The following is a 223,364-nucleotide window of genomic DNA, read 5'->3' as shown; positions in this document are numbered from 1 at the left end:
TATAGTCCGCGTTTGATAAATAACGCGATGCAGTAACCGGGGCATCGAATTCCAAGTTTAAGCCGAGACATCGACAAGCGAGCGCCGCCGCCGTGCGCGACTAACTTCATGCGCCGGTTTCATTTCATCCCAGTTTCAGTGCATTAATTTTGCAGGCAGTAATTACAAGTCGCTAGTCGACGCCTCTAGTTCGCATTAGTTTTAGCTGTTGTCTTCCTCCGTCGCGTCGCATCCGAGCTGTTGCCGGCTCGCCGAGTAATTGACGACTAACTGCGCAAACTTGTAGGCTCGTTTGTTCCGATTTAATCAAAACTATGTACTGCCTTATTGCTTGCACTCAGTTTTTTGCGTGATATAATTTGAAACAGTGCCTTTGGTATTAAAACATTTCGGAGCTATCTTTAAGGTTAGGCGCTTCGTATCTGCACGAAATACAAGCACTTATTAATCGTGGTACCGGCCACATTTAACATCGTTTCCATCTACAGATAATTAACTTTGTTTATTATCCAACTTCGTTGCTTTATAGATAATCGCAAATTGAACTGTACGTCATGTCATTAATTTATTACTTAGCGATAAAACGTATTTTGCATATCATACGGGCACAAGCTACATTAATCGATATGAAACGTAGGTGCCTGTACCAGGCCACGGGTTTCCTGGAACACCCTCCTTTTCCTGTTTTTGTCTTTTCTTTTCTTAGTTTAACATCTCAATTAGTAAGATGAGCTTAAGAGGAGCTCATATAACCGACATTGTTTGAAAGAAAGCCACCCAGACCGCAAGACGTTGGCTGACCGCAATGTCTTCTGAATAGGCTTCCGTTAAAACGCACATTAATGACGATATACATTACTCTGGTACTTAATAAAAATCATACAAAGCTAGGACTTGACTAAGTAACTTAAGGTTTCAATTAAAAAGCTTGTACTTTACATCAAAACCTATTCAAAGATACCTCGTTCGCGGTTATCATTCCTCTATACGGTAAAACCTGATTACCTACGAGGTAAATTATTAATGGATATTATGACTATTATTAATATATAAATTTTATCTCCATCAACACTTTACTTCTTAAATACTCGCAATTAACAAACATTTAAAGGTTTTAGCCTTATCAGTATAACATATGATTGAAACTGTTTAATTACATACTTGCCTATTACAAATCTGAATGCAGGCACTTAAGACCTACTAATGACCAACAAAAAGAAACTTTTTTATGAACATTAAACAAATAAGTAAATAATAATGTGAAACATTTATTAGCAGGTAGATACGAACAAAGTGAATTAATTCAATATTTTAGACAATAAATAAAGGTTGTTAAAAGCATTTTTATGATGATACAAGTTTTATACGCGGTTCGGCCAATATTTCAAGAGTGTAGCGTAAAGCTGCGCTTGCGCACCACCGCGTCGCGCCACAAAAATGATAAGTCATAAAAACAACGTCACGGAAAACGATCGGAATATTAATTCATGTCGTAAAATATTTATTGCTTATAAATCCTTGAGCCTGTACCTACGCTTCTCGTCATAAAAAGATTATTTATGCTTGACAAAGTAACATTTCGTATGTTACCGAAAGTGACCACGGGTCTTATCAATAAAGTATAGGTTATTTACGATGGCGCCGAGGTTAAAAGTTTAAAACCCCACAAAGGCACCTTACGTGCCTCAGTTATTCAATTAAGTTCCTCTGATTAATGCGGCGCTTTAGTATCTACTATGATTTACATTCGGACTCGCCCAGAACCCCAGATAAACTCAGAATTTAAAGGTAAACGTGTAACACAAGACTTATGATATATCTAAACACATTCATGTGGATGTATGTGTAAAATGCGTTTTTTTATTATATTTAGGCCTTTGTTGTTTGCAATCTAATTTAATGTAGGTAACTCTATAAATCTATAAATGCTTTAGATCAAATAGATAAACTAAAAATAACAACGCAAAAAAAATCGCTACCAAATTAAAACTACTGCATCTAATTAGCTAATTCAACACGGTATAGCAAACTTCATAAATATAACTATTTTTTTCGTCGACTCTTGTAATTAATTTTTCGCGGAACCACAAACGTTTTTCCTGTTACTGACAGATGACATTAACTCAATCAAAATTGAATTGCGCTGTAATGTACTCCAACAATGTAGAGTCATAAATACCTAACGAATCCCATTGGTCATGTAATGCCAAGTCGATGTTACCAATAAGACCACTCCTTGTCGTGACTCATAATGCTTTATAATACCGATGACAGCTTGACACCGCTTATTAGCGTATAATACTATAAATTATTAACGTCGCTAAACTGACAATTAAGCAAAACTAGATTCCTAATAACTTATGCTTTGTATCTAGACACTGATTGTGTTTATTAATTTATTAGGGCATTGAGTCTTGTATTTTAATATCAGAATATTAAAATTATGGGTGGGATTTGGTTTATTAAGAAATATCTCATTAAACTCCCTCCAATTAAAGCAGAGCAAAAACTACTTTTGAGAATTGAGACACGAATTTAAATTCTGATATATTAAAGACGCCTTTAATAACTGGAATCATATTATAATATTAGGCGTTATTAGTTGGCATCGAAAACATATAAGTGAAAATTGGCACCGACCTCAACATCAATTAATCATTCTTGCAAATTGATTGTGTATTTAAACAACACAACAGTTTAATATTTTAATGACGACAAACCATTCGTAGCTGTCAATATGCTCAGCCCATAAGACCGGAACCGTCTACTTAAAATTCATTAATACTTTATAAGAAAATTAGGCTTCCAAATCGAATTTTTAATCATCAGTATGTAGGAATTTGGAGAAAGATCCGTTGATGTTTTGTAACGTGTGGTATGCCGTGGGACACCAATCCCAATAGCTCCAGTAAAGCTACCTTCTCTATGTAAATACTGCCTCCCTGCTAACATTAACCTCTGTTAGAAGAACTGCCACGATTGAATTCTGGTTACTGTGAGTCTTTGGTACTAGTAAAAGACAAGCCGGTACTTTCCCCGCCTACGCATTTGCGAACGGCTGTTATTGCAAAGCACCTTGCTTCGAACACCATCTCTTGTTGTTACAACAACTTAGGTATACAACCGGCAATGTGATAGAAATTTAAGTATGCATTTGACAATGTATTTACCTGTATGTGATGTACAGTGCAAAACAAAGTTATTCGAACTAAAAATCTGTAGTACATGCGTAGTAATACGATTGCACGTTTTTTGTAGAGTTGTGGTCAATTTTTAAAGGCTTCAAATTGCGGTGTGTCTCTTTAAAAACTGACTTGCTTATATATATTTTATCATAATAATATTAGACGTTTCCGATAGAAGTAAATGCAACGAAACATATAAAAAAAGCTTCTAAAATTGAAAAAGAAATTTAAAACATTTGGACTTAAATACTTTTCTCTCATCGTCTAAACGTCGAAAACATTTAATAAACTTACAAAAATATATTCATTCATAAATATTAAAATGTAAAGTTAATTTTCAATTTAAATCCAAGGTTCCGATCTCATTGGCCGGGGTTAGTGATTTTAAAGATGGCAGCTAGGAGGTAACCGCTAGTACTTGCAACCAACTGCTTACAAGCACATTTGAAATTACAATAAGTGTCGGTTCCACCCAAGAAAGTTCACGCGCCAAACTCCTATCGATTATTCCAATCTTCTTGTACTACCAGGTTCATTCACACTCATACATACTTTATTAAGGAATAACGACACTTTAACAACTAATGCCTAATGGCTATAAATAAAAACAACAATATATCACAGACAATTGTATTTAAGTTCATAAAAGTTGAATTTACAACCGATGCCCACTGTAAACATGAAGTATTTGATCATATTTTATGCTGTCCCGTATAAATGCGACTATCGAGGGACAAGTCTATTATTGGTTTAAATATTTCATAATTTAGAACTTCGACTAAGATGAATAAAAATTAAAATTTACATTAATAAAACATGCTTTATGCATGTGCACACTGGTTTGGCATTTTAATATTAATATTTTTTATAATTTTATAACTATCTGTTTTTCCACACGTTTAGGCGATTTGCGCAACACTGTATGTAATAAATTTATCAAAAAAAACAGTGTAACCAATTTAAAAAAAATCCTACCTGAAAAAAGTTTACAATTATATTTCATTTGTTTGTTAAACCCAGCTTCCAATTATCGTTGCACGTCCGTCCATCCCTACATTCATAAGGCTCTCTATCTATTCTTAGATACAAGAATTTATCAGTAATTAAATAAATCTAAATTGCCGGCGTCTTATACGCAACGAACAGCTTAATAAATTTTAAAGCAATTTAGCGATTCATAGCCACTGTAATAGCGGACTAGTGTTATACATGCAAAGTAATTTATCGTCTTTATAGATGTAATGACCTAGATGGAAAGACCTTATTGTTTCGTTATAGTGTTTAAATATAAAAAGAAATGAAAACGCCTTCAACGTATACTATGCAAAGCTATCGTTTTTGCAACAAACGTTCGTAACAAACTAAACTTTAAAATTAAAAGATCCTGAAATAAAATTAATCCATCCAAATCAGTCACGCATAGGAGACAAACTGTGTGTTGAAATAGCAGCTTGGCAGAAAACCCGAAAAAGCGTCGAAATCGGTTCACCCGTTTAAGCACGGTGGCGGTGAACTTATAAAGTAGGTGGCTTAATGGCTTCATGTTTGAAGTTACAATATTATACCTACTCTTATATATTAATATATATTCACGTCATACCTATATATACCTTTGTTATCGACTACACGTGGCAGGAAGTGACAGAAAATCCCAATACTTGAATATTCTTTTAAAATTTTGATTATTATAGTCACGGTACTTGATTCGATAAAATAAGTAATTATCTTTCTTTGGTATTATTATTTAAATAATTAATTTACCTTTACCTTACTTTAAAACAATGCTTCTAGAATTTTTCAATGCAAGTTACAATGGAAACAACAATATATTTTACTTTATATGAAAAAAAAACCTATGGATTCAAAATAATTAATCGCGACCTAAATATTCTGGTTCTAATAACAGTCACTCTACAAATAAACGATTAAATTAATTACAATAAAACTATCACTACAAATAAAACTTTTTGAACTCGCTTAAAAAGGTAGATTGTACTGCAAGGGGGTCTACCCCCACCTTGTGAAGTAAGACTAAGAGGGACAACGCCCTACGCCGCCTGATGCACTATCTCTCTCCCACACCTGCCACAATCTTCAGCTTAGCTACGGTCTTGTAGGCGATCAGAGCAATACAAAACGTACTACAATATTTTCCTCGCTCGGTTCTATTACAATTTAGTACAAGTATAATTATTTCAAAATATAGGCAAGGAAAATTAATGCAGTACGCATTACCTAGCTACTTATAAATGCGCTAGTATAAGTGTATAAATAATTAGGCTTTGTATGTTAATACTAGACCTAAATAGTTTCAATAACCATTACAAATATTAAAATACTAGATTCATGAGAAACGAGTATACAGTGTGATATTTTACACGATTAAATAGTTCGTTTCATATTAGGGGATGTGTGTAACATCATCAAAGATTATGAATTGCCTATTTAAAGCTGGCCTTATACTTTATTGCACATATATTATCATTTTTTATTAATACATATCTATTCATAATTAATTAAATATAAAAACATTTTATTATCAATTTACGACTCGCTAACATTTATAATTTAAACAATAATGACATTTGAGTAGCTATTTTTAGGATAGAATAAACATTTTAAAATAATTTGAATAAGGACTTCAATTTTCTATGACCTAAATAGTATAAGTCTATATTATCTTTTATATTTTTCCACTATTGACTGCATTTTCACGTGATATTACTCATGGCTATAATACTCGTATTAAGTATTGCTCACCAACGTTTGTCGGTCCAATTGATATATTTTTCATTAAACACATTGTGATTTACAAAGAAATCCGAAACATTTGGATTTTCCTGTTTACAGGTCGTTGGTATTTCCCGTTACAAGTAGCTACGTATTTATTTATAGCTAAGCTTTTTTTTTAAATTTAAGACATTTTATAATCCTCTCTTAATATATCACTATGAGTACCGTCAAAACTTTCCCTGTCGGCGACTATACTTACACCACAGGGAAAACACAATTTTTTCCCTGTTTGTTTGAATTACATTATCACAACAACCCATCAAGTGTTTTAGGGTTTAGTTAGGAGCTATTATGCGTTTTTGAGTATAGTATTTAGCCTACAATGTTTGAATTTGTAGAACTCTTTACTTTTATGATTATTTAGTTAAAACTTTGATTCTATCCCGCCTGTAAAGTAGACCCCTTTCGTAGTTTGAATTCTGACTGTTGGTATCTTTGTGTGATGTTAATGTGTACTACTTACGTTATATTTTTTCACAATTTCCAATAATGGCGATTAATAATAAGAATGAGTTTCACGACACTTAAAAAAACCGTTACATTAAAATTGTCAATCTACTATAAAAAGTAACAAAAACGGTAGTTTTATCGGATGATTCGACAATTATATTGGATGGTGTTACTCATACTTAAAATAGCTACATAAAAATAGCTGAAAGAAACTATTGTTAAAAATATCAGAAAAAGCAAAGCATATAGTAGCGATACGCAAAAGCTTTGTTTTACGTCGCGCAAAAAACTGCGTTACTCATGAGAACATAGAGTTGAGTTTTATAAACATTATTGGAAATATTGAAAAATGAATTGGCGTGTATATAACTGTGTGTATTTGTCCCACGGTGCTGTGTGCGTGTGGTGCGTGTGTAACGCCTGTGTATTTGTGGTTCCAGAGCAGTGGCGGCGGTTGCCGGTGCGGTAGGCGCGCGCGCGCACCCCGCCCCCCGCACGCCACTGCTTTGGACCTCTGGAACGCCTTCGTTTACCCGGTATGCGAGAGTGACGCCTGGCCGAGGAGCGACCCACTCTATCACGAGCGTTTTATTTGCTTTCATTTCTTGCATGTTATCCAAACACTCCAAAATAACTGTAACTAAATTAGCCTTTTTGTTTTCATAAGCATAAGCGCTCCTGATATAGGTAGAGTCCGTTCTTTAGTTCAGATTTTGATTTTTTTTAGTAACATTTTAGATAGCACCAAATTATTTTAAAATACTCAATATCTTATAAAGCTACGTAGTTTGAAGCATCCACATTCTATTATTGCTGAAATAGTATTAAGAAAATCCGAGCCAAATTTTTAGGTTCCTCGCTTACAATATATTTGTGGCTTGAATTTTATTTATTAATTGGTGAATGTATTCTTCTTAGGGCAACATGAAGCAGCACATGCTGACGCACAAGATCCGTGACGTGCCGCCTGGTTTCGACAAGAGCTCGAGTGGGGCCGACGAGGGGCGAGAGCAGAGCCCCGACCGCCGCTTGTCGCCTGACAAGCTTGACTTGAAACGCTCGCCGTCTGCGCACCCGCCGCCGCCTATGTCGCACCCCCCACCCATCGATATGCCACCACTGCCTAAACGGCCCAGCGGTAAGTCCCGAATATTCTGAAATATTAATATGCAGAAAAATTGCTCTGCCCAAACAACGACTGCCATGGACTTTTTTCTGCATTTAGCGCGGAACTAACTTTTTTTTCATAATTAACCCTTTCTAACGAAAAAGTCGATAATTAGTCGTGTTCGTTTCTGGGAAATCGTATAGTGATGTTGAGTTTGTTGTGCAGTACCGAGCGGGCCGAGCCACCCGCCTCCTCCGGCGTCGTCCAAGCACCTGTGCGGGGTGTGCCGCAAGAACTTCTCCTCGTCGTCCGCGCTGCAGATCCACATGCGCACTCACACCGGCGACAAGCCCTTCCGATGCGCTGTCTGCCAGAAGGCTTTCACTACCAAGGGTAACCTTAAGGTATGTCTCTTCCAAAGTTGTACTTTCCAGTAGTTCTTATCGATCGCGATAACTTAGTCCATGATTCTTAGTCTTCAAATCTGTGCTCTAACTTTTATACCCTAAACATTTGATTTGCAGTTAGAGCGACCTACAGTCTTTTTGATGCTTCGTCAGACATTTTAGAGGTTTTTAATTTAATTGTATCTTTATCCCTAGGTGCACATGGGCACCCACATGTGGAGTGGTGGCGCGTCTCGCCGTGGGCGGCGCATGTCGCTGGAGCTGCCGCCGCGGCCGCTGCACGAGCCGCACGACTTGTTGCGCCGCCCCGACCTCTTCTACCCGTACCTGCCCGCGCCTTTCCTCAACGGCATGCAGCAGAAGGTGAGCCGAAATATATCTTTACTATTGCTGTAGCTTCTTCACATTGCTTTTTTCAACGTAACGGAAATGCTATAATCATTTTGTTTGCTCAACAGCTGAATGAGATATCAGTGATACAGCAGAGCGCGGGCCAGAATGGCGTAGCCGGGAAATTCCCCGGCCTACTCGGATTCGGAGCGTTCGGAGGCGCTCGGGCGGGCGCCGCGTCCCCGCTGGAGCGGCCGCCGTCGCTGGAGGGCGGCGACGAGCGCCAGGCGGCCATGCGCGAGCTGGCGGAGCGCGGGCGCGAGCTGGCCGAGCGCAGCCGCGCCCTGCGCGAGGAGGGCGAGTACCGCGCGGGCGGGCACGGCGCGCACGGCGCGGGCGGCGGCGCGGCGCAGGCCTCCCCGCCCGCGCCGCACCTGGCGCACCCGCTGGGCTCGCTGCCGCCGCCCGCGCGCACGGAGGGGCTCACGGTCTGAGCCCCGGCGCCGCCCGCGTCGCGCGCGCACTACATTCCAGAGGCCCGGCCGTAGCCGAGCGGCCCGGCGACGTCGTGTCCATATTGTACAAAGAGTTAGTCTAGAGTGAGAGTGCGGACCGATTCGCGACGAGGCGAACGAATATTGTAGCGTAATTATGTGCGAGGTGTAGCGCTATGTACCGTTGTTATTCCACGTGTTATTACGCCTAGTATTACTGTAAGTAACTTATTATGCACGAGTACGGGCCTGGGGCAATCGGGGGCTCGTCGCGAGCTCCACGTTTATGTCATTACTCTGTGATAGTGCACATTTGGAGGCTGCGCCGGACGCACTGGAGGGCGGTCAGAGGGAGCGAAGTCGTCTCATGACGCAGTCGAATGTGCAATGACATCAAAAATTAAATATAAATTATCCCAAAAATTAAATAATTTTCATAAAACTATATCTTTTTAAATTAAATGTACATAATTTGTATAATAGTATTGTAATGACGACTAGATATAAACTTGAGTTTAATAAGATATTATGATATTATATTGTACGACTACAACTGGAGTGCAATATGCATGATTTTGTCTTTTGCCACATTCCAACAATTGATGTTAATAAGGAAACACGTTTTGAAATCACTAGTTTTCTTTGATAGCAGTTAAATTATATCGATAATCGGTTGATTAAAACAAAAAATGTAAATTAATACTTATTCCATGCGATTAAACCCATCACATTGTATGAAAATACAGAAAAGTAATTTCTTGAAAATTCTATTACCTACGCATCTATTGTCTTTAGGTATTCAATATTGTATTACAATACATTTAATTGTAACAGAGGTTAATGACATATTCATATCATGTAAATTAAAAGTATTTGCATTTGAGGTCTATAGTTATAAGTATTTAGAGTCATAGCTATTATATTGCTTTAGAATACTTCAACATATCTTTGTAAAAATGTGAGCGACTGGCGTTATGACGAGATATTGACCTAGTACTTAACGGTTATATTATTTTGTAGTATCACCGGCACTGTACGCAGACTGACCACGACTATGTACACACATTCATCAATTTCTTTCCAAATATGCATTTTCTCAATGCCTGTAGTAGACGCCGTAATCCAGTTGCTAATAAATATAATTATTTTTTAAACAATTACATATGTATTTTATACTTTCGACACTAGTTATCTGTGTATAAATGTCCTACTAAATTATTTATAAATTATAAATCATGCATACACTCTTAGTATTATAATGAATGCTTGCGGGCGATAGGCCTTCGCGACAGTTTAGTTGTTTAGAATAAATTCTCATAGCACCTACAAGCTAATTATTATATCAAGTTGCAAATAGATATTAGAGAGTAGTATTAGTCATGAATATGATGTGTCATGTCATGTCAGTATAAATAATCATTGTAAATTATTAAATGTTTATGTAAATGTCCAAAAAGTATTCAAATTATTTAAAAAAAAAACAATTATTATACTAATAATTATTTTCTTTTTTGTTATTCCTTTACCCCGATTTTCCTATCACCAATTTTAGTTACTTTTTTATCACATCAGGTGCATTCGAAGCAAGCTCAATATTGATGGAAAAAGAAATCTGACAGTTAAGAATTTAGTTGAACATGGACTTTCACTAACAAAATATCTAACACTAGATACGCACTACAAAACAAACACTAATGATACTTTTAATCTTTTTAATTATAATCTAAGCATCTACAAAAGGGTTGAAAGAGAAAAAAATATACTTAGTCCACTTTCTTATTCATATTTTGTATGTTTCCTCTGATAAGAAAAGATGGATCAAAATATAAAAAGTGACTGAAATTTATATTCAGTAGAAGAAAAAAGAAATGTTTCCAATACTTGGTCATTAGACCGCACCTAATAGTTTTTTATATCTATTCTAAATGTAGGCTACCAATCAAACAACAATAAATACTAAAACATTATATTATATTACCAAGCGCACATAAAAGTTAAAAGTTGATAACACTGGCTAGTTTCTTGACGCGGTTGAGCAGTAAGTCTCCTTCGCGTATGGTGGCCTGGTACAGCTGCGAGCGGTCGGCGTCGGCCCCGCGGCCCGCGCCCGTCACCACGCAGCCCGCCACCGCGTCGATACGGCATTGCAGGCGACCCGCGGCTGTGAAGCTAGAGGAATATTTGTAATTACTATGAATACTAAAAATAGCTTAAATTTTCTTATTCATCAAGGCCCGTGACTTGCATTTTATAACTTTATAGAGAAAAGTTGTGAGAAATGTTGAACTAATGTGAAACCATGCATATTGACCAATTTAATAATTGCCCTAATAACAATGATTTTGGCAACTATCGTGGTTCTTCCTCGACAGTGGCGCCAACTGGTGAGCACAAAAACGGTAGACGTTTTTGTTGATAAATAAGCTTTAAATTATCTGTATCTTATTAATTAAGTAAGCAAATAAGAACGCACTAAATGAGAGTACATTTAGCGCATACGCATTGCGTAGCTCATTTGTAAACCATTGTGATATGTTGCAGGAAATTTCAAAAGAATTTCGAATGATTGTATTTTTGATGATAATGCACAAGCAAACAAAGTCCTTTACAACTTTTCTGGACGATTTTTACCTTTAAAAAAAAACGACTCCCGCACTAAGGATTTTAATCCTTGTTTCACAAACATACAAATCACATACACAATGACACCCAGACTCAGAACAAGCATTAGTGGATCACACAAATGCTTGTCCTAAGCGGGGATCGAAACCGCGACATGACGCGCACAGTGAGTGTTTGAAGTACAAATATCAACAGCTTTCAGATAGCCTTATGTATGCATAAGTAAGTTTAACTTACTTGGAGATCTCTTCCTCAACAAACTCCCGGGACACGCCGAAGGTATCAGCAATGTTGTCGAGGCTGAGCGAGCGGTAGGCGCGCAGCAGCTGCACGTACGCCTTGATGCGGGCCTCGCGCACGTAGTGCTGGTAGTGAGGCCGGAACACTGGGTCTACGCAGATCTGAGTCTCTACCTGCATAGGTGATTATATGTTTTAGATATTTAATAATAATAACTAGTAGTATAGAACTTTATTGGCATTGGCTTTATAGGCATTAGGCAACATTTCTGACTCAACATATTCAGAAATATTTAACAACATCGCGCACCATTGCCAAATTTATAGTTGCAAATATTTTCTTGCAAGGTATTTATCTATAACCTACCCTTCTATATTCTAGCACGCAGACAAGGTCGCGGGCAACAGCTAGTTCGTACATCAAAATTGTCGGAATAAAAGAGATAAATTAAAAACTAGTTTACCCATGCAAGGCTCTTCAAGAAGTCAGCATAACGGCACTCATGAAGAGATTCCACAAGTTCCCTGAGCTCTGGGAAGCGGGAGCGCAGCGCCTGCACGGCCGCGCCCTGACGCCGCAGGGCCGACTGCAGCGCGTGACGCTCCAGGGCCAGGGCACACGCCAGCACACAGTACTGGATGATGGTGCCTGGAATATGTGTTAATGTTATATAAGAGAAGTCCAACAGGGTAAGACAGTAAGGCTATTTTGAATGATTCCTACATAGATATATAACTGTAAATTTGATAGTTAAGTACAAAAAATAGCACTTAAATTGAAAACAAAATATTACAGTATGATTATTTGTATTTTATTTTAGATTGTGCATTTGTTTGTCTTTACATAATACAGATATATTTCTAGTTGCATTATTGATCTAGCAAGCAATGCAAATTAACCTTAATATTTGTATCATTATTTTCAAAGCCAAAATATTTATTTAAATATATCTTTTTTTAATTTGACTACACCCAACTTACCAAAGTCAACCAATTCATATGATTCAAATGTTGACACACAATCAATGAACAGATCAGCTGCTTTGCTGTAATCTCTGACAGCGAGACAATAGATAGCTTCATATGCCTTCAGCTTGTTCCTGGAGCGCCAGTCACCACCCTTGTCAACTAATTCATGTGCCTGGAACATAAATTAGCTTTTTTAGGAAAAGATACCACAAAATGAAGCAATTTGACAAAGTTATCAGTCAGTCTGTCCACTACTTCTATCTTTCAAAGTATTTGTATCCTACTGCTTAATATCTTTGTTTATTAAATATTCCTGTTCTTTTAATTTATCTTAGATACACAGTCCCATGAAAACAATAAATTTGAAACGGAAACTAAGACATTCATCTAAGATATATATATTTTTTTCTAATTATTTGTGACCATCTTAACAAAGAAGGGATTTTCGTCACATCATCATTCACTTAACAAAATCGAGGGTATTTTGTCATGAAAAAAGGTGACTAGAAATTTGGACATTAAAATTAATCCCAGGAGTTTAAAAATATTACCTTGTTGATGTTCTTCCCCATTTCTTTAACATTGCAGCCGTGGAAGTAGGCAATCCTAAACAAAGCAAAGACAGCATCTAAACGCCTGTTGGTAGTCAATGTGGCATCTTCATACTTTGTAGTAGCCAGTGCAGTCGCTCCCTCCTTGTCACCTATCGAACATAGATAGTCCAACCTGAAATTAGAAACAAAGTATGTATTAAATTTACGATTCACTGTGACAAAAAAAAACAATGAGCAAAGTGGCCTGTATATGCTGCAGTTGCTTTATGCAGGCAATGTATGCCAGAAACTTGCTGTAATCAGTCCAGAAAAAAAAATCTTACCTATCTTGCCAGACAGGAGTCTCTGAATCGTCTTCTTGAAACTTGCCTAACCTGTCCTGGTTTTCCTTGGCCATTTGATCGTATAATTTCTGATCGAAGCGCCATCCTAGGTCGTTACAAACCTCTTTATAATAAGGAGCCATGTTTCCGTTCTTGATCCCTTGTAAAAGCTGTTCTTTCAGCTGCTTATCATCTTTCAGCTGGGGCAAACTAAGCTTGAACTTAATTCCGGCCAATTCCATGTATTCGGGAGTTTTACCTTCAGCAGAAAGCTCCATCTTGTGTTTTTAGATTAATATTTAATAAATAACAAACAGATTTTATAATTAACTAGAAGTAAAGTGTTCAACACAACAAATTTGTCGACTCTTTGCTGTAACAACTTGGAAAAACAACAGTCACTGTCCGAGACTTACAGTGTTGAAAGAACAGTTACATGTTGAACATAAATAAGTTGCTATCTCTTTTACTTATATGCTAGATGAAACGAAAGATCATAACTTGCATGCTATAAATTGACGATAGCCACGCATTCCAAATTGGAACACCAGCACCACAGATAAAAAAATGATCCACACTCGTATAGACTATGTAATGAATGAAGATAAAATCGACTAAGGACCTAAAATTAAAATAAACACAGTATTATTTTTATATGAGTGTTTACGTAAAAACATAATAAACAAAAACTATAATCAACACTATCAAAGGTAGTTTTTTAAAATGTATTTCATCTGTCTTACGCGTCAAGCTAAGATATCAATAGTAGCAGTTTTACAAATAATATAACTTTAACAATTTTGATCTTCCCTTGGAAGATGGGTAGGCCTTTAGTGTGGGATGCCACTTGTGTCGATACTCTTGCGCCATCTCACCTTCCCGGTTCTTCGAGCTGCGCTGGCTCTGCTGCCGCGGCTGCTGAAAACCTCAAACGGCGCAAATATGGTAATCTAGTTGGTAGTTACTTCTTTGAGCCGTTTGGGGTTGAAACTTTTGGGCCGTGGGGGCCGAGTGCTAAAACGCTTTTTAAAGACCTAGCAAAGCGTCTCGTTGACACTTCTCGTGACCCAAAGGCTGGCTTTTACCTCGCTCAGAGGATTAGCATTGCCATTCAACGTGGCAATGCTGCCAGCCTTTTCTGCACACTCCCAGCCGGCAGCGACGCCGATGAATTTTTTGATGCTTTAATTTAATTTAATAATTTTTTGTTTTTTAACTTGTAAATATTTATTTAACTCTGTAAAATTGTAAATATAAAATTTTGATCTAATAATAAAACTTCCTCGAACGTACTATTTGAATTGCTATCGTTTAAAAACAGAATAAAATCCCTAGCACTAGACGTGTTAGTTTGACAGCTGTCACATAAATCAAGTTGTGTTAGCAAGTTTAAAACGTTATATTTACATCATTCTCAGATTTAAAATAAAATTTGTTTTAATATAAACCTGTGTATAAGACTCTCTTCCTTGTAAGAACGAATAGATCCTCCGGCGGGCAATATTAATGTTAGATTAGAAGAAGTTATTGTGATCGCCTTGTTTAGTTATTCAAATCTAATCATGTCGTAAGAACCGTGACCTAGCTTGATGTCAGTGCACTATCCAACGAACAGAAGAATAACTCAAGGTACAATACAGTAAGATGGATATTAATCAACTTGTCAGCAAGAATCAGTCGATAAAAATAGTTCCTTCTATCGAAGATTCTTTGCAATCGATAGGTCTAGATGTAAGTCTCGACCCTAATTCCAAAAAATGGTTTGAACAACTTAAAGTAACTTGGAAAACATGGAAGAAGACGCCAGCAGTAGCAACTCAAATAGAAACATTCTTTGAGCTTGCTGAAGATCGCTATAGACTAGCCTTGGTCTTTGTAATAAAATGTGAGGAATACAAAGATTGCAAATCGAAGACATTACCATATTATATTGTGGAAACACTATTGAAATGGTCTTACAAAAGCAAGATTCTTCCAGATGATAACCTCAAGCTACCTGCTTTTCATATAGCCATACAACAAAGGAATCAACATTTCCTATGTCTTGTGGTTAAAGCTTACAGAATGTTGACAATAAAGGATCAGATTCTCCCCATAGTTAGAGATATGGTCAGTCAAGATAATTGCAAACAAGCCTCTCAGATTGTGATAGCCATGGAGTTATTTGATGACATACCAGTTGAAGATCTTATTTTCCCATTGATCTTACAAGACAAACCCAATTTAATTGATGAATATTTAAATGAATGTCCAAGTCAGGTGAAGCCATTATTAATTTTTCTAGACAACTTGCTGGATAAAACCATAAGTATTCGTGATTTTGTTCAGCATTATATTAATGACAATAAGATAACCCATGTTAAATATGATAAGTTACACTACAAACCATTGGGAAAACTTGTTGCCAGGCTGTGCAATAAGTTTAATATTCCTATAGAAACTTGTAAGAATCTAAGTAAGAACCGCACTACTGGTGGCCTAAGGTACTTAATACATCAGAAATATCAGGAACACAATGTCAGCACTTCAGTGTGGGAAGACTTGGTCAAGGATTCTCTGAAGCAAAATGCAGGCTCTGGACAAGAGTTCATTGAAATGTTAGTGGAGTATGACAGAAGTGAAGCCCTTAAATGGGCCTCATACTTAAACATGGCAGAAAGTGAACTACCTCTTGCACTTAAAGAAGTTTCTATAAGTGATGCACCTGAAGAAGAAAACTGGGATACAAATGAAAAAAATGAAAGCTCTTCACATAAGTACTATAAATTTAAATTACTAGATGACCAGGTCATAATGATAGATTCAGGGGAAAAGTTTAATGACCTAATTGTGTCAGAAATTGTTAAAAGTAGTGTTGTAGGTATTGACTGTGAATGGAAGCCTTCCTTTGGAGCAACACAATCCCAAGTTGCATTAATACAACTTGCTACAAGCAACAGAGTGTATCTCATAGACACTCTAATACTAAACAAAGCAGAATATGCAAGTTACTGGCACACTTTTTATAAATCATTTCTGGACAATGCAGAAATCATTAAAGTTGGCTTTGGTCTTGAACAGGACTTGAAAGAAATGAAGTCCTGCTTGGTAGGCTTGGGGAGTATTAAAGTACAAGGTGAAGGATTATTAGATCTTGGTATATTCTGGAAAAGCCTTCTAAGTAATGGACTGTTGTTACCTAGCAGCAGTGATGTTGGAGGAAACAGTCTAAGCTGTCTTGTACAGTCATGTTTTGGGTTGCCTCTTGAAAAGTCTGAACAATGTTCCAATTGGGAATTAAGGCCATTAAGAAGTACGCAAATTCTTTATGCTGCTTTAGATGCCTTTGTATTGATTGAATTATATGAATACCTCCAGAAAATATGTTTGGTCCAAAAAATTAACTTTGAAGAAATTTGCAATGATGTTATGTTAGAAAGTAAGAAGAAATGTACAAAGAAACCAAAAGTTATAGAAAGATTTCAGTCCTCCATACCAATTGTACAGTCAAGATCAGTCCATGAGGTGAAATTTATAGTTGATCCTGTGTTATCCAATTTGATGCCTTATTTAAGATATTGTGGAATAGACACAACTGTGATACCAGTTACTATGTTATGGCATGATGCAATAAATTTAGCAATAAAAGAAGACCGTTTAGTACTTTTGTGCAAAATAAAACATACTCCAACAAATACCTTCCCACAAAGTTCTATATTAGAAGTTGGCAGAGACACAGTAATGCAACAGTTAAGGAAAATATTTTACAGTTTTAACATAAAAGTTGAACAAGACAATTTGTTTAGTTTTTGTATTAATTGTAATAGTAAAGATTTAAGAAAACTAGATTCTAATGATGTTGTGAAAATGTGTAGTGAATACAAAATAAATGCTGTTGCTGATGAGGCCACTGACAGGTTTGGTTGTGGGTATGATGATGACGAAACTGCATATTGTGATAACTTTTTGAGTGATTCAGATTGTGATGAAGAATTGTATCAACCAGATACATTACCACGAAAAACTTTGACTACAAAAAAGAATGTGCCAATTGAAATACATAATGCTTCTAAATTGTCAGACTTAAAAAAGTCTGCCATTCTTTGTGAAGATTGTGGAAAATTGTTTTGGGATGAAGATGTATTGCTTAAACCGGTCAGTGAGGTTGTGTTGCATTTTAAAAAGCTGAAAATCTGGTAAGCTTTATGTTGCCCAAAATAAAAAGGTCCATTACTTTCCAAAATATTTTTTTCCATGTAAATATATTACATTATTAAATAGAGTTTATGAATAAATGTTGAAGTTGTTATTGAAACAAGGTCCTTGTTGATAGCATTGTATTTTAAGATCTAAAATAACTATAGTACATAATTGTGTAAATAATAACAATATATTTTTTTATTGAACCAAAACCAGGCTTGTGACTAAATTCTATCCAGACAAATAGCATAAATTATAATATTTGTTATACCTTAGATGAAAGTAAAGAAAACATTGTACTGGAAATGTGGAATTAAGCCATGTACTCTTATGTATAACAAAATATTGTAAATATTTCATTCATAGTAAACAATTAACGCATTTAATTGTAAATGGTATAAAATTAATTAATCTTATAATCTATAATTCTGTTGACAAAAAATGTATAAGGCCACTTTCTTTGGTAGAAACGATTACCAACAATATTAAATTTGAGCATAAAAACAACTAGCCATAATATTTGTTCTATCTATATCACGTAGTAGGGCCACCACATGTGGCGAGCCGGCACAACCACAAAACGCTGCCACCGCTTTATTTCCTGCATTTTTCGTACATTGTATATGAGCTCGCTGTACACGGCTGAAGCCGGTGGTCGTCACACGCTACTATTCGACGCTGGTGGTTTTTCCATACAAAAAGTTTAGGAAATATGCCGCTGTTTGCGTCATGAGGTTGTGACCAGTGGCCCGTGTGGCGGCCCTTCAAATTGCAGTTAAAATATGTAAAAGTACATAATACACCAATATCGCTTCCATAACAGTATGTGCTCATATGAAAATCATGTAACATTATACCTACATATCTTTGCAATTCATGAAAAGCGAATTCAAAGAGATTTGCTCAGCAGTGTTTTCATAACATTGCGTAAGCCCATACAATAAAGTGCCTTTAAACTACATTCACCTGAGGCAATAAATTAATACATATTATATTTTAATATTATTGGTCGTAATATATTTAAAGATTTTGCTTTAATTGAACTTATATTACCATAGGTAACCAATTCCCATAGTAACTAGGTTTTTGACTGACAAAAAACTCAATATTTCTTTCTTAGCAATTGCTCTCTGCCTTAAGTCCCAAATCTTCATACAGAAAGTGTTTTAATTTATAATTAATTATTATACATATTCAATGTAATTTTTACAGAGGTTATTCATGCTTATCAGCTAATTTTTATCAAATATAAAAACGGTGCATTCTATAAAACAACAAGATCACAGAACAAAATGTTGTATGTAAAAAGGGGGTTTCCCAATTTTTAAATGATCCAAATTTGACCACACTATTTCCAACTTCAAAGTAATTAAATCCTCTGTAAAACCAATAAATGTATCTTTGTATTTTTAACAATTAATACTTAAATCTACATACTAAAACAGTACAAATATTGTTGCTTGGTATAGTGTTAGCCACCATTAAGATGTTAAGCTAATCTATAAATTTTATGTAAGAATTTTTTTTAAGGCTTTGATTTAAGATTTATGATAATTGTTACACCACAAGGTGTGATATTTCAAAAAATAATTGTACAGTTCTTATTGTTTTTCTTAAATTGTTCTACTTCTTCCACTAGCAATCGCTTGTTACCTCTTAAGTTCAATTCTTCTATATTTAACTGAGGAAACTTATTTAACGTAGTCAACTTGTTGTTCTCTAATGATAATGTCTGAAATAAGAAACAAGTAAATAAGTTAAAAATGTAATTCAATATTTCGAAAAAACAGTTTTAATAAGGTCGCGGGTCAATGTAATAGAGTCCGAAAGGCAGGTACAGATTCGTCATTTCAGTCAGATTCGTTTTTCTTTAAGACCAAATAATGAAGCTTAATAGTTTGTCTATCTTTTCCTCTTTAAGTATAGGTAGATAGATATTTAAAGCAAGTGAGAGAATTAGAGATGAAACGATCATTAGCTTGTATTCTATCTAGTGGTTAAAAAAACTGCTGTACTTAATTAATATAGTAAAATATTGTAAAAAAACAATCAAATAGAATGAGCTAATAAAGTATTTGTAAGGTCCCCCGCCTTTGTCCTGCAGTGGGGCATAGAAAGAGTTTAGGATATACACATTGTAATCTTACCTTACAATGCTGTAACATAACTAGAGCAGGCAATACACTCGAATCTAAATCCTGGTTCGACAAATCAACATTCTCACAGTGACTGTAGTACTGGAAATGCGGCAAGCTGATAATTTTTTCATCGAATTTAATTTTATAATCGAGAGAATCAGTTGCGTAATCGGTAACTAGTTGATCTTCAACACTCCATTGAGTTATCAAGTCACTGTAATATCCTGCCCGTAATTTATCAATAACTTTTAATGTTCGTAAATTCTCTAGTACTTCCTTATGGTATTTCTTTGCGTCAATGCAATGAAGAAAGACTGTAGTTGTTAGAAGCGTCCCTGGAAACAAAAAAAAAAATTAATAATATGATTAGTAATATGTTTATTTAAGTAATTTAGAAACTGTATAAAAACATGTTATACATGTAGCTACAGCATATGCAATAATTATGTTATTTTAATAAACTGTTAACACTTAAATCTCGTTTTTAGTTGTATCCCCTGATTTCAAGAACAATTTGTGGAAAGCCAAAAATAGATCATGCAAAAAATATTAAAAACCTGACTCAAAAAAAACCCCGCATATAAGAGAAAAATAAACTGAATAATAAATATACAATACTATATCAGGGTCCCACTGCCTGAACTCAGCGCCATAAGAACGAATAACTTTGAAGGAAATTATTCCCTTAAAACAACCAAACCTCATAAATTAAAAACAAATCACACACCTATATAGGAAGTATATTTGTTCAGTCTTTTTTAGCATGGAAAGCAACCTAGCCGTGGGACATTTAAAGGCTGAAATTATTTTCATTTATATTACGAGTATATTGTTTATACATTACATTTATTGTCAGGTTCCATAGCTAGCAACTGTCGACAGGATTCTAACTGATTGTTGAGTTCTTCAACTACAGGCTTAGAGTATTTTCTTTTAAAACTTATGGAGCTTTTTCCAACATATTTAGTTTCATTCATTTTGATACTAGGAAGAGCTTGTAGGTGTCCATCTTCCATTTGAAACTCCAACTGAAATGATAATTTTAAAGTGCTTATTTCTTTTTACTGAGGAAATCAGACAAAGATTACAACAGAAATAAATGATTCAATATCATCTAGTTTATCTATGATATTTTTTTATTAAAAAAAATACGACTCCCGCACAGGAAATTTAATCCTTGTGCCACAGGAGGCTTACAAACAACAAACAAGACTCAATGATCTACCTTGAAATGAACTAACAGCTTTTAACAACGCGATGTAAATTGGCAAATTAAAGAATGCAACCACTGAGATGAAATACTAATTACCTTCACTTCTTCACTAACTACAGCATTACTCTTAAAAATCCATAATACATCATAATGATTGCCCGAGCAAGACTGCCATTCACCATTTAATAATTCATTGTTATGAAATAAGCGAGTTCTTGAGTCAACAACACTTTGGTCTACAGGTTTGCTAAATGCGACTGTAGTTTTAGAAGGAGTCATAACATATACCACAACTTGTACATCCATTCTTACAGCTCCTGTAAGATAAGCATAAATATTTGTGTTTAGTGTCATAAAGAGAATATGCGAGGAAACAGCATTTTTGGCATTAATTGGGCGATGTACTACAGGAGTTGCGACGGAGCCATTAAAGCGTTCATGCTGGGTTTTTGTTTCATGGAGAATTTCAATAGATTACAGGATAAAAAGCAATGTTATGTTTACCTAGCAGCCACCTTTGATAAAACCAAGCACTAGTGTCATCTGGGTCAGTAAATGCTGCACTTTGTACCATTTTTAATTCATGTTTATGATGGCTATCCTCTATTGGTCTCCCTCCTGTAAAAAGAATAGGCTTATTCAATTTTTATACTTGCATCAAAATAATGCTTTCAGGCCATATCAGTTTTTATTTAATACCCACACAACCTTTATGATAAAACATATTTTGACTTTTAGTGTAGTATTATATCTTTATTATGCACTTAAATCATTTAAGTCCAATATTTGGTTTTCATGGCACAATTTAAATATAAACTGCTATTTTCAAAAAAGTACTGATATACAGCTAATGAATTTTTTAAATTTTACTTGCTATAAAATTTTAGGATAAGAAAACTCTTGATTACCTTCCAAGTCTGGAAAAAGTTCTACAAGCATTTTACTTCTGTAGTGCCAAGCAGAATAATTAGAGAAATTGTCAAGGAGTTTCTCAGTTGTAAAGTCAAATTCATCCTTCAAGGGTGGCTTACATTGACTTACGACAAACCTCCGGTAATCCCAAGTGTGAACTGGAACACATGAATGAAATAAACATAACATTAGGACTCACATTTTCATGAGCATGCATTCAGTCAGAAAAATACATACAAAAAGATAAGACTATGGAATTTTAAAGATTTGGTTGCACTATGTAAGGAAATCAATTTTAAGTAACTTTTCATAATGTTTATCATAATCATCAGTATCATATCAGAAGTTAAGCCAACAAATGAAAGAGATTTAAGAAATCTTTTCATAAATTCTTATAACTATAAATAAATGACATTGACATAGCAATAACTTTTATGAATTATACCTCAGAAAAAGGATACTTACAATTTCTCTCATCAAATTTAAGATATTTGCTGCACAGACCCAGTTCAATTTCCCAGTTGGGGTCAGTTCTTGTGGTGAGCACCCATTCCCTTTGATGCCAAGCACAGTATGACTTAGGGTTGATTTTTAAACAATATTCAGTTAAATTCAGTTCAGCATCATATAGTTGGCTAAGTTCTTCACTTTCATAAGTTTTTCTAGAAGTATAATAACAAAAATATAAGTTAGATAAAAGGAGGTATTCTTTACGATAAACCGACTACAGGAGTAGGTAACTTATATGCTTGTCCAGTATTTTGATTTTAATCTTCATTGCATTATGCAGTAACTTTAAACAAAATGATTAATGAATTTACAAAAAGAATACTATTGTTTTCAATTAGTTTAGGTTAAATTAAACAAAGAGTACATACGCAAATATGATAAGTATTTCTCTTCTGATATTCCATAAGGTATAGATGTCAGGGTTTGATGATAATACTTTTCCAGTCAACTCCAGCAGTTCTTTGTCTAATTCCGATTCTTTTCTCTGAAAGAACAACAAATAAAGATGTAAAAGAATCATACAGCCTTCAGACATTTAAAGCACCATGATTTAAGTGAGATTCATACATACTTTGTGGAAGATTTTTTGCATCGCATGTTTGAATATTTTTAATTTTTCCTGACGTTCTTTTTCCTTCCTAGCTTTTTCTTCTTCCGTAGTACGAACCTTTACTCTCCCGTGCTGAAAACCACAATAATGGATGGACTGCAGTAAACTGATAATTACAGATAATTGAACCAGGACGTGGTTTCAAAAGAACGATGCTTACCATTTTGGGCTTGTTTAAATATGTATAGGTTGCTTATTTATATTTCAAACGATACTTAATATAATAACACGTGTATTATTCCTAGATGAATAAGTTAACTTTATAACAACTAATAATATTATATTTTAAAATTTTGGCAGAATTTAAATGATATTAGTGATAACCTTTGACGTCCGATTGAATTTGACTTAGTCAGTCTGTCAAACGTTTACGTCAGTCATCATTAGGGATGGGAATTTAAAGAGTTTTAGTAATTTTAACAAAAAAATGATATAATTATACCACTGTGAAAATTAATCTGTATGGTACTAATAATATTGTTTTGTTAGAAAAATCAACTCCTGAATTTCTTTAAATCGTTTTAAAAAGTTTGTCACAATTTTTTGTTTAGTGAACTTTCAGCAATACTCCTTTTAGATTTTTAGAGTACTTAAAATTTAAAAACACTATTTACATGCTTATTTCCGTACGTGAATATGTGTTACGTATATTAATATAACAAGTTCAACTGCATAACACAATGTACATATTTATATTGCTTTTACCACCATTCATGGGCAATTTGGCACCATGTCCTGATGACATCGATGACAACAAAAAAAAGGTGTGACAACTGACATTTGTCAATTGTGAATATTGACAACCAATATGAGTAAATGAAAGAGAAACGCGGATATTTCCCTTAAACACAAGAAATATTACCTAAGCCTTATCTAATATTAAAGATAATCCCAACAAGTGCTACTTAAAGATTGAGTGTTGTAATATATAACTGTTATTTTAGTATAGTTGGTGAAAGATGAATAATGCACCGCAGTTCTCTTTACGGTGGAATAATTACGTATCTCACGTAACAGAAGCGTTCAATGTTCTCCGTTTCGAAAACGATTTAGTGGATGTCACGCTGTGCTGCGATGGAGGTAAAATAAAAGCACATAAAATGTTGTTATCCGCCTGTAGTAGTTACTTCAAGCAAATATTCAAAGAGAATCCATGTCAACATCCAGTGATTATATTTAGGAACTTCAAGTTTGAAGACCTCAATGCGATCATCAATTTTATGTATCATGGAGAGGTGAACATATTTCAAGAACAATTGGAATCATTCCTGATAACTGCTGAGCTTTTAGAGGTAAAGGGTTTGACAGACAATGTGGAAGATGAATCATCTAAAAGCCAGTTGCGAATCACGGATAACACATCTTTAGATTTAAGTTCTAAATCAAGTAGAATTATTGAAGATATTGTGCCTGTATTGTCTGACGAACCAATTAACTTGGCAACCATGCAAACCTCCAGAGATGAGTACATTCCACAGCCTACAGCAGTAAAAAGTATTCCAGAACAAGAAAATGGTAACATTGAAATGCAACCGGAAACCTCAAAGTCTGATGAAAGTGTAAAGTTGAAAGTAGTACAACCTGCTGGTGAAGAAATGCAAGTGGATACACAGTCAACATCTGCTGAAGATTTGTCTGAAAAAAATAATTCTGGTATGTGAAATTATTTGATACTACCCGAATTGCCAGATAAATTCAAGATTATTGTGGCAATTTTTAGTAAAATATGTGATTAACATGTAATTATGTAATATTTAGTTTCATAAAATGTGAACCTGAATCTATACTATTACATTTTAGATATCTGAATCTAACTTATCACAACCACTACAAAAAACTGTTGACCTCTTCTACACAATTTTGATAAAGATTAATTTACTTAACAATTTTTTTTACAGAGTCTGAACTGGCCAAGTTCCGCTGTCAACTTTGCCCGAAAGGTTTCAAGCATCCGACTTCACTGACCCTGCACAAAGATTCACACGCCGGAAAAACGCAATGCCCTGTCTGTCACCGATCATTCTCACGGTCTTACGACATGAGAAGTCACTTACAAAGAATACATCAAGGAAAACAGCTGACTATCAAGGAGATCAGATATAAGAACACAAATGACAATGTCGCACCCAAGCAGTTTACTCATCATATTTAGTTAAAGCCACATGGTAACTAAAGTTACCATTATTTGTGCACATAGTGCAAACGCCTAGAACTGTCTATATATAGTACATTAACTTTAACAGCTATTGTTATATTAAAATGAAAAAAATATTTTTATTTACTATTTTTATTAAGTCACAAATGATATTGCTCAGTGCTAGCTTTGGCTATTTTTATACTAGTCTGTAATATTACTGTTTTAATATTATAATTGTTTCCATTATATCTTGTTTTATTTATTATACAATTTCTGCCTCATATACAGGGTCAATTTTAAACAAATTTTCAATTTTTTTCGTATATTTTTAGTTGATGATAAGATCATCTACAGACTAAGAAACATTTGTTTTAGTTTATCCTGAGAAATGTTGAACGGATGGTTACTCAACCAACAGCACAAGTCAGTTCATCCATCTTTCCGCGAACGGACTAAGGAAGTGCGTGGTACTTGCTTTTTTATTTTAATTATACTAGCCTCTCGTAAGAATTATGTATAAAAATAAAGACAGACAGTCAAATCAAACTAGTCATATTATGCCAGTACTTTTTACTATTGTAAAAACATGGACAGCAACTGTTTTCTGCGAAAATCTGGTTGAATCTTTCAGAAAGCAATAGGACCATATTTAATTGCAGGTATTTTAAAACAAAAATGAATTGCATAATCGTCATAAAATGAATCGTAACTAATCGTAAAAAAAGGGTTGATAAGATAAAATAAACTTTCTCTACATCAAAATAATTAATGTTCATAGCTATCAAGAGATGGCGGTGCTTCAAATACAAGATGTGATATAATCTGCCATCATGATAATTATATTATCTCTTTGTTTTTCTTCAAAAATCTCAAAACAGTTCTGTAAGTAAGTATCTATCCTACTTTCACGCGACAATATTGGAAGGGGGGACAGCTGCTACTTAAATGAAAAAAATAGGAATCAACTTTAGGTACCTTAAGCCTAGGCTTTTAACGAAATCTCGTTACTAAGTTAACCTTTATAAAGTAACAGGTTGTTTTTCGCGGCTTCGCCCGCCAAGACCGGGTATGGCTGCAAAAACATTACCCTCATTTAACGAAGTCGGATAAAAATGTCCATACCAAAAATTGATTCAGCCGTTTGGGCGTTAATGGGTAAAAAAATACAAACACACTCACATGCCATCATCATTAGTGTGATGTGATTTATTGAGGCTATATGTGCATTTCAAAAATAATTAGGCATCTAATTGTACTTGAAACTCTGTTGCAACTTAGTAGATACTTAGATATCTATACTTACTCCATGTGTGCTCGACTTCTTACACGAACATACATTAAATAAATAAGCAAGTGGTACCTATGGTTTTAAGTGTTTTTTTTATTTGGTAATCTTTCTTGTTGTTTTACATTGGTTTTAAGTCGCGTTTTAAGCCGAGAGTGTTTACTTTCTTTAAGTAGATACCTAAACAAATACAGTGTAACTAAAATCCAAGTCTTACTGATAGAAAAGTAACTATAGGCGCTGCTCGAACACATTCGTGCCTTACCTAGAGAATAAAGCCTAATAAAAGCCGGAAAGCACTAAAAGTAAAATATGTCTGGCCCATGTCGGATGGAGAAACCCTCGTCATGGTTGTTTTTAGTGAAATCAAGAATCTAGACCAAATAAGTCCTTTCTGTGATATTTCACTTATAGGTAAACAAGTTTCATAGTACGCGGGCGACTTATGATGCTTAGGTGTTTTTTTTTTTTTTTATTGAACTTTGAGTTTTGGTTAGATAGGTTTTTATTCGCTTTGTTTAAAGTTGCGATGCTTAGGTGTTAGGTATCTGATAAAAAACGAATGCTACCTAGGTTCTTTATTTACGAATAACATTCATGATACCTATTGAGTCGTATTAGGAGCAAAGTAAAGTATAGTTTACAGAACTATAAAAGAACTTGGCTTTTATTGTAGGCAGCAAAAAAAAATGGATTGAATGCAACCGTTAGTTTTAACGATTTCAGTTGCGTGGTACTAAAATGATCTTACGCAGTCAAACACGCAAAATACTCAATAAGTTACTCTTTTAAAATTAAGAACTTTTTTTCTAGAGAGGAACTGGAGTGATCAGCTTAGCTTAGAGTTAGAATGCTGAAGTAGGCTGGTCATGTCAGTCTGTAGAAGGACCGATACCGCGATGGCCTTTAGAGCAGACGACACCGCGACAGGAGCCTTTGAGTGGAGACCACGAGTTGGCAAGTGCATGCCCTCTATACCCATGGATCAATGATCTAAAAAAGGTAGCTGGCTCGAACTTGCTGTGGAGTGACGGTTCAGGTGTTATGGCGCAAATGCTGTCGGCCCGGACGTAGCAGTGGGCCTGTTTAAATTGCCATTATAAAAAAAAAGTTTTTTTTTCAAATGGGCCTTTTTCCAGTGCCCCAATTCTGCTATTTATAACGGCCGATTATTGAATGAAATTTGGCTTAAAGGACAATTTTCGTATTCTCTTAAGCATTTTTCTATACAATAATTGGAAATTCAGTGCAGGACTTTATACTCAAGGTCGATACAATTAACTTCCAATTATTGTATTGGCAAAATGCTTAGGAGAATAGGAGTAATTTCAAATTTAATCCAATTGCCATTCATTCATCGGCCAATGTAAAATAGCAGAATCGGGGCCCAGGCATTTTTAAGCCGCTATAAAACCAGGCAACCAGCTAAAAATGATACTAGGTACGTTTATTGGGTGGCTACTTCTGTAAATCACTACTTGATACCAATAAGATTCTAATACAATAGTGAAAAGGTACCTAATCCAAATTAAATAAGTAGATACTTAATTAAGTACTTTGATTAGGAATAGATTTAACTTACAAAACACTTTTTCAAGGAGTAGATACCTAATTCCCTTTAACGAGATGATTAAACTAGCTTAAGTGGTCCTAGCTAACACCCAATCTTTCGACAAAGATGTACATAAAATATTAATTAGGAATAATCGTAAGTTTTTTATTTTTTTTCTCCCTAGGTTTTGTTTTGATGCTATCGTAAAATTGAAAAATCTGTTTATGATTCTATTGGGCGTAGGAGATAAGTATTTTAGAATTTAATTTAGTTTTTCTGGATACTTGAACTAAGTTCTTACCTATCTTAGCTATCCAACGAAAAAGATTTCAATTCGAACCAGTAGGTACCTAGGTATTCGTAAGTACTAAAGCAAGAAATAAATTAGTTATGTATGTAGTAAATTACCGCATTGCATGCATGCATTTTAAGTGCATGGTCAATATAATAGAGAAATAAAAATGCGAAAGTAGTATACCTACGGCGCGGCGTGACCAAAAATCTAATAATAATAAAAGTATTGAAGGGGAATTAACCGCGTTACTGGATGCAGTAATAGCATGGCACGGCGAGCCGCCGAGCCGCCGAGGGTTAAAGCTAAGAACCAAAAGCTTCAGTAGCCGGGCGCGCGGGCGGGACAATCAGGGGTTGTAGAAGCGGGGGTGGAGGGGGTCGGGCGGAGGGCGCTCGATACGCGCGCGCGCCGCGCTCCGCTTTCAGCCAGTCGCATTTCGACGTCGTTGCGCTCAGTTTGTGTCACGCTCATCGGCGCGCATCTGTCAAACGCTACGATATCGATATAAAAGACATACGTTCTTAATAAGTATGTATATTGTTTATTAAAAACATTATAAACGGTTAATTAATATTAGGTTTACTGTGAATAGTGAGTGGTATAATATAATTTTATCGAAATAATTAAATTGTTTACATTCGAACCACATGTTTACTAGTTACGATAGGTTTGTTTCTGATAAGCAATAATATATTGCATTGATGTTTACTGAAAAATAAGTGCAGTGTCTTTTATTATTTACGTAAATACGGTTAAAATAAGTCACGGTATCTAAATTAGCAGTTTTAGTTAGGTACAGTCGGAAGTTCACGATTGTGCATTGATGTGAGGTGCTTTCAGATGTTCTTTTCATATATCGTTCGGAGATTTGTGAAGTTTTGAAGAAATAGCGGGTGCTTTTATTCAGTAAAATGAGTGTGTGAATTTTTGATGGTGTGTCGTGAACGGGAGCGCGTGTAGAGTTCAGATTCGCTCGTTGAGCGTCGCGCGACGGCGCAGCGAGGGTATTGATCGGCGGCGGCGGCGGGTCGCGAGACGCCGGCGTTCGCCCGCCGCCGCCTAAATAAAGCTCCGCATGTGTGCGCCCCGCCTCGCCGCTCGCCGCCCTACGTCGATGCCGCCGCACGCCGTCAACGTCTTACCGACGGACGTCGCGTGAAATACGCTAGCCGACCATCAAACTATCACATGATACTAACTCATTTAGCTGAGAAAATTAAAACATACAAATTTCTCTTCTATCATTCAGATAACAGAAACATGATTGAATATAAGATTTATTACGAAAATAGAGCTGAAAAGTACCTCTATCTACTTTTTCTAATACGATATCGATCAAACAAATACAATTTGGGTACTGAATAATGAAGGATTCTGCTCGCTTGAACACTTAAAAGGCCTATTCAACGTCAATTGAATGATATTCCAACTAGTTACCTATTCATTCATGGAGCTTTATCAGGTTTTCAATTAAATGGTAGTTCTAGTAGTAAATGCACCGACATGGGCGACATAGGTTGGTGGTACCTAGTAGCTATAAAATTAACTGTGAACGAAATACTATTACTTGTGAACTAGGAAAATTGATTTGTTTATAAGACACACAGACTGACGATTTTTTGGGAATATACAAATGATCTAGATTTTGGCAAATACTTTTAAAAGACACTTGAAGAGGTGTACATTATTATATTTGTATATGAAATAAGTTCTAGTATTTGCGAAACCGTGGAAATTGGCACGAGAAAGAGGAGGCCTGTGCCCAGCAATGGGAGGATAAAGGCTGTGGATGATGATGATGATGATGATTTGCGATTATCGGGTGTTTATCTCAGAAAATAATTGTTTCTAGATCTAACCCTAAGCTTAACTCCTAGTTTTGATTAATTGAAAATGAACGAAAACGACCATGCACTATTAGGTACAAATGAGGTCTTAAGTGGATATTAGTTTGCTATTCCTCACAAGCTAGGTTTGTAATTTTACTATGTGCCTACCGATCGTAAAATCGTCGACAAACCGATGGTTGTCCTCAATCCAATTGTCCATAAGTAATGGCAGTTGAGTCAGGTCAATTTTCGTGAGTGTTCTACGTGCTCGTTTTCCCCTACTTGCTATCCAATCCAATAGGATTCGCAGACATTTTCATCATTTATAATGCACTTCGGCAATCCTTAATTGATAACTTCATTTGGTCAATACATACGCCTCGACTATTTTGGTAAACGTCTGAGTGTAGCAAGAATCCTTTAGGGTGTATGGTGACAACTTATGATTTATAAATAGCGTGTGAATCAGCTGGGTTATAATGTATTGTATAGAAATAGTAATAGTTAAAACTTTTGTTGTAGGTAATGTCGGGATAATTGTACCGTATCCTCGTAAGAGCAATGGCGCGCACATTGCTGGCGAGCGGTGCGCTGCTCTGCGCGCTCAGCGCGGTGCTGCAAGCGCGCGCCCTCACCTTACTGCCGCACGACGTGCGCCCCGGGCATGCCGTCAGACACTTCATCGGCAACCACTCACGGTATACGCTCCTAGATCCGGAGTTCGCCCCTTACTTCACTCTTCTCGATGATGGCCTACTCATGACCACTGCTGACCTAACACCTCTGCTCAATCAGCCCATCAATCTCGCTATACTAGAACAAACTCCATATAGCAGCTCGGCACATGCCATTCACCTCCTAGTGATGGACCGCCGACGAATGCTACATTTCACCGCAGCCAACGGCCTAATAGGAGAAATATCGGAAAATGCTCCACCTGGATCAGTTGTTGATCTACTTCCTATAAAAGCTACGGCACTTATAGATGTAGGTCCACTGGCGTACAAAATAATTAAAGGCAATGAAGATTCTATTTTTTCATTACGCCAAAAAGGAAAGACCGAGTCAAATCCAGAAATTAAATCAGTCGTTACCGATGGTGATGTTGAAATGATTGCCATTAAATCATTAGATGCCGAAGTAAAGAATTTATATGAAATTGTTATACAAGCAACTGACATTCATGGAGCGAATAAAGCACATCTTCCCGTTAGGATAGATGTGGTTAATGAAAATGATCACGAGCCAGAATTTGACCAAAATGTCTATTACTTTGCTGTAAATGGAACTGCTGACGAAAATGGACCTAATGGCACTGCACACTGGCAGAGGTTTTCAAATATTGGACAAGTTCATGCTTATGATGCTGATGGAGATCGGGTATACTATTCTTTGCAAACACCAAGTAATTTGGCGGTAATAGTGCCTCAAACAGGTGAACTTATACTGGCTGGCGAGCCTGATGGTCATGAGGCTGAATTGAGAGTGCTCGCACACGATACCGGTTTTCCCCAACGTAAGAGTCAACCTGCTCGGGTCTTCCTTGAATTTGTAGTTCGTGATCAGAGAGAATTACCGGTTCTTCATCGTGAAAAGCGACGTGTAACCCGTGCCGTACGACCAACAAAACGTATCGAATTCACGGAGGCCGATGGCGAAGTAGAAGGACGAGCCGTATTCACGTTAGAAAAGGAAACTGACCGCGAGACTTTTAAAATTCGGGACGAAAATCCGTGGGTTACCGTTGAACCAAGTGGTGTAGTGAAAGTTAAAAAGAAGTGGGACTATGAGGAGTTAGGACCGGAGAAGACCATTGACTTCTGGGTGACCATCACCAACGCAGGAAATGGAGGTAAGTTTTTGAAACGAATAATTTCAACAAGAATGTTAGCAGAAGCGTAATTTTCTAGGACTTGATTTATTCAACGATCATTATTAATGTTGATATCTATTTTGCGAGAATTTGAATCGTTTTAAACAAAAGTAAACAAAAAATTTTAGTCAAATGAAAAACCTCGAATCATAAAATCATTGCATCATAAAACAGCATTGTTATTTATATCAGAGCGAACTGCAAAGGACAAAAGTGGAACACAAAACATGAGCTTATAAAAACATCGAGCAATCTTCAGGACAATTTAATCGTCTCCAAAGAAAAGGTGTACCTAATACACAATTTAATATTTTTTACCGTCCCGAGTCATCCCATTTTTTATAATTCATCCATCCATCTTTCCAATGTCTCTATCAAGAGCAAATTGAGATAATGATAGGGCAGAATGGGGTGGGGTGAGATGTTGCTGTCTTATTCGGTCCTCACTAAAATGAATATATTTCGTCTTTTTTTACTGATGTTTTTAAGTAATTAAAAAAAACTGTGGATCGGATAGCCTAAGACAAATTGACCGAAATAATGATTGCCATATTTATTCAGTTTGTTAATGTTATTACAATTGCATAATCTAGGCATTCACAAATTAAAAAAAAAATCCTCTTCCCTTACGAGATAGGTCACAGTCGATTGATTTCCGTATTAAAAATTAGGATTGTGCGTTACATTGTGTACGTGCCGCATGCACCTGTCGGATCGAATGGCGCAGTCGAGCATGACATCGTGGTCAGAGGACCTTCTACCACTTCATACAGTAACATGACTGCAGTCGTGGAACAGTGACAGCGCACTATACGCTGTATAGTGGCGTCTTACTCGCACAGCCGTGACTATATTATTTTAAAGATGGGTGGTGGACCGCAGGACGACATGAGTACTCACGAATGTTGCCACTTGCTGTGTGTCCTGGATTGCGCGGGAAATCTCAATTCATCCTAGTTATGACTAAGACCTTTAACGTCCGATATGAAACTGACATTTTGTTGCTTCAAGTCTTAGGATTTATTGTTCAGTAAATTTTGTCAGGTAATCAGACTCTATCTTTTTTATTTTCATAGCAGATCTCAAAGTGAGTTTTAATGTGCAATAAAGTATAAATAAATAAATAAGTTAAACATTCGTGTGATCACAAAAATAATGCTTGTCCTACGCGGGGATCAAATCCGTAACACGTCGCGCTCTGTGCAATCGTCAGATCGCATTTTTTTTTATAAAATTCCTTTTGGTAATTATTTTTCATTAAAGTTATTCCCAAGTCCTCGATTATTTTTCCCTTCCGTCCCTAAATTTGTCACACCTGGCAACACAACTCACGAGCTACCGGCAGCCTCCCGCGCTCTCATCACGACCCACTAATTGTTTACTCTGCCGGAACGTGTCTAGCCTTAGGAAAGGCCCTTTTTACCTAATGATTGTACTATTAAGCGATTCGTATTCAGGTTGCTTACAAATATCATTGTTTTAAAAGTTTAACAATTTTAATATCTCTATTAGCTTCCACCTTCTCTGTTACGTTACGAATTTAATTACTTTGGCGAAGGAAAGTTGTCCCTTTGCAATACAAGCTCATCAGGGGTTGAGGTAGATTTTCTTAATAAAGACTTCAATATAACGATCCGGCAGATGACTTTATTTACGGTATGAGTTACTAGGGATAAAACGCCAAAGGCGCACGCGCTTGATTTTTATCTCTACATAATGAGCTAAAAAAACTTGACGCTCATTCCGAGAATTTTATGACATAATCAGTCGTGTTCTCAGGTTTTTAATACCAAACTAATAATAATCCTCCACACAATTGAAATTTATTTGAGCACATCTTGTTTTTAATAATATTTTTATTTTCGTTATACTATATTACCTTAAATTCATAAAACCGGCCAAGTGCGAGTCGGACTTGCATCTGTACAAAATAAGCCAAAGAAATACATATTTGCAAAAAAAATTGTCACCTGCTAAATGTTAGATATTATTTTTGTTAAATTTTTACCCTTTGGTTACGAAATCATAATAATTAGCTTATGATTACGACAGCAAATGTGGTTAAAGCAATTTGCTGTACATAGTATAAAAAGTTCTAAGCTAGCATGATATTAATCTACGAATAACGTACACACCTCATTTCTTGAATTAGCGATGGCACGAGTGTCCGGCGCGTGGAATGTCCATTAGGTTCAATCATGGTACAATAGATTGTCAGGTGGAATGGTAGCAGGTTGTGGCTACTACCATGGACCGTGCTGAATGCGTGGATAATCAGGGACCTGTCGCACGGCCTCGCTCCGCTTCGACTCTCCCGATTCTACGCGTGATTCGTGACAATCGTAATGCGGAATCTTTGCTGGTAAAGGGCCTTTTTAAAAAGTACTTTGAGCAGAAAATGTATACGAAATTAAAAATTGCGATGTTTATCTTGATATATGAATTGGCAAAATAAAGAATTTAACTTTTTTAAAATTTCCAATATTTGACTTCCAAAATAATCCATCTCTACTCCTCGTAAAACAAAATAAAAACTAATCACTATCTACGAGTACATAGCGCAGAGAAAAAATATTTTAGACTTCAAATAAACAATAAAACATAAACAATCAAAGTAACGATTGAAAACCAAAACACGAATTAGAGATCATCTGTATTAAACGGGACTAGTTGAGTGTTATCGGACATTATCAAAATAAATCAGAAAGGGTTTGTTTAATTACAACATTCTGGTCAGGCGCGTCCAAGGTGGGTGGCCGAGGCAGCCGCGGGCGTCGGATCACCCCGGCCGCGGCTTGCCCAGGAATCTAATCATTATCATTATTGTGTAGATAGTTGTTTCAATTATAGAATCGTGAGCATGCAGGATTTCTTTGCTTACTTACAGAATAGACCATTTTTTTAGACCAATTTAGGTTTATTATCCTTGTATCGTGTGTGGTTTTAATAACGTTTTCGTGTAGTTCAGTAATCTACGTAAACGCGCCGATAAAACAATTTCAACGGCCCACGAGCAGGTTCGCTGCGAAGTACTCGAGGGAGCCTCGTCAAAGCACCTTTGTCTACTGAAAGGCGTGCTCTATTGGCAAATTAATTCTCTACTCTCTTCCAACAGCCACGCTTCTCTTTGAGCCGGCAATCTACAAACACTTTGAAGTGTTTTTAGTACCCTCATTCACTTTTATCGTGTTGCATTGATTTTGCGGGAAATGTTCTAATGTTCCTAAAATTCAAATAATATTTTCCAATATGTTTAATATGAAGATATTTCGCTCGGATATTGTTATTCGCGGTATATATTTTTCAACCAATAAAGTGGCGCAGGTGTTCCGCATGCCAAGGTGGCAATTTTAATCCTGCAGAAGCGGGATGGCGAATGCAACGAAGAAGGAGTATTCTATCCCACGAGTTATCAATTACCCGGCTTCTGTGCCAAGATAACCGTGACGCAATTTATGAAATTTTATTATCATCATGTCCATTTTGCAATACTACTCATTGAATCCAAGAACTACAAAGAAATTTTAAAATGTGATGTACCCACTCTTCTGATTTTACTTCAAATAATGCCTACTGTTTTTCCTCAAAGCTTTTTGCTTCAATTGCTACTTTCTTGACCATCACAGGCTGGCAGGTCGGTCACTCACTTCTTACTATTTGTAGTTCATTTTGTCTCAACGATTTTGTTACTTAGTAGTGCAATGTCACAATTTTTGGCGTTCGATGAAATATTTATTGAAACGTCAAATTATTTTATAATAAAAAAGGGTCTGTTATGGTTTGTGGATTTGATGAAGACTCAAATTGATTTCTTTAGAACTGTATAGTAGATTTGGGGCTTTGTTGATTTTATCTTAGTTTTCGGTGGAGTGTAAATATTTTGGTACAATTAATGGATGTAGAAAAATTCTAAATTCGTTCCTCCAATGAAAATTTAATTTCTTGCAGTGTTGTCTCTTCATTTCGATTGGATTGAAATGAACGACCATTTTCAGGCGACACGGATTTTAATTTGGGTATCGGAATGTAGATGCATGGACGTTTGTATCGGATATCGAGTAGAGCCTAGAGGTTTGCTCTGCAATACTATGTCAAGTCGAATCGATAATTGAAAACGATAGCTGGTGTGACGTATGTCAGGCGCGCCGTCGTCGGCGTCGGTTAGAAATTGGCACATCCGGATTGGGGTCTGACCGGGAGACGATTTAGACTAGTAAGTTTTACTATATATACGTATATTGGGTAGTGGGAAGATAACAAGATTAACAAATCTTGCCGTCTCAAATCCGAGAAATATTGAGGTGACATATGAGTTGATTCTAAATAACAATGATTGGATAGTCATAATAGTGGAAGGAGTTTTAGTTTAATACGTAGAAATACACAAATAAATGGATAGAAGTCATCTCAAAAGCACGCGAGTCCCTGGAGGACACCCACGTTTCACTGTTGACGGGTGTATGTCCCAATGTCCCTAGTGGTTTCCAACAATCTACCTAACTTGAGGCTTGTTTTGATAAAATCTTCGAAAATCAGACTCATGAAATTGGCAAAGACTTCTTACATCCATATCAGAGTCTACAATCATTTCTCTGCAGCGATCTTAACCACATTAAATTCTTTCGGTTACACAACGAATTATACTGATTGTTCGGGTTAATAGATGGCTATGAATCAATATTTGCATCGGACTGTGTATGTTGTATTCACTTGAATTAAACCCATAACAATTAATTACGAGTTCTATCAAACGGAGCGTGCGCATGATTCGGAATTAATAGTAATGGGTAATAAATAAATAACTTTCCAATAAAATAAATACTTACGTTAAAGCGAATTACATTTACGTTCATATATGCTCGTATAATATTACGTAAAAAACATTCATGGAAATGTGGATATTGTAATTAACTCAAAAAACATTGAAAAATCGGATTAATTCTTATCCCAGTATGACGTTATTTTTTTAATTTTGTAGAGCTTACTGTGTGCTATAAATAAAACCTGAAAATTGTAGGTATGAATAGCGAAATATATGAATGAACTTAAAAGCTATGAGGCTAAAGTAGTAATAGAGTTACCGTCGCGGACCAGTTACGAATCGTTTGTGGTGCGTTGTTTGTTAAATTCAGTCGTCATTCAATCAATGACTGTGGGTGCGGGCGTCGCTCGCACAACAATCGGCGCACTGGTCATTACTGGCCAATTCCCCTCATTGTGTCCATTCGCCACAATTACGTATGCGCACTTCCTATGGTCGACCCCAAAGCTATGATCACATTGATCACCACATCTGCTCTCGCCACTGTCATCTTTTTGCTCTTTACTTGCCCTTTATGAGGATGCATCCTGACTCTTAATAAACGCTTAATTAGTACAACTCAAGCGTTGGAATCATGAGAAGGGACTTTCTTTTATTTGTATTTTGTTAGTGACGTTCGAAAAAATATTGTATTGAAATAGCAACATGATGTCTTATTGATGTTATCAAACATTCGTTACTTAATGAAAAATATTTTTAGGGGCGTTCTGGAATTTTTAATTCTTTTTTAATACCACAAGGCAAATCTGTTATTAGTGTAGTAATTGAAACACCCACGTAACAATTAATATTTGGACGATACTCGTTTGAAACAATCTGTATTTTGTGTATCGCAATCATGTAATGTTGGCGAACTTTGGCAATATTTTTCTCCACTGCTTAGGATTTACGATCCGTTAATAAAATTTTCTCACCCTCCTCATTTATTTTAATCAAAATACGTCTCAGTTGTGTATTGTGGACGTTGTGGTCGACACTGATTATTTCTGGGGTTCCATATTTATTATTGTTAGAACTAGGACGGAGTCATTCTGTTGAGAGGGGTGCGTAATAACAAACTTCTTGTCCCAAACTCTTCTATTCACTTTTGCATGCGTAGCCAACACTTACATACATATTTAATTACCTGTTTCAAGTGGCAGGTTATAATTAAAGCTTTACATATGACGTGTTGGTTAATTTATTACAGCTTGTTTGTTCGGGAAAAATTATTACGAAATTTTTAAATTATTTTTTCTTTTCATGGCGGAGTGGTTTGTGTAGGGTGCGGCTGCAGCTGCGGCGTAGTTAGCGTTCCTAACAATTGCCTGAATCAATGTAATAATGGGCTAAAATTATTTGTTAACATGCCTAATTTAGTACTTTATTGGATATTTTATAACGAAACTAATTGGTTTGGTTTTCCAACACCGCATAAATTTAACGGTTATAGGTGATTCATTAGAAATAATCGGTCCATTATCTATTTATCTAATTCCCGCAACATAGTCAAGTTTGGATATATAAATAATTTTCATAGAGTAGTACATTTATTAATTAATGGTTCCTGATTTTTATGCAATTAACCCAAATTAGGATTAAAATAAATTCAGAACGGTCTTGGAAAGAACAAAGACGAATCATCTTCACCTAAATTTAGAAGCAGAGGTATATGATTGACGAAATTTTCAACACATTAATGTTTCCTAACAAGTATGTGAGTACAGAGTACGGCGTGTCGTGACTGTTGTCTGTAAGATGCGCACACATCTCCTATAATTACATCTAACGCATTGGTAAACAGCAGAGGCGTCGTGGCGAGAGTGCACCGATCTCGACTTGCCCATTTATAGGCTTTCACTCTGATTGTGATTTGATTGCGGTCATTTGCTCGTCTACATAAACGGCGAGCGACCGCGATGCGTTTACACGCCCAACCAACGTTAGATTATCACAATTTATTTGCCGTAATAAATTGCTTGTTCATTTAAGTGTCAGCGGAAATGTTGTTTCTTTTGCTCTTTATGTAAATATCACTGTTATGGTACAAACTGCGGTCCTTTCTTGGCATCCAGTTGTTCTACTTAGGTGGTTTAATCTGTTGTTTGTTCATTAGCCGTTTATATAGTTTCGAAATTTATGATCCGTTTGTTACCAGAATAATCTGTGGAGCGGTAGATTTTTTCTGAGCTTAAAAACTCTTCAAGATGCTTGTCACGATTCTAACTCGCAAGCGTGCCTATGAACCTACTTCGTAAAACTGTGTCCATTATGGCAATTGATCTATAAATTCCCGTTACGTATACTACTCTCAAAGGGATATGTGAAAATGAATGGCTTCGACCTACACCGTAGTTCAAATCTTATCACTAAACGACCTCTAATTTGTCCTTCGGTGAAGCGTCGTCAAATTTGTCTCGTGGTATCGATTCAACGTAAACGTGCTCGTAAATCAGGGGTTACTTACACGAGTTACGCGTAGTTTTGGCGTTCACTCTCAACCAACTAACGATTATACTCGCAGTTGATTTATGTCGCAATAGATCTCCGTCAATCGGATCGCGGTGCGGTGATGTTCGGCTATCAATTGTTGGAACTCACCACGGCATCGCGGCACCTTACTTAACACGCAAGCATGAAGGCATTAATAGGCGTGTAATTCCAACGTTGTAAGATGGCTCTTACTACAGTGACTGTTCACATGACCTCGGATGTTTTTGGCTGTTTAAGGAATGTATATACTGCTAACATTGTAACTAGGATGTATATTTGATAATTTAACGAACTTTGAATAGTAGTACGTAATAGAATAAGGATAACCTGTAAAATTGGTTTACCTTTTGTGCCCTAACTTTACAGCAGTCTATAAAAAAGGAACTTGAAAATTTTAATTTGACCAATTTTGTACGGATTCAAAAGGCGATATTTGAAAAAAAGGGGTTTCATATATATCGTTAATGTCATATAAAAAGCTTATGTACTGACTAGCAGAAATTTTCATACTTGCCAAATTGCTGTCCAACGCCATAATAAGACAAAATATGAAACTGCATTTTAGTTTTCAATGTACCTACATTTCGTTCAACTGCCACTTAAGTCAAAAATGTGTTTAGGGAAAAATAAATGTTAAAGCCAAAATTCACTCCTCTGCCAACATAATGTTTTCGCACACCGAAGCAAAGTTAGGTCACGTTCGCTACGTTTATGTAGTTAAAAGAGTTTGTTGGAAAACTTTTATTTATGCTTTTAAAATACACTAGTTTTGTAGCTGTGAAACCGTATAGGTAATCGGGGTGTGGCAGGAGAGTTACGGCCATGAGTAGCGTACAACGAGTCGTGTGCAATGCGGTCGTGCATGCACTTCATTCAGCATTGTTCGGTTTTGCAATGGCCGCTCTCGAGACCTCTTCAGCCACATCCACGATTGACATTCACAGTTTGTGCCAGACGGCTTAAAGTTCACCCCCCTTTAGCTAAGAATGGGGTGCAAGACGTGTTAAACTTGAACGTCCCAATCTCGAACGAACGGTTTATACATTACCAATAAGTTCATTGGTTAGATGTTACATGAAATGCCAGAATTGTTAGTTTATTACATCAATCAAATTGTTTAAATGTCAAAATGTTTCACGAGCTTTACTAGATAACATTGACTGGTATCGTTGACACGATCAAAGTCATTGAATCGGACAGTATCAGATTATATCAATTATGTCTAATGATTTTAATTTGATATGACGTGTAATGCGTCAGATCTAGTGTTAAGATACTCATTTACCAAAACATACTGTTAGTCGCTCGAGTAGGTGCCCATTAAAATAAATGACTGTCTGATGTGACAGTGTTTGTGGCTTTTAATGCGCATGTCATAAAACTTACACGTGAACGCCGTTTGTGCGGTTTCGTTTTGGTATCAAGTGCGTGTCAAGTGGGACACCTCTGGAGTACTGGAGACCGATGAACGGCGGGTTCACGCAGGGCGGCTCCACGGGCTGACTCAAACGAAGCATCCGATTCTCTGTACAATGTACAGTGCAGTTGCTTCTAATTATAGCCGACGTTTGGCCATATGGGGATCTTTGTTTTATCACGCCGAAGCTTTCTTTCCAGTGCATGTAATAACTACTGTCCCGCTTTATTCTAAAAATATTTCTGCTCTGTTAACAATAATATGAATCACTAAAAATGAGATACTTTACCTAAATAACGGATATTGTTCATGCAATTTATTACTGCTATACAAACTAAGTAGGTTAAAGTAATTCATAGATTCCATAGTTTAACGATACACGCTATTATTCTGCAGCACGGGAAGGTATTCTAGCGCGAGTTTAATTTATTAAGGATGGTTGGTAGGTCGGGGTCTACGTTCGGTGGCGTTATTAAGATTTACAACGCCTTTGGGATCTGGGTGCAATTATCAGCAGACTCCTTGACGCCCATGGGAAATATAAGGGCACAGTGCGGTGCTGACCCTTGCAGACGTCCCATCAAATAATACTGCGAGCAAATGAAAATTGCGATCCTTATGTATCCTGTCATTTAAGAGATTGTGTGATATTACGACCGGGTATAGTCGTGAGAAAGGAGTCTTGCTACTTGTCTGTAGCAGTACCATAGTTTGAAGTAAAAAAATAATAACCGCTATCCGCTGTAACAAATTAATGTCCACGTCTAATTACTATCAATTTAATCTGTGAGATGTTAGTAACGCCGCTAAACCACATTAATGTTGTGTACTTACCACCTTATCTGGTAACTTGACGTTTGAAAGTAATTAATATAATTATGTTGAAGTGGTGGGATCTTTCTTGTATTTTAATTGAATGTCTGAAGATGAATGAACCGTAAACGGTGTTTAATGTAATTTAAGGTTTAAGAGATATTAATGAAGTGTGTCAGCTTATAGAATACAGAAGAACTTGGAAGCATGAACAGCGCTGATTTTTTTTATGAATAACATAAAATAATTTCAAACAAGTAAAAATGATTTGTTTAAACACGTCGGCTTCATTTTTCGAAATAATTATGGGATTACAGAATACAAATAAACCTCTTAAAAGAGTTTACTCAAGTGGAGAGACATAAAACTGATTGTAAAATTAAAAAAAGAAAATACTCAGAAATAAGCAATGATACCAATCTTGTCACATTATAAAACCAGAAACACCATGTGTAGCGGCTAGAACAACGACCCATTTATCTCTCTGAATGATTATGAAACATATTTCACCTTTTAATTTAAACTTGCGGATTTTTTGTACGACATAATCCTTTTGATAAATGGTTCTGCTCACAGTTTTTGGGATGACTGTCCGCTTAATTGGTGCAATCACATTTTTAACAAATGTCGGCTTTTGTACGGCTGTTCATTATGTCGTTCAACATTTGCTCTGGTTGACGGGCGATGCCTAAAATTAACGGTTTCACTCTGCCCACTGTTGTCGTGCACATACTATTTGGTATATTCGTACCCGATTATAATAAACCTCAATTGCTAACTTGGTGTGAGGTTTGAGTTTCGACACGGGCCGCTCTCGTCACGAAACATTATGAACATTCTAAAATTTGTTTTGGTTATTTACGCTGGATACACCATCATACCATGTGGCATGCAGCGCTCAAGTCTATCAAATTAAATATGCAAGAATCGATTCAGATACCTTTGATTTATTAATATTATGTTTAGCTCTACTATTTCATCTGTTAAATGCATTTCGAAACATAGGTCCGACACGCGATCGAAATTTAGAGTCAGCAGGGGTCCTGACACCTACTGTTACGAGAATGGGTTATTTTTTTTTAAATTTATTTATGATATCAAAACATTGAATCGTTGAATGTTTATCATTCGTATTTCCTTATCTTTGTGCTCTCATACATTCATAGGTGCGTCAGTACCGGATCGCAGTTGTGAATAACATTGATAAGTTAATGGACCATTGCGGAGTTACATAAGATGTGAGACAATGTTCGATGATTTTATAAATCAGAATCATGATGTGCCTACTCATAGACTTGCTCTTTGTTTATTTGTCTTTGAGAGTTCTTTAGAAATACTTGGGAAATGTAATAAGTAGCGCTACTAGGAAAGACAAGAACCAATGGTCAATAGTATTGGTTCCCACAGCACTTGTAACTAGTGCACGACAAATAAGGATAGTCGTTTTTCTTTCTCGGAAGCCATGTATCAACCGTCGAAACTTCGAAAGTATTACGATACGCAATTCAAATAATAGCTGTTGTTTAAAGGATTGTATATGCAATGATCTCGAAGAAGAATAACAAACGAAGTATCAATGACCCTTTAACCCGACACGTTTTTGAAATATTCTCGATTGATCGTACTTTCAAAGATAATTATAATGCACGCAATGGTTACAAACGCTAATTATAACGCTTTCTAATTCGAAATTGCATTAAAAATGAACTCGCAAACAGTGAAAAACGTATCCCATTTCCTTTTATTGCAACCGCAGTGTTGGAAGTGTTGATTAATTGGGTTAAATTGAAACAGTATTAAGTTTATCGAGAGAAAACTACTGACAATTGTTCAAGAGTACTTGTAGTTCATTGTTTTGTAGTGCTCGATGTATCCGTGGAAGTTAGCGTTATTTGGAGAAATACCGGTTCCACGATAGAGCACCTAATGAAATTATCTGCAACAATGCAATTCGTGACCGGGGAGCTGAGTCTCATCGCCGGCCGGGGCCACTCGTTGTTCGCGAACATCTTAGCCGCAATCCCTCCGGCGAAATTGCACTTCATTTGCGTGCACGCGGCTTACGATCCCGAACAACATTCTCACGCCCTCTCCGTGAACCGAACCTTCGGAGATAATGTGGACGCGTCATCACGTGCATTCCGAACGTTACCGAACCTACTAATAGAGCGCTGACACTCGTGTATATTGTTATAAAAGTATAATTACATCTCTTAGATTCGTATTGAATGTTCCGCCGCATCATCCCGTTGAACTCTCACACGGCTTATGAAAGCGTCGAGTTGAATTGGAGGCATGCTCGTTTAGTGCTCTGTTGTTCTCTGAGGATCTGGTATGCTATAGGCGTTACATAAAAAATGTACGAGACCGTGCATAGAAACTTGTTTAATCGTCAATGCTGGCGATGCAATGTGGGCCGGGCTCATCCTGCGTTCAGAGCGAGATGGAGATATGCCACATGCAACGTGAGGGAGAAAGCTGACGCTGCAACTTTTGATATCATAATTAAGCCGGGGCGATCGGCGGGTAAATAAAAATTGTTTATCTTATAAGCTTAAATGAAGATGATGTTTAATAACTCGACACGTTTGGCCATTAAATCGTAGGTTGCCGGGCGTTAAAGTCATTTGGACACGCTTCTAACATTCACACGTGGCCCGAAGCCATCGAACTTATGATTAACTATGTGAGAATATTAATGTTATTATTGAATACATAATGGAACGTCTACATTAGTACTTCCGTATTAAGTTTTCGTCTGCTTTACTTGAGCACAATAATATTGATTTTAATATTTGTGCGTAGAGTTGTGTTTTCTGCTTTCCGGGGAAAACATGCATTACTATTTTTTTTTTCTAACAGAACTTTATAATGCAAAAAAATTTGGACAACGTTTTTTTTAATACTACGACAACACAGTCAAACAATAGACAACTACAACATCTGTTCAACAAAAGACTGACAAATCTTCTAAGTTCCAAGTAAATGCTTAATTTCGACAAGAAACGAAGGTCGTTATTTGGTGCATTATTATAAATAACTTCGCACAGTTTCGAACGGATGCACGTGTGCGCTTGGCGCTCGACTTTTTATTGCGTTGTGTTGCGTTTTGTCGCAGGAGCGCGGCGCGGCCCGCCCCTGCTGCGTCATTGCACCCGCAGATTTCATTAGGCAATAAACACTAGTGCCGTTCCGTGGATTGCTTTAGTATATCTAATCAACTTTTGTTTTAATTTGTCACTGAATAAAGTCGGTATTTCTTTCGAGATTATTTTATAATTCATTTCATTTTTACATTTAAGTTTTGTTATTTTACGCTGTTTTTGCAAATGTGAATTATAGTGTAATTATTTATTTTAAAAGTGTAACTTATGGACTTTCTTGTCAATTTTGATTTTAATTCGAATATATAAGTAACTTTTTTTAACTTTCTATATTTAATGAGAGCGCTACATTTTTAACAGGGTATTGTGATTTGTTTACATTACTACATCAATATGTTCTTATATCGTTCACACAACGGATATCGGTACTTAGTTGTTCTTTTATAGACGCTCCCTTTTAGAGCTTTGTCGAAATATTTACGCCCCATATTGTACGTGAAATTCCAAACAATGCGAGATCGGGTGCGTACCACACGTGCGCGCTACGCATAGATCAGGCAGACGCGTTGAGTAAACAGAACCGACGCATAGGCAGTCAAGCTTCCTATTTGTGCGTAGAAAGTATTTTATGACTTCACGTTTATATTGCGATATAATTTAGGGTATTTTACTGTGAATTGTTCCCGCGTTTTGTAATCATTTATCGTTTTATCTTCTTTTTGTAATGTTTTTGTTGTATAGTAAAAAAGGTTTTTGTTTAGATGTGTTTAATATTCACTCGTTTCATCAATAATGAAAAAGTTATACGTGGGTTTAATGCACTTTACCCTACAATATTAAATCAGATAGTCATCTCAGTGATACCACGAATAAGTAACAGTTTGTGGATGGGACAGATAGCCATATTGGCTCCAAACCTTGTCCATTATCATCTGTACAATACCGGGAGAGCACAAACCTATTACGTATTCATCGAGCGATGAGCTTTCGTTTATTTTTTCTCAATAGACTCGGCGCGGATAGATGAGCGGCTGTGTTAGTGGGCGTAAAGCGGAAATGGAACTTGAATAAATTGAATTGTGTGAAGTTGACTATGATTGCTTCAATATGGAAATGTACACACTGCAGATAAGTTTTCTGTCCAATCGATTCCGTACTGCATTCGAGTTTGTTATCGAATAACGTCATAAAAGTTTTCAATTGGAAACGTCTACAAAGTTGATTTGTATCGATATTCATTATATTTGCTCTGCTTGTTTAAAAGTTTTTGCCAAAAACGTCGTTTGATATTTTTTTTTAATAAAATTAATAGAAGTCCTTTGACCCGTCAAAAGAGGCGGCGCTAAACGCGAGAGTTACTCCGCTCGGGGTCAGACATCGATCGGGGCGGGTGGCGCTAAGGCACATACACGCCAGAGAACAATCGCTACAACCCGACACCACTTTTCTACAAGCGATAATGACACACCAACATTTCCAGGCACACATGTCACTAAGTACCGTCATGCTCAAAACGAAATAATGTTTTGAATACGCAGACGCGTCGTCACTGCAAATAGTGGAATGAGTTTTGTCTTTAAAACTTCTGAGACCATCGAACTTGTAACTTATTCATTCTGAACAAATATAATAAAACTTAAAATAAATTTCAAAAACTTTTATTTAACAGTAGCATTTCTATTAAATCAATTTAAGTTTTATCTACGTGATATTTTATTTAAATCAGGCATCCAGTCTTCTAGACATATTGAATAAGAAATGCATGAATCACTGTCTACTGAGCCATGAATCCATTGAGATTCACGTTGGAACATACCTCACAGTCTCTGCTTGTGTAAGCTAAACTGCGACAGTCTAACTGTTACTATTTTGATCGTCGACTAAGCTGCTACTGCAAAGCCCGAACGATCCCGTGTTAATACCCCTTGCATTCTGTTGTAACTGAAGCACACTGCACATGTATTTTGTACGTAAATCCGTAAGCGACAATTACTTAAATCCGTAGCCACCTATATTTATCTAACGTGTCTAGCAAATCCTGAAATAACCTTTGAATCAACCTTTACGAGTCTGATATCTTAACATTATGAATAATAGAATTTCGCGTAGGTGGATCAGACAGATTTGTAAAGCTAAACTTGGAACTTTAGCATTATACATGCGGACTTCTTTGTACTTCTTAGGGTGATTGATGATCCAAAAAAGGGGATCTTCGTGTGAGGTTAACGTCACAGACGACGACAAAAGGTAGAGGTTTCCTCAAATATTACTAAAATCCCGATTCCGCTTATGATAACATAGGTTACGCACTCACCGAAAGAGTGATGCTTGTCAATCGTTTGATAATAATTCATTCTTGAAATCAAGCCAAGATTACATCGATCATTAAGACCCCAGGCAACGAAATTGAACCAAAAACTTAGCGTTCTAATCACAAAATATTTTCTACATTGCAATATAAAAAGCATTTGTTTATAAATTCCCGTTTTGTGTGTATTAATGGCCATCAAAGCGGGCAGGTCTCCGGAAGGAAGTGAGCGGCTCAATTACCATGCGCGGCCGGGCGTGTGTAACGGTGTGGTCACATGGAAACTCGCCGATCGATATTAACTGTTGTTGTGATTTATAACTCGCAGAATTGTGGTCAAAGTCACTATTGTGAAATAGCGAATGGAATTTGGTACAAACCTCAATGGTTGCTGGCAGCTTTAACCCGCCTGCATTATGACTTGGTCTGTGCTGACTGAAAATCGGAACCCTATTTCAGAAACTCCGCAGTCTGTCAGTCTGTCCGTCACTAGGCTCTAATGAGTCGTGATAGCTAGATTTAAAAAAATCACAAATATTATTATCTGTTGCTGCTATAACATCATACTAAAATAAAATTTGAGATAAAGGATTGTTTTGGTCATGTTGGCGGGTGACAAATTAATTTGAGGGTGAATAAATACCTACAAGTTTATTTCTGAACCATTTAATTATTATAAGCCGATTCTGCTGAGTCCGTGTCAGTTTTTGTGCCTGTGCGACCTCTGACGAGACTAAAAGTAAACCATTACATTGATAACAACTTGCAAAAATGTCAACAATTGCCAAATTTTCCCTTAAATTTGTAATTTGAACAATACCCAATCAAACTAAACAAATACAGCAGCGTCCATATCCATACCTGTTCCGATCCTTGTCTCGCCGATATAAATATTTACCTTAAACATTTCTTGGAACAAAAAGATTCTGATGCCGTATTAGGGTCTATTAAGTCCCCAGTTCCCACCACCGTAAGATCGTGACCGCCTAGACGATCAGGAGCGATGATAACTCGCCACTCCGCTTTGTTTTGAATTAAGACTTACATCGTGAGGGCATTTAATTGTGAATTGTGACTGAGATGATCTATCTCTGGATCTCAAGATGCTTCGTTCCCTTAGTCACGCTTGTTTTAAAGCAGTGGCTTTCATTTCTTTTTGCAGCGGTCGTGGGTTTTGTTTTTCTTACTTACTAACCTAATTTTAGTATAGTCGTTCATTTGTTGCTTTTGTTTCTGACCTTCTTCAATTTCTCGATATCTGTATTGTTTAGTTATTTTTTCTTGTCTTATATGATGTGCTCTAATGAGATCCGACTAGCAATCGTTAGCACAAGCCTGTTTTTTTTTTACCAAAAGTCATAATATTCCAGGTTATAATCCGTACTTGTACAAAAAACTACCATAAACTTTTAAAACCCTCCCAAACGTTCTCGCTTACAATAAAGATATAGGGTTTATCTATATAAACTGATAAATCTCACCATAAAACTTTAAATGTGACGACTTTTTCTTCTCACTTGCATTTCTTCCGCTTTATAAAGTAGATGGTATCGATAGATGCATAGAGGTGTGAAGCTCACAGATTATCTCATATAATAGGTTGTGTGCATCGTACGTGTAAGTTACATTGTTCGCACCTCGGCTACACCCTGTATATACCCGCATATATGGAGAACTTTGAAGAAGTTTCATTGCACCTGTGTCTACAGGCTATTCATATTCATGAAGAGAATGAATTATCTTTTAAGCGCCTTTTGTTGAAAAGATAATGACTCATAACAAACATGACATTTTACTTAAAGTTCGGCTTTTATAATCAACATTTTGTAACCGCTTTATTATTTAAGGGCTTGACATTTTTATATCATGTGTTAAAGGATGATGAAATAGAAAAGTATAGAATGTGTACTTTAGTTGAGTACTTCAATTTGTATAAAAGTTTCTGACAACGTATATAAATCCCTTTAAGCCAACATTTGCGCGAGCGAAACTGCTAACAAAAGATTGTAACATAATTTTACGAATAAAAACAAACCAAGGATTCAACTTCATAAAAATTCTAAAGAATTTCAAATGAAACAAACTTTCCTAACATTTACAAGCTTTCAGTTCAATAAGAATTATGCAACACACAGGAACAAAAACAATTGAAAAACATCCGAAACATTTTGAATTTCCGTCTCTCATGTAGCTAAAGTTTGAGCTAGAAAGTACAATGGATATCCTTCCTCATCGTTCTTTGGAGTAGAAACTGTAGGTTATGTAAAGTATACAGTGTTACGTCATAGATAATTAAACATGAATGACACTCGGGGAAGGGTAGCGGTTGGAAACTTACAAGTTCCATATCAAGTTGGCAACAATAGCACAAGATGCGTAGCCGAGCCAAGTTACGTGGGTACTCTATTCAGAGGCTTCCCTACAGCCTTTACAAATAAACATTAGCTATACATGTATAAGTGTTGATAAATTCACATTGTGTGGCATGCAAAATGCTTGATTAAAAATAGCGCAGTCTGGTATTAATTTGTAATAGGCGCCACTGACCACTGCGGATACGCGTGAAATTCATTTGTTTAATTATGACTTATTGTGACGGGAATCGTGGTCCCTTTTACACGTACTGAATTTATCACGGTATTTTTTTTAAGAGTAATTCCATGTTATTGTATCAGCTATGCACAAATACTTCAAAGAGTATTTAAATCAATCCTTATACTACTAAAAACATAATTGTACAGTTAAATTAACAATCACAAGATTTTTATGAAATAATGTCAGTAAAAATTAAAACTAACTGCGATCTTTGACCGCTCAACACCCACGATGGGACCGAAAAGAAATAGGCTAGTAATTTTTAGTTGCTCTAGATCTCTAGCGAGATTAAATTGTTACGCTCCGTTCGAGCACTGATGGAATGATAAAGTAGTGACGAAAGCAACAAGCGGTAGCAGTGACGACGAACACACAAAAATAAATACGATTGACAGTTTGTTTGTCCTCACGTACCGGCCTCCGACTCTCGGAGTGTCGAAGCTACTTGAACTTTTTTGTGTCGATAGTTTGACGAACTCAAAAAGGCGCAAGCGGAGCCACGGTCACGGCTAGTATTTTGTGCTGTTGTTATCGTGATGAGGCTATTAATCTTTCTCTTATAACTATGATTAATCTCTCGGAGACATGTGACAATATTTATCTAACCCGAAGCGTTGACGGACTAGTAAACACTGTTGAAGCTGCCAATTAATATTGTGTTTAGCTAAACCTCATTCCTCTTATACAATTGAGCAAATATTCCTTTCCTTTTTTAGCGACAGGAGAAAAAAATCGTTTCACTACCTTGTTTCATATAACACAAGAGTATTTGCTTTTGAAACAAGTAATTTTATACGAAAAGAAATGTGAGTTTCTCGTGAATATTTCACTTATATTTTCATTCCATTATATTCAATGTAGTAAGAGTAAGTAGTAAGCTACGGCAGAATGAAATCGATCTTTAAAAGCACTTTGATCAACATAATTTGTTTAGGTTTCCCTTTCTCGCTGTCGACTCGGATGTTTCACTATTTGCTTAAGGATACAATTATTCAATTAAATGATTACCCGCGCGTATAAAGGTCTCTCAATTTAAAAAAGCTATGAAGTTTTAAATTGGTTTATGGGAATTCTAATGAAGTTGATGTTTATTAAACTGTCTCATTTTATTTGATTAAACATATTTTAATTTTCGTCTTTTAATGGTCTCAATTTATGATTAACTCATGATTAACATGGTTTATAATCATGTTATATTTCACGACATCCTTAATCTCTTTAACGTTTCAATAAAATGTTTATATTAATACTAAACCAGATTAAATTCGTAGTAATGTACCAATGAGTATCAATGTGTTTGTGGAGAGATGGCCATTTATAAGTGCAAGCGATGATATCGCCAGATTAAAAATAAACAAAGTCTGTCGACGTTTTGACGTCAGCGTTCGTGTTTTGTTTTATTAACTCTCCGCCATAATGAGTTCCAGTGAAATAGTCATGAAACGGCAACACTGTAAGTTGGAGCGTTGGAGCTGAATGCTAGTATGATGATAACATCTAATTTAAGTTAGCGAATGTGTCACAAAGCTCTGAGGACAGTAAAAAGTAAGTTTTATCGTTCTGGACCAGTTTTTTTTCTTAATTCACTCGTGTAGTTAATTAGACGCTTAATATGCGTCATGCTTAGGAGTTTTGGTTTATATGTTGGCAGACTCCTTATTTATGTATGAATTTAGAGACAATAGTCTATTTTCTCTGTTTACCTACGCTTTTGTTTGTTTTGTCTTCGTTTTATATCAGTGTATTGACGGCCTGTGTCCAAAATTGTTTGTCACACGAAAATATAACAGAAATGCTTGAGTAGGCGTAGGATCAATGCTTTCCAATTTGTAGACTATTTTTATACGAACATAATTCCCTAACATTCGTTAATCGAAAACCACATAAAAACGTAACAAAACAACACTGGAACCTTAGATAGTTTTGTTTGTGTTGAAATCTAACAACAAACGGTCCATTCGTGAACAGCCGTTCACGGTAAACGCGTAGGGAAAAAATCCAATGGGATACATAAACATAGTGCGGAAGATTCGTGTCAACGGCCGCGGCATTGTGCCCCTGCCCCTCACCCCGCCGACACCCGCCCCTCCCCGCCCTTAGCCGTTCGCGCGACGGGGAAGCGATTTCAAGGGTGGCTTGGCTGGTTACAATATTTCCTCCCGTTTATCGACAGTATCGGGGCCTCTGAGACACATCAACGCCAATATCTTTTATCACGTTCCGTTTTCATTAAGATCTTACGCGACGAGTTTATTAAGCAAATTGTTATTGTACACTTTTTAATTCCAACATTTATGGACGTCTTTATTATGCGCGGTTTTTTCGGGGGCTTGTGTGTTGACACTTTTATTTTAGTAATTGAGTCATAAATGCAAATTTAACTAACTTTATTGCTTTAACTAATACTTGACGATTATAAAATTGGCGATATAAAAGTTGTCTGTCAATTATTTATTAATGTTTTTTAATACATTAAAATATGTTATAGTTTTACTACCATTGTCATTTGAAAACTTAGAATTAATTGATTTACTTAACGATGCGAGGAAATTTATAAAAATTACCATTAACAAAAGATAAGCAAAAATTATATATGTTGACATTTATAATCCAAAACGCAAGTTATGTTGCACTTTTAACTTAAAAAACTACGTATCTACGTAATCATATTTCAAAGCTACTTGACACATATTCTTTATACAGCTTAGTTTTTCATTAAATGTCATTTTATCTTCGCCGAGGAAACTTTAGAGCTCACACGGCCATTGAAAGAGATCCTTTCAGGCGCACCATAAATTGGACGTAAATGGAACCATCAAAACGTAACGTCGGAAGATAGTGTGTCTTAATATAAGTTTTATCTCGATTCGCGAATGTAGCGATGGTCGTGACGTGAATCGAGTATCACGTAACTAGAGTAGCAAGGTATAGATCTCCATCAAACGGACGAAAATTCGGTAAATATCGAGCCATGGTTTATGTTTACGTCGTTATTAGATTAGCAGGTTATTGGTTCCCGTTTCCCCTTATTTTCTGCACTCGATAGTCACCCCGAGTTAGTTTTACGGTCACGAAACATGCTTCACGATCTACCGATATCGAATCTATTAAGCTAATGGTTTTTAAAGCTTGAAGTTATATGAGTAGGATCTATCTATCTATTCCTTCTCATCCTATTAGATACAAAAGGGTACTTTGAAACTGCGCAGCTCTGCAAAGATTTGCACCTCCATACATTGCTCTAAACGGATTAAATTTTTACTCCTTTGGAGCGAGTCTGATATTATTAACTGATTCATATGTTGCTAAAGTTTGCCCGATCTGGCAATCCTCTTGGCAACCTCGTTTGGGAGTTTAAATCTCTTTTGTTGGTTTGAGTTGTAATAGGTTGTAACCAAGGATATTCCTATTTTAACCACGACGCAAAAAGAGGGGCGTAATAAGTTTGGTGTGTCAGTCTGTTCGTGACATCATAGCCGAAAGGATTAAGTGATTCCAATTTATAATTATATTTATATTAAAGTTTGCATGCAATGGGTGGTCTATCTACATAAAAGATATTTTTTCCAGAAATTTCCTCGTGTACTTAATCCGAAAAGAGATTAAGTGTTGTTATTTTTAGTTACTTTCAAAAATCATCCCCCTTAAGATAGTTTGATCGCTCAACTCCCCTATGACATTGTTTCGTAGCTTGTGACGGAGGGCCAATACCACCCAGGGCACTGTTTGCTATTGATCATATCCAAACAGACTATTTTAGAATTTTTGTGATCTATTATTTATCAAAATGGATTAGAAAAATGCAATTTTTGTATTTCTTCAATTGCTTTTCCATTTTCTTGATTCTTGTGAATTCTCTTTTTCTTTGGATTACCATTACAAAGATGATGTCATCCAAGCAATATGATAAAACCTCATTAGTATTTAATTAAATGAAAAAAATGTTTAAACCATGCTTCGGTATATTAGGTACGTAAGTTATATATAGGATAAGTTCAGCCTAATTCGAAACAGTGCTAGTTAATTAAGAGGGATTCCCGAATGTTCTAGTTTCAGGTCTTGTGCTCCGTTAAAGGGCACTTGATTTGGCCAGGATAGCTTAAGAAAGACTGAGAGATCTAGACGGGTTAAACTTATTTATAGCTCTAGACTATTTCCAAACCTCCTAGTTACTTGAAACCAACTTATTTTGTAACATTAATGAAATAAGTTTGAATATAAATAAATTCTTAGACTCTTGGTCTGCAATTACTAAAGTTTCGACATTAAAAATATCGAATGTTTCCAGGAAATGAGATTTTTACGCTTGGCTTTTTCTTTCGATGATAGAATACCAAGAAGCGATCATATTTATAGGTTCGCAATTTTATTTATTTGTTTAGGATGGCGTATTGGTGAATGCCTGCTGGGGATTACAGCGTAGTCGTGTAGTTGTGTTAGTTCGTCAGGCGTGCTGCCAAGAGGAAGCTTTTCTAAACGAATGTTCTGAGATGTTAGCCCCTGTTTCGTCCATTCAGCGGAAACTAGGAGGCGAGTTATCGAGGGGCGGCTCACAGTGATATATCGACGCATTCCTCAAGAAATATTGTCGAACGCACGCGATACGAGTCTCGTATCTTGTATGCGAATGTAGTGGCGAGGGCGGACTTTTATGTACCGAAAGCCTTAGCAGAATTCGTTCGCATGTGAAATAATACCATAAAAGAACAGTTATAATACGTATAACAATTATTTTCATCCCATTTAGTAATGCGCGTGCAGAATATAACACTGTTTTAGAAAATAATTTTCTTGAGAATAATGCTCAGTTCTGATGTAGATGACAAAAATACAAATAAAAATGTACAACAAAAAATTAAATACTACTTAGTAAAAAACAGGTTTGCATTCAATAAAACTAATCTTCTTACTGGCATAAAAGTACAAACAATCTTGATAAATCCGTAATTCATTACAATAAAATAAGACTCTATACTACATCACGCTTCGTTAAGCTTGTCATAAAATACTATTTTAACAATAGGAACGATTTAATGCGACCGTTTCGCGTTCTAAAAATGAAATATAGTTCTGGTTCCGCATTGCAGTCCTTGCATGGGGTAGCAGTGCTGCTTGCTGCCACGGTGGGGAGCCGACACACGGATACGGTTTCACTGGAAACGACACTCTATTATTTAAGAACAAATTATATCGCAAAAAAAAGTTTCGCTTTGTTAATTCATCCATGATTGATTTATTAGTTCTGAATTCTAAGTCAGAGAAATAAAGATCTTATTGACGTATTCAATTGTATATACAGACACGTATCCAGCAAAGGAAACGAAGCTACTAGTTTAATTAAAGTTGGTTCAGTAGTTTCGGGGATTACCGTCAATGTATCAAGCTCACGTACTTATTTTTGTTTTCGGATAGACGGGCCGGATACCGTCGATTTAGATGTGCCGGCGTCATTTAACAATTGATTGTTCTCGACTGTAAAATCAATAATAACGATTTTATTATCGGTCTCGACCCTCCTTTTGTTGTTAGGACGCGGGTCAGGTTGTTTTGTCAACGGAATGGGGACACCAAATGGTACTGTCACCTTAACCGCAGGTTAAATAATAGCTTCAACACAGGCCGTAACCTTAACGGAATTAGATCAAAGATAAGTAACACCGGAGTCGATATCAACTCGTAGCTGAAAGGTATTATGATTTATTGTATTACTATGTCATATTGTATTGTGAGGAGTTGGATCGTTTGAAGAGAAAATATAAATAAAGTTGTTACTTGATACTTTTCAAGTATTGGGTATATTTGTATGAAACTATCAGAAATAACAAACGTTTCTCACATTTTTTATGGACACAGGGAAAAATATGTGGGATACTTATACAATAAGCAAATACAGTATATATCTTTACTAAACTCCCCTGACTATTCCACCGTATTCGAAAATATTTGTTCCTACTGAATGCGTTAAAATAAAACAAGTTCGAAGTTTTCACTCATTAAAGAAACTTAATAATAAACCAGAATCTGGTTGAGATTCCTGATAACATTTTCTCATACTTGTTGTCGTTTCAGCTACTTGTTAATTTACTCGTTTACGACAACTTTCCATTTAGCAGGCAGCTCGAATTCTGTTAGCGATTGTTCTAGTGCCGTACAAAAGTTTTGATTGACCACAATTGTTATCTCGCTAATTTACTTAATTCGCTGGGATTATTATCAGCGTCTGATTCTGAATTTTCGCTTCGTGATTAAGGACTTGGGGTGCACACTAATAAGCCAGAGAGTCCAGTGACCACACGTACCCTTGCGTTATAACTGGGTATTCAGCAGATTTCAGCACCATTACAAATGTGCTGACTGGTCTAGAATAAATTTACGTCCACAAGATGAATATGTGGTCGCATAGTTTGATATGATTTATTTCCATTCGGTATTATTATACAGGTAGTTATCATAACACTTATAGGTTGTCTTAGTCTTCTCTTGAATCCTCAATCTATCTGATGATCTGGTGATCTATGAAGATGCGAAGATTTTAATTCTAAAGCCAGATTTGGCGCAGTACCAGCTGTTAGTGAGGTCCAACATCCGTCCATAATCCATTTCTAAAATAAAGTCAAACGGACTTCCAGTTAACATATCTGCGATTATGAAAAAGAAAACAGTACCTAGGTGCATTGCAGCGTCGCGGTCCGGTCGCCTCCGAAAGCTACAGGCAATACGCGGTTAAAAGTTTACCGCCTAGATCAAAAGCCAGACTACTACACGTAAACGTCTGGCAAAACAAGCTGAAAAAAGACAAACATATCTCCCTAAAGCCGAACGGATACCAACCCTAAACCACTGACAACGGACGACCTTGTCACGGAATGTAAAACAACGATCACAGATCTGCAATCTTTAATACCGATATTCGTGGTACACTATTTTATTTATTTATTGTTACCAACAATTAGTATAGCTTATAACTTTTATGTTGATGCCATTGCGGATAACAAAGCACTGTTATTATTAAAATGTGTCATTCTTTTGTTGCATAATTGGCCTCATTCACAGAAATTGTACGTACTACGTAGCATGCAAAGTGACCGCATCGTAAAAGTTCAGCTATAATACTTTGGAACTAGGTTTGCTCGCAATAAAGTTCGGTAGTCGCGATAAAAGCTGTATTAAACTTAATACTGCTTTGTTGCACCCCGAGGGCGAGATCTAGCAATTTTTATTTTGCAACATTCCCATGCAATACTTATTGCATCTTGACAGTAATAATTGGATATTCTTTCGAACTGAAGTCAACCGCATCCTTTATTACTAAAAAAGTAATGCACGAATCATATGGGTAGTATGATGTTACGAGTATAGTGATTTGTGTGTGAGTGATGAAAATTATATCACAATTAAGAGTTTTACGGTTTTGTGTCAATAAGTTATATGTATGTGTTATACGGTACTAACATTGCAAAGCATTGTCCGACGTGACTGTTTCAAACGCCACCCCTTAGGAGCGAAATTATGGATTGCATTGCATCTTGAGTTTCTAGTATATAAACATCAAATGTTAGACGGTATTTAAAATAGCACATTTACAACCTCTGTATTTAAGTACTCGTGGCTATGTACCGTTTACATAAGTAAAGCTTTGTTTATATTTTCGTTCCGTTGAAACAAGGTTTATTACCTCCGCTTTGTCCTCGGCTGTGCTTTGCGTCCATGTAAAATCCTTTCCAAGTAAATTGCCTCCATCTTACCGGCAAAGTGGGTGAAAATGCACCTTTATTTTGCCTTCCTCATTTTTCGTCGTTATTAAACAAATTATGTTGATAACGTCTTCTAATATTAAGGCTACGACGTTCTAAAGACTGAAATTTTCACTTCAGGTTGTTTCTTTTGTGGAGTGTTACGTATTCATAGTAATATTTTGAAGTGGCGCAAGTTGATACCTGAAAGGGTACGGTATATGAAAATGGGGAGTGATTTTGTAGTGTAAGAGAGGTTGGAACGGTATCCCTCGGCGTCAGTGCACGCATTCTTTTAAAACACCCTTTTGAGACGTCTCGTCTGCGAGCGGGGACTCGACATAAGTACCGGCGATGTTGGAAACTTTGCAGAACACACATTTATTAGAACATGTGTGTTTTTATCTTTTACGTATTTGCAAGTTACATAAGTGTAATGCTCGCGCATTTGTCTCATGATTTTTATTGACGAAGTTAACATATTCTTTGAGAATAAATGAAGACATACCGGTTTTGATTAAGACATTACTTTGTGGTTTTGGTAAGGAGTTAAAAAGCTTCTAGTGTATAAATCGTGGCAAGCTGTTCCGAACTCCTGCTATGATAGGTACAAGTAGCAAGTTGGTGCAATATAAGAAAGTTTTCGCGCAAGTAAAGCCAGCGCGCGTGCTCTGGGGGCCATCTGATGAGTTTACTAAGTTTCTCTTTGGTCGTGTGTTTTGTTCCTAGTTGCGGGCGTGTTCCGAACGCTAAATGTTATGTGTGACGGCACACGGGCTGCCGATTTATGGCAATACACTAAATTGCTGTTAGCCTAGTCCTACTACAGTGAAACTATAGTTGATGATCAAGATAGTCACTAACAAATTGATATGCGTGACTGAGAAAAGGTGATGGTGGGTACGTTAATCTTATAAGTCAAATCAGAATGCACTCAATTCACTAATTTAATACATATTTACACGAGATGATTATAGCTACTTACAAACAGCAACAGACTGATATTATGAGATACTGAAATAAGATTTATCGCCCATCCAAGTTACACAGAATAATTGTGAAGTTAAAATTGATGTTTACCTAACATCACGTTTCAGTAGCTCTCATTAGAAACTCGACGGTATTCTTTGCTTATTGTATATTTGAAACGCTAATACAAACGTAGAATTAAACTTTTCGTATTTTATGTATGCGGTTAGGACCGAAGTAATTAAAACTTTGCGGAGAATTGGCTGTCTGTGTTGAACGGGCTTCGAGACAAAGGGTTCGGTTATAGTATGCCGTGTGCGAACACTTCATATGAGGACAAATGTAGGAAGTCAATGGGGGCGTACATAATATTAATATACATAAGATATTCGCATCACTAACAGAAGGCAATCGTTTGGCTCTTCTAGAGAATTGGCGACACGAAGGCACTTAGATCCATGAACAGCTTTTCTTAGAACCTCTAAGAAATCTTTGTGAGAGAGTACAGAAGACACAAAATTAGATAGACCTTTTTGAGTCTTTTTTTTGTTTTTGTTATTTGTCAATATTGCTTATAAGTCGACGATTTTTTCGTTTCTTGTTCCACATGTATATTTTTGAAAACCATTTATGATTACAACGACGACCTCAAAATGACAAAAGAATATCGATGAATCAATCAATCAATCAAGTCAGACCATCGAGGTCCAATAGGCCTCAAGCCGGAAAAATGTGGTCTGACAAATATCTCCATATTAATATTCTGAATATCTACATGTTGTGATTAGTTACGTAATCACATAATCACAGATGAATGAATTTTAATGGCATTTTGGTTAGATCGTCAAAGGATTTACACTAGATTAGTGGATAGGATTAGCACCTTTACGTTTCGTATATCAAGTGGAATAATGATACTATGATATAATGTGTACAATCAGCAATAATCAGACTGAGTGTTAAAGAGTTACTGTCGCCCCTATATTACAAATTAGACTTGATCCAGAGTACGTTTAAAACATAACAAGAACGAATTCATTGGTAACACTGAAAGCCGACTGGTAGGTAACAAAATATTATATTAATTACTTTCATTAATAACAATTAAAATGGGCGTGGAAAATTTGTCTTTAGAAAATTATTTTTATCGGCATAGGACGACTAGTTGCGGACCCAACCGGAGTCCATAATCATTTAACCCCGCCGCTGCGTCTGTCTCATTTTACTATCCCGATAAACACGCCTAAGTAAGCCGTTGTTAAATAAATAATAAGGAACAAGGCTTGAGAAAATGTATGGACGTCACTTATAGTTAACATACATGTAGATGCTCATTACTTTAGTCACTGAAAATGTATTTACCATAGTAATTAGGATTGTGTGAAACTTTTGTCAATATTATCCTGCCTGGAAAAGGATCGACTTCTAACAGTGGTCTGCGTCCCAAACTTATACGAAATCCAGAAAGTTTATCGATCGGAACTTAATTATTAATGTAATTCTTAGTAGACCTATAAATAAATACGAGATTATTGAGCAGTTTTTCCTTCTAATGTCCAATATAACATTAGCTAAGTTGGTTGGTCTTCGATGCTGGTATATTTGTAATCTGGGAAATAATTTACGTGATCAGCACATTTATTGCTTGGTGATTGATTGATCAAATTAAGTATTTTATCATTGTATCAAACATTATTGGCCTAGCCTTTTACTTTTTAACTATGTTGGGGTCGGCTACCAGTCAAACCGGTTTCAGCTAAGTACCGGTGTTTTACAAGGAGCGACTGTCTCCTATCTGACCTCCTCAACCCAGTTACCTGGGCGACCCCTTGGTTAGACTGGATATTGTCAGACTTTTCAAGCTTCTGACTACCTGTAACGACTGTCAAAGATGTAAGAATAACAGAAGGGAACCAACAATTTAACGCGCCTTCCGAAACAAGGAGGAACTCGTAATCACAAAGATGGTCACCCATATAAGGACCAACCGCGTCAAACATAGCTTAACCCGTTTCACTTAAGCGGTTATACCTTAGCCACGAGCTCCTCCATCATTGTATCAAACAATCCCCATAAAATTACATCCAAGGCACCTTAGCCACTAATAATAATATCCGCTAATTTTGACCGCAAGCGTGGACGTAGCGCCCATGATTCCAACTTTTTATTTATATAAATTGAATTTGATTTTTATATTTGAAGCTTAGTTTTTGTTTACGATGCATAAACACCAAAGAATTGATCCGAGCGTAAATAAATAACGGCTGTTTACTTTTTGCGACGCTTTTGTTTTGTCGCGTGACAAAATACTGAATTTCACATAAAAATTTTATCTCTCTACGCTATATTTCTGTATACGGGTGTATGTTTTTGTGTCTGGTTTTAGAGTAATTAACAGTGGAGCGCATTGGGTGTATTTAAGAGAAGTATTTAAGACAACAGAAGTTATATTATGCTCCAAACAAGATAGAAGTTTGATTAGAATAGTAAACTATATCGGTATCGATATTTGATACATTAAGTAAACGAAATTTATTACCAAGAGTCCAAGAAGAAGGGAATCCAAAAAAGGCGTGTTTAAATCTTGAATTCCTAGTCCGAGGTTTAAATAGGTCTGTGACTTCAGAACCCTACATATTGCTACATTAAACTTGGAACTATGGACTTCGCTCTGAAACAAGTTAATTAAAATACGTCTTTTGTCATTTCACTTTATTAAGCTATGCAGTTTTGTCCTTGTACGACGAGCTCTAAATTAAAACCTGGCTGTATATAAGAGAAGGAAAGTATTAAACCGTTTATTTTGTGAATTAGAAAAAGAACACCCAAAGTATGTTCGAAGGAGCGAAATCCGAGGACGCAGTGACGAAATTATTGATTTCAGCGTAGCGAGGGAAAACTTTTGCATTCGCTTCCCTTGCTAGGCAAATTGCTTATCTTTCACTATTATTCACGCTCTTATAAATCTGCTTATTTATCCAAATATATTAAGTAATGATGACTTTGCGAATATTGTATTGTTTTAACATTAAACATTAGGATATTAAATGGATTTATGTTAAAACAACCTCTAATTTAATTAGCAATTAGTTTTACTGCCGACCCATAACATTAACAATGTTTAACTAATAACAATGAATTACAAATGATATCTAATCGAACCACGAAATACGAAACATAATGGTGTATTTAAAGGCGATCGCCATAAAAATGTATTACTGAAAATTGCCCTCCACACTTAAAAAAGGGAAAATGTCATAATCGTTTTATGGGAGGCGGTTTGGTGATCGCAGAATGATGTTAATAGCGGACTACCGGTAAAGGTTTGGCCACCTGATGTAATCCCTTAGTCGCCGCCGAGGCCACACGGTACAAAATAATTAATGTACACGTTGTAATTATTCTGTAATGTATCAGGATTAAGGGATTTTGTAAGTATACAATGGCTTGTTAGTTCATCCCCCGTGCGTATCAAAACATTGTGTTTGCTACGGTGGAGTGCAGCTGTTACCTGCCCCGTTTACCGTCACGCACCCGACTGCTTATTTTCTAAAATACGCTAAAACAACGTCGTACTTACAAACATAATTCAGCAATATTCAATTAAATAAAGTCACACTCTTGAACTTTTCTCTTTAGCATAAATAATTAAAATAATATGTAAAACAGTATTTACCGTACCTCTGCAATATTCTTGTGTTCGAGGTCAGAATTTCTCTTGCTTTTTTGCGTCGTTAGCAGAACTTTTTATTTAGAGTGGAGACTAGAAAGTTAAAGACACATTAAGTGCATATTTCACGAGTAACTCAAGCTTAAGTGGGGGGCATTGCAGGGCCGCCGGCAGTGTAGCGAGCTTCTTGCTAATGACTTGAATGGCTTCATTAACAGAGTTACTTCGATACGTGACTGCAAATGCTAATTAGTTTAGTAGAGGGGATCTCGTGTGAACCTTATTTTTTTCTCGTAAACGTTATTCGGGGCGAAACGTGATTTTCTTTTCATTTGAAAGGTCAAAGTGCGGTATTGGATTGAGCGCATTGTTCGTACATACACATGTGCATCGACTGACGTCCAGCTAGGGTAGGGTGTGTTAAAAATAGAGTGGACCGGACATTGAACCGGTGGCCCCGGACATCGCAGTAATGAAAGTGTCCCATCGTGCTCGGCGCGAGTTTTCGCGACTGAACCAATTTCCCGCAGATTGAAATAATTCACGTTCTGGTATTGGTTTCGAATATTGTGTTTCGGAACACGTGGCATAAGTTATTTATGTTTGGGAAATATTGCGAACTGCGTTAACTGTGTTGAGGAATAACTTTATTTTCCAGTATAAAGTTGTGGCTTCCTGGATTTTGGACACCAGGGATGCATTTTTTAAGCTTTCACGTACCATGAAATGTATTAAACGTGAAAATATTGTAGGTACGTGAAAAATAAATACTGGCGGATTTATTTACATTTTACACGTATTGCTGATGAGTTTTGGTAGCAAGAAATACATTAATTAATCCAACATAGTGCATTGTGAATAAACATTCCTTCCTTTAACTTGATATACTACGGGTATGTAAATAAACCAACAATACTTACACACCTTGCAAGCAAACTCATAACATAGCATTTAAGGCCATTAAGCTGGAAATAGCGGGGAGACTTCCCAGAAGACGGTTATTACTGGCGCGAGTACTGGCGCACAGTACTGGCATACAGTACTGGCCGGATAATAAACGGCTACCAGTATTAGCAGACCGGTGTATATCATTAGTCGCGCTGACGGCACGTGCTGTCATGGAACCGGGAACGGCTGCCATTGCATCCGCGATGGCCCGTGTCGACGTACTTTAAACATTAAATAATATCTTCTATGTACTAGCGACTTGCCTCGCGCTTTGCGAGGTTATTATAAAGATATTTTTTATTTCAAACTGATCATGTCCGAATCGCATTGGCGAGGGTTCCGTACCTACAAATAGGCTAAAGGAAAACAAAACTGGTCAAGCGTAAGTCGGACATGTGACAGTGAGGCTTGCTTACAGCATCCAGTACAGCCTGGTGATAGACCTGGTGATAGATAAAAATACCCTTCGGTTAAAATCTTCTAAAACTATTGTATAATAATAATGCATATAACTTTTCTCATTGGACACTCTTTTTCTGTGAAAACTGAAAATCCGTTCTTTGGATTAGGAGAAAAGCTCTTTATTTAAAAAGGGTTGTTTAAAATTCCGCATGTTGGTATTCGACCTAGCCTCGAGCTACAAAATTCACGCAGTTGCATCTACTACATGTGAAAGATGAAAATGTTAGAAGAGATTTCTCACATTGATAATCTTCAATCAGCAAATTATTGTCTGGATACACAGATGCAATATAAACTTATGAGGTGTTCGAATTCTCAATAATTATCTAAAAAGTAGTAAAATTGTCAATCATTTTAATTTACTGTCCTAGAACCGTTTGCACATCGATCCGTATTTACAAAGTTATCAAACCGATGCAACAACCCTTTGATAGATCCACAGCAGATAAACTGAATGGTGACCATATCGATGCATCTAGAGTGAATGTTTCTCTCACATTGTCTGTGAATGTATTGATATCGACATAATGGTGTGTCTGGGGCCTTATCGTACATCGCCGCTAAGTTTGTCGTCACTAAATGGTGGCAAATGGAAAACGCGTTTAGTTCGTGTCATGGCGTAGATACACGATTCACGATGTACTATTTTTAGGATTCCGTAACCAAGGGACGGGGCGTTGTAGTGCAACTTGGGGGAATCCTATGTAAAGCAGTGGACATCGATAGGCTGACTTGATTGGACTAAAGGGTAAAAATGTAAGAACATAAACAAGGCTCGGCTGTCGGGTTGACTACCCGAAAGTCAGTCACCAGGCTGCATCTAAAAACTTTGATAGCTTGACATTTTTCACATTTTTTTCTGTTGGCACTCTAAAAAAATGGAGGTGAAACAGTTTATTTTTGTCTATTCGTACGGATTAGACGTCTACCTATTAGTCGCGATACCAACTTGCATAGGACGATTTTTTTGACCCATAGATATATTCTGGTACATTCAAGACTGAAATTTTGTTAATATTTAATACGGGGTAAAATCCAGCCAGTCTCAGCGGTGATCAGTCAAGAGAAATTCTCTAGCGAGTTGCTAGCTCTTAGTAGTAAATATTAAAATGATTAAGTATGTAAATTACTCATAGAGCATGGCATCATAGGTATTCAGTTTATCCAATATAGGTGAGTTGAATTTTGTTACAATTTAGTAACTTCAATATTTTGGCTTAGACGTGTCGGCGATATCGCTCACGTATTTAGTTTTCCGGAGTTGAAAATAGTGGGAATATTTGTGCTATTCAAAATATACCGGTATTTTAGAACACCGGCGACAATACGGCGAACTGGATGTTGCAGATATTAGCTTCCCAGTTTAATCTACTTAGTTCTAAAGTTAGCATCAAACCAATTCGAGTTCAAAATAATACACTTTATTGCAAAACCATATAACTTTTAACAGCTTTGTTGACTCACGACGAATATGATTATGTTTAAACTACTTTTAAAATCACTCTCATGATAATAGTGACACGTTTTAAAACTGTGACTAGTAGTGTCGTGTTTGGAAGTGTGTGGGAAATTAATCAATTTTCACAAATACCAGATGCTAAACGGTTGATGTATTTATACTCGGCGTTCTCATTACTCGACTACATAGGTTTTTACGATAGCTCATCTCGAACTAATGTGCTCTTTGTTACATCGGCACAACCCACAATGTGTAGCACGTCTGTAAATATTTTCTACAGGAACCTTTTTGTTTGATGTTACATGCCGTGCGTGGGACTGACCATTGTCCGGAATAGCTGTTTTGTGCCCTTTTATATAATGTGTTCCACCCGTAACTGACGCTTCATACTAAAATTGTTCCGCTATCACTGTTTGTTAATGCTTTAGCCCGCCTGGCACAATACCTGGGCACAGATACGCCGACATTGATGTAGTGCTTACGTAACAAATATATCAAACGAAAACAGAAAACAGTGCGCGGATTCCTTTCCTTAAATGTAATATCTCCGTCCGCGCTCGTTATTACAAAGCTCTGCGATGCGATGGGGTGTACCCGACGACATCCCTTGTAAATCAATATAATAAGATCTGCATGTACGATACCCTTGGCGCTGTCTCACGTTCACAATCTCACGTTATAGTGGATAACATTACTTTTTGTGGCTACTTGGCTAGTATGGAACGCTCTTGTTGAAATTGAGTCAGACTAGCTCGAATTGAGGTCCATTTAGAAATATAATAAAGATGTTAAACCTGGCTATAGAAGATCAGACTAAATCGATGCAGTTCCCCCGCGGGCCGCGGTGCCGCGTTATGATTGTATTAGACACCGACTTCGGTATTGGATCGACTTGTCAATTACATGTCGTTTAGGAAATAAGACTCGACTGTGCGATCTCTCCTTTAGGGGACGTGCATTGAGTCCTCTCTCCTTACTTCGCTTCATTTTCGCAAAATTGGGCGCGGACCTCTCGACTCACTCGTAGCCTTTGGCAACAATCTCGGGCATTTTCTCGTTTATTCTCAATAAGGCTTTAATTTCAGCGAGGATTTGAACGGAGATTCCAAGAAGATTTATTCCGCTTGTTTTATGAAATCGGGGTTTTTGTTTTCAAATTAAATTTCCACTTGGTACCTGTAGATATATTAAAAGCAGATAATGCCAAAATCCGTTTATGGACCGTATGTGGTAGTGTCATAAGGCAAATTGATGATTCATACGTAAAACTGAAATGATGTGAGACTTCCTCTTTAATCGCCTGAAATAAAAGGTGTCGCCATTTTTATTTATTTCCGAAATGCAAACATTTAAATCCCAGAGCAGTGATGGCTTATTTTATTACGAATCTCTCTCAATTCGTTTTAGTATTGAAACCCCAGTCCATACTTAATTTGTTTAGGTACTTAAAAAAAACGTCAAAAGTATTTTTACGATTTGTCTGAAAAAGGAGTCAAAACAAAATGCGAAAACAAAATGTCAAACCACAAAAACAACCAACTCAAATATACCATACCACTGAAATATTATTGTAAAAAGACACAAAGATTATTTACCCTTTAAAGTACCTAAAACAATGGATAATATTGAATAAACACAATTTTTTATAAGTAATATGTAAACATGTACAAATTATATTCTTATGCATGCCAGACCCAGCCAGAAAATTAGCTGCTTTATATTTATGTTCATTGAATTTCCATTTCTAGCGTACTAATTGTTAAATTTACGTTTTGGTTACGAATAACATCGAAAATTTGGCATTTGTATTATTTTACTATGTATAAAAAAAAGTGTTAAGGGTTGCTCACACTAAAAAAAATATTATTTACCCCTCAAAAAAATTACAATCAAATTTAAAATTTAACTATATTTAAGTAATGATGTATTAAAAAAGATTTACTACAGGTGTCAAGATACCAATACTGTTTAGATTAAAAAGATAAAATTAACGTTAAGGTGACCGACCCTTTACGAGCTCGAGACAGTTAAATGCTTAATGTTAAAAACGACTTAAATAGATTAAAATCGTTGGAAACCTGGGCTGTTTGTGTTAACTCAAACATAACACTTCAGTGAACAAAACTGAGAATTTTATGCTCTTTTTTATTACCAATTTGGAATTTATGTAGTCTCGAAATTCCTAATCATTATATTTGATATTAAATAGAAATTCACACGCATTGCTTGTCCAGCATATCACAGAAATAATAATCGTCATTTTTGTAAGCAATAGAAGCTCGTAACTTAGTTAATGAAGCCCTACAAAGCAGTTTTAATTGCCCTTATAGTTAGGCCCGTATTCCACACTGGCGCCCTCCAATGACCCAACAAATTGACCGGCTCACGCGATGCTTTACTTATAGTACTACACCATTTTCAATAACGACTCTACAAAATTGAATTTCAATAGAAAAACTTGTCAAAACTATGATTTTAGCGATGATTGATGTTGTGAAAACATTTGCGATTATACGTTGCATTTTGATTAGAATCGATTGGTACGTTCGACTTGTTAAACATAAAAAAAACATTTGGATCATCATCTTTATTTTATATTCCAAAACTAAATGGACTAATGTTAAGCTTCAAGAATCTACGGAATCGGCTAAAATTATTAATGCTCCTATACTATTATGCGGTCTATAATTATAGAGTATTTTATGTCCACAAGCACGATTACAGTAAACTAGACATTAATTATTAGTAAGTAGCCGTCGACGGTGCCAATTTCAGCGACAATTCCGTTCCATAGCTCCAGTATGGCATGTGCTACATTCATAATTGTTGATGGAACGACCACTCGTTCGTACAATGTTTTAGTTCAGTGACCGTGCAATGTGCAATTTAACAGCGGTTGCGACACACACCATAATTTTAAAACTATTAGCACAGTTGCAGTAACATAGCATCAGTTTAAAAATATCTTACATCTGCTAGGAACGTGACACGAGAATAAATATTTGTTACATTTTTTTAAGCTTGTCTACGTATTTTCGACACACTGACTTGCGAAAACCTTGCCGTAAGCACCTTGCATATTATCGGTCCGGAAAGTTAAAGAGTAAGGGTTCGCCTTTACCAGGATATTACGTAGATAGACCCGGTTATGACGACCGGCTGCTGCCACACATAATAAAAGGTGAATATCCTTGAATATTCATCAGTAAACGACGGTGAGTGCAATATGCTGTCTTTCTCTATAAGGCGACTGAAAGATAAATGAGTTTACGAATGATTAAACAGCGTTTTATATATTTTCATTTATGTAGAGCAAATAGAAGGTTACTGGGTCACTCATTATTTATTAAAATAACAAAGGAGATAGATTGACGTATGGATAGATTTCTGGTAGGAATAAAAGCGACACGAGTTAATTTTCACTGTGAAAAGGTTGATTGTTTTCAATATCACCTTAAAAACAAAATAGGTCTGCGATAGAATCGCAGAAACAAAACAAAACTGTGTCGCCTCTATTAGGTAAATGAGCGTTTGCGGACCACGCAATAATGACATGCGGCACAAGTATGCATGTTAGCCGGATATAGTTATTAATAGTTTCATTTATCGCTCACATTGAGGTGAAATGACAATCTGCGCTCACTTCGACGTTAGTGGGACATCGACTGTGGCACGCGCACACGCATGTTTTTTGTCTTACTACATCTGTAGATCAAAGATAGATTATAGATAGGTATGTTTTAAAATCTAAATATAACCATACAGTAAAAATAGTAGCGGCATTCTATAAATATGTTTGGAGACAACTCCGCCCTCATTCCGTTTTAACCATAATTTAAAGCTTGAATAATTTATTCATACTTCTATCGTTTGTTCCTCTGATTTTGATCTGTCCTAGAAAATTACGCTGTTATCTAACGTTCGACAAGATGACGCCACTGATTTGAATTATGCTAACGCCCTAACCTATTACGCAAATGCAGAGCATTTACACAATAGCAGTCGTTCGAAAACAGGAAAACGTGAAACAAAATACTAGAAACTGATTTATAATATTTATTCTCTTTTTCAGGTAAACAACATTCGAGTTCGATATCAGCATGGGTAAAGTCAAATAAGGTAGACTGAGATAGCCACTATTACATGAAAGCCGTTTAATCAAAACAGATCCAAATGTATACGTTTTCAATGGAAAATGTATTCAAGCTAGTATGATATTCATTTCGCTACGTGTATTCATACACTAAAATACATTACAAAGTATAACGACATGGGACGTTGAACTAGTTTCAGGATATGTTAAACAGTATTTCAGGAAATATGGAATAATGTTCATTTACTACAACATATTTTTGAAATATGATGTTTCGTTACGCGGACGGTAGCTTCAGCGAGAATTATAACTGAGTTTGGCTCTATGCATGTAAGTTAATTAATTGTATGGTTAGTTTAAATCAAAAACTTTGAAGTTGTATTATTTTGTTTATATTATAATCGCTCTTCATTGTTATACATATTATATGTGAACTGCTTTACATATTCCGAAATAATTAAACTCTTCTAGTAAAACTTTTCCATATTGTGTGGTATTCACGTGGACTTCAAATGTAATTAAAATATTTATTGATACAAGGATAGTCTCTTTTCTGAATCATTGCTATTAAAGCGAATGAATGACAATGTTTTTAATAAATAAATTCGGACAACAGCACATACATTGTTCTGAACCCAAAGTAAGTTGCTAAAGCACTTGTGTTATGGAATTCAGATACAACGAAGGTACCACAAACACCCAGACCCGAGACAATGTAGAAATGTGAATTTTTACATTGACTCGACCGGGGATCGAACCCGGGACCTCAGAGCTAGCGACAACTTGAAATAGTAGTAGCTTGCCAAAAAAAAAATCTATTATTTTTAATCAGCGTTACGGTTGATAAAGCCTTGTTACGTACAATTGTGAAGGCATGAATGGTTATACACTGACTGAATATATTCGTATGAAAATTATGAAATAGCTAATGTTTATGTAACACAAAGGCTCTAATCATCGTTTCACGTGCGTAATTTCTGAAATTGAAAATACGTGCGTACGAGTCTGTAGCTTAAGGCTTTTAGGGCAATATTCTCTCGTTGGCATCCGGTATTATTGGTTCCGCAATGCCTATTTTAACATACTTTGGGCGAGCTTTTCATGTATGAATACTAGTTTTGTTCATGAAAATTAAAGAAAGCAATAGATTTTACTATAGGATAAGACCGGTTGAGTGCAGCTTGACCATCAAATTTATGACTGTAATGAACGTTGCTTAACCTTAATGCTAATTTCTTCTGTTGTTTGAAACAATTTGAAAACTATATCTCTAGCTGACACGGTTGTGATACAGTCCAGTGGCCAACAGACGAAGAGACCCGAAGCCTAGGAAACTGGGTTCTGTTTTTATTCTTTCTGCACGGATCCCTAAATAAACAATAGTTAATGAAATTTCCTCTTTCGGAAAAAAAAATGTTATTCCCCGCATAGACCGCACGCACGAACAATTCAGAACCATACGTATATCTCTAAACGTTCACAAGTGTATAATTTCCCATGTTCCAGATCAGTTTAATTTTCCAATAAAAAATTGTAAACAAACAGTTTATCAATCAAACGAGATGGGCTCTCAAACCATCTGATACTTATTTCAATTGACGAGTGAGTGTCGTACTCCCAATTGGCTCAAATATTGTCTTCTACATCGAAGCTCGAAACTCAATAGAGGCGTGGTTCTAAGTGGTTAGAATGCGACTTGCGGTGGAACAAGCTGGAACAGATAATAATTTAACCATCTGTGCGAGACGTACGTAACGAGTAGAGAGTTAAAAGTTAAGTGAATCCAGTATCTATACATTTTTAATTAATTTGTTTAAGAGAATATTGTCAGGACAGAATTAAAACTACGCCCATGTCTTGAATTTAAATTATATCTCAGTTGTTTTGAATGCTAACCGCATCACGAATTCATTTGAGAAAATTAACAAAAGCTCCTATTTTGTTACGAAGCCGAAGTACAGTTTTAATTATAAATCTTAAGACTACGTTTCAGTTTTCTTACTACGTTCATTTTCTTGGTAGTAAAGTGTTTTAGTCTAATCTGGCCGGCTCTAGTTGCTGAAATGTTTTGTGTCGAGAGCATGAAGTTTCGTTTGCATAAAAGAGGCCGTAGAGTGCTCCACATCCGCTGTACCAGAAGCACAGCCGAGTTTAACGAGTCCCGACAGAGACAATGAAATAGTAATGCACGTAGATCAAGGTTGTCATTACTACGTCGCATCTCGTTCGACTTATTAAAGTTTCACCGCTCCATTGTCTGGTTGCACCGGCTTTGTGCTCATATCGAGCGCTCTACAAGTAATAGCCACTTTGCATGCACATTTTAGCTCAGACTGAATAAATTTTCTGTCGAGCGCGCTGATTAGACTGATTTTATAAAACTATACTGCAGCTTATTAGATTGTTCCAAACTTACTCTATAATAGCCATAAAGGCAACAATGTATTTCCCTCCATTATTTAAAAACGATTTAATGGTCGCATGAATTATGTTGGGTAATAAGGTTCCACGTTTTTCTGGTAGTTAATTTACGTTATGCGTAGCAGTTGTGGGTTATTATTATGGGGCAAGTTCGCCGTTGCAAAGTAGTATGGACCGTATGGACAGTCAGTTGAGTTGTAGCCGAGTTGTGCATGGTCACGAGGAAAACACGTCGGCGTAGTGTACGCATGCGCCGTAGGCGGCGGGCGGCGCCGGGGCCGGGGGCCCGGGCCGCCCCCGCCCTGCCACCTGCTAGCCCCACACCTGCATGCCGCGTGTTACAACCTGCGATATTTCACGGTTTCCAACGAGTGTCATTTATGCCTCCGTTCTCTCAACAATCAAGGAATGAAAATTGAATGTTTGATATTATTCCAGCCGTGACTAACTAGAACTGCAAATGAAAGCTTTATTGACTTTGTCGATTGTCTTCTCAGAACACAATTGTCTGGAAGGTTTAACTCGTAACGTTTTTGCATTTAATCAAATTGCTTTCTAGTTGACAAAACTGTCTTCTAAAAAGTGCTTTTTATCATGGCATGGTCTGTTATTATCAGCGATGGGCAAGCTGCCAAGACTTCGGTAAGGAGGGTTGGGTCAACGGAGTTTGATTTCAAGTTTAAGGCACTTACTGTCTAGTTGTCTTCGATAACTTACGATTGTTATTTGTGAATAGCAAAAACTAAAGTGGCGAGAATAAAGCTAAAAGTGATTGCCACCGTATCTTTTCTTAGTTTTGTAATTTAGTATTGGCTTGTTTATTCTGCGGACGTAAACTGGGCGACGAGCAAATGGAACAAAACTGTATTGGTCTGTGTGTTCAGAGGCACACGTTTGTGGAGTTAATAAAAAGCGAATAGATTAAGGTGGCACACATTCAAAACAAATACCACCTAGCCGTACATCAATATACTCGTATACTACATATGCTTGATATTTGGCATGACTCCAGGGTTTGTGCAGCTACCCACAAATGCTCCTTGGTTGGTTAGACTCTTGTTGTTGTCACGAGTAACTTAAATTATGCGATTTTGTTTTGTTTGTAGCCTACGATTTACTACCGCATAATTGCAGTTTTGACAGCCACTCTTACGTACAGATGCGTTTAAATTAACGGTCCCAGTTATACTCCGTTCTCAAACGTAAAGCTGGTAATAAATGGCAAAGCCAGAGTGGATTCTAAAAGAAGATTATACGTATCTAGTTCGTAACATACGCCCTGTATATCATGTTTACGATTCTCAGGAGGTTGCTTAAGAGTTTCAATTAGAAACATGAAATTACCTTTGAAATAAACTTAATATGTTTAAGTTATTCAAGGGCATGACGAAGCTACATGATTTGAATTAGGTATGGATTGTTTACTTGCCCAAATTTTCAAGTGTAAAAGGCATTAAATTTTCAAAGGCACATCATGTAACTCTAACATTTCCAGTCGGGTTTCATTGTATTATTTCGATTTATATAATTAATTCGTCTTCGCCTACGTATTTTGCGAAAGGTCAGGTCGAAAGTCCCTGCGTTACAAAAACAAACGAGGAATAATAAGAGTTATATTATGACTTCAATTCATTTACATTAGTAACCGTCCATAAATATTGCTGTTATGGAATCGTAAGGATAAAATCTTAATAGGACGACGCTTACGGGTCAATGTATTGTAATGTTCAGTTGTGTGTGAAACTATAGCCGAAACCGGAGCCGCGGAATGGGATTACACCAAACTGCGGATTTATACCGAGGATTTAGGAAAATCCCATCGGACAAAAAGGATACCGCATAGATACAGCAGTATTAGAGGCTATGTTTGATAATATGCGCTGTTTGTATTCCGTTTGTTGACTGCCTTATGTTTTATTACATAACTGACTAGTTATGAGCTTTGATTTATTCGGTTAATTCGTTTTAGGGTTCGTAACATGTATATTTTTTTCATGAACTGTTCGACCTTTTCGCCCCGTATGGTTTTTTCTTTCCAGACAGTCTATTTCTCACCTTAGAACTGAATTCTAAACGAATACAACTTGTAAGTCATATAAATCACATCCCGACTGGAAATTGAGTCGTAGACAGGAAATCCTGTGCTAATCGGAATCTTTTATTCTTCTGTCGCTACCACATACCTGCAGTACGTATTATTAACGTTGTGTGGTGTAAGGCAATGAAAAGCGATGAAAATACTAGCTTATCGAGTACAAGGTTGCGAGTTCATGACCTAGCATGTATCAATGTGACTTTTTCAATGTCGTTCTCTGTACTTTAAAGTTCGTAGACTATTGACTCGAGGACGAGAGAATACCTAAGTGTTTGCAATATTTAGATCTAGATTTAATGGACAACTGTTGCCAAAGTAGTTTGTACGTTTGAAAACTCATTAATGGGCAAGCATGGTGATCTCGTTCCGTCTGTCTATGGAAAGAGGTCTTTCCCAACAGTGGAAAGGGCCCATTACTGGTTTTTATCATATCCTCGGTGACATGTTTAAACGTCCCTAATTATTTACAACCATCGTTACATACGAAACGGTTTACTGTATTCGCTAAACTCTTAAAGTGGTGTAGGAATTGTGAAGTGGCAATTAAAATCTCAAGTGCTACTTTGATTTTAAACGTAGGCAATAACTTCATATCGTTTGAATAAGTTGAATAAATAATTGTCATGTAAAGTGGCTATCTTAATGAGATTGTTTGTAATTTTAGATATTCTAAGGTCATTGGATCCAGGATCCAAGGGTGGTGGCTCAAATCTATCAATCAAACACCTGTTTTTTTCTTTCTATTGTCTTTCTATATTAAGTTTCAATTTTTAGAGGTTTTATTGAGTATTTATTGTATTAAAGCGACCTTCAGTGCCATCAGGCGTCGTCAAACTACAATTCTGTCTCCGCCACTGACTGTGGACATTCACATGAAAGATGGCAAGTTATGCACGGATGTGATCATGTGACGAATTTTCTGCCTACCTTGTTTTGTTAAATGTGACTCAATTAATTAAACGCTTTTCTTTCTTTCTATCCCTATACTATAAGGTTTTGTGTAACACTAATGAATGGTGATGGTTTACTAATGATTGTTTGTCTTTCTCCTTTACTTTCATGCTAACCAAACAGTTGCGCTTAAATGTAAGTATTACCTTAATATTTATGTAACTAACGCTTAAATCTGGAATCTTTGTGAATAACTCTGCTACAAAAAAGAAACAAAACTGAATAAAGTTAGAAAGACTTCTTCCAAAGTCAAATTCAATTTGTGGAGGAAAATCTCTACGATAAGCGAATTCTGTGCACTGTAAACAGTGACCGGTCAACACAATAAGACAAAAAAAGTTTCCTCTGTCCCTCCGCTCGCTACGGTATTCCACTGTTACCGTATATCAGAGCTTTTGCTTTAAATTCAACTAAACTTTCGACGCCACACTCCCCTTTTTCTGAAAATGGAAACTCGCGTGTTGATTCATGCATTTTATATGCCCATTTTATAACACGATTTGCGAAATATGTATGCTTCCATTTTAAGTAAATATGGAAACCCGCGAATGTAAATTCTAAACTAGAAACGAGAATTCATTTCTGAATTTAATTATGAAAAGAGCTTGATGTTATTATGCAAGATATCTTAAACTTTGGTACCTCTTGCTACTTGACATATATTTTTACATTCTTAACCCTAATGCTTTCAGATACTGACAACCAGCGAGTAATAATTCACGTGAAGGATGTAAACGACGAACCTCCTTACTTCATTAACCGTCCACTACCGATGCAGACTGTAGTACAGTTGAACGCGGCTCCAAACACCCCGGTGTTTACTCTGCAAGCCAGGGATCCTGATACTGACCATAATATCCACTACTTCATCGTGAGGGATAGGACTGGGGGCAGGTTTGAGGTCGACGAGAGATCAGGAGTGGTGCGCACCAGAGGAACCGACCCCTTCCAACTGGATATGGAGTACGTGCTGTATGTGAAAGCCGAAGATCAGGTAATACTCATACACATTTTTAAACTTTGAAATGCACATTTACGGTCATGTTTCTTAGTAGACTTGTGCTATGGTGGTATGATTTTATGCTCGCTACGGAAGCCATTCTTGTAGCAAATTTCTCGGATGCCATCTACACGATAAATAGAAGAAAGATTATATTAACATTTATTATCAAAGATGAGCTTTGTTCAACTGCAGAATTTTCTAAGACTATTCTCAAGTTTGAAAACGTTAACACGTTGTCATAGTTGTTTGCTTGTTATTTGTTAAGAAGAAGCACACAAGTAGCTTTCGACTTCACATTTTATTAACAGACTTTATTCATGTAGTCCTCTCATAAAAGTATATGTGTTGTACACTCGACTTTACTGCTTCTTCTCAGAAAGAAACCACGCTTGACCTAATTATGTAATTCAATATTTTATGCACATGACATTGCCTTTTATGAGTCACACTTTATGGTTTTAATGCTGCAGCAAGTAGGTACTGGCTCAGTAATGCAATTGCTAATTTTAGTGGTTAAATATTTGAATAAAGTACGATTGGAACCAGTGAATTTCGTGGTGAATATTTTATTGGACTTTTTAAATATTCGGCGCATTGGTTCAATTTTCGCTACAGTATTTCACTCGATGTCAGTATTTGTATTTTTAGCAAATAGACGCTGTTCATACTACATAGCTTCACTACCCGCATACTGTATCAATTATTGCAAAGTGGACATTAAAACAAAAAGTTTTGCTATTGTTTTAGAATTTGAATACGTTGTTTTCGAACCAATTTACCTTTTTTCGTGACGATGACCGCTACTCTTGTAGCATTTCAAGCCATTTTGAAAGACAATTTTGGAATAACTGTTTTACATTTTACTTTTTCTCCATTTCAGAACGGTCGTGTTGACGAGAGAAGGTTCCAGTCGACTCCTGAAGAACGACTCAGCATTGTAGGAGGCAAGCGAGCACCACAGTTCTATCTCCCAAGCTACGAAGCTGAAATCGCTGAAAACCAGAAGAAAGATTCTGAGTAAGCATTTTATTAAGTTTGTGTGAGAATACCAGTGTATAAGTATTAAAGATTGCGAAATTAGTCAGCGCCTAATTGGCTCGACAGTATTTGTAGATAACGCATTTTAATTTTCACAGCTTAAAAAAAGTTTTCGCCTGCCTATTATTCTTTACAGTTTTATGATATAATAATATTTTAAATCAACGTATTAAGTTATTTACCTGTGTCTATATAAGGTGATAGAAAACAGAAATTCTAACTATGACTTCTAAATATTTTTACAGGTAATGGCACTATTTAAAATGTAATCACTTGAATAAAGAAAATATATAGCATAGATCTCTAATATCTCTATAGTTATTACCTTCCTATTAAATCCCTTTTGTATTGGTATGAACGAATAAATTCAAAAGGGATACATAAGCCCATCTTTTCTCAAAACACAAAAAACAAATACAGTTTATATTTCCCTAAGTAGTAAAAGTCGATTGAGGAAAACTGTTTACTTGGCCTCTGTTGCTGCGAATTCCAATGGGTTAATGTTTTGTCTTTTCCTATAACCCATCTATAAACGAATTCTGATCTATAACAATTTTATGTGTGATGGAAACGGTGGCAGTAAACAATAGATTTGCGTTTACTGACATGTAAAAAAATGTCTATATTTATTTTCGTATAACAGAAGTATTAGATTGTCGTTGACAATTAGAATCAACACAAGCATTCTACGCATTTTATAATTACGGCTATTTCCAAAAGAATAACATCAACATCGGTTTCGTCTACAATACTACCTCTAAAAAGAGATGCCACAACAAACTCGTTAGTAAACCAATATTCATACCGACTCAATTACAGCTTCCCAAAGCTGTTTGATCTTTGATTCGTTCTAAATTGGTCCAGCGAGTGTGGCGACACATTCAATTGTTGAAATTTCACTAATCGCCACATGTCCGCTGACAAACAAAAACTAGGTCAGTCTATTATGACGTTCATTCGCAATATGATGGCAAATAAACGAACTTGGTGTTTTATTACTTAATTATACGGCTATTTGATGTTAATAACACGTTTAATTACAACTTAAAAGCTTGGGTTTAACCAATGGACTGCGTTATTTGGACTGTAGTGATCTGGTGCAATGATTTGTTAATTAGATCGAATGATATTTGGATGCCACTCAGATCTATTTCTCATATTGTCTGTCGAAACATAGATGATAGTTTAGGTATATAATACGAAATTTACGAATACTTGTTGACGTGTCTTTAGGATGTCCCGAAGAATCCTCACCAGTCTTCTTTCAACTTGCCCATATTAACCACATATTTACAACTATTCTACAAAACCATTGTACTTAAAGACTAATTTTCTCTATTCCAGTATAATCTCTGTCAAAGCGAAATCCTTTGCCGACCGTGAAATCCGCTACACTCTGAAGGCTCAGGGTCAGGGCGCTGGTACGTTCAACATCGGACCAACGTCAGGCATCGTCAAGCTGGCTAAGGAATTGGACTTCGAAGACCTTCGGCAGCCTCATGTCTATTCCCTAGTTGTCACCGCTACTGAAGATTCTGGAGGATTCTCTACATCTGTCGAGGTATGTTCATATAATTTTGCTTAAAACCAGTTAATTGAGATAGGCACATTCTTGTCTCAGTGTTTCATTAAGAGCGACTGACTGTATGATATCCACAACCTATGTCATGCAAGACATGACAGAATAAGCATCTTTGATCTGATTGTCAATATATTCTTATTTTCTGTTAATTTCGGAATGTAGTCGCCATATTGGTTTGTAAGTAAAGCTGAATTAGCGAAAACTGAACTATAAATGTCACCGAGGAATTGGTTTCGCCTTTTAATTTGCACTGCAGAAGTCAGATAGACAGTGTAAATCATGCTATTTAGCTGAATCCATTGCGTCAGTCTAATAATTACGCGCTAGGCTTCGAGAAAAGTAAGGCTGAAGCTTTTGGCACTAAAATGAAGATAACTGGAATATAGGTATGGAAGAGAGAGTATAGGGAGATTTTTTCTCATCGGTCGATGCGTGATGAATTGCTATGCATTACCGCACACTGACTAAATTCGGGAAACATTGCACAGAGATTCAGGTTTATTCTGTAGGAGTCTGACAAAAAAGGCATTTCTTTGCCCTATAGTGGGACACTAATGGCACCTAAAAATAAAGTCACTGCATTTTTTTTCATTAAAAGCTTTCGAAACCTAAAGCAATTATTATTGTTTTCCAGCTCACAATTCGCGTCACCGACGTCAACGATAACGCACCAAAGTTCGAACTCCCCGATTACCAAGCGCACAACGTTGACGAAGACATTCCTCTCGGCACCAGCATTCTCAAGGTCAAAGCTATGGACGCTGACTCTGGGAAAAACGCAGAAATCGAATATCTAGTTTCAGGTAAATAACCGTTACTTATGTTCTTCTTTCTGTTATAGCAAGCAATTAAAGTTACATTGACGAATTTAAATTAAGAGTAAGGCAATAGATTAAGTCTTATTTATGAGAACAATGTCTAAAAATATATTTACTGATATGAAGGTATTAAGCGTAAAATAAACAGCCAAGCCATGATTTATTTTTATCAAAATTAAATAAGCTCGACGCTTTCTCGTGTATGCTACAGCTAGCGCCATCTAGTTTGCTTGATCTAGTTTGATAATAAATGGTCTATCACTAGCTTCATAGATGGCGCTGTACTCTGTATTAAACATAATAATATGGTTGTCTGCACGCTTCATTTATATTTATTAGTTATTTTACTCATTTTTATTAAAAAGCCCTTAATTTATAATCTCTCAAACAATAATAAATTTCAGACTATGACTTGATCGAATTCCAACCTCTTTCACGAAATTTTTTGAACTTATTTATTGTAATATTTTTTGAACATAAGTCTTAGTTTTGAAACCTTATTGATAGTATTATTATTATACCATTTCAGATGACCACTTCAGTGTTGACTCAAATGGCATCATTACAAACAATAAGCAACTCGACGCCGACAATAACAACGCATACTACGAATTCGTCGTCACTGCTAAAGATAAAGGAGAACCAGCTAAGACTGGCACAGCCACCGTCAGGGTTTATACTAAGAACAAGAATGATGAGGAACCGAAATTCTCTCAACAAGTATACACCCCGAATGTCGACGAAAATGCTGGACCAAACACTCTTGTAACTACTGTGGTCGCATCGGACAAGGACGGTGACAACGTTAGGTTTGGCTTCGTTGGCGGCGGAACTAGCTCAGGACAATTCGTAATTGAAGAAATAACTGGTGTAATTCGACTTCACAATAAAGCTATATCACTAGACCGAGACAAATATGAACTGAATGTGACGGCTATGGACGACGGTGCCTGTTGCGTTAACGGCGATGCTACTATACACACTTCTACAGCTGTAGTAGTCGTCTTCATAACTGACGTCAACGATAACAAACCTATATTCAAGGACTGTCCGACATATTTCCCAAAAGTCGAAGAAGGAGCACCGAACGGTAGTCCTGTTATCAAAGTACACGCTACTGACGAAGATAAAGGCGTTAACGGTCAAGTCAAATACTCAATAGTACAACAACCAAACCAAAAAGGGACAAAATTCACTGTCGACGAAGAAACTGGTGAAGTATCGACTAACAAGGTGTTCGACAGGGAAGGTGACGACGGAAAGTTTGTATCGGTAACAGTGAAGGCGACAGATCAAGGAGAACCATCGCTGGAAGGTGTTTGTTCGTTCACCGTCGAAATCACTGATGTGAACGACAACCCTCCGCTATTCGACCGACAAGTAAGCATATAGTGTACAAATTAGTGTGTAGTACGCACAACGTTGCATGAAATCACTAGTTTGCATGAGTTCCAGCGATCCATTGCGATTGTTGACCGTCATAATGTGTCTTGCAGAAATATGTGGAGAACGTTAAACAAGACGCCAGTATTGGCACGAACATATTGCGAGTGTCTGCATCTGACGAGGATGCCGACAATAACGGCGCCATTATTTACACTTTGAGTGCTCCCTATAATCCCGCCGATATTGAGTATTTCGAAATCCAACCCGAGTCGGGTTGGATTGTTCTAAAGAAGCCACTCGACGTAAGTATTATCACGTTTACTATACACTTAACACTGGTGAGAGTATTTGATAAGATTGATGAATGGAAGGGATCAACTTTACTACAAAGTTTGGTGGATGAGTGCTACCTACAGGCCTTAGGATTCAATTGGCACTTACTTTAGTTTTTACATGTAAATAGTTCTAAATTAACCGCTGCTGTAAATTGCTGTGGAGGGGGTAAATCCTGGCTGTGAGGAGTAGTTGTCCATTGAACGGCATCGCGGGCGGCCCGCGGGCCCCCGCGGCCGTCGGGGGCTTGTTCTTCTTGCAGCACAATTAGTTTGAGTTGCCGCCAACGTCGGCTCCGCACAAAATCTTCGTAAAGATTTATTTCCGCAGCACCGTCTTGCATTGACTATCTTGCAGATGAATACAACTTGTGTATAATACTTACCTTGTACCAGAATAATACTGCTGTAAATATTTCACCGTTGAAACCTATGTTTAGTTCTAAAACATGTACAGTTTCTGTAACAGCACTCCTGTATATTTCGCACAAACTAGTTTCAGAGTTTTATTTATTGTAATCGGTTAATTGATTTGAGAAGCTTACGCTTTTAAACATACCTATCAGTATTATATGTATTACGTACATGTTTTGTTACTAATCTCTGATTTTATTTGCCGAAGCGGTAGTTCCCGCCGCGGCCGGTTCGACCCCGGCAGCGCCATCATCGCTGTGCTGTATCTAGACGACTACTCATGCAATATGAACTCGTATGCATAGTATTACCATGATAATTGTGACTTTTTTCCAGGGTGGCAGTGCTATATAAATATATTTGTATAATATTAGTTAATAATTATTGAGATGGTCAGATTGCCCACAAGGCAGTTTGGCCATCTGGCCAGTTGTGACATATTCCTTCTGTGAAAGGGGCAACGTTCGCGATTCCAAATTTGTACAGTTTAACGTAACGTCCATCGTTTGTAATATATTCATTTCAATGAGTGTCGTTTCGTTGTAGTATCTAAGAGGTCACTAAACCATTCATATGACAACCTGACCTTTCCGCCATGTCTTGTATGCAGAGCTGCATGCATTTGCCTGCTTTTCCTTAAGTTATTTTTTTTAATTTTTAAGATTAGTTTAGTTTGATAACTGTAAAAAGTACCATATATTTATAATGTACAGTTTGTATTTCTCCTTATTGTACAGACGAACTTGTAAGATATGATAAACATTTTATTTCCAATTTATTTCTTGCACCATCTAATATTGGCTACAACAGTAAGGAATGTTCTCTACTGTAAGTACGACAGTGCCTGTGAATGGGAGCAGACGACGTGAGCGGACGTAATGTTATTACAACTTATTCTCTATATATTATAATATTCTTCTCATGTTTTTATTTGGCTTACTGAATGCAAGAGGATGAGTGTAAGCTTTTACTTTTTTAGCACATTATACTGTGAAATAAAATATTTGCAAACAGCCAATAATGTGGAAGTGAATCCTTTTAAACTTCAGTTTATTTTCAAGTTATTTTAATTGTTTATTAGCAATGAGTACTTATGTGTTTATATTTTAGTTGTGTTATGTTTTGTTTTTCCCCGCTGACCTCTGACCCGTGTATCTGTAGCGGGACAGGTATCGACTGCGCGTGCGCGCCTCCGACAGAGGCGACCCGCCCTCCTCCGCAGACGTGGACGTTGAATTAGACGTGGTAGACAGGAACAATAAGCCCCCCATCTGGGACATGACCACGTATGGCCCCGTTCACATCAAAGAGAATGTCACAGTGGGTACCGTAGTGACCAGTGTGAAAGCCAGGTTGGTATAAGGCGCAGCGGGCCCCCGGGCCCGCCGCTCCTCCACTCCCTAACACTACTAACGACGTGGTTTTGTCTGTTTCCATCGACTCTTTTCCCGATAGCGAGAAACGTACAAGTTGGAGGCTATGGCTCAAGACAAGGGTTTCCCGCCCTTGTCCAGAACCGTGGAGGTCCAGATAGACGTAGTGGATCGCGCGAACAATCCCCCCGTGTGGGACCACACGGTGTACGGCCCGATCTACATTCGAGAGAATTTGCCCGTGGGTGCCAAAGTGGTGTCCGTAAAAGCAAGGTGCGTGGAACTGTTCGGCACGGGCACCGCACGCAGCCCACACCTGCACGCACGGTGCGGCAGGCGGCGCACCGCCTCCCCACCGCGGGGGGCATGCGGCTCGCGGGCTCGCTCAGCGGGACCTGCCCTCTTGTGTTCAAATATTAATAGGTACATGTTTGATATTTGAAACAAGATTGGAAGCCCCGATGAATGACCCCTATGCAGGGTCAAATTTCTATCTTGTCGCATGAGAAGCCATACAAATATCATCGGTTGCAGAGCTGTTCATGGACCAGGCGCAGGTTTGTTCTGATCCGACGAGATAGAAGTCCTGGCTCATGCTGGTTATCTGGTGCGCCGCGTGCAACTTCAATTACCGTTTGCCTCTCACTTGGTGATTTGAATACGATGTTACTGTCAATGTCCGTGAATAATATGCATCGTTATGGCACACGCGGACTGTCGTTCACAAGCGTGCATTTAGAAAGGGCTCACTGCTTACGTGGAACGGGGAACACTTTGTTGTCTAGTTCAAAAACATCTATTCGTTCATTCCAGTAGATATTGTTCTGCCGTACATGTAATGGATGTTCAGTGTATTTGTGTACTGTAGTTGTAGCATCTCATATACGACGGTTTACTTAACCTTTGCGTAAACCTAGCGACGCACGGGATCATATATTCAGGATGAATAGATGTTTTTGAACGAAATGTGAGAGGTATCGAATTGGTATTTTAAGTATATACTTATTTATTAAACAGTCTGTGTCCATTGTATTTGCATGTAGGCTGAGGCATCAGTGCATTATGAGTCATTATCTAAGTTTAACATTACGAGATTTGAATTTAAGGGTTCAATCAGCATGTTAAGAAAATATTTAATGTTTTAGTTCGTAGATTATTGTAGGATTGTTTTTCGTTCGTTTTGTTACTTTTTTTCGATGAATTGATATTGAAATTTACATAGTGCTTGACATTATTGTTTGTTCTCGAAACTTAGGTTTTTTTTTCAGTTCTGGTACCATGTTTTTGTAGTTTCTTTCGAATAATCAGAATTAAGTTTGTGATAAATCATAAATTGCGTAATGATTCGTACCAAGAATATTTGAGATGTAAAAATATAAACTTCGCTAAATGAGACTGTCAGCTCAACAGTTCCTGTCCAATAAGATTAGCATTTACATGAACTAATTTCTAAAGCTCTATTAACTTGAACAGCTACTTCAAAGAGAGGCCGTTATTTAGCCGTAGGCTGAGAATGGGTTAATTTAAATATTAAGTCAATTGTATTTTCTTCATCGGTCTTGGAGATCGTTTCCCTTAAAAGTAGGATCAGAACTTCACACGGGCTATCAATTTTATGCTTTTTGTCGTTAAAAGGTTATTTTACAATAAGTAAGTATATTGACAAAATTGATTTGTTTACCGAAATAAATGAATGTGCATCACTTATGTGCCTCGGGCTATTAATAATTAATTATGTAACTGTTATGCAACATTAGTTAATAGTGCATCAATCACGTGAGTGCTGGTCGATGGCAAGTTTGGTTCACATCTCTATGGTCTATCTGTTCGTCCTAAACAACACACATTTCAAACTCACAAAGTATAACATGGAGACGAAACCATTACTAACTCACTTTACTAATTACATCACTCAATTCGAGACCAAGTCACTTGAGGCCTTGAATTGAGAAAATAAATTATCACCTCAAAATGAGGCATGAGTCTTCTCATAAGTTAGGTCTTGTTTAAACTGGACGTATAGTCAGCAGGCGACTGTAAGCAAATTCATTGGCGACCGCGGTGTAAAATTAAAACTGTTCTCATTCCGCCTTGCGTAGTCATTCCGTATCACGTAGATATTACGGGTGGCATAGTATCGACCTGGCGAGTTTTGTCGCTTAGAATAAAGTACGCATGGAAATAAAAACCACTGCGTAGCGTTCGCTCAGTCGGCGGCTGACTATACATTTGGTGTAGACACGGCCTTAAAATGACCATTTGAAGCTGTCATCTCATCAATGATAGTTTCAAACGACGCAAAGCTTACATTTAATTGCATCGCGTAACTCATTTTCAGTTTGATATAGTTAACTATTTTAATGGATACAGTGTGATCGATAATTGCTAATCTATGTAGAAACTCGCTGTTATAAAAGAGTCATTGGACCGTGATCGTTTCGGTATTAACAATTAGAATGAACACATTCGTTTGTCCAGTTTATATTTAAATAGAATATTGGACGCGTAACGAATGTAGGTATGATTTTGTATTATTCTTTGGTATGGAGAGGTCCAAATCTAGTTCATATGTGCTTTGATTATTAAAAAAAAGCTACACGGCCCAGAACTCCAACAGTCTTATCTTGGGAAGTAGAGTTAGACTCTACAATACATAAAATATTATATGAATACATTTCGCAAAAAATAATTCCTATTTATTCTCTTCGATTCGTGCGCCAGTCCGAGTCAGTCCTTTAAGGATTTTACTCATAATTGTGATCAATTAAATCGTTGATTTTTTTTCACCATTTTTGCATTAGCAAAGTGTCCGTAAGTTTCTTGATACCTAAATACTTGGGGTTAACTCTTCACATTGAATTTTAGTCAGACTAATATATTTGTTAGGAAGGTAGGTAGGAATCTGCAAAGAGCATTCTCGTGTCATGCTGTACCTATTCAACTTAGCCAATATAATTTAATAATGTAACATTCCTTTCTATCCTTACATATACCTTTTAAATAATCTCTAACACCTAAGAAAACAATAACTTATCAAACTGCAAAGGAGTTACGTGAGTTAATTGTATTGTATTCAATTTTGTTTCTTTATTTGTTTTTGTTTCACATAATTCAGTGCGAAAGTTATTAAAATGAAAATACGCTCTCTTATGTCACCTCGTGTGACCCTATATATGAATTGAATCAAAGGTTAAATAGAATGTCTACCACAGTGCCTTAAAAATATCTAACATTATCATGGTTGTGGAAGTGTGACCGCGCAATATTCGACGTATAGCGGTATCTCTCTTTCACACCTGCAGTATCAATATACCTTCAATTAGTTGTATCTTTATCGTTGATCTATGAAGAACCAATCAGACGAACGAACTCGTTCTTAATAGGTCTCGTTTATTTATTAAGGTCCTATTCAATATATATACAAATTTACTTTTCGATCGGAATTATTATCTTATTTTTCAATTTTATTGAATCCTTTGCCGTATTTTCATTTCAATAACTATATTACTTTGAAAGTTATTTAAAGAATAGTAGCCGTATTATTTTATTAATGTCCCTCAGCATTTATTTTTTCATTCGACCAAATATTAGATTCGCAATTTCGATGTCGTCATGTACCAGTAGAATGTTTCTGTTGTGATTTAATATTTTGATGAAAAAGGGATGTTACAATGTATTGTTGTACTTTCAGCTCGGGCATTGAGAACAACCCGACCGTGTTTTACCGGCTGATGCCCGGCTCTACGGCGCAAACCAACAAATTCCACACTTTTTATTTACAACAAAGGGCGGACAACGGGTTTACATGGGCCGATATAAAAGTTAATCACCCACTTGACTATGAGAGCATCAAGGAATATAATCTCACGATCCGAGTAGAGGTGAGCGCTTAATGCTTTTATAACACGACTTACATGACATAAGCTACTCCGTATCATATCCGCGTAGCGTTACTCTGTTTTGTTATTAACTCAACCTGCTGGAAAACCTCTTCATAAAACCTAAATGTTCAATGAAAATGTAATTTCGTTCGTTAACTCAATTCCTAATATCGATATATAATTAGATTATTTGCTCGTATTCGCAATTTATGTTATTCGGTTGCACTGCTACTAACATAATTTTGCGGTCGGAAATAATATTGAGTTTCAAAAACATTTAACTAATTTATTAAGTTAGCGTACAAAATTGGTGAATGGTTTATTAATTGAAATTGGAATTGAATATTGAAAGTTTTTACGTTGTTGTAGAACAATGGGGCGCAACAACTGGCTTCGGAGGCGACGGTGTACATCATGCTGGAGGACGTCAACGACGAGATACCTTTGTTTACGGAACGAGAGCAAGAAACTGTTCTGGAGGGCGAGCCCATCGGGACCAAGGTCACACAAGTCAACGCCATCGATAAGGACGGCACCTTCCCCAACAATCAGGTACGAGCGGACTCCATTCAATGTTTTTCCAATAAGTTTATTCTTAATTGTTTCTTGAAAAGGTCGAAGTCGACAAGAAATGCGTTTTTCAATACTTCCCGGTCCTTCGGTTCATAAAGTTACCTTTAAAAATATTGAGATACAGATTTCCTTTCACGTTTAAAACAATGGGAAATAAAATAAGCAAAATATAGAACATCGTTCACTTTGGCTCGGGCGATCGGGTACTCCTGACGGGAAAATGTATAACGCTAGATATAAAACTTTTTTTTTCTTATTATATTAATCACGTAAAGTGGAGAAGGTTCAGATGGAAGCGACAACGATGGACAGGGATGGCGTTAAGGGAAAATCCATCGCTAGATACGGAGTGTTCCATCAAGCGATTATTTTGAGCATCAACACGAATGTTTATCCTCTTTCGTCATGGAAAAGGGTTTGACACCATGACAAACAGATACATATTTGTTCGAGTCGAGTTCCTTGTTTACTTTGGATCAAAGAGCAACATTACGGAGGAAAGTAACTATTAACTTGTAAGAATTATAGGCTTGTAGCTAGTTATACGGGGTGTGTTTAGTTGTTTAGCGCGTACATACTTTTAACAAATTACTATCGGTTTTTCCATTGCTTGAGGCCTGTTACACTCATGTTAATATATGTTTAAAACAAGTAGGTATGTGTAGTATAGTTAAATATTTTTGAACGCAGTACATATACAGGTCGCTCTTTTTATACATTTTCTAAATCTCATGCTACTCAACCATTACAACAATCGTAGCTTTTTCACTGCCTAACCAAATAATATATTTTCAAAGATGTGTACTGAGTACTTCTAAATAGGGCTGCTAAAAGAAGATTCCGCGTTAATATCGCTTGCTTCAAGGTCAAAATTAACTAAAACCATTTCACTGTTTGTTTATTATTCATTAAATTCCTTTTTATTACCCCGTTAAGCGTACACAAAGCAAGTCTTATACATAAAGGTAAGGTTTCGTATAATTTAGCTTTGAGATACAATTCTTTTATAACGAGCGAGATGATGTAACTTTGTGTAGTTTCTTCTGACCTTTAGGCTTTTATTAAATGAGTCGAAGTTTCCATTTTCCACACTAGGAAACAACGTTTTTTTTGTATTGAGTAAACTTTTATGCCGTTGTTTAATTTAACAACCAATAGACAGCGACAGTGGTTTTGTCTTGTTTTATGCTTCTTATTCATATTTACTTTTATAAAACATATATTTATGTCATGGGAGGCACGAACATGATGACTAAATTGGGTAGGTTTTTTTTTTTTATTAGAAGCTGTCAAAATCTGTAGGTATATTTAAATATCCAGTGTAATCTAAAGTTAAAAGATGTTAGATGACTCTGTGGTATACAAATACGTTTTGTTAAGATTGTTGAAGTGGATCTGTAAAATTAACCTCCGATTAATTTACTACGTGACACGGAACTCGCAGCGGAAACCTAGCATAATAATAAGCCTGAATCACCTGGGTAAAACTTGACATGGCTGGCAAACATTTTATCATAACTTTAAATATGCATTTTTATCGCATAAACAAAGGCAAACGAAACATGCGTTTTTATTTTTTTTTTCGAACTCAAAATAGCTCTTTTTTACGCTTCAATTCTATAAAACATGTATGGGTGGCCACATGTATAATGCACGCGTATTGTCCTGTATGCGTTGTTATTGCGGTGTCGACCGTGCAAAGCTCTTTTGGGGTAACGTAGCAAATGTATTAAAACCGTAAAACCTTTACAGTATCTGCTTTTTCTTCTACAATTTTCAAGAAAATATACTTTCAGAAATACAAGGTTTCCTGTGCAAGTAAACGCGTGAACCCTTTTTTATTTGCCCTGTACGCCTATTGGTTCGTTTAAGGTAAATTCTAACCATGTAGGTCCCCTTACAACTTTCCTTTCTACCCTTTAATCAAGATTGGTCGAGCAAGCTTGTACAATTACGAAACTAACAAGACATGCTACGTCGAAGATGTACCTGCCGGCAAATTGAGCTATTTTGAGAACTGGTCCATTTAAGATTTCAGACAAGCGTAATCTTTTGTTCATGTATTTTATTTTGTACTATCTGTTTTTGAATACAATCAATTTGTCAACATAAAAAAATGCTAATCTATTATACTTTTTTATTGAAAGATACAGTTTCAAACGTTAGATTAGGTTACTTGGCTTGTGTTATCATGTCATGTATATGTCAAGTGTCACCACAATTCACAAACCTTTGGTCATAAATTAAATTAGAATTTAGACGTTCTTTTTTTACAGTTAATCCATTTTTCATTTTTGGGTGAACCATTCTCAATCATTTGTCTTTCTACCTAATTTTCCGGTATCTTTTTAATAGTAGGTATTTCGTTAGTGAGATTACAGTGTAATCCGCAATCGAAAAATATCTACAAACTAGCTGTTGCCCGCGACTTCGTCCCCGTGGGTAGAAGATATAAGTTATGATTTATACCTGCCCTGTTTCTTTCACATTTTTCATTGTATCTTCCTCGATGAATGTTCTATTCAACACAAAAAGATTTTTTCAATTTGGACCAGTAGTTCCTGAGATTAGCGCTTTCAAACAAACAAACTCTTCAGCTTTATATATCAGTATAGAGTATAGATCATTCCTCTTCAGTAAATAAAAAACTCATAACACAAAAATGTAGGGTACATTTTTTTTAAATCGTTTTTATTAAAATCACCAAAGTACCGGCAACCTGAAAATCGTTAAAAACGAAAAATAATATTCTGTTCACCCGAAGCCACTCCACGCTGCACTCATTTAAAGGGATACGCTTTGCCGGGATGAGTAAACTGTAATCAATTTGCTTGTTCAATCGCTATACGAACAAGTACGTCGGCAGTAAACCGAAGGAAGCCTTTATATTATTTACAGGGTAGTTTAGCTTTGCCCAAAAGCTCCTTGTAATTAATCCGAAATGAAAATCTCTTTTTAACTTTGTATACATTGTATACAATGTATACTGCTATACACTTCGTTCGAACATTCGAATTATGTTGATATAAAATTTGAATTTCATTTCGTAACTCGAATATATATTTTTGAGTAGTTTATTTTGTTGTTTTCGTATCGTATTGCACCTTTGTAATACGCTACTATTTTCTACAGCAAGATCACAAAGCATGAGGAAAATTGTATATGAAATTTTCAGAGTACGGCCTTAATTAGGACATTGCTGAACTTTGATTTAAATACCTAAGTTCAATTCTAAGTTTCTAGACATTGCGCGTCCTTTGCTCTCGTGTGTGTGTTTGTGTGTCGCTCTAAAAAAAAACAAAAATACAGATTACTACTTTCGGTAGGAGGTGTATTGAATCATAATTATAATTGGTTCTACATAGATTTATGTGAACGAATTGAGGTCATGGAAACCTTTAGATTCAAATTGCTCGTATTTATAGGAATGTCTCAGTTCAATCTTTAACGCCTATCGGTCACCAATTTTAGAATTCAGTATTAATAGTGTGCGATATGTTTCAAGACTTACGTCGGCATCATAAAACCCATGTTGACCTTTTTCGTCATAACTGCGCCGATAAGCCCGGGTCTAGGTACTTGTTACTTTAATGTTCCATGTACTCTGTAAACTAAAGGTTGATATCAGTATTCAAGTTGATCGTACGGTCAGCAACTAAGTAAGTGATGACAGACTTAACACCATTAAATTCAACGTTTTTTGTTTTGTTTTAAGGTAAAAATAGGTGTTAGGTGTAGTTTTATCGTACTAGGCGCCACTTTCTTTTGTTACTGCCTTGTATGTACCAGGCTTAAAGGTAGCATATTATTAGTAAAAGTACGGTCAGCGAGAGAAGTGTGTCACGATCAAATTTTCAAAACTTCATCACAATCAAATTCAAAGAGGTGCTACACGCTAACAAAATACGTTTGACGCCTAAAGTAAAATTATATTACCAATGTTTTCTCCTGCTAACAGTACGTCCGTACTCCTTAAACGAAAAGAGGTCTGATATCAGTATTCAACCTCGATGGTACTTACTTTCATAGGCTGTATATTTTATAACCATTTTGTTCTCAACTCGTACTTAGTCTTTTAAATCTTTTATTTTATGGCAACTATATCTGAAGACTGCTCACCGTTCCAATCACGTACTTTCAAAGTATTTTGTAATACAAAAGAACACTATCTAGTTCGACTAAAGTCGATACTTACGTAAAAACTGTTTAAATGTTTTCTGTAACGTGTCATCATATGATTCGTTGTATAAATTGACTTTTAGTTTCTATTGAAATAACTGAAATTAATTCCATTATTCGGCCAATTTAAGACCTATGTTGACCTCTCTATTTCTATTCTAATAGGTCGTATTTTTATTAGAATTGTTATTATTGAATCTTTACAGTTTTCGTAACGTTTAATAGATTTTATGTTACGATTTCAGACCCTTATAAAACGTTATTAGTTTTTGAAGATAAATAGGGTTATGAACGTTAACGTGCTTATGCGGCTATTATAAAGATGCTTATTTAAAATATCTACTTAGCTAAAACAAAGCGTTTAACTATTGATATACAAAAATATACTCAGTATCTATATACATAAAGTACCTTTTGTGATGAAGACAAAAACCTCACATTGACTTCAACAAGTTTATACAAAATCAGCTTCGATATGTCGGTCGATACTGACTTGCCGGTATAATGATATTGGTTGTTCTTTATTCATCGGCGTCGTACGTGCCGTACAAGCCCACGTCCGTCCAGCAATTATTTCTGTATATTTAAACCGACAATTTTAATTAATCCACAATAACATGCAGGGACACGGCCCGGACGCTCGGCCCGTTATATATTTGTACAAATATGCAACTGTTGCAATTTACTGTGCCTATAATTTTCGAGAGCGCCAGGGAATAAAAATGCAATTTTCACCCGGTGTGATTGCGCTTTGGATTGGTACACGATCGTGAATAATTAAATATTTTTGCATCATCCATTGCCTTCGTTTAGTGTATGGCTGCGTTTTTGTTAGCATTCTCTGTGAATTGGTATGGAAATTTTATATTAAATAGTTTTTCTCCTGAAAATTATTCTACGAAAGGTAAAATCTAAAGTAAAGAATCTTCGTTGTGATTCTTGATTGAATAACCCTTTTAAAATTCCTTCTTATTTCAATTTCAATACCATTTAAATAAAATAGGTTACAGAGAAAATACATTACTGACCTACTCATCGTTTTTCTCAGTACAAAGCTGGAATCTGATATTAAATTCTCTTAAAATACACAGAAAATTCGTAAATTAACAATTTATTTTGCGGAAGTGGTAATAATGGTAAGGAATTTAAATTTTGTTTTATTAACACCTCTAACCTTCTGTAAAAATTAGATAATTAGCCTTTTGATGGACTTATTTTCGTTTTAATGAGGTTCAGTGTAAATTGAAAGGTTTTTAGAATTTTTTCATTCCTGTCTGTGTTGTGTAGATGTTTAATGGCTTATTAGACAAAAGACGGGTATTGCCGTGGGCTCTGAGGGAGAGTAGGCGATTTGTTTTTGATATATAGCTTCATTGTTCGGTCCTGCGGCGGTGTTTCGGCTGACGAGCCTAATTGAAAGTTGAACAGTATTCCAAGTACTCCCGCCCCTGGCTCCCACAGCTGTATGGCGAGTTCTTAAACTATTATTGAGTTAACAGTTAGTTAATTAAGAGTTCAGACAGTCATTAATATACCTGCCGATTGCAGTATAGTTTTTAACTGGCCGTATTAGATCAGATTGCTTTAAGTGAAATACTTTTAATGACGTTTCTGATTAGGTTTTATATTACAATACTTTCTCCCTAAATAAATTCAATTCTGACCATGACGTGGTAAAATAACTTAAAAAAATTGCAGAATTCTTAAGGACCTTACTAGGTCATGTTATTTTGTTAGTTGGTCGTGTTATTTTCTAGTTCACGTTTACAGTAAACGGTACTTTTAGTTGAACGGGAAGCATCGTTTGGATTGAAGCGATACCAAGATTTACTTAACCTGAACATTAACTGCAGATGCGAGACCCGCTCGATATCAGGAACTCCTTGCGAACCTTTAAGAGCTTTTGAATATTAAATATTTGTGTTGAATATAGTTTGTAGTTCACGGAAACATGATCTGACGCTCAAATATTACAGGCAGTTGAGATTATTGCACGACTATAAACTTATATCTCAAGTATTTATTTTATTTTATACAGATTCCTCTGGACACTGTGCTACTTGGACAAAATATATTCACTCGAGGTTTTAAAATGAAATTCAGCAAGCGAGCGTAAATTTAACTCGAAATTCTACTCCGGAACTAAATAAATAGTGTGAAAGTATCCAGTTTTGTTATAGTTGTGAACTCCGTGTATTACAAGCGTCATTAGGGCGTCTAAAGTGTGCGTCTAATATCTACTCAGTAAGAGAATGTAGCCGGTGGGTAGGTACGTAATGGCTTGTTCGGTGTTAGTTCTGCTGCACCGAGCTGCCAGCTTGAAACCTATCTATTATTTAAACAGATGTTTAGTAAAGCCCCTCTCTGCTACTAAGGCACTCTTTGTTCCTATTTACACCATTATAAACTTTTAAAAAGATTGTGAGCGATTGCTAAATAGATTCATGTTTATTTTTACCATTTCAATATTCGAAGAAATAAAAGAAACATTTTCTTATATTTTTTCATTCGACATCATTTCCACCTGTTTCCGTGAATAAAAGCTAGTGAATCTAATTGGACGCATGTCAGATATAACATTGGCAGGCTTCGCTACCATCAAATTCTGTATTTTGACGAGTGTCACCTTATATACCTACTTTGGCGACAGCTGGAGCCGAGTGAATCTGTTTTACACATTTTTCTGACGTTATTTGGCTTTGGTCTACAGGAATTTATAGAATATCTTTAACATTTATAAGTTTGCGGATATTGCACCCCACATTGCACAGAGCTTTAATAGTATTTTTCTGTGTATTTTATTGTTTCGTCAGTACTCTTTGTGCCGTGAACTTGTGACGAAAGAGCGCTACTTTTATTACGGACTCATGTACAAACGAAAGGATTTTTGAATTTCGGCTGACGTATTTTATGAAGGGTTCGCTAGTTTTGTTTGTAAAAGTAAACAAAGAACCCGGAAACCTTGAGATATGCGGAGCGTGCAGCGGTCTTTATGAATAAATTCTTTGTTTTAGGTGTACTACTACATAGTTGATTCGCCGCGCAACGAGGGGAAGGATTTCTTCGAGATCAGCATGCAGACCGGCGAGATCTTCACGAAGGTGGTGTTCGACAGAGAGAAGCAGGGAGCGTACGCGTTGGAGGTGGAGGCCCGGGACGGAGCACCCTCGGCGCGGCCCAACTCCGACAACCAACCCAACTCAGGTAGGAATCTAACTACGTATACCTAGAATTCACCAAGTTATTATGTAAACTTCGCAGAATTCGGAGAGCGTGAGACATCGATAACACATTTCCAATAACAATTGAAACCCTACATCAACATTCAAATTGTAATGAAACATTACTACTAAGCGTATCAATTAATTTACGAGTACGCTATGTAGGTCAACGCGTGCCGTCTAAAAAGCTTTGTTTAAAAAGTTACTTTTGATCGTATATCAAATTGTGAATTTTGTGTTTAATTAAGCCTATTGAGTAGGATCTCTCGTTATACAAATGAAATGGACCCATTTATTTTGTAACGATCCCTGTTAAAGCCATGATTTACATGTGGATATTTTCAACGAGAAATTATCTATGTATTTAGTAGATATATATTTGATAAAAGTAATTGATACTGCTAAAGAAACAGATACTCAGAAATATAATTTAATATTTTGATTCACCTTGTCTACATGCAGATTTATCCTCGGCAACTGTTTTTTTTTTGTTTTAAAGACACCAAGGGAAAAGTTTAAGGATGGTAATGAGATGAACGAAGCTATTTGGGTTTATTTTAAGAGCAAGAAAAAACATTTTTTGATGGTTCAGAAAAAGGAAAATAATTTCTTACCCTTAAGGGACCGACTGTATTAAGGATGATTACTTAGAGAGGGAAGGTAGATTTCAATGCTTCAATATTAGGTTTGTTTATACTACGGCTACTTATAAATGTTTCGCAATTTTCAGAGCCTCTATTATTATATCGTTAAGCGCCGCTCGTGTAACTGAGAACAGCTTATATCTTGTCGACAAAACCTAGTCTCCTGAACTAATGTAGTGTGACAAATAAACCAGAATATTCGGCTATACAGAAGCCTTTAGGAGAAAGGTTGACAGGTAATAACAGTATAAAATTCATATGTAAACGCGGGTCAACGTCATAAAAATACAGGCACTTCACACTTTATTTGGGTACGGCACATATTAATAGCGTTGACTTAATACCGTATACGCGATAAACGCGTTACCGTTTATGGCTTGATAAATATCATCAATTCACCTGTCAGTCGAGTTATGTAGGCATTATGTAGATTCGAAATGGATCCCAAAAGCTTATATCGAAGGGCCTGTGGAAGTTATTTTATTATCCAAAACGACTTAGAAAAAGGTACATAGGTAATGTGGAAAACGTCGGCAGCTGAAGGAATCGTTCAATTCACGTGCGCAGATGTTGGGTCGAAGGGCGGCAGGCTCCGGTCGTTGGGCTAATCACAACCGCGACCCGCATTTAAATGTGTTTTTGTCTCTTGTAAATATTCGTAACGTGGGAACTGTGTGGAGTGTCCGAGTGCGCGGCGCTCGCCAATGTAGCCAACCCTTTACGAAGTACACGGTGTCACGTGGCTCTCATATTTCACAACGTTTCCTTGTCCTCGTCGGCGGGATTCGCTGGGAATTGATTGTATAGGCACGTGGCACACTATAAATTGTCCGTTTTGGGTTGAACTACGTCTATTAGGTAAGCGGGTCGGCGTCGCGCCGCCGTATCGTCATCGTAAATCAAGCAGTAGAATAATCAGACGTCGCCCGGGGCTTTAATCCGTTTAAGCTACTCATCCCTATCTCTGTCTTACGGACAATAGCTAGCTTTAGGTTCCACTACTAACTCTATTGTCTCTAATACAATTCATACGTTGCAATAAACGTCAAAGTAACCATATTACAATCGCAGCATTGTGCAAGTTCACACGTTCTGAATACTAATTTTTGCGTGTATTTGTTTATTGAAATAGTGCGTATGTAACGCCGAAATGTGAGATGGATTATATTATCGTATAATGATAGACGTGAGGTCGATATTAGGTATGAGCTAGAATATTGTGTCTCCGGGCCACGTACCAATTTCAGCGTATTGCAGCTGGTGGTGCGGAGACGTGGCGCGGTATTTACACGCGTGACTCGCATACTGATCGGGAGCCCACGTGGTAGGCTAGCTGACGACACACTTACTGCATTGCTGCTAATTAATCACTAACAATTTGTTATCGCCGGCAAAATTATTCTTATTCACGCTAATACTCTCCTTATCACTGAAAAGATAATCAGCCACGGTCTCGCAGTTTGAAATAAAGTTCCACGTTTAACGAATGAATATTAAGAAGTGCACGTGACAAGGGTCAACTCGCCGCCGTTGTGAAGCTCAGATCTCGAGGTGTCATTAAGATAATATTTCCATTAGTCGCCTTCTACGACATTCAAGGAATGAGGATATTAAAATGTATAGAAATTCAAATGTTTGTTACTTTAAAGCGCTGTAACAGCTAAATAGATTTGGTTACGAGTATATGGTAGAGCGGAAGCTTTCCGAACATAACACTTTTCACCTCGGGACACGAATATTTTTTTTACTGCACAGCCGTGCGAGCCCAGGGATTTCATAACTATTTTATTCGTGTGTATAAATGTTTCGTTTGTTTTTACTTCTCTAAATCACGTTGATACCGGGCCGACGATCGATAGAAACGCACACAAACATAGCTTTTCGTTTTCGAACATTCCATATTTTATTTTTGGAGTCGCAAAAAACATTTTTGTAATCATTTTAGGAAATGTTTTTTACCTGTGAATATGTGAATAGCGCTATTAATTAATACGTAGGTTTATAAAAATACTACTCGATGTCTTGATATAAAGGTTAGTGAAACAAATTTAGAATTGTCATCGGAAATTGTTATTGGATTCCCTTTTGAGAAGATTCTCGGAAACTGTATGGAGGCTTTGACATCGTGTGCGCTACAAATAAGAAAACTCTGCTCTGGACGCACATATTGCGGATTTTGTAAATGTATGTACATCCTCCTATACGTTTTTTCGACTGAAAAAAAAAATGTAGAATCAATCAGACCTCCTCCCTAGAAATTTCTTTATGTAGCCTTTGTCCTTACTGAATCTGAACATGCTGTATTTTTCATTTAAACATTTTTATATAAATCACGTTCGAAAGATTCTTACCCAATTATTTAATTGGTTTGTGCGAAAATATTGTAGCACCGGCAATCGTTATAAATTTATTTTTCGTCGTAACACGTCGGTGTACCAATTATAATTATCAGTCCTTTTAATTTATTTAACCGAAACATGCTCGCTGTTAATGATTTAAACTATAACTACATATGTGTACATACATTTTTTAATCAATCTTATAATTTAAAAAGCTGAGTAATTTTTTTTTTAAATTCGAAGAAAATATAAGTGTAATCGAAACACAATCGAAGTGTAATCTAATAAATCCTGAACAGTCTTTTGTTCACCTTAAATCCTAATACATCTGACAAAACCAAGAATTAGACAGTACCGTTGAAAATCTTAGTATCAACGTTCATTTCAAACAGCGCGCGTACTTCAGCTTTTGAAGAACTCACCCCTGAAGCAAGACAAGGTTTCCCGCAATGTATAGCTTCATCTCGCTTCCACCATAACATCAGTCTTTTAGGAACTTCAGTACAGGCGTTAAGGCGCTTTGAACCCTCGTAGATAATGTATTTTCCCAATAAATCGATCATAAGTCTGTTCCCTGTTCTAGTAAGATACTGAAATATAATATTAATATCGAAACGTAATTAGTAATTAAGTAGATACGCGGCTTGCGCTCGTCGTTAATTGATTGGTCGTCGTAGGCTTTGGTATCAATCAACACCAGACATTGATGTTATGATCATAATCTCATTATTATGCAATACAAGATAATCATCTTATAGTCTTATTAGCATAACACAGAATTAACTATAAATCTGACTGGTTTCTCACATTGCGCGTAGCTCAGTCCGTCTAAATTAGGAACTTATTTTCTACAAAAAAGGAAAGGGAATTTCATTAGTCATGATTACATTTCGGTGCCTATATTTCTTTCTCAGTATTTATTATCTCCGCTAGATATAACAATTAACTTATTGACCTGAATTGCTACGTTACGACCGGAATAAATTTTACTATCCTATATTTTGCTCTACGAAGTGTCTTCTAATTATTCAAATTACGAAACCAGTTGTATTTCAGACGTGAACCAAGATGTTAAAAATTGTAAGCATCTTTTACGCTGTTTTTTTATTTTGTTATTTTGGTATATTCAATTTTGTTTCGCTAATTGTTGTACAGATAACTACAAAGATTGTGTAACTCGTTAAAATTATTCTCAATTTACAACTTTTATCAAATTCGAAAAGCGCCGTGTTACGATCTTCATAAAATTTTATTTTTTCCGAACAAAGCAACCGGTATCAAATTTAATTTTTTAACTGGGTCTCCTTGGGTCTATGTTTTGCGGTGTTTTCATCCGCCCCGGCTCCCTAGGTAACTGTTATCGTTTATTTATTCGACTGTTTTAATTAGACTTCCTGATCGTTTGTTTCCTGTAATATTTAGAATTAAGAATCACAGTCTTAATTGAATAAAGGAAATCACTTTTGTTTACGAAAACTTTTTTCGTGGAACAGGATGCTCGTTAGTTTGGGTGTAACTCTGCCGAGACATAAATTGCCTTCGTTGAGTTTAGTTAGCGGCTACAATGCGAGCCTCGAACTGAGATGTTCGAGGCAGTGCTCGCTGGCTCTGGGGCGGAGCGATGTTGCTATAAGTCGTCTATTTCAACTATTTCCAATTACTTGGGCTTAGAGAAGCTGTGCGATGTCGCCAAGTGACAAAGCAATATTCCGCTTGGCGGGCGACGGGAACTTGGTGGCCTACATTTAACGTTGCGCCCTCGGGAATTCGTGATGAGGACGCGCCCGAGTGCACTGCCTGCCGAGGATTACTGTCAGCGTCTATTAAATATTGCCCTTTACTAAACAATCCGTGCCGAGTGCCGCGCTCCGATTGTATTTGACTTTTAATTAGCTTGAAATATGCACTAAGTTACCTTAATGGTCCTCAAAAATATGTTAACTTCGCTCCCTGTTTTATGTTGCTATTTTTGGAGTGTAATTAGGATAATCGTTTGTAAAATGTGTTGCTCGGTATAACGGTACAACTGACGGTTACACACACCATAAAGTCTTTTTCAAAAACAATACGAACCTACTTAACTAGGATTTTAAGGTTGATCCAATCTTGAGATACATTGTTTGCGTTTCATATTTTGAAGATTTGTCGTATCCAAAATGAGCACTTTTGAATGATAAAGACTGTCTACTTTGACATGGCGAATGTCTATGAAAAATGTTTACTTTGTTATAACTGAAAAAAATAGTCATATCATTTGTTGCTTTTGGGACACACAATCAATAATCTCATTGATGAAATTTAGAGCCTTGTTTCGTGTTCTTTTTTCGTTTTGGAAAAATTTAACTAAATTTTATTTACAGTTCGTTCGATACTCGTAAAAATCAATTTGTATATGCCCCTATATTTTTCATAGCGTTCTTATTTATTTTATTGTAACTATTTTCGGTATTACGTCCACAAGGTTATTCCGCCATTCCGTCATTACTACAGCTATTCACTAGACGGATTCGGGTAATTTGAAAGATTTCTCGAGTCGATGTGGCAACGCGAGGCGAAAAGCGAAATTTTTGCTAAATCGTCAAGTCGACACGAGCGGGTTTATAGGCGCCATAAGTTCCAGGAATCACTCGCCTTGGCCGTCATAAAAATCACTTCACAGCCATCTCGTTTGTGTATATTAACCTCGTTTGCTCTTAACGAAACGCGTGTGGTAACGTTCGTTATTCGTCTGATTACATTCTAATGATTTTTTGATTGTGCAGAAATATTCGAGTTGAATTTGTAGGCTATAAAAGGGAGATACAGAAAGCTATCGCCGGCCGGGCGTAAGTTTAATTAAAACAGAGCATCGCTCGACGGACGGAGCGCTCCGCTCCAATACTGCCTACCGGGAGACGGTTCTAAGCGGCTCTAATTAAAAACACTATAATAATTAATTCGTAAAATTTGCATTAACGATAACGTTGCTTTGTTTAATGTTATGTCGTCACCGACACCTTTCACTGTTGTCGTTTACATGGAAGCCGGGAAAATGTAGTGCACTGATATTGCCTCTAAGTAGAATAAATAATAGTAAGTGCTGCCAAACGAATGAACTTTAATAGTTGTTTCAAAATTTAGAGCAAATCCTTTCAGAGTTCAAAGGCTCAACTTTTCCGCAGTTATCGAGCACTTGTTTCGAGGAACTTGTACGAACTGATCGCATCGTTTTATATAGATAGGTGAGTTTAAAACTTGAAAACTTGACTAAGCAAAAGATCTACAAAAAGTTGGTTTCGGAATACCGTCGAAGTTGAAAATTAGAGCCGTTAAAGTTTGCGGTGTCTAGGCTCCATTAGTTATTTTAATTGGTGATTAAAATTTTCTAAAATGAGACAGACAGGTGATAAATTTGGCCTTTTGAAAGTCACATCTAATATTTATCGCTTCATTTATCTTTCACTTAGATGTACGTTGTAATATTCTCTTGTAACTTTATTCATGAGTGATTGAATTCAGAGAGATATTGCGTGAAGCTATCGCGCTTTCAACCTTCAGCTGTTTCTTTGTTTGAGCTCATAGTATGTAACGGTTTCGCTAGGTTATCGTCTGAGTGGCTGGAAGAGAGCGTATCAGTATTGGGCGTGGCGTCATGAGTAATGTAACTTTGAGCTCGCATGAGGAGGGTCCACTTATGTCACGAGAAATGCTATGATTGATAATACTACCTTCTGTAAAAACACTGCTCTTTTGTAGCGTAACGATGCCATTCATATATTTTATAGATAAATATTTGTACAGTAACGAGCTGTCCTCCGATTTCTGCTTGTCGTTTGCGGTCGGGGTAAAATAAACATTTCACGCCAAATTATATTTGAATTACTGAACGAGATTTTGTAATAGAACAATATTTTTGAAAGAAGAAAAGTATCGGGATTGAAAGAGGCTATGGCTGTGTGTGGGGCCAATAAGTAGGGCCGCGGTCCCGCCGGGTAAATTAGCTAATGTTTAAAGTTTTCAAGGTTTACTTAATTACTGAGCTTGTAAACGGGTAACAGTTCGCTCCGATGAGTTGGGAGCAACGTAATGGCTTGTGAAGAAGGGTGTGTAAGAAGCCGTTACACGCAACTTGTGAGCAGTAAATATGACTTTTGAACTAATGCAGTACCGTGTTTCGTCATGTCGAAAGACGGAAAGTTATTGTTGTACCGTTCGGGACGAAGTTTCCCATGTTGTGTTCGTCGCGAAAATAAACTTGAACGAAGCACTTTTATTGTTTCAAAAATTGAGTTTGTCAAAATGTCGGCGCTGTAAAGTCTTGACTTAGATCGATTTTAAGCATTACTTTAATTTATCCAGATAATAAGTATCTTTAACTTAAATAAACTGAAAACGTATCCAACCGGATCTATCTTCTGTTGTATCGTGTTTATTTAAAAGAGATCTTCAAAAAATAAAGCATAAGCAATTTATTTTTGGACGGCTGAGTTGCTTCCTAAATATTTTAATTTAATATGCAAAATTATGCCATACAAACATAATCTTTGTGAAATGAACTCACACATGCGCAGTGTGAGAGTGTGCGTGCCATGAAAATATAAAACTCATTTTATTTGAAGGTGTTGGGTAAATACCAGTTGGGCTACCTACATTTTAGGATGTTATAAAAATATATTTTTAATAAAGTTTTATGAAGAACCTTTCTTCGTTTCAACGTTTCCTTCTTTATTATTTTAAATTATTCATATTATCTGGCAGATACTGTCCGTTTGTTAAATATACTTTCGTCTTCAGTATATTTATAAATTAACGTTCCAACTTGTTCCCAAGTTGGTTTGTGAGATTTTCTGAAGTGAAATTAGGGGAATGTTTAAATTCTTAAACGTAAACGCAGAGCTAAAGTGGCTGAAGCTTCGTTAATTAATGAAGTAGCACCGCGGCGGCGTCGCCGGCGTGAATACTAATAACGAGATTATTGTTTAACCGCCACCATTACACAGCTGTAACGTTTTCACTATAAACAAAATCAACAAACGTAAAGAGAAATGGATTTAAATATCTACTTAACTTTCAAAAGAAACTGTTTTTCGGCGGTCGTCTTTATAAAAGAACTCTACTAGTTTCAAGAAGATTAGAAAACCCAGAATCTCACTTTTTTAATGTATTCAAAAAGCTCCTCGCCCTCACTCATAAATGTTTTATAACTAAAATAAACTACAGAAAAGCGCGTCCTTTTTTCATTGATATGTAAATAAATAAAGCTAAAAAGTCTTCATAAATGGTAAGTTTTATGAATAAGGTTATACTATGCAAATCGCGGTATGGTATAGAGACTCCTTTAAGTTCATAAGTATTATAGATTTCTTGTATTCGCGTTTTTTTATTTATTATACACCTACATGTAGCACGTCTTTATCAAGGAATGAAAATAATTTACAGTTACTTGAATCAAAGTAGGGTAATGCTCCCAAAAGGAATGTTTAATGTTGTTCAACGATTGTAGTAGGTACCTATAAAATCTGGCTAGCCAACTCAACCTATTCAAAGAAATTACAGCCATTCGAAGTTAAATAAAATGTTTGCGCCGACGAATTTGTTCATTAATTTATCCGGAACGTAAAATTTTACACCTTGCAATCTCTCGAAGATTTCAGGTAATTTTGTTGAAATTCGCAGTTTCCCAGCCGCAGCAGGTGTTAAAATATATAGGACACAACTTGGTGTCTTCAATTTACCCACTTTCTACTAGAATTTTCAGCTCACGTGCTATTGTAATGTACTACGTAAGTGATATAGCGTAAGTTGAAACGCTTTTCCAACAGATTCTTTGTTGTATGCTGTAGTGACGGACGGAATATACCACTATAAGTATTTGTAGTTCGGTGAAATAGAAAGCTCTTATTTCATAGATTGCAAAATTAGATCTTTGTTAAGATTTCTTAGATAAAAAGTGATAAAGGAACCCTATCACTCAAGTTTCGCTGTCCGTCAGTAAATAAGCTGTATCTCATGAACCGTGATATCCAGACTGTATTACAGATAATGTATTTCTGGTACTGCTTTAAGAAAACGTCATAAAATAGAATTCGATGTTAGATTAGTCAATATTTGATACAATACTATAATGGGCGACAAATGTACTTCCAAATATGTTTTTTTAAAGCATACGTAAACCTAATTATCGATCACTCTTTACCGCGGGTCTGACTCGCACTTGACCGGTTTTAAAAACCTAATTGTTCCTTTATCGATTGATTTTTCATAAAATGAATACCTTCAGAATTTCAATTTTAATTTAAAGAAAATAAAGTACGATTTTCCTTGCCAACATCGTACAGTGAATAATTGTGTTGGGTTGTAATTTAAACGTGCTGCATGGAATAGCATTTTGCAATTTTAAATGCAATTCTAATAAATCTTACAACACGACGACTTGTGGCGGATCTGAAATGAAAAACTTTAACATAATGTATTACGCGTGTATATTATAGAAAGCAAATTTAAATAAAGCTAATTAACTTTTATACTGTTATGGATATGAGTGTAGAGCTAGATTTTGTCTCTATCTTTCCGGTAACCCATTAATGGGCTATTTTTCTTATTTAATAAGTGATTGCAATTTACATTACTGCTAACTAATTCCATTTTAATTGAAACGTCAATGTAAAGTACAAACTAATTAAAATAAATATAATAGTATGTCATTTTCAATATATCCGCGCTATTATAACTTTTCATTCAATCAAAATCTATTAAGGGGAAAATGACCCAACTTTTTGGCAAAAACTACGTGAAACTTTTATTATAGGTACGTTTATTAACGAGCAATATATCATTAAAAGTTTGTATACAAAATTGGATTTGATTGCGTGTAATTTTGCTCTGTAATACATCTGACAAAAACATCAAGGGTTTGGCTAGCCAACTGTATATTTGTATATGTACCTATTTACTGTATTACACGTATATTCATGTATTCAGCGGCTATAAAACGTTCGGCTTTTATTAGATTTTTCATTGTACACTTGACTGGGCAATGAAACTGGATGCTATCGACGGCCTGTCTGTTTTTGACATGTATGTTTGACCAACAAAAACTCTGAAGAACCCACAAATATTAAGCTGAATGTTTTTTAATTAAAAATATTCGCTTACGCAAAAGTAGTTACTATTTTACTTGTATAAAATAAAGTGCTATTCTCGTTTAAAGTGGAATTTGAGTAGAGTCCCGAACAGCTAGCGGAAACACTCGCGACTTGACAAGCTTTTTTAAACGCCTGGTCGAAATGTTGTCAGTAAGCAGGTGTACCAATAAACGCTGTCTTCGCAAGCCTTTCAGCTCACGTTCCCGGCAAGTCGTAACAGCCAGGCACTTAGCTTATATGAAATACCGTCTTTATGGTTTCTTATTGCTACGAATATGATCGCCATACTGAACATTTATATATTTTTTTTCTACTTTTTTTCTGTTGCCAAGACGGGTTTTATCGTGCTGTAACCATAAAATATATTGTAACTACGCATGTAATGTCGCATGTAGTAAATATGTAATAACATTGGTTTTGCGGTCATCTCGGAATAATATTCGCTATTTTTAAGTAATGGATAGCGATTTCAATATCTGCTTGTATTTGCAGTCTGGTTGTTTGACGTACACGAAGGTCGACTTTCAAGTGAAACGTTCCCTTTAGTAGATCACGTACGCATTTCTTGTGTAATGTAGATAGTATAGAATTAGGGAGTAAAGTAACAAAGGGGATGGGTCCCTGTAATGTGGTTGTTAGGATTGACTACATCGGGATATGTTACACTAATTGAAGTCTTTAAACCGTGCTCTGTTTAGAAAATAAGTGGAACTTTGGTCTGAGAATACGCAATTAGTATTGAGTAGCCTGTTTCAGCTGAACCCCGACTTACGAACGCTGCGGCGGGCGTGACTCGTGACTCGTGATTCCACTGAGCGGTTGATATAATTCTAAGCTCCATGTCGAGTCAAAGCGCTTAAATATGTAAAATATGAGCGGTTTGTGTATGAATTGCGCAACTAAATTGCCGAATTTTGTGTTCTGCCTTTAAATTTCTCTGAGCGGGTGAACTTAAGTCGCGATATATGTATGTATCTTAAATCTGTTTAATCCGATTCAAAAGTTTTACGATTTATGCCCATACTTAGGTATGTTTCAAGTAGTTTTATATGGCTCTTTTGTTGTGATTTTATTTTTATTGTGAAGTCTCGGGAAAAGGCTTTCAATGTTAAGCTAAATATAAAATAGTTCTTCAAATATTTGCGTTCGATCGAGTTAAAGCAAAATGTTCTTATTTTTAGTAACGTATTTTAGATTGTTAAAAACGTATAACTCGGTCAGTACCCGACTATGATAAATCAACTTACATAAATGCCCTGATATACGCCACCGTTTACATTCAAAATACTATCTCAAAGTACAACTAAAATACTTAGTCATGAGTATTTTCCACTTGTACCGTCTGTATTTTATAGAAAGAACACTAGTACAAGCATAAAATTTTTCATTTGTGCTGTGTACACACGGAGGTAGCGAGGTGCTGTGAAAACGCTCCGGGTAACATGTTTTGTTCTTCTCTCCATTCTTAGAACGTGTGCTTGTCTGAAACTATTCTGTCTAAGTTAGTCTTGTGCTCGAAAACATCCTCAGGAACTTTCAAAAATATTTTCAATAGCATAAATACATGTCCTGCTTCTACAATACCTATATCTCAGGTCATCCGTGATTTATACGTAGGCGTCCAGATGATAAATAGGTACACAATGTAAGTGGTAATTTATAGATATGTGATAAATCAAAACGCGAGTCTCTGGGGCACAAGCACACGAAGGTGAACGAATCAATCATGATAAATTATGCCGTGTGCTGGCGTCGAAACGTTCAGTTGCTACTACGGTGAATTCAGTTTGGACATCAAAATTGAAAATTTTTGTTGGTATCCTAAAAAAGGTTAGCTTTCGTAAAAAATCCATTTTATATTTTATAAAAAACGACGTGATGTAAGTTTTAAAGGTAAATTTCCGGCGGTATTCATATTTTTAAATGTGGTTACAAACTTGAGGCTTGTTTTCTCCATTGGTGCGGACAGAAGAATGAAATAAAGTTGTTGCGGGGAGGGATACAAAGAAATAGTTAGTAGGTAGTGCGGTCCCTCGCGGCAAATGCCGCCGACAGGTGTGGAGCCCGGCTAATGTGCGCGTGACTACTCAACAATGACTTGGGGGAAATGATATAACTTTATTTCATGTTTTTCTGAACAAACTTTTATACTTTTTATGGAAAGTTTCCACTTTTGTTTCGAGAGTAAAAAGAACATCGGCGTAACTATATTACGAAGTTATTTTTCTATATGCATTTACTTGCATTTGAGAATTAACAAATCAATAATTGTGTAACTTACGTTGCCTTTTTCCGCTTTCGAGGCTACTGCGAACTGCTACCGCGTTGGATGTGCCTTCAAGGATCTTCCAAGTTATGCTACTAACAAGCCAAGCGTCGTTCCATCTTAAAATGAAAACTCCCGAAACACGTACATATTGTTTATAGGGGACACGTTTCTTATTTGGTGCCATCACTCACTATGATGTCTTGAATCAACTTACGTGCTGCAAACAAGATGGTATATACTCGAACTAATTCAGCATATTTATGCATTTCGAGTTCACAACGTTATTTCTAAAATACATTTCCTCGTGAATACCAACAAAGAGGAACTCGTATTACTGAACGCTTTAGGAAAACAGGCGTCGTGACTGACGGGCTTGACGTAAAGTGTTGTACACCGAGATTGCTACAAATCGCTTCCGGTTATATTGACTTTGTTTTGTGTCAATGTTTTTCGTTTTCCATCGCAAATAACTTTTTATGTATCTAAAAACAATATTGAAATCGTTTTGTGTCATGTAGTGATGTGTTCTGAAAATATACCGTTTATTGGATTCTTCCGTGTTATCATTTTCTCGCCGCGCTGTGCATCAAATTCTTAGACCAACGAAATTATGTTATGGTCGAAATCATAAAATAAATAAGTGTACTTCATATATTTCTTGTTATCCTGCACTATCAACGGTGACTACTTATGGTCGTAAAAGGCGAGTAAAGCATAAATACGTCGGATATATAAAGTTGTTCCTTAAAGCAAAATTCGAGTTTTATCGAAGTTATTAACGGTTACATTTAGGGTCTGCGGAAGAAAATTACGAGGTGAACCACTGAAATGATGCGGAATTATTGCTAAGTTGTGAATCTCCGATATCGGCGATGACGGTGTCCTGTAGAATTAACTTTTATACCTTTTTTCCTTCTTGCCGTTTTCGTTACTACGTTGCTTTTTCCGACCATAATGAAATGTTCATATCCAGTTGGACATGGAAACCAAACGATCGAATACAACCTATCTATTCCATTCATCTTTCACATTTGTGGACGGACATGGGAGCGTTTTAGTTCTTGTTTTTTTATTTCGTTTGATGTTTTTACGCGGATTTGATGCTCACACGTGTCTGGTTGTGTTTTGTTATTATTTTCGTGTCATTTGCGACGTGGTAAAGGACATCTGCTGTCTAGATTAATATTTCAAACAGTATTTTAGTTCTTCATATTGATTCAATAAAATACACGTGTTACATTATACCTTCTTGCTAATACATAGCTGAACAAAAGAAGTTACTACGACGCTATATAAAACGATTACTGAACGGATAAAAAAATCTATTCCGAGATTGCATTTACGAGTATTTACATTTTCCACAGTGCACCACAATACTGCGGTTATTTTCTTAGGCAATTCCGATTATCTTAGCGGGTGGATCATTAAAGGCCATCCGGGGCTTAGTGCGACATTGCGGATTGTGCTTCCATTCACAGCGTTCACCAGTTTTTTACCTCGTCTTCGTCTAGATAATCTCTTTTACTTAGGAAGAGTTTTGTTTTGCCAATGTTTCATCGTGAAATGTTGGCAATAACGTGAGTGTTTCGCAGCACACTGTTATGTCTGTCCTGGATATTGTTTGTCACTGAACTCAGATCAACTTCTAATAGAATAGACAGTTTTCGCACATGCTTCTCTATCTCTTTATCTTTCTTTCTTGTCTCCCACACTATAAAAAAAAGTTGAATTTTATCTCTCGTGAATGGGAATAAACATCAGATTGGAATTGACTATAGATTGTTTAATATATATTCGTCTGTCAGAAAGTATAAGTTACAGCCAACAAATTACGAATGACAGAATAAAGGCTATTGAAATACGAATGGTTTCAAATATCGGACTGATGTTTACTAGTAACAATGCAAAATAATTCCGCGCATAATATACCAGTTATTTGAATGTGTTGGTGACGATGATTCAAAAGCTTTGCAGCATACAATTTATTGTCATGTTTTGTCCGAACATTTGGTCCGTATATATAGAGTGCTTGAATAACACTATTAGAATCATTAGGGAGAGTATTTAAACAACTTTTCATTATTGTTTAAATCAAAGATGAAAAAATATTCTTTGTTCTGTTACTTGATTTTTCCTGAGGAGTTCAAGTTTAAGCTGTATCAGGACTATATTTTTTTAGTGTCGTCTTTGTGTATTTGGTCCGAGTCTGAGACTAAGCTCATGCAAGATTAATGTCTATAAAGGCACCCCACAATCTTGTATCGTAGACATACCCAATGCGGAGCGACGTGGTTGATATTTTATTTTTCAAAGAACTCGGGTTTTATATTTATGTTACCCTTAGTGAAATATAAAAGTAAAAAGGACGAAAACCTAAAATTTCCAGCTAAAGTAAAATACCGAATTAAGTAGGACATGTATAAACTCCTAGAATATTTTATCTAAGTTAAATGCACTATACAGGTACATCTAAATAGTAGGTACCTAATTCCTTGTTTAAGAAGATATCTAAATAGTTATACCTAGTTCATAGTTATATCAAGAACGTAAATTGCTCTTGTTGATACCATCAATCCTACACAGTAAGGTGTCTCAAACTAACAAATTATAATTAAGATTTCTAAGTTACGAGTACAAGTTAACCCTTGGAAAGTCCAACTACAGGCCAAAGCTGTTAATGTTAGATTAAACCTTGCCTTTGCTATAGCAGTCAACATGGCCAATTCGCCCAGGCCTTCGTAAACCAACATACCTTGTTGTTACACTCACGTATGGACCTTAAGTTACAGGATAATATTGCACATGCATGCCATATTATGTATCCCAATATTACCGCATATTATTATTGTGTGTATAGGACGCTTATGTTACGGCTTCGGAAGGCTTGAAGATTCAACGTGAATCCTTTCGTTGGTTGAATTCTTTAATACTTATATTACTTGACTGGCCTAGCACAAATGTCTTTGTGATGAGCACTACTATTTGTTACGTGTCTAGGTGTGATTTATCTATAACATGAACCTATTTATTACAAATATATCTAAATATGTTTTCTAGTACTTATAATGCAAGTTTTGTTTTGCTAATATTATATGATAGTCGTGTTATAGTATATTATCGTAAGTAGATAGTGTATTCACTTAGGAACGTATCACTAAAACCTTTTAAAGCATATGAAGTATACGATGCTGTTTGCTAAGTAACCTTTTTACACCGCGACCCATATAATATACAGAAAATTATAGGTTTATAAGAAAATGTTTCTTTAAGATCATGATGTGGTTGGCAAGCTCTCGTGAATAGAACTATCGACCTTTATTTTTATTTCCTCACATTATGGTTTCAAGCAGCCGCTATATTGTTTTTTTTTATATTTCACCTACCTAAAAACACTCGGGCTATCAAATGTGAAAACCCATTCAACGGTTCTAGAGATACAAGGTAATAAAGAATATTACATACATACAAGATACGCGCTAAACACATAACCCTCCTGGCAGTCGGGTAAAAATAGTCTACATTTCTTAAAATCGTCTGTATTTTGGTCTCGTAAAATTATAATCATTTTTTCTAAAATCACATTTTTCATTTCGTTTTCTTTGCTTTCAGGTAAGCTTGGTTCTCTACTTATCAGTCATCTCCAGTAAGTACTTTTGTTTAAGTTAAGACTCCAAACGGACTTCAGTTTAGTTCAATGATAAATCGATTTTAAAAATGTCAACTAAAGATATGAAAATAAACTCTGTACTTTTACATTAAGGTTGTAAATTGAACAAACCTTATAAGTTAAAATACTTATACTCGAGAAAATTTATCAATAACTGAAATGTTACGAAACCTCATTGGATATAATATTGAGTTATTCAAGCAATGTTCTGTGATCTAAATCTACAGCATATTAAGCCCGAGTCCTGCGACCGCAACAAATCACTCTAATAGTCTTATCGCGAGGACGCTGTCGACAAAAAATAGCTTTGACATCTGCCATGGTAACTCGCTTAGAACGTCACGCCTTTATAACATTTAGCGCTAAATAGATAGAGACGGATCTTATTATCGTAATAGATGTTTTAGAAAATATTAACACAGTTATACCAGCTGAAAATTGTTGGCAATCAATGAGATAAATCTTTTCAATGTTCACCTTAGAGCCTCTTCAACTAAGCACATTTGTCTTACATTTAGTAACAGGTGATTGTCACGATCGATCGCTAACCCACTGTTGGGCGTCGTCGAGGACCAAATTCCGCCTAGTAAGCAGTAAAAATAAATGACGGCAAACGGGGTTGGGCGAGTAGTATGTACGGCGAAACGTTAACAGGTCGATTATACGAAGCCATCGAGCGCGTGGGTACTCCAACGATCCCGAGGCACTCTGGTCGCGTGTCTAATGACGGGTCACGCATTTAAATAGGCGGTCTGTTCCGGACCAATCGATTATTCCATTACAATAGGTTTATTCATACGAAATTCATTCATTCCTTCCTTTTCGACGATTTATGTAATGCATACATTGTACACAGCTTACCCGCGCTAACACTGCATTATATCTAGTGCTGATTTATTCTGGACATGAATAACATTCCTGTGATGCAGCTATACGTTGCTACATAGTATTTTATGTCGGTACGCCTTACCTATTCCCGTTTCCAATTGTACCCGCTAGGTGATGTGAATAAGTAAGCGTGTTGCTTACATTCTGCGGCCATAAAGTCAGTATTTTGATACATAGTGTTTTATTGTACCCACCAACGCAATGTTATGAGAAACCATTTGTTAATGTCGAACAAAGATGTTAAATATGTTCCGTAAATAGCCAAGGCTTGTTGCCAAAATGTTAACAAAATGGGAAACTTATCCTTACAATGCGGACGCACCACTTGTATCTACTTACTGTAAAGTGCATTTATATTTCTCTTATTTTGTATACTCTGAAAATAATACAATGTTTATTCTTCATTGTTATCAAAATTTCTCCGTAAGGAACATAAACTTCCTTATTTCGATCAACAATATTGTTGTCCCATCTCAAAATAACAAGTGGGTATCTTCCAAAGATTAGCTTTAAATCAAAATTTACAAAAAAAAAATGTCGATTCATTTCAAGATAATAAATGGACTTTGGCAATTCATTGTCCGTAGAAAATAATTAACTGCCTGACTCGACACAAATCGAAGCATCCAGTCTGGAAGAACGAAGATTATGAAAAGTTATAATCCTCCTGTTGAGTACTGTTGAGTGTTAATATAATTAAGGATTTGCTTAGGAGATCCAATTTAAAAAGGATCTAGCGAACGCTTCCCTTGATTTGTTGAAGTCTTTGAGATAATTTACACAAAGCTAACAATCCTTTTAGCGTGTACATTATAATTTGGGCGTGCAGGCGAGGCGGCGGCGAGCGCGGCGAGTTTAGCGTGGCCGTCATTGTTTTCAGGCGGTAATTTATATTGTGCTTTTGGAAATTAGCGGAGCGGCCGCCGCAGGCTCAGGTGCCACCGCGCGCCATTACCGACCAGATTTACTTCACAGATCTCCCTCTTCTGCTTACAAGAGTAATTTGTTGTATAATTATAACAGCTCATTAAAAATGTATTAGTAACCTCTCATTATGGAATTTCACGAACAGGTGGAGTTGTTGAGTTTTGTCAAAACAAAGAGTATACCTACCTAGTTATGTTGATAGAACGAGAGATTTCGTTCTGATGAATGAGTACTAATTAATTAATTAATGCTGGCGTGATCACGTTTCGTTATTACTTGTTTAATGTCGGTATCAATTAACTGATATTAAAAACTATCTGCAAACCGCTCATCGTCATAATTTACTTTGATGTATTGTGTTCGGTGTTAAAACGTAGGTACGTAATTACGGACGCAATTTCAGTAAATCACGGAGAAATCATGAAGCATCATTGACTATAATTAGGTGGTATTGAAAGCTGCGAGGGAAATGTGCTCCTTATTTATTATTCTATTTGAGGAATTATTATCTGTTATCGCCAGATGTTCAAGTGGGGAATACGTTAGATCATGTTTTAAGTTGCCAAGAGTGGCGCGACTACAAAGTCTTGCGGTTCGTAGGCGAGGTACAATACTTTAAAAATAATATATCCGCCAGTTGTTTTCGTCGTGTATGGCGGGCGCCGTTTTACAAAAATAAAGCGCGTTTAAAACGCGGAATTCGGATCTATCTTCCCTCTTTTGCGGTAATGGTGACAGCCCTTGAGTTTTCCCTTGCGACCATTTATAACGAGTTTTAATCGCGACAAGGAAATTAGTTATATTACGCGTCTATCCGCTCCGCCGACTATATTATATGGTTATTAACTCTGACGAGACTCGTGGGCCCGAGGTTCGTGCACCCATAAATGAAAGACGATAATTATGCCACTCTGATAAAAACGACGCAACTTTCGGACCCGCCATCCAATTAATAAATTTCACACCTGGATATGTATATTATTTGACGATAAAACTGACTGCAGTGTTACTCCAAAAAGCAATAATGTGAATAAATGGCGGCAATTTTTGTATAAAATGTTCCAGAGCATTCGGAAGTAGAACCCGTCACAGTCGGGAACGTTATTTGTCATAATTTCATTAAATAAAACGCAATTGTTCAAAAACGTGTATTTAAAGTAAGAACAGAAGTGATCATTAACGTAGCAAAATGTGCAAGAGATAGTTACAAGGTTATTATGTTAAAGTTTTCGGTTTAAATTCTATCATGCAGCTCAGGCAAAAGAAGTTGCTTTCCTTATTATAGGCCATCGTCTTGAATAAGTAAGTGCCGTAAAAAAACTTCTTGCTCAAGAAAACCTTGGCTCTTGCTTGAAAATCAAGATGTAATAAGTAAGCGCCCTGTGAAAAAAAATACGTTTCTAATTTAATGTTTACACATTTTTAGACGGCACTTAGCTCAAAATCTTACCTTTTTAACTTTGCAAGTCTTCGTCATATTGAGCAAGTCGTAGAGAACGGGCCCCAAAACAAAATGTTCGCACGGCTTGTTCACGGGATGGGTATACAACTTTTTTGTGACGTTGTTCGTTAGCGAATTAACTATAATTTTCCCCTGTTTTGAAACAAAATTGTTCTTAAAATATTTCTCTGACGTGAGGTTATTAATTTTTAGTTAGTTTTAAAATTAAAATACCGCTGTGGGGTGAGCCTCCTTTTCCAGTTCCAGGTAAAGTATGACGTGTGACATGTTTGTTGAGTCTCGTATTTCGAATATACCGGCCTCGGTCTGTTTGGGACCTTTGCACACATCAAACGACTTAAACTGCATGTGGTAAGGGCCCTGAAATTACAGTACAATGAATTAAGAAGTATTGTCCAGTTCTGTACGAGAAAAATAAGTATTATATACCAATATATAGGTACAGTTGAAAATATGTGTAGTTAGCTAAGATACCTCGGACGCCATCCCGGCAACCACGAGACCGCGCGTCGACAAGTAAACGTGCCGCTGTGCTAATGTTAACCGTTGCTCAGCTAAAGTAAATGTTTGCGGAAATCTGATCTAACCGAGACAAGATATACCAGATAAGACAAGCAGATTAATTCTGCTTGTTCCAAAAATACTCACGTAGTTCTTGCTGTCCATTTCACCGATGCCTTTTATGATTAACGAGAAAAATATTAAGACCCGCACCAAGTAATGCATCGTCTCGCATCTCACGCACAAAACGGACTTGTGCCACATCCTACGCATGATCCGGCTATGAATGATTTTCACGGTATTACAGCACGAATTATTTGTCATTATTTTAATTCTATTTACAAAGTCAGCTATTATAAATGTAATTTCCGGTGGAGAGATGTAATCATGATAATTTTTGTTAATGTTCGCTCATTTTGTGCGCCGCAGGTTTCTTGTATTGCAATGGCTGAATGTATTTATTAATATATGCGCGAAGGAATCATATAGCAATGGCATTAATCGAAAGGGGTCGTTACCGGGAGAGCGCGGTCCCGGCAATCATTAGTGCATTTTATTTCACGATCCGCGCTGCGCCGCTCAACTTCGTAGGTGGCTTAATGCGTTTCCCCATTACCTGTCACATCTACCATAAACAATCCTTTTAAGCTTAAATCGTTATTGTTTTCATATCGGAGTGTTATTACTTACGTGCCCACGCGACCACGTGTCACTATGTTACGTATTGTATATACTCGAATGTTACGCTGCTTGGTAAATTCGATTTAAATTTCGAAAACATGCAAAATCAGAAGTCAGTTTGTGTTAGGTTTTTAAATTTTCAATTAAAATATGTACATATTTTTAACGTAAATATATTACGTTTTATCAATGAATAAGCGAAAATAGTGGAGCGGAGAGCCATGTTCGCCAATTGTCAAGTGTCTCTATATACACAAGTGTAGGTAGTAGTTAGTGCTCGACATCGCTGAACTGTTCTTGTGCAGCGAGCACTAGCTTAAATGAGTGGTTTGCTCTGCCATTTGTTATACGAAACTAGATACCAGCGAGTGCACTCGGTTCGGCGGCTATATCTGAGTCTCCCCGCAGACCCTCGACCTCTCTGTTTGCCAGCTTATGTGGCGATCGCTGGGCTTAGTCTAAATTGCAATTAAACGAACTTGAGCTTTTGCCCGTTAGCCAGTACGAATCCACAGTTATTGAACTGTATGCCGGCTATCTAATATGAGAGAGGGCGTGTGAAAATAAATTTTGAAATAGATAAAACGAATTTTCCCAGTTCGTAAAATCTATAAAAGAGTGCCGCCCAGTCAGCTGTTTAAGAGATATTATGTTTTCATAGACACTTTCAGCGCTCGGGCTTGAGAAATGGCTCATGCGTTTAAGGTTGAAAAAGGTCCGGGATATATTGCTATTTCACAAAAAGCTTAACATGACGGTACGCATTTATTTAGACGCGATGGCCGGAAGAAGTGTGAGGCTGCCGAATATGCCTAAGGTAATTTAGTCAAATCGATTCACCGTCTTACGTATTCTACCGGCGGCAGGTTTAATAACGTCTTTGATAAAGACGTGTATTCGGGCCGGGTTGGATGAATGTGGGCCCTAATACGGCTCGCCCTCGTCGCGCCGACGTCGACCGCTGTCGGCTCCGAATATGGGTCCCACCGTCATACTCTTCGCCGCAGCTCACGCCCATTCATATGGATAGTGCGGCATAGTTTACATATTTTGATGCGCGGCCGCTTTAATAAAGCCATTAATTTTAATAATGCTACGCTCACACGTTTAACATTCGTGGTCGCTCTAATAGTTTCTCCTTGCCTACGCCTAGTTACAAGAGTAATTTATTAGATAGTTGTTAATTTAATGTCGTGTAAATATTTACATTTTATTACATGTTAATTTGAACCTGCGAATAATAGAGGGTATCTCTACATAGCTGGGTAAATAACATATTAATTTGGCAACTAATTAGTTTTCTGCTTGAAAGTAATTGGATTTCTGTGTTCAAATAAACATAATGACCTGCTTTTGTAACGTTTATGAGAGGTAACATCGGTGTACATAACAGGTGTTGTGTTAGTGTGTCAGTCACTTGGTTGTGAAGCTCCATACGATCAGTTCCATTTCTCCGACCCTTCAAGCCATACTTCCTAACGACCTCGGGAGCCGAACTCTTTATCTAATCTTTATAAGCATGACGAATGACATTTTCCTTGTTCTATCCCGTATGATTATGGATAAGAGTTTTAACGATGCTCAGTTCGGGCCGTAACAAAAAATGTTTATGTTCATAAAAATTCATGTTCTTTTGTGGTTGTACATTTAGCTAGCAAGCGATTTACTGTTATTAGACTTTCAGATTCCGTACATTACATTGATCAGTTATCGACTTAGTTCAAAGTTGACATTTAAATGGAAATGAGAGCCTATTTGACTCACCGGATAATGTAGACTATTAGATTTGTCTTGAATCATGTTATTAATTGTATTAAGTGACTAATGTATTATAGATGGTTAACGGCAGCCTAATCTTGTATAGTTAATGCGTAACGTTTGCTTCCCTCGTCTAATTATGATGTTATGAAGTCTACTTAACAAAATGCTGATATAAGGAGCTGATTATAGTGCACTAAAGCACTTAAGAGTGCTCGAAGTGTGATGAATGATCGTCTGCCGGCGTCGGCAGCACTGGCAGCGGTGTGGAACAGAGCGCGCGCCCGCCCGCAATGATTGATAGTGTTTTATGTTACATCAAATAACTTATACTATATACTATATTATGTATCGATATTAAAATATACAAACAGTCTAAGCTAGATTTAACGATGTCTCCAGCTAAACTTATAAATCGTCACAACTTTGTGAATAAAACTCGTTAAATTGATACTGAGGGTTCCGCGCAGATAGACTTAAAATAATTTGACAGTTATCACACGCTTATAGCCGTATCAATCGTTGATAATATTTGACTCTTATTTTTGTTATTTGTTGTTATAGATTAGATATATATATTATCCAAAACGGTCAATGGCCGGTAGATAGGTCAAATATACACTATTTGACCTATCTACCGGCCATTGTCCGTTTTATCATTTGGAAGGAGAACCCTAAAAACTTTCTGTAAAAACGCTGCTAAACGCTTCGACTTAGCGTGTCCCGTACTTGACCTGACTAGAATGTATACTGTATAACTCAATTGTTCGATGAAAGTCAACTTGAGTCGCGTTAGTACTTTATTCCCTGGCGATAGTGCATGTAAGACCCTAAACGTCTTCGAGCGAAAATTCGTTTATAGCTCACGTGAGCGAGTATATATCAATTAAATATATTCTATCTGTGACTGGTCAATGCTTATAGTACCTACCTACTTCATATTCTGCGGTAAGGCTTCATGCTCACAAGGGAGGTGGAGAAGAATGAGTTTTTTATGACGGAATAGAATTACCTAGCCTAACACATTCTATTGATGAAACGATCCCGTTGGTTCTAACATTTTATCTTTCGGTTCGTATCCCTAGTGTAAACACAGCCTTAGACCTATTTGTATTGCTTATTCACATCCCAAATGTTTTTAGTTTCTGAAACTTATGATAATTTCGGTTTTGTTGTTGAATATCTTTGTTGTATTTCTTCTTCATAAAACATTTACCTATTGTTGGATGTTTAGTTTAGTTAATTTATAGAATATTAGTTTCGGTGATTATTATTTTAGTGACTTTTCACGTTATTCAATAAGCCTGAATGAAAGCCTTTGTAATATCAGGAGTTCATGAAAATTTTGTTAAATGTCGAAATTTATTAGATGCAGCAAAACATTTTCGTAGTTATAAAACCATGTCAAGTGCAGATCAGAGTAAATCCTCGTTGAACGGGATTTAGCGGCGTGGCAAAGTTTCCAAAACATAGCAGGTAATCTGCTTAAGTCTGACGCAAGTTCCATCTAGTTAAACTTAAGGTACAGTTCCGTCAGCGTCGTCATTTGCAGCCGACAAACAAACGATGCGTAAAATAGTCTTGATACTTTGGAATCGCACCTATTTGTCTTTCTTTATTTCCCTCCTCCAGGGACTTTGTATAGACCTCGTTCTATTTTGATTAACTCATTTATTTTCGAAATTGAAGTGTGCAAGAAGTGGACCCTCTCGTGACTTTCCCTTGAGTGAAATTACCTAAGTCAGTGGTGTTTGCTGTGCGAACGTGTTGAGTGTTTGTCCCCCACGACTATTAACTTTCTGCTGGTACATTTTTAAAACCGTTTACCTCCTCACATGTAGTCACGTAACTGAGTGTCTCATTTTATCTTTGCGTTGTAAGAATTTGGTATATAATAATGATAAATATATTTCTTCAGTTCTCCGAGTGTTGGAGAAAAGATGATTTTTGATATTATTGTCAGAATTTAAATAATTTTTTTTCGTCGTTTATTTCTTAAACCTTTGTTAAAGATATAGTTTGATGATTGATTACTATACGCAGTACTAACGCTAATCTAAACCTTCACATGATGTTTAGATTAACAATCAGCGTTTCATTATTTTCATCCATTCCAAGATGACGTCACAACTGTAATAAATATTACCTACTGATTTAGAGATGACGTAATAGTCCTAATATTACTGCTAATGTTAGAAGAAGAGAAAATATCGTGAGGTAACTCGAACCTAATGATCTGAAATTGGCAACACGCTGTGAAATATCTTATTGATTATTGTTTGTTCCGTCTCGGTAAGAGAAAAGGTATATGATTTTTCTATACAACCCTTCTGCCAATTTGAAGCAAATGATATATGTACTTATACGTTTATGGTTAATAAACTAATTAGTTGGTTTAGTCTTGGGAAGAAACATTCTTAAGATAAACGTATATGAAAAAAAATAGCGTCTGATACAGCATAGCGTCGTCTAACGTTACGTCTACTAATGAATAACATTATTTTCCAAATATTTTTAATCGCCCTAAACAAATAAAAAAAGACAAATTCAGAAAAAACCTTACCTAATCTAACTTCAAATAAAAATGTAGGTAAGTCAATATTTTTTTAAGAAATGTCGTTCTATCGAAATACCTGTATAGAAAATCTGCACAGTATAGATTTTTAAAACCGTAAGAATCTTTCTTTACTGTGCAGAGTTTGTTGTGATAGGCTCGCCTCTCGAGTCTTGGAGAGCCTTTTAAGCTAGCCTTCAACTAAGTTTAGGAACTAACGTAATACCAAGAACACTCACTATTGTTACGAGATCAGTTTATTTGTTAAAGTTAATCAATTCTTTGGTTGAATCACTGACTGTTTTCATCTAGACAAGATCTTCTTCTGGTAGTCTTTGCACTATGCCCTATAGATATAAAGCCACAGAGTTATAGCAGTTAGACTAGTCATTTCTATGCACATTCTCGTGTTGACCTCAAGAACACATAGTCCACATTCCCTGACCGCGTCCGTATTGAATACGTCCTCATCCATTCATACGTACATCCTACATCGTACGTACAACACTCACGTTCATTATGGACAGACGTATTATTACTCCATACATTAATTAATAATGATAAAACCAATCAAGCAACTGAATTAATCATGTTAGTTAGTTGTTAATGGATAATACGCTAGAGAAATGATAATTATACGAAGTAAGAAGAACATCGGTCATGTGAGTAGGTCGAAAAATAAATAGCAATTAGCCATTGGAAACCACTAATTGGACTGATACGCCAATAACGAATAACCTGCAATGTTATGCAATATTATAATAACAAATAAACGAAACACGATATTAAAATCTAAATATTAATTTTAGAGAATTACGGAACAGAGCTGGAATTGATTAAATTATTATAGTTTGAACACGCTTCGTTTGTTAAGCATCATAAACAAAGCGAAATCAATAGTCATTGTGAACTGCTGCAAATAGCATACAGATTTAAATGTTTTAAATATAAAAGCTCCGAACCGAATCGGTAGTATATCTCGTGTATTTGGCTCAAGAATTCCGTACAACAGCCATGAGTTTAATTTGCATCGAAAAAGAGCAAGAAAAAATCAGTTACGATCGTCACGAGGGCGTCGGGAAAATGTTATATATAATATCCATCACATTACGCGGTCTTAGAGACTTTACCGTGTGACAGGCCTAATGCTTTACCATGAAAACGCGTTCCGACAACCATATTAAAAATAAAATTTAATGTATATTACATTCAAAAGCGGGTGCAGCGCTTTCCCGTTTATTTTAGGTCTGTTATTCTAGCCCGCAGACATCTGGTGTTATCTATGCGCACTATGTGGCTGTTTGCACTAACTATTCTGGGGAATCTTGTGAGCTATGCCAAAGCTACAGAATGTACGAACTCTATAGAGCATTGGTACAGTCGAAGAGAAATGTTAACTGTTCATTTCGATTTGTATGTTCGTCGAATATTATTATTATTACATTCGTCGAAATGTAAATTTGTTATTGTTTAACAATTTGGAACCTCTTTTGAATATAATTTTGTCGTAGTTATCGTAATTAATCATTATTACGGACTCATTATTTACGTTATCCTATTTATAAACGAAGGACTATTTAACAAGTACTGCGATATGAACTTAATTCAAACATAGATTTAATGAAGTCCAAGTTATGTGTTTTGTAATAAGCTTTATTTTGAGACGGTAAATGTATGAATTATGAGATTCAGTCTTTGTTTACCAGTAGGTTACTAAATTAACTAAAACTTTAGTTGTTCTTAAACACATAATCGTGTGTATAGAATATTAATGTTTTAGTTCTTAATTAATTTTTCAGTTATTATTCCATTTTATAACTATAATTGAAACACCATATGAAAGAAAAAGAAAATTTAACAGAATTTAATTGAAATAAAAATAGTTTACTATGGATATTGAAGCTCAATTTTCAAACTCAGTTATCACTACATAATACCTAATTACTCATTCTGTCATTGCAGTGGACTTTCCAAACACCCAATAACACCATGTATTTTCGTACAACCTTGTGTTGAAGCCAAGAGAAAAAGTGCCATCATTCCATCTGTACCTGAATGTCGCGGAAGGTGACTAATGGAAATATTATCTTAATGATACCTCGAGAATGGTACTTCATAACAGGAAAGATAAACCGTCACGTCATACGTATAGTTTTAATTTATATACCAATATATATTTATATCTGTTCAACTCTGAAAATGAGGTTACGTTGGTAATTCATGATCAAGTCATGTCAATAAACGCGTTACGTGCAAAGATTATAAAGAGGTGAAGTTTGTGACCTTAGAAACTGCTGAGTCGATTTTGAAACTTAATACTTTTACCAACAACAAGACTATTTATAAGTTTCAAAGTCTAATTTGACCCGAACAATATCGCCCAATGAAGTCGGCCCGTGTCAGGTAGTACTTTCTAAACTTAAAAAGATTAGTGTATTATTAAAAACCTAGTACCCCTATAGGAATTTAGTTCGCAAATAACATCGAAAATTTGTACCAAATTTCAAACTTTGAAAGAGTTTCCTAGTTTACTAACTTGGCGTTCTATTTGAATTTTTAATGAATGTTCAAGTCGGATTTTGTCAATGGATAAAAAATTGCGGCAACTTCCTTTAAAAGTTGTAACCACTTTTCAGAATTAGTAATGCTTTTCGCGTAGTACACACTACGTATTCAAATAGAATCGTTTGTTTATTCGTTGTGACGGATTTCGACAATGTTATCTCGAAAATATGTAGGATAGTAAAATATACTGCAGGCATGTATGATAACAAAAAGTATTTTAGCAAGACGGAAAGCAAAAAGTGTGTCTTAAAATTGTGATGTAACGCGCTCCAAGCACCACAGATGATATTTTCAGGATCCCTTTGTAAACGTTAAAGAAAATAGGTAACATTTTTCTTTTGATGTCATGCGTACGTCGCTGTATTATGTTATCTCTGTTTCTCGTCACTATTGTCTTACCGAATTCTGAATGTTATGTTACCTACGTACTGCAGGGCTTCATTAGTTACTGTGTCTCCCACCTTGTAGATAATATACACGATCTTAGTTATAATAACATCGAGATCTGAAACCATAATAAGGTATTGTTCCTATTCACGTATGCCGCGAATTTGCAACTCATAAATCTATAGATTGGAATTGTAACATGTTAATGTTTCGGCAAATGTATTGTCGATTCCTGGTAGATATAAAGGTAAAACGAATTCATACAAATCTTGATTTGTAACATCCGCTGGATGCACGATAAGGCTACATGTGCACGTACTCGTATATTTTTAGTATAAATTCTACCAATTCCTCGGTTTCGTTTCATCTTTATCCGGATTTGCCGCTCGTTCTTGAGCCAAGTTGATCCATTGCTCAAATTGTGTGAATCATGCCGGCTGATAATGGGCCTCGGATTGATCGTAGGCCTATTGAAGACGAAACGAAGTTTTGAGAGTGGTCCTAATTCGCGATGTGGCTGCTCCCGGCGGGTGGTACGTTTTGTAGGAGAACCTTTCTCTATCGGCCATCTGCAGCCCAAACTTCATTTACATAATTAATCTGTGTCCGACGACCACGGCGGTTCCGTTGACGAGGCTCCATTAAATAGCGATATCTCAGAAAGATTTAGCTTTACATGTGGGTCGTAATGTCATTAAATTTATGTGATTACCTAAAAAGCTTCATTCGTTTTTTGTTGGGCATTCATCTTATTTAAAGGTTGTTAGTTATATCTTAATGTGAAACTGATCTGGAAATTGGATTTTGTATGTTTTATGTCAGAAAGTAAATGGATAAAAAAGCCTTTAAAAATTAACTGTACATTAAACACACACTTCGCTGTGCACCATAAAAGCCCATCTTTATAACAGCCAAAGGAAACTTCGGGATGCTCTTTAAGAATCTATAAACGCAGTAGTGAAGTGAATTTAATTTAGTTAATGGAACACAAGACTCCATAGATACAAGTGAAGTAAGTACAAGTTTATTTAGGAGTAGGTATGTTTAGCAATGGTTTTATGTTCCTATTCACATAGAGCTGAGCGGAAGGTTGGCGTGCCTCACCCGGTCCATGACGAGGGCGCTTCAATTAAAACTGTTCAACTTTGTTTAAATGTTTGTGTCAGCCCATCGCCGACTAAGAGTTACAACGCTACAGATTTCACTGTAAATTAACATCCAAATTCTTGGTCTATTCTTGGATAATAAGGGTTTAGCAACGGTCGACTTTTGTTTCGTTTAAGGATATTTTTTAGAGACATTTAATTTTAGTGTAATGTTTCGAATTCTTAAAATGTTTGTAATGATTTTGTTTACTTAGGTATTCCAAGTAGATAAAATAATATTTTTGTAGTATTTAAAACAATAATTTTAAAACTGTATTCCACTTATATTTTGATGTCAATCCCATGTGGCTTAAACAAATAAATCATTCAACACTCAAAACCCATTTTTCGTGAATTGTGGTAAAATGTACAACATCTATAGAATACAAGTATTGTGTAAGGGTCAAACTCGATGCGACTCAATATTTGCGATATTCTATGGCTTAGCCAGTACAATAAAACGGGTCAACAAAATTTGTAAACATTCGAAGTTAAACTTAGATGTTAGTTTATTTTCAATAGAAAGTTTCACGTCATCGAGTACTGTTACATAACAGGATTGTCGATACTTTAATACTATTAGGTTGTGGTTGCGGAGAGATTTAGATTTTACCTTCGGTTGAACAAAGTTGGAAGTCCGCTTCACTCGAAACTGACTTCGCCGTTTCATTGTAGCTAGAACTCAACGCGGATTAACCCTTGATGCCAACTAGCGACTTTGTTGTCCAACTAATTAGTCGTGGCCGTTCCATTTCATTATAAATATTCGCTATTGTTTTCCCTTTGCTAGATTCATACTTTCCGCTTTACAAATATTTTTCAGCGAAAGCAATTGTCGAGATATCGTCGCCTCTGAAAGGCAGTCCGATACCGGCCTACTCAAATTCAGCCTACACCGGTCAATGAATTAAAACCGTTTCTTATTTTGCAATAGCTTCTCTGAGGATATTTTATTCCTTCCGTTCCGAGAGGATTCGTAATTTCGTGAGTTCAGCGTAGCAAATAAAATCTCTTTTAAGAATTAGTCATAATCTAAATGTGGTTAGGCAGACGGCGGGACGTCTGTGATATTTATGTAATTCTGAAGTAAGCCGTTTAATCGTCCATTGCGTACTTAATGTTTGAGCTTCTAAGAAGCGTAGGGGCGGGGATGTCTGTGGGGGGTGTAGGGGGGGGATTCCAAGGGTTGGCCTCGTTCTGCTAACAAATCGCTCGCCGCACCACGCACAGGTAGTGTCACGCCTCATTACTCCAACTTTATGTTCACCAAATCACTCCTACGTCATGAATAAACAAGATTTAGGCCTATAACCTTCCTTGACACCCTCACTATCCTACACGGGTCGCTACGTTTGATGCGAATCCCAACTATTCTCGTTACTGGAATATTAATTGTTATCATTGATATTTGTTGCCGAGTAGTATCAGTAGCTGTTTAAGTAAGATATGATAAAATAGCAAAATTCATCAAGTTTCAAACAACTTGTCAGCTGTACAGAATAATTCAACGCTTTACAAAGGGATCAAATCATTATTATTAATGAACTCATAATAATCTATCTGAGATGTAATTATAGATCTGATATTAGTATAATGGGAAAGTACCTAAGTCCACAAATCAACTTGCCCTAACAAATCTACGTGAAAATCTTTAAATGAAAAAAGTTAAGACTTTAGAATATAACTAGATTAATTTATTCGCAGCAGTTAAAGTTTTAATAAAACAAGCGATCTCGGGTATTCTACACTTTTTGTTGGAAAACTCTTTGCAGCTCTTGGCTTCTATTTCTGAAGATTTCAACATGAAAAACGTGTCATAGTATGCAAACAACTGTATTCATTAATTGTGTGAAATTCTTTGCTATCCCATAATGATGAATGAATGAAAATGTGGCTTAATATAAAGTGAATTATTTTTCTGTAGTATTCTAAGTAATTTTCGTATGTGTACTAAAACAATAATTAGTATAATGACCCGTGACGACCGCGTCACGTGCATGAACGATGATAATTATGTAAATAGGGTGCTCCGAAATCGGGGCTGAGCCAATAGAATATGTCGTCGAATTTAATGCGCACAATTGATTGGACAATATTAGCACAATGCACGGACCCTCGATTAAAAAGAGCATTATGGTTAATACATGTACGATACAAAATGAACACAACGCACTGTTAGCTTGAAATGAAACGAAAACAGGACTTTTACGGCTACGCCATGAAATAATGCGGAACACTCGAAAGTTTCTAATGGTCATAAACTTCTACATGTTTGGTGTTGTTCATATTCACATACGTAACATATTAACAAACTCCAAATTAATTTGACCGCAGCTGCTCTCTTATTTTTTACGGTTAGTCAAAATTGTTACGAGCATTTGGAAGCATTTTACTGTAATTCAGAGACATGATTAAATGTAGGGCAAGTGAAGCAAAAAATCATTAATAAAAGCAGAAAGGTGCCTTCGCTTTTTATTTTGCTTACTATTCTTTCAATGAAAGCGCCCAGAACAGTAGTAAAAGTAGCGATTGCAAAATGTAAAAGGGAAACGAAAAAATCGTGCGCTTTATAAAAATAATATTCGTGGGCTAGCTATTTGAATAAGTATCAAGAGAGGGAACCATTTTTCAACGCGTTGGTGATAATAATGACGCTATTTATCAACGACTCGAAAGGGTGGGTAATTATTAACGTTATATTTCGGTTTCGTTTGTTTACTTACATACATTTTTGTGTGATATTTTTCACAGTTAGCGACATAGCAGTAAGGTCATTTCGTTTGGCTGTGAGGGGATGGCTTCAAATGATTTATTGTTACGTTGAATATGCATGTCGAGATGAAAAATGACGACGAACGTGCGCGTGGTTAGTGTGTGCGAAGTGAGCCAGCGGCGGCAGCGGGTCGGGCCCGCTGCGTGCCGCGCGTCGCTCGACAGACGCCGGCATCGCGCCCGCGCCGCTCGCCTGCCGCTCGCCTGCCGCCGAACGCGTCACATTGCGGAAGTCGTTAAGAAGATAAATCGCGAACCACACAAGACCCCTTAATCCTTTTAAAATATCTAAGTGAAACCTTTTTTCACTATTTGCCTTTAGGAAATGCTGAATATTTCCGCCGGTGTAAAACTTATATAAACGATCGTCCATCGCTTCGTGTTATTGTAAATTACTCTCTGTTCATCGTGTTTCAAAAGGAAACTATAGATTTTTATCACACAAAGCAAAGTTTGAAAGTTTCAATGCAAGTTTCAACCAGACAAAATTTTCAAAGTATAAGACATTCGCAAAGTGCATCCAAGAGGGAACTTAGAGGTATGGGTACCAGTTTTAATAGTTGCCGAAACAATAGCGAAGAAGTTTTACTTGTCGCTCCGCTTTGGTTCAGTACCATCCCCGTTCATTAATACGGCCCGAGCACGACACCATGGTACGTTAGCTTGTTCAATTTTCGTGAAAACTGCGCCATATTTTTTTCTAAAATAGTACACCTATCAGGTTCGAAGATAGCTTGGTTTTAATTTCCGCCACGATAACGCATCGGTTCGAATTAAGAAGATAGAATAAAGTTGTGGTCTTGGAGAAGGAAATTTATTTTATGGGCACTTCCTTCAATGGTTTATTGCTGTAGTCGAGCTGGTTTATTTATATCTATCTAGACGAATGTTGAAATGAAGTTGAACAATGAACAAAATTTTCGTGATCCAAAAAAAAACTTTAGTATACATAGTGCATTAAATGAAACACGACTAATAAATACTTAAAAGCTTGTTATACATCGGAGTGTTTATTTAGGTAAGTAGAAGCTTGCATCAAACGCCATAGCAAACATGAATCCAATTCTGAAGCGGTACGTTTCTCATGTCAAACCCAACCGGCATTGTCGTTCCTTTCAATACTGGCAGCGCAAACAAACTATCGGACAAACAGTTTTATTCCAATTAATGAAGTCCCTCAAAACATTTGTCGGACCGAATTTGTGGGTCGGGACGCCCGGCAGCAATAAAATCTCGTATTACATCTACATCTCATCAAATAATGAAAAAGTGAACGTCAGATTTGTCTTTCAAACATTGCGTTTTATAATCCTATTATATCGGGATAGCATTGTTACTGAGGTTTTATGTTGTAAATTAAAAAGCTTGTTTACCATGCTGCCTTATTCTTAGTAACTCACATGACTTGTGGGTTTACTTGAATAACAGTTTCAAGGCATAAATAAAGACACTTTCTTCTTTCCACCGTACCTAAATGGGAAGTTCGAGTAGTAAGTAAGAAAACTTTGTTCTCATAATGAAGTTCCTCCTAAAATATAAATTCGTACTTGTTGGACGTTTTGAATGTATGTATTCTTGTGTAAATAGAACATGCGACAATAATGTGCAGCAAGTATCATGTTCCTGGCTCTATTCAATTCGATTCCGAGCTCTAAAAGCTGTCACTTTGCGGGTACATTTGGGTCGTCAGCGTCGACGTCATTCATTTCACAACTAGCTGCTGGTTGGTTAAAAGCCATAATTAGTGATGAACATTATGCAGAAAAATATTTTCTTTCAGTGTTCCATTTGATTTTTGCTCTTTTTTAGTTTTGTATTTTAAGTCCAATCTGCAAAAGGGGAAAGCGGCAAAAAGCTTTGTAATTAGGGAGTTGACTCGACAGGAGCTTAATAACACTCAGTCCCAGTTGGAAGCCTTTCTGAAATGGATTCTAAACTCCCAACTAGTATGACTTCGGGATATTGTGCTTGGAATGGGATGAAGTATTTTAAATATTTCTATTACGGAAGGATCGTGTACACGACTGTGTGTGAGGAGCTTAAAAGATATCCAATCCACTACTGGGTATATGGGTTCACGTTTCCAACGCTATTTTCGTTCGGTAGTTCTGAAATGGAGAATTTCTTTTTCTCTCAGTTTATTTTGCAAATATTTAGACCTCTATAAACTTTGATAGAATTATAGAATTCATAGCGATAAAATGGTGAGTAAACTGTTATTCGCTGAAGATGAGGTTTTATAAGATCTTGAGAAGTATCTAGTATTATGTGGTACGTACAGACATATAGCTGTAGAACTTTGAAAGAAGTCCTCCTACATTCAATATCTATTTTTTATCTGCACTTTTAAACTTTCTGTGGAGCACTTCAGTCGTTATTGATGGAGGTATTTTCCACATTAGTAAGCAATGCAATGTGAGGGTGGAAAACAAAGTTATGCTAAGTGTTCAGTGGAGGAGTTATTAGAACAACAATGTGGAAACAGAGTGAATACCGTGTAAGAGTGAATCTAGATTATCTAAACATGGGTGGAACTGGATGCATAGTAGTTGTAGTTAGCAATAAGGGCAATCAAACAGGCCTCAATAAACGGTGGTATTGTTTTGCCGGTTATTGCGATTCCGTTGCCGAGACACGTCCGGAATAAATTAAACTGCAATTTGGGGCCTTTAATATGGAGTGTTGTTCGCGCTATTGGCCCATAGTGGCGTGTGGCATTTCGGCGATATGAGCGGCATTCGAATGAGTACACAAAGGGGATCGTGGCGCCACGCTGCCCATCGGTAATGCAGCCAGGCACATGATTGCTGCAGCGCAACTCTCCTGGGACATCGTTTTGTTACCTGCGTACCTACGCATGATCAATTTGCTGTCAAATTTTCGTTGTACATTTGGAATTGAGTAGATAGCCTTGCCGTCCTAAATAATGGTTTGCGTTAAATTCAGCGAAGAAATAACTGTTTACTAAAATTCTTATTTACTGAAATTCGATTGATGTAACTTTTACCCAAATGGTAAATGGATCAGTAAATACGCGAGATTGCTTATTGAACCGCCATCGAACATTAAACTTCGCATCGCCATAAAATTAAAGTAAATTGCGGCCAAGATCTGTAGCAGTATCATTGGCGTATGTAAGCGTTGCAACCAGGTTATAGTGTTTATTACATTCACAGAGGATTCTATGGCACCATTAATGCACGTAGCGAGGCGTAAGGTCCAGTCGCTCGCTCAATTTGCGGTATTGCTCAGAGCTACCGTCACATAAACAGAGTCATGAGGTACATACAGATCTACAATCGTCCTGTTGTTTGTATGCCCACATTTCTGGACTGCAGAGCACGTAACGGCTCACAAAACGCATTAGTACTTCCATAAACACCACATCCATTGTTCGCAAACGTTAGACGTTGGAGCCGCTTTCAATAGCATTTATACATTTACTTCGACGACGTACCTGAGGTCCCCGGTACTTGGCAGCAGTCGTTGTGCTGATGGCCTCAGTCATCGCTTTGAGGAGTGTAAGCGTATGGCATTTATAAAGTTGCTCCCCCGGCGACACTACACTCAGAGATACTGCTTCTGTTTTTGTCCCGACGGGGGACGATCAGTGTTAACGAGACCTTTACCTTCATTCCCCTAGTTTTGTCTTAAGCGAAGGCTAGCAATTTTTGTCTTTGTACTGTTCTGTTGTGAGAAAACTACTCCATTAATTTTATAAATAAAGTAGGTACATTGTACTTCTTTCACTTTATGCGATGTATTTAGATTAGATAGAACTTTCTGCTCCGAACTTCCTCTGTTTAAAATGTATATTTAAATTAGATAGGGCTTTTAATTTTAAGGCCCAAGTATTACAATTAATTGTATTACCCATTCGCCTTAATGCTGAGATCTACGACAGTTTGCTTTTTGTTTGGACCTGCTCCAAATATATCTATCAGCGGCAATTTTATTATCTTTAATGCGTTTAACGTGCATTTGTATGGTCGACCGCGTTCTTACAAATGGATTTTATTGCGTATTCAACGAAAAATGTTTTACGTCTACAATTTTATATTGCCGTGGATGCAATGGCATAATATTTATTTATGGTAATAAATGGCACTAAACACCCAATTTTAAGTAACTTTTATGACTTCACACAACAATAAAATGTCTTAGAAATACTATCGTTCGATGTTTCTATTTTAGCGTTCCTTCTTGTCCAGGCATTGTGCACCTCCCTAATGAGATTCTATCTTAATTATTTTCCAGTTTTCGTCGTAAATTTTGCTCCCGAGAGTTGCTGAGCCATTCCGTGGCGGAAACATCCTTTTGGAGCTTAATTATTTCCTTTTTTTACTGTGTCCAATATTCATTCTGATTTTCGCCGAGCAGACATTAAATTCATAACTCAGCTATTACACTCGTTAACATCTGGCGCCGCCAAAATGTTATTATCTTTAAGAGTCTAAGAAAAGCATTAATTAAGAAGTAACTTTTTATGTCACTTGAAAATACCATTATAGTAATGTGTAATTTATTAATACTTGGGTTCTTCAGTTTATTTCAACCGGGAGATGTTTATGTAGCCTATAAGACTGGTCTGTTTCTAAAAAGTGGACATCGTACGCAGTTTCTTTTCTTTTTAACTATTGTCCTAATAATTGGAAAGGTATTTTATGACGCGGACACACTCGTAACTAGTTGTCTCAAGCCCCGTATGGGTGCACGAGATAAATTTATGTTGGCAGTTCACGCCCACGAGCGTCGCCAACTCGTAAAGCAGTTGACGGTGGGGTAATGTCATAAATAAGGTCCGCTAGACCGCCCCATGCACCCATGCACGCTACCCTGGCCCGCACATGCACCAACTTATCTATATCTGCTAAGTGACACGAATATGAATGGCCATAGCCTTGACTACGACAGAAATATGGTCTTTAAAATAAAGTAGAGCCACTTTTGCGTTATCCGCTCGTTCTCTATAAAAGTAATAGTCTTCTAATTTATTTATTAATGTTTCATATCGTTTTCGCTTCGTGGCTATGTGGAATGATATGAAATTCTCAGAGCTCCTCGTCCACAATTATCTCCGTGTATTGCACGTAATATCATAAAGGTAATGAGTAATTGCACAATGCATATTGCACGCTACGATCGTACGTTTAAATTATGTACAGTTTTGACAAATTAAAATAGCATTACAAAGGAAATTTCTGCCAATAATTTATTATCAATTATGGTTTGAGTGTAATGAGTACAATTTTGTTTTTGCTTTAAAATTGTGGCATGTGGAGAATACTTGTGTTTAATAACCTAATAGGTGTCATCTTTTTCTACAATTGCCCAAACAAGGAGTCCTTTGTTTTTTATATGAATTGAATACCAAAATACTGTGTTGAAGTTTTATATAAAAAAACAGGTTTAGAGTTAAGTGCCAGCAGCTAGACCTCTCCCAGATACGTCAGCTACCGAATACTCGATACTAAATTTCATTTTGCGAAGCGACCGATCCTGAACAGCGCCTCGCTTTACGGAAATTCTCTCTACAATCCCCACCTTTTCTAGTATTCTCTGAAATGATAAAATGAAATTTTGCAGTATCGGTTAACTGAGACGCTGATTGTAATATAATACACTTGAGTTTCTAGCCCGACGCCACGTATTTTACTCCAATATATTTATTGTACATTTTCCGCAAAATGTAGATAATTAGTGCACACTACTGGTTGTAGTAGTAGCGGGTGCATGCCGTTGTAAGAATATGATATAATAACAGTAATTGTTATGATATTAAACCATTTATAAAACCCAACGCGCCTGCGGTACATAACAGCGCGGCGGAAAAAAGGGCAACTGTATTGCTCAGGATGCCGTGAACGATGTTATTTTTACAAGAAATTTTATTATACGGAACACTAATCGTGAGCTGCTACTGACTCGAACCCGGGTTTTTTCGCCTTCGCTTCCACTTGGATCCGTTTTACATTTTTATTTTACTCCTTTCAGTCTAATTTAATATGCGGCCTCGTGAAGAAATTGCGAGAATATATTTTTGCATTTGTTAACTCTACCTTGAGTAAAATCAGATTTTAACAGCGAAATTTATGTTGAATTGTCTAAGACAGGCAAAGGTAGATCTGGCTTTATACGTATATAAATCACATAGAGTTCATGCGTTGTATTGCAATATCGAGTATTGTCGTCTCGGAATCTACCTGGATTGTAGCGATTGATCCACCCAGATCATTCCTTTTCTACATAATCTCCCCGATACAAATTCGACAAATTCAAAACATTTGCGACAAAGTACTAGTGTAGGCCACCTAAATTGAATAGGATTTCATTAAATCTTCCTTTCAAAAAAGAGAAAAAATCTCATCCTTGCTTGGAATTTAGACAACCGTCTATTGCAAGATTTTTAATTAAATCGACTTTGATCACAGGACTGGAATGTCTCTGGTAAAACGATTAAAACCCAGTATAAAACAGTTGCTGTGTAATCTTTCCGCGTAACATCCCCACGTAACGATTTAATCAAATACTCTTACATTTTTTTCCGAGTACGATGCTGCCGGATTTAAGCATGACGATTCTTGTTTTATATTTAGTAGCAGTATATATATATATATATATATTGTAACAGTATCATTCACTACTGAAGCTCGCATTCCTAAAGTAGAGCAAACAAGAACTCGGCAACTTCAGTGCGCTCCTGTTTGTTTACATCTATTTCCGTAGGCATCACCTGGAGTATTGAAATTTTAGCGATAAGTACGTCTTCGTTAGGGCAAATATCAATTAAGGTCGCTGTACGTGTCGGCGATAGACGGCGGGAGCGTGACCGAGCGTGCGAGCGCGCGGACGGCATCGTAACCCAAACCCACAGACTACGCCACCGTAGCACCGTAGCATTGTAGACAATCGTAGCTCCACGCTACAGAAATATCTTAAACTCGCATAGCATCTTGTGACCTTAAAATTCAAGACGTGTCTTTCCCTAAACAACCACTTACTTAAACTAAGCCCCGCCCTGTAATTCGACCTGCTGTTTACTTATTTATTAATTAAGATTACGTAGGTAGGTGCCATTAGAAATGTACCCAACGAAACCCCTTTCAGCCCCTATGTTTTGCTCATCGTATTTGTGGTGGAAATAATATCGTGGTAACCATGACGCAGCTACTCTTGTAACAAATGATTTCGTGTAATGCAGGTTGCGTAACTTCGCCATTTGTTTCCATAACATTTTTAATAAGACCGTCGATATAAAATGAGGGACTAATTTACGAAGTTTCTGACCGTAAATAAGTCACGGGTTTAATTAAATTGTGGTAGGTGAGGCAACTCTTGTAGTAGTATTTGTAATTTAAAGTTTTGATACAGATTTAGATTATTAAAGTTTCTTAAGAAGAACCCTCGAGTTCGCGTATATGTTGTATGTAGAATCAGTCGACCGGACTGGCTACAGTACTTGTTTGAAACAAAAATCTATTTGTAGTTGCTCATTTTATTTAATTTTTCTATTAGAAAGTTGTTCTGCTTAAGACGCCTAACACAATTAAAGTATAAATGAAAACACGTTAGCTATTGTCACCGTAGTCATTATCGTCCCAATACAATCAGTGCCGCATTATTTGGGACACAGAACGGTACTCAAGTTTATGACTTGCCTGTTTACACAACTTCATTCCTTCATTATTTTTTGTTGGTCTATCAAACATTATATTATCTTTACAAGGCTGGCCTGGAATATGAAACGTTCTAAGAATACTGTTTCCGAATTTGAAATAAAACCAATCAAACTTGTTCGCAATTTAAAAAGAATACAATAAATGTCAAACATAAAGTATTATCAAACCTTTTTGCTTTTAAATTATAAAACAAAAGTCGAAGTAACTTTCAAGGTTTCCGAAATTGTTTGAACTGTAATCTTAGAGAATTATATCGTGATCTTTGATAACAAAAGCGTGCCTGACGCGTCTCGGCAATCTACCTGGCCGGTAGGTACCCAGAAGACAAATTAAAGAGTTTAATTAATCTAAGCAAAGGCCTTGTTAGTCGTTAACTCTGAAATGACAGGAGCGCATGTTCTTGCAACCGTTCTGAAACTTGACTAATGGACGCAAACTTAGGAAAGACGAAAACAAATTTTATTTTAAATATTAAGTTTTGACTAAGAGTCCCGAAAGTACTTTGAAAGATAAACGATTCTGTTTTAAATCTTGAATGTCATTCGACTAAAGTAGAAATTATAATGAGATCGAAAATTGAGGGGTAACATTTGACACTTCGGAGTGCGCCTTTACTTTCTATTTCGAGAAATCCATCCCCCGATGTAATTATATTTCAACTGATAGTGTTTTCTTTAGTCTCTTTTTTGTACATTCAAGAAAGTTTACTATGTTCTTCACTGTTCGCTAAAAGAAACTTTTCCGTCGTATTCAGAATTAAAGTAGACTGTGTTGACATAGTTCCAAAGAACGACGCAAATTTGTGTCCGTCCCGTACTTTATTTACGCCATCTGATAAAATTAAATACATATACATTTAGTGTACCATTAAAAACTTCTACAAAAAGACTGAGGATTATCGACAATCTGACCTAATCTTACCTTTAGTTTTTAACAAAAGTTCTTTGGTTCTTTCAAAAGTTTCATGTGCATTCGTTTCATTCGGCTATTGATCCAAGTGTATAATTCGGTACTGACTAATTGTAGTAACACATACAAATGCACATAGCCCGTGTATCGATCTCTTGCCCCGCCTGTAGCCTTACTACACCCATGATAGTCGATATTAAAAACGTGAACGCATAAATCCAGTCTTTCAATTGTTTTTATTTTATGTCTCTTACTCTTTCGGATCTCGAATTTTTGTGCGAGCGTTTTACTTTATTAGTTTCGTACTATTTCGCTTCTTTGTTTTCCTATGAATTATTCATTCCTTTTACTCTCGACAGCTAAAAAAGTGGCTTTAAAAGATACATTTTTGGTACACTCATTTACGCTTAGTTCTATGTAGTATGTATTCGAGTTGTTATAATTGAAAAGTATTGATTTTGACACCAGCAAAGACTCTCATACGAATTCGATTAACTCCATTGAATAAAATTATCACCTCACTGAATTTGACAAAATGGATGGCATTTCTTGTCATGATATTGCGTTGGGGCGTCAAAAAATAGGTGACCTCGTAACCCATGCACGCAATAAATCAAGTTTTTTTGGTTATGTACTCGATGTCAGGTGTCAGAGTAAAGGTTGGCTTTATTTGCCCGAGCTCAGAGTAAAAGTCAAATGTCTGAAAAAAGTTGATCTCACGTGTTTATGAAGGATTGATTCTAAAAACAGCAATATTTTATTTTAATTTAGTGTTAATAAAGTTGTAGTAACAAAGCTAGAGGTTTTTTATTGGCGACCACACAAGAACAAAAAACAGTTCTATGTCAGTAGAAATTTCAGATATCAATTAATTACCGCAAGAAAATATATAAATATAACAACATTAAGTGAATTATATACATTGGATGAATACGTTTTGCACCATATTCCTGTGGCCCTGAAAGTTAAATCCTTATTCTTAAATATTTATGAAAGCTCCGAACGTCCAACGACTTTTAATACTTTCAAAATATTATCATATCCTCGTCATAACTTCTATTGAGCAAATATTTTTTCATGAACCAGTGTTCTATGAGTTGAATACTTTCGGTTTTGGTAGATTGCTTTTAAATGACGACCAGTAACATACCACAGATAAGTGTTGTGCGTGAATACAACGATAACAAAGAAACTACATTTCGATATGAGAATTCATTCAAGTGTGATGATTTATCAGGCAGCGGGCCGGCACCGGGCCGTACCGGCGGGCATGCGACGTCATCGTCGCAGCTTCCTCTCACCGACATATCGCTGTGATAAATTGCAAAGAACCCTCGAACGAGGTCAAATCAAAAGTCCAGTAGCATTAATTTAAAACAGTCCTTTGTACATCAAATATATATTTTTATTTTGTTCTCACGTTCAAGTTTTCAAAGGAAAGTTCGAAGAAGAGAGCAAAGAATATTGTATTTGTAAGTAGTTTCAACTTGATACCCTAATGTTGTTTTGCATAGGTGAACGGAATGGTTCGGAATGTGCTTCCGACGACTTGGTAATGTCTGAATGGTTGGATAGCGCCGTTAGAGATATTTTTATCGGATGTGAGCGACGCAGAATTGGGGAAGTCGCGACAGCTGCCGATGGCGTGCCTCAAGCGCCTATTATGCCGGCTTGCCTTTTATTTATGATCGGGTTGAGCGGTGCTTATTACGACTGCGGGGCGAGACATGTTTCATATGCCAGCCTTGTTTCTGCGTAGAGGGACCCTTGACGCTTATTGAGCCGTTAGCTTGCAATCATCCTGTTACTCTACGGCAACAAATTGCTTATCCTGTGTTTATTTTCGTCAACCAGTAAGTTATGTAAGGGCTTTTAATTTCCCAATTTGTTTGTTTGTTTGCCATACGTGTCGACTAATTACTTTTACTCGAATAACTTGGATTAATTTGTATAATTTCAAAGTTTATCTATATACATAAATCACATGTCAAGTTTTGATGATATCTGCCGCCCGAGTTGCACAAGTTTGGGCATACATATTGTTATTCACGGCGTATCTCGAAACTCTGCAGTCATATGTGTTTCACTAAGCCCCAACATATATTTCGCCGTTTTTGTCTATCACTTGGCAGCAACTTCTCCAATGTTTTCTCATTCGCCCGCAGTCTTCCCTAAAAGTTAGCTCATTCCTGTCTCGGTGGGTGCCTCAACGAATTACGAACTCGGCACTCAGCCGCCGATGCGTGTAAAATGTCTTTACGACCTCGGTAAATCCCGTGATGTGTGTGTCACCGGCCGTGTCGACTATTCAACCCCCACTTTTAATCAATTACTTGTTAATTGAAAAACTTTTGATTTATTTAATGTATTGTTATTTTACATTTACAAAAAAAGGGTATCTGTATTGAGTTTGGGAGTTTTGCATGGATCTAGGGATAAAGGGATGTTTTAATTTAAAATCAAACAACTTAAAATGTTTGATGAGGATCAGCCTTCGAGGATAGTGAACACAAATTAATACACATTGAATTAATTAATTTATGGACTCGAGTCAGTAATTTTACAAACAAATATTTTAACTAAATCAAAAGTCACAGCGGTTAATTTAGAACGAATAAACAGTTAAATAAAATGTAAATTTAATAACTACCCCATACCTTTTCTAAAAAAAACCAGGCGATATAAAAATACATAAAATACAGCCGAATTGAGAACATAACTTTTTTTAAAGTCGTCCCATAAGTGTCAGATTTACATAACGCGTAAAAATTGTGACAAATATTTATGAACATTAAAATCGTTGACGTACATTTATCACGGCTTACGGACATCCTTTTTGTTTTTGAGTTCACTCTCACGTTTTTTTACGCTATAGTAGGCTGAATAATAATGAATGTATGATAGCTATGTTTACGGCACTCACTTTACGAAGAAATAGCTTTTTTTTGCATGCAAATAGTGGTGAATTTACTATTGGATTAGATGGAATAAATTTAAGAATAGTAACTCATGAACTAAAGGATAAGCCTTTATTGAGGATTAGTTATTTCAAACAGTTAATTATTGAGAACTAATAAAATGAAATCAAATGTGCGAGATTCAAAAATCTGAGGGCACGGCAGTGCCCCTGCCAAGTCTCGAGCAAAACGGGCACGGCCGTACCATCTTTTCTCGAAGCGATTCGCGGCTGTTTCGCCCCCCCTGTATCTTCGACGTGGACAAAGCTAGGAGTTTAGCTTTTCGGGGAATAATAGTAGGCATTAGAACAAGCTTAAGTTCGAAATTACATGCCAATTGAATTAATGGTTTAGGAGTTACGGTCGATCAAAGTTACACCATTTTGTCACTCACTGACTCACTGACAGATCATCAAAAATCTAAGGTACTTCTAGCAGACTTAGAAACTTCAAATTTTGCACCAAGATAGGTCCTTAGCCAAATATAAAGGAAAAATTATAAAAACATTAAAAAATAATATGCCATAGAAAACAATTTTATATTTGCGGTTTGGCAAGAACATTATGTATGGATTTTGACTGCATTGTTAACTTTGTTCGTTGTTTAAGTACCTATTCAATTGGATGAATACATACATAGAATAGAAAAGAATAATATAAATGTAATACACAGACTATCATTAATACAAATTAATACATAAAATTCATAATTCATTAAATTAATAAAGCTAAAACTCCATTGTATTGCGATAAATATTGTATGCGCGCTCGATAGATGGCGTTGTACGTGTCTGAATCGCGCTATGGTTTCGTTACAAAGCGCAGTCTAAGTAGTACTTCAGAATAATTCGATAATTTTCATTTGATAGCGCCACCTGTCTATGAAAAACCATTTCGAAACTAAAAAATATTGTAGTGATAATTGATATTCGGAGAACTTTACGTGTTATTTAGTTTAGTTTAGCTATAGTTTGTAAGTTAGTAGATATATATATGCATATATATATAAGTTTAAGCTTGTTTACATTAGAAGTAACGAAGTCTCAGAGAAGAAACAAAAGAGATAGAGATAGAGAATGGGTTCTAAGCAAAGCAGTAGCTGAAGTCCTAGAAATTATGACACCTAAAAAAAAAGAAAGAAATACACTTACAAAAAATAAATGAGATCCCACCAAAAACATTAAATGTAAAAAAATGCCAAGTCTCTCGATGCAGTCTTTCCATCGTAAAAAGTTTTGAGATCTCATAGAAGCCAAGTCCTATTCAAAATATTTTGTAGTTATAAATCAACATTTAGTAATTGTATCAATAGTTTTCTTTATATTATAATTATAGTGACTTGGCAATGAGCACAAATTAAAAGCTGCTTGATGCCTGGAATTATGTGCAAATGTTACTGACGAGACCAGTGATCAGATTATTTGTTATGTGTGAATCATGATGGTCACTACCGACTACATGCTCCAATACAATAATTAAGAATACCTTACGGGCCATCGCTTTATGAAAGTAAATGAATCGAGAGTACACTAAGACTGACTGCCGTTGCCGAAATTCGGTTGGGACGACACGGATAAACCAAAAGAAAATTAATTTTGTGATATTAATGTTTACGCATGCGGTGTGTGTAACTTTCAACTCCTACAAATATGCCGTTTTATTTGTTTCTTCTTGTGCTCATTGCCAAGTCACTATAATTATAATATAAAGAAAACTATTGATACAATTACTAAATGTTGATTTATAACTACAAAATATTTTGAATAGGACTTGGCTTCTATGAGATCTCAAAACTTTTTACGATGGAAAGACTGCATCGAGAGACTTGGCATTTTTTTACATTTAATGTTTTTGGTGGGATACGTATTTCGAATTACTGTTTCCAGTTGGTCGCTTCATGGAAATTAAGTAATGATTCGATGTAAAAACATTAGATTTCCACAAATTACAAATGATAACAGACGAAACCAAAAGGTTTCTGAAATCGTTGAGTTCTTTCCTCAAATTTCGCCAGAAAATTTGCGAAGTATTTTTCTGTTATCGTTTTTCAAATTTCCATCTACGAGTATAGTAAAGAGTAGATATTCGCAGTCTTTACTCCATTAAACAGCTGGCAGTGACTGGCGACAGGAAACGGCCGTCGTCTGCATAACAAGGTTAACATCTTGCAATTCTATCAAAGCCTTATGTAATAACGTTATCAGCGCACTCCCTGAACTTCCCTACAGCTAACAATGCGGTACATTCAACTTTGTAAACACTAATAAAACTTATGTACATAGAAGAACGCACACAGAAAAACTTGGCAAACTATTTCACTCCTAACATGAGAAAACAAACCTTTAAATTTAATTAGATCGTGTTTGTGTGTGTGTAAATATATTGACGTCACAGTAACTCGTGCTCGAGAGAGATTTAATGCGAGGATGAAAGTAACCGTGAATCGATAACAACTGTCCCATTTCGTAGACGTCCTTAGAATCTGTGCCAAAAATATTGAATATTAGATCAGTTTTAAAAGTGATGCTTTTTATGAGAGTAAAATGAGCATTGCGATGGAAGTGTGTCAAGATTGTCAGTGGTCGCGTTAAGAACTCTTTGCCTTTTATGTGGACTACCTGGCGGGATGTTAATTAGGCTACAGCATTATCGTTACGTTGGATAACGTCACTTTAACGAGAATCCACCCAGTTTCATTGCTCTTAATAATGTTTCTTTTATGTGACGAAATAGAGTGTATTTTTCAATCTGTAGAATTGGGAATTGTATTCGTAAACACACATAATGATACGTGATTTTCAATACCCACAAACTTTATTATTCATAGTGTACATGTTCTAAACATCCAATTAAATACAGTACACAACTCAGACTAATTTAATAATTAGAGATCATATATCTTACGACATTAAGTATGTACTTAGAGCACAGAGTTGCCTACTAGCTACAAATGAACCACATACCGAAGCTTGCAGTGCTTGCTTCAATTACCCGAACCGTAGTTCACGTATGACAAAATTAGTCTGCAGACTGATTTAATAATACCCTATACAATCATGCATCGCTCACGTTAATTTAAAACGGGTTAAGACGTATCAGTAGAAATATAACGGCTGGATGAGTCAGTGTTTCCGGAGCGCGGGCATCGAGCCACGGATCCGGCAGCGTTTCTTTCGAGCTCGTTAACGAAACAATAAATAATGATTTGGACGTCTCCAGCATTGCAGGGTATTGTGCGGCCATCATATTTTCCGTCGGGCCGTCGGCATCAGGTCCCTGACGTGACGTCTCGCAGTTTCCTCACCGACGATTTGTCGATGCTTCTTCCGAGCCGCGCCGCGTTTCCGCAGACCATTGTTCCCTCACTCACGCTCTTCTAGTTAAACAACGTAATAGGTCAATGATATTAAATATTAATTTGTTTGTTTCAGGTAAGCGGAATACTTTTTCAACCATGGAATTATTTTCTTCAGGAAAGGTAAGCCTTATTTATTCATTAAATGATCAATCAACTGTAATTTCTATTCAAATCTTGCGCGGATCGTTTGGGGTGTTTTACTTGTGTGTTTATTTTGTATAAATTATCATTTAGGAATTAAATTGGGTTAGAACAACAATTGAGGTTATAAGATAATTAAAGAGAAAGATGTTAAGCGAACATTCTCGAAATTCATGATAAACAACTTGTTGTAACATGATTTCTCTTGACACAAGTTTCTTCTTTGATCATAAAATTCTAGCTTTCTTAGAAATTGGTAGCTTTCTAGCATCTATATTATATATTTGCATTTAAACAAGTAACTTCTATGAATTGTAATGTAAGCATAAGGAGCAAAGGTAAGGAATTTATTTCGTATTTCTGCCCTCTTCGTTAGAATAGTCTTGTTACGCTACGGGGTCGTAAAAAATGATTCATGTATCAAAATAACCATAAACATTCAATAAACGAGTAAAAATTGGATACAGCGCCACTGGAAGATTGTTGGCAATTTGTTTCTCACAAAAGACTGATAGCGTTAGATTTTCGGCACATCCGTCACCGATAAGGCGTCAGGTGACTGTATAAAATGTTTCACTATTTATATACATTTGTTTGACTCAAGAGCTCAAATATTTTCCTCATAGGAATATTATTTATGGGTTGCGTCAACCTTGCATGACCGCGCGAGCTCGGTCCCTGTGACGAAGCTTGAAAATCAAATTACATGCTCTCCGCTAAAATTAATTTGGCTGTAATACAATAGTAGACCTATACCTACTCGGTTCTTGGCAAACTTTATTTATTAACCAACAATACCTCCTACCGGCTCCTGCCTACTTCACTTGGTAAGAATTTTCTATGAAACGTTATAAATGTTCCCAAGTTTAAATTTTCCAATACGTGCGAGGATCCTAGCTCGGAAAATAATGTAATTAAAAACTCTGAAATGTGATGAAATGTTTGTACTCATTTTAAAAGTTGCGGCAAAATGCTCTACTTACTCGTTTAATTCAAGCGTTTATTTATCAGTGTGTTGGGCAAAATACAGATATTTCGGGATGGGAGAAACAATTGTTTTTGTTTTGAGTTCGTGTAGGCTTCGGATTGGATATCGCATTGTGCGCCTTACAAACAAGACACCTGAGGCAACGGATGGAGCATATCGGAGCGTATCATTCTACGTTTGAAAGCACTGCAAGAAGCGTCCGGCGCTGCAAAAAGCGTAAAGCGCATTGTTTTCATTGGTAAAGGAAACGTCCAGCGCTGTCAGGCGACCGTCGGGTCTAATGGACCACTATTTACTTTGACTGAAGGCTTTTACTATGAAAACAATACAACATTTGGAGTGCTCGAGCGTGGTGGCGGTACTAATTTCTACTCTGGCTATATATTTTTATTATTCTTTCGTTGTGTAGGATTCTTTTTGTAACAGTTACGATACATCATGACTTTTGTTCGTCTTCGACTGGATGTCTGACGACTTTTTAATATATCTAGCTATATTTCGATACTGGTAATTGTGACTGATATGTTATCTTTGTTTTCGTCGTATAAATAAGGGGATTGCTATTAGGTTTTCCTTTTACAGCGTTTGTAATTGAATTGTTAGCATCGTAAATTATATCGTACACATAAAAGGTCGATAGTTCAGAGCTTACAAAGGATAATAAAATTACAGGATAGGGACGTATTATTTTATGTCGGCCATCTTTTTAGCGAAGCCTCCTTTGTGAGCAGAACACTTACAATCATTCAAGTCTTCATCGCGTTTGTTTAAACATACATTCGCGTGTGCACTGCTACATACATAGTAGATAACTAAACGCCAGAGCAGTGAACAATAGTGTGGATTTAAATCATAATATTGCAGTGAACAACACGTTTCGCGTTTTGCTTATTCAGAAGTTAGTGCCATCAAAATGCATAGGATATGTGCCAGGAAGTCGGCAGTAAAACTTTGATATCTAATACTGACTAGGTTTTCTTTGGCAAGATTAATATTTTCTTTTTAGAAGCACAGAGGATATTCTTTTCACCTATGTTATATAATATCGATTAATCGGATTATTTTCTGTTCATACTTTCTTTGTCTTATCTAGTTTATTTTCTTAATTATATTTTAATTGGTATTTATTTACTGTATAGATTCTGAGGTGGAAACAAATTTGCGTCGCCAAATGACATGAAAAACGAAATAACGAGTCCAAATATAAATGCGTTGCTTCCGTACTCAGCGGAATACATAATTTTATCTTATCACGAAGGGCATGTCCTATCACATTCAATGAAACAACACACTAACGAGTAACGAAACATGCTCTGTGGTCGGAGCCACGGCGTGTGAAGGTAGTAGGTAATCCTAAACGCGGAGCAACCGCCGTGTTTGGGACTGTCACAGATTATAAACCTTCGAGAACATTTGACCTTCGTACCACGTAACTGAGATTCTTCTCGCTACTTCAAAAACAAAAGATGATATTTGAAATAGGTAAATGTTTTTTGACGAGACTTGATATTCAACTCTTTCAACAAAAAGGTTTTATACATTTTTATAGTTACCAAATATGCTAAGTTCTATCATTCTTAATGTTGGCAGAATCGAGATTTTTTTTAAAAAATTTCTTTAAATCTTTTGTAATTATCATTATAGTAAAAAAGTCCTCGATCTTTCGTTCACTTGTGTTTGAAATATATTAGAAAAGATTTTCTAGTGGCGAAGCAATCTCTCGTGAATAGACGATAAAAATAATGTGATTGTTATTGATAGTCCAGGTATTATTACGACAAGAATCTTGTTACGACACCCACGAAATCCGAAGGTGACCCTCTTACCCCTTTCTACTGAACGTTTAGTTTCTAGGGGACAAACTGAATCATGTATGAATATTTTTCTTTAATTAGTACGAGTATTCATGTTTTATTAAATCTGAATTGATGTTTTTAATACAGAGACATTTTATAAGAAGATTCAAGATTATAAAAGTGAAGACTTTTTTGTTTCATCCGCAATTCATAATTTTCAACCCTGTTCTAAACGAGTTAAGGTGCTAAATAGCTATTGTAAGCGGAGTACGATTATTTTGAAGTACTGTATGTACTTTCACGGCCTATAATTCACACCGCCTGATATCTTTCACCAGCCGGCTGCATACATATTAGAAACACCTGAAACTCGCTTGCCCTCAAACTTTACATATAAAAAGGGAACTTGTAGTTTTTGTTTTATTCATATATGTTGGTAAATTGACTTACATGGTCCGGAACGTGAGGTCGTGTTCTTAAAAAAAACTTAGTACGTGGGCTCATAGGGGTGGCTCAACCCGTTCGCCGCAGCTGACTTAATCCGGGTTGCGGACAATCCATCCTTGGTATAGGTGACACGTGACGTATGTAGTAAATATATCGCAATCTCGCTTGACGACGGAATAATTAAACCCTTAGTGATAGCAGGCTGTCATTCGACCCACAAAGTTGAAGTATTAGTTACCACCTTCGGAAGCTATTGGCTTTCATGATATTGATTATCAATTAAAGTATTGTAACTATGCGATTTTTACCACCACATATATTATGTTTAATGTCTTTGTTTCAGAAACTATAATTATTCGTAGGTATGGATATACGATGGAAGTAAAAATACAAACGATATCTGTGTTGTTGTAAAACTCCTACAGCTGAGATCATATCATTTCTTAATGGTTTTGTTTTACATGCGCTGAGGGCATTGCCCAACTTTAAGGTACAATGTAATTAAGCTTCTAAGTGACATAAATAAAGACATAATAAGTTGTGGAAGCTAGTTTACCGCTGTGGGTCCGGGAATGATCATTTGTTGTAGGAGCAATTTAAATATTAAGTATACTCTCAAAATTTTTAATTAAAAAGGTGGATAATGCTAGGGGTTTAGTGTGTAGCGCGTGTGGCGTTTTATGCGCGTGGAAGCAGCGTGGCGGTGGCGAGGCGGGCGTGCGCGTGGAGCGGCCTCGCGGAGCCGGAGCGGGCAGGCGAGCAGTGGCACGAGAGCCCGCGTCGCGACCACGCGCCTCGCCGACCCGCCTCGCTTTCCCCCCAACTTTCCCCAACGGCCCCGCGAGTTTCAATATCAAAACACGTGAAAACTGGATTAATGAGGATCGTTCAGTGAATTATCTTAGTGACATTTGTGATTTTGTGTGTGGCTTATAATTAACAAAGTAGGTTCATAATTAACCAGTAATTATAACCTATATGTTTGAATTATTTATTGAAAGCTACGTCTAAAATAATTGTAGAGTATAATTAGTATATTTGATTGCCTACAACCTAATTAGCGACCTCGTTTGAACTATGGACGATATATTGTTTATTATAATCAATTTTGTTAATATATGTTTAAACAAAGAACAAAGAAATTTTGCAGTATAAAATCTGATATTACTAAGAGCAGAAAAGCAAGGAAGTGGAAACTTAATATTTCCGCTGTTTCATAGTTTTAATCTGTAGCGTAGCGTCGTAGGTATGTATACTTTTCTTTGATCTGCTAGGAGCGGGGCATTAAGACATTAGTCCTGCAAAAACCAGTGCTTACCCAGGGTGGCGTGGCGGGCTGCTATAAGCTCGCTGTTGTGTATTAACTAGTTGTGATACATATGTCGGAGCGATTCGGCGCCGCTCTAGCTATATCTATTTGTTAGTTAAACCTGAGCTTAAGATATTCGCTGGCAGGACAGGTGATTGGCACGGTTGCCCCTAACCACAATCCATCTTGTTTATTGTGCTCGACCTATATACACATGTAATAAAATCTACCGAATTTACCGATGCCATAATTTTCACATAAAATATGGGAGCGTGCTCGTATTGTAGAAATGTTCGTAATTATGTGCGTATTGCACAAAATGTTTGAGACTAGACTCGTCGGTGTGCGGGCACTTAATAGTTGCCGAAAACAAAGAGATCCCTTTGCTAATGTGGAGGAAAAAGTTAACAACGAGCTTACAAGTCGAAGTAATAGACGTGGAAAGAAAGTCTTCCATTTAATGGGAAAACACAAGGTGTCTGCTAGTTTCGCTTATGTTATTAAGTTGTTTAAGTATCCATTTTCGTTTTGTGTTTGAGATGAATAAGCACTTACTCGTTAAGCGTTTATTTGTGAGTTATGGCATCCTAACGCGTTATTTTCATTTTCGATATGAAAGGGCTAGTTCTAGTTGTGTTTTTTATAATATTATAAAACAATCAATTTTACGTTAGTGTGAGACAATTTCTTAAGTGATTCTCGTTTTGCATTTGTGTGGAAACAACATTTCCCTCGCCCAATTGGAATTGAATCTAAAAATATTTAAACAAAGCTACTAATTTGAATAAACTGCTAAAGAACAAGAAATTACCATTTTCAACTTTAATTCTTAGAGGAAACGCCACGAAACGCCTGCAAATGACTGCGAAGTTATACAAGTTTTTGTTCTTTGTTATATCTTCCAAATAGTAAACCTGCATTTCTTCAGCTGATAGAAAACACTGTTCTGAAAGTAATTTAAAAAGCAAAGAAGAGTATTTTCATGCGAATGTCGTCGCTGTAAAATTCTTTCGCTTCTAAACATTCTTTAGGTATAAAAGATTATTTCGCGTGACTGAATAGCTATTGGAAGTAGAATTTTAACAGTCTCTCGGTTTCTCGCGGGACGTGCCCATGAAAAAATACCCAAATCAGCTCCGGTCAGGTGTGTCGGCATAAATCCGTCAGCGCAGCAGAACAACGCCCGGTCTCGTTACATTGGTTTCTATAGCAATACAACCCAACGAGGGGTTTTAATTTATTTCGACTCAAAATTAGATCTGGGGCTTTGTAGCGTTTGTAGGATCAAAGTGCGGGGAGCTCAAAGTGCGGCGCGCATACATTGCTAAACTTACGTGTTCAATTCAACAAACACGGCTCACAAAAGCAATAGTTGTCGATGTGTTCGGCAAACAGCTGCAGCCCGAGATACGACGTGTTAAACTTGTTACTTTAGCACGTCATACGTACACACGTTTAACCTAACCCTAATTTAGGATCGCCTCAAACCCTATTCAAGAACCTGCTGTGGCGGTAACTCGGCCTTAAATTGTCCACGGGTGAGGCGATTAGTATTCTTTGTCCGTGCCACAAGGATAACCTCGGATCCCTAAACGTCATACATGTAGATAAAATACTATTTTACAAGGATTACGTAGTATCTCCGTCACGTTACCTGACTACATTCAAAGGTTTTTCGTTGTCAGCATACATTAGGTGGTCCGGGCTGAGCTGTACGCGGTACATATTGTTTGGGGCATGCCTGTGCGTGGATGGAAATGCTAATGTAGCCGTCTACCTAACACAAGCTTATTGCCACTTGCCTTTGCGTAAACTAACCATGATTTGGAAATGTAATACGATATTATTATGTGTTAGGTAACTAATTCTAGCTTGGCATACTAGAATACAGTTAGATTCGGAATCGAATTGAATTAAAAGATAAAGGTTTCGTTTTTTACGGGTTTCCTGGTTCGAGTTTAGCAAATAAAGTATAGAATTTTGAGTTTAGTTCATATGTCCGTCAAATTTTTCGACTGTCAAAAAAATTCGTATAATGAATTGCTAACGTTACTTTACGTTACGTAATTAATTCGAATCGGACAAAACATGATATTGCGTGTTTATGGGCCGCTAAAATATCATGTTCACGATTCTGCAAAGTGAGCTAGCTCTATAGCTTTTGAGCTTGATAGGGGAAGATATACTCACACAAATTGTTACGCAGTATTATGTACAACAAGCTCGCCGTATCGGGAACAAAATAACAGTCAAATATTTCGAGATACCTATTTAACATTCAACTTCCTTTAAAACTCCATTTTAATGCTTTCGTGCCAACAAAACTGTAAAGCAAAACAAACAGAATTTTGGAAAATTCAGAAACTGACATTCAATTATTACTTCATAATGAAACCCACCAAACCGTCTTACTTGACAGACTTCTGTAATTTTCTAAATGATTTCTGTTCAGTTCCGCTTTTGCAAAACCAAAAAGTTTTGATAGTTACCGAAGTTATTGGCTAATTTATTATTAAATGTCGACAGAGCAAAACGATATTATTTAATAAAAGTAACATAGCCTGATAAAAATGTTTCTTCAACACGATACCAAGCAAAACATGTTTGTGTGTTAAAAACCTTATTAACTCGTTTATAATTCACAAGTAATACGTAACATAAAGTAAGAAGCTACCCGCGATGGTTAATTAAAAGTATCGACAAAGATCAGTGTTCAGTTGATTGGTAGTTTGTTTAACTTGGAAACTGATTGGTTCGCTAATAAAGCTATTGAGAGTACATTCATGACCCACACTCGGATCCATCGCGCCAGTTAATAGGATTCCCGGCGACATTAATGGCTATTTGTCATCCGTCATACGAATCACATGTGACTACTTAATTACGTATTTATTAATTACATCGTCGATACCACTCTGTTGTAATCGATTGACGCGGATTTTATTTTAATAAACTTTTCCATTTTGTTCTTTGACTGTCGGATGTTTCGTTGGCAACAGTATTTAATAATTCGCTCTGTTTTCTGTTGTTCCTTCATTGGGCGTGTTCGTTGTTTTATGTGTAAATGAATTCTACGAAATTTTGATCTATCACAAAGACCTTAAAATAATGACTGGATCATTTAACCATAATGAGTCCATGCAAGATACCAAGCTTTTATTATTTAATGTCAATAAATATATACTTAAACTGAACCGATACGTGGTCTATATGTAATAAATTAATAAAATACTTAAAGATATTCCATGAAATACAGTCCCGAGTGGATCTTTATTGGAATAGTATATTGTAATCTCTTGCGAATTGATTTTACATATCTCCGTATTTTTCGTAAAAGATTGTCTTTAGAGTGATTCAAAGGATGAGGACGTGATATTGAATAATATCGTTAACCCGGCCCCGGATACCTTAGGTGTGGCGTGTCAGAGGAATCAGAAAGCTTTTGTGAGTGAATTTCGTCAATAATTTGCCTGAAGAAGCTTTCTCAGGATATTGACTTCCATAATACGAAAGTGTATTTACTGTGGCTACATTGTGAGGCAAACTTCGAACGTGTATCAAATTATACTATTCAAAATATATTTATGTAAGTTGAATTTTGTAAGTCAACATAATTATGGAGCAGCACCCCAATCTAACCCTTCACCGCACCGACATAGCGGAAAAAAAGTTAAAATGAATGACGTAGCTAACTCCCTCAAAATATTTGAATAAACCGCAATATACCCCGGAAAAAAGATTAACATTATTTTTTAACGACTCGTATCCATTCGCGAGTTTTTGTTTAAAACTGACGTGGGATTAGCGACTCGTTGAACTGCCAGTCAATCACGAAAAATGCAAACTGGCCGAGCTGGGTCGACTAACGTCATTCGAGCTTATGTGCTTTAAATGCAATCACCTGCAAAGCCCGAAAACACCGCGACATATACATTACCCATGACGTTAAAATATGGGCATTTAACCGTCGATCAGTCACCTAACAAATGCCGATGGAAAATAGAAAGAACTTAAATAAGTACGGTAGAATTCACCAACGAACAGTTTTGTTTATCTGCTTACAATCTTTTGGCTCCGTTCTCGCATTTAAAGAGGTGTCTTCGTAGACAATAAGCTTTAGGACAATGAGGTCTCCCGAAAATATTATCGTCTGTTTTCTTAAGTAAAATTCAGATATCGTTGAACTAAAAATGTATTGTGATATTTATTTTAAACATTATTTGAATAATCTGTGCTAAATACCCCAAACTTTTAAATTATCTCGATTTTATCTAAATACCTTTCAATACAAGTATCGGTCTCTTATCCGATTTACTTCCATAGATGTTGTTAATTTAGAAAATGACGTTTATATAAAGGTTCTCCATTTAGGTATATTCTCCCAAGAGAATGCGGGATATAAATGGATTACGGTTCTTCTAAATTACGGTGTTGTGTGCTCCGTGGAATCTGGCCCCGCGGTAATACGCCAGACCTACTATATTTGTGTACAAACATAATTGTGTTTATTTTGATGCTCTATGACGTTTGTATATGACAATAGAAGCTTAATTACCTGTAGCTACTGAATTAAATAGTGTACATAACATACTTTTATAATTGCGAATTATTTAAAGCTACCACAAAATTTGGACTTTTAAACATTAGTTTCGTGACTTGTTTCGATCTTCAAAAATACAAACTTTTTAGTATTAGCTAGATATCTCTTAGATATATTTAAAACTTTTGCCTTTTCTTGACCTCCCTAACGACTTATGTAATAAACAAAATTTTGTTATGTAGTATTCAGAAGTATACTCTCTTGTAAAATATTTTATCGCAGTTAAACTTATCTAGGACATTTACCATCGAAGTTCTACGTCCAGCTATTAATAACTGAAGAATTAGAAAGTTTAAATCACTCTTATACACTTTAGCATTGCGTTCCCTGAACTTGAAAGAAATAAAATTAAAATGAATAATCCCGAATTGCGAACAACTCCGAAAGTATTTTATGTAAACGAGAAATTTGTCCTTTTTCCTCAAATAGAAAATACTTATAGCATATTGTATTGAATAATCACTAAATACTCGGATATTCTTTTGTGCCTATTCTTGATTTTTATTATCTAATATTCATAACTACAATGCACGGTATAATAGTGAGGCCGAATTACCGGTCAAAAGAAACAAAAGGTATTGTTATCCCACATAAATGAGAAATCGTGTCGCAGGATAATAGACTTTGACATAAAAGAGTTTTTTTTTTGTACTTTATAATTAAGCCGTTGGGTATATTAATCGCGGCTAGATTCAATTTTCACAATGTACACACATACAGGCTTCATAATGCTCACGTTTATACGCTCTTTGTTATTTTCTCTTATGTTTTGTACACTAGAAACAGATGTTGAAACTGACATTTTAATAAATAGATTAAAATTTTCGTTCGCTTTTGACATAGAACTCTTAGTAAATACAGGACAGGACTGACGGCAAAGTGGGGTTTTACGTTTGATCCGGCGCAAATTGGAAAAATAAGATAGTTCGTTTCCCTCTGGCGCATTTGAAATATAAAAATCTAGCGCAGCATTTTAAAAACGGTTATATAGTACACTCGTGCAGGGTTGCCAGTGCGGTACTTCTTAGAAATTGAGATAGTAAAAAAATCTAAACGATGTACGTGCTTACAACCATAATTGAAGGTCGTTGGCGAAGTTTACAATGATGCTAGGAACATAATAATACAAGTTCGGTCGTAAAGTGTAACAGCTGCATGAGATGTAATGATACTTACACTCGAACCGCGCCAGAATGGGATATTGAAGAGGCCATGGATAAGGAAAACACTAAAAGAACGACCGAGCATTAGAAAAAAGTCGCTAACATCGCGTTCGATGAATGGACGACAGCTCGCTATATTACAGAAGATATTCTGAAAAGGGTTTCTCGGTGGTCTGACACAGCGTTATTATCATTTATTACACCCTAAATAAAACAAGTGCCTTACTATGAGAGAATAATCGTCTTAAACGCCATCGCTTCAAGTAAGCGTTTATCAGGGCTACTGGTAAGTGTTTGTGTTGATTAAAATCCTCTTTTGATATCAATCTTCAAAGAGTCCGTGAAATGGACTATTGCTTTGTCGACTTGTCATTTAGTATCCACTGTCCTTTATAATACACCCACTTCGGAATAACGAGGAGCAAGTATTTGTTTGCCTTGGTTTAATTAAGTGTAGAACTATCGCTGTAGCAAATACATTGTGAGAGAAACTTAAATATTTGCTGTTCAACTGTTAAGTTTATCTTGTTGCCATGAAAACAATAGGTGTATAGAAGGGAATTTTTATCGTTTTAATTACGCGTTGCCGGTGTATAACAATTCGCACGGGTGGAGAGCGGTGTGTGTGACAGGCAGGTGCCATGAAGATGACGTTGGAGCGACCCCCGGGGCCTGTGAACGAGTCAGCCCGCGCACGTACTCGTAACTGCCATTAAGGAAAGCGTTCCTTCATTCACTGACTACCAACCAATACCATATTACTAAAAATAGTTGGTAACGTAACGAATATCTTTTTCTCCATTTTAAAATTTGTTACTGCTACTACGTAGGGCTTAAATTTCCCACTCCATTAATTAAATATGATATTTAATTTCTGTAGGTTTCATTTGGTACTGTAACATTTTTATTTTATTTTTCTTGTAACTTGAAATGGACGGAGTTTTTCTAGAGAGTGTACGCTTTCAAATTAACTGAGGTTATTATCTTAATGTTTAGTTTTGTTGTAGTTTCGCTAACAAAGGCTAAAATGTAACTCACTATACAGACATTCTGCAGAACGTTTCATGTGTCTTCTGGGAAAGATCACGAAACTTTTACATTTCTTATAGTCCAGTTCGGTCAATAGACACATAAAAAGCGAGTTATTGCATAGGGTACAGTACTTTATGTATCCCTACGTATCCATACATTTCTTTCATTTGTGCTCAAGTAAAATTACATGAATCTATTTAAATAGACTATGGCTACCTTTGTGAAGGCGATATTCAAACACTATTATAATGTATAAACGTGGAACAGTTAGAATTTAACTTAGGGGAGCTTCGTCGACGGTCCGTGTGGCTCTATTTGCTAGACTCGCAGCGCGACACGATTCACTGAACAAATTTGTGAAAATCGTGTTTGAGCACGTCATACATTTCTGTGTTTGTGTATTTTATTTTATCATAAGCCCGATCCGAACCGGTGACATTTTTACGGGCCGTGAACTATGCACACACGTACACTGAAAGGGTTAATATGTGTGAAGCGAGGTGTTTTTGTATTGTACGCTTCGTTCTGACCGACTTTTGGAAGTGATTTAACTGTAGGATAAGTTGTTAAGCGGATGTCGTTGACGTGAACTTGAACGTTAAGAGGCTTCTGGTTAATTAGCATGCGAGCCCCCGAGGAACCGTAATGACCACAGCTGTGTTTGCTCTCACTTCTCGAATGTGAGGATTTCCCTTACATACTTGCGGTACCACTTTGTAGTCAACTCTAAATGAAATTCATTTATGTGTGTCCGTATGCCTACCGTCCAGAACAAAGAAATCCAGTAGGTGTTTTATAGAAGACAAAAGGGATAAACTAGTCGTAAATAGATTGTTGTGTCGACTTGACGACAGTTTGCAGCGTCATTTATTGTCACAAATGTATTACTATTCCTTTAATCTATTGATTGCTCGAGACTTTTATATGCTACCGTTTTATACGATCGTCTTTCCCTAGGATCTGTACTTACAAGTCCTTTTAGTTGAAATTAAATTTAAATATATCTCAAGCAAAAGAAAAGTAAGTTAGGTACTCTTCTTCATTGGAATTCTGGTGCAGTAATATCTGGGCATTTCAACAGCTTCACCTAGTTTATGCATGCTCTGCAATTAGATATCTATAGAGAGTTGAGATTACCGTTTGTCTCGTTTTAACATTGCACTTTCCGTATGCGTTTGAGTAGGTATTCCTCGTCGGAATACGCCCCGCCCAATCTAATTAGGCTGCAACTACGGAGATAGCTGCGATCGAAACTTGCGGCTTATGAGGACGGCCAACACGACTGACAAGATTACCAAACTTTTAGCCGCAACCGTACCTATCTACAGAACAGTATGAAACTCGCTATCTGCACCCATCTCGGGTTCGTCCTTACCTACTTGTGCGACTTAACGACTCAGCCACTTCTCGGGGCATTTTTGTAAATTGCTTATTTAGGAATCTGCGCGACTCATGGCATAATCACCGAGGAACCTCAAGATAAAATCTTTTTGTTGTGTGAACAACACAAAAGACTGAAATTGCTTTACAATTGTGGTGGATGTCTTATCACAAAACCTCCTTCTAAAAAACTTGAATCAAAATTAAGATTGCTGTGTAAAATACATTTAGTATTCTTCAAAGTATTAACCATAAAAAGTTATTTGTGTGCTGTAAAAAATGCTGAGCGAGGTCCGGTTAAGCGCTAACATAAATTAATTATAACCTTCGACCGTTAAACGCTGTTTTCATAGCTATTTTAATTGGCGAAGTGATGTAATAATATAATTGGTCCATTTCGACAATTTTACAAAAGGACGTGATGTATTTACTGTTGGTATTTATGCTGCAGCTATGGTTCGGCAGATAAGTGTGTAAAATGCATTGAATCGCAAACTGCCAGATATGATTGGAATTGGTTATAACCGACGTAATAATTTTATTATACGATGTTGGTCTATAAAACGTGTTCCTCACGTAAATACGATAAAATAAAAAGATTGTTACAAATACTTATAGAACTGGCAAAAATAGTAGAAGCGAATCATATCGGTCTAAAAAAAAGAATATCACATTAAACAAAGAAATACAAAGCGTAATATCATGTTACTTTGGTTAAGCCTTGTTTTGATAATGACTGACGCTATCTTATGAGGCGTCTTGTGTCAGACACTTTAATACAATTCCGACTTGAATCTTACGCTGGGGACAACAATACGAGTGAGTGAAATGACAATTGATAGATATAAAGAAAAATAAGTTGAAACGCAAACGATGTAAACGTACAACAATCACAAAGTGACAGCCATTACGAATAGGGAGGCGACCCTATCGAATGAAATAACATTTTCTTTATCTATTATATACCATTGTTGTGAATAGCGCTTATAAATAGGCTGTACTTGATTGCAAGCGTTGTACTGTTGTTTCAGTATAACATGATCTTTTATGAGATGTCTTTTGCACAATTCAGCCATTTTGTTCTTAAGCGACGCTATTGACTTGGACTGCCACAAGTATTGCTGTCTAGTCACCCTCTCCACATTAACTACATGTTTATCGATACAAATCGAACTTGTGTATTGTATGTACGTAGAATTATTACGTCGTATTCGCGCCTTCACTCACCGAAGCTGTGGATTGATCCTTTCTATAAAGCCTACTTTGAATTTCATTCGATAGACTCAAAACATGCTCGCACTGAAACGGAAATCTCCCAAATGTTTCTTTGTTTTGGTAACGTTACAAGGAAAATGAAAATAAAATCGAGATTAGGAAATGAACGCCGGATTTCAAGGATTAATTATTTAATAATACCTAACGGAGTTTTGATAAAAACGGAAACAAATGCAAAGAAGCTTTAATCTGCGGGTGCTCGGGTACGATTTGTTTAAAGCCTAAGCTAACAGAAGCGGTATCAAACACCTGAATTCGTAGATCCCTTATAATATTTTAAATGCTTTTTAAACTTGGACCCTCTTTCCAGTCTCGGTAATTTAAACAAATTACGTTTGATCGGTTAAATGAAATGGTACGTAATGGTTTTCTATAGTGAATGAGTTATTTTCACAGCCTTTGATGGAAATTATTTACTTTCTTATAAATATTTCGTGAAATTCGTTTATATTTTCTGGTAATCTTTAAGAGACTGATTTTCGTCAACAAGATAAACGTAAATAATGGTTGCGGTTTTGTTACTTTCGAAGTTGAATGAGAATATATTTTTACAAAAATGTTGAGAGTTAATGAAGCAATAATCGTTTAAGCCAAAAGTTCCCAGACTGTGACAAGATAATCTGACATATACGGTAACAAAGCTTTGGGATTTTAACCATGGCAACAAAAAAGTACGTAAATATTTTGTGTTCCGTATCGTTTTCAAGAGGAAACTGAGGATGAATATTGTTTACTTTTTATTCCAACCAAAGAATCTTCTTTAAAATGGGTACCTACAGGGTATTTGTTTTTCATTTCGTTAGAGCTTATTTGCTTTCTTGAAGGTCGGGCGTCGCACGTCGGCGTCGCGGCGCGGACGGGCGCGTGTCCCGCCCGGATGTTTTCCTCAACCGATGTTTCCGACATTATATCAAACCAGCTCTTGACGTACTCGCCGTCCCCCTAACTCGTCTCTTAGAAACAAGAAATTGTATATTTCACCTCCTTTTTTAAACAATACCATCGACAGTTTCGCAAACCTCTCGTGAGTACGTTAAAAATAAATGACAGTACCGATACATCCGTACTTTTATAGTGTCGGATTTATACGAGCGGTAACTTAGTTTCCATGTTTTCATCGGTCTTTTTCGATTTGTATCTTTCTACGCTCCATGGGGGTGACAGTACAGTACTTTGAGGACAAGAAAACAAAATGTATGGAAAGTGGTGCCATCTATGCCACAGGGCAAGTCAACTAAGGCATAATATTCCCTTAAATATTACTAGATGCCGCTACAGTAACTGCTTTCTTCAAAATGTTATTCTTTTAATAATTTAATAAATATTATTTAATAAAAAGTAAACTAAAAAAAATTAAAAAAAAACTGAATCGCCTTTTCGGTCTTCAATTAATCTTATACGCAATTTTTATTTTGCTAATGACATGACAGCACTGATATGTTTTGAAAACTTTTCACTCAACGTTCGTTTCTTGTGCCGTGAGTTTACCAAGTTTTATTTTCGACTTATTTGCCTATTATTGACCATCGCGTGTTTTCTGGACCTCGAAACTGCTTCCTACGTATTTACTTGGCTTCTCGTGAACGGATACCGACGAATATATTTATTTCTCTTGACCCTGGCATCGTTTAATGGACTACGACGTGTGTTTACATTACTTGATTTAAAAATTTGGCTGCGTTTTTTACGGATTACGATGGCGAGATTACCGAAATACTCTCGCACTCATTGCTATTTTGGATGTGAAGAAGGAGGTAAGATGATTATTGATGATAGAATAAGTGATCTTATTGTAGGAACGATCCGATCGAAGTTTGTACTATTATATATCACTATATTTTTAAAACATAAATTTCACAACCTGCAATTAACTCATTCTTTCTAATTTCAGGTACATTACATCATTTTCCTAAGCCAGACTGTTATAATGAAAGGTTTGAGATCTGGAAACAAGTTTTAGACGATGATATTATAATGAAAGGAGATACATACATCTACAACCAAATAAGACTATAAACATTTTGAGAAATACTACATAGGTAAAGGAACGGTATTAACGAGAAATGCAGTGCCAACCTTTTACACCAGCCTTATCCCATCAGGTAAATAAATATATTTGCATATTATAACATCCAATTTACATGTAAACAAATATGCAATTAACATTTTGGCAGATGTCTATTAAATGTATGAAATAACTGTGAAATCTGCCCCTAAGATGAACCACAGACCAACAAGTGCTGTTTCAATTTTATTTTCTGTCACCTAATCATCGCAAATGAAGTGCATTAACTGTCCTGTTGGTCTAGTGGCTAGTGTCTTTTAGTGCTATGCCAGAGGTTTTTGGTTTGATTCCCAATCAGGAGAAATATTTGTGTGATGAGCATCATCATTTTGTTCTGTGTCTGGGTATAAATTATTTCTATATTTAGAAAGTATGTTTATCAGCTGTCTAGTATCCATAACACAAGTTCTGCTTAGCTTGGGACGAGACAACATTGTTTGATAGTTGTGAAATGTTATAATTATGTTAAAATACTTCTAAGTAGTCTTTTGTAGAATTGCACAATTATATTAATAGGTTTTAAAGTATGTGCTTAGTCTTTTCTAACAAGATTATTGCTACTTTCTAGATACCACCAGCTCATCTGCAGTTGCAGAAGTATCAGTTGAACCAGTCGCTTCAGTTTCAATGTTGGAAGATAAGGAAAAGGACAGGGAGCAAACATTTGTAGAAGGTATGTTGCAACTCATAATGAAAATCAGTTAAATGTTTTGATTATAAGTATTTTTTATCCATATAAATCATACATATATACTTTTTCTTGTGAATACATATATATACATATATATATATTTTGAAATTGATTATATATATATTTTGCATAGGAACATAAATAACCACAAACATTAATGATGTATAATTATATATATTTTTTTGTTTCAGAATGCAACATATTACTAGCTGAGTGTGAAGAAACTGTAGATTTATTGCTGATTTTTGATAAATTATTTGATTCATTTAATGGCCACTCACACCGTAATACAGCAAAAATACTCAAGGGATGTCTTAAAAACAAATCACCACATTTCCCGTTCCGGGCAGAAATTAAACCTGTTTTTAAATCAAGAGGAATTTGAAAAAATTGTAAAAAGTCAAGATGGGTCTCAAACAGTTAAATATGATGATTTATAAAATCTGATGATTTAGATTCTGATTTTGCAGTTGATTCCTTAATTTCAACAATGAGTCAAATTATTTTTAGTAATTTGATTTTGCATTCGGAAGCGAAGAAATATGTACCCTGGATATATAATAAAAAAAACTAAATCTAATATATTTAAAAATTGTAATTGTATTGTTGATTTACTTCAACAAGAAATTGAACCTAATGCATTTAATTGATGCATGATTGATTATACAAAAAAATCACATGTGATTCATTTATTAAATTACTTAATGAAATATATTTTATGATTGAGACTTCGCCCGAAATAATAAACTTAAAAAAATAATAATTGTGTTTTTTATAAATTGCAGATGTGATTTTTCAATTATTCAATGCGATGAACATAAATTGATTTTAACTAATTATATAATTAATTTGTTCATCAACTTAATTGTACGGGTGTAAATAGAATTTTAACAGGAAAAATTGCTGATTTTGATAATAACGATACTTAAATTACAAGCATACAATTTCTATAAAATTCATAAAAAAAGGAAATAATGTGAATGATATTTAAAACCTTATTGTTAATTAAATGATTTGATTGATTTAAATCATGTGATTTTTGATGGGTGGCCATTTCCAACCATCTACTTTATTTACATCGATAAATAAAATAGAAGGTTCTCAATTATACCCTAAAAATTTAAAAATGGTTTCTATTAATGTGAATTAATTGGTGATTGTAATATACCATAAGTGTATTATGAATGTTAGCCAATGAAATTAAACCATATTACGATTTTATTAGAGAATAATTTTTCTACAGAAAATCATATTACTTAGTAAATTATAATAGTAAAAATGTGTCAAAGTAAAAGTGGTTTAATTTCAATACGTTGTAGACGTTAATTAATAAATTGTATAAATTATCCGTATTTATAAATAAAGAAAAATCTTTATATTTTTGTTGTATTCTTTTTTCTCTTTAGTACATTTTATACACGGCAAAAATGCTGTACTATGCGTAACTACCTATAGCAACCTATAGATATTATGTAGATGAGTGCATACATACATATAACTATAGATCGCTTCACAGACGCTAGCGCCATCTAGTTTACAGGGCAAGTAGTGAAAAAAAGAACTGATCTGTCAGTGTCTCATCTATACCAGTATTATATGTATTATCTATGCTACGCTCTAGGCGTTGAGAGCTACCTACTGTACTATTCGGTCATTGAAAATCAAAGCAGGGGAGATGTTTTGTAGCTCGGAATTTAGATTTATTTTTATCGATACTGCGTTTACTAAATCGACTTTGAAATTGTTTTTCGCTGAATATGTACGAGGCACACAAACGGAAAGGTACCTACTATTTATCCAGGTTAGTGCAATTTAATACGATTTTCGGACGTTGTGATCAGTCCAGTTCAGTATTATTAGTGGTTTGGCTGTTAACCACCTGCGTCGAGTATAATTAACTGAATGACTGAATTGTTAATGTTATTTTGTACTTAACGGAGTGCAGGCGTTGTAATGTAGGTGATTGGACAGCAGTGTTACATTGTACGTACTTGTTCGGGCTTGCAAAATGGGCGTCGATGTCACGGCCGAGATGCGACGCCCGAGGACAGATTAAGCTCAAGAATTATGCGACAGATTGCATTGCTAAGCGCTCTCAGATTGACTGAGCACAATGCATAAAATGATTTCGTCGGAGCACTTGTCTGCGCTCGAACACACTTGGAACTATGATTTCCGTCCCACTTGTTACTCTCATATACCGACTCGAAAGTTTTCTACGACTTCGTACTTCAAATGACGTTACATAAAATACCTCATGAATCCCGAGTTGGTTGTCGACTTTTCATATTATGACGCATGCCACTGACATTTACGACTACTTCGTTAGATCTGCGTTACTGAATATTAAATTGATATCTCTTTGCGTTCTCGGAAATCTCATTTCATTGATTTATATTGTATGGAATTGGCTTATCGAACTACACGATGATTGCATTGAACGATCCAGTTTATTGAGCTGTTGAAAATTGAAAAATTTGCGCTTTCGCAATATTTATGTGAATTCATGTTAGATATGAAGCGAACGATTGAATAGTCTAGTGGTTGCAAATTCTGGTACCTCTCTGGGGTCGGCACGGAATGATTTGGTTCTGCTGTTCGGAAATCGGAGGCAGTCAGATGTAAAGTTTTGCAATACAACTCAGTAGCAATGTATGTCGCCTGCTTGTCATGTAAATTGAATACGTACTTGTGAAAAGTAAAATATGTCTGCAAGTTTTCTTAGCAATTTTGTATTAATTAACAACCTTTGTATGACCGCTCACGTTTAGCCATGAATATGATTATTATAGCCCTAAAACATTTAAAAAAAATATAGTTCTCAATTACTGTATAGTATTTATAAAATAACAGTCTAATATTTCTATAAAGTGTAACTTCATCTCTCAAAACTTTAATTGTGATTTTCAGATTGCAATTTGAAATGCTTTATATTTTGCGCCCGTATAATCTGACAATATTAATCCTGTTTCAAGTAGGTAGCGAGCGGCAATTTACGCAACGCCGCTGTATCTTTCAAGTCCGCTCAGTAGAATTCTCTTTTTAGCTAGAATTTGCGCGTTCCATCTCGACCCAGTTTAATGGGCAGACGCGGGTACCGTACAACATCCGCTGTTTTCCATCTCCTTGCTTACTCTACTTCTTTCATTTGTTTACTGCCAACCACTAAAATACAGCTTTAAATTATGTAGCCAGTTATATGTTACCTACAGTCGCTTGGAGCCTTATGCATGAAATAGCCACTATCCATCACAGCCGATGTTTTCATTTTGAAAGTTCGGAACGTTGTATAAAATCATGAACTAACGTATCAAGTAAATTAAATGAAACATTTCACTCAAATAGGTTCCTCGAATTAAGTGAAAACTAAAGTTTTCCATTCGCTTAGCTTTGTACGTGGTAGTTTATATTACGGGATACATAGTAAGTGTGTGTAATTCATCGAACATTGATGTTAGGGATGCTACAAGCGCACACACGTGGGTCTACCTCGCATGTGTGAGTGTGAGGCAGTACTGCGCACCGACACGCGCGCGCTAACGACGCTGCCACCTGTACGCGCATCATACTTGACAAATTAAATTCCTCACTAATGCTTTATTCGAGGACGAACAGAACGCTGACTACAGTAGCAGATTTCCACGCCGTTTTCAATTTGATTTAGGACTACTGCACACTTTAGGATGTTCCTGAAGGTAGCGCCGTACAATTCGATTGAACGTAAAATCGTTTTATTGCATCTTTATCGGATTGCGTTATTGACAGCGATCTCGTAAACGCCGGTATTTTTCATATTACTAAATTGAATTTTTCGCGTTACCGTGACAGATTGCCGTAGTGAGAGCGTTGTTTGCCTTCAGTCATTGTCAATAAAAGTCATTTGATTCGTGTTCCTGAAATTGAGATGTCTAGAATCTACCTGAGCATTTTGTTTTTTAAGCTCTCGTTAGATTTTCGAGGTTCGAACGTGTATTTCTATTCAGACAACATTTTATAGGCAGTATTTTTTGCGTAGGTATGTGAATGCTCCACACATATTCGAATAAATGAAGTTATTGCTGTGCGTTTTCATATTTGGTATCTTTATGAATATATCATCAGCGTGTGTCGTTTTAATCGAATAAAAAGTAAATACATCACAGATTGCGGCCCATACTACCCGCGTCAATTCATCCTGCTATCTTAAAACCATTAATAGTTCATATATCGTGTGAATAGACATTGAGTGTCGGATATAGTAAATTTATACAATATTTAGTGGCTCGGAATCCGGTGGCATTCAGGCCGGCCACGGGGCGACTATTAATAACGTTTCCGTGTGTGCCTGTATCACCCGCACCGAATCCGTCGACCTCTCGACCCTCCGAGCCCCGGCTTCCTCTATTGATCACACTCTTGTCATAAACACATTTCCCCTAATGGACTCCGGCTCCGTCTTTTGAGACACTATTGTTTTTGTCCCACAATCAAGGCTCGCTCGGGCCATTCACCACCTCTTCTTGCTATGAATCATTTTCACATAATGTTGCCCACATTCAACGATTTTCCTAATAAATATAGAGTGTCACAAATGGTGTACTTAGTTCCATATGGTTGCGTTTACTTTTTAACTCTGCTGGTTAATAGTATCAAAGACATCTACGAAAATTAAATATCATGTTCCTTTGCAAAATAGTTAGCAGTAAGTTTAAATTTAGATCATGAATAAACAATTAGGTCTATCGCCGTCTCGATTCAATATTTCAATCCTTCCTCTAAATACATAAGATGAAACAGCATCTTTTGTTATCTCGCATTAATATTGATTAGGATACTAGGTACAGAAGTCAAATACATTGGCTACTTTTGTTGCCAGAAATCCAACGTCTAGTTTCGTAAATTGGTTTGACTTCCCTTTCATCTGTAAACAGAGCGGCTTTTATCGTCTACAAAGATTACTTTATCCCAGCGGAAGCGACGAGATTGAACTCCTTACACGTTGAAACCAATATCCTGGGGTATTTCCTCGGTGTGGAGAGCGCTGGGTCCGAGAACCTTGACACAACACTCGCACGACTCCATCTTGTTAATTAAATTATTACCATACTCAGCTGAAACTTGAATGTTCTGGTTTTTTGTAATATATGGAAACTATTTTTTTAATGAAATAGCTTTGCGCTTATCCGTAATTCGTACTGAAACAGGGAGTGCTTATTACGGACGAAGTAAGTTCAATCTCTTTTATCGCGGCATTATAGCGGGGAGAATTGAACGCCGCCTCGTATCCCAACAGTTCCTATAGCGAGCGCCCACTCTGCCGTAAAATTATGTTAAACTTGTTCTTTGTTTTTTATATCGCTATCATTCTTCTTATAAAATTCTAGTTGATAGTCTGTTCTATGAGGGAACGCTGATAACATGGCGAGAAAATGTAGCCTCGAAGGTCGTCTCCAACCCTGATCGATTACCTATAGGCAAAAACATTCTTGTGAAATTCGAAAAATCTGTAGTCACTCAAACCGGTTGCAGATCACTCGTTTATCATTTTATGTCATACACAGGTTCCTGCGGAGCGCGAACGTATCCGCTAGGTGATGTTTCTAATATTATGGGCATATTTTTTCTTTACGACACCGAATTTCCGAGATGTCAGATACGTGCGCTTGATTTCCGCCCCTGTTATAGGTATCGTGTGTAGCCGAACGGCCGAATTTAAAAAATAGCTTGCCGATTATGCGGCGAGCCGCGTGGCGCGGTGTCGTAATTACGGCGTCACTCGGCTAAAACGACGAAATAAATTGAAAAAGCGGGCCCCGGTGAAAATACGAGCCGGAAAAATATATATCTCCACAGCACTTGGGCGTCCACTGACACGGACTCAGATAATGTATTTGTTTTTACTAAAATCTCATTGTTATGCGGGAATAATAAATTATTCCTTCGTGACAATAATTGCATTGTACTTTTACGGAATAATTGCTTCATTAATGTTAATGAAGTGATGCGCTCTGTCTGCAACGTGCTGCCTGCTAGATCATCAGACAATTCACTATGTATGTTAAAAGCTTGTTTTGTAGCAGCTATATTCATCAAAACGCTTTGTGCAAACAGTACCGACCTAAATAAAAACGCGTGAGAGTACTCTTCGATTAATCACATTAGCTTTATTTTTATTGTTCCGTTACTTTTTTTTCGGAACATTCAGTCCAAACAGTTATCGCGAGTGGATTGAAAACATCAATCGTCCCGCAGACCGGTGTTAGATGAATGGATTGAAATCTGGTCACACGATCGTGGAACACATTTAACCGCAATTCTTTTCCATTTGAGGTCTAAATCCTCGACTTATTTGTTGCTGAGTATATTTATTACTCAAGAATTTCACCTGTTTTAAAACACATTTACCTTCTACTGTTCTCTGAACCCCGGCACACTGCAACTTGTTCCGATTTTATTGCGGTTAAAATAAAACTAGGTAGCAATATATGTAATTAAAAATAAAAATGTTTTAAATATTCACAGGAAATATAAATTGTGTTCAAATGAAAACGAATGCAAACCGCAAAACGTACTTTGATTGGAATAATAATTAGTTTCATTTTGGTAACGAAAAACATGCAACAAACATGTTTTATGGAATTTTAACATTGTCACAAATAAATAGCAGTAATTTTTAAACTTTAGTCACATTACCATGCGTGATTTTTTCGTATACAATCGGTGAACGTCGCCCGGACTCGGCACGTGACTTAAATACATTCGGTTTTCCTTTGACCATAAAAAAAGTAAATTCACTTGAAGCCAAAGGTTATCTGGCATTCCGACTGCGACTGCTTCTAAATTCTCGTACTGGCCGCAACAATCAAAGATGATAAAGACGAATCGCAATATTACGACAAAGGCCGCAATTATTGCTACTGGCGAGCAAGCGAGCTCCGTCCCACATACATGTGGGCCGAATAAGTTATTGTATGGTTTACGACAGCTCTATATCTCCTTTAATACTAGTTAACGATCAAACTTCGTGGCTAAGGATGTGCGAATTTATGTAACATAATATATCTGTGTTACAAACCCAACGTACATTTGCTGTTGTTGAGGACGTGGACATTTTGTTGTTTAACGTATATTTTTAAGGAGATTTCAAAAGTGATAAACCTAGTGTCTCCAAAGGTTCGTGCCTCGCATCCAAAGCTGTCAAGATGCGCACTTTCGGGAAAATGAACGAAAACCCACATCAAATGTTAAGATTTAATATTTTTGAAGTACGCATCTGATTTATACTTGCCACAAAAAGTGATTACGCCGTAATTGGCGGATGTGGAACGCGCAAGTATGAAAGAGGGAGATTACATAATCATTATCATTCATAAGTCGAAATGAGGGACAAATTTCGAAAGAGCGTTGATCTCTACGCTATTAAAGCAATGATTGCCATCCTTTATCCCAAGAAACAAAGGTGTGTTTGAACGTCTACCGTTGTAACAATTCTCGACGGTATAAATTGTCATCATAATTAGCTATTGTAGATAAAGTAAAACGATAAGGAGAGCCCTTATTATTCCCAAGTATTTATCATCTATATAATTTTGGGCTTATTTCCTAGAGGATGAGGAACGTACGTAGTTTCATACTACAAGTTGTTTTGAACGGAAACAATGGGCTTAGAACATTGAATGGCAACTTGTCGGGTTTCAAAATCAAATATAACTCGAAGTTAAGTGTGGTTCGCAATGTCTGTAGGCTAATGTTTAATGTTACAAAATTTTAATGAACATTCTTGACGTCTTAACGTTAATACGTTTAGAGTAATCTAAAGCTATGGATTCATTTGGCTTGAAATATAAAAAAATATCGAATTGACTGAAACATATATAACCGTCATTATGATACCTTTGTTTGAGCAATATTTCACACAATGAACTTCCAGGAATGTGGATCTGTCCATATTCTTCTAATTCGGGCAGCCTTCTAAGTTCTCGAGCTTATTAATATTTTTCCGGATGAAACAAAATAATGTTACTCGGCCGTAATAAAAAGCCAGAAGATACCTTTCATAGAAATAAAATATTCAAAAGAAACCGAAAACAAATTGAAGATATTAAGTCTCCACAGATTCATTCAGTGTTAATATCATTCGGTAGAAATTCTTTGTATTATTTATGCGGCTAAAAAAAGGAAATACACGTAAATGTGACTTTCCGGGCCAAAAGATAGCTTGTGATTTTCTTAAAAGAAATGAGTGCTAATTTAGCAGAATGAATTGAAAAAGAGAATGATGAATCTGGCTGATATTTAAGCTGAGCTTGCAGAAACCTTTACGATACGAAATCCACTTAGGAGAAATTGCTAGTTTATATTTAATTTATATTAATTTCACGTTTATATTTTAATGTTATTTCTTAAAATCGCCTGAAGCAGTTTTACTTCTAATCATTCTCCTTGCCAAAGATAACTAGGGGATGATAATGGCTGAGTCGGGCTCAGAGCTATCGTATATCGTGGAACAAAATCGCAAATGGTCCACATCCTCATGGAATAAAAGTAGTTATTGCCCTCCGAAGATAGATACCTACGTTTTTATTTTACGCAGAACGGCGTGCCTGAGCCGACCACGATAAATTATCTATTGTTGAGCTCCGAATTCAACAAGAGCCGTTTTTGTTCAATTCTTCGTCTCGTCGTCAATGGAAAATTTATTACCTCCTCCCGCATTTAAATACGGCCGATTATATCAGCAAAGAACTTAAAATGTTGTGAGCACTCAAGTGAAGATGGCAATTTTCTCATTTTATTTCCCACCTTTAAGAATGTGCGAATTATTTCGTGGCATTTGTGGCATTACGTTTTCGTTTGCTTAAATATTGCACGATAATATTTTTGTGTTTGTTTAATGAAACATGTTTGCAACATGATTTTCACGCAATGTTCAGATGTAATTCTAAGCTTCAAAGAAATTGGTACCAAATTCTTAGCAGAGTATAAGTAAATACAAATTGAAACCATAAGTATGTACTAAACAATTTAAATTTGTTTCGTATAGGAATTGAAACGGTGTACAAATAATCCAAGTGATCTGACTTGGGATCCAACTGGCGGATCAGACCGGAATATATGTATCTTGTTTTCGTCCTTAGTAATGTTTATTACGAACAGAGACGGCGTGGAATGAGTTCTTAATTCTAATAAATTGCACTTGTTTGCTTCTTACTGTTCTCAATAGCATTGTAATAATAATTTACGACAGGTTGCTTATATAGCGCAGAGGTGTTGAAAACCTAATTTGTTAGTTGAACAAGTTAGTCTCCGCTGTTAGTTGCTGGAACATCTCTTTAGAGAATCATAGTAAGTGCTCCCTTTGCAGGGAACATCAAAGAAGCTTGTCAATATACGCGAAGTGCTTGTACAATGCCGGGCAGGTCCCAGATCTCATCGTTTAGCTCTCATTTGAAATCAAAGCGCTTTATATTGATCTTTTGAATAGAGCCGGCGCAGGTTGAATAAAGTTGTAAACGGCGACCGTAATCTATTTTGTGCTCGATCCCAACAACGTGTGACCGACGTCAGTCGGTTGACCTCACATATTTCTTCTACTCGCAGGTCCTCGTTACTTTTGTGAGCACCGGGATTCCATCTATCATTTTCCTCTCGCACCGATGGCCTTTAACTTGACGGGAGGTTCCGTGTAGAGCGACCTCTTCTGTATTTTTTATTAAGAACGACAGTCTGTTCGACAGTCTGTTGCTGATTCAAAATATGTCAACAGCTGTCGACAGAATCCACTACGTTTATAGATGAAAATCGAAAAATCGATCGTTATTTTAATAAGGCGTGAGTGACCGGCCGCCCTTCACAACTTCTGAAGGGCTAATTTGTCACTCCTACACGCTTGTGATTAACCGTCTGCTGTTAGCTCTGAATTGTTTATCCGTTAATCATTAATGTTTTTCCTTTTTCTTAGAGTTTGTTTCGGCTGTCGATATATTCTTATTACGAACTGCTTAATAGATCTCGACACGCTCCGTACGTACAGTTTCATTCCTAACTTATCATTATTTCTGACACTAGATTTATTACGGCCGAGTTAAGTGCGTAATACATCACTCTTATATTTTCTGTTTGAATTTTGCTAGAATACAATCAACAGTCAACCATATTGTACGTTAACCCTCCTGAATTTAGTCTTGATTCCGTTGCTCGTTTGAAACAATTAAATCGATCCGGTGTTACAAAGCTTTCAGTTTGCAAAATCTCTTAATGTTTTCCAACTGTTTCGTAGTTAAATGGACGCTATTTCGTTAGCCAGCTATTTTGTTTGCTGTTGCTGTTAGAACTGAACAATCAAATACCTTCCTTATGGTTGAATGGAAATTTAATAAATAGTATATACAGTAATGAATAAGTTATTTAATTTTAGAGTTCCATGGCAGTTATTCAGACTAAAGCCTGCTCATTTATTAAATAGTTCAAACTTATTATATTTGTGTATATGAAAGTTTGTTTGTTTCGCATCCACAGCTCGACTGTTTTGTTTTGCTTGGATATTATAAACATGACTAGTTTTGATCCGTTGTGATCAAAATTATTCCGTGTGACAAATAGTTTCACTAAAATATTTCTAAAGCTTTGTCGTTTCGGATTAAGTTGGAAGGTTTAGCAATTTTTTGGATCACAAATAGTAAGTCCTAGTTATTGAATTCAGCTGATTGAGTTAGCTGTACGTTTTCATTTACTTTCAGTAGTTACCGTCTAATTCTCGATTAGGTATTGTTGTAGTGAGGACGCGTTACAAGATGTTTTCAAAGGGCAAACAAAAATGTGTACTTGACACTTCAAAGATCTCTTATGTAGGTACAACCTTACAGATATAAGTAGGCAGCGATCCAGAAAACCATTAAGTGGCGCTTGAAAAGGATATAACTAGATTTTTCCCATTATAGTTTGACGGGAGTAGTTGTCAGTTGGCAGCGATAGAACGATTTCCTATCACATCACGATTTAACGTCATCTCCGATCTCTTCTGAAAAGCTAGTTTATACCCCGATGGAAGAATAAATTACAAAGTACATAAAACGATTTTAAAATAAATCTCGCATTTCATTTGTAATCTAAAGACAAATAGCTGCGGCTTTGCTCGCTAATAGAATAGCTTTAACAAATGAAAATCTGAAATCTCTCCAAGACAAACAGATCGCCGGCAATAAACGTGATATCAATTATTTATAATTAATTAGGACAGCTCGACTGAACTCTTTGTACCATTTACCGGTTTGTCGCATAGTTTAAATTCTTAGAAACGTTTGTTATTCTCTACCTTAACGATTCTGCAGATTCCATAATTGTGCTGAATGTTGTAGCGTTTGGTATTTGAAAAGTATTTGCTTGGGCGGACCCGACGAGCTAATTTATACATTATTGGTGTAATCGAGAACTGGATTCTTTCCGCCCGAAAACAGTTCTTTCATTTGTATAAAAGAATTCCTTTATAGTCCTGTGTGTCTCACGTAGCGACATCAATTTACTGAATACTTATTAATTACATTCCTGTTTAGAAGACATGACGCATAGTCCTCGTATTGGTCCCTTTGTTTAAAGGAACGTGTCGAGCTTTAATAAGTAAGTGCCAGATAAGATTATCTAGTTTTATAACCCTTTGTGCTTCATCCTAAAATTTAGTTTCTTGAACAACATGATACGGATAAAGCCACTCCAATTCCCTCTGTGACGTACTGCGGGTTTGATCCCCGCATGGGACAAGCATTTTTCGAGGTGTTCTTTGTACGCACGAATTGAATTTTTTGAAACCCGAGGATACAGTGATTAAATTTACGAGTGCAGGAAGGGGTTTGTAAATAAAATGGAGTTCTACTCATTGGCCTATACACAACATAACAAACGTTGATCAAATGTTAATTGATTTTATGCCGTCTAAATTTTTCCTTTTTTCTACTGTTATTGTTCCGCCTTCAAATTGAAATCTATTCAATTATTCAGTTCTGATTGAGTTTTTATGGATTGACAAAATTTGACTAAAATTCATTTTGATTTCAAAGACTCAAAATGTTACATACATTTTAAGTGCGTCCGAAATTTAATTCTAACGATGACGAAAAAAAAAAACAAAACTTGAGCAGCTAAGCGAATCACTCAGTGTTAATTAAAATTAATCTAACTTTATTTATAACTTCGCTGCCCGATCTTTTTGTTCTTAATCAAAACAAATGAAGATTTGTCGCTGACACTCCTTTTATTTTTCGTAAATGTAAGGCCGGGAACTTCACCGCGATTGTTCAACGTAACCGACCTTTGATCTGCAGTCTAATCGCGTAATTTCAATGGAAATCGGAAGCGGTCTTATTGAACGTTTTAAGTTGGCAGAAATGATTGCGATTTCTGTTACGTCGGACATGATTAGGTCCATACTCTAGTCGGGGGATTACGGCTTCCTGATTCGTGAATATTGGTTTTAGTTCGCAAACTGTTCTTGTTTTAAAGCCGATTTTCAAAGTGCAATAGTGTGACGTATTCCTATATCATTTTAAGAGGCAATTGAAGAATTCGTGATATAATTTTGACTTTATAAATTCGACATATGGAAAGACTTTTTCCTTTATTCGGAATATGCATTTTTGATTTTGTTTCCGACATCTGTTCGACTTTTCAACTACAATAGGGTCAGCTTCAAGAGCACATGCTACCAAATACCAATATCTTACTATCCATCTGTTACTCTATCCCTGGAATTCAATTACTAGGGCATACGTATACCCTAGTTTAGTCCGGGACAAGCGGGAGTAACGAGTGACATACAAATTCATATATCTGGGACCGGTGCGGCGGCGGATCAATTGTTCTATAGCCAGAGGTCTTACAGTGAAGGGAACGGTCAGTCATTCAAAGGAGGTTGCTAGGCAGCTGATCCTTACTTACATATTGATGTTAGCTTGTGGCCTTTTGATTACTCGGTAAAGACTATATAAATATATGCCATCGAAACTATTTTTTGCAAAATTTTATTCGACCCACTTTCGTAATTTTGCGTGATTTTGCAATATTAATGTAACTTTAGAAGTGGATGATGGCTATGAGAGCTCCGCAAGAAAATGATACCTCTTCGAAGTTGTCTCGTTTGATTTATTTGTCGAGTATTTTGATTCGAAATTATTAGACTTAAAATCTTTAAAAAAAATTAATAATTTTTTTATCGATGGAAAACAGATAAATGTATTAATTTATATTTCATCTACTTGTTGTAATGGAAAAGCAGAAAATACTGAAAAATGCGTTAGCTTTTGTCTTGGTCCATGTTTGAAAGTTTCCAAAGGATGGGATAAAAAGTCCGAATCCTTTGTTCCAACCCAAGGTATTTGCCGTTATCAAAATAAGTTTCCACGAAACGGTCCAATAACGCCATGAATGAGTAACAAAAACTTCTAGGTTTGGAGTAGTAGTATTATACTTGTGCTAATTTTATGGAAAGGAACAAAAACGGAACCCTATTTTTATAGCTGCAAAAGAAATACGTAATCTGTAAAAAAATCAACTGTCTAGCTGCAACGATTCATGAGAAGCAGTCTAGTTATAAACAGGCATACACCTTTAGTAATAAGGGTTCTTTTATTCCTGGTTACGGAACCCTTCAACTAACTTAGCTTATAATTATTTTAACAAGTATAAAATCCCTTACCGACTAAACCATGTAACGTTACTGTGTTACCTTTGCCGTCGCTTCCTTTATTTTCAAACAAGCGTCTATCATAAAAACATTTCGACGTAGGATGTCGGCAAAAACTCTTCATTAATTAGACACCGCGTAGTTATGAAAATATACTTTGTATCAAGTTTTCTTCGCAACCGTTAGACGAAAGACTTATTACATAATTTATCATTCCAGTCCTCCTCTCGGCTAGCACAAAGTGTGCAATGAATATAAAGGTTAGTAGCTCTCAAGTACGATTCGAGATTCTTGCTCGCATCACTTCACTCACCTAGAAAGTCTCGTCGATTAAGTGGGTATTAAATTGTGATCAGTATTCTGGGAATGACACCAATCAGACAGGGCCGACCTCGAGGCCCTGTAATGGGCGTAAACCGATAATTTTATGAGACTAATAAAACTCGACGAGTATTATTGCTGTCGTGTGGTATTCATGCTCCGTATAAGTGATTATTCTTCTTCTTGTGTTATAAGAAATAAAATATTTGATGAAACTTACAAAAGCACGTTTGACGTTACTATTTCATATATATGGACTTTGACTGAGTGTAATAAGTAAAAATATATTTAATCTGTAAGCTAGAGAATAGAACAATATTAGACATCTATTTATCTTCTTTTTAATATAACAATAAATTACGTAATGCGAAAAATATTTGACACACAAAGAAAATGAATCTTCAACTTTACGATTTACGAAAATTTGGATATTTAGCGTTTCAGTAAAATATTGTTTCAATAAGCAAGCATACTTCTCTAAATTCAACGAATAACTGCCTTGTAGTTGTTGCTCCGAATAAAATTTATACTGCGAAGTTTTGATATTCGCGGACAATAAATTCCAAACTAGTTTTCTTAATCCATGTGAATACGGAATTTATGACGTGAAATTCGTTTTAAATCTCATAATCTCAGTCAACTATAGTACCAGCATTCAGTGATATACACATACCAGTACGTAAAATTAAACGTAATATTGTTATACTTTAACGTATTACATTGTACTTGTTCCAAAGTGCGGATGTCTCTGAATTGATGTACCTAACTACTCCTACTAAAACTTCAAAATCACATGCAGATAATTGCCTAAGCAAATGTACATTTACATTGACTACACGCCTCAGTAATTAGGTGCGTAAATTACCAAAGCCGCATGCCCAGTGCCGTTCAATCGGTAAATTATGCGCACTACGAAATGTAAACATCATCTGTGAATGTTATAACTACCATTAATTATTCGAGACTTATAACTACCAAACATGTAATTAATTAAAGTTCCTCATTTTGTACGAAAGATATTGAAATTGAATTCCAGCTTCAGTAATTCTTTAAGCATCAAGGGGCTAATACAGTCGTAGTTCAACCACAATTTTGGGTATCTCATGATCGAAGAAACTTATTGTATGGCTGCTAATGAGGGTACGACACTTCCTTAAAACAATGCGGAGCCTGGCAATAGGAAACCGTTAAAATGAGGAAGGGTCGCGGAAGTAATCTGGTATTCATTGAAGCGGCATTGTAGTCAAGTTTTAGGGTTAAATCCGACCAGGCGTTTTGGTTTGACAACAGAATAAAGGAACAAAAGACACTTAGAGACACTCACCTTACACTTAAACGTTGGAGATTTCGGTATTTTGTGAAAACATGTTGTTCGTCTTCATTTTAAGTGACAGGTCGCTGGCTCAGTGCACACGATTTCCATATCGTCCCGTTTTCCTCAATTGACCCTCATAACTTATGCGGTTAGATTTGATAACCATCTGATTTAGAAACCTTGAACGACTTCTTCGAACGGACCATAATAACTTTATGAATAGATTGGTTGTACAAAAATTACTAAGAGCATTAATAGTATCTTAAAGAAGATAATGCCTACGCTGTAATGTGCCAAAAGAAAAAATAAATCAGCTGGAGGCGAGATAGAGTTTGGCAGGCTCGCCGGGAAGTAATTAATCTGTTCCTTTAGGCCAGGTTTCACCGCGTACTTAGCGTTTAGCGCCCAAAGTAACGAGCACTCGCCCCTCATGAGACTGATTGCCATCTTTAATATGCAAAGCCCACTTAGCCTTTACCCATCTAAGATAGGCTATAAACTTTTCGAACAATTTAATGTTGATCACATAAACAAAATGTAACGATGAGCCTTCGTATTACTACTCTGTAAATAATACACTTTAATTTCGTTAAACAATACAAAATAAACGTTTTACGATGACGTAAATCACAACAATGTGCGAATGAACGTAAAACGAGGTTTTATTTAAAATCACTAGTTGTAAATAAAATACTTTACAAGTAAACATAAAATGTATCGCGGGTACTGTCGACCTGAAAGAGGATTACTACCGTACCACGAGTTTGTATTTATCTGTCTCTATAACTTCTGTTAAGTGAATGTCAAATGTTTACTCACTGCGACTGTACCAATATCGTATATGTTTTTACTAAAGTCTTTTTTGTATCTCCGCTTTTATACACCTTTTAAATACAGTTCGTTTCTTAGAAAAATACGTTTAGGGAAAATATTTTTATTATAGAGATAAAAATCTGATGGCCCAAATATAATTTATGGGTAGGATTAAGTGAGGCAGTTATAAAAACGGATTCGTCAGTGTATATTCGCGTTCAGAAGACGTAGCGTTTTTGAGATGGTACTTGGCACTTGTACGAGTAATGACCTTAATGTCTTATTGATGTCAGTTAGTCACGTAATTATCTCTTTATTTATTATCGGAGTGACTGAGAGTAGCAGTTGATACTAATTTCTCAGAGAGATAAAAGAGAGTTGTTCTATCTCCTGAAATCTGTTCGGGGCGCTTAGGGACGACTGACGAATGGTTTAATTAATAAGAAACAACTGGAATTATTTTGTTTACCGCATTATTCGTATGCAGCAAACATATCTCACATGTCCCAGATTACAAAGAAAAGTTAGGTGATTACGGTCCTCATTAAATACCGGGAGATCTCCATTATTTAAGATTAAGACCTCAAGTCCCGTGCTAAAATCGATATTGAAATTATGGTAGATAAGTTCTGCCATAAAATGTAATATGTCACAAAATATTTTAAAGAGCATTTTCTCATAAGTGGCTATATTAATATTTTCTAAGTATTCAAGTAAAACTATCACTATAGCTAAAAGCGTAATTGCCTAATGTTAATGTCTATGAGATAATTGTAATCCACTCAATGTAATTGCTATACTGCGATATTACACGTCTTGAATGTTTAGCGTTAGTCACACTTCATAGCCTTATTTAATATTACGGCTAATGTACGCAGAGATACTAGAGATCGCCGGGAAATTACATTAGATTCTGCGAAAAATCCCTTTACCGCGAACCAGTTAGGTAAGTTAGCATTTATTGCATGTAACATTTGGCCCGAACAACGTATTGTGAAGATGCTTTTAGTGGTTCAAAATATCCGGAACACTGAGAAAAGACGCCAAAGACAGAAATTATATGAAAATATAGTTCATAAATAGCACATTTCACGCTACATAGTATACTTGGCCCGATATGAAAAATATGGCGTCACGTTTTTAAATTCGCCCAGCGTTAAATCGCCACGTTCGCGTGGACCACATTCAAAGCGTAAAGCTTTGTTGTTTTTATAAAAAGAGGCAGAAAGTCGACGTACCATATTTCTAGCTAGTGTGTGCAGTCCCCACGAAAACTTTATTACAGACACAGCATGATAAATATGCGGCTGGCTTGGTTAAAACACTGTGTGTTTCAAGCAACTCCCATAGCTGTTACTATAGATATGAATTCACACCGAACCTTTCTTTTCTCAGACTCGCGGAATCTCTTAGCTTTCAAATGAGAATCTCACTCTTTTGTAAACGTTGCAAATTCTTTGCCTTCTGTTTCATATTTCCTGCCGTGTTTCGAATTATTTCGTTGTTTACAACAACTGGCGTAGTAACATTAAGATGCGCAGTCGGACATTTCTGAAGGAAACAACATGTTACTTAAAATGTTACGTTTCAGAGTTAATTCAATTTTAAATTCTATAAATAGATATTTAAATTGCGAGTTGTAACGGTTTTCATGTATTATACAAACGGAAATTGTAACAATTAAACCAGGGTACGTAATTAAACCAGGCTGTTTGTAAATCATATGATTACAATTATGAAAATGTGAGGGTCCCTTTCAAATCCTATAGGTGTTACGAAACCGTATTTGGTGAAGTGTATACCTGACCTGTTTTTATTTAATGCTTTCGTCCCCTCATTTGGCAAACATTACCGGCGTAATTCAGACGTTAAGGTGTTAACATTTCGTATGATTATCGGGTATTATATCGAGTATTGTTTAGTTGGTTCAAGAGAGGGATTTGGTGTGTTCGTGACGGGTCGTCGGGCCGTGGTCGGGCGCGGTTTGTTCAAACGCGGCATCGCAGCATGTTTTTATCTTGTCGGTGCAGGCGTGGCGCAGTGGGCGGCGAGGCGGCGGCAGGCGCTGCCCGCCCGCTGTACTGTAGCTCCCAGTCCTGTCTCGCCTCGCCGCGTCACGGCTCACCACACAAATCACTACGACGCACCCCTTTTAAACACTTTTTAAACCGTGATTTATTCTGCGACAGCATTATCCACACTGCTAATCCTCTTGTGAATTATTGTTCTAAAACTTTGTTGTGGCTGTGCTTTAAGTAATCTAAAAGCTTCTAGTTTTTATTCCGTTTAGGAGTTTCCTAATCTATTTTAATCCTTAATATTAACATTACGTCCTTTTGCTCTTGATTACTACAAAAGGGATAGGAAAACGCTTCATCGAATAATGACGCGAATTATTTTACAACATTTGAATACGGTCCGATCCGGCCATTGTTTCGAGGGAAATTGTTTTAATTACGTTAATTTTCATTTGAAGTTTGTAATTCGATTTCCACTCTGTGTAATAGAGGTCGAAATTAATAGAGGTTGTATGTAATGGTTGAAGTGAAATCAAAAGTACGTACATTCTCGTAGCGTAAGGTTGGCATGAGGCGCCCTCGGCCGCTTTGTTCGGGTCCTTTCATGCTGTGCCAGTGGCACTCCAGGCGACCCGCGCCTGTTTGTATTCCGTTCACGAACTTTCCGAATATATTATTTTGTAGGGTAAGTACAGACGTGGAGGAAACTGATTTAAGAGTTCTTATTCAATGGGGCTCTAAAAGTGTTCGGGTATATTCTCCTCGGCGTTCATGCGTGTCCTTCGGATGGACCAGAAATGAGCTTTCTATTGTTTATATTACTTACTGTTATTGCTAGGCTTTGTAACGAATGCGCCTTACTAAAACGTTACGTGTTTACGCTTGTTATTATAGAATTAATTTCTCGTAGATAATAAATATGGTTTTGATAAGATCTTTGTTTATTAAAAATAAAAATACTACTTCACTTCTTCAAAGACTACTTCGCACATGATCAATAAAAAAAAATTCTTTGATAATTTTCAAGTAATTATTGGTTCTACTTCACTAACCGTTATTCTCCCTTGAGATATGAAACGTCTAAGTAACGGCAACAAAAGGCTTGCTTATTACTATTAGACTTCTACCAAACAGAACTACATAAAACTAGAGATCTGGCAAACGTATTTGCGTTTCTATACCTGAGTTTCGTTTGTGATAGTGAACAGAATAGTTTCTTTTGAAATTCTGTTAACGATGAAAGAGGATATGTCTGCGTCGCCTATAAATGAGTGTTTAGCATTTTTGCCATGTTTTTGTTTAGCGCAGGCGAGCGCCGCTGTCGATCGGCACTCGCAAACAAAAGAGAACAATTTGCATTTTAACCAACTGATAACTGGACCAGCTCCACGTAGCGCCCTCTAATTTCCCCTGGACCCACCGGAGACAACATCATTTTCCTTTTTTGCACGAACTTTAAGATAAAGAAATAATATTATCTTTTCCCATGACAACGAGATAAAACTTTTCCCTCGTTTTTAACTAAATTTTCGCAGGTACAATTCATTATAGCCGCTTCATTAAATCGGGCACCTGTGAAACACCAGTTATTGTAGAAATGGTAATGTTTAGACCGCTTCTCGGCCGCATATTCATGAGTACAGAACACGTGCAACAATAGTTACGATACTAATGAAACAACTAGCCGGCGTAACATAATGCCCAACACATTGATTGATCTAGATTCAGAGGGCGTTCCAGGAACTTACTCTAAGTAGAGTTCACTGTAAAATAAGTTATGTTTTTGAAACTATCTAAATCTCTGTATAACATGTGCTGATAACTTTGACAATAGTGGCTTTCGCTGCTCGTGAGAGCTCGTGAGACTTACGACGGTCTAGATAGAGGCGGGCGCTCGAGGAATTTTGTAGGATTAGTTGGAATATCGCAGATCCATGCCTCGTAAGTAATCTGATATAAAGACGGGCTTTATTACTCTCTTGTTGCATATTTCATTGTTTAATTTACATTTACAATATTTTTTTTCGCCCCAACGGATGTGAAAAGCATTGTGGTTTTATGAGAACAATGGCTTTTATTCTGATATCTGTAAAATAAAATATTATTCGGACAAAAGATGCCCGTGAGTAGGTAATACCCATTCGATAGAAGTAACTCATTATTAAAAAATGAAAGTAATTTATTTCCTTTGGGGTCGTGAAGTGATTACACTTAAAAGATAACGTTAGAACGATAACGTCCTTTTACTTTTTTTGATTAAAATATTACAAACAGTGTCCCGCAATAAATCACGGAGGAGCGTGCATTTATTCTGAGCGTAAATTAAAAAAGTTACCTACGCCAATTTTGAATGAGTTATTGTGCAATATTCAGTTCTGGTGTTTTAGTACAAGTAGCGTTCAAGCTTTCAACGTGGCCATTGAACACTTGACACAGAGCCGTATTTCAACATAAAAATGCCATAAAACACTGGAATGATAATATTGGTCGGGCTCCAAATAAACGAAATCAAATATCGTTATTTATGTTTAGAATTGATTCATGTGTTTAATTATTACCAATAACACATGATTTACGTTAGTTGATAAAATGACAAACATTTGAACTAGTAATGATGCGCATAAATAAATGTAACTTTACACATAAATAAACGAAATCGCTATTTATTTTTGAATTTGAAATTAGTTTATATGGTTTCCAGACATATCAAAATACATTTATTATGGTTTGCCATAGCTGCAATTGAACTCGGTTACGTGTACGTAAAATACAACTAAAACCTTTTTGCATTTATATGTCTCAATTTTAATACAAAACAAATAGTTTTCAAAATTAATTCGAAAATAGAATGTACACACATACATTGGCAGTCTTATGTCGATGCTTAAAGCTTTGAACATTTCATGGAAATTATTTCCATGCGTTTGCAAGCAGATCGAAATTGGGCTCGGATTCAATGCGTTATTAAGCTGCGAGTAAATGCAGTAGCAAGTACCTACTTAGTTATTTAGTACGCATCTATCTTCCATCTGTGTTTGAAATTAGGAGCGAGATAAATATGCGGTTATATTTATGCCGTGTCCTAGCTTTTAACATCCATTATTTCTACAAAGAGATCTGCTCCTTTCCTTTGAAACTTCAGAGAGCAGAAACATGGTGTAGAAATTAGATTTAAAATTTGTTTCATTTTTGTACTACCAAACATTTTGTCATTTTGGAATGTTTAGTAACTGTTCATTTTAAGGACTTGACTGTATAAAGGGGAGTTTATTTACCTCAACTAGTGACGAAGTGTGACCTATTTCAGGCGTACGAGTACATATCGAGACGAAAACAAGTCGAGACAAACGTTGATCTAAGTCGATTAGTTTTGCAGATAAATTGGTAGTTTAGAGCGTTACTCTACAACGCCTACAACTCTTCGTAAATACGTTGTAGTCGTATCTCTTTACTCTATGTTGTTCCACGCCTGCGCACAGTTAAACTACGTTTAATTTTGACTACAATACAGGGTTCTACACAAGCGTCGGCCACTACTGTCGCCATATATTTGCGCTGTTTGCTAGAAGAAATTAAATATACTAAGTAATTATGTGTTAGTGTTTATTTCACATTTCTGACCATAAAAACGCTTGTCTATTAATTTAGTAGCATCATTAGACTTGCTTATATCTTCTAAGATGTCTTTTTACGTCGTGTTCGGTCGTTAGAACTAAGTTAAGATTATTAGGAATGAACACTATTATTTCGTATCATGATATCATGCTCGTAATCACATTTGCGTTGTTTAATAGAAATAAACTGTATTCAATTTGTTTTATTCTTTTAAATCCTCAGCCCATACATTATTTAATCTGGAACATTAAAACAATCTCAATTCGATAATAAAAATGAAAATAAACAAAGACAGAAAGCAGTGAATATATTAACTAAACAGTGATAAGTTTCAAAATATCGTGATACAGTGTGATGAGCGTGATACGTGAGTGATTAGACGTGTCTCGGTGAAGGCGGGTTCCTCAGATGTGATGGCTCGGGATCGTGTCGGTAGTGCGCGCGCCAGAGAGACCCATGGCTAATTCTCCAGACCTGGGCCTGCTTGCCGCTAGCCTGCTTCGGCTTATCATAGGTAAGTTACTAATAATATAAATCAAGAGATCAGACCTATCTAGAGTAACAAAGGACAACTATATAAGCAAATACAAGTCCAACCATATATTTCTTCTAGTTTATCCTGCGTAGTACTGTAAAATGGGTTAAGGATTATCATATGAAAATCAAACTCCAAGGAGTTCTTTAAATCTGTATCAATAAGACTTACTTCTATTAGTACTTATTTCCAGACGATGAAAGATTACTGTCTGACGAAAAAAGAAATACTAATTTGTTAATCCGATAAATATGTTGCCTTCCCATAATAAACCTTATGCCTTTTACACAAGATGCTGTATATTAAAATACTTCGGAAATTAATCAGTCACCAAGTTCTGCTTATCTTGTGTTTTCTACTGATAAAACAAAAGAAAGTGTTGAGCTTAAAAGCCAGCGAGCATATTAAAAAGCGTTTACATATTACTTCATGTGTGCATACACAAATCCAAGTGACCTATTTATAAGAAAGAAAACTGTTTTATTCGTATTATATGTTTCGTTATGTGCTAATCGTGTTAAGATGTTTTTCTTACTTTTCGAAGTTGTTGGTATCTGCCGACACGTGTGCTGTTTTTGGGAGCAATTCCGTTAAGACTTTCTATAAGTTTTGTTACAACTTCTTACGAATAATACGTATAACGAAGGCCTGGGCTTTGACTAATCGTAATTGTACGCTTGTTGCAAATTTTCAGAAGTAACGTAATTGGGGGCAATTATAAGCAAACATTTTTTGCCCTCGTCTCATATTTTTTACAAGGTCTCATTTAAATTACTTAATTTTTATTCATAAGACGTCAGTAAAGCAAAAGTTTCTTACAAATATTACGTCAAATATAAAAAGGTATGTCATGAACAACATGAGCATACGTATATTACATTTACTAGCGAGAAAGAAAAATAAACGAAACGTGTTTTCATTATGTAGTTGGTACACGACAAATATTTTTCTTTCGTCAATAATGTACAAGCTATACTTAGTGGGTTCCTTTTACTCAGGTAGTTTGTTTTGCCAAAACCACGCTGAAATTTGAACGACGAAAAGAATTGAGTTTTTGGAGTAGATATTGCGGGAAAAAATGGTTGACATTTTCTAAAAAAGCAAGTGCCATTGGCCGGCGCATGGCGGGTCGCGTAACGACTGACAATGTCGAGTGTCCGTATCTATGGTGTGATATCCCCCTATCTATCTACATATGTATGAACGCGACCTCACTTACCGATTCTGAATTCGATGACGTCATCAGCGCTGATGTAGCACAAGCTCTTACGTGCCGCAACAAACAAATTTAATCAGAACATAATCCTTATATTTTCCATGAAGTTTGCTCCACTGAAGATCGTCATCGCGCACGTCGTCGCAAAATGAGAGCTCCCGCTTCATTTTATCTTATATGCGGATGCTGTACGACAGATGCGGATATTACTTTGTGTATCACGCCTTTCAAGCAGAATCACAAAAATGCTTGTAGCCTTAAATTCGTTATGTCGCACCCAAAGAAATGACACGAGCTAATGCTGACGCATATAGATGAGGGTTATAAATATGAGAACTTCTAATAAATGAGAAAATATCAGAAGATTTTAGGTTAAAGTTTTATTCATGTTCGAGAATTTATTCAAGAAGTTACATCATGCAAAAATGTATGTAAGTACATTTTACATATAAATGTCTAGTTGGGAAACTAATGGTTGTGATACGAAAGATTGTTGGGATCTAGAGGTTTACATCTAGCTTTTGCTGCGCTCACAGTTCTGACTTCCGAAAATAATAACCTAGAACCGCAAGAGACATCTGACTGACGGCTGAGGAATACAGCGTGCTTGGAATAAGCGAAATTTCCACACGCACTGAACAATCATCGCTCACAAACCTTCCTGTCGAAGACGGCTCTGAATCAAATTAACTGAATTTCAATAGCAGAAACTAGCCAAACTTAAGTCCAGAATTTCAACGGAACTCAAATCGACCAATTACAAGTTCTCAATTATGTTTCATGTTAAACATAACTAGTTTCAGAACAGGCATTGATAACGTACAATGTTCGAACATGTTACACTCATTACAAACATTATCGCTCGAAACGCGCCATAATACATCACTTCTGTTAGCACGCGATAAATTGTAAATGTAAATCAATTTGATGTACACTAATATTAACTGTAATAGTGTTCCAGAAAATAAACAATGTACGCGCTAATGTACTCTCGTTCCTGCGAAGGTAGTTGTATAATGCCTTTTGTATCCTCAAAATGTGAAAGGAAATTGGTACTAGCGAACATAAATCTTGCCCGTGGCGATGTCTCTGTCACATTTGTGATAATAAACGGGACAGAAGTATCAACATTTAAAATAGTGTTTTTCTTTTTTGTACTTTTCTTATAACGTATGTTAGTGATGTGACTCGGAAGGTTGCTTCTTTTATAATGGCCTTGTAACTTCTTTTGTTTTCGCGTTTTAGTGAAATTAAAAGTTTGCGGTTGACTGAGTGTTATCCCGAAGCTCAATTTTCAAAAATGTGTCGGTAAGTAATGAAGTCACTCGAGCTTGTTACGAATTCGATATACGTCAATAATTTTATTTCGCGTGCCCGGTGATGCCGGCGAGGCGTGTCCCTATTTACGTAGAACAAGCATGTGTGTGTACCGTGTGACAGTGCAGAGACAGTTGGTTCGCTTCTTTGCTTTTACAAGTTTTAATCTTCCTAATGCGTTCGTCTGGTGTGCACACTTCACAAAACGCTCGCCTCCGCTTATGTTAACCGTTTCCGAGCTTATGTTTAATTTGAATGAACATTACGCTTATTACGTCCTTTTTAGCAGTTATTAGGGTATTGTTTACGCATAGTGTTTTTGAACCTAATATCATTTCTTTTGCATTTTAACGAGATTATGGTAATATAGAGTCGTATTATCTTCTGCACTTACTAGTAAACTGTTATTTTTAAAGTCGGTCGGTTTCAGTTGAAATTAAATGTAATGGTAATAGGATTGCATGTAAGGTGACTTTGTATCATTAAAGTTGGTGTGGCTCGGTGCGTCGTAGTGTGTGCGCCCTGCGGCACTCGTGCAGCTGTTACCAGCGTGACTAATTCCCTGCATCAACTGCTATTGTTGCCGCCGTCTAGGTGACAAAAACAACTGTTCCACCTCATATCGCGGCGTACAATTTGACGTGGAACGTTTTATTCAGCCTACAGTATTTGTTCACGTTTTTCAACCTCCGGCCGTTATTTTATTCATGTTCCTTTCAAGTTTGCTTTCGCCCTACATTGATACAAAAAAGCCGTTCCACTGATATTTTCCTGTACTTTTTTTATCGTTACTTTTTTAAAGACAGGATTATGGTTGTATCTATAATTTACTCTGAAAGGGTTTATAAATTCTGTTTTAATCTATCTTATTCGATAAATCCACTCAGGTTGTTTGGAGCGCTATCTACTAACAGTAGTAGGTAGTTCGCAAACATTCGCGCAATGCATTATACATGCTTCAAACACTTGTAGCTTTAATTGATCTGCATTTAGTGAGACCGCCTTGTGACGTCACGTCTTTAGCGTATGCAGAAGCAAACTCAAAGAAAATTTTCTTGTGAAGTACGTTCACGTTTCCGTCCTAGTTTATAAAATGCTACTTTATTTTCAACTTTAATTTAATTATATCGAGTGTATCGGTTTCTCAATAAATATAAGTTAGCGGTTTCGCAGACATTTTAGGTAGCTACATAATTGCAGCAGTATATATACCTTGTAGAGCGTCGAGTGAAGTGCCAAACTCAGCACACGGGAAACTTTAAAGTTAATTATTAACTTTTGAAGATAATTAATATCTGTGCTATTGGTTGTGACAGCAGTTTTCCTTGTCCGCGATACACTAGCGACTGTACTCACACAGTGTGGAGCGGACACATGTTTTATGCTAGAACTTTATGTATACTCTAACTTAAATTGCAGTTTATTTAGTCTAAGCGTTAATATAGAGAGTTCGAGCGTACCTGAAATCGAGACTGTATTTATGACTTTAATATAGACTACGTTGCACATACTTTCACAATAAATACTATGTTTACCATACCGGTCGTAATAAACGTAATTTATGGACGCTTTAATTTCCATTTGTTTTAGTTGATAGGATCGTCAATACATAGAGGGAGAGCAAGCCGCTCACGCTCCGGTGAACAGTTTCAAAACAGCTATATACATACCTATTTATCTAGTAGATACATTATACCTGTGTCCATTGTCTTACAATCCAATACCGGTCTCCATTCTTCCGAGAGTATCTTCAGTGAATCAATTAAACCCAGTTTTAATGAAGATTGAAATGCATAAAGCAAAGAGGCTACTAAGAATTTTATTGTTTTTATTGAATGAATATCGATTCTAAGGAATAAATAAGGTTATAAGGAAAATGTCAATAACACTTTGTACGCACAACAGGAGTGCTTTGAAATAAATATGAACAAGAGTTGACAGCAATATAAATCGAGTCAGCGAAGAGTCTGTAACAAAGTGAGACACGATCGATACTTATAAATGTACTAAGAATATGGCTCAAAAATTGTTAGTAAGCTGTCTTTGTATAATATCAGGAATGGATTGAATATGGATATAGATAATCACTAGTTAACTACTACAACTAGTTAACTCTGCTCTATATTGTTCGTATTTTTTTCGTTCCTCGTTTTATCCGTTACACTTATCTACGAAACTGTTATTTTTAAAGTCGGTCGTATGTAAGGTAATACATACTTTTTTATTTGTCCGCTATCCAGCTACCTAAACTAATATTAGATCAAATTTTATCGCAAAAGTTATATAAATATCTCCATATAAAATATCGTAAACTCATAAAGTTTAATTTTAAAATCGAATATTAAACGTCAATTTCAACTTTGCATTAGATTTTTTTTATTCCATAATAACTCTCAGTTCTACCAAGGAGTTGGGAAACTTTATGATTTGCTTTAATTGAAACTTCGTAATATCTTAGTAGGTAGAGTAAATGTTCGCAATTTTTTTTAGAACTAACTGGAGTAGTTTGTAGGAAGGAAAGAAAATTTATGGCTTCGTTAAGGGAGTAATTATTAAGAGGCGCACATCATCAATTGGACGGACGAGTTTATTGTTGTCTGCAGACTCGCTGACGCTTCACATTAACGACCTATTTGGACGGAACATAATTGCTTTACGTCCTTATAACTAATATTATTTGGCTATTCGTATAATTTATCTTTTCTTATATATAAGAAATTAATTGCTGTGCGTTATTCTCGAGTTTAAGTCTCGCTTGAACTCGAAAACGGCTGAACCGATTTGGCTTATTTTACTCTTGAGATGTTCGTGGAAGTCAAGTCGAGTGATGAGATATGAAATGTTGCAAGTACCATTTTTTTTAAATTTGTCTGCATTGTTATCATCTTCTGACAGGCAGTACGTGGCCGGGATAGCTAGTTCCTAATAAATGAAGTAAGATGAGAGAATACAAGGAAAGAATTAAAGTAATTGAAAGATTTAGACAGGGCGGCGCGGGCGCGTCTCGTAGCCGGGTCAAGAGCCATGACGCGCACTCGACCTGTACCACCTCAACACGGCTTTTAAACTTTTTCGAAACCCTACAGAGGCTTTCATTAAGCCACGAATACTGCCACTAGTCTACGGGCGCGGTTTCTTAATGTTCACGTGTATTTAACACAAAAATATTCTTAATGTTAGCTAAATACTTTTTAATGGCACTTTTATTATATTCTACGTTCTACATTCACATTTTAATAGAATATAGTATTCTGGCAATATTTTGGCATAATAACTATGTATGAATAGAGTAATAACAAAATGGCGGTTTCGAGATAAACGCAATTAAAGTAGTTGTATTGCAAGCGGCGTAAATCATTACATACTTCGAGTGATTTTTTTTCCATGTTCATTTACCTTTCAGGATGAAAATTCTGAAAAAATAAGAAAATGACATAAATTTTGATTAGTACATTCTTAGTTATGACGGGAGTATTGTGGATACGATAATCGTACTTACATATAGTACACATAAGGACAATAAGACGATATATTATGTACTTAGATGCAACGGCTTAACAGTTCAGTAAGACCAACACCAGTACCACAAATCAATATAATCTGACTATAAATACAGAGTTATATCTTCATATTCCAATTACATATACGTGTGGGTTGAGTATAATAGCCATGATCGCCGTGTTTCAATTAGTTAACCTCTGTTAGGGAACGGTACCTGATATCGTAGAGTGATACGCTGACGTCACAAGGCCAGGATAACCGTCTTAGTGTAAACTATGTGTTACCCGCGGACCCGCCCGTTACAAATCGAAAATGATCCCACGGAAAGAAATTTAAAGTCAGAAAAACAACTATCCTTTATTAAAGCCTAACTATATAATATCTGTGTACCTAATTTCGTCTAAATTCGTTCAGTCGTTTTTTTGTAAAAAAGTAACAAACATCCATAGAATAGAATAGAATAGAATAGAATATTCTGTATTGTACACCATGGAATTACAGCAGTGATTCTTAACACATAAAATGTTAGGGTACAATGGCAGTCTTATCGCTAAAAGCGATATCTTCCAGACAACCTTTGGATGGACAGGAAAATTACATACATACAAACTTTCGCTTTTATAATATTAGCAGGATGTACTGAATTACGCCGACCCCCTGTAGGAAGCTATTGCTTGATAATACTTTGTTGGCCTTAGACGTATCGGTAACGAAAAGAGTTGTTTACACAAATATCAAGAAATAATAAATCTTTTCGTTGATTTTTATCTTTACTGGCCAGAAGTTCAGTTTACTTGGCAATGTGTGTAAAGGGTACTGTTTCAGGTTTTGCTTTGGATATTAAATCTAAAGGATAAAAACGAAATTCTATATAAACTACTCCGCTGTCTGTCCGTATGCGACAATGGTGTTTCCCATGAACCGGGAAAGCTTAACATTTACTAAAACCTTGTTGAGTCTTGTTAGCATTTTAGTATAATGAAATATATCAAAAAATATTTGTGTATGTAAGCTTAAAAATGTGTTGATGTATTCTAAAATAGTTTTATAAAACATTCCGCTTTTAGTGGTTTATAAAGGATTTTGCTTCATATGCAAAAGCCCATAATTTAATCCCGTGCACGCTTTAAATATTTGGTTAACCTATATCACTGCTTATGCAAGTGAGTGTCATGTGTACCCTCGAAGAGAATACTAGAATGTAGACACACTATCGTACTTACCTATATGAAATTACTAAAGCTTACGTCAAATAATATAACTCTATTAATATCCACATTTGGACTTAATTAAGGTTATAATTACGCTCGAAAGCCTGAATAAATTATGTCCGTATGTCGCATGACAAGTCATTAGTAATTACAATGACATTTTAGCTATGTATCTGTCTGAAGGTTCGGAAATCTGTATTTTACATCTGAATATTGTATAAAACATAAAATTATTAATCTATGCTTGTCCGATTGGACGTGGTGAGGGGATTTAAAATTGTGATTTTTGCGGATTAGCTAGTGGTTTATTATTTATTTGCTGTTTTCCCATGGGATTTGGTTCAGAGAAAAATGTTTTTATTTTATCTTATACTTGTATTTGCTCATGCTGTTAATTTTGTTGCAAGGTAAAGCTAAGCATAAAGCCTCTTTTCTGTAGAGCTCTTGCTATTTTCCTTTTAATATGGTTGTGGTTAAAAACTTGACTGGTTTCTAAAAAGACATAACTTAATGCAATAAATAGGTTAACCAGCGGCAACGTTTAAGGAATATTAAGTCTTAATTAAGTAGCATACAAAGTTCATTATAACATGTAGGTACCTAGATCACATTCTCTTATCATCTCTCCCTACTTTTGCTTGGAATTTGTCTGGAGGACGATCATGAATATTGTTTATCTTGTAACGTTCTCACGTCCGCCTACCATTGTCGTTAATTACACTTAGTATTAAAGTGATTACATGGAACTCACGCCATGTCTCTTGGGAGGCGGATACTACGACCGAACGGCTCATTAGGGTAGGCGCTGAGCTAATGTGTTCCCTTATATTTACCTAAGGTTCTTGATTGCTGATTCTCATAATTGACTAGGAACTAGAACACTTAATTTGTCTTAACATCAATACATGTATGTGCCAGTTGCGATTCACTGACAGACGCTTCGATTGCCTCACAAAGGAGTCTAGAAACCAAAAGTTATCGCTTCAATATTACTTCAAAGTTACGATGCGATAAACTTCACACAATGTTTGTTCTCAGTGTTTACGTAATCCCGTGTTATCGAAACCGCATCATTCGAGAGCATGCTTTCGGTTCGATTTAAAGGTGGGCCAAACTGTTATTGAGACTTTTGTCTCGCACCCCAATTCTTTGCGGCTTATCTTAACTGGTATCATGCAAAATGTGAGAGTATACGGGAATAAGGATTACGGCTTGCCCTTTCGATGTCATGAAAGCGGGAATATATCCAATGTTAGTTCGTTCTAAAACTAATTACGCAGAATACTCCACCACAAAAGCCACGACTGTCATATTACATTTTCATTTGTAAACTAATTAAATTCAAAGGCTCTATTGAAGTACTAAGTATTGCAGCGTACGCTATTCTGTGCCGGTGGCCGGGAGGAAGCCTAATTGAGTTTTTCTGTTACAAACATTCTCAGCTATATCCCCGGATTTTCACTGGATTGAATGAATTTATAGCGACGGGCTCAGCCTTTATAACTTAACGATTTTACGTTAATATCATCGAATTTGGAACATGAAGGTACTTGGATTTCTTCTCGGGGATTGGTTGACAAGGATTTAAAGTTAGGCGTCTTTCATAAGGGGGTTTACTCGTAATCGTATTACCATGACCAAGAAGTTAGTACCTGCGTAATATGATCATAATGCCAATGTCGCAACTTACAAGTTTTGCTTCTAATTATCCTATCACTAATTTTACCTAACTTCAAAATTTGAGAATATCTCATATAATATTTAATTAATTTTGCAGATTCATACCACTTTTAACGATAAACGGAGCAGGTACAGACATCTTGATTCACCCTAGTCACGTATTTGGACTGGAAATCTAGAAATCTTTTTAATATAGCATTTTTCAACTTCAGGTCCTTCCTTTGCCAGCATCACGTGATATCATAAAGCTATGACATAAATATTCAAAAACGTGCATGAATATCGTTATTTTGTATATTAATTTGATTTACAGTTCAGTGTAAAATTTCAATCCCCTTTATCCTCTAACCCGAACAATTAAATCCCATTAAATGTTTGAATCAGATTTGTTGATTGATTTCATTAGTTGGAAAATGTTCGTGCTACTAAAATATATTTGGTGAGAGGCGTGGGTGTTGGGTATACGTAGAGTAGGCACAACGGCGAGCAGAGACAACAGAGTTTGATCAGCACAATACTGCCGAACACACAAAGGGCATGAGCACGGACTAACGGAGTGCCTGTAATTTGGTCCCTTTGTGAGCCGAGCACTGTGTGTGCCGCAATCGTCATCGAGTCCAAGACGCGGCCTCTATCGCCTACATAATGTGAGATTTAATAAGTACTGGCCGCACGCCCCCATCTCAGCCTTTCTCTTGCTCTGAATGTTGATTCCTCCCATTGTGTTAGCTACTCTCTAACTCCATTACTCGACATGATTCTCCCATAAAGTATAGCCAGTATAAGTTATTTTCACCGATTTATTTGTTACCTCTGGGGAGGTATCCTAGTTATTTGCGACGGGTGTATACAAGTGTCTTTTGATTGCTCCATTTCTATATTTTATTTCTTCCATATATTTTCCTGTCCCGTTTTATAGAGTAACAGCACTTTATTTCCTCGGATTCTTGAATTTTATAGTTTCGATAGTTGCACCCTTGTTGTGGTGGTACCTGTTGTTTATGTATAATCATAATATACTCTTGGCCATTAACGTACAAAAATATTGACTTGCTTTACTTACTGGTGGTAGACATAATGTTGCTCGGGTATCCTGTTTTTCTGCCACGTACAGGAAACATTTTCCATAAATATAACCTGCCACGTGTGTGAAATTGTTTTAAGCGAGTATATTTACTTAAGATTAATACACGTATACAAGGGATCCCTCTCCTATTTACGGTAATGTTCAGGTCATGTAGGTAAATTGCGGCATTAGGCGAGCCGGTTTCGGGAGCGCGCGTGACGTAGTTGAAGAGCAGTGTGTAGCATTTAAGTGCTGCCTAAAGCCGGTATGCGTTTGGAATTAATTAGCAAATCTGGGCGCGAGATGCGACCACAGCCGGCCGTCCGGCGTCCGGCGCACTGCGGTCAGGCTGCGCGCGCCCGTCCACCTGTCCAGCCCAAGCTTTTGGTTCCGCTGTAATCCGATTATGATTCTTCTGTTCTCAACATACGGAATAAAAAATAATAGTCGTCCCGTACCGCGGTGCGTTACCGACTGCGAGATGCAATAACAGCAAAAACGTTTTCCCAGTGGCTTGTGAACAAAATGCGCTACCGTCACGGAATTTCATTATGTTATTATGATGTCAGTTGCTTCTTTAGTGTCAGTTTAGGCCACAGTTAAACGTATAAACTTTGGATATCATCATCCAATGTCAGATAGGAACATGGTCTCAGTTCTTTACATCTGTTTTATCCTAATTAGGTAATTTATATTTAGTGTAGGTGACATCGTTAAAAAACGTGTTTTGTTCGGACTTCGAATAATGTTCAGCTTGTATTGTATAAAAATAGTTCCCAATAAAAACAATGAGACAAAAACTATTTTTAAACCGTAGCTATAAAAAAATGTAACGGTAGAATTACGACATACATTGACAAATATAACCAGACACGTACCATTCAGTTTACGAATAGCTGACGTTGACGTAAATCCAAATGCTGGGATGAATAGCATGCTAACAGACTGCGAAAATACATGCTGAATAATAATAAGGCTGCTACAAGCAAAGGGATGGCTCCCAGCGTGTTTTATATCCTTACTGTTTTAGCCACAATGTTTAGTAGGTATAAAGAACAAATAAAATGTCTTGGATAAGAGGAACTCCACATTTAGTCGGATATATTGAGATTAAGTGTATAAATTGGTAATTTATTTACCTACTTGTATCCTTTATATTCCTAATTCCTACTAATATAATAAATGCGAGAGTTTTTTTATGTATGGATGTAAGGATGTTTGTTCCCTTTCACGGAAAAACCACTAAACGAATTTAGACGAAACTTAAATATAAACTTATGGACTCGTAATAGTACCTACTTACTTTCAAAAGTTGAATTTCGGCAAATATATTTCTAGTAGACGGCAAATTAGACACGTCTTGATAAACCCTTGTTATCAAAATGAGTTCCATTCATAGAAACTAGGCTTACTTAACTGTTTTTTTACGACATTAATCATATTATACAAGAAAAAATAAAAAGCTCCGACTGCAAAAACCATCAACTCCCACAAATTCTAATCGCTTTCACCAATTTGCTTTAATAATGAACTTTTAATACAATACAAAGGGAAGTGAAATCGCTTTATATTCGAGAGCTATGACGCGAAAGACGGACAGACACTAAAACTTATAGCACCCCTCTTGCGTCGAGGGTCAAAAAAACAAAAATTAAAAATTTAAAGATGTACGTATATAATTCCATGCCTGACACCATATTTCTAACTTTCAGACATACTGTATAGCACAGACCCTGTATAGGGTCCAATTAGTCAGAGTAGTCTCAGAATAACACCTCTTAGAGAATCCACAGACGGTGTCGCGACCTTGAGCATAAACCCTTAATTACAACGACTGATCTTAAATTTGTCAAGTTTATATACTTGAAGGTAATTTGGGATGTCGTAACTATAATATTATTAACTTGCCTATCTGATACCTGGGTATCTAGAGCTAACCTATTTATGACTTATATTTAAATTGTTGCCTAGGGCCACGCCTAAGACTTTCATAATTTGTTTTAGTAATCCGAGTAGCGACATGGAAATTTATCATTTGGATGTTATACATTCAAAATCTGTTTAATTTACAACGAGCTTAGAAAATAATAGTTAAAGTATTATTTACGAAACGGTTTAAGACACAGCTTCTTTATATCAAAATATATTTGTTAAAAGTACAAGTCAATTCTAATGAGAAATCAGCTCAGTCAGTCATATAATGGGCAAACAAAGAGGAAAACTTAGAGGAAAAAAAAAATATTTAGTTTGGGTGAGGTATGCAACATATTAGCGGTCTTCGCTGAAACACTTTTAATTTTAAAACCCTTTGTCTATTATGTAAAGTTTCCACAAAACAATTTCCACAGGCTGGGATTTTCTTAACTTGCTAGTTCGCTACACAAAAAGTTTTGTGTTGGATAGATTTACGAGACTAAAGTAAATTGCCAAATTGACTAATGTTCACAGAACAACTTCCAGCCCGATTGCAGTCATTTTCTTTTTCAGTATCCTTTGCTATTTTGCTCTGACTGACCTTATTTACAGAATGTGCCGAGGAAAGTCGTTAAATAAAAAGCAAAATAATTTAGGTAAATTTTGAAAACCTTCACAGATATTAACATAAATAAATTAGTGTCTATAGCGTAAACAGATGTTATAAACTTACCACTCACAGTTACAATTTACAGACCGTAATTGCACTACAAATATAAATTAATGTATAAGTATATACATAAAAGTAAATTCGTTATAACTCTATGTTAAAAAATCATGTTATTCCTAACGATTTTTTAAATAAAAACCCAATATCAAATCAACGTCGAGGAGTACCTACTCTGTGCTTCGTAGATTACTTTCATTAAAAGTTACTCGCAATAAATCTAAAATTTATATTATTAATAAGCATGACTCGGAAAAACTGGATACCATCTTACTTCCAAATCCCTTATCCATCCAGCTGCAAAGAGCAGGAGAGAAATCCTCCTTGTTCAATTTGTAAGTTTAAGAATAGATAAATTAGGAGGAGCAAGGCTGCTTTAAAGTCTTTCCAGCAGAGGGCGTTTCGAGGGATGCGATGTATTCTTTTACTTATACAATCTTAGCCTGTGCTTCCACTGATAAAGTGATTTTATTGGCTTAAGATTATAACCCTTCCCACGCGGCCCCGGTGGAAACTTATTCTAATATCCTAGAGGGAAAAACACCCACTTGTGAAAACATAAGTTTTTTGCTTCTGAAGTGAAAAATACATTTAAGAAGGATTATTACTGACAATGCTGCGAAAGATTATAATTTCAATGATACGCCGTACTGTTAGAGCTGCACGACTAGGCATATATGTAATTTATAGCCTGCGATAAAATGAAAAGTGACCCGCGCTATTGCAATTTATTTTCCAACCATTCATATAATTTCTTTGTAACAGTTGCATTTTAATAATAGGTTCGTAAAATTTACAAATCTACTCTAGCTCTAGGTTATGTTTATGGTCAACGTACCTTCAAAACGTGGGCGATATATTTGTGTCAAAATTATCTCAAAAAATGTTTATTTCTGTATTTATTATTCTTTGTAGGAACTATGGAAAACCAACTTTGTTTTTCATTTGGAAACTCTTAAAAGGTTATTCGGAAAATAACCTTACAGCTTTAGTGATTTCTATGTAAAGCGTTAGCGTGAAATTGGTAATAATACCGTAGAATACGATCTTTGTTCTGAGTTTAGTTGCGCCATCTATACGAATTGGCTTGAACTAGACTTAGCCTTAAATCGTAGCGCCATCTATTTGAAACGGTTGCAATATCTCGATAGGAAGAACTTTTCCAACCACCCGCTAGATGGCGGTAATTGAAAGTAACAAACGTTTTAGTTGTTTGAGATAAAACAGATAGATGGCAGCACATGCCTTGTCTTTGTCTAATAGTTGGATCAGTTATTTCACGTAAAATTCAGGAACCTAGCCAGATGGCGCAGCATAAGCTTTTATTTAGATTCGAAAGATGGCGTTAGGTGTCTTTCTTGTTGCTCAGAAGCTTAATCATTTTAGGTACTTATTTAATATGACATAGACGATTTTACATTGACTATTGTAATTAATTGGAATAATGTTATTCAACTAAACAAAGATTTAAATCAGCATTACGCAAATCGTAGTTACCGCGTAACAATATAGATGGCGTTGCTGTACTTCCATAAAGGCTAGAGACACCATTTCCAGAAACCATAGCTTTGAGTAATTTTTTACGAAGTTGAATATCATATCCAACGCAATAATAAAATAGTTCGGATTAAAATCTGTAAAAGCACTCTATCGGTAGTTACAGCTTCTGAATCCTTTACGAGACCGGTAAGTGCATTGTGCTTTACTAGAAGGATTTAGTTCATATATTTAGTTCCTGGATTCATGGGTTCGATGAAATATATAGGTATTATCTAATTGTTGTTTTTTTTATCCCGTTTTCAAGTTTGCGTTTCTAATAAGTTTGTGTTTATAAACAGGTTGTTGTTACTTTATCGTTCAATGTTATCATTATAAATACTGTAAGTAAATTATCGAACATCACGAAAGTTCAGTTATGCCTTAGGTACTTACGTAATTGAATTGAGAACCAAAAATATTTCCTGTAACTACGGAATAAGATATTGTTGAAATGTCCTTTTCTATACTAGGAAATATTTGATTGTTTGGTTGTTTGTTTGACACGAATAGGCTTCGAAACTACTGGACCGATTCGAAAAATTCTTTCATTGTTGAGAAGCTACATTATCCCCGCCGAACATAGGCTATAATTTATTTTGAAACATATTAGGGTTCCGTAAGAAAATTGCGATAGTGTAACCAAAGGTGTAAAACCGAAAACCTACATATGTCTGCGTACGCTGCTTATACTATTGACAATAGAACACAATGATGTACTACGGTTTTGTTTACCATGCGGAAGAAGTCGCTGGCAACTGCTAGTTTACAATAAACCTTAGGGCGACGTTTGCGACATACACATTTACTTGATATCTTTATTAATTTATGAATTAGTTTATAGTATATCTAAAATATTTATTTTCTATTCTAAAGCAGGTACTTATTCACTTTCAATAGAAAAACAGTTTATTCTTAGCCGGAAACTGTTCAAATAACCTATTTCTGGTCGTAAATACTTTTTCGTCTTTCAAAGGATATTTTATTTTTATTTCTTACCTTTTTGTCAGAAATAGTAAAGAATATTGTATTGTCAATAGAAATATAACTGTTAAGTACTTATTCTATAACGAGCCTTACAAGTGTTTTGTGCTGCTGGATAAAAACTAAAATAGTCGGATAAAAGAAACTCCCTACTTCATACTAGATTTTTTTTTAACCAACACCCCAAACCCCATCGTACCCAAAGGAAATATACGGAAACCTATAATTGAGGTTCCGTTGTCTCTCAGTCCGTCCATCAGGCTGCCAGGCTGTATCTCTTGAACCATTCTTAAAATAATGAGTTTATGCGATGGTATTAAGGTCACAATTATTTTTGTAAGTGACAAATTAATCTGATGATTGGCACTCATCATTTTTAACTTCTTATCTTTAGCCTGTTTGTGCGGAGCCTTCAGTTACGGGAGGCTACTCGCGCTTGATCAGTTGGGTTCAGTTCATCAGTTTTACATCTCCACCGGTTTTAACAACACAATATAATTATGTATAATAATAATAAATTATATAATAAGGAAACAAAAAGTAAATCTCCTTGTTGTTTTTTCCCAGTATTTCTTCCAAACAATCTTAAAGCTTTACATGAACTTCATTATAAATGTCTGAAGCACACTTAAAATAAGTGTTCAATCACTCAGAACTCCTAATATAGAATGAACCGCGGCATTTTCGACTTATTCATGAGGGCGTGTAATCAATTATTGTTCTTTGTTCTCAGGTAAGGGAAACCTTTCAGCGCGGGAAATCGGATAAGTATGAGAATTTATTCTTACCTGAAATAGAAAAACGGCGAGGGCTTAAAGCAACTTATAGCAGGGAAATCGGAATATACACTGTACAGTACGACAAGGCAATTAAATTAGTTAGATATTTATGTATTACTGAGTAATAATATGACATCTATATCTATACTAATACTAATATATAAAGCTGAAGAGTTTGTTTGTTTGAACGCGCTAATCTCAGGAACTACTGGTCCAAATTGAAAAATTCTTTTTATGTTGAATAGACCATTCATCGAGGAAGGCTTTAGGCTATAAACCATCACTATGCGACTAATAGGAGCGAAGATAGAATGGAAAATGTGAAAAAAACAGGGCAGGTATAAAACATAACTTATATCTTCTACCCACGGGGACGAAGTCGCGGGCAACAGCTAGTTTCATATAATGAGATTAGGTAATTCTTAAGTGGTAAAGAAAATTAACGATCATATTGTCCATGACGCTTTCCAGAACTTCGGATTTAAATTTAAAGTTACATTTTTAATTCCTATATTCATTTTTGATAGTTTATTTTGCGGTGCTCATCAAGATCGGCCAAGGTATTTATATGGTGATGGTAAAATAAAGGAACTCTGATATTTAGATGAACCCTGAACACAAAACTCTACTTTTGTCAGTCGTGTTAAAAGAAACGGCTTCTTTTTCAATTAAACATTAATTGAACTTGGCTCAGCACGCTACCGCGTGTCTAGATATCAATAGATTAGAAGAGTTTAATTTTGTAATGTTCATTCAAATCTTCAAGATCTATGGTATAGATTAGAAGTAGACCCCAAAAATCGAAACGAAATTAAAAAAAAACTGCTGTTCCATTTTTTTAATTCAAAATTAAATAAAACTTATTTGTACATGTTGACCGCTGAAGGAATGAACACAGCATTATGTTAGACGGCTCACAAACTACTAATTAATTTCTCTGCGGGCTCCAAGAAAGTTAAATCAATTCTCTGTGGTGTACAGCTCCAGTGACTCGTCTGTTTTTACTACCTCCTCCTAAAGTGAGGTTGATGCAATTGCGAAAGTGAGATGGCGCGATGCACGGCGTAGTCTTGCGTCTTGCTCCCTCATTTGCAACAGAGTTTTTCTTTAAGGGTAGACCCCAGATTCCATTCTACCTACCAGTTAGGGACGTCAAAGTTTAAATTACTAGAAATGAATTAATGTACGGGTCTAGTTGTTAATTTTACTCATTGTTTTTCGTTTTATGCAACAATCCCCGTTCTAAGGAATGTACTCGTATCGCGGACGATTTCACAATCATTCAAGTCACACTATAAAGACACCTAGAGTCAGGACAAGCATTCGTGGATCTAACATACGCTCATCCTGTGCAGGGATCAAACCTGCTAAAAGTATAGTCGGTTTGGCGTGGTGACTCCTCTTACGGCTATTCGAGCAAAATGTTCACTTTCTTAAGGATATCTACATGCGACTTTTCAAAAAATACTAATATTTTCAGGTTTTATGTTCCGTGTATATAGATATATTTGAGTATCTTTGCTACACGTAAACTGATAATAACTGGGTAATTGTTACAATACTTCGTCATTACAAAGAATAAACAGACTAATTATTTTTGCAAAACAGATAGGTTTATAAAAAAAATATCTGTTATTTGAAGCCATTTCCCCATTTTCGCGTTGAAAGTCAGCTTTTTCAATTATCCGCTCGTTTCCTTTTTAAGAACAAAATTGATGAATTTTCTTAGAAATGAAGAGGTATCTTTGTAATATCCACGATTAATTAAATATAATCTCAGATCGAAGTAGAATATTTTGGTGGTAATTACAGTAATAAAAACATTATATACGGATAAAAGACTATGTTGTGAATGATCTTTTTGGCCCGAAATATTTTATGTCGCACTCATAAAACATGTACGAATAAAAAGAACACCTCTGATGAATTTAATATAGTATACAGGGTTTTTATTTATTACGTATTCATTTTACAAAAAAACATATTGCTTTTTGTGTTGATACGGAATCATTAAACTATTAAAGTAAAATTATTTGAGAAACCCAATTCGCGTAATAATGAAATTATAATCAAAATAAATGATAATTAAAACAGAGAATGTAGTAACGGGAAATCACATAACATTTCAATAATTATTGTCTCACTGAAAAAGGACGTACAGATACAATAATTAATTTCATCATTTTGAGTCTCGAAAAATAAAAGTCAGCGCGTATAATATTTTACTATCATACCATGGTATTCAATTTTGTTCCTGAAGAAATACTATACACTATTTTATTAATATACGTAGGCGTAAAGCTGAAATAGACGTTCATAACGTGACTGATTCCAATAAAGTAGCTTAGGCACTACTCATAAAATACAAATCTGAGTATCTTATACGAATTTCACTATCCTATAACATTATTGTTATTCCTCTGCCTAAATGTAAAAGCATCATAAAATATTCTTCTACTAATCCCATGGACCCTAATACAGTGGAATAAAAACTCGAATTAAATTCCTTAAAAACGTTTTTAAAGTACTAATATTGAGGATATAAATCAAGCTGTTATATGTAAAGTAAGACATTCAGTCTTGCTTTGATTAATGCGAGCAATCTCCGAGTACAGCTTGTCGGCTTGAGATCACGCCGTAAAATATTTCTTATCCTTCATTAAAATACGCGATGCAATGTAATTAGTATTATATCTGGATATATGTGTATTAAACCAAGTTTTTTCATTAAAAAACCATGGAAATGTTGAGTATTTTGCATCACAATATTGAATTGTTATTCAGATTATTCTTATTGGCTTACTGCATTAACATTTTATAAAAAATAGTTCAGAATCAATAAGACATACCACAAACCGAGTTAAGTAAAATAAAATGCGGCACATTGAATGTAATCCCTCCTCCTCTGTTAGTTATTATTCTAACCCTAGAAAAACAAACTAGTCTAGCAATACAGACGTATTAAACAGCCGCAAGCTTCGAACCACTAAACTAGCTATTATACGATTCAATATACGTTCAATTGTAATTTAATAGTGGACATGTCGAAAACAGAAGTAGTAATTTTGTATTGTTAATTATTAGGGGCTACAATCAGTAAACTGTCACCCTTTATTGTCATGCAAATCCCTATTGTAAAGCTCGGAGTTAATTTGCAGTAAATACCTCTATAAAGTTTGAGATTACATTAATGGTACAAATTGTTCAGTTGGAACACCCGGCCATTATGGCGGGCTATTATGTTTTTAGAATGTGATTTACCCAGTCTCACAAGAGTTTGATGAGAACGTCGACAGGATTATGATTACGTTTAAGTATGCTACTTTTTCCGCTACATTTTTCTTTGTTGTGTTGGCAATCCTGAAAAGGAATGAAAGCTCATTATAGTCTAATCTCGATGGTAAATAAACTCATAACTTGTTTTCCAAAAAGTTAAGGTGACGCGGTTACTATTTGATTGACACATTAACATCAAAACTAACGGGTTATGCTTGAATTTTCGGCGGTAAACACACGTGATTCATTTATATTTGAGTTGGAAAATGTATTAAAAGTTTGACGGGAATACGAGAGCTCGCGTGCACTACCCACAAATAACATGTCAAAAGACAATAGCACGGGGTTACTATTGACAGGCTTCTTCCTGAAAGAGAGCGTTATAGCTTTCTCACAGGCTTCCATTGTTCGGAATAGAACCCTAATAATTCTCTCCGGTAAGATATCGCAAATTGTAACGTAATGCGAGAAGCGTTTTTATTATCAAATCTGTTCCGAGAACAATAAACTGGATTTGGATGTTGTATTTGGCTGTGAAGAGACTTTTAGCTTCTTTTTTTGTAAAAACTTTGAATTTTCTACGAAATGGATGTACGTCGGGCCGAATATTGATTGTCACAAAGCACATTCGTGCATGATACATGCTCGTATATGTTACATACGGGTACCTGGTCGACGCCATTGTCTAGTAACTGGGTCACGTAAACATGGAATTTGGTAAAAACTATTCGTAAGCCTGTCAAACACTTTGCCAGCTATCGATGTATTGAATGTAAGAAGTATGCTATCTAAAATATTATTATAAAATAGTATATCGTAACAAAGTATATATCTGCTAACTATGAACAACAGTTTAATAAAAGCAGGCATAATACGGCCCGTTAGAAAGCTTATAAAAAGGTTTTCTATCCTGATATTTATACAGGAAAATTTTACATTCGTATTTAACCCATGGCAAAATTGAATTACGTAACCCTAAGTCGTTATAGATAAATAAAGATTAAAAAGCATATCAGATTCTCTCTTGCATGTTATTTAATTGTATAAGTAACCCCGGGCTGTTCTAAAACACGGGATGTTTCATAACATTGTGTTTCGTTTATAACTTATACCTACAGCTCCAAAAAGTTTCACTTACATTGCGACCTTACATTTTTCCTGCCTAATTTCCAAAGTACACAAACCGCGCGCCGCAATCGTGTTTACCTCACAATATTAAAACATTATTTTCCTTTAAAAGCATATTCCAAATAGGGCTACGCGGTCCATTTCGCTGAAGTTGCATTTCGTATTGAATTTTTCTTTACACGTACTTCCAGTATACAAGAGTAATTCTAGCCACGTAGTTGAAATTTATCCATAATTCGCAAAAACGTACTATAACAGCTTCTGTAGAAGGAGTTCGTATAACAATTTATTTCGTGTTGGATACAAGTTTTCCGTTGTATCGATGTGTGCGATGATAACAGTGGAGCAGTGGACGGCGGTGCTTACATAGCGAGTGGTTGACGGACGGGAACGCCGATTGTTGCGGCCGGATGCTGCTACCATTTCCGTGTCCAATGCTCACCATTCACCTGCAGAACGTTTAACGTTGAACGGGACTCGTTACCGACCAGCTACCCCGGTAATTACCGTACAGGACATCATTATTTTCAGCTCCTCTTACTTGTTGTAACAGCCATTAATGCCACACAAAACGTACCTTCTGAAAAAAAGAGCGGCTGTCAGTTTTCGCTTTCTATTTATGAATTCCTTTTTGTAACAAATACAATATTATGGTAATTAATTGCGTTATTCGTTTCGTTAGCCAAATAGAAATGTAACGATATCATTATACATTACTAAGAATTCCCAGCTCCTCACAAATATTATTTCAACGGACCGTCTCTGATATTTTGACGTGCGACGTTAGTTAAAAATGAGTTTTGGCTTTGTGTGAGGATTGCGGGCGGAATAATTATTTTTTGCGAAGCTCGAGGGCGCCGTCCGTGTTCCCATTTATCTGGAGCTAAATGCTTGCATTCAAGCGTCCGTTTGGGCGTGTGTTTGGTTTTAGGATGTGGTCGCCCGTTCGTAGTCAACATATTTAGGACTTAATTAAATATTTTGTTATTTACGTAAGCCTGACTGGTTCATTAGCATCCGTTTTAGATAGCTATGGCGCAGGTCCCTTGCGAACTAGTCTCTTAATAAACCGTGGTCGGTCGTGGATTGCTGATCGCAGTATGTTCTTATTAGGAAATGCTACGCGTCATTTCCTTAGCCTCTTTTTACGAGTCCCATGGGAGAAGAGGGTCGCTCCTATTCTTTGTCGAAAACCACAAGGCATTTCATGTTATCGTCCCGTCTTATTTGAATATTGCCGTATAAAGGTATTGATAAGATTTCCTCATTGAAACGTGTAATATCCTCATTTAGTAGTAATCACCATACCGTCGGGTTTATAGGGGCAAACGAGATGAGCTCGATATATTAAGTGATTTCATTTCCCTAAACCGAGTAGGTTTATTGTTAGGGTTAAACAGCGTTCCTTGCCTTTCATCTGCCCTAATGCGACCTGCAAAGTAAATAGTAAACACATCTAAGGTATACTCACACATCCAACTTAAAGAACTGTAATGTTGCGAATAACCCGCAATGTTTTGTTTCGCTCATTGTGTGTTGAACTCGTGTTCGATGTGCACAAAGGCTTCTGGTACATTTTTAGCCTCCGCTGATGACCTGTAAGTCCTGCTGCTCTACATGGCCGTGTTTCAACGCTCGTAGCCTTTCTCGCATAATTACCGGAATGTATTGTGCGCGCTCGGCCGCAGTACGTGAGTCGTTTACTACTGTAAATTGCTCAAAACTAGTGAACCATAAAGGCAGGGAAAATAAAGCTTATACCCAAAATTGGCCTGCATTACATGCTATACTATTCGTCACATGCCACCACAGTTATAACCCACGAGAAACCGCCAGCACTTTGCGGTTTCACCGTATTTCACCCTCCGCTGAGTGTATTACTTACCTACTTGTTTATTATTTACAGTCGTAACTATTCTGAGCATTTTATTTAAGGAGATTTACCTCACTTTATTACTTTGTCAGCATTAATATTACCCACGCATATTGCCTACATTGTATTCTATAAAAATATATAACGTACATATTCTAATAGATCCGTGTAAAGTCATTTTTACGAACCTTCACTTTTTGGGTTCTGAGATGTCGTTCAAATAAATCCAAGCTTGATTTTTCATAAAATTGTCTTCGCTTGACATTAATACGACGTGTATTATAAAGACGACGGTCGGTCCTTACTTATACCTCCCCTAATTGCAACGCCGTAGTTCACAATCGCGTTACGAAGACGTTGCTCGGAGTTTCAGTTTTTAATCTCAACTAAATAATGATAGCGGGTGTTGCAACTATTAATCATGTCCGTGAATGTTATTTCAAAACGTAGCAGAGCACCGTGAGATGGCCGCGGGATAGACAGTAGGTACGTAGCTATAAGCAGTACAGAGCGATGGCGTGCAGCGAACAGGCTCAGTTTGTGAGATGCACTGAATAGTACCGACCGCAAGCGTAATTTCGCTCGTCGGAATAGCGTTATTTCGCAGCATCATAAACCGTCACACGATTTCGGATAGATTTGCGGCAAACGCGTATCGATCGCAGCTCTCGCGGAGTTATGAGCGCGTCTGGCTTGTCTCAGATAACGCCAATTGTCAGCCGTTTATGACGCACAATAACTGTCTTTCATAACAATAACAGTCCCCGCTTTTACATACAAATGATTATATTTATATTAGTTATAACCAGTGACCGTCACACTTTAGTTCAGCTACGCACTCAAACATAATAAGCTGAAATTATTTTTCTCTCGAGTGTTACTCTCGCTTGGGGTGATACGCGGGTGTTTTGCTCGCACCTGCCTCTTAATACATGTTAATACCCATTTTGAACATCACTCGAGGGTATTTAACTTTAATATTCTGGGAACATTTTGTGGCCAAACTTTCTAATAGGTTTGAACCTACCCGTGGAATCTCTATGTACGTAATGTAGGTACTAGATTATACAATTACTGTAGGCACGAAGTTAGTAGCGCAGAGGGAAGTAAGATTGGGAGCAGTTAGAAAGTCTGTTGACATGGTTCCACTTCAGCTAGTTGTTCAACACAAACCTACCTCGTTCATTTATGCAACTCAAATAAAACTAAGTTTCGTTGACGCTCCTGTACGCGACTTTATCTGCATATTTTAGTCTACGGTGGTGCATGTCCAAGTTCTACAGACAAATTGAACTTACTACGCGTCTCAAGATTTATTCTAAAACTTATTTTCTGAATTTTGTTGAAGTTACTTGATAAGAATTTCTTTGATCACGACTTTGTTGTTATCAAAATTGTTTAAGTTTCATCAAACGTAAAGTAACCTTCGGGATTTTATAATAGCTTTAGTCTGATCCATCAGACCGGTGAGCTTGAGGGCGAGCACATCGTGTGGCGACGGGTGGGTGAAACATTTGCATACTAAATCGAGTGTATCATTTTTAAGTACCTCACTTAAGGGTAATTTGTTCCGAGGGGTTAAATTCATGGAATATAAATACTGTTAGAATCCGAGTGGACGTAAAGGTTGACAGCTAACAAGTATGGCGCGGGCAGGGCGGTCGGCTGAAGCCATTATTATGAGTTAGTGTGCTTATCAGTGACACTTTTAAAATCCAACTCAGTCAGCCGACTCTATCTGACGTCACTAGTATTTCGTGGTACAAACGTGAATTTTAAATGGCAAGCTAAAATTATTTTACCCAACAAAAATTTTTTGTTAACTTGAGTACGTCGACATCTTTTTTTTTCCTAGCCTACTGTGTCCCACTGCTGGGCAAAGGCCTCCCCCAAATCCTTCCACGACTTTCTATTCTGGGCCTCATGGAACCAGCCTGGTTGGTAAGCGTTGAGGTCGTCTCGCCACCGCTTCTTAGGTCGGATGGACGGCGTCGTCTACATCTATTCATGAATAATGTTTTTTCTACATACCTTTAAAAAGCAACGTTTTAGCTATAATGTACATTTGTACCTACCATTCATAAAGCACAAATTTATATGAAAGTTTGAAACAGATCGGACAAAGGTATTTCAGTGAAACGTTTGCAAGAACAATTCTTGTTGGAGTTTCAATCCCTTTCTTTTCCTTTCCCTATAGTTTTGTTTTGTATTCAGCGGTTTTCATAAGTTGCTTTAGGTTAAAATGTACTTAAAAGTCGGATCTCCTCGGCTGTTCACTGAGACTTGGATAAATTTATACCGTCAAGATTTATTTATATACTTTTCGTTTGATATCTACACCCTTACTTACGTATACTTCTTTATATCCCTTATTTACCTATACATTAACAAGTACGTAAACGATACTAGATTAATTACTAAGATGTTTCGTAGATGATAGATTAGCTAAGTACAACAAAGACCACATATCTCGTGTCCGTCTTACAAAACTGTATTGTACAAAACAACGTCGCGTTTTGAAAAGTTTGAAACAGAATTTCTTAAGAAAGAAGTTTAATTGAGTTCTCTGTTTCAATTTGAAGGTACAGTGATTTAACTTACTTCAAATACATTAAATTTCTAATTTATAAATCATTCGTTTCGTATAAAATAGTACAGTATGCCTTTTTATTCTTTTCAACAGTTATGTCAAGAGCCTTGAATAACCTAACGGTAGGTCCAAGCCTGCAGTTATTCATGCCATTTTCCACCGTCTTTTGGCCTTTCCAGCCATCCTATTCCTACAATCTTAATTAGGTATAATTATCATCAGCTTATCTCATCATCGGCCTACCGCGGTTTTGCCGTCCAAGCCCGGTTATATCCGTCCACCATTCGGTTATAGATTTACTCCATCTGCCGTCATCACGTCTAGCTTAGTGTTCTGCTCAGCTCCATTCAATTCCGTTACCCTTTTGACGACGTCTACTACTTTAGTGCGACATCGTATTTCCGAGCTCCGGAGACGGAGCTTACTTGTAATTTGTTACCGAGGTAGTAATATTTACATTTAAAATCAAATATTATGTAATCAAAACATTCCACTACGGCTTCGTCAGTCAAATCACTTGCAGTTATGAAGCGGTAAACAGACCTCCACCCGCGAGGCGACGTCCCGAGGGTAATTGATTCAGTTTGTTATAAGATTGCCAATCTATTTTCCAAAAAAGAAGTGTAAATTTTATCATTTTGCCTCACACAATTGCAATATTGTTCGACTGATGCTGTTAGCGTGCCACTTGCCTCCGCAATTTCAGTGTCTCGACGAAACGTTGCAATTTCCCTCTCTGAACATTTTATCCTGGTATTATGTATGTCGTTTTGTCCTGTCGGATTAATCACGTTAGAGCTGGCCAGACATTTATTTCGCAACGTTTTAAGATAAGTGCGGTGATTATTTATTTTTTGTGAGTTACATTAAGAAAAAGCTTAACACAATTGTGGCTTTATAAATTCTTATGATTAAAAGCTGCCAAAAAAAGATAAGTACGTTGTAAGAGACGTTGTCAAGTGCCAGACTCTAAATAAAAGAATGAAATATATTTATGGCTGTCGTGTCAGCTAAAGCGGAGTGCTGAAAGTACTTATATATGACCGTTTGATCTGCTTTATGATTGCATTTAGAATGTAGGGATTCGATTTTACGAGAAGCGTCTCAATTTCCCGGCAGAAGAGAGCAATTTCCTTGCGTTTGTCGCGTGTGTGGGTGCGACCGTCTCCGTCGATTACCGAGCGTGGCCCGCTCCCAGTGCCAGTAGTCCTGCGGATCCCACGTCCGACATTCTAGCCAGGGCGCTCAGAGCTTACGTCCTGTATATTTTCTACACAATTTAGAGAACACACGCGAAGGTTCGAGTACCTCTTGTTATCCGAACATTTTATTTGTATGAAGTATTAGCCATCGCAAAAGCGGAACCATGTTGCTGTTTGTTTTCTTAAAAGAAAACGGCTTTACTTCGCTTCACGGGGTTTCGAGCAGAACAAATAAAGTTTAGCAATCATGTTAGTTAAGAAAAGGCTAATGGGGTTTAACTTTTTCTTCTTCTTGCCCTTGTCTCAAGTTTGTATTATTTAGGGTCGAGGCAAAATGTGTTTTATTCTTTCGTTTGTGTTTCCCATCATGCTGTCATACACTTATCTATCTCTCAATATTGAGATAATATTGAGTATACTAAGTGCAAGCTTTTAGTATGCACATGTCTTTATAGTAGGCATGTCCGTCAGTTGCTATCTACTTTTGGATGCAACAGTGCTGTTTAGGAGTCAACAGAGCAAGTTGCATTTCGAGCGCAGATGTTCTGATGTCGTCACATAGTTCTAAAATGTCTCCGTAAGTTGTGATGATACCGGCAGGCTACGAAAGTCGGTCACTCGAGCACGTCCTGTGCTACTAAGCTAGAATTCTAAGCATAGTTTGTATGCACGTTTCCGGTATTTGTTACGTTTGAAATATCTTGGGACTTTTCGATTTAAGCGTTCGCGATAGATATGGAATTTAAATACTTTGCGTGTTCTGCGCGAGCTTTGTCGGCTTTTCGTTGATGTACGATGTACATTTTATGCCTCCGCCCATAAACATTTTAAAGTTATCTTCTTGTTTTTCATGTTAAGTATGCAAACAAGGATTATTTTTATTTTAAAGCAAACCGATGCTAAGTGATATTAAGCTAGTTACTGAGCTCCGCTTAGTGTAAGTTAGCTGTATCAAGGAGTTCATCCGGGCTCTGTGCGGCTAATACCGGCATTGACAGGTGGCTTGTTTAACGCCCGGCGCCTGGCGCCTGTCCAGGTTAACAGACACGTGTTTATGTAGAGCTACACGCGACGCGGCCAGCGCCAACTATGGACTACGCGGAACGAATATTGCGTAAATTTACATACGCCCGTTTTTTCAAACCTATTGCAAATACCAATGTTTCGATAGTACTGGTTCAGCTTTCTAATATATAGCTCCAAAGCAATTTACTGGTAAAACTTTATAAAGGTACAGTCTTCTCTTTTTGAAAATATTTCATAACTTCCAACTTAAAACAACAGCTCTATAAAATTAAATTCTTATCCACAATGTATTTATTACTCGTTTTTACGAAGTTCTCAAGTTCCCTCGGGAAAGGCGAATATTACTGGTTAATAAAGTAGAATGCTACTTAGATACTTGGCAGATTTCAGCTCACACAGCGAGGCTGGCATGCCTTACATCATAAACAAGGTGTCGGGCACCAGGCGTTACTTTTATGGAGATTGCTCTCCAAAAAAGAAAATTCGGAGATATATAGGGTAAGCATGTAATGGAACATCAATTTTAATATTGAAATACATTGTTAAATATATGATAGGTACGTGACAAGCTTGAGTTCCTACAAAAACCGGCCTCGTAAATACTTACGCAGGAAGGAAACGACCTTGTTTGTGCACAAACTGTCCGCGATTATTCGATACATAAAAAATACTTCCCTATAAGTACTTTGAAATCTGATTTATTTCTGGTGACGCTCCAAATTGCCTATATAGCCCAAATAAGACAGATGACGGCCATAAAAAACATATGAACCGTAATATTATTTTATTGTTCGATGAGGTATAGAGGAAAACACATTAATGTGAAATAGTTCGGGAAAGCCAACCTCTCAAAGATTCTGTTAGCCTCATTTGTAATTTAAATTAGAATGCTAATCACGGTTAATTGACCATCCTACTTCAAAGTCAAAATTGCTTGACCTACGCGTTGCTTACCTGACCTACTTACAGGCTACCTACTTATAGATATAATCGTCAAAGTATCAATACTTACTTAAGATTCATCTCCGCAACGAAAGTTCACAATCTTACCGCAGATTAAACTTCAAACTACATTTTTTAAACTATCTGCTACACATTTCACTCAGAAACATTTTAGTCACGCGCTACAAATTTTGAATGGGCACATTTAAATAAAAATAAGAGCAAGAAAATATAATAGAAAAGAAAAATTTAACCAGAACTTGGCGACACGGAAACTCATATAAAATGTGTGTCAGTAGCTCTCATTACAATTTATAATACATATGATGTTTACTTATTTATGAATTTCGGTAAATACAAGGGAACACAGACTTTTCCAGTTGAAGCTTTGTTTTAGCTGTTGACGTTCTTTCAACGTAAACCAAAAAGAGTGAAAATGGCGGGAGAAGTGCGATGCTGCGGGCTACACGCCGCTAATGCGTCAGAAATACTGGCTTTGGACAATGCCGCTAAATTGAAAATCCCTCTCATATGCCAGATATGTTTTGCTTTAAATTTTACACCAAAGCAATTAGAAACGGGTCCATTTTGTAGATTTATGTGTGAAAACCTCAAATTTCGAATATATTTAAATTCAATACTATTTCATAGTAGTGAGCTTTTTGGGTCATACTAAAATGCTGTAATCCTTTGCCTACATTTTGCTAATTGCATTCACCTGAAATACAAAATATATGGGTATGAAAACTAGTCTTTAAATATCAGCTCGTTATTTTTTGCCCAATACATTGCAACATCACCAAAATGGACTCTGTGTAACATTTCCTCGCTTTAAAAAGTGAAATAAGAATATAAAACAGTCCAATAAATAAAATATTTTGTTTCAAGTAAATATAAAATAACCGCCCGAGCATCAAATATCTTTTAAGGGTAAAAAATTGTAATTTATGAAAATTGTAAACCAGTAACGCTAGCATCACGTTAGTAAAACAAAACTGACAAAATATAAAAGAAAATTGTTTAAAACAACGACAGCTGGGGACTGGGGACGTAATTTCGCGAACTTAGGTCACAAAAACAACTTTGTAGATAGAAATTAATGTATGATGACGCAACCGGACTGTCCTTTTCGAATTTCGGTAATGTAACTATGATTGTGTTTACCATGTAATATACACACACATACCCACTGTTCCCATATAACCACTACGGGGAACAAAACAATCTTAATATTCATGAAAGGTCTTCCATGGATTTCCGTTTTAATAACTTGATATTTGGTGACATGATAAATGTTCTTTTTAATTGTCAGAGATATAAATATTGTGACTTGTCGTTGGTGCCGTCGCTCGCTGAATATTCTCCCTTATATTCCTACGTATGGCTGATTGCCGTGGAACACCGCATTATTCACGCTTCGTGGTTTTTATGGCACGTTTGGCATATCCCGCGTTTTATTTTATGATATTCTGGTACCTAATTTTTATAGACTCCCCAAATGGCGTCTTTACTCGAACGCTATAGAAACTTCAAGTTGTAAAATGCTATCAAGTTTCTAATGAAAGTTTGTACTTATGAATTAAAGAGGTAGATCTAACTTGTGTGGAAGTAGAACTTCTCATGTTTATCTGGAAATGAAAGTCTGCTGCTCATCCCGCTGCAAGTTTGTAAGAGTAGGCAAGCCGCGGTAAAATAGGTCATAATAGGGATAGGGAATAGCAACCTGTCACTAACTAGCTATAGGTACGCCACTGGAATCCTTAACCCAGTTTATACTCCTTGACGCTCTTCAACGCATAATTTTGTTACGTTGGCGTTGCCAAGCCAGAGCAAAAAAGCTTACGTACCGACTGACGGGTCTAAGACTGATGTTCTCAAAGCGTTAGAATTCACAGATCGATCGAAGAAACAAGAAGCTCATTATTACTTTCATCAACATAGATTAATGTCTCTCTATTAGCGTTAATGAGGCACAGCCTGCGCACATTTGCCTCCCGGCCTCCTCAGTTTCAATCGTATTACATACCAACATATAGAACGAACTCACATTTACTGTAAAATTTTGTTAGCTATGTTAACATACCACTTATGCCAATGACAGTTATTACGTAATCGCCTAATGTGAATTCAACCATTAAATATGTTATTAATTAGATATAGTTTAACGTAATTGAATATTTAAATGTATTAACACATGTTTGCTGTGTACACGATCTGTTTATATTCAAATAGTTCGAGTACGTAGATGTAGTGGTAACATTTGAATTTACCGGAATAATGTTATCATGACATTGCTTGTAATTACAATAAGTGATTAACTGCCTTAACACTATTAGTTCTGTACTAATAATATTGCTAATGTAATCTCTAAGGCACTGATGTAAAACTTGAATCCAAAAATTAGTCCTAACTTTGAGAAACTCTGTCTAATGTCAAATGAACAATAAAAATATGAGATCAAAGGTTAAGTGAAAGTTAGTTATTATATTTAATATCAGATGAAAAATTTACGCTAAACTTCAATTTTGATCAGTATAAATCTAATCTGAAATTCGTAGTAATAAAACTTTATTAATATCATCATCTAAAGTGGAGGCAGTCTGGCAACACGGCCGTCAGCCGTTTTCCTCTCAATCGCCAATAGATTTGATGTTGGATTTCGCTTTATCCTCTCTATTTTCCAATTATGAACCCAACTTATAAATTGAACAACGAAGGCTCTTCCTTGTGTTCCTAAATAAACAACCAGACACTTGAATCGCTGTTCTTTACTTTTGATAAGGACGTAACAATAACGTAATAAATCTGATCTCTTTGCAAACAAAACGACCGTAAAATCTAATGTAAATTAGTTCTCCACATTATGGTCTAACAAAAGTTTATGGATAAAAATCTTTCATTGCTTCTCTTCAGTTTACTTAGCTTTTCCAATCATTTGAAATTATAATCTACGGTTTTCTCCCCTTTTTATTATTGTAGATGTAACAGTTATTATTCAGTATAATCTGAAAGTACGGTGAATAACTGGCTCTTGGCTGTTCGCCTATTTGGTTTACTAATTTGCGGTTATATAAATTACAAAATGTAACTTATTAAACCTTGGAGAGGCTCGTCCTAATTATATTAAAGTTGAATGTTTTCGAAATTGTGTTTATGCAACCAGTTTTCTTTACTGTGCCCTTACCTGCAGATTGTAATTCAATTTAACGTTTATGGAATAATTAGGTAAAGATGAGATATAGCGGGGCATAACACACAGAGAATGCTTCATCCTATAAAAATAAGAATTTATTACGCTAGCGTGGCAGCGGTCACAAGTTTATCTTCGTTTATTTTGATTTCGAAAGATTTCGCCTTTTGCTGTCACGTAAGAAAAGCAAAGACATGTGACGATGTATGTGTATAGTAGGTAGATATGTGTTGCTCTTATCATGATCACGCAGAGACGTGACGCGTCTTGAAAAATGTATATTTTGCATAGTCTTACACATTAGATGTCGATGAAAGGAAAATATTATACCAGTGGAAGAATGAGGAAGATTAACGATGTTGTGTTTAACGGTCGCCGCGCTCCTGTTCTCTTTCGTGATTATTAATATATATTACTGGCATATACGTGATACCCATTGTAGATAGACTCCGCTAGCGATAAATTACAATAAAAATGATAGAGTGCACATAATGTTCATTGTACATTGTGTAACACGAATAAGTAAGTTTTAAGAACTTAGAATTTAAAGCATTTAGTCACCTCTTTTACCCAGTGTTTACCGGCAAAGTCTTTAGAGAATTCGACCAGGGAAATAGATAGGATATCTAGTCTCCGGCAGATAGTACCTACTTACGTGCAATACACGAACAAAATGGACCCCGATAATCCTCCAAAGAACCTTTTCTAGAGATAAAAATCTGTACCTATTTATTTAGTCGCAAAGTCGTCCTAATCATAATCTAAGTAATTATCATGTTCACCGAGGCGCGGAGCTTGACCTTAATACGCCTAGACTTTGATACTTAAAATGGGGAAGGTAAATGTGGGTAGAGGCAAGGTTTTTCAGACAAAAGTGTCGATGCGTGCGTTGCTTAATATCCTCGAATAACGGTGCTCGCGGCCTATCGCGTCATTTTCTTCCGTCATATTAAATTATCAGCAAATGTTGCGTCTCTAATATATCCCAGTACTTGCGAACTCAGTATCAGCTTTCGGGCTACCGTTTAAACTGTGAGATACCTTACGCTATCTTGGTATACGACTGGCCGGATACAAGTGAGTCTTGTTGACAGTACTGAGAGATAGGTACATAAATAAACATCTTCGGTTTCCGTAAACTCTCTTCTCTGTCAATAGTATTTTGTGTCAGTATTGAGAATATGGTTTATCGGAGTGATTTATAGATACGTAACCGAAGGCGTGATTCCATTCGTATTCTGTTAAGTTAAAACATAGTACAAACTTTCTATTAAAAATGTTTTGCCAGTCTTTGTTATTCTGCAAAGTCTTTGAAGATTATCAGATTTATTAATTTAAATTAAAGTGTGTCGTTTCAAGGCTCTCGTGTAAGGTGTGTTCGACATGAGCCCTGTTTGATCCGCCTAACGAGTGCGGTTGTTAAGAGCATGTATCACACTTAAGCTGAAGAAACCCACTTGGCGTCAAGTTAACCCTCCCAGTTTATTAACGAACACAAAAGCAAACGTGTAAGCTTTTCAAGATATTATTAAACTAATTCTTGTTACAGCAAATTAGTGGTTGCTTTGTAAGTCTAGCATTAAGTGGCTTTTAATTTTATTTATGTTTCGCTGCACCGTTTCCGAATATTTAAACAGGTGTACAATTGTACAGTATCACAATATGCTTGGAATAGAGGTCAATGGTTTTAAGAACGTACCTGAATGTGTGTATTATTGTGGGTTGCGGACCGAACAGAACGATAATAGGTACACTGGTTGCTGTATTATATTGTGCTTGGCTTACCCATTTACAACCTTATATTAAATGAATTTGGTACTGATTTAACACACCTACTGTATTTAATGTTTATATCGTCAAAAATGCGGCTGGACCAGCTTCTAAACTACGTATCATTTTTGGCATGGTGTCTAAAGTATTTGGGCAGGCCTATGATGATGATGATGAAGATCTATAGTAAAACACTCTTTATCATCCAATGAAAATTTAACGAAATTTAATAGAACATAATGTTTTCAGAATCTGTTACGAGTATTATCCATAACCTAACTTGTACAAATTCACATACATACGTAAAAATGTCGTCTATTCTTATTTATAAAACAGTTTTAGTTCAAAAACTTTTATACAAACAGATCAAGGAAACAAACATTTTATCAAAGCTTATATTTTATTTCCCGTATGAAATGTATTAAAGATAACACGGCCTTTGTATATACAGTGGAATTGGAGAAACGTTTTGATGAAAATACAAGCGTCTGTAGAAATAATATATTTTTTTCTCCAAATTATGACCCCGAAATCTGTAAAGGTAAATAAATCGGTAATAAGACTTTGATGCTATCAAAGAAAAATATACAGCATTGATAGGATTAAGTATTTTCGTTTTTTTGTCAAAGCTACTGTGTAGTCGGCGATGTACAAGTTGTTTCGAAGAAGCCAGCTACTATTGCAAATATGTAGTTTTTTGTGCATAGGAATAAATATTTCTTTACAAGAAAACAGCACTTCTATTTCGCATAAATATTTATCCTCACATAGAATTCTGTAGCTGATTATTACTTTTTTGTATACTTAATTTTATAATTTTGAGAATTTTTGCGTGTATTTTAATGGACGAATAATGTTGAAAGGTATTGTATTTTATGAGTAGAAAACAAAATATAGAGTTTCATTGAGGTGTACATTTCTAATGATTATAAATTATGCAAGTACCGCTAACAAATGTTTCAATTTATTTGAGCATTATGTTGCTATGTTAACGTACTACATATATTTTAATAGCAAGACCATTAATATAATATTTCATTCAATTTCAGTTTTCGAAGAACTATTTAATGCCCTGCAGTTATGGGAATATCTATTAATAATCAAAATTAATATTTCCACTTTTAGACGTCGCGAATGATAGAAATTAAATAACCAAGTACAACCATTTGTAAAATATTAAATTTGAAACTACATTTTAATGTGAATAAGCAAAACGATTACGGAGTGAAATCGAAATACAATTTAATTTTTGGGTTATAAGTGTCCTCCGTAATTAAAGTAATGGTAACTGGCATTGTTATCGTTAAGAAATCGAAAATACTTTTTCTTATTCAAAAAATTATTTGATCTAATTAATCATATTCATTTCAGCTCCCTTAATTTGCGACTTGTAAAAACTTTTTGAAATAGACGTCGAATTAAAAGGATTAGATTATTTCATCGCGGTCGACTTAGTTCATCTACCGATTAGGTAAGAAAATTAATGGCAAACGATTATTCTAGGGGAACACGGGTATTTCATTTAAGTTTGGCCGTGTTCAGGACCACTGACACAATTAAGTACTTAGCGACGATGCGGGGAATGTCTGGCAAACGAGGTCCACAGAGGGGCCTCTGGCTGCACGCGACTAAGTGCTACCACTATACTATACACAAAACGTTTACTATTCTCTGGAAATGCACAAGCAAACAAACAATTCTATTAATTACTAACCTTAGGCGTTCGACAATCTCTCCCCCCAAAGTTTTTAGTTTTAATTAAAGGCATAAGCAGACGAAAGCTTTTTGCTCATTAATCAAAAAGTTTTTACCTCGAGCATTCAAGGAGGGCAAGCCGAGTGCTTTGGAATTTTACAATTCGTAACCCTTGGTTGTCACCCGATCGTTGTCGCCCTCTCTGTTAAGTGAAAAGAGTCTGCGACGCGTAATCGATATTCTTATAGTGTCAACGTTAACTCGACGTTGAGACGTTACTTTACACAGAAATGGAGCTAGCTCACGAACTCCGGACTAAATTTATGTAGTTCAAGCAAGTAATTTAGTATATAACATACAATAGAGGTTCTAGCGACTATCGAAACACTGACGCCATAAGTCGCCTGGAATAAGTTTCCATGCCAAACCCTGGCAGTGTTTCACCGCGACCGATACGAGCCAATCCAATTTTCTATCGTAACCGAAAATCCCGGGCGCTGCACAAGGACCATTTTGGCCGTCGGCGCCCGACTGACACTGGGAACATAGCGGACATGCATTGTACGCCCTCCATTCCCGCCTGACATTATACTGACAACACTACCGCCGCGTACCGCTATAGACTTGTTGCTCTGTTATTTGACTTGCTCGTGCATCCTCCGATACATACATACATGTTGGGCAGCATATGGATTGTTAATGATGTAATGCATTGCAGCAATACTTGAAATGATTTTTCTTGTCTCATTGATCCCTTTTATCTTTTATCTAGCAACATGTGTCCGTAGTATTTAATAATAGCATCAAATCGTTATTGGATACTAATACTTTATTCGACAAACGACGGCCTTAAAGAAGGGACAAATCTTATTATCATGTCACACGTTAAAAATCCTTTCACGTTAGACCGGGCCGGCTAGTCGCCGGGCGGGTGTATCGGCTGAGACGGTTCCATAGATCACGTTTTATGTGTGACAAATAGTCTCGAGTTAGGCGAAATTGCTTTCCGATCCACTCTGACAAATAATGTCAGGCCACTGATGCGTGACCTTAGTCGTTTTTGTGACGATCACAATTTGCCTATACTCTGATTCCGGATCCGAGAAGGGATCGCATTTGTGTATTCGAGGAGCGTGTGTCCGTCTCTTTATTTACTGTATACCCCGACTACTTATGAGCAGAAGTCTCTTTCCCAAAGCCTTGGAGTTGATCAGCTTGAAAATAGCGAAAAGTTTTCTTATAGACTCAACTTTGCTATGATTTTGTTATGTCACAAGTTAAATTAAAATATCGATGTATTTTAACACTTGTTTATATTTGCTCTCGGTTAAATTGAGTTTGGGAACGCGTCGCCAGCGAGGTACTCGCTATCCACGTTTGTGTGGCTTAGAAAATTTCGAATTCATGGATATTTTGAGTTTCCAATACCGAACGTAGGTATGTAGATTCCGGCATGTTCACCTTTAAATTAGATTGTCGGTAGCGATCTAGCTGTATAATAATAATACAATGCGGTCGCTAGGCCGCTCACTGAATTACAGTGGGTGCGTTTTCGCTGTCCCATTGTACCGCGGCCGAGTCTGGGATAATATACGAATCTTTTATTCAAGTGCCCTGGCCCCCGAACGCAACAAGAAATAATACAAAGATGAAGTCAACATTCATTGTGCTACTCTCAATAGGATTTTGACGGATTTGAAGGGGTGCAGAAACATTTAACGACTACAATACTTTCCTTATCGCTCTTTCTATTAAGAATTTTTAACAACGTTTTACTTGCTTTTTACTTCGAATAATATTCAAAAATCTTTTATTTTCCCTGAATATATCTCGTTTGTATGATAAGTTTATTTCCTAAGAGGAATAATATAAAAAGCTATTTGTTTTCCTTTCCCAAACGTTTAATCAATAGTTCAGTTGCGCGCCCGGTGGCTGTAGTCCGTAGTGTTTCACTAACAGCAATATAGCTGATAATAGGTTTCGGTCAATTGTTTTTGTTGTCCTGATCAACATTTATTGCCTTATTCGTATGCAGGACCAAATCTAAAAAGGTTCGGAAACGCTCAATAAAATTTTATTTCGTTTTAAAAGGAACGAGCTGATATACAGATTTCAGAGCTTGTTACCATCAATGTTATTAAGAACAGAACTGTGTGGTTGTGGTGTGGTTTAGGTATACTGCCAACAAATTCATGGTCGTATTTCGGGATTCGTCGTAACTAGTAATGTTGATTTCATTACAATAGTTACGATGAGTGTACCCAAATGTTACAGTAGCTCTACTATTGGTAGCAGTAATTCTGACTTTATAGCGTTTCATAAACATGAAAGGCTTTTGCCTTTAGACTGGGTTATGACCAGCGGACACAGAGGCTTGCCTTCGCTCCGTAATTTACATTTAAATCGAGACTAAGCCATGGAAGCTCCTCTTTTTAAATTATGAAGCAATATTACATCGTTAATTTTATTTTAGGACATAGGTTTAAAAGTATTTGATTTTATATACTTATTACGACGTGTTGCCTACTGCTAAATTTTATGAGAACGTTTTAAGTTAGAACAAAGGATTGAGAATTCGTAAAGATACGCACTTAGAGTTTTTATCTGGGCTTGTGTACTAGCATGTTTATAGGGCAGTAATAGTAAAATGTAGGCAACAATATTATGGTTGTCCTTTTTCTTACGTCTCCCCGCGGAAGTGGGTTGGATACCTACGTCTTAAAAGGTCGGCGATAAAACGAACAAGTGTCATTGCGATCGTCGAGAACCTCCTGAATCCAGACGTAAGCAAATGTGGATAGCTGAAGTTTAATGAGCCGTGTGCTTACTCCGCATCTAACTTCGTACAAACTCCTATTTAGCTATCGATTTTTCCGTTACTTTAGAATTAAATAAGTGAAACACCATTTAAACTTCGCATGTGAATACTCAATCTTTATATACGTAAAGTATTATGTTCAAGTCTTAGTGGAGTTAAGTGTGTAACTCGAAGTTATTATGTCTCAAAGCCGACGGGTACAATTACAAATGCAACTGTGTGTTTAAATTATCTGTTTGAGAGGTTGGGCGGTCACCTTCAGAGCTAAGAAACAAGGGGACGCCTTTATCTCTTAGACCGCACTAGTTCTAGTTACTCGCCTGCTCAGAGATACTAGAGCGCTTTCTTCTATGTTCACAGGACGGACAATGTTTAAATTGGTTTTCAATTCTGTTAGCAAACTACGAAGTAAATCTGAAGTGAAGTTCCACAGATTTTTAGTTATTGTTTAATGTCTGGTATTCAGGCTTAGAGTTCAAAGTTTATGGAGGTATGAAAGAGCATTGAGTCAACAAACCACGGAATGGTTGAGCGCTGGTATTTTTACCTTTTTAAATAACTTTCTAAACATAGCTGGGCCGCAAAACTTTTGAGTAAATTCATTTTACATTTGGCACGGCATAGTGCTAATTTTAGGTTTATTAACACTGGATTGCGTGCCAGTTTAGCTGAGTAATGTCTTATATCTGTGTGTGATGTGGTAGGAGTACTTAATATGAATAAAAGAGAAGTTTTCTCCGTTTACGCCTGAGAGGTAATTTGTGTGCTATGAGAGTGATATCCACTATTAACGCACCCTTCCTTTCGCGGGTGAATGTGAAAACTCGACCGAGTTCCCATTAATCATAGATCGGCATTATCTATCGGCAGTGATGTGCTGTGTGCCTAACGCCTAGTGAGTACGCAATCAACCCGCATACACATCCAGCAAACTCATGTATCATATAATTACCATTCAGTGTATTGAATCATTTACTGATACACTACTACAAAATCACACCTATCTACATTGTTACACGGCTGTGGTTTTGGCGTTGTATAATAACGAGTTGCTTAGCATAACGTAAACATCCACAATTACGAAGGTATTATCTTTGAAATGTTGTCTACGTAACACTATTATTCTGCTTGTTAGGAGGACCTAATTCTTAAATTATACCTCGTTATAATCTTGTTCTTTTTTGTATTTTCAGCCAGTCAGAACATGGTTTTAAAAATGTTTTTCATGTAATAAATCCTTCTTTTCGTCATACTGTCTAATTAAGTCTGTCTGGCTAATTGAAATACGCTCTGCGGTTCTTATCTGCGGAAACTTTTATCGTGTTCTATCACTAGTTCATGAGGCACATTTAAAATATAACAACATTACGCCTCCTTTTGAGATTATACTAATTTAAAACGTGCAAAGCTTACAGACAAAGCGACAGTTTTTAGAGTTTCAGATTTTAAAACTGAGCGCAAATTATTATAACGTGCAAACTACAGATTTTTGTTTTCACCTAGAAATGTACATAATACCATCCCAAATTCAGTCTCATTTCGGAAACTAATTAGAGCTTCTGATCATGGTTTGCTGAATACAACTACAGCTTCCTAAATACGGGAACGATTGAATAAAGGATCCTAAATTTAGGGCAGAGAGATGGGAGCTTAATAGAGATAAAACGCAGTATAAACGTGCCTTAAACATATATAGGGATATACATAACAGGTCTGTTAGAAACGCAACGATGCCTTGCAGTCGTTACAACTCATTCTGTCGCCCATGTGTTTGCCAAAATGGGCCTCTCTGTTAAAATATACACACTGTTGACTAGAGAAAGTTTCGTGCGTGCCAAAGGCCATGTCTTTGAAGGATAAAACATACGACCAGGGATACTAGATTGATACCGCCTAGTCAGCCGACCGTACTTCGTATACACTGCATGAACACAATATTGCCCTCATAACCCGCTCAGAATATATTGTTATCATAACAACTGCACTGTATACTACGTACGTCCCTACTGGCTACAACTGACATCTGTGTACTACTTGTAACTGAAAACACATACAACTTGAGTTAGAGTTTGAATGGAAATGCCAGCTAGTTAAGCGAAAACGTGTTTAGGAGTTTCGAAATGAAAATAAATACAAATAGTTTCCTCATAACCAAGTCGTTACAATAACTTGAAATGAATGTGTGTGTTTATCAGTATTTTGTTGTAAATGGTTCTTTTTATTTTTCTTTCTGCGCTCCGTAATCCCCCCACTTTAGACTTTGTATACTGACGTTGAAATACAATGCTCAGGGATTGACCAGTCCAGTCACACAGAGAGCAGTCGACTTGCTAAAAACTGGGAACTGCGAGGAAAAATCACTTTTTGTTGTTTTTTTTTTTAATTCAGGTCACAGAGTTTGTAGGTTAACGTACAAATCTTTAGTTTCGTTTCAAATTTTTGTACTTCAATCACTCAGGGATAGTTGTTTATAAAGTGTCGGTTTTAGATAAAGGGTTAAAGTGCGGCGCGAATACCTACATCACGTAGTAGGTGTAAGCTTATTTCTCCGTAATGGTGAGCAAAAAATTCGCTTCGCTCATTCAACTTTATGTATCCCGTAGATCTTTTGCTCGCATCATGACTTAACATTTTGCGCAGTGTCCGTACGCCACTTATATAATCAGTACCGTAACATAATTTCCCATTCCAAAGTCGCACAAATTAATTAAAAAGTACATTTTGATTTATTTAATTAATTACAACCATATCTTTCGTTTCAAGAACTTTTTTTATAGCCAGAAAGTTTAGTAGTAAAATATTCCTCGTGGAAACAGAGTCCATGAATACTTTAAACTAAGTACCTGCAGCTTTAAAAAAATAGAAGAGATATTGTGTTTCTTAAAAAATATAAAGTACCTATTCTCTTAATTCTTGGTACATTTGGGAAAGTGGTTTTTTGCTTTTAACGGGTTACAAAGAGGTATTTGAAAAGTTAATTTTAAAACTTAATTTAATGCCGTTGGATCCCATTAGGCGGTCTGTTTGCGGAGTATTGTATCGGGGCTCGGGCGCCGGGCGCAGCCGCGGCTCGCCAGCCCGCTGGCTCTTGCCTCCGCGACCAAGCTTATTATCCAGTAATGAAATTACTATTCATAGCACGTCTCGACAATTATCTCGTACTTGTCAACGTCGTCAATATTTCATAAAGGCTGCGCACTTATCCCGCTGTTGGGATTGTAAACGCTACTGAAAAGCTGTTATCGCGTAACAGCGAAATATTATTGTAATAACGTTTTCGTTCGTGTATAGTCTATTATAGTGGTGAGCGGGCGTCTATATTAAGCAAGAATTTCTAGCGAAGCACCAGCGGCATATGTTTGGTATCTAGTTTATGATTAATGTCTGTTGCTTGATCGACTCATTCCCTATTTCCTGAACACAGAACAACTTAGTCGTATTTATTAATTAAAGCTAGAACTGAATTCCTTACTTTGAAAAGTATTGGACAGAAATCGGCGACTACAAAACAAATCAGAGCTACAACTATCGGATACGATTGCGTCCTTTGTGAAACGCAACGTAGAACGGAATGAACTTTGAAACGCCTATACCATGGAATAGAAACGTTGAAACCCAGTGACGAATACTGTAATGTTATTGATTTTATATAAAACCACAACTATATCAACGCCAAATATTGGCATTCATTATATAGGTCAGATGGTGACAGCAAATACTGCGATTCGATTCTGGGTAAAGCAGAGCAAATCAGTTAGTAAAATATGACTGCTGCTTCTCAGTAGTCTTTTTTGCGTATGCAAATAAAATACAATTAATTCGTCGTATAAACGTTGAAAAAGCGACTATAAAAGAGTCAATTAAATTTACCTATAGAATTTATTCGCTACACATGCATAAATTGCTTTATAAATCGCTTTTCATTCGTCACTTTCACAGAAACCGGCTGACGACCTATCGTCAGCCGGTAGCCTACGATCTATTTTTAGGTTACATGTTGTTCAACTTTTGTCCACATTGTTTGTGTATTTTGTGTGAAATGCACGGGCATGAACACAATAATAATAAAGTTATTTCAACTAGTATTAACAGTACCTAAACATTACTGACCCAAAAATAAAAACATCAGAAATTCCCGCCATTTTTACTTACTTATTTCAGACATGCTATACTCAAACCATTCCGGAAATTATTATTTCAAAGTGTGATTTTACTTGCAACTCGGCGAAGACGATAAAAACTGTGTCTGCAACGAAAGAATTACTCGAATAATTTTAAGGAAAGAACTATTTTAGCTTCTACTCTAAAATAATCTGACGCAGTATTCCAAAGACATTTCTGGAATCGTGCAAAGATAATGGAGCGAATGAATTAACGGCGTATGCTTAATGGGAGTGTCTAGGTTACATGCACATCTAGGTTGGATCTGCAGCCTAAACAGAGCACGGCTGCGAGAGCGGCACTACGTGCAATATTCCATTCAGTCCCGACATTGTCCCCCACAGCTTTCAAACTACTTTGAGGTCATACACAAAATAGTTATCAGCTCGGCTCGGCCAAAGCGGTATTCGGAGCCATAGAAATTTATATACCAGAGTAATAGTGCCAGTCCCATGTGAGAGTCTATTCCGATGCTAGCACGCTAGTGGCTATCTTTGTGTTCAATCGTGATTGACCTAAGAGTTCACTGAAGTGTCACTTAACAATTAACGACCGACTTCCAAGCTTTAAAATGTTGTTCTCTTCAACACACTGTTTCTTGAATGATTCTTGACTTAGTAACCACCTGACAAACCCACGTTGCCCGCACTGATACGATGTATTTATTCATTATTCAGTAAGATTTGCTTCGGAGATTATAGGGGGAGATACAGATTAATTATTACTACCGATATTTTCATATGATGTATGAATACGCCGATAGCTACGTATATTACAAGCATTACAATTATTATATTATCGCCTTCATACAGTGTACGTTACCACAAGTTTATGAGCACATATACTTTATTATGTGAATCGTGGTATATACTAAACTAGCGGAGTGGGAATTTCGCCTACCCGACAGCATAAAGGTATTATGTAATCCAAGTATCGGCCGTCGGCCAGGACCTTCTATTAACGGGCTGCTTCGCTACTTTGCCACTTGGCTCCCGCCCTACACCACAAGCTTTGCGTGATTTCTCTTTGTTTTCTCAAGAATAATCGCACAAGCCCAAGGGACTAAGGAAAAGACTCGCTGTTAAATTAGCTTCAAACTTTTTATTTATACAATATACAAGGTCGTCCCTCGCAAATGTTCTTTAAGATTTTCATTATATAGGATATTTGCTTCCGCACAAATTCTCGATATTATTAAGGTAGAAGCGTAAAAGCCGAAACACATTTGTGCGGTTAAGTTGTACATATGATATTACTTTCTGCGGGCACTGTTTGGGCTACTGCTAATACTCGTACTGGCGGAAATTGGAACAGTTTTGTGAGTTGAATCATTAGGTAAGAACATACTCATATTCTTCAATCTTATGCGGGAGTAAACGGGCACGAGACTCGAACTCGTAACGTCGCCAACTCGCCGCACGCTAGCGCCGGCTTGTGTCAATATAAAAGCGTCTTTATTTACACAACACAGAAAAAGGCTTGTACAAATATGGGGAAATTTTCAGTAAATATATTTACCATCGCAGCTTACAAGAAAGAAAATAAAAGTATAAAAGTTAGCTAACGAAATATTGTCACATTAACGTATTCAGTTGTTCAAATATATTGTCTCTGCAAAACAACAGCGCTAAATCTTTTCAACGTGTTATAAGTACCTAGAAACAGTAACTGCGTTAATGTATCTATCCCTCTTCTTCCTGTGACTATTTCTATATTTTCCTTGATACAATAAGATGTATTTTACTTGTAACTAATAACATAATATATGATGTCTGCCAGTCCGTATCTTAAATCCTAGTATCATCAACACTTAATGACTTGATGGCAATCAATCACTCTCATGCGGTATATCACGAATTTCTTTTACCAATATATTTTA

The 223,364-nt window shown here is 36.3% G+C and overlaps 6 protein-coding genes across 6 annotated transcripts; 4 read left to right on the top strand and 2 right to left on the bottom strand.

The window, feature by feature from the left end:
* Positions 1–7,346: 7,346 nt before the first annotated feature.
* LOC113493322 (sal-like protein 1) lies at positions 7,347–8,767 on the top strand (the record flags this gene model as incomplete). Its single annotated transcript, XM_026871253.1, is given in 4 exon segments — positions 7,347–7,566; positions 7,762–7,940; positions 8,139–8,306; positions 8,402–8,767. Coding segments are annotated over 4 exon segments (927 nt in total).
* Positions 8,768–10,719: 1,952 nt separating this feature from the next.
* Positions 10,720–13,889, bottom strand: LOC113493521 (26S proteasome non-ATPase regulatory subunit 6). Its single transcript, XM_026871530.1, has 6 exons — positions 13,475–13,889; positions 13,149–13,323; positions 12,610–12,769; positions 12,093–12,277; positions 11,627–11,802; positions 10,720–10,936 (listed from the first exon to the last, which is right to left on the bottom strand). Exons 1-6 carry the CDS (start codon positions 13,750–13,752, stop codon positions 10,762–10,764), a joined length of 1,149 nt encoding a protein of 382 aa, XP_026727331.1. The 5' UTR covers positions 13,753–13,889; the 3' UTR covers positions 10,720–10,761.
* Positions 13,890–14,774: 885 nt separating this feature from the next.
* Positions 14,775–17,748, top strand: LOC113493517 (exonuclease mut-7 homolog). The gene has a single exon (XM_026871527.1). The coding sequence runs from the start codon at positions 15,119–15,121 to the stop codon at positions 17,651–17,653; it is 2,535 nt and encodes an 844-aa protein (XP_026727328.1). The 5' UTR covers positions 14,775–15,118; the 3' UTR covers positions 17,654–17,748.
* Positions 17,749–17,776: 28 nt separating this feature from the next.
* LOC113493518 (geranylgeranyl transferase type-2 subunit alpha) lies at positions 17,777–23,343 on the bottom strand. Its single transcript, XM_026871528.1, has 10 exons — positions 23,197–23,343; positions 22,998–23,108; positions 22,795–22,910; positions 22,382–22,578; positions 21,913–22,074; positions 21,509–21,622; positions 21,101–21,321; positions 20,636–20,819; positions 19,801–20,126; positions 17,777–19,385 (listed from the first exon to the last, which is right to left on the bottom strand). Exons 1-10 carry the CDS (start codon positions 23,197–23,199, stop codon positions 19,233–19,235), a joined length of 1,587 nt encoding a protein of 528 aa, XP_026727329.1. The 5' UTR covers positions 23,200–23,343; the 3' UTR covers positions 17,777–19,232.
* Positions 23,344–23,817: 474 nt separating this feature from the next.
* On the top strand, positions 23,818–25,419 carry LOC113493520 (broad-complex core protein isoforms 1/2/3/4/5-like). Its single transcript, XM_026871529.1, has 2 exons — positions 23,818–24,689; positions 24,935–25,419. Exons 1-2 carry the CDS (start codon positions 23,996–23,998, stop codon positions 25,186–25,188), a joined length of 948 nt encoding a protein of 315 aa, XP_026727330.1. The 5' UTR covers positions 23,818–23,995; the 3' UTR covers positions 25,189–25,419.
* Positions 25,420–28,241: 2,822 nt separating this feature from the next.
* Positions 28,242–195,945, top strand: LOC113493516 (neural-cadherin-like). Its single transcript, XM_026871526.1, has 14 exons — positions 28,242–28,833; positions 30,657–31,986; positions 74,463–74,474; positions 75,032–75,333; positions 76,223–76,359; positions 77,725–77,941; positions 78,597–78,765; positions 79,310–80,160; positions 80,277–80,468; positions 82,074–82,264; positions 85,977–86,166; positions 86,536–86,718; positions 93,933–94,122; positions 195,769–195,945. The coding sequence occupies exons 2-14, from the start codon at positions 30,696–30,698 to the stop codon at positions 195,801–195,803; spliced, it is 3,960 nt and encodes a 1,319-aa protein (XP_026727327.1). The 5' UTR covers positions 28,242–28,833; positions 30,657–30,695; the 3' UTR covers positions 195,804–195,945.
* The last annotated feature ends 27,419 nt before the right edge of the window (positions 195,946–223,364 follow it).

This window comes from Trichoplusia ni, chromosome 4 (genome assembly GCF_003590095.1).
Source record: "Trichoplusia ni isolate ovarian cell line Hi5 chromosome 4, tn1, whole genome shotgun sequence".
NCBI lineage: Eukaryota > Metazoa > Arthropoda > Insecta > Lepidoptera > Noctuidae > Trichoplusia > Trichoplusia ni.
This window is presented reverse-complemented; position numbering and strand designations above follow the sequence as displayed.

Excerpts from the sequence above, each read along its gene's own strand:
- LOC113493521 (XM_026871530.1), bottom strand. The coding sequence starts at position 13,752 with ATGGAGCTTTCTGCTGAAGGTAAAACTCCCGAATACATGGAATTGGCC. Across the intron at positions 11,803-12,092 it reads TCTTGAAGAGCCTTGCATGG|GTAGAGACTCAGATCTGCGT; the intron begins GTAAACTAGTTT and ends TCACCTATGCAG. Across the intron at positions 10,937-11,626 it reads GTTGAGGAAGAGATCTCCAA|CTTCACAGCCGCGGGTCGCC; the intron begins GTAAGTTAAACT and ends ATATTCCTCTAG.
- LOC113493517 (XM_026871527.1), top strand. The coding sequence starts at position 15,119 with ATGGATATTAATCAACTTGTCAGCAAGAATCAGTCGATAAAAATAGTT.
- LOC113493518 (XM_026871528.1), bottom strand. Across the intron at positions 22,911-22,997 it reads TGCAAAAAATCTTCCACAAA|AGAAAAGAATCGGAATTAGA; the intron begins GTATGTATGAAT and ends TTGTTCTTTCAG. Across the intron at positions 19,386-19,800 it reads TTATGTTACAGCATTGTAAG|ACATTATCATTAGAGAACAA; the intron begins GTAAGATTACAA and ends TTCTTATTTCAG.
- LOC113493520 (XM_026871529.1), top strand. The coding sequence starts at position 23,996 with ATGAATAATGCACCGCAGTTCTCTTTACGGTGGAATAATTACGTATCT. Across the intron at positions 24,690-24,934 it reads GTCTGAAAAAAATAATTCTG|AGTCTGAACTGGCCAAGTTC; the intron begins GTATGTGAAATT and ends TTTTTTTTACAG.
- LOC113493516 (XM_026871526.1), top strand. The coding sequence starts at position 30,696 with ATGGCGCGCACATTGCTGGCGAGCGGTGCGCTGCTCTGCGCGCTCAGC. Across the intron at positions 77,942-78,596 it reads GATTCTCTACATCTGTCGAG|CTCACAATTCGCGTCACCGA; the intron begins GTATGTTCATAT and ends ATTGTTTTCCAG. Across the intron at positions 94,123-195,768 it reads CGACAACCAACCCAACTCAG|GTAAGGGAAACCTTTCAGCG; the intron begins GTAGGAATCTAA and ends CTTTGTTCTCAG.